Below are 288,358 nucleotides of genomic sequence, written 5' to 3'. Positions count from 1 at the left end.
CCTGTTCAAAACCAGACAACTTGCAGAGACTTTTGCAAAATTTCATAGTTAATGGCTAAAAACCACATTAATAGTTACAAACAGGATTCTCTGATCATGACTTTTGGCAGACCCTTCAAGGGCACGCCCCTGCAGTCCCTTCTTCTCTCTCACAATGCTTTTCTTTATTCCCTCTATTTTTAAAATAATATGAAATTAAGTGGATAAGAATAAAAATCTCTAGCTTAAAACATTATTGAGAAAGTAAACATATGTGTAACCACCACCACCCAGATCAGAATAATACATTCCCAGCACCCTGAAAAAATCCTTTCCAATGCCAGCCTCTTCTCCTGCCCCTCCTGGTAACTACTTTCTGGTTCTTTTTGCCATGCATGAATTCCTAAACAATACAACTCATTTTGCCTGGTTCTGTACTTCTCCTAAATAGAAGCATACTGTTTGTATTTTTGTGCCTTGATTTTTTTGCTCCACAGTATATTTGTGTGATTCATTCATGACATTTCAGGCATTTATGGTGGATTTATTTTCTTTTCCATCAGTGGTTATGAACAGAAGCTCTATAGAGCTTGAATGAGCAGGCTTAAATTCCAGCTCTATCACTTTTCGCTGTGTGAATTTGTGCAAATTCTTTTATCTCTCTGCACCTTTATTGTAAGTTACCTGGAGTTGATTTTGAGGTATGTATGGGTCAGGGGTCTGTCATAGGTAGATCTCCCTAGGAAACCCATTCCAGTGTTCTTGCCTGGGAAATTCCATGGACAGAGGAGCTTGGCAGGCTGCAGCCGATGGGGTCACAAGAGTAGGACCCAGACTTAGTGACTAAACTACCACCACCACCCTAGGAAACAGATTCTAAGATGGTAATTTGCACATGTGTTGTTTATTGGAGAATGCTTTTAGGGACAATACCCAGCCAAAAGTGAGGAAAGTAGAGTTGGACAGGAAAAACTTGATTATAGAACAGATGCAGCAGAGGCTCCAGCAAATTCCATGGGAAGCTGTAGATCTGTATTTGCCCTTCTAAGATGCCCAATATTGATAGGTTTTTACTCCCACATCACCCAGACTTTGAAGATAGGCAACCCTCAGGAAGGGTCACAGCTTTGAACAAGGTATCTGCTTTAGGCCAAAGGAAATTCCTGAGGTGGGATTCTGCTTTGTGCTATCAGCTAGCAATACTCCTGGCAACTGAAGGATTAGGGTTACCATCCTGAAGGGGAGATCTGGACAGACATCGTAGCATCCAATATAGGGTCAAGTTTCATTTTGCCCATGCAAATACTCAACTGTCCCAGCAGTTCTCTCCATGGATATGTAATACTAGCTCTTTCTTATTAAGTGTTCATGCAGAAGTCAATTTCTGAGGTTGTGTTTTCAATTCTGTTCCCTTGGTCAGTTATCTAATTATGACAGATCAGTACCAACATGTGCATGGATAACTGACCAATGAAAGAGAAACAAGAGAAGAAGGCCTGCTCTATCAGATATAAAGAGTTTCTATGCTGTTTCTGACCATTTGACAACCTCTCTCTCTCTCCTTCATGTACATAAAACATCCTCACTTGTCTTGTTTACCTATGATGACTAGTTTACCCCTTAACCTTCAACGCTAAACTGAAACATGATTTCTCCTCCAAAGGTTTTGTTAGCTTCAGGTCCTTCTTTCACTGTGATTCTTCATTGCCTCAAGAGATGCCTCATAGATTGTGTAGGTTCAAGTCATGACTCAAGTCCTATTGTTACGTGATCTTAAATTAGTTATTTAATCTCTGTATGCTTCAGTTTTCTCAAAACTTTCTGTGAGCATTCAACTTAAAGTATTTATTATATCGCTATTTAGCTTTTATAATAGAACTTGACTTGTTCTTAGTTTCCATTTCAGATGACAAGGTTCTTCAGTGCTAGGGTCAAGGACCATTCACTCTCATCTCCTAGCATATAATTTCACCATATGGAAATGACAGAAATTTGAGACAGCACATTTCATAATTTAGAATCCCAATAGCATATTTGCTTACCAGAATGGACAATCAAGGATATTCATACATAAGTCACTTGTTTCTGACAATAAAGCCCCAACACTGAAAAGTTTAGGTTAAAACCATAAAGTTAGCATTTTTTTCCTTAATCCAAAGCCCCATATCTTACCTATTCTTTTCCCCAAAGGAAGGACACCCCTCTCACCATCATCACTGCCTTATATGGAATCCCAGATTTCCTTGTAGACTAAGGGAAATGAATAAACTCAGGAATAAGAATAAAGAGAATGAGGAGAATGAAGGAGAAGAGGGGTAAGGAAAAGAGGAGAAAGGAAGGTGGAAAAAGAAGAAGGAGAAGGAGAAAGAAGAAGCAAAGGAAGGAAAGGAAGGGGAGGAAGGAGAGGAGGAAGAACAAAACTTAGAGGAGAAATAAAACAAAAATAAAATGTAAAATATGTTTATATACCTTCCCCATTAAATAACTTTTTAAAGATGCTAAACAGGATATCACTTAATATTCCAATCTGATACGCTTTGGGCTATTTTTCTAAATAGTTGAGCTACACCAAGGAGAGAGAATAAACAAGTCCCAGAAGTAAGGTTAACTATCTAGAGGGTGAACTGCTTAGGACAATAAAGGAGTATGCCAAAGGCAAACATTCTGCTTTTACCCTGGAAGTTCAGGAACTATATTTTTGACATTAAAAAAAAAAAAAAAAAGCTACCTGATCCCTGATTTCAAGTATTGTACATTCAGAAATATTGAAGTTCATATTTTAAAAACATGTCTGGATTTGTTCTGATTTGAATTTGTTTCAACAGAAAGCTCAAACTTGGAATCATTTCAATAAAGGATATGTGTTAACTATACTGGTCTGTAAAAAGCCTCGTGATGAAAGTGAAAGAAGAGGGTGAAAAAGTTGGCTTAAAGCTCAACATTCAGAAAACAAAGATCATGGCATCTGGTCCCATCACTTCATGGGAAATAGATGAGGAAACAGTGGAAACGGTGTCAGACTTTATTTTTTGGGGCTCCAAAATCACTGCAGATGGTGATTGCAGCCATGAAATTAAAAGATGCTTACTCCTTGAAAGGAAAGTTATGACCAACCTAGATAGCATATTCAAAAGCAGAGACATTACTTTGCCAACAAAGGTCCGTCTAGTCAAGGCTATGGTTTTTCCAGTGGTCATGTATGGATGTGAGAGTTGGACTATAAAGAAGGCTGAGCGCCGAAGACTTGATGCTTTTAAACTGTGGTGTTGGAGAAGACTCTTGAGAGTCCCTTGGACTGCAAGGAGATCCAACCAGTCCATTCTAAAGGAGATCAGCCCTGGGTGTTCTTTGGAAGGAATGATGCTAAAGCTGAAACGCTAGCACTTTGGCTACCTCATGTGAAGAGTTGACTCATTGGAAAAGACTCTGATGCTAGGAAGGATTGGGGGCAGGAGGAGAAGGGGACGACAGAAGATGAGATGGCTGGATGGCATCACCGACTTGATAGACGTGAATCTGAGTGAACTCCAGGAGTTGGTGATGGACAGGGAGGCCTGGCGTGCTGCAATTCATAGGGTCACAAAGAGTCGGACATGACTGAGCGACTGAACTGAACTGATATTGGTCTGTATACTGGTCCGAAGAGACTAGAGATCTCTTCAAGAAAGTTGAAGATACCAAGGGAATAGTTCATGCAAAGATGGGCACAGTAAGGCACAGAAATGATATGGACTTAAAAGAAGCAGAAGATATTAAGAAGAGGTGGCAAGAATACACAGAAGAACTATACAAAAAAGATCTTCACGACCCAGATAACCATTATGGTATGATTACTGCCAGACATCCTAGAATGCAAAATCAACTGGCCCTTAGGAAGCATTACTACGAACAAAGCTAGTGGAGTGATGGAATTCCAGTTGAGTTATTTACAGATGATGCTGTAAAAGAGCTGCCCTCAATTATGCCAACAAATTTGGAAAGCTCAGCAGTGGCCACAGGACTGGAAAAAGACAGTTTTCATTCCAATCCCAAAGAAAGGCAATGCCAAAGAATGTTCTAATTGCTGCACAATTGCACTCATCTCACACACTAGCAAAGTAATGCTCAAAATTCTCCAAGCCGGGCTTCAACAGTATGTGAACCAACAACTTCCAGATGTTCAAGCTGGTTTTAGAAAAGGCAGAGGAACCAGAGATCAAATTGCCAACATTCATTGGATCATCGAACAAGCAAGAGAGTTCCAGAAAAACATCTATTTCTGCTTTATTGACTATGCCAAAGCCTTTGTGTGGATCACAGCAAACTGGAAAATTCTTAAAGAGATGGCAATACCAGACCACCTGACCTGCCTCCTGAGAAATCTGTATGCAGGTCAAGAAGCAACAGTTAGAACTGGACATGGAACAACAGACTGGTTCCAATTTGGGAAAGGAGTACATCAAAGCTGTATATTGTCACCCTGCTTATTTAACTTATATGCAGAGTGAGTGAGTCAAAGTCACTTTGTCATGTCTGACTCTTTGCGACTCCATGGACTATACAGTCCATGGAATTCTCCAGGCCAGAATACTGGAGTGGGTAACTTTTCCCTTCTCCAGGGGATCTTCCCAACCCAGGGATTGAACCCCAGTTTCCTGCACTGCAGGAGGGAGTACATCATGAGAAATGCTGGGCTGGATGAAGCACAAGCTGGAATCAATACTGCCAGGAGAAATATCAGTAACCTCAGATAATGCAGATGACACCACCCTTATGGCAGAAAGTGAAGAACTAAAGAGCCTCTTGATGAAAGTGAAAGTGGAAAGTGAAAAAGTTTACTTAAAGCTCAACCAACATTCAGAAAACTACGATCATGGCATCCAGTCCCATCACTTCACGGCAAATAGATGGGGAAACAGTGGCTGACTTTATTTTTCTGGGCTCCACAATCACTGCAGATGGTGACTGCAGCCATGAAATTAAAAGATGCTAGCTCCTTGGAGGAAAATCTATGACAAACCTAGACAGCTTATTAAAAAGCAGAGACATTACTTTGCCAACAAAGGTCCATCTAGTCAAATCTATGGTTTTTCCAGTAGTCATGTATGGATGTGAGTGTTGGACTATAAAGAAAGCTGAGCACCGAAGAATTGATGCTTTTAAACTGTGGTGTTGGAGAAGACTCTCGAGAGTCCCTTGGACTGCAAGGAGATCCAACCAGTCCATCCTAAAGGAAATCAGTCATGAATATTCATTGGAAGGACTGATGTTGAAGCTGAAACTCCAATACTTCAGCCACCTGATGTGAAGAACTGACTCATTGGAAAAGGCCCTGATGCTGGGAAATATTGAAAGCAGGAAGAGAAGGGGACAATGGAGGATGAGATGTTTGGATGACATCACTGACTGGATGGACATGAGTTCGAGAAGCTCTGGGAGTTGGTGATGGACAGGGAGGCCTGGTGTGCTGCAATCCATGGGATCGCAAAGAGCTGGACATGACTTAGTAACTGAACTGAACTAAACTGAATAGTGGTTTGTGGCAGGACAGAACAAATGTTTGATAAATGAATGACTCTAGTCATTTAACCACCAAATAACACCTAATGGCAGAGTCATTTCAGATATAACCTCACAAAAGACCTTGTTAAAAAACAGGACCCTCACTGCTGTCTGCCTCCCTTGTTGAAGTTGGGTATTTCTACTGTTTCATAATCTTACTAATGAAGTTGTTTGTATCATTTATTATGATGTAATCATGTCAAAGAACAATAAGAATAGGCTCAATAAAAATCAAATCAACTAAGGAAAACTGGAACCAACAAACTTCCTTCTTATTTCCAGAAACTTCTTTGGGAAAGTGGATGTGAAATAGTCAGTAAAGTTGCATTCATAGCCACATCCCTTGCCAAGGCTACGGAAAAAGGACACAAAGCACGAGCTGACAGTGTTGTCCTCAAGGAAGGGCATGGGGCTCAAAAGTGAGCAGAGTCCAGGAAACTTCAGAGTCGAGGAGCTATTTGGGTCTGTTCACAAAGTCAAAAAGAATTCTTCCCTTTGTTATAAAGCTTATGCTGTGAACCTTGTGAATCAGGAGATTTTTCTTTCCCAGAACTCCCTTTGTCTTCATTCAAAGTACCATTACATGAGATCATGGCACAACTCAGTGAAGCAGAAAATGTCTCCTCCTTTGGAGCTTAACCTCCTGTGGAGCTGTTATGTAGATGATCCTATGACAAGGCTTAGGACCTCAGGCATGTCAGTAGGTCAGTAGGGCGTTAGGAAAGTAAGCTATACTGGCTGCAGTCATTCAAGAACAGGCCTGAGGAGTCGGCTGTTGTTTTCCTCCAGGCCCAAGTGAGAGAGTGCATTGTGAGCCCTGCCATATGCAATTGGACTCCACAGTGAGTTTTAATGGCAAAACTCTAAGGATAAAGTATCATACTGATGAAGTGAGTAACTGGAAAGACTAAAAATATCTGAGGACTTCAGAGTGTGCTGTATTTATTACTCTTCCTCAGCACACAACTATCTGAAGAGTAGATAATCAGGGCCAAGGTTCATATCAGTACGGTAATGACTTTTCCAAGTGTGATGGGCTACTTCACAGGATTATTAGTCTATGGTTTATGTTCCCTGTGCTTTTTATACTCTTGGCTCAGGGAGGCTCCATGCTTATTTGTTCTAAAGCAGAAGAGGTCTAAAAACTAGCATTTTCTTCTCCTGGAAAAACCTGAAGTAATTAAGACAGTTATCCCAGCAATTCTGCTGGAGGTTGAGAAAGAACAGAGTGTCTTTGAGGAGAAAGAGACCTGAGGATGGGAAAGAAGGCACATTATCCTAGACTAAGAAAAACAATAAGATTTGAATTTCGACTACAAATGAGAACCCTGAATTTCTCTCAGATTCGGAGAGGTGACAGGACTCTGGGGAAATCTTCAATTTTATAGCTAGGAAAGTTAGATCGAGATTTGAAATTTCTGAATTGGCAAAGACTTCTGTGTTCCCAGCATGCATCTCTGCACTTCACCAAACCATGTGGGCTTATAAAATTGGCCTCTGGTAGATTTCAAGACCAGAGGAACATTTTCCAAATGTTTTCTTTTTCGTATGTCTCCTGGGAACTTAGTCATATCTGGGAGGTGGGGTGGTAGAAGCCAAGGAGTCCCATTAATGACTGAAATTAAATCTCTTGAAATTCTGGCAGAATAAGGAATAAGGTCAGATTTAATATTATTTTTTAAGTGAATGTGAATTTTCCCATATACTTAAGTTTGTAGTGTAAGAGTCATATTCTCTACACAGGCACGACAATCAGGAAATGCTTGAGAGAGAGTGCATAAGAGATGACTCTTAGTAAGGGAAGGCTGAGAACCCAGAATTTAAACTTAGGCTTCTGATTTTGCTATGGATATTAATCTTAAATGCATTAAACATAGACTTGAGTTAATGACCACTTCTTATCTCATAAATCTTTGCCTGTTATTCTAGGCATGTTTTTACAACTTAAAAATTCCAAGCTCTAAAACATTGTCTGCATGAGAACGTGTCAGTAAAGGGTTGCAGTTGAGGTACATATGTAAAAACAGAAAGCTCTGTACAATCTGAGGATTTGCAAGCCTCAACAAATGACTGTTTTTCTTTTTATAATTATATTTATTGATTGATTTTTGTTTTTGTCTGTGCCGGGTCTCCGTTGTGTGGATTTTTCTCTAGCTGTGGGGACTGGGGACTACTCTGTAGTTGCAGTATGCGGGTTTCTCATCACAGTGAGAAAGTAGTTTCAGCTCCTGGGCTCTAGAGCACAGGCTCAGTAGTTGTGGCGCATGGGCGTAGTTGCTCAAGAGCATGTGGAATCTTCCTGGATCAGGGATTGAACCTGTATCTCTTGTATTGGCAGGTAGATTCTTCACTGAGCCACCAGGGAAGCCCAACAGATGACTTATTTATGTAAAATAATGTTGATTTAAACAAAACTTTATCATCAAATGATGAGGATATTCTTTAGTAATATGTAAATATAATATTTGATCTGTAGGATTCTAAGAGTGCAAAATCGTCCTTCAAAGACAAAGCATGGGACTTCCCTGGTGATCCAGTGGTTAAGATTTTGCCTTCCAGTGCAGGGGGGTGGAGGTTTGATCCCTGGTTGGGGAGATAAGATCCCATATGTCTTGAGGCCAAAAAACTCAAAACATAAAACAGAAGCCATATTGTAACAAATTCAATAAATACTTTAAAAATGGTTCACATGTATACCTGTGATGGATTCATTTTGATATTTGGCAAAACTAATACAATTATGTAAAGTTTAAAAATAAAATAAAATTAAAAAAAATTTTTTTTTAAAGAGTATTACGTGGGATGTTTAGGTACCATGAAGTTAGTGGAAAATGGAAATTTATAATTTTTCTTGTAATTTAAACATTAGACAAAATTTTTCAGAAGTGGTACTATAAATTTTGAATCCAGAAACACCACCACCACATCCACCAACAAGGGAAATGTATATATCCAGGCCAGACCTCTTTCTAAATTCCATATATCTCTATCCAACTGTTTCTTCGAAATCACCATTTGCATGCTTAAAAAGCATCTCAAGTATGGCATCTCCAAAGTGAAACTCCCGTTCTCTCTCCTACATACAACCCTGACTCTCCTCGTGTTCCCCTTTCTGTCAATAGCTAGTCCATTCTCCTGGTGGCTCAAGCTAAAACTTGATTTTAGTCATCTCTGCTCCTCTTATCCTATGTCCACAGTCAACCGTCAAAAATGCCTCTCTGCTATTTAACATATATCTAAAATTCAACTACCTACTTCTCAGTTCCTCTCCTGCTGCCACTGAAGTCCAGACCACCATCATCTCTCCCTGGAAGCATGGCTATACCTCCTGTTGGTTTAGTTGGTGTGTCTACGTCTTCCCTCCTACCCTTACATTCTATTTTCAACTGAAAACCTACTCATTCTGAATAAATAAAAGAAACAAAGGATTCTGTTCAAGTACAAGCCTCATCCTGTTAGCTCAGTATCTCCAGCGGCTTCCCACCTCACTATGATGCAAGTCAGAAGTCATGGTGGCTTTCAAGTTATCATGTGATCTCCTCCTCCCACTCTCTGACCGTATCCTCTGCCATGTCTGTGCTTTGCCACATATGTTCTATCCTCTTGTCCTGGCCTCCCTGCAGCTGCTGGCACATTCTAAGTGCCCCTCTGACCCAGAGTCTTCCTTGCCTTTGCATGATCTTCCTTGTTTCCTTTTGTTCTCTGTGCAAATCTCCCTCTTCAGAGAAGTCTTCTGTTGCTGCTGCTGCTGCTGCTGCTGCTAAGTCGCTTCAGTCGTGTCTGACTCTGTGCAACCCCGTAGAAGGCAGCCTACCAGGCTCCCCCATCCCTGGGATTCTCCAGGCAAGAACACTGGAGTGGGTTGCCATTTCCTCCTCCAATGCATGAAAGTGGAAAGTGAAAGTGAAGTTGCTCAGTCATGTCCGACTCTTAGCGACCCCACCAGGCTCCTCCGTCCATGGGATTTTCCAGGCAAGAGTACTGAAGTGGGGTGCCATTGCCTTCTCCAGAAGTCTTCTAACTACACCTTAAGAAACAGCAACTCCACAGCACTCTCTATTTCTCCAACCTTTCCGTGGTATTTGACTTACTAATTTGTTTACTCTGCCAGCATTTTTTTATCTTTTCAAATGAAGCAGTAAAATCATCAGGACTAAATAAACATTTTACAAAGAAACAGCCAATAAAGCTGTCAAAGAAGTGTCATGGTTCCTTACAGTCTCCATTCCTTTCCTTTTATCATCTATAAGTCAGTCTGGTCTGTTTTCACTTATCCTGACATTGTTTTTTCTCCTACTGTCCACACCCAGGGTCCTGGGCTTGTATTTCTGGGCACTTCCTATGTGGAGTGGCTTATGAACTATTTACTTCTCTCAAATGTAAATTTGCTCTTTATAAATAGGTACAAGCATCTCTCTGTTCCATTATGTCTTCTAGTGTTTCTAAACCTACACATTTATATAAAACACCTATTATTTAATTATAAATTTCTTAGAACTAACTCATTAGAGAAGACCCTGATGCAGGGAAAGATTGAAGGCAGGAGGAGAAAGGGATGATAGAGGATGAGATGTTTGGATGGCATCACTGACTCGATGGACATGAGTTTGAGCAAGCTTTGGGAGCTGGGAATGGACAGGGAAGCGTGGCATGCTGCAGTACATGGGGTCACAAAGAGTCGGACACTACTCAGCGACTGAACTGACTGACTTACGTCTACTTTTGCCTTATGGATAGAATGCTATATATCAAGTTACACTGAATTGTATCTGCAAAGAGATTATATTGCTTCCAAATAACATTTTAAATAATAGGAAAAAGTATAAAGTATCTAACAATAAAGAGGAATTTCAATCTGTGTGGTTGTAGACAAATGTTCTCACACAACTCCCCTCATTTAACAGATGAGGAAACAGAAGCAGAGCTTAAGTCCAAAGACCATGATTTTAGCAACAGAGGCAGGGCTAGCACAGGACAGGTGTGGAGTGATTTTCATTCACTCCTCTTTTTCTCTAGTAGATTACCTCACTGTGGTTCAAATTCTAATATTATTAATAGAAATATTTGCAAAATTATCCTTCTAGCTTAAGAATTTTTTTTCAAAGGGAAATTTTATTCCTAGCTGGATTATGTGAAGTTACATCAATGAAAATTTCAATCCTAACTGGATTGTCTGAAATCACTTTTTCATTTTCTTACAGAAGTCTGTAATTTCAAGACTTGGCCTTTTATAAAAAATAAAACATGCCAGCTCATAAATATAACTTTCAAAGGGCCATCACATGTAGTCATATCATGCTGTTTGTTTTTAATGTTTGGTTTCTACTGATTGCTCAGTGAGGTTACCCCACCGACACTCATATTTCAGTATCAAATATATACAAAATGCTCATATTGTGAAAATGCCTTTAATTCCCAAAGAATAACTCAGTATTGCAAGCATAAAATCAAGCATTGCATGGAGACAACTGCAAAGTAGCAGCTTTCACATTGAACATGTAAAGATGATAGTATCCACAAGACAGAAGAGGCAAAATCAGCTCCAAATTGTAGACTAAAATGTATTTTGCTCATAAAAATAGTGCTGGTTGAAGCCCTACGTCTTGCACAATACACTGCCCTCAGCTTTGAAAGAGTTGGAAAGAAGAATTTGTATTCAGGTTTTTTGGTTATGTTCCTAGCCTCATTGCAGCACTTATGTGGTTTTCAGGCTTGTGTTTCTTTTTCTTTTTTTTCAATTGGACTATAATTGCTTTCCAGTGTTGTTAGTTTCCACTGTACAATGAAGTGAATCAGCTATATGTATACATATATCTCTTCCCTCTTGAACCTCCCTTCCACCCCCACCCATCCCGCGTGTCTAGGTCATCACGTAGCACTGAAAGGAACTCGCAGCGCTATGCAGCAACTTCCCACTTGCTAGCTATTTTACATATGGTACTGTATATATGTCAAGGCTACTCTCCCCATTCGTCCCATCCTCCCCTTCCCCCTCTGTGTCCTCATGTCCATTGATCACTTTCTATGTAGGAGGTGCTAGAGGTATGGAGATAAAAATGGTGAACTTTGCCTTCATGGGACCGTCTGCTTCTGAAGAAGTGAAAATCTTGTCTTTCCTGTGGAAAGACAGGCGGAGCTGTGCTCCTCCACAGCTTACTTAGTAAGTTTGCATGACATGTGTTCACAGAATTGAACCAAAGATAATAACAAGCATAGTTAAGAAGGAAATGGCAAACATGCTGTTGATAGCAAGTCCAGCAGACCTCGCCCAATCCCTAAGGTCCTTAGATCTTTTCTTGGTGTTTTCTTAGATCCATAACTTTTAAAAAATAATACCTTGAATAGGGAATGAGAGAGTCTGCCTCCTCCTCTGGGAGACATCGAAAGAGGCAAGGGAATGTTCCAATTTTAGACTATTAACATTCTGGCTTGAACCAAGTCAAAACATTATTATGTAAACAAAACTGTAATACACTAAAGTAGTCTAGACTCCCTTTTGTACTGTTTACCACTGAGAAAAAAAATGGATTAATAGTGTGTTCCTTTTCTTCTTTTCTACCCAAGGATTATTAATGATAGGAGCCCACAGAGTGTCTAAAATGTTAGGACATATCTTGCAATCATTTCTGCTTTCTCGTCCAGAAGGTTATCTTCCCACCTCCTTAATTGAATGCATCAGTTTTCCTCTTCACCTCCTGCCCATGATCACTCCCAGGAGATGAGCTCAAAAGCCTATCTGTCCTTCTCTCCCTAAGAATCCTCTGAGTTGAAAAGTTAGGAGCACCCCCTCCCCTCACCTCTGTAGCCCCTCACTCTGGTGCTTTGGGTCCAGTCAGCCCATCTCTGACATCTTTCCATGACCCTTCCGGTCCTAATGCTCACTCATGAAGATACTCTGTGTTCAAATGTTGTCAACCTCTTTCTCTAATAAAATATCATTTGAGATCCACTCCATGTACATAGTAGTGAGTAAACTGTTCTCAACATTTGAGAAGATTATAGTTTTAGAGGTTTGTGAATATTTATATTAAAATAGGTAAGATAGCTATGTAGACAGATCTAGTACTTCTTTCTTATCACGCATACATACAGGCTCACTTGACCCTGCTGCCTACACCGCTATTACTAAAAATCTCTTCCATTGGCTTCACCAGGATTAGATAATTCTGATTCTACTATTTACTCTCAGTTTATTTTGCAGGGTCCCCTTTATCTTCCATGTTTTAAAATATTGCTATTTCTCTCTCAAGTCTTTTTCTTTTCATTAGAATTTCCTGTGCCCACGTAACAACAACCTATTTGTTAATACCTCCCAACCTATATCTTTAAGACCGTCTTCTCACCTGAATTGAAGAACTGTGTGTCACACACCTACTGGGATGATTTATGGTTCACCTAGCCAAGTCAATCCCAAACTAACCGATCATCTCCCCACTGACACTGGATCTCCTCTTGTCTTGTTTGTAAAACAAACCACCAGCTACTTACTTGTATAAACAAATACACTAGACTCTCCCCGACTTGTCCTTCTCTCTTAATCCTCCAAATCCTATCAATAACCAAGACTGCTAATCCACTGACATTTCACCTGTCTCCATACCCATTATACCTCACTTGGATTACTAGAAAATCTTGTTTCTCACTTCATTTCTTGCTTCACCCTACTCCATTCTCCATACAATAAGCAGAAATGATTTTTTTTATAAATTATCTTTCTAAAACACGAAACTATTATATTATCTCTCACCCTAAGAAAACTATGATAGCTTTTCTGTTGCTTTTAGAATAAAGACTAAATTTAATTTGGGAGTTTTAAGACCCTCTTTAACAAGCCCCTATAGAGTTCTTCATGGTCTACAGATTTCTTATAATGTAAAATCCAGTCACAATGAAATGCTTTCAGATATGAAAATAGACACGTTCTTTGTCTATATTAGACTTCTATACAAGCTTGTTCCTCTTCCTGGAACACTCTTCCCTCACTCACACGTGCATACATGCTAAGTTGCTTCAGTCACGTCTGACTTTGTGCCTCTATGGACTGTAGCCTGCCAGGCTCTTCATGGGATTCTTCAGGTAAGAATACTGGAGGGAGTTGCCATTCCAGGGGATCTCCCCAACCCAGGGATCAAACCTGCATCTCTTACATCTCCTGCATTGGCAGGCAGGTTCTTTACCACGAACCACCTGGGAAGCCCATTTACACATAAAAGTCTACGTTGCTTATATCTCAGTTCTTGGATTATAGGTGGTTTAATTTTTTTGCTATTGTATTATTAAAATGTTATACAATGACATGTATTACTTTTATAATTAAAAATTCAATAATTAACATATGCATACCTTCTGACCCAGTAACTCACTCTGGATATATAGACAACAGAAATGTAAATATATTTTTTTTCACTAAAGACCCAATTACTTGTGAGAGACTCTCTGTCCTTTCAAATTGAAAGTGAAAGTCACACAGTAGTGTCTGACTCTTTGTGACCCCAGGGACTATAGTCCACAGAATTCTCCAGGCAAGAATACTGGAGTGGGTAGCCTTTTCCTTCTCCAGGGGATCTTCCCAACCCAGGGGTTTAACTCAGGTTGATCCACATTGCAGGTGGATTTTTTACCAGCTAAGCCACAGAGGAAGGGAATTAATTTGCCTTTCAAATTAATTTAAGGCAAATATATTAAGATTTTGTAAAACAATATTTGCTACCAGGTGAAGTGTACAGTGGACCTCTCTATACTATCTTTGCCATTTTCTATTAATCTATTTTGAAATAAAAATTTTTTTTGAAATAAAAAATTTTAAATATAATAATCATTGACATAAGCAACATGCTCTAATTTTAAAAAACATTCTTCTGAAAATAAAAATCTGGTTTGTAACTGAGTGTATGCTGTGCTGAATCTCTCAGTTGTCTCCAACTCTTTGTAACCCATGGACTGTAGCCCACCAGGCTCCCCTGTCCATGGGAATTCTCCAGACAAGAATACTGGAGTGGGTTGCCAAGCCCATCTCGAGAGGATTTTCCCTACCCCGGGATCAAACCCAGGTCTTCTGCATTGCAGGCAGATTCTTTACCATCTGAGCCACCAAGGAAACCCCCAAATGAGTGTATGAAATACAACAAATCATTGATAAAATGTGTCTTCAGAGTTAACTTATGGTGAATTTTTCTTTAAGTAAATCAGTCGAGTTACATATATTTATTGAAATATCAAAGAGGTACATGCTGAACTATTGTTTAATAGGAATAAGCATTTTCTTTTCCTGTGAACCCAGGCATTCATAGATTATGAAGCCTCAATGTGACAACTAGAATAACAAATCAAAAAGTGTAACAGGGTTTCAAAGGCAAATAAGGATTGTAAAGAAAGCATATTTAAAGTAATTGCTAATTTCTGCCTGGGAAGTGCATCATCTCAGTCCCCAGCAAGATGGTCTGGGGAAGGCATGGAAGAGGAAAAGGAGTGAATGTTTCCTCAAAGGCACATGGCAGGGCCAAGGCTGGATTGATTACCTAGCAAGGCATCACCAACAGCAATCACATCAGTGAGAACCGTCTCCTCCATGCTTCTTCCCCCCTCTCTTTACTCATGTCTCCTTCTTGTCCATGCTATCAATCCATCAGTCATACAAATAAAAAAATTTAAAGTATATAATACAGTCTATAAGTGGAAGCTGTCATTAGCAGTAATTCTTCACTTGGGAGACTTAGAGATTTCTCTAGCATCATCTGGCCAAAAGAGAGCTCTTGACATTCCCTCCACAAATGGGCTCATCCCCAAGACTTCCTTGGTTTGGTAAATGGTACCATTAACCACTTAGTTGCTCAAGCCAAAAGCCAAGAGCTTTTCTCCAATTCCTCTTTCTCTTCTCCCCTGCCACACTGCCATTTAATCCATCAGTAAGTCCTCTTACCTTTACATTCAAAATGCTCCTCAAATCTGTTTGCATTTTCCATCTACACTGCTACTACCACTACTGCATTAGTCCAAACACCATCATCTCCTACCTGGATACAACATCCAGGGTGATGACGTAAAATGTAGATCAAATCACATCACTACCCTGCTTAAATACATTCAAATAACTTCCTATTGTAACTAGAATAAACTGCTCCTATAAATGACTCTTCACCATAGCCCTTGAGGGTTCTCAAACTCTAGCCTACCTCTGCATCTCAGGTGGCACTCAGGCTTCCCATGCCTTTTTCTGATCCTCAGACATGTCAATTGTGCCTTAAGGCCTTGTGCTCTGCCTGGAAAGCTCTGTCACCAGAGCTGTGCTTTGCTTCTATTCTTAGTTCTAAAATTGTCACCATCTAATGGAAGTCTTTTCTGAACATTCAAACTAATTTAACTCCCTTAATGTGAAATAATTCTTGTTTTCATTTATTTACTCTTTTTTTTTTTACTACCCCCTCCCAATCCCAGGTAAACTCCAACTGAGTGGAATTTGAGGGGCCTCGAATAGTCTGACACGTAGTAGACTCTTTAAAAGAATGTGTGAAGTATTTTTGACCATTATTTTTCCCTCCCTTATCTTCCATCAGGATAACTAAAGTGTAAGGCGGAAAAAAGGCCGATGAATAAGAAAGAGATCAAGAAATAAGAGCCCCAAGGAAAATAGAACTGTTCTTCTAGATTCAGTATTTGACATGAAATGATGAGAAAAGAGATAAGTGAACTGTATTGGTGATGCAGTGGTAAAGAATCTGCCTGACAGTGCAGGAGACACAAGAAATGGGGGTTTGATTCTTAGGGAGGGAAAATTCCCTGGAGTTGGAAATAGGAACCCACTCCAGTATTCTTGCCTGGAAAATCCCATGGACAGAGGAGCCTGGCAGACTGCAGTCCATGGGGTCACAAAGAATCAGACATAACTAAGCAACTGAGCACACACACGCACGAACTCTATATCATGAGTAGGCAGACTTTAATGGAGTTTTATCTACTGATTTTGGTCAGTATGACTATTATGCAAATACTTATTTGCTTTTATTGCAGGGGTATTATTTTCTACCACAGATTTTGGGTGGAGTACAACCATGCTTTGCAAAGACGTTAAGATCTTATACTTGAAAAACATGAAATCAAAACATTACTCACTCTATAACTACTGTCACACTGTCCAGCTTCCTTCTCCCAGTTGCCATAAGTGTCTTTTCATTTGAAGTAACAAAAGTTCTTTCTATTTTAAAAGAAAATGAGAGAAAGAGAGGTGGAGATTCAGATGACCATCCATTGAACACTTTGCATATAAAGTAGGAATATAATTCATATATATTTGTGACCAAGACCTGCCAAAGGACTGGAGGATGTCTCATTCTTTTTCTGAAACATGTATTTGCTCTTTTTGAGTCATACATATTAAAAGTTGGCCATTATAAGACTCTACTCAAAGTGATGAGTCAAAATTTTTTTCCTTTGTTTTTGAGTAGAGGTTTCTGTTTACCTAAGATGTGCCCTTTTCTCTATAGGTAAACAAGTGGTCAACATGAATAGCAGTTTTGTTATCTCACTAGCCAAGGGACACAAGAGAATAATGAACTCTACCTAAAATCTTCCATTCCATTCTATGGAATGGAAGTTGGTCGTGTGTGCGTGTTTAGTCGCTCATTCGTGTCTGACTCTTTATGATCCTATGGACTGTAGCCTGCCAGGCTTCTCTGTCCATGGGATTTTCCCTGCAAGAATACCGAAGTGAGTTGTCACTTCCTTCCCCACAGTATCTTCCTGACCCAGGGATCAAACCCACATCTCTGGCAGTTCCTGCTTTGGCAGGTAGATTCTTTACTGCTAAGACACCAGGAAAGCCCAAGAAATTGGTTACTGTGCTTAAAGTATCAACTAATTCATTCTGTAATTCCAGAGGACTGTGGGCCAACTGTTGGAGAGCTCCAGATAAGTCATTCTTAAGCTTGAAAAAGGTTTCCCAGGTGGTGCAGTGGTAAACAAGCTGCCTGCATGCAGAAGACGCAAGAGAGGTGGGTTCGATCCTTGAATTGAGAAGATCCCCTGGAGAAGGAAATGGCAACCTGCTCCAGTACTCTTGCCTGGAGAATTCCATGGACAAAGGAGCCTGGCAGACAACACTCCATGGGGTTGCAAAGAGTTGGACACAGCTGAGTATGAGCACAAGATACGAAGCTCGAAAAGCTTCTATAATTCTATCTAATGGTAAAGCAAATCAAGTCAGAAAAGATCTGAACAGTAAGTATAGTGAGAAAGAGAAGCAGTCACTTCTCTTTGTCTGAAATGACTGTTTGGAACCCCACTATGTCCTCCGTCTAGTCTCAGCCTTGGGCTAAAGTATCTCTACAGGTTTAATGAGCACTTATCTGTTGCCCCTAGAATTCCAGATTTTCTGGTCATGTATATACTGCTCAAGAAAAGGGAAGATGTTTCTGGAATTGAAGCAATAACAGAAAACCATGAAGAACAAAGTGTTGCCATGGAAAAAAATCCCAAGCTGAGAATCAGGAACCTTGTTCCTAAGCCTGAATCATGTCTGGTTTATTTAAAATAGCACTACCCTGTTCATCTCTATCCAACTCACCTGTCATACTATTTTCATAGCCCCAATAACCCATGATTTATAAATTTATCTAATATATTAATTGCTTTTTTTGTGTTCGTGACTCGAATGCAAACTCCCCAGGAGTAAGGATTCCCAATTGTCCATTGCTGTGTCCTAGCACCTATAACAGTGCCTGGCATACAGTAGGCACCTAATAGACACTGTTGAGTGAATTAACTAAAGGCACATAATATATTTGATCATCCTTCAGAATAGGTCAAAGCATTGGGCAGATGGAGAAAGAAGTTGTCAAGGCTATTTTCTACTCCCTAGTTTTTCCTCTGCTCTCTCTTCCAAAGGCTTGATGATGGCTTCCTCTCAGGAGACAGTTACAGATTATGGACAATATATAAGCTTATCTGTTTCTGACCTGCAAATGACCATAAAGATGTAATTTTCCAAGAGGGACCATTTATAAGGCATGTTGTACACATTTAATTGTTGTGATAACAAATCAATGGCTATAGTTTAGGGATAGACCCTTGAGGGGTCAGTCAGTTCACCTGTCCGACTCTTTGTGACCCCGTGAACTGCAGCACACCAGGCCTCCCTATCCATCACTAACTCCCAAAGTTTACCCAAACTCAAGTCCATTGAGTCAGTGATGTCATCCAACCATCTTATCCTCTGTCATCCCCTTCTCCTCCTGCCTTCAATTTTTCCCAGCATCAGGGTCTTTTCAAATAGTCAGCTCTCTGCATCAGGTGGCCAAAGTATTGGAGTTTCAGCTTCAACATCAGTCCTTCCAATGAACACCCAGGACTGATCTCCCTTAGGATGGACTGGTTGGATCTCCTTGCAGTCCAAGGGAGTCTCCAACACCACAGTTCAGAAGCATCAATTCTTTGGTGCTCAGCTTTCTTCATAGTCTAACTCTCACGTCCATACATGACTACTGGAAAAACCATAGCCTTTACTAGACAGACCTTTGTTGGCAAAGTAATGTCTCTGCTTCTTAATATGCTGTCTAGGTTGGTCATAACTTGAGGGGTAGGAATTGATACATAAGGTTAATATGTATATGTGTATACATATTACACCATATATGTGTATGTGTATGTGTCTGTTTGTGTATATACATATATATTTATACCTATATATCTATATCTATCAATCTATCTATTTATATTTCCAGCCTTGGTTTTGTTGATTTGGCTTAACTGCTCAGATTCAGGAAACTTGTTTAAACTTTAAAAGTACTAATAAAATCTAGTGATTATTTAGACAGTTTTCTCTTCCCCAACCTTTCCCGGAACCCCCTGCCCCCCACCCCCACCCACCCAGCCTAAATGTTTAGTGCAATTTCCTAGCTTGATAGATCCTAAAGAAGATAAAGAGAAAAAAATAGAGAGGAATAAGAAGAAAACATTCATTTTCTCCTTCTTTCTCAGATTTGGATGTCAAGTCACTAACATTTCAGAAGCAAGGAGTTTTATTTTCCCAAGTGATCTTGGATAGAAGACATCCTCAAAGGAGATTTGTTTGATGCTTCATTGTATGTGTGGAAGTCACTCACCTGTGTCCGACCTTGCAACTCCATGGACTGTATCTCCCAGACTCCTGTGTCTATGGAATTCTCCAGGCAAGAATACTGGAGTGGGTTGCCATTTCTTTCTCTAGGGGATCTTCCCAACCCAGAGATTAAACCCAAGTCTCTAGCACTCCAGGCAGATTCTTTAGCATCTGAATCACCAGGGGAGCCCCTGTTTCATTGCGTTCCAGCTTTGTATCGGAAATCATATCCTATTCAAATGATTTGAAATCATTATTTCCGTTTCCCCCACAAGTTTTAAGACAGCCTGTCATTCTGGTCTGCTTAAACGTCCCATGAACATCTTAAGAACTTCTTTTCCCTGAATTAGACAATGATGGATCTACACACACTTAATGTATCCTATGTTAGATACTTACTTATGCCAAGAAAAACAAATTAGCTTCTTGATCCAGGAAATGCTCTTTTCTGGAATTGAAGACTGAGAATCAAATTAGAAAGTTTGTTTATTAAGATTTAGCAGCTTCTCATCAAGTCAAGTCTTGCTTCAAGATCTATGCCTCAGTATGCTCACCAATCCCTACCACCCTTCTCCTTGAAAAATCTACCTTAATATCCCCCAGCCCAGGTCCTAAAATGCTATAGCTTTCCTGACTTAATGTAGCATTTTGAGATGTCCCTAAAACTGGATAGTGTTCCAATGAGCTTAACATTGCTTGATCAGCAGGTTTTTCTGGTTGACTTTTTGAGAATTGATGGTCAACATTTAAGTGCCATTTTTTGAATCTGACCTCATTATCTCCTCCCTAAATTTGCTGTTTCTTCTTTGATAACATTAGAATTGACACAATATAGTCAGCTAAAGACAGAATTATTGTTGACTCTTCCCATTCACCCCCAATAACTAATCAATCTTAAAGTCCTAATCATTTTGTTCCTTAAATATTTCTCAACTTTCCCCTTTATTGCTGCTCTCTTCCACTCTTTTTTCCATCCCCATCCTGAGTTTTCTAAGTAATAATTACTCCTACCTGTCTGGAATGATTGAGACTAGCATCTTGTACGCTGCTTAATCCCACAGAGGCTGCTTAATTTTTAAATAATTTTATTTGTTATTTATTTGTTTTTGGCTATGCTAGGTCTTCATCGCTATGTGGGCTTTTCTTTAGTTGCAGCAAGCAGGGGCTACTCTCTAGTTGAGGTGACAGGCTTCTCATTTCAGTGGCTTCTCTTGTTGCAGAGCACAGGCTAGAGCCTGGTCTAGAGCACAGGTTCAATAGTTGTGGCCCACAGGCTTAGTTTCTCCATGCCATATGAGATCTTCCCAGATCAGGAAGAAAACCTGTGTCTCCTGCATTGGCAGGCAGATTCTTTACCATTGAGCTACCAAGGAAGCCCCTCATAAATGCTGTTTAAATCTACATCTCCCAAGATGAGGGTTTGGGATTTCCCATCCCTTCACCTTCATCCACAGATGAAGAAACAGGATCTGCTGGACACCCTTTCTCCTCCCTGAGTAATATATCCACTCTTGGTTAGCAAATACAAGGAATTTTGCTCAGATCATCTTGGAAGGAAGATGAGTTTGAAGCTATGAAGATACTTTTGAAGGAAGATGATTTTGAAGATGAAAGGTTTCATCTCCCCAAAGTTTAGCATTCCTTTAAAGAAAGCAACAGGCTGTCACCCCATCAATTCTATAGTGGCAGGCAAAGAAATGTGCAAAAAAAAAAAAAAGTGGTATTTATCTATTTACCATGTCAACTTCATCATCTTATGGGCCATGATTTTTAACATTTTTACCAACCATTTGGCATGTTATTGTCTTTTCTCTAAAACTGGTGAAGTGCCAAGTTGATGTCTCAAAATTAAAGTGTCTGGATCTTGGCTTGCATAGTTCTCAGAGAAAAGAGCAACTGAGAGCTTCAGTCACTTACCTACACAGGCAGCCCTGCGAGATGGCCCCCTCATGAACAAAATCTGAGCCCCAGGTGAAGAAGTCACCGGTCTTGAGAACTAAGAATTATCGACTAATAATATCAGCTGCCCGTATGCTGGGAGAGGAGCCCTCTGGACACCTCTCACCATTTAAAGATCTTCTAGCTGCCCTTAATGTCACATGTGTCTGCTCAGTCACTCAATTGTATCCGACTCTTTTCGACCCCACAGACTGTAGCCCTCCAGGCTCCTCTCTCCCTGGGATTCTCCAGGCAAGAATAGTGGAGTGAGGGAAAGTCACTCATTCATGTCCGACTCTTTGTGACCCTATGGACTACACAGTCCATCAAATTCCCCAGGCCAGAATACTGAAGTAGGGAACCTGTCCCTTCTCCAGGGAATCTTCCTAATCCAGGGATTGAACCCAGGTCTCCCACATTGCAGGAAGATTCTTTACTCACTAAGCCACAAGGGAAGCACAAGAATACTGGAGTAGATTGCTATTTCCTACTCTGGGGGATCTTCCTGACCCAAGGATCAAACCCAGTTCTCCTATGGCTCCTGCATTGGCAGGTGAACTCTTTGCCACTGAGCCACCTGGGAAGCCCAAGTGTTACATGTGTGCTAAGTCACTTCAGTTGTGTCCAACTGCAACCCTATGGACTGTAGCCTGCCAGGCTCTTCTGTCCGTGGGATTCTCCAGGCAAGAATACTGGAGTGGGTTACCATGCTCTCCTCCAGGGGATCTTCCCAACCCAGGAATTGAACCCACATCTCTTACATCGCCTGCATTGGCAGGTGGGTTCTTTACCACTAGCACCACATGAACCCACTCCAGTGTTCTTGCCTGGAGAATCCCAGGGACGGGGGAGCCTGGTGGGCTGCCGTCTATGGGGTCGCACAGAGTCAGACACAACCAAAGTGACTTAGCAGCAGGACCACCATCACCACCACCACATGAGAAGCCCAAGCATTTATATAGTTCAGTGCTATTTTCAGTTTCATCATTAGGTCAACAGCACACTTGGGCATGGCTTACCATGAGTCAATGCTCAAGGTTTGTTTTTCTTTGTTTTGGGGATGAGGTCCCTCTCGAATCAGCAGATAACCATTTAAGGAGAAATAGGATTAAATTACATGAAGCTGAAGAAACTAACACAAATATACAACTGAAACATCTTCTTACAAATAAACTGTTTATATTTAATAGTTAAATGCAGTCCCTTGGACTGCAAGGAAATCCAACCAGTCCATCCTAAAGGAGATCAGTCCTGAGTGTTCATTGGAAGGACTGATGTTGAAGCTGAAACTCCAATACTTTGGCCACCTGATGCAAAGAACTGACTCATTTGAAAAGACCCTGAAGCTGGGAAAGATTGAAGGTGGGACAAGAAGGGGACAACAGAGGATGAGATGGTTGGATGACATCACTGACTCAATGGACATGAGTTTGGGGAAACTCTGGGAGTTGGTGATGGACAGGGAGGCCTGGGGTGCTGCAGTCCATGGGGTCACAAAGAGTCAGTCACGACTGAGCGACTGAAGTGAACTGAAATGCTAACAACAACCACACTTAACAAAACTTTATGAGATATATGACATTATTAAATTAATTTTACTGATGAAGAAACAAGAGATGACACGAGGAGTTTAAACACTTTCCTAAAGTCACACGACACCTAAATGGTAGAGCTCGGATCTAACCCTGAGCCTACATGCAGGGTTCCCTAGTGGCTCAGACAGTAAAGAATCTGCCTGCAATGCAGGAGACCTGGGTTTGATCCCTGGGTCAGGAAGATCCCCTGGAGAAGGAAATAACAATCCATTCCAGTATTCTTGCCTGGAGAATTCCATGGACAGAGGAGCCTGGCAGGCTATGGTACATGGGGTCACAAAAAGTCAGACATGACTGAGTGACTAACACTATTTAGGTTAATGCCTATGACCAGTCAATGCTACATGCATAACCATTTTTACTAGTTTGACAAAATGCATTCTGCAGAAAAGTACTTCCACAAGATTCTCCATAAAAAAGTTATTTCAGAGTCATTTAAATTACATGAATTCATTGCAGTTTACCATTAACATTGTCAAATAAAGACTTGAAGAGATCAGCTTAACTTAGTATTACACACACTTTTATGGCTTACTTGGGCACAGCACACTCTTCTCCATAACCACCACTAACATCCCAGCAAGCACACAGTTGCAGAAACACAAATCCACTGGGATGGCAAAGGATAGGATCCCAGGCTCCCTTCACATTTTTTCTGGTTCAGAAACAACATATCACAGAGACTTGCTCCATATTTCCCAAGTGAGTCACAAAATAAAAACTCTTTCATGCAAATCTCTGAACATCTGTGGCAGATTTGCATATGTATATCTGTGTATGTGGGTGGGCTTTAGTTTTACTGGGTTGGAAAATCCTCCAAGATAGATCAATCAAAGTCTTAGTGCATAGGATCACTAAGCAAAGTGCTAGACATGGGTTGTAACCGCTCTGTGGCTTCGTAAAAATGGAAAAACAAAATTACAGCCAGTTGGCTGCTCTCTGAGGTCAGTGAAAGTTTCCATGGCAGGCAACTATGATAGAAATGGAATGAAATATGTGTGTGTGCTAAGTTGCTTCAGCCACATCCAACTCTCTGTGATCCCATGGACTGTAACCTGCCAGGCTTCCCTGTCCATGGAATCTTCCAGGCAAGAATACTGGGGTGGGTTGCCATGTCCTCCTCCAGGGGGAATGGAATACTATTCAGACACAAAAAAAGGAGGAAATCTTGACTTTTGCAACAACATGAATGGACTTTGAAGGCATTATGCTAAGCAAAATAAGTCAGACAGGGAAAGGCAAATACTGTACAGTTTCACTTATATGTGTAATCTAAAAAAAGAACAACAATTAAAAACAAAATAGATGTCAAACAAACAGAGCTCATGCACACAGATTCATGGTTACCAGAGGCAGGGGGGTTACAGAATGGGTAAAATGGGAGAAGAGAGTTAAAAAGTACAAACTGCCGGCTCTAAAATGAATAAGTCCTGGGAATATAACGTATAGCATAGGGACTATAGTTAATAATGTAGTGGATAGGTGAACATTGCTAGGAGAATAGATCTTTGAAGTTTCATAGCAAGATAAAAAAATTTGTAACTGTATATGGTGATGGATGTTAACTAGATTTATTGTGATGATCATTTCACAATATATTCAAATATCTAATCACTATGTTGTATACCTATAATGTATAATGTTATATCAATTATATCTTAACAGCCATGACACAAAATAGGCCCTATATCCATACATACTTTTTGGTTGTTGAAATGACATGTACTTTCATACCACTTGGCACATAACCTCTGCTCTTGTTCTCTGAGTGCTTCCCAGCCATCCTGGCAGCCTGAGACGTGCTGGAATTCCCCAGGATCCAGGGACTAAAAGGTTAATGGCCTGCACAGATGAGTTCCAAGCTCATTCTTCTATATTTGGTTAGTATCTTTACTAGTGACTGGGCTTCTCAGGTGGCATTAGAGGTAAAGAACCCACCTGCCAATGCAGAAGCCATAAGAGATGCGGGTTCAATCCCTGGCTCTGGAAGATCCCCTGGAGGAGGGCATGGCAACCCACTCCAGTATTCTTGCCTGGGAAATCCCATGGACAGAGGGGCCTGGTAAGCTACAGTACTCATGAAAACCAGCCAAATAAGTCCTATAAATCCTGTGCCCTCAACTCTTTCTCTTATTCAGACATAGGCATCAGTGAGGCTTAAAATGTGATAAGCTCATTCCCACCACTACTGATAACCCTTAGCTATACCTTCCCATGTGGCTCAGTGGTAAAGAAATCACTGCAGGAGACGCAGGAGACATGGGTTCTATTCCTGGGTTGGGAAGATCCCCTAAAGGAAGGCATGGAAACCCACTCCAGTATTCCTGCCTGGAGAATCCCAAGGACAGAGGAACCTGTCAGTCTACGGTCCATAAGGTCACAAAGAGTCAGACACAACGGAAGCAACTTAGCCTGCACACACACACACACACACACACTACCAGTGGCTAAATATTTTTACTATCAACCCTGCTCAAGATGTAAATTTCTTTTTGGAAAATCTTTTGGGATCCCAGAGGATGAAGTGATTAATTCCAATCCTGGAGATTTAGGAAGACTATAGAATGCACTTGAAATGTGAGTTGAGTCTGTAAGTGACCAAAATAAACCTTTCTTCTTCTATCTAGTCTGTTTTTTGTTTTGATGTTTCTAATTACCTCTATATTAATAAATAAAGCCATTACTTAGTTTTAAAAAATCAGGTATAAATAAAGAAAAGCAAAAAGGTCAATAGAAGTTCATCTTTGCCCTTCCAAAAATACATACACCCTACAGACCTCAGAGAAACAATTTTCCAGACAGAGTCCTCGCATCCATCAGTGTATAGTGTTCAGGGCACACCCTTGTTCTTTCAAGTTGTGGGAAGTTTCAGTTTCTTAGCATGCAAATGAGATCATGCGAGTCCCATTGCAAAAGGTTGTTAAGAATGTTAAGCAAGATGATGCATGTAAAGTGCTAGACTCAATGCCAGTACTAAGAAGATGCTCGTTAAAGTTGGCTATTTCTAAGACAGAGTTCTACTGCAGAAATGTGGCCTCAGGCAAGTCACTTCCTCCTTCCAGGAACCCTCTGTCATGTGATGACAGTTTTCTCAATAGTTTCCTTGGCCAATCAAAAAAAGCAATGGATGAAGCTGTCTTCATTAGGTGGAAATCATATAAGAATATGGCAGGCAGCTAGTCTCAATCTGACTCAGAACAGGTTGTTCTGGCAAGAATAGGATGGGTATTCAATTACTGGGCCTTCTAGTCCCAGGAGTAATAAAAATCACTTAAGGAAACACAAACTAGAGTTCCCTAAATAAGCAGGTGTTAGTACTAATTGCCGTCTATGGGGTCACACAGAGTCGGACACGACTGCAGTGACTTAGCAGTACTAATCAGGAAGAGATTTCTTCTCACCTTGTGTTATTTACCAATGTTGTGTCAAGTTGGCAATTGTCTTCAAATAATAGTAAAAAAGTAATGGTTAAATGTGTGAATTCTTATTATACAGTCTCTGGGCTAAGCACTTTATTATATACGCTCAGATTTTATGATTACCATAACTTAATAAAGTAGGTACTATTTTATGCCAATTTCCAGAAATTGAAATTTCTAGAGGGTGAAAGAATCAGTCTGAGGTTGCATATCAGTAGTGCAGCAGTGCTTTGATCTGATCATAGGAAGTCCAATTCCAGAGCCAGTACTTTTAATAACTCTTCTGCTCTGTCAACCTGGGCCTTTACCCACTGCCCTGCTGAAACAATTCATTTTGAGTCACCTACAAGAAACTGTGTACATGTGACATAGATGCAGCTTTTTGATGGCCAGAGAAACAACCAAATGTTATTTCTTAAACCAGGACACACTGTTATGTTTTACCAACACTTTGCCCATATTGCATCGTTTCCAGTGATCAGAAGCTCCTGTGTTACTTCAGCAATGCCAACTGGATATTTCATTGGTTAAAATATATTCTAACTGCTTATGACCTGTTTATGAATGAGTCTTCTAATCCCTACATAGGGATTATTCCTCAAAACTGCAACCTTTGTCATCAGTCAAACCATTAATAATCCCAGTATTTCCTTTAGATGAAAGTTAATGATGAGGTTCAAGCAACCTAAAATCTTATGGATATTAGATGGGAAGATTATGTGATAAAGTAGTCAGATCAATATACTCAAAACAATGGAATGAACCCTAGAATTTAACCGTCCTGAAACTAGGACAGATTAGTATTGAAAACAATGGAATGAACCCTAGAATTTAACGGTCCTGAAACTAGGAGCCTTGTGACTGAATTGGTTGGTTATTTGTTTTGGCATAGCGAAGGACTTACCTCTAAATAAAATTTTTTAAATTTTGAAAAAAGTCCATTTTATATTTGACACATATCTAACACTTCTGCATTGGATATATGATGCTGTTGCTGCATCGCTTCAGTCGTGTCCGACTCTGTGCGACCCCAGAGACGGCAGCCCACCAAGCTTCCCCGTCCCTGGGATTCTCCAGGCAAGAGCACTGGAGTGGGTTGCCATTTCCTTCTCCAATGCATGAAAGTGAAAAGTGAAAGTGAAGTCGCTCAGTCCTGTCTGACTCTTAGCGACCCCATGGACTGCAGCCTACCAGGCTCCTCTGCCCATGGGATTTTCCAGGCAAGGGTACTGGAGTGGGTTGCCATTGCCTTCTCTTATGAAGAAATTAATAAAGTCTAAACCCTTCAAATTTTATATTTTAACCTTGAAAAAAAAATAAACCATAAGAAATATATTTAAGAATAATTAAAACAAAATGTTGTTGCAAAGTGGAGATCACAACCATCACCATACAGATTATTTTAGCACCTATCTCACGTAGCAGAGCAAATTTCTAAGTTGATGCCACTGGGGTACAGGCTCCATGTATAATTGCTAAAGTAGTTAGAGGTTTGAATTAGGACGGATACAAGTGATGATAGTCTTACTTGCTTACATAGGGTTTTCTCTGTGGCAGACAGGGCTTTCATTTAATCTTCCTTACGGCCCTACGACGTTGGAGAGGAGAGTGAGGCAATGAGGCTAAAAGAGGGGCAGCAATTCACCTGAGGTCATAGAACTTGCAGAGAAGGAAATGGCAACCCACTCCAGTATTCTTGCCTGGAGAATTCTGTGGATGGAGGAGCCTGGTGGGCTGCTGTCCATAGGGTCGCACAGAGTTGGACATGACTGAAGCGACTTAACATGTGTTCATGCACTGGAGAAGGAAATGGCAACCCACTCCAGTGTTCTTGCCTGGAGAATCCCAGGGACGGAGGAGCCTGGTGGGCTGCCATCTATGGGGTCGCACAGAGTCGGACACGACTGAAGCAACTTAGCAGCAGCAGCAGCATAGAACTTGCAGTTGACAGAGCTGGGATTTGAAGCCGGAAAATAATGGCTCCTGAATCTGAGATCATCACCACCATACTTGGACTCAGTGTTAATCCTAAAAGGTCAGCTTTAAGCCTAAGGCAACTACTACTCATAAGGAAACCTAGGGAGGAAGTTTGTGCTCTGGGAAGATTGCAAGAGCTCCCCAGACTGAGAATGATGGAAAAAGCCTAAACTAACTGGTCAGAATGACCAGCCCTCATAGAACGGCCACGTACAAAGAGTGAGGACAGGATGACCACCTAGGGGCGCTGCTATTTCCAATGCTCCTCTGGCCCTGAGTGTTCATGTTTCAGAATAAAAGAAGGGAACCTCTCCTGAGCCTTCTCCCTACAGAGTATAACGTGTTGCATCAGGTGACCAATGGGGACTGAAGACAGAGAAGTCACAGGTCTCTGCCTTCCAGAAAATTACATTCTAAAGTTCCTTACTGGAAGCTATCCTTGATTCTCACTTCCCTCAGGCTTTCCTCATGTATCTGTAAGTATTTCATTTTCAAGAAATTTCTAGTATCACTTACACAGTAGTTCCGTCTTTTTCAAAGGAGAGATGAGCTCACCGTCCACATTAATATGTCAACTCATGAAAACCAGCCAAACAAGTTCTATAAATCCCGTGCCCTCAAACCTTGTTCTGATTCAGACATAGGCATCAGTGAGACTTAGAATGTGATGAGCTGGCCCTCAGTACTACTGATAACCCTCAGGTGGCTCAGTGTTAAAGACTCTGCCTGCCAATGCAGGAGACATGGGAGATGTGGGTTCGGTTCCTGGGTCAGGAAGATCCCCTGGATGAGTGCATGGCAAGCCACTCCAGTATTCTTACCTGGGAAATCTCATGGACAGAGGAGACACTGGTGGGCTATAGTCCATGGGGTCACAAAGAGTCAGACACAACTTAGCAACTAAACAACAACAACAATGGACTCTGGGACCAATGTACAACAACACACTTGGGACATAAATAGAGAGGGCTTTGTGCTACTAAAACAGTCTAAGCCCCACATCTACTCTGTACATGACTCTGTCAACACCACTTGATATATTCACAATAACCTGGAGGATCATCGCCAAGCTGAAGCATGGTAATAGGAAAATTAGAACATATTCATTAAAGCCAAGACAAGAAATTTGCCAAGTTAACTTTACATGAAATCATGTATTTTGAGATTACTTTCAACACAAAATTTTTTGAACATCTACTATGAGCCAAGAAATATTGCAACTTATTGGAATACTAAGACTAATCAGACACAGTCACTTCCAGTGAAGAACTTATAATACAGTATTAGTGGAAGCAACAAATGTCCATGACACATTAATGCAACAGGGGCAAAGTCTGTCCTCTTTCTTCTCTGATTTCAAATTTTCATTGGTTGTTAACTTGGTTGTGGTTTAGTTGCTAAGTCATGTCTGACTCTTTGCCACCCCATGGACTGTAGCCCACCAGGCTCCTCTGTCCATGGGATTTTCCAGGCAAGAATACTGGAGTGGACTGCCATTTCCTTCTCCAGGGGATCTTCTCAACCCAGGAATTGAACCCAGCTCTCCTGCATTGCAGGCAGATTCTTTACCAACTAAGCTGTGAGGGAAGTCCATCTACCATAGATTGGATCCCCCAAAATCCAATGTGCTCTTGGGTCTCCTGAAGTATTAGTATGTGCTGTGCCAACTTAGCTCAGTACCGATCTAAGCAAACATTATTGAAAGTAATGACTTGCTGACCAAAAAGCATATACTGCATTCCAAAGCCAAATATGAATTCGATTTGGGATTATTAAGTCCATGTCTCCTCTCCATTAACGCAGAAAACTGAGACCTGGCTTTACTATAAATCAGCTTTAACACTAGAGTAAATCTGCTATAAAATTATTTATAACAAAATAAAGTATTTTCAGACCCTCTACAGTAAGTGATATATAAAAATCATTAGAAGTTTATAAGATTAGCTTAGGCCACTTTTTAACTTAGCAGTTGCAGGTCAAGAAGCAACAGTTAGAACTGGACATGGAACAACAGACTGGTTTCAAATTGGGAAAAAGGAGTATGTCAAAGCTGTATATTGTCACCCTGCTTATTTAACTTCTATGCAGCGTACATCATGCAGAATGCCAGGTTGGATGAAGCATAAGCTGGAATTAAGATTGCAGGGAGAAATATCAATAACCTCAGAAATGCAGATGACACCACCCTTATGGAAGAAAGCAAAGAAGAACTAAAGAGCCTCTTGATGAAAGTGAAAGAGGAGCATGAAAAAGCTGGCTTAAAACTCAACATTCAGAAAACAAAGCTCATGACATACAGTCCCATCACTTCATGGCAAATAGATGGGGGAACAATGGAAACAATGACAGACTTTATTCTGGGGGGGGCCCTCCAAAATCACTGCAGATGTTGACTGCAGCCATGAAAATTAAAAGACGCTTGCTCCTTGGAAGAAAAGCTATGACAAACCTAGACAGCATATTAAAAAGCAGAGACATTACTTTGCCAACTGTCTAGTCTAGTCAAGGCTACGGTTTTTTCAGTAGTCATGTATGGATGTGACAGTTGGACCATAAAGAAAGCTGAGCACCAAAGAATTGATACTTTTGAACTGTGATGTTGAAGAAGACTCTTGAGAGTCCCTTGGACTGTAAAGAGATCAAACCAGTCCATCCTAAAGGAAATTAGTCCTGAGTATTCATTGGGAAGACTGATTCTGAAGCTGAAGCTCCAGTATTTTGGCCACCTGATATGAAGAGCCAGCTCATTGGAAAAGACCCTGATGCTGGGAAAGATTGAAGACAGGATAAGAAGGGAATGATGGAGGACAAGATGGTGAGTGACTGAACAAAAAGTAAATAAAAATGCAATTTTGCTTTCTTAGTCTTAGATTTTGAAGAGAGCAACAATGATCATACTGTTTTTAACTTTTAGGTGAAAACTTTAAAAAGTTTTTTATGGCAATGCAATAAGAACTCTTTTACTAGAAACACAACTTCCAAGATACAAACTAAAGCCATTTTCATATAAAGAAATAAATCATTTTGGCGATAACAAGCCTGCCGATGATCCCACATGGGCCAATTATTGTTTAGTCACTAAGTCATCTCCAACTCTTTGTGACCCCATGGACTGTAGCCCACCAGCGTCGTATGTCCATGGGACTTCCCAGCCAAGAATCCTGGAGTGGGTTGCCATTTCCTCCTCCAGGAGATCCTCCTGACCCCAGGGATAAACCTAAACCTCCTGCATCTCCTGCATTGGCAGGTGGATTATTTACCACTGAGCCATGTGGGAAGCCCTCTTGATTTTTAGTTATGTATAAATTGCCTTTTTTAAAAACGTTTCAGAGCAAATTTCTGAAAGTGTCCATATTATGTCAAATACTTTTAACAACTTTTTTTCCTGATAAAATTGTGAGTCATCTTGTGCTGAAGATAAAGGTGTATTTTTTCACAAGTCAAAGTTATTTTAAGGAGGTTAGAGCAATTTGAAAGACGCTTGGAGAAAGAATAGCATTTTTCTATTGTGGCTAAAGATGACGGTGACCTCTGAAGTAAAAGCAATTCCTGGGAGAAATGCATATCAGATCCAAAATGAGATACCACCTCACTCCTGTTACAATGCCATCATCAAAGAGACAAGAGGTAAGGCTGGAGAGGTTGTGGAGAAAAGGAAGCCAGGCACCCTGTTGGTAGGAATGTAAATTGGCATAGACAAGATGGAAAACAACATGGACGTTCCTCAAAAAATTTAAAAATTGAATTACCATATCATCCAGCAATGCCACTGCCGGGTATTTACCCAAAGAAAACAAAAACACTAATTTGAAAAGATACATGCGTACCAGTGTTCACTGCAGCACTGTTTACCATAGCCAAAACATGGAAACAACCTAAGTATCCATCAAAAAATGAAAGGATAAAGAAAATACAGGACACACACATGCACACACACACAAATGATGAAATGCTCTTCAGCCATAAAGAAGAAGCCAATTCTGCCACTTGCGACAACATGGATGGAATTTGAGCACATTATGCTAAATGCAGTAAGTCAGAGAAAGGCAAATACTGCCTGGTATCACTCACACACTGAATCTTAAAAAAAAAAAAAAAAAAAAAAACCCATAGAAAAAGAGAATGGATTTGTGGTTACCAGAAGCAGAGGAAAGGGGTGTTGGAATTCGATGAAGGTCGTCTGAAGGTACAAACTTCTGGTTAAAGACAAATATGCTTTAAGGGTGTAAATTCCAACACGATAACTACAGTTTACACTCTTTTGTGGTATACTTGAGAGTTGTCATGAGTGTAAATCCTAAAAGTTCTCATCAGAAGGGTAAAACATTGTAATTACATGAGGCGACAGATGTTAACTAAACATATTGTAGTGATCATTTCACAATATATGTATGCCATCATTATTCTGTGTAACATATAGTGATACATGTCAATTATATCTCAATAAAACTGAAGGGAGACAAAAAAATTCCTGGGAAAGAGAAACTGTCTTTTTGTAAAAGGCTGTCCCCCCACCCCCCACCCAGAATTGGGTGGTGGTGGAAAGAGAGAGGAGAGCAAGCATCTTAGGGCCTGGCTACACAGAGTGTGGTCAGGAACCAGCAGCAATGGCATCACCTAAAAGCGGATTGGAAATACAGAGGCTCAGGCCCCACCCAGGACCTACAGGACTAGAGCTCTGGAGTTAACGAGACCTCCGGTGATTCACGTGCACATTACAATTTGAGAAGCAGTATCTTAGAGCAGTGATTCTCCAGCTGGACTGCACTTTGCATTTTCTGCAGTTTAAAAAAAACACTGACGATTGGGCCCAATTCCCAGAACTTCTGATTTCATTGTTCTGCAATAGGGCTGGGGCCCTGAGGTTTTTTGAAGTTCCCAAGTGATTATACTGTGCATCCAGGCACTGCTTCATTCTTCAGTGAGTGATAGTGGCATTCCAGCTTATTTGTTCTCCTCAGTGACAATCTGCCTGCAATGCAGGAGACCCAGGTTGGATCCCTGGGTCAGAAAGATCCCCTGGAGAAGGGGGTGCCGGGAGAAATATCAATAACCTCAGATATGAAGATGACACCACCCTTATGGCAGAAAGTGAAGAGGAACTAAAAAGCCTCTTGATGAAAGTGAAAGAGGAGAGTAAAAAAGTTGGCTTAAAGCTCATCAGAAAACGAAGATCATGGCATCTGGTCCCATCACTTCATGGGAAATAGATGGGGAAACAGTGGAAACAGTGTCAGACTTTTTATTTTTAGGGGGCTCCAAAATCACTGCAGATGGTGATTGCAGCCATGAAATTAAAAGACACTTACTCCTTGGAAGGAAAGTTATGACCAACCTAGATAGCATAGTCAAAACCAGAGACATCACTTTGCCAACAAAGGTCCATCTAGTCAAGGCTATGGTTTTTCCAGTGGTCATGTATGGATGTGAGAGTTGGACTGTGAAGAAAGCTGAGTGCCGAAGAATTGATGCTTTTGAACTGTGGTGTTGGAGAAGACTCTTGAGGATCCCTTGGACTGCAAGGAGATCCAACCAGTCCATTCTAAAGGAGATCAGTCCTGGGTGTTCTTTGGAAGGAATGATGCTAAAGCTGAAACTCCAGTACTTTGGCCACCTCATGCGAAGAGTTGACTCATTGGAAAAGACTCTGATGCTGGGAGGGATTGGGGGCAGGAGGAGAAGGGGACGACAGAGGATGAGATGGCTGGATAGCATCACCGACTCGATGGACATGAGTTTGAGTGAACTCTGGGAGTTGGTGATGGACAGGGAGGCCTGGTGTGCTGCAATTCATGTGATCGCAAAGAGTTGGACATGACTGAGTGACTAACACTTTCACTTTCAGTTACAATAGGAAGTTTCTCCATTTTAGACCTGAAGCCATGAGATCCTGTGATATAACAATGCTTTATGATCAGATGTAGGATAGTCAACAAGAAGTCATAGAATTCTGAGTATAGACATGCTTTACTTTATATAATAGATCTTTCCTTACAACTTACATGTTCAATGAATCTTTATAAATAAGAATAATTTTGTGCTCTTTCTATCATTCACTGTACTGAACAATTCTTTTTTTAATTATTTCATAAACTCTTACAAAGAAAGTATTGTCCCTCTTTCACAGATTGGAAAACTGAGGACTCAGAGATAGATGTTAAGGCATTTTCCAAGGTCACACTTCTGATTATCAGTGTTGTCAGGATTTAAGGACTGGTCTTTCTGTCTCTGGCCTTTCCAGGTGGTGCTAGTGGTAAAGAACCCAACTGCCAGTGTAGGAGACATAAGGGACATGAGTTTGATTCATGGCTCAGGAAGATCTTCTGGAGGATATGTCAATCCACTCTAGTATTCTTGCATGGAGAATGTCATGGACAGAGGAGCCTGGCTGGCTATAGTCCACGGGGCCACAAAGAGTTGAACATGACTGAGCACAATAGCACACAACTTTCTGTCTCCAAAGTTGATGTCTTTTCCCTTGATCCAATTGCTTCCATATACTGAAGCACAATTCATATTCCAAATTCATCATTTGTTATTTCTGTAAATACATAAGATAAATCATTTGGAAAAACAAAGAGCTATCTGAAGCAATCACCCTAATTTATCTACTTTATATTTTACAAAGTTTATATAAATTTTCCCAAAGGACTGTAGTCCAAGCTCCATCTTTAGCCCCTACATGGATGACTTTTAAGACAAATAACTAGAATAACTTCATCTCCTTTCTCCTTGTTCTTCACTGTCCCCACCTCACCACTACCTTCAATGAAGATGCAATAGAGTTGCAAGCCAAAAGAAATTACTTCATTATTGCCATATGCATATATTCAGCCTTCCAATTGCTTTAGTCAAAGGAAGTAAGCAAGGAATAATCAAAACATTATTGCCCTGGATGGGTTTAGCAGGCCTTCTGTGGTGATTTTTCCAACAAGAAACTAAGGAGACCCAGGAAGTTGCTGCTGGTACCCTGTATTCAAACAATTTCAGAATGAAATTTACGCTGAAAAGGAAACACCTGATCATGAACACCTGGTGGGACTTGGGGGACCATTTATAGCACAATATACCACAATACATCGCTTCTTCAGTATCAGACTGCTAGTCTCTGGGTTAAAGAATTGAGTCTACTTAAATTAGTTAATTGATAAAATGTCCTAAGGATGGGAAGAAAAACCTCCAAAACATTCTGGGCAGATGGCAGGTACCCAAACAGATAAAAACAATGCCTTAGAGAGGCCATCAAATGGCTGCTTGACTTGCAAATATATTGTTGCAAGTATTAGAAATCGACAAGCACTATGCTAAGTGCTGTGTATGCATCTCTCCACTGAAAATTCAGAGCAGCTCTACAAGGAAGATTCTACTAATTTCATCTTACAAATGAAGGTGTCGAGGCAAGGAGTGGTTCAGTGACTTGCATAAAACCACATTGCTTGTAATTGTGGACCGAAGGATGGAATGTTTGCAGTCTAAGTAGTCTTCCTAGATGGCTCAAGTGGTAAAGAACCCAGTTGCAATGCAGGAGATGCAGGAGACCCAAGAGAGACGGATTCGACCCTTGGGGAGGGAAGATCCCCTGGAGAAGGAAATGGCAACCCAGTCCAATATGCTTGCCTGGGAAATCGCCTGGACAGAGAAGCTAACCGGGCTACAGTCCATGGGGTCACAAATAGTCTGTCATGACTGAGCACACACACTGTAGGCCAAGTCTAGGCCCCATGTTTTTAGCCCAATACTGCCACTTATAGGTAAAATGAGATATTACTTCTAATGTGCTTAATTGCTCAGTCATGTCCGACTCTTCGCAAATCAATGGACTGTAGCCCACCAGGCTCCTCTGTCCATGGGGATTCTCTGGGCAAGAATATTAGAGTGGGTTGCCATGCCCTCTTCCAGCAGATCTTCCCAACCCAGGGACTGAATACAAGTCTCCCGAATTACAGGTGGATTCTCTACTGTCTGAGCCACCAGAGAAGCCCATGAATAATGGAGTGGGTAGCCTATCACTTCTCCAGGGGATCTTCCCAATCCAGGGATCTAACTGGGGTCTCCTGAATTGCAAGCAGATTCTTTACCAGCTGAGCTACCAAGGAAGCCCATCGCTTCTAATAGGGAAATTAAATGCAAAGTCCTGGACAGACCTGACCAGCATCTATTCCCTTTGTTCCCCCTACCCATTAAATCTCTGATTTTCCTTTAAGGAAATACCTGTAGTAAGCATGTAGCAGTTACACAGTAACCATGATGTGAAAGGGGATTTATCCACTTCCAGGTCCAGGTGATGGTCAAGCAGCCTATTCTCATATCCATTGCAACTATGGTCAATGTATCTTAGTTCAATCTGTATGAAAGAACAGGAAATATCATTTGGTAAGGTGAGAAGAGCCACTTTCTACCCCTGAAATGGACAAGGAAGCCTGTTCCCCTTTGTGATCATGTATCTTTGTGACTGTGGGTGATATTCCAGCTTGGGATAAAGCCAGAATCAAGAGCAATCTTAACCAAAACATGCATGACAATCTGATGTGGGATTGGACAATCCGATGTGGGATTGTCCTTTGACTTTCAATTGCATGAGCCAATAAATCCACATTATTGTTTAAATCCCACTGACTCGGGTTTTCTGCAACTGAAAGCTCATCATTGATAAATAACCAGCACTGTCTACTTTGCCGTTTGAAATTATTTTAAATGAAGGATTTACTTTCTACATGCTATAGTATAAGGGCTTCCTTGTGGACATCTTCTTGGGGTAAAAGATATAGAATTCTCTCCAGACCCAAGCAGTGATCAGATCATTTTTATGCAGCTCATATAGATTTTGTCATTTGAAATTCATTATGATAAGTTCATAAGAATAAAGGTGTTCTTGCTGAGTCAATCATAATACTATTCACCAACTTGTGTAACTATGTGAAATACACATTAAGTCAAACTCAAGGAAAACAAGCTTATTTTTCTGAGAATTTGGAGGAAAATATTATCAGTCATAGATACCTTTTAGTCGAAGGACAGGAAGCCATATTGAGAAATAAAACATGACCAAACAGCCTGCTTCTCATTTTGTTCAAAGCCATTTCCCCCATGAAATTTTCCTCTAGGAATTAAAAAATTTACATATATGGAGCATGACTCAGTCTCTCCACTGACTCCACTTGCTGACAGCTGGAAATTTGGGCTGCCCCAGGTCAGTACCCTGACACAGCCCTTGCAATCATGACAGAGGCCTCTACAGCCCATGTCCAGTCTACATCTCCACACACTTCCCCTTGGCCTTCCCTTCGTGTCCCATGGATCTTTCTACTTACCTGCAGGGAGGTGGCTCAGAGGAAACCACAAAGTTTCAAAATATCTGACAAGCAAATGGCAAGACGAGCACCAGCCAAACAGAATCTGAACAGTCATCTCTCCATACGCGTTTCTGTGTTTCTATGATAAATAAATAAATGCCACACTCATTCATTCCAACACTAGGGAATGAGTAAGATTGTCAAGCATTTAACATTTTGTTGATTATTTGTCTAAAGAAAAGAATACTGAAAGATTGAGGAATCAGGAATGAAAATGTTGTGTAAATTAGAGACATTAGGGCTTCCCAGATGGCGCTAGTGATAAAGAACCTGCCTGCCAATGCAGGGGATGTAAGAGATGCAGGTTCCATCCCTAGGTCAGGAAGATCCCCTGGAGGAGGGCATGGCAACCCACTCCAGTATTCTTGCCTGGGAAATCCCATGAACAGAGGAGCCTGGTGGACTATGGTCCACAGAGTCCCAAAGAGTCGGACACAAATGAAGAGGCTTAGCACACACGGAGAGGTTAACCTGGAAAGCTGCTGCTCTTGCTGCTATTTATTTGCTAACTTGTGTCTAGCTCTTTTGCGACCCCATGGACTGTTGCAAAGGGGATCATCCCAACCCAGGGATTGAACCTAAGTCTCCTGCATTGGCAGGCATGTTCTTTACCACTGGGCCACCTGGGAAGCCCCAACCTGAAAAGCTAGGGTAAGATAAACCAACCTTTGTCTGCAAAGTTCTAGTCAAGTTAAGTTGAAATGATCTACAGTTGAAGTAAAGAAGGTGTCACACCCTCCACTGGGAATCCACTGTGATTGAACAAGCAGTGTTCTCATTGTGTGAGAGAGAACTCACACCTTGGAGGGTGAACTCACAAGAAGATGGCATTCATTCAGAAGAATTTCTTTTAGATTTTGGGCCTGTGTTAGGTGATTTGAGGGAGGATTAGGAAGCAGGGCTTTGCTTTAGGTTGGATGCTATTAGGAAGTGGGACAATTCTATGATTAAAGTGAGGTGATGTGAAAGTCGCTCAGTGGTGTCCAACTCTTTGAGACCCCATAAACCATAAACCATGGAATTCTCCAGGCCAGAATACTGGAGTGGGTAGCCATTCCCTTCTCCAGGACATCTTCCCAACCCAGGGATCGAATTCAGGTCTCCCACATTGCAGGTGGATTCTTTACCAGCTGAGCTACCAAAGAAGCCCTAATTCTATGATTGGGTCTCTTAATAAACCCAACCTAAACAGAGGGATGACTAGAGTTAGGCTGAAACAGTAACAAGTAAAGAAGCCACAGGCACGCTCATCAGCCTGGATAGGGGATAGCGGATTATTTTGGTGGCTTAGTCCATGTGCATGGTTTAGTCTGTGCTCAGTTGTGGTTACGGTCTTGTTTGTGTCTGGATCCATCATGATCACAGAGCGGCTTGTCTGATGTCACTGTTCTGTGAAATTGTTTATTTTAAAAGAAGAACATGATCTCGCTGGGAGTATGAGCCCAGCTCCTGGAGTTTCAGGATAGATTTTCCCTTTTTTAAAACCATGTGAACTTTTCAGCAACAAACCATATAAAATACTTCTCCCTAGTAAACATGAAACAGATCAAAAAAGACTGAGAAGGAGATTTGTAAGCCCAAATTTATAATGTGAGTGAGAAGGGACTGGTTTCATCAAATTAACAGCAACTTTCAGTGGAGCAAACTGATAAAATCTCTCATCCTCATCACTCAAATTTGGATACATTTTTTAGACATCATCAGCACAAAATTTCAAAGTTAACCAAATAAACTTCCTTTATGCTAAGAAAAACTGGGCAGAATTTTTAAGAGTGTGCTTTGAGTTGTTAAGGCTGATCATAGGGATTTATTCTATGTAAATAATCTTTAAAAAGAGAAGAATTACAGGCTTAAAACTTTACCATTAAACTACTAGTAAGAATTAAAATTTAATAGTATCCTAATTTCAAACAATAAGAGAAACTTTAAATAAACTATCTAAGGCATAGCTTAAATGATAAGGCATAACTTAAATGATCATTCCTGGCACTGCAATGGTGCATCAGGGTTGTTCTTGTTTCTAGTCCAAAGGGTCTTTATATCTCTTTATCAGTCACTGGACGTGGGCAGGACCCGGAAGGACATGACCTTGGGTGAGATCAGCTCCCCTCAGCAGGTCACCTCAGCAGCTGAGGCAATTGCTGAAGGGTCTGAGCTGAAGGCCGTCTGCTCACAAGACTCGTGTCTGAGGTGATGAAGGAGAAACCAGGGCACAGCCATGTCCATTGCAGTCCACTCCACACTGTTGGGATCCACTTGCTCACATACATTCAAGGAGCAGCTCTTCCATGAACCTTGGGATCTTTCTTCCTAGGGGAAACTTGGGCAAGGAAATGAAATGGAAAGAACTATCACTGGTCCCCCATGGACCACAACACGCCAGGCTTCCCTGTCCTTCACCATCTCCCAGAGTTTGCTCAAACTCATGTCCTTTGAGTCGCTGATGCCATCCAACCATCTCATCCTCTATCATCCCCTTCTCCTCCTGCCTTCAATCTTTCCCAGCATCAGGATCTTTTCTAACGAGTCAGCTCTTCGCACCAGGTGGCCAAAGTATTGGAGCTGCAGCATCAATCCTTTCAATGAATATTCCCTTTAGGATTGACTTTTATCTCAATCTCTTTTAGCTGACATCCTTTCTCAGAGGCTTCGGTGATGCCCATTCCAAAAATACAAGCAACTCAGCTCAACTCCAGAAAAATAAACGATCATCCCCTAAAGAGACATTTCTCCAAAAAGACATCCAAACACATGAAAAGATGCCAACATCACTCATTATCAGATCAAATCCCAAACCACTCAGGATCATTTCACACCAGTCAGAATGGCTAACGATCCAAAAGTCAAATAATAAATGCTGGAGAGGGTGTGGAGAAAAGGGAACCCTTTTACACTGTTGGTGGGAATGCAAACTAGTACAGCCACTATGGAGAACAGTGTGGAGATTCCTAAAAACTGGAAATAGAACTGCCTTATGATCAGCAGCATCCTCACTGCTGGGCATACACACTGAGGAAACCAGAAGGGAAAGAGACACGTCAATGTTCCTTAATCAATGAATATTCAATGGATAAGAAAGCTGTGGTTGATTTACTCAGGATTGAATCTGGGCCTATTATACAGAGTGAAGTAAGCCAGAAGGAAAAACATAAATACAGTATACTTATATGGAATTTAGAAAGATTTAACCCGTAGCTGACATGATGTATAGAACAGTCTTATGGACTCTGTGGGAGAGGGAGAGGGTCTTTGGGAGAATGGCAGATGCTTCCAGTCCAGGTTCGATGCATGATGCTGATGTGGCTGGTGCACTGGGACGGCCCAGAGGGATTCATGGGGAACACATAAATGTGGTGGATTCATTTTCAAAAAATTATACCTAAAAATAAAATAAAAATTAGAGAAAAAAAAAAAAATACCTAAAGCCCTGACCACCAGGATCTTCTCAAGGCAGGATTACTATCCTTGTCTATTTTCCATGAAAACTGAGCCAAGAGGCACCTAAGTGGATCACCTGAGTTTGCTGCAGTGGTATGGGAGGCTGTAAAACACCATGTTCAATCAGAGGACACATTGCCAAAGGAAATGAAAGAGTCAGCCCAGCCCGTGGGCTTCACTGGTACTCAGCGCAGTGCCTGGCACCAAGAAAGCTTTCATCATCCTCAGCAAAGACGTGAGGGAGGAAAAGGAGCCTACTGTTCAGATGAAATTGCTTAGAAGGGTGTGTGTGCATGTGTGTGTGTGGGGGGTGGTATTTCATTTGAACCTGAAGCATAGTAGGTGGTCAATAAATATGATTTGAAAGAATTATACATATACATTTTGAAAAATAAGGAATTTGTAATCATTTACATTCTCCTTGCCATAAGCAGCTAATCTCTCACCATGAAGGAAGATGCTTATATATTAAAGGATGCAGACTTTTTCTGTTTATATCATATCCCATTATACATTTTATTTTTATATTTCTATTATGTTAATCCTGTATATGGTTTCTAACCCTCCTGTATTTGCCATTCCAGTCTCCTATCTTTAGGCTGAAGAAAAGCTGATTACTATTTTTTCTTTGTCACAAATGAAAAAAACCTGAAATTAATAGCATGGACAGCATGATTAGTTACTTTAGCTGAGGTGGCAGCTTAGGCAAGTCTCTTAATCCTTGACCTTTGTAGTATAATAAAGCAGGCTGCTGGATATCAGCTCCTTTCCATTCTTAGATTGACAGTTTTTTCATTAAATGAAAAGTGCATTTGTAGCAGTCACAAAAAAGTCTCAGTGTCTGCCACTAGAGGGCGCCACAACCCAAGATTTGAGATGACGTTGCTTCCGTGGCCACCGTCCTGCAGCTGCAGTGAGATACTGCATTGTATTACAATGCATCGCTTTTTGCTGTAAAGTGCTGCATTGAATTGCATCAGACTGTGTCATGTGAATTAGATTTATATGGTATTTAACTCTACTGCCTTAGAGAAAGTCTTCTCTATTTGCTATTACATTTTAAAACTGATACCTATAATTCATGCCCATGATTATCATGTTCTTAAAAAAACAGTGACTGAAACTGAAGTGCAAAAAGCATCATTCATCTCAGGATATCTTTATCAGACTCATTTAGTAAGAGGAGGCATGTTCTAGTCGAAAGGGCATGGGTGATGCAATCTATTTTGTGAACCACTGCCTCTTCAGAGCTTTCAAAACATTGCTTGCAGACAATAGAAACTCAAGAGCATATTTCAGTGAATTAGACATGGTCCTGTTCCATGTATGCTTTTATCATGGTGAACTTGGGCAAAATATTTAATCCAAGATTTCTCAGAGTGGGTCCCCTGACTACCCATAGTTGAACCTGTTAGAAAAGAGAAACAGGCTCACAGACCCAGAAAACAAACTTAGAGTTGCCAAAAGGGAAAGTAGGGGAGGGATAAATTATGAGTTTGAGATGAACAGATACGTACAACATATATATTCATATATATATGTATATATACGTCACTTTGCTGTATCCCTGAATCTAGCACAACATTGTAAATCAACTATACTGCAATAAAAAAATGTAAATAAGTTTTAAAAATAAATTCTATACAGGAAATTAAGCAACCAAGAGGGATGGGCAGTGCCAGCATGGGGGGTGGGAGTGCAATTTTAAGTGAGGAATCTCTGTGGAGGTACCAATTCAGCAAAAACTCAAGATAAGCCATATGCAGGTCTCCTCTGGGGGGACTGTATGTCGGGATAAAGGAAACAGCAATTGCAAACACCTTGAGTGATCATCAGGAGGCCAGCATGGCTAGAAAAAAAGAGTGTTGATTTTCCCTGGTATATAAATTTGTTCTAGTGATAAAGAACCCACCTGTCAATCAGGAGACATAAGATACTTGGGTTGGATCCCTGGATCGGGCGATCTCTCAGAGAAGGAAATAGCAATCTACTTCAGGATTCTTGCCTGGAGAATTCCATGGACAGAGGAGTCTGGTGGGCTACAGTCCACAGAGTCATAGTTGAACATGACTGAGCGTGTGCAGAAACAATACATTTGTCAAAGCTCATCCAATGGAACATGTAAGATTTGCACATTTCATTATACCTAAAAAAAGGGAATAGCATTTGGTTTATACACAAATAATGAACTCTAGTTAATCATGTTAATAATATGCACACAGAGGTATTAGGGGTGAACAAGCTGATTTCTATAATTTATTTTAAATGGATCAAAACATAATATGATAAAGAATGAATAGATAGATGGGTGGATAAATAAATATACAATTTTTAAAAGCAAGTATAAGAAAGGGTTAACTGCTAAATCCATAGAGTGAGTACATAGATATTCACTGTAAAAGTCTCTCTACTTTTCTGTGTATTTGAAATTTTTCATAACAAACTGATCGGTTCAGGTTTTCCTACCCCAGCACTGGTTCCAATGGAGATTTTGCTCGTGGGTTTCTGTTCCAGTAAGTCTTGATTCTCTGTCTCTTCAACTTGGTGGAAGTGGTTTGACAGTGACCTCACTTCTCTTACAGACCTAAGAAGAGTCGTTGCATTTTCAATCTGATCAGCATTTTACTTGTTAGAACAGAGTGGTGATTTCCAAGCTCCTTAATCCTAAACAGAAACCAGAAGTCTCTACTTTATCCCTTAGATTTGTGACTGAGGCCATGAAGGGGAGGCGTGGTGGTTGCAGCTGAAGGGCCAGCTTCATAGGGGAACTTTCTGAGGCCTTGGGCATGAACGGGACAGCTGGGGCTGGCGTCAGTGTGGTGAGAGCAGCAACTGTCTCGTGCACCTGCTGACGCATGCACCACCTTGGAGCTTTCACAGCGATGAAGTTGGAAACCTCAGGATGAAACCCTCAGGCTTCAGCCTCTTCCAAAGAAACCCAGCAGCAGTGGAACAAGGGTGACCTCGGATGGCTGTAGATGGAGGTCATGGAGAAGAAAATGGAAGACTCGGTTGCAATCCCTAGAGAAATCTAGAAGCTCTAAGATGGGATTTTGCCAGGACTGAGTTCTGGTGCTGTGTCGGTAGAGAACAAATCGTAGTGAACCATGGGGTTATATTTACCCCCAGACTGACACACAGCTCACCCTCACGATGGTCCACATCTCCCTTGCCTGAAATTTCTGGGTTAAGACAAATGACTAGAGCAAAGAGAGTCAGAAACACAGCAGATTTCAGTGGCAGAAAAGAAAATGTGTTGAAGTCTGCAGTGTTAGCAAGCCCCACATAGGTCAGGTAGTAACATGCTGCTGCAAAGTCGCTTCAGTCATGTCTGACTCTGTGTGGCTCTATGGACAGCAGCCCACAAGGCTCCTCTGTCCACAGGATTCTCTAGGCAGGAACACTGGAGTGGGTTGCCATTTCCTTCTCCAATGCATGCATGCATGCTAAGGCTCTTCAGCTGTGTCCGACTCTGTGAGACTCCATGGGCAGTAGCCCACCAGGCTCCTCTGTCCATGGGATTCTCTAGGCAAGCATACTAGAGTGGGTTGCCATTTCCTTCTCTGAGTAACATATGTAGAAAGCAAAACTGGTAATGTGTGTCCTGGAAGTACAGCCTGAATATCACTGAGCATGGGTGTCTGCAGACTCAAGTTCTCCAGCTTTATAAAGAATGGCAAAGAAATGAAACTCAAAGTGAGAGGTTGGCAGGAACAAGTGCACCCTCTGGCCATAAAATTGCAACAGAAATGTGAGTCTCTGAGGTTCAGGTTCCAGGAAGATGTACCAATATGAGCCTAAACATATGAATGCCAGCCCACTGCTTCTGAATACAGCTGATGTGGATTTAGAGGGGGGTGGATGGGTTAGTTAATCCCTGCTTGTTCACTGGAGGCCTCGAAATACATGAGTCTCAGCCTACGACAGCTCAGCCTGCCATAAGCAAAGGTGACCACAGGACCTTGGTCTGGATGCAGGAAGCTAAACTGCACACAGAATGAGGCAATGGGTTCTCTGCTCCCACCCCTGCTGTCTCTCTCTTTACCTTTTCCCCAGGCTTTATTTTGCTGGGCTGAGCATCATGGGACGGGGAAGTAAGACTGAGGTGGACTGCTGGACACACGTGAAATTTAAAGAAGGAAGAGCTGCCCCCTAAATAACCCTCCCTCACTTATTTTTCCCTCGTGACTCTTAAGAAACAATACTAGTCCCTAGAAGGATACTGCAGAAATGAAAACATTCTTCCCTCTGTCTGTTGACCTTAAGAGCTACAGTATTTGAAAACTCATTAAAATCAAAGCCTTTGTTACTGTATGGTGCTGGTGGTGGTTTAGTCGCTAAGTCCTGTCCAACTCTTTCGTGAGCCCATGGACTGTAGCCCACCAGGCTTCTCTGTCCATGGGATTTCTCAGGCAAGAATACTGGAGTGGGTTGCCATTTTCTTCTTCAGGAGATCTTCCCGACCTGGGGACTGAACCCTTGTCTCCTAGATTGGCAGGAGGATTCTTTACCACTGAGCCACCGAAGAAGCCTGTATATAGGTATGCATGTGTCTGTGTTTGTGTCTTTGTTTGCTCTCCTGGTGGCTCAGATGGTAAAGAATCTGCCTGCAATGAGGGAGAGCTGAGTTCGATCCCTGGGTCAGGAAGATCCCATGAAGAAGGACATGGTAACCCACTCCAATATTCTTGCCTGGAAAATCCCATGGACCGAGGAGCCTGGCGGGTCTCAAAGAGTCAGACATGACTGAGTAACTAACAATTTCACTTTGTGTCTATGTTGGAATGGGGAGGAACAAAATTGGCAACTTCTTCAGGCATTAAAATAATAGCTAAAACTTACACATATGCACACTCTGTGCTAGGAACTGTTCTAAAGGCTTTGCACACTCACTCTGCTTACTCATTCAGTCCTTGCAATAATCCTTTGAGGTAGATATAACTATTCTCATCATTATCACCATCCCCCAGATAAGGAAACCAGGGCACAGAGAAGTCAAGAGTGGAGACAGGATTTGGATCCTATTAGTGCTGCAGGCCCTGGGCTACAGGGGCTATCATCCTGGGGTCTTTTTCAAAGGCACTGGTTGGGTGGGTCTACCTAATTCTACAATTTGGTTCCACTGATACTGCTAATGAGATTGTTCTGTGGTGGGGTTTCCTTGTTCAGAATGTGCTTGCAGGAACACGTTGGAAGACTGGAACCTTTGCCTGTGGCATAGAATGGGACAGATTTAGGGAATGGAATGTCACATTTCAAGATATGTTGGGGAAAAATATTTAGAACATGAAGCTTCTTTGACGTCTTCCCTCCTTCCTTTCAACTTTGCTTTTTTGATATTCCTCTTCTCACTGATAGGCATCTTATGCAGCCCAAGACCACAAGACAACACCCCACTTTTTCCCTAAACTACAGGTCTACTGGGTAACCCAGGGACTGACATGCAATTGTCTGCTGGTGGCCCATCATCACGTTCAGTCATGTCTGACTCTTTTTCGACCCCAAGGAGTGTAGCCCACCAGGCTCCTCTGTCCATGGGACTTTCCAGGCAAGAATACTGGTGTGGGTTGCCATTTCTTCCTCCAAGGGATCTTCCCAACCCAGGGATCAAAACCTCATCTCTTATGTCTCCTTTTTTGGCAGGGAGTTTTTTTTTACCACTATCACCACCTGGGAAGCCCCCACCCCCACCCCACATTGGCAGGTGGATTCTTTACCACTGAGCCATCTGGGAAGCCCAAAATGTTAAAGGCATGGTTGATTTGACTTATATGATTCAAGAAGTATCTTCCTTTCTGCACCAATTATGCAATGATCATTGTAGCCAGCATCTAACTAGCAGCCACTGTTGATGGGCCAGTATCGTATGTTCTTACCAATCTATGACAACCCTCCACAGTAATAGCTCCAGCTCACAGACAGGGAGACTGAGGCTTCTGCATTCTCCTTGACTATCTTGACTCCAGCAACCTTTGATTTCTCAGTCTTTTAATTTTCCCTGTTCCTTCCTGCCCCAGATCTTTTTGTACACGCTGTTCCTTCCAACTATCACACTCTTTTCCCAATCCCCGTCAAATCATAACACAGTTTAGAAAGTATCTAAGTTTGTAATTATGCACTTTACTGTCATTTTAAAATAATGTCTGTGTCCCACTTGATACTCTTCAGTCCAAAAGAGCAGGAATTACAGGTGCTTTGCTCACCATATCATCAGAAACTGGTGCAGTACCAGAGTCACGGTAGGAGTTCAATAACATGCTGCTGCTAAGTCACTTCAGTCATGTCTGACTCTGTGCGACCCCATATATGGCAGCCCACCAGGCTCCCCCGTCCCTGGGATTCTCCAGGCAAGAACACTGGAGTGGGTTGCCATTTCCTTCTCCAATGCAGGAAAGTGAAAAGTGAAAGTTAAGTCGCTCAGTCTCGTCCGACTCTTAGCGACCCCATGGATTGCAGCCTACCAGGCTCCTCCATCCATGGGATTTTCCAGGCAAGAGTACTGGAGTGGGGTGCCATTGCCTTCTCCGTCAATAACATCAGATCAGATAAGATCAGATCAGTTGCTCAGTTGTGTCCGACTCTTTGCGACCCCATGATCGCACTAATTAATTTGCCCAAATTGTCAAAGCTAAGAGTCAAACATAGTTCTGCCCTTGTGTACTGCCTTCCAGTGTATTCTTCATATTTTAATAAAAGAAATCCACCCTAAATTAATAACCTAACAAGACTTGCCAAGGAAAGGGATCCTGGCAAACAATGGCACAACCACAATTGCAAAACATCGGTCTTGGGCTGGACGACATTGCAAAGTCTTTCAACTTTTGAATTCTTGGAGACACCCTATCCTTTCTGCCTGTCTGTCATGGTCATCTCTCCATCTGTATATCTAAGAATCTGTGGCTTTAGTTTGTACCACTCTCCTTAATCTTTCCTTGTCCCAGACAATTCAAGCTGCCTTCAGCCTAAGTCTGCCACTTGTAGATGTGTGTGTGTGTATATACACACACACACACACACACACACACACACATAGGCATATACGTTTGTGCTTTTGGAAAAGATTAAAATGATACTTGAGTCCCATTGGAAAAACTAAAACTTCAAACTAAGTTTCCTTCTAACTTTTTTTCATTAGCCACAGTCTACTTTCATTTTTCCTGTTGTAACTCCATCCTTCAGATATAAAATATAACTTCAGTCTTGGAAGCATCACTTTTGAGACTTTTGCCCTCTCCTGTTCAGCTTAGTTATGTCACTCAGTCTATTGCTCTTTGAAAACCCATGGACTGCAGCACGCCAGGCTTCCCTGTCCATCACCAACCCCTGGAGCTTGTTCAAACTCAAGTCTATCGAGTTGGTGATGCCATCCAACCATTTCATCCTCTGTCATCCCCTTCTCCTCCTGCCTTCAATCTTTCCCAGGATCAGGGTCTTTTCCAATAAGTCACTTCCTCGCATCAGGATTATTAGGGCAATGAAAATTAAAACTACAATGAGATACCACTATATATCTAACTGAATGGCTAAAGGTAATAAGAATAACTATACCAAGTGTTGGTGAATATGTAGAACAGTTAAGATTCTCACGTGGACAGAATGGGGGGTACGATTACAAACAAACCAGAGGATACTTCTGAGGGTGATGGACATGGTCATTATCTTGAGCATGATGATGACTTCATAGTGGTATACATATATCAAAACTTATTAAATTGCATGTTTTAACTATGTGCAGATTATTATATATCAACTACACTCAATATAACTCAATACATAATAAAAAAAATCTCACTGTCCAAATTTGAAATTAAAGAAATGTACTCAGAATATTCCCTTCCTTAACTTCCACATTGCATATGAAAAATAACATAAATTCACCTATGAAATCCATATAGCTATGAAATTATCTCCACTGTCACTGTCTTCACCTGCAAAGGTTAGAGGATTGGTGGGAAATGTCTGATGCCTGATAGGAGCTCCATAAACATTTGTTTATCTGATGAAGATAAATCTTCATCAGAATCTGCAGCCATTCCAAGTAAATGTGCAAGCTAAGCTCACTGTGATTGACTGTACAGATGCCATTTCAAAACAAGCAACATTGTCTGAGTTGTAAGGAACAGACCATTACCTGTCTGTGAGTGAGAGTGAGGGACTATAAGGGGCAGGAGGGAAATGTATGGGCAATGGAAATATTCTCTGTCTTGATTGCAGTGGTGGTTACATGCACTCTGAATGCATGCAGGGTGCATGCATTCATCAAAACTCAAAACTGTACACTGAAAATGGATATAGTTTTGTATTATGTATAAAGTATATCACAATAAAATTTATTTAACTGGTCTTCTAGATTTCTGGGTTTGTTAGACCAACAGAAAATAAAGCAACAAAGCTATAGAATATCAGATGTCAAAAGCAAAGAATATGAAGCTGTGGAAATTAGAAAAGAAATACATAGACTAAATGACAAAGATTCAGACATACTAATATTAATTTCAGATCAACATTCTATTCTAACTAATAAGCAGACCCTGATAGTTCAGTTGGTAAAGAATCCACATGCAGGAGACCCTGGTTTGATTCCTGGGTCAGGAAGATCAGCTGGAGAAGGGAAAGGCTACCCATTCCAGAATTCTGTCCTGGAGAATTCCATGGAGTCCATGGGGTCGCAAAGAGTCAGACACAACTGACCAGCTTTCATTTCACACAGAAAGTTCATAATAACGTTACTCAAGGGTTTAACCCAATTCTGTCAATATGCTGATTTATGTTATGTCACAAGAATTTACTCCAAGAAGGATCCTTTAGCATGAATGGGATATGCTCCACCAACTGCATTCTGTGGCTGGAACAAACACAACTCAACTGTATCCTATTTTCTGAAATTACGAAAGCATCTATGCTTAGAGTGTATGACACAGTTGTTGTTTAGTCGCTAAGTTGATCCAACTCTTTTGTGACCCCATGGACTGTAACCCCACCAGGTTCCTCTGGCCATGGGATTTCCCAGGCAAAAATACTGGAGTGGGTTGCCATTTGCTTCTCCAGGGTATCTTCCCCACCTGGGAATTAAACCTGCATCTCCTACACTGGCAGAAGGGTTCTTTACCACTGAGCCACCAGGGAAGCTTAGAATGTATGACACAGTAGCTGGAGTTATTAAGGGTGGGACAGAAAGCATTTGTGAGCCTTTTAAGAAAAATAATAGCTAAAAATTCATAACATTTTTAAGTCAGTCATTATGTATGACATATTTTAAATGAAAAACTTAAAAAAAAATACACATGCACTTTGTTACCCCTCCCATCTATGACTACAAATTGCTAAATGTCATATTTAGAAATATACTCTCACATTCTATTGAGTTTCTTTATTTTTTGGAAAAAATTATCAGTTTTCAAAAGCAGTATTGTTTAGCATACTGGAATCCCAGCTGAGCTATTTCAAATCCTGAAAGATGATGCTGTGAAAGTGCTGCATTCCATATGCCAGCAAATTTGGAAAACTCAGCAGTGGCCACAGGACTGGAAAAGGTCAGTTTTCACTCCAATCCCAAAGAAAGGCAATGCCAAAGAATGCTCAAACTACCCCACAATTGCACTCATCTCACATGTTAGTCAGAGAAGGCAATGGCACCCCACTCCAGTACTCTTCCCTGGAAAATCCCATGGACCGAGGAGCCTGGTAGGCTGCAGTCCATGGGGTCGCTAGGAGTCGGACACGACTGAGCAACTTCACTTTCACTTTTCACTTTCACACATTGGAGAAGGAAATGGCAACCCACTCCAGTGTTCTTGCCTGGAGAATCCCAGGGACAGAGGAGCCTGGTGGGCTGCTGTCTATGGGGTCACACAGAGTTGGACACAACTGAAGCGACTTAGCAGCAGCAACAGCACATGCTAGTAAAGTAATGCTCAAAATTCTCCAAGCCAGGCTTCAGCAATATGTGAACTATGAACTTCCAGATGTTCAAGCTGGTTATAGAAAAGGCAGAGGAACAAGAAATCAAATTACCAACATCCACTGGATCATCAAAAAAGCAAGAGAGTTCCAGAAAAACATCTATTTCTGCTTTATTGACTATGCCAAAGCCTTTGACTGTGTGGATCACAATAAACTGTGGAAAATTCTGAAAGAGATGGGAATACCAGACCACCTGACCTGCCTCTTGAGAAACCATATGCAGGTCAGGAAGCAACAGTTAGAACTAGACATGGAACAACAGACTGGTTCCAAATAGGAAAAGGAGTACGTCAAGGCTGTATATTGTAACCCTGCTTATTTAACTTATATGCAGAGTACCTCATGAGAAACCCTGGGCTAGAAGAAGCACAAGCTGGAATCAAGATTGCTGGGAGAAATATCAATAACCTCAGATATGCAGATGACACCACCCTTATGGCAGAAAGTGAAGAGGAACTCAAAAGCCTCTTGATGAAAGTGAAAGAGGAGAGTGAAAAAGTTGACTTAAAGCTCAACATTCAGAAAACGAAGATCATGGCATCTGGTCCAATCACTTCATGGGAAATGGATGGGGAAACAGTGGAAACAGTGTCAGACTTTATTTTTTTTGGCTCCAGAATCACTGCAGATGATGATTGCAGCCATGAAATTAGAAGACGCTTACTCTTTGGAAGGAAAGTTATGACCAACCTAGATAGCATATTCAAAAGCAGAGACATTACTTTGTCAACAAAGGTCTGTCTAGTCAAGGCTATGGTTTTTCCAGTGGTCATGTATGGATGTGAGAGTTGGACTATAAAGAAAGCTGAGCGCGGAAGAATTGATGCTTTTGAACTGTGGTGTTGGAGAAGACTCTTGAGAGTCCCTTGGACTGCAAGGAGATCCAATCAGTCCATCCTAAAGGAGATCAGTCCTGGGTGTTCATTGGAAGGACTGATGTTGAAGCTGAAACTGCAATACTTTGGCCACCTGATGAGAAGAGCTGACTCACTGGAAAAGACCCTGATGCTGGGAAGGATTGGGGGTGGGAGAAGGGGACGCCAGAGGATGAGATGGCATCACCGACTCAATGGATATGAGTTTGGGTAAACTCTGAGAGTTGGTGATGGACAGGGAGGCCTGGTGTGCTATGATTCATGGGGTCACAAGAGTCGAACATGCCTGAGCGACTGAACTGAACTGAACTGAAATCAGGGAGTATGATTCTTCCAGCTCTGTTCTTACACCTCAAAATTGCTTTTGTTATTTGGGATATTTTGTGTTTCCATAGAAATTTAAAAATTAATTTTTCTAGTTCTGTGAAAAATGTCATTGGTATTTTGATACAGATTTTATTGAATCTGTAGATTTCCTTAACACTTTAGCAATGTTAATTCTTTCAGTCCATGTTGGTGAGGATGTGGAGCAAAGGAAACACTTGCACATTGTTGCTGGGAATATAAATTGGTGGATGCACTTGGGATTACAGTACAGAGGTTTCTCAAAAAACTAAAAATAGAACTACCTTGTGTGCATGCTCAGTCACTTAAGTCATGGCCAACTCTTTGCAGCCCTATGGACTGTAGTCTTCTAGGCTCCTCTGTCCACGGGATTCTCCAGGCATGAATACTGGAATGGGTTGCCATGTCCTTCTCCAGGGGATCTTCCCTGACCCAGGGATCAAATCCACATCTGTTGTATTGCAGGTGGATTCTTTACCCACTGAGCCACGTGAAAAGCCCAGAACTACCATGCATGCATGTTAAGTGACTTCAGTCATATCCAACTCTTTGTGACCCTATGGACTGAAGCCCCCCAGGCTCCTCTGTCTGTGGGATTCTTTACCCATAACTACCATAAGATCCAGCAATTCCACTCTTAGGTATATATCCAAAAAAAAAAAAAAAACCAAAAAACACAAAAACTTGAAAAAATATATGTACTCCAATCTTCATATTAATAGAAACATTATTTAAATTACCAAGATATGGAAGAAACCTTAAATGTCTATCAACAGATGAAATGATAAAGAAGGTGTGGTATATATACATGATAGAATATTACTCAGCCATAAAAAGGAATAAAATTTTACCATTTGCAACAACATGGATGGACTTGGAGGGCATTATGCTAAGTGAAATATATCAGACCGAAAAAGACAAATACTGTGTGATATCATTCATATACGGAATCTAAAAAATACAACAAACCAGTGAATAGAACAAAATGAAGCAATTGCATACAGAGAATGCTTCTCTATACAGAAACAATCTATATAGAGAACAAACTAGTGGCTACCAGCAGAAGGAGAGGAAACGCAGGAGTGGGGAATGGGAGGTAAAAACTGCTGGGTCAAGGTTGTAGCATACAACACAGGGACTGTAGTTAATATTCTGAAATAACTGTAAATGAAAAGTAACCTTGAAAAGTTATATAAAAACTTAAATAAAGATGATGCTGTGAAAGTGCTGCACTCAATATGCCAGCAAATCTGGAAAACTCAGCAGTGGCCACAGGACTGGAAAAGTCCATTTTCATTCCAATCCCTAAGAAAGGCAATGCCAAAGAATGCTCAAACTACCACACAATTGCACTCATCTCACATGCTAGTAAAGTCATGCTCAAAATTCTCCAAGCCAGGCTTCAGCAATACGTGAACCATGAACTTCCTATTGTTCAAGCTGGTTTTAGAAAAGGCAGAGGAACCAGAGATCAAATTGCCAACATCCACTGGATCATCAAAAAAGCAAGAGAGTTGCAGAAAAACATCTATTTCTGCTTTATTGACTATGCCAAAGCCTTTGACTGTGTGGATCACAATAAACTGTGGAAAATTCTGAAAGAGATGTGAATACCAGACCACCTGATCTGCCTCTTGAGAAATCTGTATCCAGGTCAGGAAGCAACAGTTAGAACTGGACATGGAACAACAGACTGGTTCCAAATAGGAAAAGGAGTATGTCAAGGCTGTATATTGTCACCCTGTTTATTTAACTTATATGCAGAGTACATCATGAGAAGCGCTGGGCTGGAAGAAGCACAAGCTGGAATCAAGATTGTTGGGAGAAATATCAATAACCTCAGATATGCAGATGACACCACCCTTATGGCAGAAAGTGAAGAGGTACTAAAAAGCCTCTTGATGAAAATGAAAGAGGAGAGTGAAAAAGTTGGCTTAAAGCTCAACATTCAGAAAACGAAGATCATGGCATCCGGTCCCATCACTTCATGGGAAATAGATGGGGAAACAGTGGAAACAGCATCAGATTTTATCTTTTTGGGCTCCAAAATCACTGCAGATGGTGACTGCAGCCATGAAATTAAAAGACGCTTACTCCTTGGAAGGAAAGTTAGGACCAACCTAGATAGCATATTCAAAAGCAGAGACATTACTTTGCCAACAAAGGTCCATCTAGTTAAGGCTATGGTTTTTCCTGTGGTCATGTATGGATGTGAGAGTTAGACTGTGAAGAAGGCTGAGCGCTGAAGAATTGATGCTTTTGAACTGTGGTGTTGGATAAGATTCTTGAGAGTCCCTTGGACTGCAAGGAGATCCAACGAGTCCATTCTGAAGGAGATCAGCCCTGGGATTTCTTTGGAAGGAATGATGCTAAAGCTGAAACTCCAGTACTTTGGCCACCTCATGCAAAGAGTTGACTCATTGGAAAAGACTCTGATGCTGGAAGGGATTGGGGGCAGGAGGAGAAGGGGATGACAGAGGTTGAGATGGCTGGATGGCATCACTGACTCGATGGACGTGAGTCTGAGTGAACTCCGGGAGTTGGTGATGGACAGGGAGGCCTGGCGTGCTGCGATTCATGGGGTGGCAAAGAGTCCGACACGACTAAGGGACTGAACTGAACTGAATACTTGTTAAAAAAAAAAACACTGTGCCTTTCACTTCTTAAAATCTATCAAACACTTTTATGCCTTTCGTTTCTTTCTGTCACTGAATTTTTCAAGTATGTGTGCTTTGAAATCTTTTCTTTTCTGTGGCAGAGAAGACTGGATGGATTCCATCTCAATGCTGAAGACTTTAGTTCCTCGAGGGCAGAGATTGTCTTATTTAACTTTGTAAGACCATCTCTGCACCTGCCTGACACAAAATAAATTTTCTTTTTCCTTTTCTGTTTTTTGAAAAGAAATACAGACTGCGTTTGGCAGAAATCAACACAATACTGTAAAGCAATTATCCTTCAATTAAAAGTAAATAAGTTTAGAAACAAGAAAGACAGACTGCGACATGCAGTGCCTCATTCAGATGTGTCTGGAGTCTTGAAAGTATGACTACCTTACCTTCTCCTGCAAATGAACCTTGAGAGCTTATTGTGTAATTCCAGCAAGGAAGCACAGCTACTCATATACCCTTGACCAAAGAATGGTCCACCTATGTAGGGGAAGGTCGTCCTCTTTGACCTAGGGGAGCACGCAGTGCAGGAAGGACATTCATGGAGGTGTGAAGGAAGAAAGTGACATTGCCTAGCCAGCCAGGTCAGTTAAACCAAACCTTGTGATTAATGGGGTGACAGATGTCCCATCCAGATTGATCTTAATCCTAGTAATTTTTCAAAATGTGACTAAAGTGAATGCCTTCCACTGGCCATTACACTACTTGGAAACAGTCCCTATTGACAGTAAAAAAAACTATCAGAGGAGAAAGCAAATGCACTAGGAATGGAACTTATTTCATCACTTCTCAATTAATATAATGTTTTTCATTGTTCAAATTGTAAAAGCAGTTGTGTGGCAATTAGTCTCATGATTAGGACAAACTGCAGTCTGATTCAAAAGTCAATATAGGTTCAAAACATACAGCAACTACAGAAGGGTGAGACTTTTTAAAAATTAAACAACTATATATAAGTTTTAAAAGGACCTGTACATCAATAACAGCATTGACTTAATTAATGCTTTAGGGGGATTTTAGAAGGGAATTTCTCCTCCCTCATCTTATTTTTCAATATATTTTAAACTCAATGTTTTAAACTCTTTGTTTTCATTTAAAAAAATTAAATGTTTCTTAATTTCAACAGGAAATGATGGTTTATTCTTCAAGATAAATGTTGGGATTTTCCCTGAGAATTAATATTATAATTATAAATTATTAAGATCTCTACAGCAAAATTCCTAAATATAAAGTATATTTATTTTAAGCTTTACATATTGGAAAAGTAATTTTTCATGTTGTTTTGTGACAACATGTTGTCTTGTGGTTTCCTTATTAAGGCAATTGCTAGTTAGGTTTTTATTGGGAATCCCCTCCTTGTTTGGAGCTAATCTGCTTCCTTTTTTAAATTTCATTTAGTGCATAACCTTGGCTTCCAGTGCAGAAGCCGAACAAGAAACCTAACAAGGTATAAGACTATGGAACGGACTGGTATGAGTGGCCCATAGCAACTGAGTCACAGTGTTAAAATCAGGCAATTTGTTGTTTTCTTTCTACTTTCTTTCAGTCGCAATCATCTCTAAATATCTTTCAGGAGTGCTTAAGTGAGATATAGAAATGACCCAATCTAATTATACCCACATCTCTTTCTTGTCCCCTTTCTGTTCTATTTCTATGGATGATTGCATCCTGGCAGCAGAATTATATTAAAAACACATTGTGATCCTAGTATTTCTCTCACTTTCCAACTGTTAATATACTATTGTATATGCATGTTCATGTATGTGTTCATTGGTATATGTGTGTGAGAAAACCGCACCAGATATACCAGTTAGACTATGCTCTAAAACATACCACCCCAAAACTTAGTGGCTTAATACAATAGCTATTAAGTGAAAGTGAAGTTGCTCAGTCGTGTCCGACTCTTTGTGACCTGGTGGACTGTAGCCCACCAAGCTCCTCCGTCCATGGGATTCACCAGGCAAGAATACTGGAGTGGGTTGACATTTCCTTCTCCAGGGGATCTTCCCGACCCAGGGATCAAACCCAGGTCTCCCGCATTGCAGGCAGACGCTTTAACCTCTAGCTCATAGTTCTGTGGGTTAGTAATTTGGGCTGGGCTCAGCTAGGTCTGCTGTTCTCAGTTGGACTCCATTATGGGTCTCCAGTCAACTGCAGGTTAGCTTAGTGGCTCTGCTTTTAGACTGTCAGCTGGGGTAATAAAGGCACAGAGTGGGTCAAGGGTCTTGCATCATCCTACAGGCTGGCCCAGACTTGTTCATATGGTTGTCAGGATTCCAAGAACAGTAAGAGGGTATGTCCCAGTGCACAACAGATCTTCAAGCCTCTGCTTTTATCACTAGGAACTGACCCACTAACCAAAGCAAAGTCATATGGCCAATGCCAGAACCAATGTAAGAAAGTCCTTCCAAGGGATTAAAAGAGGCAGGAACAAATCAAAACCCTGAAAGAAAGCTTCAAACAAGAAACATATGTAGTTTTAGGATCCTTTATCCCCTAGACCAGAAGTCACTGATTGTTATTATGGATGGCATCACCGACTCAATGGACATGAGTTTGAGCAAGCTCCGGGAGATGGTGAAGGTCAGGGAAGCCTGGCATGCTGCAGACCATGGGGCCCCAGAGTTGGACATGATTGAGCAACTGAACAGCAACAACCTGCTGGCCTGGGAGAAAAGTATCACTTCAAATCAGGAAAAACTATGACCTATATTTATTTACTCTACTCATTTATTGTTGTTTTTCAGTCGTAGTCATGTCAGACTCTTTGTAGTCCCATGGACTGCAGCATGACAAGCTCCCTTGTCCTTCACTGTCTCCCAGAGTTTGCTCAAATTCACGTTCATTGAGTTGGTGGTGCTATACAACCATCTCATCCTCTGCCGCTGCTTTCTCCTTTGACCTTCCATCTTTCCCATCATCAAAGTCTCCATTGAGTCGGCTTTTCACATCAGGTGGTCAAAGTATTGAAGCTTCAGCATCAGTTCTATGAATATTCAGGGTTGGTTTTCTCTAGGATTGACTGGTTTTATCTCCTTGGAGTCCAAAGGACTCTCAAGAGTCCCCTACAACACCACAGACTGACAGCATCAATTCTTCAGCATTCAGCCTTCTTTATGGTCCAACTCCCATGTCCATACATGACTACTGGAAAAACCATAACTGACTATTACAGACCTCTGTCTGCAAAGTGATGTCTCTGTGCTTTTTTGTCATAGCTTTCCTTCCAAGGAGCAAGACTCTTTTAATTTCATGGTAACTGCAGTCACCGTCTACAGTGATTTGGAGCCCAAGAAAGTAAAATCTGTCACTGCTTCCACTTTTTCCCCTTCTATTCGCCATGAAGTGATGAGACCAGATGCCATGATCTTCATTTTTTTAACTTTCAGCTCAAGCCAGCTTTTCACTCTCCTCTTCCACCTTCACCAAGAGGTTCTTTAGTTCTTCTTCACTTTCTGCCATCAGAGTGGTATCATCCGCATATCTGAGGTTGTTGATATTTCTCCCAGCAATCTTGATTCCAGTTTGTGCTTCATCCAGACCAGCATTTCACATGATGTACTCTCTATGTAAATTAAATCAGCAAAGTGACTATATACATCCTTATTATACTCCTTTCCCAATTTGGAACCAATCCATTGTTCTAGTTCTGGTTCTAGCTCTTACTTCTTGAGCCACATACAGGATTCTCAGGAGACAAGTAAGATGGTCTGGTATTCCATCTCTTTAAGAATTTCCCACAGTTTGTTGTGATCCACACAATCAAAGGCTTTCAGTTCAGTTCAGATGCTCAGTTGTGTCCGACTCTCTGTGACCCCATAGACTGCAACATGCCAGGCTTCCCTGTCCATCACCAACTCCCAGAGCTTGCTCAAACTCATGTCCGTGTCTTTTGTTTCTAGAAGATTACACTGGCTATAGGTGGAGAGTGCACTATTGTGGAACAAGAGTGGAGGCAGCTCTCTGCCTCACTTAGGAGACCATGTGTAGTATCTGACCAAGAATCTAATCTGCTTCCTAATCTAAGGGGTAGTGGAGATGCAGAGATTAAGATACAACTTCAGGACTTGCTGGGTGGGGAAGGACTGAAAGAAAAGAATCGAGTGACTATTAAACATTTGGCCTAAAGAAATAGGCTGAGGGATACAGAGAAGAAACTAGTGGTTACGGGTGGGTAGAAGACAAGATGTAGGTGGGGGATTAATAGGTACAAACTACTACCTATAAAATAAATAAGCTATAGGATGTATTATACAGCACAGGGAATATAGCCAATATTTTATAATAACTTTAGATAGAGTATAATCTATAAAAATTTTAATCACTATGTTGTATACCTGGAATTAATATAATATTGTAAATTGACCCAATTAAATATATCAATAAGTAAATAAGTGAATAAATAAACAAAACTTTGACCTGAGTAACCACAAAACTGCTAGTCACTATGCTAGGATTCAGGGGTAAAATAGATCATAAGACATAGCTTTTCCCCTTCTGGAGTTTACAATCTATAACTATTTACTAAATGCTACTTGGTTAATAGCTAATAGTTTAAAAAAATCAATTTAGATTTAAATATCACAATTGTTAACATCATAAAATCCAGATGGGTTGAAATGTTAAATTTAATAAACAATATCTAAATAAACTAGAAGAAAAAAAAATATATATATATACATATATATACTTTAAGGGTGGGAAAGCTTTTTAACATGGTGTGTGTACTCAGTCATGTCCGATTGCGGTCCCATGGACTCTTAGCTGTCAGGCTCCTCTGTCTATGAAATTTTCCAGGCAAGAATACTGGAGTGTGTTGCCATTTCCTACTCATCTTCCCAATCCAAGGATGGAACCTCCATCTCTTGCATCTCCTGCATTGGCAGGAGGATTCTCTACCACTGGACCACCTGGGAAGCCCCTTTTAACACTGAAGTGTAAGCAATAAAGGAAAATATTAATAGACTGTTTAAAATTTTAAACTTTTGTAAGTTAAAAATCTACCATAAAATTAAAATGCAAACAGTATTGGGAAATATAGCCACAGCATATTCGATAACATGTTGATGTGATTAATATAGAAAGAGATCTTAGAAATCAATACAGAAAAAATGACCAAAGAGAATAATAAACAAAAAGCAAAAGTACAGGGTCAGTCTAAAAATGGGTTCAATCTTACGGTTATCAATCACATACATAGCTAAAATAGGATATGAATTTTTTTAAACCTTTCAAACTGATGTACTGTGTGTTAAGTTGCTTCAGTTGTGTCTGACTCTTTGCAACCCTATGGACTGTAGCCTTCCAGGCTCCTCTGTTCATGCGATTCTCCAGGTAAGAATATTGGGGCGGGTTCCCATGCCCTTCTCCAGGGGAATCTTTCCAATCCAAGGATCGAACCTGCATCTCTTATGTCTCCTGTGTTGGCAGGTGGGTTCTTGACCACTAACATCAACTGTCAAGTTCAAATTCGTACATGTTTAAAAATAAAAATAATCCAAAAGTTAGTTTGGGAGAATAAAATTGACACATGAGAAACTCTTCAAAAATGTACATTACCTTTCATCCGGCAACTTCATTTTTTGAAATGTCTAAAAGGTATAATCATGGTTGTGTGTAACTACATACAAACATTTTCTGCAGCATTGTTTATACTAACATAAATTTCTCACAATAGAGATATGATTAAGTAAATAATGGTATATCCATATGGTGTAATACAGGGCAGCTAATTAAAAATCACATTGCAGGAAAAAAAAGCTGACATGTGGTAGATTGTTTATAATATGTTCAATGTGATAAAAGCAGACTATAAAACAATAAGCCAAGTGTAATAGCATTTTGGTAAATATCCATAGAGAAAGTATATCAATAGTGACATTTACTAAGTTGTTCTTGGTAGCTATATTTCAGAGATGGAATTGTAAGTGATTTTTTTCTTCTACATGTCTGTGCTTTTCAAATTTTTCACATTGCACAAGTGAAATTACGGATTTTTCTATTATAAAATAAAAATTTTATATTTGTAAAAGATTAAATACTCCAAAACAAAAAGAATCACTGAAACTAGCAAAAGGAAACCAGTTGAAGCCAGTCATTGGAACAAAGTCTTCAAGGATGGTTGCAGATAAAAAAGACAAAATAAGGTTTCTCTGATACTGATAATAAACAAATGTAGACAACAGGAGTGCAGCATGGATTTGGAAAAAGATGTGCTGGAGCCTAGGATCTGTGGACACTGCAGTTCCTGTTAGTTGTCATTCAAAGGTCAGTCCATACCAGCAGTCAGTCACACAAGAGGGTTTGTAGAGCCACCATGGCCATCAAACTAAGATCCACAGGTAATACCAGGTCACACTGTCCTCATATATGAAGTTGTAGAAGCTTTTATTGTGATGCAATAAGCCCACATGCCTGATTCTGTTCTGCTTATTAAACTAGCGCAAAGAATGGTCGGTCTGAACATCCCTGGTCTCCACACACCAAAAGACAGATAAACTGTCTGATCTTTTGAACATAGAGGATCCTTGAAGTATTGATACTATATCAAACTTACAACCTGCAAATCAGAGTAATGCTCAGTTAAATTGACATTTGCATATATAGGAAACCAGAAATCAACTCTGCCTTCTGAACTCATTGTAAGAATTATATTCAATTCCTTTTGAGGTCTCTGAGGTTTATACTTGTAAAATAACCTTTTTTTTCCCATTATCAAAGTGCTTTACATGGTAAACAAATAAAGTACCAATGATGCCAAAAAGTACATTTGTGCATGTGTAAATGAAAGCATTATTTCCAGAGCATTTACTATGAGTGTCTCTAAGTCTTTGGTACCTTTTGGGGGGTGGGGGGAGGAGTCTGATTTTATTAATTTAAATAAGTATTAAATGTTTTGGTATTTGGTAGTTTTCAACGCGGGAACTCTTTTTTTAATAATTTTATTTATTTAAAATATTATAATTTTGGCTGTGCTGAGTCTTCATTACTTCCCTAGTGGCTCAGATGGTAAGAAGTCTGCCTGCAATGTGGGAGACCCAGGTTCAATCCCTGGATTGGTAAGATCCCCTGGAGAAGGAAATGGCAACCCAGTCCAGTATTCTTGCCTGGAAAATCCCATGGACAGAGGAGCTTGGCAGGCTGCGTTCCATGGGGGTCTTCCTTGCTGCGAGGGCTTTTTCTATTTGCGGGGAGAGGAGGCTACTCTTTAGTTGCACTTTGCCGGCTTTTCATTACGGTGGCTTCTCTCATTGTGGAGCACGGGCCCTAGGGATCCTGGGCTTCAGTGCTTTGACACATAGGCTCAGTAGCTGTGGCTCCCAGGCTCTTGAGCACAGGCTCAATAGTTGTGGCTCAGAGGCTTAGTTGTTCCCCAGCATGTTGGATCTTCTGGAATCAGAGATCAAACTGAGGTCTCCTGCATTGACAGGGGAATTCTTTATCACTGAGCCACCCTGCTTTTTAACTGTCAGTTCCTTTATCCATTCCTTTCATTTTGAGATATAACTGACATATTCGCTTCAGGTGTATAAAATAATGACTCAATATTTGCATATATTGTGAAATTATCACCATAATAAATCTAGTTAATTAGACTTGTGTCCTTTTTAAAATCAGAGGTATTGAGGGAAAGCAGCTTCCAAACAGAATTCTCTTAGTGACTAAATTACTACTCATTTCCTCCTGTATACTTTTACTACAGTAGTTTTCAAATTCAGATGTTCACCAGATTCTTCCAAGAAGCTGATTTAAAAAATACCTGCCTCCTGCCCCAAATTTACTGGATCAAAGTTTCACAGATGCTGAGACCCGTGGAGTCTAGCGAGATGCAGAAGAGTCTCTGGTTCCCTAGGAAGTGTGAGAACCACTGCTCTGTGTGATTAGGTGCCTTTTCCGAAAGGAAGTGGCAATAAAAACAAGGGGGTATATTTCAGAAATTTCTAATTAAAAGACAAATTTTTAAAAAAGAAAGACATGAATGATGACATTCCATCCTCGTTCATGTCATTTCTTAAAGAAGACTGTTTCTCTACAGAGCAGAGAGGAGAGACTAGAATGTGTCCAGTTCAGAGGATAAAGCTTCAACAAATTCACTTGTCAGTTTACCTGTCCTCAAGATGTGTGACAGGACACAAAGGAGTGTCCCTGTCAGCTGCTGGGAAGAAAGAAAGTAAACACTCCCAACATGCACTGAGGCGCAGGGAGTGGCTCAGGTTCCGAACACTTCCCTGCTGTGGCGACCGGGAGTAATAATTAACAGCTTATTAGGCTGGATGATCGTCGGAAGGGCACTGCCAGGCGCAGAGCGAGCCCTGCCGCCCCTCCTCCCGCACCTGGCTCCGACCTCACCTCCACCTCCGGGACAGGTGAGCGAGCGCTGACTCTCCGGCGATGATCAGAGTTTGTGACTGAGCACGGGAACAAACTCTCCGGGGCAGGTTCGGCTCCACAACTAAGGTAAAAAGTCTCCTCGTATTCACACCCGTAGCAGGTGAAAAATGGGAGAAGGGGGTGAAAAAAACGCTCTAATCCACTCCCTGAGGTCAAGTTGAGGGCAGGTTGTTAGAAAGCAAAATCCATAGGCACCCAGGTTTGAAGGTGTGCGTGTATCAGAGCAGCCCGAAACCCGGACATACTTTTCCTTTTGATTTTTACAGAACACCCCTTCCTGATCCAGGTAAGCATGGGAGGGAGACCGGGCGAGAGACAGGGAAGGGCTTGAAGCTAAGTGTGGCCGCCAATCTCCCCTCACTTTTTAATAGGGAGTGATCTCATGTTCTTTACCTGAAATTGTGATTTTTGCCAGGAAAATATACTAGATCTTGCAGGACTTACTGCTTCCTCTGAATATCCTTAGGTTTGCAATGTTGCATTCAACCAGCGGACTCAGAAGGTCTTTTTAATTGAGGGTTCAGCTAAAGTTTTATTATTTTCCACAAATCAAAAGAGACCTCTCCTACAAAAAAAAAAAAGTTAAAAAGGATTTCTGATACAATTCAGGACTGCACCAAACAATGAAAGAATAATCATAATTAAATAGGAGTTCATGGGTTACGGATCCAATTCTGAAGCAGGAGAGCTTTAGGTTCAAATCTTGCCTTTGTCACTTACTGGTTTGTCCCTTACTTAGCAAATGACTTAACCTAGCCAAGCCTCAGTTCATCATCTATAAAATAGGCATCATAAGAGGATGTTCCAATAGGGCTTTGGTGGGAGCAAAGCCTTCTATAAATAGCTATAAATAATTAGCATTAAGAAATTAACAGCTCTGCCAAAGTGTCCATTCAAGCAGTATGAGCTGAGCTGGTGAGACCAGACAGTATAAGGGTACTGGAGTTGAACTGGTTTCCAGTGAGTCCAGGATGCGTGAGCAGATGGCAAGTAGGCAAAACATTACCTCTGAGAAACAATGAAATTATCTGGCTTCTTGCCACTTTTCAAATAGAGGTTGTGGTGGCCAGTTCAAACTTTTTGCTATGCTCAGTCATTTTTATTTTGAAGAAGTCATACTTATGTTAATCTGTTATTTCTGACTGGAGAAGGGAATGGCCACCACTCCAGTATTCTTGCCTGGAGAATTCCATGGACGGAGGAACCTATACAGTTCATGGGGTTGCAAAAAGTCAGACATGACTGAGCAACTAACAATATTAGAAACTAAATTTTTAATAAGAGAGAAACACTCAATCCTATGTTGTTCAACCCATCAATTTTGAGGTTTATTTATAAAAGAGACTGCCCCTGAATAACGTTGATAAAATTAGACCATATACTCCATGTTCTTATATTGTAACACATATTTGTATTGTTCACAGTAAAGTGGCACAGACTTTTATTTGTGTATGGACAGGCAACATGAAACATAAAAAATGACGCCTGTGTTTTGTTGGTCTTTACCACCTAAACTTAAACTATAAGGAAGCAAACTTACTTTATGAATTTTTATTTAAAGGGTACTTTTGTTATTAATCAGAGAAAGCAATGGCACCCCACTCCAGTACTCTTGCCTGGAAAATCCCATGGATGGAGGAACCTGGTGGGCTGCAGTCCATGGGGTCGCTAAGAGTCGGACACGACTGAGCGACTTCACTTTCAATTTTCACTTTCCTGCATTGGAGAAGGAAATGGCAACCCACTCCAGTGTTCTTGCCTGGAGAATCCCAGGGATGGAGGAGTCTGGTGGGCTGCCGTCTATGGGGTCTCACAGAGTTGGACACGACTGAAGCGACTTAGCAGCAGCAGCAGTTTAATATTAATAATATTGCTAATTATTATTAATTATTATAAATTATTAATAATATTGCTGATAGGTTTATTAATGTGGATACCTTTGAGGTAGGAATAAACTTAGTAGGCGTGACTAACAAAGTAATTCTATTGGTGATATTTTATCTCTTTACTTTATTAATATAAAACATTTAAATATTTTGCAATTGATCTTAGGTTAGTATTATCATGAATTCTGCCCTCAAATTGCAGAGTTGAAAATCTGCACTGTATTTTTTTTTCTTAAGAGGGGAAAGTAACTTTTTTATCCAGTTTTATTGAGGTATAATTGACATTTAGCACTGCATGAGTTTAAGTTGTACAACACAGTCATTTAATTTACATATTCATGAAATGCTCCATCATCTCGCATAGATATAAAATTAAAGAAATAGAAGGAAGCTTTTTACTTGTGATGAGAACTCTTAAGATTTACTCTTCTAACAACTTTCGTATAGCTCAGTTGGTAAAGAATTCGCCTACAATGCAGGAGACCTCAGTTCGATTTCTGGGTAGGGAAGATCCCCTGGAGGAGGGAAATGCTACCCACTCCAGTATTCTGGCCTAGAGAATTCCATGGCCTCTATAGTTTGCAAAGAGTTGGATATGACTGAGCGACTTTCACTTTTGTATACAACATACTTATTTATTTTATTTGTGGCTCTGATGGGTCTTTATTGCTATGTGGGCTTTTCTCTAGTAGCAGCAAGCAGAGGCTTCTCTCTAGTTGTGTGCACAAGCTTCTCATTATGGTAGCTTCTCTTGTTGCAACCCCGGGCTCTACAGCACAGGCTCAATAGTTGTGGGCTTACTTGTTCAGAGGAATGTGGGATCTTCCTGGATCAGGGATCAAACCCGAAACTCCTGTGTTGGAAGGTGGATTCTTTACCAGTAAGCCACCAGGGAAGCCCTATCAGCATTGATTATATTTATTATGTTGTATATTACATCCCTAGTACTAAATTTATCTTATAATTGCAAGTTTTACCTTTTCATACTTTTATATGATTCCCTCCCACCCCCCTTATAATTGGATATTGATTGGAAATAGAATTCTAAACCTAACCAAACTGAACTGTACCACATTATTGTCATCTGAGGTGTGATTGCATTTAGTGTAGTTTAACTAAAAACTTTCAAACTAATGCAATCTATTTAGAATAAGTTATAGTACCAGTGTTCACTAAACATTTTTCAAAAAAGAAATATGCCTTTATGCTAAATAAATATTTTTACAATTTAAACAAGTCATTTGACTTTTTATTTCATATATCTAAATAACAAACAGTAGCCCCAACTAAAACAAATCTATTAACCATATTTGAGATTAATTTATTTAGCCACATTAGTTCAGTTCAGTTCAGTCGCTCAGTTGTGTCCAACTCTTTGCGATCCCATGAATCCCAGCACACCAGGCCTCCCTGCCCATCACCAACTCCTGGAATTCACTCAGACACACGTCCATCGAGTCAGTGATGCCATCCAGCCATCTCATCCTCTGTCATCCCCTTCTCCTCCTGCCCCCAATCCCTCCCAGCATCAGAGTCTTTTCCAATGAGTCAACTCTTCGCATGAGGTGGCCAAAGTACTGGAGTTTCAGCTTCAGCATCATTCCTTCCAAAGAAATCCCAGAGCTGATCTATTTCAGAATGGACTGGTTGGATCTCCTTGCAGTCCAAGGGACTCTCAAGAGTCTTCTCCAACACTACAGTTCAAAAGCATCAATTCTTTGGCGCTCAGCCTTCTTCACAGTCCAACTTTCACATCCATACATGACCACTGGAAAAACCATAGCCTTGACTAGACGGACCTTTGTTGGCAAAGTAATGTCTCTGCTTTTGAATATGCTGTCTAGGTTGGTCATAACTTTCCTTCCAAGGAGTAAGCGTCTTTTAATTTCATGGCTGCAGTCACCATCTGCAGTGATTTTGGAGCCCCCCAAAATAAAGTCTGCCACTGTTTCCACTGTTTCCCCATCTATTTCCCATGAAGTGATGGGACTGGATGCCATGTTAGTTTCCTGAATGTTGAGCTTTAAGCCAACTTTTTCACTCTCCACTTTCACTTTCATTAAGAGGCTTTTGAGTTCCTCTTCACTTTCTGCCATAAGGGTGGTGTCATCTGCATATCTGAGGTTATTGATATTTCTCCTGGAAATCTTGATTCCAGCTTGTGTTTCTTCCAGTCCAGCATTTGTCATGATGTACTCTGCATATAAGTTAAATAAGCAGGGTGACAATATACAGCCTTGACGAACTCCTTTTCCTATTTGGAACCAGTCTGTTGGTCCATGTCCAGTTCTAATTGTTGCTTCCTGATCTGGATACAGATTTCTCAAGAGGCAGGTCAGGTGGTCTGGTATTCCCATCTCTTTCAGAATTTTCCACAGTTTATTGTGATCCACACAGTCCAAGGCTTTGGCATAGTCAATAAAGCAGAAATAGATGTTTTTCTGGAACTCTCTTGCTTTTTCCATGATCCAGTGGATGTTGGCAATTTGATCTCTGGTTCCTCTGCCTTTTCTAAAACCAGCTTGAACATCAGGAAGTTCACAGTTCACGTATTGCTGAAGCCTGGCTTGGAGAATTTTGAGCATTACTTTACTAGCGTGTGAGATGAGTGCGATTGTGTGGTAGTTTGAGCATTCTTTGACATTGCCTTTCTTTAGGATTGGAATGAAAACGGACCTTTTCCAGTCCTGTGGCCACGGACGAATTTTCCAAATTTGCTGGCATATTGAGTGCAGCTCTTTCACAGCATCATCTTTCAGGATTTGAAATAGCTCAACTGAAATTCCATCATCTTCAGTAGCTTTGTTCGTAGGCATGCTTTCTAAGGCCCACTTGACTTCACATTCCAGGATGTCTGGCTCTAGGTGAGTGATCACATCATCGTGATTATCTGGGTTGTGAAGATCTTTTTTGTACAGTTCTCCTGTGTATTCTTGCCACCTTTTCTTAATATCTTCTCCTTCTGTTAGGTCCATACCATTTCTGTCCTTTATTGAGCCCGTCTTTGCATGAAATATTCCCTTGGTATCTCTAATTTTCTTGACGAGATCTCTAGTCTTTCCCATTCTGTTGTTTTCCTCTATTTCTTTGCATTGATCGCTGAGGAAGGCTTTCTTATCTCTTCTTGCTATTCTTTGAAACTCTGCATTCAGATGCTTATATCTTTCCTTTTCTCCTTTGCTTTTCACTTTTCTTTTCACAGCTATTTGTAAGGCCTCCCCAGGCAGCCATTTTGCTTTTTTGCATTTCTTTTCCATGGGGATGGTCTTGATCCCTGTCTCCTGTACAATGTCACGAACCTCATTCCATAGTTCATCAGGCACTCTATCTATCAGATCTAGTCCCTTAAATCTATTTCTCACTTCCACTGTATAATCATAAGGGATTTGATTTAGGTCATACCTGAATGGTCTATTGGTTTTCCCTACTTTCTTCAATTTAAGTTTGAATAAACAGGTATAAATCTTCCTAAAGTTTATTTTAGTATATAAATGTATTTCTACTATTTCTAATGCCTATAAAATTTTGTGATAAACTATTAAATGTTTTGGTCAACCAGAAGAAAGAAATAACCAGCAGTGATTAAAACAAATTAACCTTTCTGATTACATTTAAAATAATGTAACATATGTGTAATATATATGTAGCATGTAATTTAAGGTTTTGTATCGATACTTATTTTAACTTCCTTAAATAAGAGGTATCTTATATTTTTCATTGAAATAGAAATCTAATGTTGTCAATTTACTTGTGCAGATTCTTTGATCACAAGGCAGACAAGGAATTTAAGATTGATAGAGAAACATGGGCTTTATAAAAACAAGTCAAGTAAAAGTCAATTGAAAGTACAACCTCTGCAAAAGAACTTCTTTTGAATGCTCTCCTTTTCGCTGAAGTCTGGACTTAGAGAAGATTGGGGTCTGTTGCAAAAATTAGTCTTTTAAAGACTATCAGGTATAGTGATTTCATCATTTCATAACATCATCTCAAGTACCAAATGAACCAGTACTGCTGCTTTCTGTCACTGAACATGAAAGTGTCTCCTTCTTAAGGGATGAGGCTGTTATCTTAGTAGCGGAGGTGGTTAAAAGACATCTCCATCATCATCCCAGATTCTAGTGAATGGAGCTCAAGAGGAGACAGGGATCATCCTTTTGCAGCCAAATAATGAACAGGAAAAATGAACCATGGTCCCTGTAAAGTCAACCTTAGAATTTCCTGTTGGAAACCTAGATGAAGCAGAGAATCCGGAGCTGGTTCATAGCAGCGATTCCAGAAGATGTTGTTGGCAGACTGAATAGCTCCCTCCCAGACTAAGCGGTGGCAAGGTACTTTGAATCCTGAGGTGGCTTCAAACTAGTTCACCTCTCCTACTGCTCCTGCTTTTCTCGCCTCCCTGAGGGCACTCTGGGGAGAGTGGAGCACCCAGGGTTAGCACCGTGTAAATGTGCAATAGCATACTAATGGTTTGGCATTTCAAATTAGATTCCACTGGGACTGATGGTGATGGGATAGTCGCATAAAAATCTGGTTGCTTGATCCACATTGTGTTTAGTCCTTTGATCCACATTCTGTTTATTAAAGACTATAATACATTTTTACTTGTATCTCAAAACAAACATTTCCTAACTGCAATTAATACCACCCGATAAAGTGATAATATTTATAGTCCAACACTCAACTTTTGCCATCTCTGCAAATGAAGCACATTCCTTAGAAAAAAGTATGGTGCCAAGTATTTCCCAGAACCCAAATTTTTCTTGACTTTTTTCCTGTTTTCTAATAATTAGATAACTGTTAGAATTACAGATGTTTTGTTTCCTTGAAGTGATATAATTGTATATGGCTCTGCTCTTCTGTACTATAAGATTCCAGGTCAGAGCTTAGAGAAAACAGCTTTATTTTAGAGCTAAATACATATTTGTAATTTTCCATTGTTTCTTCAGGCCAAAATAATATTTAAAACAAAATCCTCCATGTGTACAGCCTTTAATATAATTTTACTTCATAATTGAAATACATAATTGCTATTCTAATGTGATACTCTCTAGTCCCTTTTCTTTTTTTTTTTTTAGCAATTTTTATAATGTGTGTTCTGGAGTAAGAAATGGCAACCAGCTCCAGTATTCTTGCCTAGAAAATTCCATGAACAGGGCAGCCTGGCAGGCTACAGTCCATGGGGTTGCAAAGAGTGGACCCTACTGAGCATGCAGGCATGAATATGGCGTGTGTTATGTAAGATATGCTCCTCATGTATGATTTAGAAAGTACATATGAAATCAAAAAGGAAATATTATCACTCATAATTTCACAGCTTTCAGTTTTGCTGTTAATATTTTTGTACATCTCTCCATATACTGAATGACTTTTCAGGTGGCTCAGTGGTAAAGAATCCACCTGCAATGCTAGAGACACAAGTTCGGTCCCTGGGTCAGGAAGATCCCCTGGAAAAGGGAAGGGCAACCCACTCCAGTATTCTTGCCTGGGAAGTCCCATGGACAGAGGAACCTGGCAGGCTACAGTCCATGGGGTAGCAAAGAGTCTGACACTACTTAGCGACTGAGCACGCACATCACATACTGAACATAGAGATATATTCATTGGTTTATATTAATATATGTTTTCTCTACATACTTGCATATATACATTCACTCTAGGAGTCAAAAAATAAAATAAGCCATCATCCTGTTCTAAAGGAAACTAGGTAAAATAAAATAAGATTAGGGAGAGAAAGCGATAAGTAATTAGAAAGCCTCAGATATTTTGCTGTGAAAGTTCAAAGGAGAAATTCTCTTTGGCTGGAGGACCCGGGGAGTAAACACATGTATTTTTCTAGCTCATTGTAAAATTATGACTGCTCTGACATTTCCTGCACTCAGCGGCCTCAGGAATCGAGGGCTGCAGATATAGATACAAATATAGGCTATGCTTCCTGGCTTAGCACGATAGCAGGCACAGAGAAGGAACTCGTGAAATATTTGTTGATATACAGAGGAGCAAACCAAACTTTCCACTTTTAAACAAGTAACCATTTAATTAATCCATGCTTGAACCTGAGAGGGTACTTTAAATGACTGGTCCTTTTGGCCTTTTATTTGGGCTTCACCTCACATCCTTTGGCCTCATTCTGATAACTGGCCAGTTCAGGCAAGTCCACATCTATGCAGGATGCAGAGCGGAAAGAGGTAAACCACTTCAGATGCTTCCCATCCTCAGCATTGCTCATATACGGGTGCTGACTTATCCTGCTTTCTCGGGGTATTCATCCCTGCTGCCTGCTCAGACTGATTCTATCTTCCTGGTCTTCTCTCTTCCCTGTTGTGCCTCCAAGGTCTATTTTAGCCTTGACTGACCTAGTACTTCCAGGACTGTTTATTTCTCCAAGATTTAATTACTTGCCTATTTAATTCTATATTGAGCTGTACTCTATGTGGACAAAATTTTAAAATAGATAGCCAAACATTGAATAAGTGATCTTATTTCCTACACAATCAAAGTCAATAAGCTCTGGCCCCAGGATGGGAGAGGCTGTAAGATTACCCCTCCCAGTAAAACACTTATATTTTTAACAACTACCTTCCTCCTCAAGTCATAGTTTGTGCTTAGTCGTTCAGTCGTGTCCAGCTCTTTTCGACCCCATGGACTGCAGCCCACCAGACTACTCTGTCCATGGGGATTCTCCAGGCAAGAATACTAGAGTGGGTTGCTGTGCCCTCCTCCAGGGGATATTCCCAACCCAGTGTTCGAACCCAGGTCTCCTGAATAGCAGGCAGATTCTTTACTGTCTGAGTGACCAGGAAAGCCCAGAGTCATAGCTTATGTTCTACCAAAGTAATTGTGAGCATTCAAAGTAAGGCCCTTAGGCCTCAGACCTGTAATTTTTCTTTTTTTTCCATAAATCTTTCTGCTGATTTAATCATAACCCTGGTTATCCTCCTCTTAAGCCTTTTGAGAAAACTAGCTCAGACCCTCAGAGAAGGTGATGGCACCCCACTCCAGTACCCTTGCCTGGAAAATCCCATGGATGGAGGAGCCTGGTAGGCTGCAGTCCATGGGGTTGCTAAGAGTCAGACACAACTGAGTGACTTCACTTTCACTTTTCACTTTCATGCATTGGAGAAGGAAATGGCAACCCACTCCAGTGTTCTTGCCTGGAGAATCCCAGGGACGGGGGAGCCTGGTGGGCTGCCGTCTATGGGGTCATACAGAGTCGGACGCGACTGAAGTGACCTTGCAGCAGCAGCAGCTCAGACCCTTAAATCTACTAAGTCTTTGTAATTTAGAGGATATTCACAAGGGCACTGCTGCTGCTGCTGCTAAGTCGCTTCAGTCGTGTCCAACTCTATGCGACCCCATAGACAGCAGCCCACAAAGCTCCCCGGTCCCTGAGATTCTCCAAGCAAGAACCACTGGAGTGGGTTGCCATTTCCTTCTCCAATGCATGAAAGTGAAAAGTGAAAGTGAAGTCACTTAGTCGTGTCTGACTCTTAGCGACCCCATGGACTGCAGCCTACCAGGCTCCTCCATCAATGGGATTTTCCAGGCAAGAGTACTGGAGTGGGGTGCCATTGCCTTCTCCACACAAGGGCACTACCAGATTTTAATTTACGATGAATCATGGTTAATAGGAATGGAAAGGGGAAACCGTTTGAATTCATAGATCTATTTCTCACTTTAGCAATTAATAATAAGCTGGGACTTCTATCAAATCACCTTTTTACCTTTCAAGTATTTCAATTGAGTATTTTGCTTAGCCAACTTTTGGATTCAGTCAATATTATTTCCTATTCAATTAGCTTATAATGCTTATCAAGAAAAATGTTACTTGTTTTCCTTTTCTTTCACAGATTTCATTCAACTGTCCTTCTTTCTAAGGTCAAAATAATGAAAGGACTTTTGAATTCTTATTTGTTTGTTTTGAAATTTAATTACGTCTTCTGAAGCTAGCTACAATTTGCTTCAGCATAGGTCATGAGTGACAATATAATTACATCGCAATTGTTTGCTAACTTGAATGATACTTTAGCTAATGTTTTTATGAATACAGAGTGGGGACCAATCAGGAGGCCATTGCAATGATTCTTCAGCCCATCATCGTCAATTTGCCTTTGTACTTCAGTTCAAAATATCACTCACTTCCAGTCCTACCTAAAATACCATATTAACTATGAGGTCAAGAAAAGTTTTATTAGTAGCGGACAGTCCTTTGGATCACAGATACAGCTTGACATTTAGTTAGTCACTAAATAAATATTATATAAATTCCTTTTATGTTCTAGGCAAAATTCTAAGAAGTGGCGGACACGATTAGAAAATGAGATAAGGTATAAAATGATCATGGCAATACCAGTGGGAAGCAGAGAGTGACATCACAGCAGTATAGAAAACAGGCCATGGGGAGACTGATATGGTTCCTTCTGAGCAGAGACAAGAAGGAAGTAGAGATCTGAATCTGCAGAGATGAAGGAAAGGGGAATGGTGAGAAGAGACTGGATGACACGTGACTCCATTAGACTGCAAAGCCTGGTATTAAAGAAAGTTTCAATGTTGAGTTTGGGAAGTAGGTTTCGGTGGAAATACAGAAAGCCTGAAAGTGAGGTTAGGGGACTTGAGCTGTATTTGCAGAGAATGAGATCTCAGGAATATCTGATAGCAAGATGATGTGATGATCAAAATGGCAAAAGCATAAAGGGAAATTAGTCAAGCATTCAGCTTAGAGACCATTATAAAATGCCTGGTGAGACGTGCTCATAGCTTTCTAATAGATTCTATAATTTCAAAGTAACAATGTACATCAGGGATGTACTCAGGGAAAATCAGGGATGGATTCTATGAAATCTCTTTTCTTCTTTTCATTTTTTTTTGTTGTTGTTTTTGACTGCAGTGTGTGTGTTAGTCGCTCAGTCATGTCCAACTCTTTGCGACTCCATGGACTGTAGCCCACCAGGCTCCTCTGTCCATGGAATTCTCCAGGCAAGAATACTGGAGTGGGTTGCCATTCCCTTCTCCAGGGGATCTTCCTGACCCTGGGTTCAAACCCAGGTCTCCATTGCAGGAGGATCCTTTACCATCTGAGCCACCAGGGAAGCTATTCTCTTGGAAAAAGAAAACATGAAATGTCTTCCACACACCTTACCCCAGCCGGAATGACCTACTTTAAAATTGCCTCCCCTTCTTTTTTAAAATTTAAGAAAAAAAAAATGAAATTTTACTCTCCAGCCTGTCTTTTTATTCTGGCTATAGCCCGTCTGATTCTGTAGGCATGAAGCAATGGTAATTAAATATTCAATTTCTGCAAAAGGGAATGACTAGAAAATATTATACAAAATCTCTGGTCACACCCTAATGCCATTTATATGAAGACATAAATAAGGTTATCATTCATATCTGACCACAGTTTCCAGAGCCTGAAGGAAATCTGAAGGATGTTATGTCATACTTAATTAACCCCACGAGTCAGAGCTTGATTTTGGCTGCCTGGAAACTTGAAATTGTGTTTGTGGAATGGGACAGAGTTCAGTCAGTTTGAATTCAATTGCTGGGATGAAAGGAATATATTCTTTTGCACAATCATACCAAAGAGAATTCTTTCTAGAAATATTCCAAAAACAGACTTACCAAACTAGCTGATCCTTCTCTGCCTTGGGCCAGTTTTTGTAGTTTTTCAGTTTATATAGTTTTCATAGCTGCATAGTTTTCAGTTTGCATACCTCCAGACATTGCTCTAGAATTTCTTCTCTACTTTAACTAGTTTGTGTTCTCATGTTGCCCCCCAAATTTCAATGATTGCAAAATGCCTCTTTTTGGATCATATAAGCCTTTGGGAATTTAATATATTTTTAAAGAAAATAACACTTGGCTGCTATATAAACAGAACTTTAAAACTAGATTGATGTTTTTACAAGTGTCTAGAAATCTTACTTAAAAATATAACAAGATATTTAATTTTTTTCAAAAATACCTGGAAATTTTACTATAAAATCTAAAACCAAGAAGACTTCTGAAATATCATTTCAACTAGGCAGAATTCCTCAAGGAGCTTCTCTTTTTTTCCTTTTTATACTTCTCAATAAAGCGTAAGCTCTGCATCAGGAAACAGCTGCTTCAAACACCCTGAGCCCATCTGTGCATTTATGAAGAGATGGAGCAGGAGGATGACTTTTAAATCACCGAAACCTGCTAGCATCAGGACTGTGGATAAATTGAAAAAATGAAGAAAATTCTTCTCATGTATTCCAAATCAAATACTAAAAATTCAGAGGAGGGTTCCTTACAATGGGAGTTATGCCAAATTTAGACATACTGGTGGGTGCCTTCATTACTGGGAGCATAGCTAAGTACAGCCATCAACTGGAAAGTGACTGTCAGCACAACTTTGATCCAGGATCTCACTTACACATTTGCAAATCATTAGCATTTACCATGGGCCAACATTGTAGTTTGTATGGTCCTCTGATATCCAGCTCCCTGTTCTACCTTTCTCTCTTCCCATTTCTCTGTCACACAGTTAGTTTCTCAAATTGATCACCAAGGGGAAATCTGTATGTCAGGATAAGTATTTTTGACTCATCTACTGTTTCTTCCTATGCCCTCTTCATCATCTTTCTTTAGTGGGTCAAAATAAAATTAAATGTTCCTCTCCCTTTACTGGCTATACTGGTGGCTCAGCTGGTAAAGAATCCTCCTGCAATGTGGGAGAGCTGGGTTCAATCCCTGGGTTGGGAAGATTCCCTGGAGAAGGAATAATACCCACTCCAGTATTCTGACCTGGAGAATTCCGTGGACTGTATGGTCCGTGGGGTCACAAAGAGTCAGACACAACTGAGCAACTTTCACTTCACTTCACTTCCTTTACTAATATTTTCCATAAAGTAAATGAAGAATATAATTTTCAATTTAAAATAAGAAATGGTTATCAAAAGAGGATAAAAATGGCTATTTTCTCAAAAGCACATACTGAGAAATAAGAATGGAATGAAGCACCTAAATATCTTAATGCTTATATGGAGGTGGTGGAGAGGAATGGAAGGGACAAAAAAACATGTTATTACTTGTTCCCGAAACAAATTATTCTGTGAAAAGTGGGTTTACAGGATGCTATTTAATACCCATTCAAAGTGAGTTGTAGTTAAAACTCTGAACTCTAAGTTTATTTTCTTAAAATTGAAGATTTTGGAGAACATTTTACTTATCCTCAATATTAATTCCCTTAGATGTAGGAAAAAGAGATCTTTGAAAAAAAATCTTAAAATGACCAAATTTATAGAAAATCAACAATATTTAATCCATACAACCTTTTTGCAAACTTCAAAAACAATATTGGTGAAAGGAAAAGTAGGAAACAAACATATTCAGACCTTGCTTCAAATGATTTGTTCCACTACTTACTGTTTGAAATGGAGATAATAATGCCCCTACCTTGCTAGGAAGACCTGAGGAGTAAATGAGATACTACCTACCAAATGCTCACGTACAGAGGGTGAGATTCAAAGCAGACACGTGGTAAAAAGTCTCTTTACTTCCCTCTCCAGTCTAACCTTCATGCCCACAGACACAAAACACTACTTAAAAACTCCCCCAAGAATATTTTTACACAGTAGGGATACAACAAACAATTTCAATGTAAACTTGAGACTAATTTATGAATGTATCCAAGAACATACCATTAATATTATTCTAATGTTTTAGGGTAGCCTCAGATGGTCTCAGAAAGGGGCAGAAGAAGACTATGATGGCTCATCAGTTTTCCTCTTGGATCTTCATCAATGAAAGGACGTTCATTACCGGGTAACTATACACCTACAGCTACACACCTTATATACCATTCTGGTCATCAGTCATTTGTGGGTTATACCTTATATTTATTATGCATTATGTCATTCTAACCATCATTTGAAAACTTCAGCTGTATTGGAAAAAAACTGGAAAATGACATCGTTACATTTTCTAACTATTCTCATTTTTCTATAAAAAGAACCCAGTGATATATATTATAAAAATTATGTAAGGGCTTTGTAAAATATTTCAGAACACATGAGATAAACAGTGTCTAAATTTGGTTTTTCCACAGGGATTATAATAAAGTGTAAATGTATATCAGTAAAAAAGCATGACATACGATCCACAAGATCAATGACACAAATCATCAGTTGAGCCTTTGAATAACAAATTAAGTAAATAAGTTCCTGAAGACTGCAAAGCCATAGCCTATCATGGAACAATCACTCTATTTCATAAGTAGTGGTCTAATGTCACCAGAAGCTAAATTTCTATGTTAATACTTGGCACAGTTCTCAGGAGCAGCATTCAGTAAAAGATCTAAGACTCGTCATAAATAATGTATCAAAGAATTATCCCACAGGCCTGAACCAGACTTTCCTGTCCTGTTCTGTCCTTCCCTTCCTTACTCTTCAGGACACACTTCATTTTTTACTGTTTCCCTCTTGATGTTAGGTTATGTAATAGATGACCAGTAGCTATAGTTATTTTCTTATACACAGCAAATAGCATATATCATGTTAGTTGAGGTATAATAGAGCAGGGATTTGAAAACTTTAAGAGTAGAGATAAAAATGAACCTGGCTGAGCTAAAGCAGAAGCTGAATAAGAGAAAGACACAAAGGTAAGGAAAAAAAAAGTGGCTCTGAAACATGACCCATGTCTTACAGGGAAGAGAAACAAAGCCAAATAAATGATAAAGTAGAATAAATGCTGCAGAACTGCACAATGGGAAAGCAGAGAGAACAAATATGGTTAAAATGGAATTGAAGCCCACAGGTAGAGGATGAGCAAGAAATGGGAAGAAGGCAGAACGCAGTAGATAGAGAATTCACTCATTCATTCCACAGATACTAGTTATCTGCTCCCTGTGGACAGGTACTCTTGTGGATCCTGAGAGTTTGGGAATGAATGAAACAAACCCTTACCCTCATGGGTATGTTAAGTCACTCAGTCGTGTCTGACTCTTTGCAAACCCATGGACTGTGGCCCACCAAGCTCCTCCATCCACGGGACTCACCAGGCAAGAATACTGGAGTGGGTCGCTATTCCTCCTCCAGGGGATCTTCCCGACCCAGCAATCAAACCTGTATCTCCTGCAGTGTCAGTCAGTCAGTCAGTTCAGTTGCTCAGTCATGTCTGACTCTTTTTGACCCCATGGACTGCAGCAACGCAGGCCTCCCTGTCCATCACCAAATCCTGGAGTTTACTCAAATTCATGTCCATTGAGGCAGTGATGCCATCCAACCGTCTCATCCTCTGTCATCCCCTTCTCCTCCCACATTCAATCTTTCCCAGCATCAGGGTCTCTTCAAATGAATCAGTTCTTTGCATCAAGTGGCCAAAGTATTGGAGTTTCAGCTTCAGCATCAGTCCTTCCAATGAATATTTAGGACTGATCTCCTTTAGGATGGACTGGTTGGATCTCCTTGCAGTCCAAGGGACTCTCAAGAGTCTTCTCCAACACCACAGTTCAAAAGCATCAATTCTTCGGTGCTCAGCTTTCTTCACAGTCCAACTCTCACATCCATACATGACTACTGGAAAAATCATAGATTTGACTAGATGTACCTTGGTTGGAAAAGTAAAATAACTGCTTTTATTAATGTCTCAGCATATTAATGCTGTCTAGGTTGGTCATAGCTTTTCTTCCAAGGAGTGAGGGTCTTTAATTTCACAGCTGCAGTCACCATCTACAGTGATTTTGGAGCCCAAGAAAATAAAGTCTGTCACTGTCTCCACTGTTTCCCCATCTATTCCATAAAGTGATGGGACCGGATGCCATGATCTTAGTTTTCTGAATGTTGAGCTTTAAGCCAACTTTTTCACTCTCCTCTTTCACTTTCATCAAGAGGCTCTTTATTTCTTCTTCACTTTCTGCCATAAGGTTAGTGTCATCTACATATCTGAGGTTATTGATATTTCTCCTGGAAATCTTGATTCCAGCTTGTGTTTCATGCAGCCCAGCATTTCTCATGATGTACTCTGCATATAAGTTAAATAAGCAGAGTGACAACATACAGCCTTGACATACTCCTTTCCCTATTTGGAACCAGTCTGTTGTTCCATGTCTGGTTATAACTGTTGCTTCCTGACCTGCATACAGATTTCTCAGAAGGCAGGTCAGGTGGTCTGGTATTCCCATCTCTTTCAGAATTTTCCACAGCTTGTTGTGATCCACACAGTCAAAGGCTGTGGCATAGTCAATAAAGAAGAAATAGATGTTTTTCTGGAACTCTCTTGCTTTATCTGTGATTCAATGTATGTTGGCAATTTGATCTCTGGTTCCTCTGCCTTTTTTAAATCCAGCTTAAACATCTACAAGTTCATGGTTCACATACTGTTGAAGCCTGGCTTGGAGAATTTTGAGCATTACTTTACTAGTGTGTGAGATGAGTGCAATTGTGTGGTAGTTTGAACATTCTTCGGCATTGCCTTTCTTTGGGATTGGAATGAATATTGACCTTTTCCAGTCCTGTGGCCACTGCTGAGTTTTCCAAATTTGCTGGCATATTGAGTGCAGCACTTTCACAGCATCATCTTTCAGGATTTGAAATAGCTCAACTGGAATTCCATCACCTTCAGTAGCTTTGTTCGTAGGCATGCTTCGTAAGGCCCACTTGACTTCACATTCCAGGATGTCTGGCTCTAGGTCAGTGATCACACCATCATGATTATCTGGGTCATGAAGATCTTTTTTGTATAGTTCTTCTATGTATTCTTGCCACCTCTTCTTAACATCTTCTGCTTCTGTTAGGTCCATACCATTTCTGTCCACTATTGAGCCCATCTTCACTTCAATGTTCCCTTGGTATCTCTAATTTTCTTGAAGAGATCTCTAGTCTTTCCCATTCTGTTGTTTCCTCTAATTCTTTGCACTGATCACTGAGGATGGCTTTCTTATCTCTTCTTGCTATTCTTTGGAACTCTGCATTCAGATACTTATATCTTTCCTTTTGTCCTTTGCCTTTAGCTTCTCTTCTTTACATAGCTATTTGTAAGGCCTCTTCAGACAACCATTTTGCCTTTTTGCATTTCTTTTTCTTGAGGATGGTCTTGATCCCTGCCTCCTGTGCAATGTCACAAACCTCCATCCATAGTTCTTCAGGCACTCTATCTATCAGACCTAATTCCTTCAATCTATTTCTCATTTCCACTGTATAATCATAAGGGATTTGATTTAGGTCATACCTAAATGGTCTAGTGGTTTTTCCCACTTTCTTCAATTTAAGTCTGAATTTGGCAATAAGGAGTTCATGATCTGAGCCACAGTCAGCTTCTGGTCTTGTTTTTGCTGACTGTAGAGAGCTTCTCCATCTTTGGCTGCAAAGAATATAATCAATCTGAGTTCGGTATTGACCATCTGGTAATGTCCTTGTGTAGAGTCTTCTCTTGTGCTGTTGGAAGAGGGTGTTTGTTATGACCAGTGCGTTCTTTTGGTAAAACTCTATTAACCTTTGCCCTGCTTCATTCTGTACTCCAAGGCCAAATTTGCCTTTTACTCCAGGTATCTCTTGACTTCCTACTTTTACATTCCAGTCCCCTTTAACGAAAAGGACATCTTTTTTGGGTGTTAGTTCTAAAAGGTCTTGTAGGTCTTCATAGAACCATTCAACTTCAGCTTCTTCAGCATTAGTGGTCAAGGCATAGACTTGGATTACTGTGATATTGAATTGTTTGCTTTGAAAACAAACAGAGATCATTCTGTCATTTTTGAGATTGCATCCAAGTACTGCATTTCGGACTCTTTTGTTGACCATGATAGCTACTCCATTTCTTCTAAGGGATTCCTGCCCACAGTAGTAGATATAATGGTCGTCTGAGTTAAATTCACCCATTCCAGGCCATTTTAGTTCACTAATTCCTAAAATGTCGATATTCACTTTTGCCATCTCCTGTTTGACCACTTCTAATTTGCCTTGATTCATGGACATGACATTCCAGGTTCCTATGCAATATTGCTCTTTATAGCATTGGACTTTTCTTCCATCACCAGTCACATCCACAACTGGGTGTTGTTTTTGCTTTGGCTCCATCTCTTCATTCTTTCTGGAGTTATCTCTCCACTGATCTACAATAGCATATTGGGCACCTACCGACCTGGGGAGTTCATCTTTCTATGCCCTTTTTCATACTGTTCATGGGGTTCTCAAGGCAAGAATACTGAAGTGGTTTTCCATTCCTTTCTCCAGTAGGCCACATTTTGTCAGAACTCTCTGCCATGACCTGTCCATCTTGGGTGGCCCTACACAGCAGGGCTCAAAGTTTCATTGAGTTAGACAAGGATATGATCCATGTGATCAGTTTGGTTAGTTTTCTGTGATTGCAGCGTCAGGCAGGTTCTTTACTGCTTGCACCACCTGGGAATCCCTACCCTCATGGGGCTGCCTCCTAACAAGGGGAAACAGTATGTAGGGTAAGTATTAAACAACATGCACTATGAGATGCTGAAAGATATGTAGGATAAAAATAAAGCTGGAAAGGGAGTAATGATCACTGGGGGTGGAGATCAGTGAGTTAAGATTTCATATAAGATGGCCAGGAAAGGCCTCAGGGAGGAGGTAGCCTTGGGAGAAAAGCCTGAAGGAGGTGAGTGAATAAGCTGTGTTGCCATCTAGCTGGGAGGCTTCCAGGAAAGGAGATGCTAAGTTCACAGCCCTGAGGCAGTTACAGGCCTATAAGAGTGGAGGAAGCCAGTGTGGAAGGTGAAATAGGAAGGACAGTAGGAGAAGGTGAGGTCAGAGATACAATGGGGCCAGAATATGTAGGGCCTCACAGGCCATTGAGACTTGTCTTTCCCACTTAAAAGATGATAAACCGTTTAAGAATATTGAGTACATGAGTTTCTGGATCAGTCTGGTTGCTCTGTTAAGGACAGACCAAAGAGGAGACAAGAGTAGGAGCAGAGAAACTATTGAGAAACTTGGAGTCCAGAGTAGAGATGATGGTGGCTTGGACCAAGGTGACAGTGGCAGAGATAGGGGGAAAAAACAGTCAGATTCTAGGTATATTTTGAAGGGAAGGACAATAGAAAATCCTGAAGGATTAGACGTGGGGTATGAGAATATCCTTAAGGATGATACCAAAGATTGTGTCTAGAAGGATGGAGTGAACACTTTCTGACATTATAAAGACTGCAAAAGGACCACGTTTGGGGTAGAAGATCAGGAGTTCAGTCCTAAACATGTTACTTTTGAGAATTACTAATATCACCAAGGGAATAAGTATGAACAGAGAAGATTCAAGGTCCAAGGGTAGAAAAGAGCAAAATGAAGTAGGAAAAGTAGAAAACAAGAAGGTAAGGCTTTGGATGGAAAGTGGGCAGAAGGAATGTGGACGCAGAATGGAGAGGACGAGCAGCGATATGGTGGGTATGTATATAAAGCACCACTTTGGGATGTCAACGTAGCTAACATTTTGTTGGAGATACAAGAAGGAAGTTGAGGAAATGGGAAATTGAAATGAAAGACAAATTAATCTTTAAAGTAAGTGCAGATGACTGATAATGAAAGGGAGAGAAGGTAACATCTGTATAAAACCAAAGGTGAGAGAGACAGAAAGATCCTAGAGAGAAGTAAGATGGACATTGCTAAAAGTACCTGAAAGATGATAGTTTGGGAAGAGAAAAGGGTGATAAAAGCATGTGAGTGATCTGCAGGAGAAGCAGGAAGCAAATGAGATTCAAGACAGAGAGATGATGGAGAAGATGGGAGATGCTGTGAATAAAAGGGAAGAAGCTCACAAGAGGGTGGGCAGAACAGGGTAAGAGCCCCTGGACAGCCCCAAGAAAGCCCCCCTACAACATGTGCCTCTTTCCCCCAAAATTACAGAAGCAACAAAGGTGTCTCCAAAGACACAGCCCTGGGTCTAAATCACTGTTTCTTTGTGCATAAATGCCTTCCATGCAGCCTAAGTTTAACAAACCAGAAAAACACATTTACCACACCAGGAGAGAAGTTTCAAGAAGAAACATTACACAGCATAAGAGAAGAATGTACAAACCCATGTACGTATTTCCCTGTTATTCAATTCTGCCTAATTCAGGTTAGTATGTGAAATCCTGATTCTTACCTGCCAACCACGCCAGGGCATTACTAAACCATACCTCAGGCCAACTCTCAGTCTGAAACTACAATAATTTTCTCTTCATTTTCTTCAGCTATACAGCTGCTCTTCAACTCCTGAATTCCCGAGGAAGCAAGATCCTTTCTCACTCACACCTTTAGATTTACCTTTGTTGTTTAGTTGCTAAGTCATGTGACTCTTTTGCGACCTCGTGAACTGTAGCCCACCAGGCTCCTCTGTCCATGGAATTTCCCAGGCAAGAATACTAGAATGGGTTGCCATTTCCTTCTCCAGGGAATCTTCCTGACCTAGGGATCGAACCCACATCTCCTGAATTGCAGGCAGATACTTTACCGCTGAGCCACCAGGGAAGCCCAGAACCCTTGTCTAAGGTTAAAATACTCTCTAAACAGGCACCACCTAACCCAAATAGCAATCCAAAGTCCCCTTCTGCATTCACTGGCGTCTCTTTGAACTAGGACCTCTCTTCCTCTACAAAACCTCAAGACAAATGTCATAGAGAAGCCCCAGTGCCCTCCCTAACTCCTGTCTGCTCTGAGCTGCAGTCCTGTTCTTCCCAGTCCTGCTATTTGTACATATGTGTTTCTCTTTATTCTCAGCCTTGAATCATCTGTTTCTCTAGAACAGCTTCCTTCCACCTTCATGAAACTCTTTGTTCTGTTCTAAATTGATATATGTTAATCTCATTTGTATCTTAATAATAACTTCTCCTGGACATCATGTTCCTTTTATTCATCTGTCTAATCACAGTATGAATATCAAGAATTTCACTGAAATTAACACCTATTCCATACCCTGGTGGTCACCAGGTCAACTTTTGGTTCCTTTATCATATTTTAGTTTCCCAGTCTCAGTTCCTTACTTTTTTCATGAAATCCTCCCTGAACTGCATTATGACTTTAATTAGCCCTTTAATTACTTGTGTATTTGTTCTTTTAAAATATTCCCTGATTATGGAAGTATGATTATTTTATAAATTATTGTTTTTATATATTTATTTCATAAACTGAGAAAATATAGAAACATATAGACTGAAAGAATAAAAATTATCCATAATTTTACTACTCAAAAAAATAGTTTAATTTTGTCATGTTCCTCATCTGCTAAGCATTCTATTTTATACAGTTGAGATTATACTGTATCTTGTTTTACATACCTAGCATTATCAATATTTCCCCATAAAATTAAAATAATCTTCCTGAAGGTGATTTTAATGACCTTATATCACTCAACAGCACATAATATGTCATAATATAATCATTCCTTTAATTTTGACCCTCAAGATGGCTCCAATATTTTGAATACACTAGGGCTAGTTCACACAGAGAAGGAAATGGCAACCCGCTCCAGTGTTCTTGCCTGGAGAATCCCAGGGACGGGGGAGCCTGGTGGGCTGCCGTCTATAGGGTCTCACAGGGTCGGACACGACTGAAGCGACTTAGCAGCAGCAGCAGCAGTTCACACAGAAATAGAACCCCTGAATCAAAGTATACAAGTAAATCTAATATTATTGTTACTGATTAGCTTTCTAAAAATGCTTGATGAACCTTCTCTCCCACCAACAGCTTAAGGCTCCCTGGCTTGTCTCATAACAGATGCTTGCTTTCCCAAAGTAGAATGTAAACCCTTTAAAGGTATGACCTAGTATCTTTTGCATCCTCTTCCCCAAGGTGAGATACCTAGATGACTTTGATACGTGAGATGATTTTAGGTTAAGCATAAATAATTGGTTTTTATTTAAACACTTATGGAAAATACTAGAAAATATAATTAGCACATGAAATCTTTGATTCCACAAACATTATTTCTCAGGACAAATAAAAGCTTACTTAAATGGAGAATCAACTAAGCCACTTAGTTGGGTGTCAGTCACTCACAACCACAGAGTTCTAACAATAAAAAATACCTATCCTGAAGTACATGCTATCAGAACACTCTCACTTTATAATGTATTATATTTTTAAATTTTATTTATCAAATAAGACTGAAAATTTAAGAGGAAAGGGTGGTGCTTCATATATAATTCTGAAAATATGAACTCAATAAATAATACATGATTGTTGAGTAAATATGTAAAAAAGTCAACTAGAAAACTATTAAGTGACAACAGATGATACTTCGGAGTTGGTCAAACTCATAAAAGCAGTACATGAGTAATTATTTTGAACAGCACAGCCATAGCCCTCAGCCAGAATGGAGCAATCATTTTCCCACAAAGTAGCCTTAAAGTCAGCATTTTGTAATTTTTTTAATCTCTGAAAATACTTTTATAAATACATTCTAATAATTAGAAATATAAGAGAAAAAGAAAACTAACCATATTTGAGAACTTATATGCACTCTCATTTTATAACTGGCCTGTAACCAAGTATGGGCTTCCTATGTTGGCTGAGTGGTAAAGAATCCACCTGGTAATACAGGAGACACAAGAGACTCAGGTTTGATCCTTGGGTCAGGAAGATCCCCTGGAGTAGGAAATGGCAACCTGCTCATTGTTGCCCTGGAAAATTCCATGGACAGAGGAGCCTGGTGAGCTACAGTCCAGGAGGTTGCAAAAAGTCGGAAACAACTGAGCAACCAAGCACAGGTCATGATGAAATATGTCACAATGAAACCACAAATTTGGGGGAGGATATTTCTGAAGAAGTGTCTGGATTTTGTCAGTTCAGTTCAGTCGCTCAGTCATGTCTGACTCTTTGCGACCCCATGAATTGCAGCACGCCAGGCCTCCCTGTCCATCACCAACTCCCGGAGTTCATTCAGACTCATGTCCATCGAGTCCGTGATGCCATCAAGCCATCTCATCCTCTGTCATCCCCTTCTCCTCCTGCCCCCAATCCCTCCCAGCATCAGAGTCTTTTCCAATGAGTCAACTCTTCGCATGAGGTGGCCAAAGTACTGGAGTTTCAGCTTCAGCATCATTCCTTCCAAAGAAATCCCAGGGCTGATCTCCTTCAGAATGGACTGGTTGGATCTCCTTGCAGTCCAAGGGACTCTCAAGAGTCTTCTCCAACACCACAGTTCAAAAGCATCAATTCTTCAGCGCTCAGCTTTCTTCACAGTCCAACTCTCACATCCATACATGACCACAGGAAAAACCATAGCCTTGACTAGACGGACCTTTGTTGGCAAAGTAATGTCTCTGCTTTTGAATATGCTATCTAGGTTGGTCATAACTTTCCTTCCAAGGAGTAAGTGTCTTTTAATTTCATGGCTGCAGTCCCCATCTGCAGTGATTTTGGAGCCCCAAAAAATAGGGTCTGACATTGTTTCCACTGTTTTCCCATCTATTTCCCATGAAGTGATGGGACCAGATGCCATGATCTTCGTTTTCTAAATGTTGAGCTTTAAGTCAACTTTTTCACTCTCCACTTTCACTTTCATCAAGAGGCTTTTTAGTGACCCTTATTTTGCATCGTATTTTAAATTGACTAAATTAGAGACTTGCAGTTTATCTTTTGTAGGCTAGAGCCCATTTCAGGCCCTAGTATCCATGTATTATTGGCATTCTAGATGGTAAAGTAACATAGCCTTTACACAAACGCCAGACGAGAAAATAGTGTTTCTCAAAATGTAGTCATGGGCCACTTGCCTCCTGATTAAGACATTTGTTAACAATGCAGATGCTGTGGTCCACCCCAGTGTTAATCAGGTGACTTTGATGAAGTACTGAAGCCTAGAAACTACTGATTAGTGGAGGAAAGGATTAAAGTTTGAGAATTTCTTTACACCTGAAATAAATTTCTGGAATTCAGAAAAATCTTTACAAAATAGTCACCAGAAATTACAGTGATACAACTGATTACCTACAACATCCAACTTGTCATAAACCTGACAAACACCTGCATTCATTTATTCACTTAAGTATTCAGCCCCCACTCTGCAACAGGCATTGTTCTGGCAAACAAGGCAGGAGTTGCCAATTTATTAAGGGATGTTTATTTTCATGCAGAGAAATACATGAAAATGATGAAGACTAATAGAAAAAAAAAGTCCTTAATGAAAAATTTGCTTTCAGCAGATTTCATGAGAACTATATATGATCTGTGAAATAAGAGGTCTTGATTTAATAGCACAGTAAGCAATATAACATTTATGTCTTAGTGCTGGATAAGAGTTTGGAAACTTCCCTGAGTGAAGGGCATTGGCAGAAGTTAACTTCATGCTCAAGTAACTAAGGTTCCAGTTGGTATTTCCTTGCCTGGGGTTATCGCTGCTCTGTTGTTTCACCTGGTAAAAATTCTAAGTGAGCTGAGTCGTTAAAAAAAAAAAAAAAGTGGTTCCATATGGTTGCTTTCAAAGTGCTTTTACTTCAGGTCCTAGGCTGAAATCTGGGCATTTTAGGGGTGAGTAAATGCCTATCCTAAGTTTGAAAAAAGATGTTTAAATCCAGTTTTAGGATATAGATCAGATTTCACCCTCAGAACTTGCTAGATTTTTTTCCCCTCCTACTTAGGAACCTAATACAAACCCTTGCAGGCTACAGCTCTTCAAAAACAGTCACAAGGCACGTATGCATTCCTGTCCTTACCAACTAACTTTAATTAGCATGATGTAATAAATTTTAGCAGAAAGTACATCATTCCAAACAGTTTCTTTTTCCAAGGGTGTTGGCCGGCACCATTTGCTGAAACAAAGGAACTAGCCACCTACACCTCTGAGCACAAGTTCAGCACAAAGGGCCGGTGTTCCTGAGGCTGCCTCCTACCTGGCCAGCAGAACCAGAGGGCCATGTTTGCCCAGATCTCATGGCCAGAGTCTTCTCTGGATCAAAGGAACTGGAACAAACACCGCAAGCCTCAGTGTGCCCTGTGCTAGATGTTAAAGAGTGGGCACCACTGGACTTTTGTCTTTAAGAAAGAGGAAGAGAGCCCTCCCTAACATATTTTTATAGGAGTGAGGATTTTAAAATGAGCCAAGAAAAAAGTTTGAGACATAGGTAGGACCATCTCCTTTAAAACTGAAGAATATGTTTTCTGTGTGGGAGTTTTCTTTTTTTTTTATTTATGTAAAAATTTTCCATTATTCATGTTTGGTGGCCTAGTAAAAATACGTTTTTATCAAGAGAAATTGTATATCACAGTTTCACAAAAAGGTCAATAATATCACTCCCAGACATGTAGAAATTGTCATTCAGCTTTATATCAGATATTTTTCAATGAGTATATATTGTTAACAGCCACTGAGCACACCAAGACGATTGTTATTCTCAGTAACATTTATCTACTCCACATTTTACTATTTGATCACTTTGGTCCATTAAAAAGCAAGATCATCTGTCTGCCCAATACATACTGACTATGCTTCAATAGACAGTCTGATGAAGTCAAAATTCAAAGACTCTAAAAACAGATGACACAGAGTTTACTTGAACTTTTGGTCATGTTAGCTATGCTGGAAAAAGATCATTCCTCTCTAGGGTTTCCCCAGGACATCAGTTTGATCCCTTGTCCAGGAAGTTCCCACAAGCCACAACTTCTGAGGCTGCGTTCTGGAGCCCAAGAGCCACAACTACTGAGCCCACATACAATGAGAAGCCCACATCCTGCAACTAGAGAAAAGGCCCCAAGGGCTGCAACTACAGAGTCCACAGGCAGCCACTACTGAAGCCCAAGTGCCCTAGGGCCCACGCTGTACAAGAGAAGCCACCACAGTGAGAAGCCTGTGCGCTGCAACTAGGGAGTAGCCCCCACTCTCTGCAACTAGAGCAGCAACAAAGACCCAGTGCAGCCAATTAATTAATTAGTTAATTAATGTAAAAAACTGTTCCTCTTTAAAAGCTGGTCAGGATTGAGTTTTCCGTATTTTATTCCCTAAGCAAATAATTACTAAGAGCACACCGTGAGCTGATGCTGTACTAGAAGCTTAGAAGCTGGAGTACCAATTCTGAATGAAAAAGACCAGAGCCCTGCTTTCATGGAGGTTTTAGTCTGAAGCCACAAATCTCCAACTTTTGAGCCTTCATCAGAGTCACTGCAGAGCTTGGTAAAATAAAGATTCAGTTCAGTCAGTTCAGTCGCTCAGTCATGTCTGACTCTTTGCGACCCTATGAATTGCAGCACGCCAGGCCTCCCTGTCCATCACCAACTCCCGGAGTTCACCCAAACTCATGTCCATCGAGTCGGTGATGCCATCCAGCCATCTCATCCTCTGTCATCCCCTTCTCCTCTTGCCCCCAAATCCCTCCCAGCATCAGAGTCTTTTCCAATGAGTCAACTCTTCGCATGAGGTGGCCAAAGTACTGGAGTTTCAGCTTCAGCATCAGTCCTTCCAAAGAAATCCCAGGGCTGATCACCTTTAGAATGGACTGGCTGGATCTCCTTGCAGTCCAAGGGACTCTCAAGAGTCTTCTCCAACACCACAGTTCAAAAGCATCAATTCTTTGGCGCTCAGCCTTCTTCACAGTCCAACTCTCACATCCATACATGACCACTGGAAAAACCATAGCCTTGACTACACAGACCTTTGTTGGCAAAGTAATATCTCTGCTTGTCAATATGCTATCTAGGTTGGTCCTAACTTTCCTTCCAAGGAGTAAGCGTCTTTTAATTTCATGGCTGCAATCACCATCTGCAGTGATTTTGGAGCCCACAAAAATAAAGTCTGACACTGTTTTCACTGTTTCCCTATCTATTTCCCATGAAGTGATGGGACCGGATGCCATGATCTTCGTTTTCTGAATGTTGAGCTTTAAACCAATTTTTTCACTCTCCTCTTTTACTTTCATCAGGAGGCTTTTGAGTTCCTCTTCACTTGCTGCCATAAGGGTGGTGTCATCTGCATATCTGAGGTTATTGATATTTCTCCCTGCAATCTTGATTCCAGCTTGTGCTTCTTCCAGCCCAGCATTTCTCATGATGTACTCTGCATGCAAGTTAAATAAACAGGGTGACAATATACAGCCTTGATGTACTCCTTTTCCTATTTGGAACCAGTCTGTTGTTCCATGTCCAGTTCTAACTGTTGCTTCCTGACCTGCATATAGGTTTCTCAAGAGTCAGGTCAGGTAGTCTGGTATTCCCATCTCTTTCAGAATTTTCCACAGTTTATTGTGATCCACACAGTCCAAGGCTTTGGCATAGTCAATAAAGCAGAAATAGATGTTTTTCTGGAACTCTCTTGCTTTTTCCATTATCCAGCAGATGTTGGCAATTTGATCTCTGGTTCCTCTGCCTTTTCTAAAACCAGCTTGAACATCTGGAAGTTCATGGTTCACATATTGCTGAAGCCTGGCTTGGAGAATTTTGAGCATTACTTTACTAGCGTGTGAGATGAATGAAATTGTATGGTAGTTTGAGCATTCTTTGGCATTGCCTTTTTTGGGGATTGGAATGAAACTGACTTTTTCCAGTCCTGTGGCCACTGCTGAGTTTTCCAAAATTGCTGGCATATTGAGTGCAGCACTTTCACAGCATCATCTTTCAGGATTTGAAATAGCTCAACTGGAATTCCATCACCTCCACTAGCTTTGTTCGTAGTGATGCTTTCTAAGGCCCACTTGACTTCACATTCCAGGATGTCTGGCTCTAGGTCAGTGATCACACCATCGTGATTATCTAGATCATGAAGATCTTTTTTGTACAGTTCTTCTGTGTATTCTTGCCACCTCTTCTTAATATCTTCTGCTTCTGTTAGGTCCATACCATTTTTGTCCTTTATCCAGCCCTTCTTTGCATGAAATGTTCCCTTGGTATCTCTAATTTTCTTGAAGAGATCTCTAGTCTTTCCCATTCTGTTGTTTTCCTCTAATTTCTTTGCATTGATCACTGAGGAAGGCTTTCTTATCTTCTTGCTATTCTTTGGAACTCTGCATTCCGATGCTTGTATCTTTCCTTTTCTCCTTTGCTTTTCGCTTCTCTTCTTTTCACTGTTTATAAGCTGTTTATAAGCCCTCCCCAGACAGCCATTTTGCTTTTTTGCATTTCTTTTCCATGGGGATGGTCTTGATCCCTGTCCCCTGTACAATGTCACGAACCTCATTCCATAGCTCATCAGGCACTCTGTCTATCAGATCTAGTCCATTAAATCTATTTCTCACTTCCACATTATAATCATAAGGGATTTGATTCAGGTCATAGCTGAATGGTCTAGTGGTTTTCCCCACTTTCATCAATTTAAGTCTGAATTTGGCAATAAGGAGTTCATGATCCGAGCCATAGTCAGCTCCTGGTCTTGTTTTTGCTGACCGTATAGAGCTTCTCCAACTTTGGCTGCAAAGAATACAATCAATCTGATTTTGGTGTTGACCATCTGGTGATGTCCATGTGTAGAGTCTTCTCTTGTGCTGTTGGAAGAGGGTGTTTGCTATGACCAGTGTGGTCTCTTGGCAAAACTCTATTAGCCCTTGCCCTGCTTCATTCCGTATTCCAAGGCCAAATTTGCCTGTTACTCTAGGTGTATCTTGACTTCCTACTTTTGCATTCCAGTCCCCTATAACGAAAAGGACATCTTTTGTGAGTGTTAGTTCTAAAAGATCTTGTAGGTCTTCATACAACCGTTCAACTTCAGCTTCTTCAGCATTAGTGGTCAGGGCATAGACTTGGATTACTGTGATATTGAATGGTTTGCCTTGGAAATGAACAGAGATCATTCTGTCATTTCTGAGATTGCATCCAAGTACTGCATTTCAGACTCTTTTGTTGACCATGATGGCTACTCCATTTCTTCTGAGGGATTCCTGCCCACAGTAGTAGATATAATGGTCATCTGAGTTAAATTCACCCATTCCAGTCCATTTCGGTTCGCTGATTCCTAGAATGTCAACATTCACTCTTGCCATCTCCTGTTTGACCACTTCCAATTTGCCTTGATTCATGGACCTGACATTCCAGGTTCCTATGCAATATTGCTCTTTACAGCATCAGACCTTGCTTCTATCACCAGTCAGATCCACAGCTGGGTATTGTTTTTGCTTTGGCTCCATCTCTTCATTCTTTCTGGAGTTATTTCTCCACTGATCTCCAGTAGCATATTGGGCACCTACTGACCTGGGGAGCTCCTCTTTCAGTACCTTATCATTTTGCCTTTTCATACTGTTCATGGGGTTCTCAAGGCAAGAATACTGAAGTGGTTTGCCATTCCCTTCTCCAGTGGACCACATTCTGTCAGACCTCTCCACCATGACCAGTCTGTCTTGGGTGGCCCCACAGGTCATGGCTTAGTTTCATTGAGTTAGACAAGGCTGTGGTCCATGTGATTATATTGACTAGTTTTCTGTGATTAGGGTTTCAGTGTGTGCCCTCTGATGCCTCTCACAACACCTACCATCTTACTTGGGTTTCTCTTACCTTGGATGTGGGGTATCTCTTCAGGGCTGCTCCAGCAAAGCGCAGTCGCTGCTCCTTACCTTGGACAAGGGGTATCTCCTCACCGCCACCCCTCCTGACCTTGAACATGGCGTATCTCCTCTCGGCCCTCCTGGGCCTCGTTCCCAGAGTCCCTAATTCAGGAGATCTGGGATAGCTCAGGGGTTAACAATGTACCTGCCAATGCAGGAGATGCAGGAGACATAGGTTCGATCACTGGGTCACGAAGATCCCCTGGAGGAAGTAATGATGACCTGCTTCAGTATTCTTGCCTGGAAAATCCCATGGACAGAGGAGCCTGATGGGTTATAGTCCATGGGGTGGCAAAGAGTCACACATGACTGAGCACACATGCATGAGCATTTGCACATATGACAAGTGCCCAGGTAGTACAGCTGTTACTGCTCTCAGAATCACAGTGAGAACCACAGCTCTAAAAGCCTGATTCAGAAGCCAAAGAACCCTTATACTCTGAGAATATACCCTAGAGAATAAGGATCTAGTGTAAGCAGGGAAGGCCAGAGATCTGAAGGAGGATCAAGCCAACAAGTTTAAGGAAGTCAGTGGGAGACCACTCCTGATACAGGGGGCCAGCCCAACATCCTCAAGCCCAGAGAGAGCACAGAGTTCCAGCAAGTCCGAGTTCCCAGAGTGGTTGAGGTGCAGGACCCAAGGAAAACCGTCTCTGTCAAAGAGGCTAAAGAGGAAGAGAGACCAAGCAGGACTTCACCTGCTGTGATGAGGATTTGAGGTTTTTATACCAAGAGCAGTGGAGAGATATTTAAGGATGTTCAGCAAAGTAGATGATTCACTTACAGGTGTTCTACATAATCTGGATAGAATGTGGGGGTAGATGGAAGATGCCCAGGACAGAAACAAGGAGGTTGCTTTATTTTTCCAATATAAAGAGAATCTGTGGTCATAGTCTTGGTGGCATTATTGAAGAGCCGTAAGAGCTGGTGGTTCAGGAGGGTCCTATCTCAGTCTTTAGTTCATGATCATGTAGGTGGCCCCAAGGATCACTGACCACTTGCTGTGTTTCAGACACTCTAGTGACAGTCCTGATGATCCAAGTGGCTGAAAGACATATCAGTAAAAATAATTGAAAGTCTTCATTAACTGAACAGATTATTTCTCCATCTCAAGGGAACAAGGACATCAGACTGTGAAGTCAAGGTAGTGATCGTTGTGTGTGTGGTCAGTCATGTCCAACTCTTTGAGACCCCATGGACTATGTTCTACCAGGCTCCCCTGTCCATGGGATATTTCAGAAAAGAATTCTGGAGTGGGTTGCTGTTTCCTCCTCCAGGGTATCTTCCCAACCCAGGGATCAAACCTGCATCTCCTGCATCTCCCTCATTGGCAGGCAGATTCTTTACCACTGAGCAACCTGGGAAGCCCAATAAGTACAAAATTCCCCCACTGTTCATACACAAAGGGTGTCCTTTTACAGTCAGCCTGCAACTGCTCCAATCATGACTGGTATTGTGTGGCACACTTGTGTTCACTTTTTAACTAGCTCTTAAAAGAAATCTATGGGGCATGTATTAGAAAGACTTGAAAGTTTAAATCATGGAAAAATGAGAAGCAAGATCCAAACAGAAACTAGATACCAACCTCACTGTTTCATTCCCTCGTCTCTACACCCGGCCCCACAGCAAGTCCCATCAGCTCTACATCCAATATGCAAACACCTCTCACCATCCAGTCCAAGCGATCACTATCTCCTGCCAGGACAACTACAACAGCCTCCTAATCAGGCTGCCAGCTACCATTTCCTGGGCCTACAATCCATTCTCCCGGCAGCCAGAAGGTCTCTTTACAGAGTAGTCACAACATCCTGTTTGAACCCTTCAAGGTTTCCTATCACAGACTCCTTGTCATAAGGAGTCTGTAAGGCCCAGTGCAGTTTGGCCTGAAGAACTTTTACAACCTCATCTTGAGCCACTCTTCCTTTGTTTGTCTCCTTCAAATATGCCAAGTTTAGTCCTGCACACAGGATATGGCACTGGCATCTCTTGCTCTGGACCCTCTCTTTGACTCTTCACATGGCTGACTTCTTCCCACTATTCAGGTGTCAGTTTAATAGTTCAGGCCTTCTGATCACCTTTTCTAAAATGCCCTCTTTCATGGGCTGCATCACAGGATGATATTTTATTGTTCCTATACCTCTTACCCATATGTAAAATCAGCATATTTCTTTATTTATTCTTTTTTAAATCTTCCTTCTCCAGAAAGTAACTCCCATCACTGCAGGGGCCCCATCAGTTTAAATATTGCAGTCTTCCTAGCACCTGTTATTTTTTCTGTTACACAGTAATCCTCCAATAAATTTGTGTTGATGATGAGTGAGTAAGGGAGTATCAGTCTCAAGGAACTAAATTAGGACTTTAGTATTTTGGTTTGACGTGTGTGTATGTGTGTGTGTGTGTTAGTCACTCAGTTGTGCCTGACTCTTTGCAACCCCATGGACTGTAGCTGGCCAGGCTCCTCTGTCTGTGGAATTCTCCAGGCAAGAATACTGGAATGGGTTGCCATTCCCTTCTCCAGGGGATCTTCCCAATCCAGGAATCAAGTCCAGGTCTCCTGAGTTGCAGGCTGATTCTTTACTTTCGGAGCCATCAGAGAAGCCCTTTGGTTTGATGGATGTTACCCTCAAACACTGTTTCATACCTAGCGGTAGGGTGATTATCTACATCAGGGTTCTTTCCATTTTAAAGTGCATGCAGACTTTCCTGGGGATCTTGGTTAAAATACAGATTGTGATTTCTAACAAGATGACTCTCAAGTGTTCAGACAATATTTGGATAGACAGAGTTACCCTTAAGTCTTGGATAGCTAGAATAATGGCCTCCCAAAGATGTCTACTCCTTAATCCTTTGAACCCATGAATGTTTTTCATTACATTGCAAAAGGGAATTAAGGTTGCCAATGACATGGCAACCTTAGCTGTCAATGGCAGCTAATCAATTGACCTTAAGTTTGGGGAATTATCCAGATGGGCTCAATGTAATCATGTTCTGTGTGCTAAATCACTTCAGTTGTGTCTGACTCTTTGAGACCCCACGGACTGTAGCCTTCTAGGCTCTTCTGTCCGTGGGGATTCTTCAGGCAAGAATACTGAAGTGGGTTGCCATGCCCTCCTCCAAGGGATCGTCCCAACCCAGGGATCAAACCCATGTCTCCTGCATTGGCAGGTGGATTCTTAACCACTAGCGCCATCAAGAAAGCCCCAATCCTTAAATGTGGGAGGGGAGAAGAGCTATATGAGAAGATTCTGTGTCAGAGTGATGGAGTAGGAAGGACTGTGTGGCATTGCTGGCTTTGAAGATGGATGGAAAGAGATCCAAAAGACAATGAATGTGGGCAGGCTGTGGAAACTGCAAAAAGCAAGGGAATGCATTCTCCACCCAGAGGGCCTTCAGAAGAAATAGCCCTGCAGACACCTTTGTTATAGCCAGTGAGACCAGCTTTTGACCTGTGGAGCTGTCAGATAATATGTCTGTGTTGTTTAAAGCCACTAAGTTTGCAGTAGTTTGTTTCAGCAGCCATAGGAAACTAAAACAAACCTCCTCCCAGAGAATGTCTGTGGGGATGGTGTCCCCTGTCCTCTTACCTCAGTAATAGAGGAGGAGAGGCAGAAGTGTTAGTGGTGGGACTTCCGGGGAGGTCCAGTGGGTTAAGACTGCACTTCTAATGCAGGGAATATGTGTTCAGTCCCTGGTCAGGGAGCTAAGTGTTTTTTAATCACCAAGTCATGTCTGACTCTTCTGTGATCCCATGGACTCTAGCCCGCCAGGTTCCTCTGTCCATGGAATTCTCCAGGCAAAAATACTGGAGTGGGTTGTCATTTCCTTCTCCACGGACTTTCCTTCCTAACCCAGGATTGAACCCACATCTCCTGCATTTTCAGGTAGATTCTTTACCACCGAGCCACCTAGGAAACCCGCTGTGTGGTGTGGCCAAAAAAAGTTAGTGGTCTGATTATATGTAACTATCTTAGTCTCAGTCAGAATGGCCACCTATTTCAACCTGCCATCTGCCAATAGATAAACTTCCCTTCCCCTTCCTCAGCACCCTGAGCTCTAAAAGAATGGCTCTCAAAGTATGGTCTCTGGATTAGTAGCATCAGAATCACCTGGGAGCATGTTAAAAGTGCAAATTCTCAGGATACACCCCAGACAAACTCAAGAAACTCTGGAGGTGCCACTCATGTTCTGTTCCAACGAGCACTCCAGGCAACTCTGATGCTCGCTTCAATTTAGAACCATTTCTCTAACAGAGTACATACTTCACTGCCTCTCCTGTTATCCACACATTCAAGGGCACATGATTTTTCTGTAGTTTTCAAACAGTATTTTCCTGGGCACTAAATGTTTTTTTGTTCTCTCCTAAATGATCAGTTACAACAAGAAACAGACTATTTCATCAAAGGAGAGGTTGTTTCAAGTCCCTACTTTGGATTAGAATAGAAATCTAAAAATCAGTAGTGATTTGTAAATTGCGTCAGGGCAAGGAGTTAGAGATTATACTTCTCTGTGTTTCAGGCCAGAAAAGGAGATGATAGAACAAAGACTTCCCTCTTTCTTCTCTGTCCACACACTGCTCAGGCTGCCCCTAGGAAGTCAGCTGCATGTGATAACAGAAACTGAGGTCTGACGCAGAAGCAGTTCATTACAGCCACCAACTGGAATAACAGACAACGAATTTTTTTAAAAATTTTTTCAGAAGCTTCTTCAGAAGCCAGACCGTAGAAGGAAAGGGAGCAGATATGTGTCTTCCTTTATCTGAGGTTGTTAGAAAACAAGCTAATGTGTTAAACTATCAAATACTTATAAAGGCGTTTGTTAGTTCACTCAGTCGTGTCCAACTCTTTGCTACCCCAGGGACCATAGCCCGCCAGGTTGCTCTTTTCACGGGATTCTCCAGGCAAGAATACTGGAGTAGGTAGCCATTCCCTTCTCCAGGGGATCTTCCTGACCCAGGGATTGAACCTAGGTCTCCTGTATTACAGACAGATTCTTTACTGCCTGAACCGTCAGGGATGCCTAACTTATAAAGGGATTCTCTTCAGAATCAGATGTCACCTCTAAAACACTTTTCCTGTCTTCCTCAGAAGCACAAGTGTTTTAATAAATGATACTGTCCTTTTTTGCCGCTCCCTTTTAATCCTCTCTTCCATGTCATATCAGCATCTGGTGACATTGTTCTTAGTAGTTCTAGCCCCTCTCTTTAGCAGTGGACTTTTCAAACATTTGGGGTGCTTTTGTTTTGTGCCAACTCACTAGCCATCAGTCACATCAAATTTCTTTTTAAAATGGTGAAATTATACCTTAATCTTTAGTCCTTCTGTTCTCAACTGATTTCTAGGAGGAGTTAAGGACCTGAGAGAAGCTGACTCCAGGGCCATTGTTTACAGGGGTAATTTTGAGATGATGAATACCCCCAAAAGTCATGAAATGGCTAAAAAAAAACAACCAGAGTGAGTGCTCAGTCGCTTCAGTCATGCCTGACTCTTTGTGACCGCATGGACTGGAGCCCACCAGGCTCCTCTGTCCATGGGATTCTCCAGGCAAGAATACTGGAGTGGGTTGCCATGTCCCCCTCCAGGGGGATCTTCCTGACCCAGGTATCGAACCTGAATCTCCTGCGGCTCCCGCATTGCAGGCAGCTGAGCCACCAGGGAAGCCCCAGAGGTAAGATCCATCTGGTTATATTACCTTATGGATTAGGTGACTAATGGATTGCAGGAAGCTCCCAGGTCCTTTTTATTATCAGTTGTCAGCACTGACAGAGAGTTAGAGTCTTAAGACAGAACTGCCAGGAAGAACAAGACAAGCCACAGTCACTATTCTCCCAAACACCGGCAGTAATTAATGATACTTGAGCAGAGTTGTGAGGGATGTCAGAAAGGGCAGCACTTCAAAGGAAGTCAGGAGAGTTCAATTCAGGGCTTCCTGATCATTTTGGTTTTGCATTTTTACTTCAATCGAGGAAATAGCATTCCTCTCCCCAGCCTCTCAGTATTCAAATGATGGAACCCAATCCTTTCATTTGCAATGGAAATGAATAGCCTACTTTGAGAACTGAGGAAAGTCTCTAAGCAAAGGTTGAAAAGCAGCCTTTTTTCCTCATCTTCTGAGCCAGGAGCTGAGGCCAAAGGCAAAAAGAACTGGAGCTGGGCTGCTTATTGAGAAAGGACTGAAGGAGTTTGCAATTTTAATTGCAGGATTCGAGCTGACAGTAATGCAGGATAAAGGAAGTTAAGAGAATCTTGCTACTTCTTGCAGATGTCAGGACTATGGAATGATGGTTTGTTTGTCTTGGCAAAGAGCTTAATGATGAGGCTTTAGTTATTCTTTTGTCCTCATATTTCCTGGTTCACCTTTCCAAAAACATACAGGACTCTATATTACATTTTTACGGAAGTGAAATTATGAAAACATCAACTGTATTATGCACTTACTATATGGAGTTTGGAAAGCATATAGAACTATAACACATAAAATTTAAAAAAATCCCAACCTTAATTCCCAGAAAATGATCAATTTGCCATTTTCCATGTTCATTATGTTGTTTATAAAAATCACTATGAATTAAGTTTTAAATTCAGTTTTTTGAAACTGACATTAAATTGTTAACCTCATTGCTGAAATGTAACATTATGAACAAAGTTTGGTGGAGGGGGATGACTAAATCTGTAAGAGAGCAAGCTAGCACTTTTATTCTGCTTTAATTTTTCACCTCTTTGAAGACACTGTTTCGAATGTTCTAGGTTCCTGCAATTAAGCATGGCAACACACAAGGCAGGATGCCGTCTCTACTGCTGTTGTCACTGTGTTCAGTGGCTGCCTGGCCAGGATCCTGAATATTTTTCAGCAAGTCTCCAAAAGGCAGAAATAACACAAACTAAGGAAGTACAGCCATGACCAAATATGCCTTTTGTGACTACATGGGACTGTATTTTCCACTGAAGTTTATTTTGTATCATGTGGCAGGCGCTGAAATTTGTGTTGGGCTACCACATACAAGAGTATTTCTGGTTTCCCTTTGCCCAAATTATAGGAATCACTTAGTAAAGAATGAGATGGGGTTTTTTGATTTCCAGGAAGAGAGTTGGAGATCCACTTAATTATGCTGCAAATCATCACTAAAAGGAGAGAGAACTCACAACTAAAATTTGACTTGCATTCTATCTATGGATGGAGGGCACAACTCACTTCCACCCATCATGCTGTCCAGTGTCAATATTTATTACAGTTTATAAAATTAAATACAAAGTGTTTCTTCTGGCCAACCAAATAGCGTGATAAGATTGAGGAACTCCTTTCTTGTTCGGTCCATTATTCATGACAAACGTCAGAACGTGGGTAATTCCCATCTGCTGAGCAGATGCCATTCAGACCACAAAGTGCAAAGTACACCTAAGCATTTTACAGTCAGCTCTGGATCCACTATTACTCATTAAAACTGAGCCAGGAGCCTTAAAGGAACAGGGACCTTTAAAGGGACAGGAGCCCTGGCATCATCTCCCCTGTACCTGTCATCCCCATGTTAAGTCTTTCCCTGGTGAGCACTTATCTGGGAGCTTTAATGACTAACTCTGGGTGTCCATCTGCATCTAACAGGGTCCTCTTGTCATGCACAGTACCAGCTTCTGTGCTGGGGAAGCTTATGATTCTATGTGTTCATTTAGTTAGAAGTCAAGTTTATATGGAGGCTTGTTATTCTTTAGTTTTGTAAAGACACTATTCACATTATATACTGTGTAGTAGTGTTTTTATTTTTTAATCCTTGTGATACATTATGATACAGTATTCCATGTTTGAAAAACCAAGCTTTTCTTAGAAAATCAATTTATATATCATACATAAAGTAATGGGCTTCCCTGGTGACTCAGCGGTAAAGAATCCACCTGCCAATGCAGGAGGCATGTGTCCGATCTCTAGTTTGGGAAGATTCCCCTGGAGGAGGAAATGGCAACCCACTCTAGTATTCCTGCCTCAGAAATCCCATGGACAGAGGAGGTACATTCCATGGGGTCACAAAAGAGTCAGGCACAACTTAGCGACTATACCACCACCACAAAAAGTATATAGCTTGTTGTACCATGTCAACTTCTTGGGTGTCCCTATGCCTTCTAGATGTGACAGATTTGTAAGCTGAGAAGACTGGATAGGGAATCCATTTCTTATCACCCATTTAATAGTTTTATTAAGGCAACTGAACAGTTGCTAAACAGTCTGGTCTAGGCTGGGTGGAGAATTCTTTGGGGCTGAGAGGAAAAGGTACATAAATTATTTTTTCCCTTTTTTTATGAGGTAGGGAAATCCATCAGTTCAGTTCAGTCGCTCAGTTGTGTCCAACTCTTTGGGACCCCATGCCAGGCCTCCCTGTCCATCACCAGCTCCCAGAGTTTACTCAAACTCATGTCCATTGAGTTGGTGATGCCATCCAACCTTCTCATCCTCTGTTGTCCCCTTCTCCTCCTGCTCTCAATCTTTCCCAGCATCAGGGTCTTTTCCAATGACCTGATGCTCTTCGCATCAGGTGGCCAAAGTATTGCAGTTTCAGCTTCAACATCAGTTCTTCCAATGAACACCCAGGACTGATCTTTAGGATGGACTGGTTGGATCTCCTTGCAGTCCAAGGGACTCTTAAGAGTCTTCTCCAACACTCCAGTTGAAAAGCATAAATTCTTTAGCGCTCAGCTTTCTTTATAGTCCAACTCTCACATCCATACATTACTACTGGAAAAGCCATAGCCTTGAGGTCTATAGGTAACATTTAAGTTAAATTCTAAAGAATATGTTGCAATTGCTCTTGACAAGTCACCATATATATTAAATCAGTGTCCCCTTTCCTGGCTGGGGACTGCTTAGATAACACTTTAGTGATCGTCTTTGGATTTCTTAAACCAAATAATTCCTATACCGTTTTTAGGTCTTTTCTAAACTTGAGTCTTTTGTATACAAGGTACATTTGATCACCTTTATATAGAACTTAGACTTGATCCTTCACCCCAGTGCCATTGCAGTGGTTCCACTCATCGTGCTGCCTTCATGTTCTTTACCCTGAAATCTGGATGGCTCAGTGGGTAAAGAATCTGCTTATAATGCAGAAGACACAGGAGATGTGGGTTCCATTCCTGGGTCAGAAAGATCCCTTGGAGAAGGATATGGCAACCCACTCCAGTATTCTTGCCTGGGAAATCCCATGCACAGAGGAGCCTGGTAGGCTATAGTCCATGGGGTTGCAAAAAGCTGGACATGACTGAGCAAAAGTCTAGTTAATCTACCCTGTCTGCCATAAGTTCCGTAGTGGCCCTTAGGAGGATCATCTCTCTCTCTCTACGTGAAAGCTCCAGTAACTGCCCATTCCCTGCAGAGTGAATTCTAAACTTCTTTTAGAAGTTTGCAAGCTTCTTACCTGCTTCTTCATCATACCCCATCCTAAATGTCCTGTTCTCAGAATCAACTTTTTGAGCTTTCTCCACAAAAGCTATGGAAATATCTAGAAGGTCCCTGCTAATACTTTCTTTGCCTGGTAAGCTCCTCACACTCTTGCTTATTCCTTTGCCTCCAAAGCGCAAAACAGGCAGCACCAATTCCTTGAAGCTCTCACTCATTCTCAGAGTATGACTGAGACCTCTTTATTGTGTTCACACAGCAAGTGTATGAATGAATGACCATTAGGACAGGTCTTCTCTTAGAGGACAAAATTTGAACCATTCATCAGATAAAAAATGATTAATTTGACAATAATTTCTTCAGTTCCTTGTGGCCTGGTTGCCCAAAAAATTTGAATTTGAATGTTGTAGGCTATATTGTATTCCCAGTATTGTATTAGGTCCATTGTTTCATCAGATGCATAAGCTAATCATCTTTAAAAAGTTCCTCGGGTAAGGTCCCAGGATAAAAACGTGATGAGGTTTTAATATTTGGAATGCATTCACCGTTACTATAGCTGTTCACCTAACTTCTGAATTTTCTAATTCCTCACTTTATTGCACCATTAACCTACCCAATTTTATCCCAACACTATTCTACCAAACTCCTCCCTTATTCTGCCTGCCAAAATCCTTCAAAGTGCCATTGTGGCATCAGAAAGATCCTGCCTGTTGTGAGGAAAATATGTACGGTATCTGTGGTCTTCAGTTACCTCGTGTTATACACAGTTTATAGGTTGACCAAATACCTCAGTAAAGGGTCAGATAATATGTATTTTAGGCTTCGTGGACTATATGGTTTACATCACAATCACTCAGCTCTGCAATTATAGAAGGAGAGCAGCTACAGACAATTAGCAAACCAATTAGTGTGGCTGTATTCCAATAAAATTTATTTATAAAACATGGTGTCCTGGGAACCAGTTTGCTGACTCCTTGGGTCATATGGAGACTTATTTCTGTGGAGAAAGATTTAGTCTGGTTCTTTTCAGACATAGAAACATTTTCCAAAGAGCTTGTTCCCAGACAATAATCTTTCTAGTTAAACAGGTAAATACTTTGAAGGATACATGTACCATTCCTTATCATGCAGTTTTATCAGAAACAGAAGCTGAGGGAACAAGATTCTGTAAAAATTCATTTGCTTGTATTACAATTCTCACCGCTTAGCATATCAGGATTTGCATCCCAAGTGAACTGGAAATTTCCATATGCGACCCTGGCACCATAATGAAAGCTATAAAAGTGTTCATGCTCTTTACCAGTATGTTAGGTTTTAGGAACTATCCCACAGCAATGGCTTCAATGAAATAAAATCCCTTGTGTGCTCAGTGATATTTAAAACAGAAATATTCATCAACACTAGAATTCTAAAGTAAGCCAGTTGGGAAATGGTACAGTAGCATAAAGTACTTCTGCAGAAAAATTTTGTGGTATGTGTGTGGAGTATCTTGATCCTTGGAAATAGGTACATTAAAAATTACAAGTGAGAAAAGTCAAATGGAAAGTATGTTTCAGTTCAGTTCAGTCACTCAGTCGTGTCCGACTCTTTGCAACCCCATGAATCACAGCACGTCAGGCCTCCCTGTCCATCACCAACTCCCGGAGTTCAGACTCAAGTCCATCGAGTCGGTGATGCCATCCAGCCATCTCATCCTCTTGTCGTCCCCTTCTCCTCCTGCCCCCAATCTCTCCCAGCATCAGAGTCTTTTCCAATGAGTCAACTCTTCGCATGAGGTGGCCAGAGTACTGGAGTTTCAGCTTTAACATCATTCCTTCCAAAGAAATCCCAGGGCTGATCTCCTTCAGAATGGACTGGTTGGATCTCCTTGCAGTCCAAGGGACTCTTAAGGGTCTTCTCCAACAACACAGTTCAAAAGCATCAATTCTTCAGCACTCAGCTTTCTTCACAGTCCAACTCTCACATCCATACATGACCACTGGAAAAACCATAGCCTTGACTAGACGGACCTTTGTTGGCAAAGTAAAGTATGTTTATATGATCTCAAACATAAAAATCAATATACATGAATTCTGTCAATCAGTATTCATAAGAGCCTACCATGAGCAAGGCTATGCTCTAATCACTGGGAAGACAGCAATGAGTAAAACAGACCAAAATCCCTGCCTTCATGGAGCCAGGATTCTTATGAGAGGGAGACAGATGTTAAATATCAAAGGGATTTTAGCAATTACTATACCTGAAAATTTACTATCATGAGCTATCTCCCCCCTAAAACTGATGATATAAAAGAACTTTTCATTCTTTGATATGTTTAGTTTTATTTTCTGAATAATATTTTTTCTGATCATTTCATTCAACCAGTATTTGTTGAGTTCTTACTATTTGCCATGCTCTCTTCCAGGCACATGAAATATAGCATGAACAAAATATAAAAACAGGCTTATTCTCTTGGAGCTACAGTCTAGTGGAGGAGATAGAATGTTAGATAAATAAGTAGAATATATACAAGATTAGATGGTGACCAAGGGGCAGAAGTAAGGGGAAAGCAAGATATGAATGTTGGGAGAAGGCAAATTTTCAGATTTGGTTATAAGGAAGGACTCTTTGAGAAGGTGACTTTGGAGGAAATAGTTAAAGAAAATGAATGCAGGACAGTGTGATAGCAGGCTGGAGGTCATTCTGGATAAAATTTCAGCAGGTACAAAGGCTCTGGGGTGAGAATGTGCCTGGAGTACTCAAGGAACATCAAGGAGGCCAGCGGCTAGAGTGCAGTAAGTGAAGGAGAAACAGAAATGAGGTGGAAGGTGTAACGTGAAACAGATCAAAGCTGGCCTTTGAAGTTGTTGGAAGGATATTGACTTATATTGTAATGATGAGAAATATTAAAGAGTTCTGAGCAAAGGAGAGAGGCTATTGGCTTTACATTAAAATTACTCCTGCTGTTGAGAACAGACAACAAACACAGGGAGGCTTTTAAGAAATTGCTGCCGTAAGCCAGATGAGAGAAGGTAGCTTAAACCAACAGGCTGACAGAGGCCAGAGGGGGAGGTGAATGAGACAAGCATCTTGAGCCATAGTGGCCCAAAGAAGGATGGAGGTGTGGCAGGAACCAATGTTCCCACTGCCAGAGCCTACCTGCCACAAAGGTGAGATGCTTGGGAGCAACGACGGCTCCTAAACTGGTGCTGTGCCCACCCGACCCCCCACCCCCCAAGCGGGTAACACAAGGTCAGGCACATACTAGTTGATGAACTTAAGTTGATTAAATTGTTGTAAAACAAAAAAGGAAATGTGAATTAAAATCTACTTTATGGCTGCCTCCTGCTACAGAATACTCTCCTCACTGCTTTGTCTGGAGTTATTTTCCATCTTTTGGTTATTTATTTTTCTTGTATGAAAATATTTTTATTTTAGTTGCTAGCTGTCAAAATAAAACTAACTCAAAATTTAAAAAAAGAAAAGAAATGGAAGACCTTGACAACAGAGATGACAGTAGAAAAAAATAATAATAAAGTCATCTCAAATCCTACCTACTATACTATCCTACCTACCTACTATAAATATATTGGTGTATATACTCCAGAATTGGGGTTTTTTTTTTTTTTCTGGCTGAGTCACATGGCTTGTGGCATCTTAGTTCCCCAACCAGGTATTGAACCTGGGCCCTCAGCAGTGAAAGCCTGGAGTCCTAACCCACTGGACTGCCAGGGAATTCTCTTTTACTCTAGAGTTATAGACAAAGAATATTTTTAAATGTCAGTTTGTTACTGTCAGATAAAAAGAATCTATATTTAAACCATGTGGAAAATGACTCCTTGTTTATCAAGAAAATCTTTCAAAACAGCACATAAATTAGCACACATTGTGTGTGCAAAACTATGTGTCTATATATAGGTTTCTTCCCCCACATAGGGAAGCCAAAGCTTTCATCAGGGTTTCAAAGGATACTGTGACTTAAACAGGTTGAGAACCACTGCTTTAGATTTTACATTCAATTCAAACTTTTGCAGCCAGTCATTTCTTCATTACAGAAAATTTTGAAGAACTTTTAAAAAATCAAATTCAACTTGGAAATTATTCATACATATCTTCACCAAGGGAAAATAACCATCTAAAGGTCAGATTTTGTTTGTTTTACTTTGGTTATTCATTTATGAATTAACACCTTCAACATTTGGTGATGTCCTAAGAAGGTTTCGGCTTTCAATGACTTTCATTAAAATGACAGAATAGTAAAGATTCCATTGAACCATTTCATTCCATCTCATACCTTTATGAGTTGAAAGCATCATTATTGCTTTTTATCATTAAAGAGTCTAAGACTGAGTGTAAGTGAATGTAATTTATTTTTCAGGGAACAACTTAATTCTTTACTGAAGACCTATAACTTCTTTTATAGGAACCAGAAAAATCTGCATATTTTATATGGACAGGTAAGCTCGTCAAAGAAATGCAATACAGTTTGAAAGTGAAAGTCGCTCAGTCCGACTCTTTGCGACTATAGTCCATGGAATCCTCCAGGCCAGAATACTGGAGTAGATAATCTATCCTTCTCCAGCGCATCTTCCTGACCCAGGAATCGAACTGGGGGTCTCCTGCATTGCAGGCGGATTCTTTACCAGCTGAGCTACTAGGGAAACCCCAAAACTACAAGTTTTCTGAGGGTAGGCCGCATCTGCTGTATTGCCAGCCAGCACCCAGGGAGGTTTCTGGCACATGTATGTGTGTTAGTCATTCAGTCATGCTGTTTTGTGACCCCATGGACTGTAGCCCACCAGGCTCCCCTGTCCATGGAATTCTCCAGGCAGGAATACTGGAGTGGGTAAACCATTTTCTTCTCCAGAGGATATTCCTGACCCAAGGATCGAACCTGGGTCTCGTGCATTGCAGGCAGATTCTTTACCAGTTGAGCCACCAAAGAAGATTGATTCACAGGGGGGAAAAAAAAAATTCTGTAAAAGTACAGAGAAGTCAGGATAAGTTGGAGTCCATAATACAAATGGTCTGGGGAAAACAGGGGAATAATTTTAGTTTTAGACTATACTGAAAATCCTAGTCTTGAAACATCTGTAAATTTCTAAGTATTTTTTGGAATGGGCAAACATGTAAAGTAACTTTAATGACATATTTGCTTTCTACTTTAAAAACAGAGTATGAATATCTTTTGAACAGCAATTCCATTAGAACTCTATCTTACAAATAATTTACCAAAGCCCTGAATCTAGCAAGCATTTTTAAGGGTGCAATGGTTAGGCTACTGTATCAAGTGACCTTAGATTTTCTTTAATACGTTACTCTCTACAGGTCTCCCCACTCAGTCTTGTATTCTAATGGGACTCACTTCACATCTTTACAATACCTTCCTGGTCCTAGGGGACATTAGAACTGTCTACCTATGTTTAGATTTTCAGATGTGATGGTACAGCATTGACTTTATGCCACCCTTGGCATTTGGGACAGAAGGAAATTTATAAGCCTCTTTGGCCTTTACTAGTGAGCCTAAATGATTTAGTTTGATCAGACATTTCAATTCCCCTCCCAAATGTAATTTTCTACAGAAGCAGGAAGTAGCTAATTCTTTTATAAAGAAATGGGCCCAAGTTTTCTAAATGGCCTAATTTAAAATAATTTCAATATTGTCCTATATCTTAGATCAGTAAAATGCATAACTGTAAAAATATAAACTTTAGGAAAAGATTAAAACTTCAAGGAAATTATTTTAGATTGTAATTCAATAGTTTCCATGTTTCCTTTAGGAAAATTTTGAATTTTGATGTGACAAGCATATGAATTGAGGCATGTCCTTTCTATTCTGTGAATTGGTGCTCAATTTACAAAAGTCATTTGATTTTTTAAAATAAAGTCTTGTGTCTTACATAATTTTTTAAACTGCATGAATTAAAGTATATAGTGAGAATATCAGACTGCTTAATCTTTTCATCTTTACTTGCTGACAATAAAATTAGAATCCAGAATTTTCCAAGTCTCTGACTTAGTTGTAGTGATGGACATGGTTCAAAGGGGCAGTGCGTGGAATAATATCAGCTTTCTTAGTCTCTGATTAATTAATGCAATGACTAGTTATTGTTTACAACACAGCAGACACTGTTCTAAAAGCTAGAGACAAAAATGAAAAAACTAGAGAATGTCCTGCATTCATGCTCATTACATTTTAGTAGATAGAAAAAAAGCAAAAAAGTAAATTGTGTATTAGACGGTGAATAGGCTGTGGAGGAGAGCAAATCAGGGAAGAGGGCTCAGGAATCTAAGTGGATGGGTAAAGAAGAACATTTGACCAAAGACTGAAAGGTATCAGGGTGCTAACCTTGCAGAAGTCTATGGGACATGCATTCTGGATACAGACAGCAGTCTGAATCAAGGTCCTGGCTGGTGTAACTGAGGAACAGCGGGGAAGCCAGTGTGCCAGGAACCTCGTGAGAATGGACGGGTAGAGAGTAAGGAAGCTAGAGAAAGAACTGAGAAGGAGAGGGTGCTAGAGCATGGGGGGGCTTGTAGATCACTGTGGAGACTTTAGCTTGTGCTTGAAGTGAAATGAGAAGCCCCCGAGGTGTTGAGATATGATCTAAAGATTCCTTTTAAAAGGGTCTCTCTAGCTAGTAGGAATACATAGAGGGACAAGAGAAGAATGAGGTAGACCACAGAGACACTACTGCAATAATCTGCCAAACAATGACAATGGCATAGACCAGATCTGTGGTAGTGCACATGGTGAGCATAGCCATATCGGGGATATATTTTTAAGGTCAAGCTAATCAGATTGGCTAATGTATTGGATTTGGAGATGTTCAGAATGAAAGAAAGATTACTGGTGACTGTAACGATGTTGATCTGAGCAACTGGAAGAATGGGAGTGATATTTAACAAGATGGGGAAGGCTGGGAAAGGAAAATGTTGAGAGAGAAATTTCAAGAGTTAACTAGGATCATATTAAATTTGACATCAAGTTTGAAAGCTGAAGTTTAGGGGAAAGGTTAAGGTTTGGGCTGGAGATCTAAAATTGAGAGCTACCAGTTTAGAGATGGCATGTAAAGATCATTGAGGTTACCAAGGATATCGGTGTAGATCTACATGAGAAAAGGCCTAACAATTGAGGCAATGAGACTACAGACGTGCAACCAAACCTTCAGGGATAATTTATGTAGTTAATTTAAAAAGAGATGTTTTCTGAAATTAAAAAATATTCTCATATTCCTTATATGAGAAAACCTCATTGTCTGATTATAGTTGGAGTATTTCTTCTTGAAAGCAAAAATTAGATAACCTGAGAAGATCAGTTATTCTATGAGTTTTTGATATAAGGGATTCATGGAAGTATAATTAGGCCAAGGAAAGATGTCATACATCAATAACTCACATGTAGGCCCTGCATCATGTACTGCCATTTCAGAGAGCAAATTGTGTTTGGTTATTAAGAACTGGGGCTTCCCTGGTGGCTCAGAGGTAAAGAATCCGCCTGCAATTCGGGAAGACCTGAGTTTGATCCCTGGTTCATTCCCATGGAGGAGGGCATTACAACCCACTCCAGTCTTCTTGCCTGGAGAATCCCCACGGACAGAGAAGCCTGGTGGGCTGCAGTCCATGGAGTTGCAAGGAGTCAGACATAACTGAGCGACTAAGCACAGCACATAGCATATTAAGAACTGATAAATGCCTGACTTCACAATAATCTGAAATGTGGACTCAAAAGTGGGAAAAAGAGCAAAACTTTGTTTCAGGAGTGACTCCAAAGTAGGTTTAGCAGCCAAAGAAATAATAAGCAACAACATTTACTGAGCACTTTAAATATCAGCTCCTATGATTCAGGGACTGTTATGATTTAATTCTTCAGAAGAAACAGCCCAGGTTTAAAGGTGTTTGACCTTTTGTCCAAAATCATATAGCTAGGAAGTAGCACAGCCACAGTTCAAATACAGGGCTATCTGATTCTACAGTCTGGAGTCTTCATTACACATTCAAATAGGAATTGAGTCATTTATGTTTTCTAATAATTGATTTTTCATAATAACAAGTAGCTATTGGATGTTATAGTGGTTACTGAATAGATGAAATGTTTCTATTTTTCAAATTTATTATAATAATGTAACTCTACTTTAATAAGAGACTTTTGCATATACAAGAGAGAAATGAATTAGAAAATACATTCTTTGTGAATGTGCTTAGATATTAATATTTACACTCAGAGAATGAGTAATTGTTCAATCCCGTTTACTAGTTTTTCTTTGTTTGCATGGAATTTCCTTCTTTTATTATATTTCCAACTTAAAAGAGATTAAGTGCTATTGATTTTTTCAAAAATATCATGTCAAGCATTTTACACCTTTTTACATATATTATTTCACTTTTTCTGTATAATAAGTGTGTGAGTTAAATTTTTCATCTTCAGAAATGAGAAAACAACCACTAAACTGATCAATGCTATTTAGATTTCTACCACAGTACAGCTTTAATATTGCTTTAATTTTAAGTTAAACAGAATTAGAGAATTAAACTTCCACTTAATTGAAGAATCAAGAGTTCAGAATACATTTTAGCATACTGTGCCCTCTGGTGGGCATGTCGTCACCATTATGACTTACTTTGCTGGTTGTCACTGTTTTTAAAAATAAAAGAATGTTTCAGAAATATGATTGTTCTGTAGATAAATTTAAAAGCCAAATAATCCTACCTGGGAATTTTTTTTTAGCTGTCAGGATGTCTTACAGACTTAATTTCTACAACTGCAGTTAAAACATTTACCTTCTATAAATAATACAAAAGCAATGTTTGAGATGGTTGGCTTCTTCCCTAGACTGAAGATGGTAAGCTAATTGTTGAAGGAATGTTGGACATTTTCTGGGGAGTAAAACGGCCTATCCAACTGAAAATACAAGATGAGAAACAAATCCCTTCTTTCAGTGTGCTGGAGTCACCGGAAGCTTTTTCCAAAAGGTGAGCTAGCTTTTATGGTTTTACTTCCTTAGAAAATGATCATAATTATCTTTCTTGTGCACACTCTTGAAGATGAAAGCTCTGAAGCTTATATCCAATCTCATTTAATCCCCCAGCAACTCTAGAACATAGGTGTTCAGAAACCAGGACTCTGAGAGGTTAGGTAGTTTGTGCAAGATACCCAGTTACCATCCAGCAGAGCTGGACTAGACCTCAGGTCTGTGGGCACCAGAGTCTGTGCCCTTGACCTCTCTGCTGTAGTCCTTCTCTTCTGGGATCCTTCATTCTTTCACTAGAATAGATAAGAGATAGAGGCAAGATTTCATTCAGTTCAGTTCAGTTCAGTTCAGTCACTCAGTCATGTCTGACTCTTTGCGACCTCATGAATCACAGCACACCAGGCCTCCCTGTCCATTACCAACTCCCAGAGTTCACTCAGACTCATGTCCATCAAGTCAGTGATGCCATCCAGCCATCTCATCCTCTGTCATCCCCTTCTCCTCCTGCCCCCAATCCCTCCCAGCATCAGAGTCTTTTCCAATGAGTCAACTCTTCGCATGAGGTGGCCAAAGTACTGGAGTTTCAGCTTTAGCATCAGTCCTTCCAATGAACACCCAGGACTGATCTCCTTTAGGATGGACTGGTTGGATCTCCTTGCAGTCCAAGGGACTCTCAAGAGTCTTCTCCAACACCACAGTTCAAAAGCATCAATTCTTCAGCACTCAGCTTTCTTCACAGTCCAACTTTCACATCCATACATGACCACTGGAAAAACCATGGCCTTGACTAGAGGGACCTTTGTTGGCAAAGTAATTCATTAGCCCTGTGCTTATCAGCAAAAAGAAGGATGAAATTTAAATTTCCCCTTTTCATGGAACAAAGGGCTTTTCCTGCTTTCTGGAAACGAGACTTATGTTCCATCTGATTGCTGCATCCCGTTAAACAGGATCAGGACAAAGTACAGGTGAAGTACAATACATGCACAAAACAGCTCCCTGTGCAGGTTTATGTGACTGTGAAAGGTTGCTGCTGAATCACGCGAAGACGCCGGGATCCTTGGCCTCCAGAGGAGAAGAATTCAATCCGGGGCCAGAGACAAGGCTTGATCACTCAGAGCTTTTGTGTAATAAAGTTTTATTAAAGTATAAAGGAGATAGAGAAAGCTTCTGACATAGACATCAGAAGGGGGTAGAAAGAGAACCCGCTTGCTAGTGTTAGCAATGGAGTTATATACTCTTCAATGAATCAAAAGAATGTCTGGAGGTTGTAAAGACCTCACCAGACCTACTCCCATAATTTACATTTTAAGATAACAGGATTAGCCAGAAGGTTTAATCCAGAGACTGTCCTCAGGCAGGATACATAATCCTAAAGAATGTAGAGGGATAAAAAAGTTTGTCCTTTTTTCCTCCTTGAGAATTCTAGACCCCTCTCTCCTTGGGGACCCCTAGACTTCTTATCAACCTGCCTAGGAAATGACTCTCTCAACTGTACCTTGAAGACATAAGTAGAGTTGATAGATATTTTCATTATCCTTTACAATGTTTAGACTTCCCTGGTAGCTCAGACAGTAAAGAATTTGCCTGCAATACAGGGGACTCAAGTTCTATCCCCGTGTTGGGAAGATCTTCTGGCGAAGGGAATGGCAACCCACTCCAGTATTCTTGCCTGGATAAAATCATGTCAGAGGAGCCTGGCAGGCTACAGTCTTTGGGGTCACAAAGAGTTGGATACAACTGACCAACTAACACACATATAGATCTTGTTTTCTTCTTCCCTCCCTCCCTTTTTACCTTCATTTTCAATCATTGGCTTTCTAATGCATCTTTCTTTTATATATTCATGGAGATATCAATCCTCTTCATCCACCTTTCCATGCATAACTAGATGAGCTGGAGTTCCAACAGGACAGAGGATGGAGAGAGAGCAGCCAGGACCTTTTCCTCAATCTGACCTTTGGCCATAACCAAGGTGATACCATATCACCTTCAGGGAAGCCCTACTTTTCCCTTGGAGAAACACAGAAGTCCCACAAGTTGCACCTTGCCAGCCTTTCTCAAATGTTATCATAATTCTGAACATTTGGTAATTGCCCACACATGTCATGTAGTCTCTTACTTCCCTGACTCTGCCTAGAAGCCTACCTGCTTCTCAATATCCACTTGCTAGACTCTTCCACCAGTCTTTTAAGATTCAGGTCGGTAACATTTTCTCCAGAAAGCCTTTTCTGACCCTTCGATCTGTAGTAGGTGCACTGACAACTTTTCTATGTCACTTTCAGAGCCCACTGTTAATTGAATTTTCATATACCTGCCTCCCCCTCTAGTCTATGAGCTCCTCATGGGTAAGGAGCATGCCTTACTCATCTTTAGCCCCATGCTCAGCAGTGAGCCAGCACAAAGACGGGACTCAAAATATAGTATTGAATAAAACCCTCAGAATCCTGGTGGTTAAATACTTCTGCTCTGCTGTGTGAGCTTTCTCTCCATCTACCACTTATGATTAGTGTTCCATCCAAGCTATCAAAGGACAAAGAGTCTAGCACTTATGAAACAGCAGAAGGGAAACCACAGACTTAGGCAATCTGATGAAATCCTATATCCTTCACCTTCAGGTACTAAGTGATTAATGGGCTGGTGGTTCTAAATGACTAGGAACATCATTTAAAAGTAGAAATTACCCTGGGTCCTACTTTTAGGAAACTATACAAGATATGAATTTGGCAAAATTAGCCATCATTCTTCATATTGCCTAAGAACTCATTGCAAAGTTCTCCGAGCAGTCAGCTCTGTTCGATGTGTTTTAATTAGTTGAATCATGAAAAGTTAATTAGTATGAGACATTATGGGGAGATGTCAAGGAAATGCAGTAAGCTACCTAAATTATCACATTAAGCTATCATGATTTTGAATGTGTATCCCAAGATATATTTTTTTAATTTTCCGAATTAAAATTCAAAACACTTATTCCTAGAAACCCTGAACTTGAGAATGAGTTTCAAGAGCCCAAGTAGACAAGGTATATTAATGCCTTTCAATATTCTATGGAAGATTATAAATTAATATTCTCATGAGTTGCCTTCCATAAAATCCATTTGCCTTTTTTGTTATTTATCAGAATAATGCTGTGAACCAAAGATAAATTATCTCCTTTAGGGACTTCCCTGGAAGTCTGGTGGTTAAGACTCTGAGCTTCCAATGCAGGGGGCATGGTTCAATCCCTGGCTGGGGAACTAAGATCCCATATGCTGTGTGGCATGACCAGAAAAAAAAAAAATCTATCTCTTTTTGTTTCAAGTTGAGAAAGACCACCCTTGAAAACTTTGCTTGCTCTTTACCACAGTAATGAGACTTACTGGGAGAATATTTGAAGTGCATATTTGCAGGATATCATATTTTTCTGGTGAGTAAAAATTGTCAGGAAATGACCCCACTCCTGTCCCACAAAAGAGCAAGATTAGATTCACTTGATTCAATTGTGATTAATTATCCAAGAAGCCTTTGTGGGAACCAGCTGAACAGTTAGCCAGAATGTGCAGCACAATTTGGAATAACTGTTCCTTGACCTCTTGTTCCCTAGTGGGATGCAGTCCCACCTAAAGTATTATGTGTGCATGAGTGCTAAGTCACTCAGTTGTGTCCAACTCTTTGTGACCCTATGGACCATAGCCCACCAGGCTCCTCTGTCCATGGGATTCTCCAGGCAAGAATACTGGAGTGCATTGCCATGCCCTCCTCCAGGGGATCTTCCTGACCCAGGGATCAAACCTGTGTCTCTTAAGTTTCTTCCATTTGCAGGCAGGAATGGCAATCCACTGCAGTACTATTGCCTGGATAATCCCATGGACAGACAAGCCTGGTAGGCTACAGTCCATGGGGTTGCAAAGACTCAGACAGGACTGAGCGACTTCACTTTCACTTTCTTTACCACTAGCGCCACCTGGGAAGTCCCTAAAGTATTATACTTTGTTTCAATTCAGTTCTAGACACCCTCACTCTGATTGCCATCCTTTCAGGCCAGTTCAGTTCAGTTCAGTAGCTCAGTTGTGTCCTACTATTTGCAACCCCATGAGTCGCAGCACGCCAGGCCTCCCTGTCCATCACCAACTCCCGGAGTTCACTCAGACTCATGTCCATCGAGTCGGTGATGCCATCCAGCCATCTCATCCTCTGTCATCCCCTTCTCCTCCTGCCCCCAATCCCTCCCAGCAACAGAGTCTTTTCCAATGAGTCAACTCTTCGCATGAGGTGGCCAGAGTACTGGAGTTTCAGCTTCAGCATCATTCCTTCCAAAGAACACCCAGGACTGATCTCCTTTAGGATGGACTGGTTGGATCTCCTTGCAGTCCAAGGGACTCTCAAGAGTCTTCTCCAACACCACAGTTCAAAAGCATCAATTCTTCGGCACTCAGCTTTCTTCACAGTCCAACTCTCACATCCATACATGACTACTGGAAAAACCATAGCCTTGACTAGACAGACCTTTGTTGGCAAAGTAATGTCTCTGCTTTTGAATATGCTATCTAGGTTGGTCCTAACTTTCCTTCCAAGGAGTAAGTGTCTTTTAATATCATGGCTGCAGTCACCATCTGCAGTGATTTTGGAGCCCAAAAAAATAAAGTCTGACACTGTTTTCACTGTTTCCCTATCTATTTCCCATGAAGTGATGGGACCAGATGCCATGATCTTTGTTTTCTGAATGTTGAGCTTTAAGCCAACTTTTTTACTCTCCTCTTTCACTTTCATCAAGAGGCTCTTTAGTTCCTCTTCACTTTCTGCCATCAGAGTGGTATCATCTGCATATCTGAGGTTATTGATATTTCTCCTGGCAGTCTTGATTCCAGCTTGTGCTTCATGCAGCCCAGCGTTTCTCATGATGTACTCTGCATGTAAGTTAAATAAGCAGGGTGATAATATACAGCCTTGACCTACTACTTTTCCTATTTGGAACCATTCTGTTGTTCCATGTCCAGTTCTAACTGTTGCTTCCTGACCTGCATATAGGTTTCTCAAGAGGCAGGTCAGGTGGTCTGGTATTGCCATCTCTTTCAGAATTTTCCACAGTTTACTTTGATCCACACAGTCAAAGCCTTTGGCATAGTCAATAAAACAGAAACAGATGTTTTTCTGGAACTCTCTTGCTTTTTTGATGATCCAGCAGATGTTGGCAATTTGATCTCTGGTTCCTCTGCCTTTTCTAAAACCAGCTTGAACATCTGGAAGTTCACGGTTCACGTATTGCTGAAGCCTTCTTTGCTGCTGCTGCTGCTAAGCTGCTAAGTCGCTTCAGTCGTGTCCGACTCTGTGGGACCCCATAGACGGCAGCCCACCAGGGTCCCCCGTCCCTGGGATTCTCCAGGCAAGAACACTGGAGTGGGCTGCCATTTCCTTCTCCAATGCATGAAAGTGAAAAGTGAAAGTGAAGTCGCTTCAGTCGTGTCCGACCCTTAGTGACCCCATGGACTGCAGCCTACCAGGCTCCTGTGTCCATGGGATTTTCCAGGCAAGAGTACTGGAGTGGGTTGCCATTAAATTTTGAGCCTTGAATGAAATTGTGTAAGGAAATGGACTATCACTACTCACTGCCTAAGAATTTTTATTGCTCCCTTTCCCATACTGGACTTGTGCGGGCAGAACTTACACCTCTGTTCGCTCAGGTTCACAGACTTAATATCTCCAGCGGTTGGATGTGGTACAAAAGACGTGGAAGTTGTGTACTCAGCTGCAGGAAGGGCTATAATCTTTTCTTTCAACTCACCTTTGGAGAGAATCAAGCTATTTTGTTTACATTATCTTTGAAATGAGTCACACTGAATCAGCTTAATGCGAGTGGTAACAGTTTAAAAATAAATCAGTTTGAGCTGTGACCACTTGTGATCCTTTATGGAAACACTTTGTGGGCAGTGCTTTGATATCTATAACTGGTCCAAGTATTTTGTTTTGGAAATTTTTTGTAAAAGCAACCTTACTGAGGTTATGTTGGCTGGCACCGGTTTCCCTTTCTGTTTTCAATGTCTTTCCAAAGTCTGCTGTGACATGCTTTGTTCAAGTCATGGCAGAATGGCATAAAGAGCAGAAACTGGACAGATGTCCATTTGAATAACATCAATAGTGTTTTTCCTTTCTTACCATGTGGGTAGAGGAGTGACCACCTTCAATTTGTCTATCAAATGTTGACCTCCTTTTTATTTTGCAGCTCATGAGAATACTTCCCCGCAGTTTAAATTTTCTAATGGTATATATCCTGAAACTTGGTTGGAATAAGGCTGACATGCCCGTGCTTGGGCAACTTAAACTATTTGATGTTACATAAAGTTCCACCAGTTTTCTTTAGAACACTCTGGGTCACTGCATTCAAGCTTGGTCGTGTGCACACATGTATATGGAGACACTTCCAATTACATAGTCCAGAGCTGAAAAGGGGTAGGCTGGGGGGTGGTAATTTGGGGGTGGAGGTGCTTGTTTTTGCTAAGATGGTAAGGAAGAAAAGGGGCCGAACACTGGCTATATTAAGCCATGTTTGTTCCTCTACATTTGTGTGACATCACTGAGCTGAGAGAAGGTGAGGACAGGCGTCAAGTTGGGCAGGACTACCAAGAATTTATAGCACATCACTGGTCTGGCATGCTTGGGCTCTCTCGTCTTCCCCCATGGGAGACAGCATTGGGTTGCTTTGACTTTTTAGTTTCTCTTTTCACTGTTATTCTGTTTTTTTTCCATGATTAACCCACTCCACTATTCTCGCCCGGAGAATTCCATAGGCAGAGGAGCCTGGCAGGGGGTCTCAAAGAATCGGACACAACTGAGTGACTAACACTTTCCCTTTCAACACTCTTTCTATGATAATCACATCTGCCTTTTTAAATTAATCTTCTATACATTGATAATTTTGTCTATCAAAAGAATAACTAGAAAAGGGAACCTTCCTATACTGCTGGTGGGAATGTAAATTGGTACAGCCACTATGGAGGACAGTATGGAGGTTCCTTAAAAAACTAAAAATAGAGCCTCTGTATGATCCTGCAATCCCACTTCTGAGCATATATCTGGAAAAGATGAAAACAATAATTTGAAAAGATGCATGCACCCCAGTGTTCAGAGCAACACTATTTACAATAGCCAAGACCTGGAAGCAACCTAAATGTCCATTGACAAATGAATAAAGAAGATGTAGTATATATATACATACAATGGAATATTATTCAGCCATAACAAGAAAGAAATAATTTCACTTACAGCAACATGGATGGACTTGAAGAATATCACACTGCATGAAGTCAAAGGCAAACATCACAAATATCATTTACATGTGAAATCTTAAAAATGATGCAAGTGAAGTCATTTCCAGAACAGAAACAGACGCATAAAACAAACTTATGGCTACCAAATGGAATAGTGCAGGGAGGGATAAATTAGGAGTTGGGATTAACAGATACACACTATTGCATGTAAAATAGATAAACAAGGACCTACCAAATAGCACAGAGAATTATATTCATATCATCTAACAACCTATAATGGAAAAGAATCTGAGAAAGAAATATATATACATATACATACATATATCTTAACCACTTTGCTGTACACTTAAAACATTGTAAATCAACTATGCTGCTGCTGCTGCTACTAAGTCGCTTCAGTTGTGCCCGACCCTGTGCGACCCCATAGACGGTAGCCCACCAGGCTCTGCCGTCCCTGGGATTCTCCAGGCAAGAACACTGGAGTGGGTTGCCATTTCCTTCTCCAGTGCATGAAAGTGAAAAGTGAAAGTGAAGTCGCTATACTTCAACTTAAAAAAAGTAAAAGGAAGAATAACTAGGGTCTGAGTCAGGGCTGGAATTGTTCTCGTTTGAGTTAAAGTTACTAAGTAAAGTTTTTGAACTTCTAGGACATTTGTTTTGACTGGCTATATCCTGGATGGTAGAGCTTAATGGAAAATTAATAAATCAGTATATTAGGATTATCTTATCTATGTCACAAGGCTATTATTGTGAGACTTGATATAGAAGTTGTAAAAGACTCCAAAGGAATTCAAAGGTCACAGAAGAAAAGGATCATGTTTATTCATATTTAGCACCATTAGTATGAATAAGCACGTTGTGTTGTTGTTGCTACCAGTGACATGTGGGTAGAATTAATGTCACAAACTCCCTGCGGGTTAATATTTTTTGGCCATAAGGAAAACAGACATTGGAAGAGACTCTTAGTAAGAGCTAAGACTAGTCCCAGATATGATAGTTATCTACTAACCTAGAGAGATCTAGGAATACCTTGGATCCCTAATGGCTCCAGACCCAGCATGAAATACATATAGATGATGGGGACTGTGATGAGGATGACAATAAAGATTAAGCCAACCACGGTTGTTTTTTTAACACATATTTTGAGTTCTTACTGTGTGTTGGGCACTTTTTCAAGGGTTTTACATAAATTAACTCTTTCATCTTCTCAACAGTCCTATCCTACCTCACTCTATGTTCATCCCCATTTTACAGGTGAGAACACTAATGCACAGAGAAAATAAGTAACTTATTTAAAGCCAGGAAGAAAATAAAAAATGAGCCTTGGTCCAACTGGTAAAGATAAGCAGTTGCCCAGTTTCATTTTTTCTGGGCATTAGAATGCATTGAAAATTAATAGTACACTTTATAAATCATGACGTCCCAGAAAAGGAGTCTTTCCCAGAGATTTTCCTGCTTTATAAATTGAATTCTTTGTAGTGCTCAAGGGTCTTTAAGATAGGTTTTGTATCTTATTATACTGGAATCACTTTACCTTAAAATGCTTTGAATGCAATGGGAGCTCAATGCAAGTTAGAATAAACACTTTTGTATCTAAATTCACTGAAGAGCATAGTGAGGTATCTGTATAAGAATGGATTCTGTTGGTTTCTACATATTCCGTACATTTTACAGAATCTATATAATTGCGTGTTTCAGTATGTAACTAAAATATTGTGTCAAAACATGCTAAGAATCAGTACAAGAATTAATTAAAATGTATGTTGACTACTCTGGTATAGATATTGTTTTAATAATATAAAGATTGTTATAATTTAGGCTGGTGTGTCTACCCACAGAGGCCCATGGTCCTGTATTAATACTGTAAATCTGGAAACTATGATAGGCCCTTTGATGAATATAATTGATATCACTTACACAATTTATTACTTTTCAGGGGAATGACACGCTGGGGACAATTTGATGATCTTTATCGCATTAGTGACTTGGACAGGGATCAGATTCCAGTGACTGGAGGAACAGGTTCCCAGGAAGGTCAGTATCAAACTCTTATTATGAGGAGACTCTTTTAGCTAATACAATGCATGAATCCTAAATGTTTTTCTAAAATATAACATTTTATATACCATTACTTATTAAACTCTTATTTTATATTTAAAAAATATATCTTAGGAGCATACCAACTTAAGTCACTACAGTGCTCATATAATGTTTAAGAACCTTACTTTGCTATATAAAAGCATTATTTTAAAAAAATGTATTAAGTCACTTAGCTTTATTAGATAAGGGAGAATGAATGGTTTGAATAAAGTTTTTCATACATAAAATTGTTCAGTATTTCCCCCCAAGGATTAGGATCATTTATAACACTCAGTAGTTTTTTATGTTAAGACCAAGCCCTTCAGGTTGAATTCTACATCTTTTGAGAAGCTAAACATTTTAGTTAATACTTAATATGACATGGCTTCTCAGAGGCAGATATGCTGGGTTTGTTATATTTGATAGAGTTGTTTTAAGCCTTTATATGGCTGAGTTGCTCTGCTGTGTACCTGAAACGATCACAACATTGTTAATCGGCTATATTCCAATATAAAATAACAAGTTTAAAAAAAGAGAGAAATCTCCTAAAACATCCAATGAGTTCATATCAAATTTGACAAACCAAGGGAAAATGCCAGCTCCTATGACTTGTGACATCAGTAATCATAACAACAATGATATAATACTATTAGTTTTCTGTCATTTACTGAGACAGGCATGATATTTTGTATTTTACATGGATTTTCATTTTTATATGGTATATAGAGATCCAAGGAGGAGCTGATGACTGAGACTGGAGTGGGGTTCACATTTCTGGAATGGTGATATTACCAAGCTGATTTCAGACTGAACAAGGGTATCATGCTGGTATTATCTTCATGAAGCTACCAGCAACTTCCAATGTGTAACTAATTTTTTTCAAAGCATTCTCAATTCATCCCCTCTACTGTCCTTTAACAACTCATATTCTACAACAAACATGATGCTCCTACCAGGACTTCCTTAGTTTTGTCCTATGGCCTTTTGGCATCTTTTATATGAGGATCCTTATATTAATAATTAATCCATTGACAACACTCATTTCAACACAGGGGAATCCCAATATCTTGACACTAATAAAAATCTATTTGTATTTAGCACCAGTGCTAGAGAAAGATGAAACATCACTTGCTTATACTCTAACTACAATTAAATTAAAATTCCAAGGTAAAATGGAACACAAGTGTCACCAGATGTCCCTATTCTTAAACAAGATCATTGCTATTTTCTGTTTAAAAGAATTTTAGTTCATTGCTTAGCCACATAATTACTTATTAATACTAATCCATCCATGATGCAAAGAGATGAGCAGCTAAATTATATGGGTTTATAACCTTTATTCTTCCCAGACTATTTATCTTATCACAGTAGCACTCTGAAGCCTCATGCAAACGAAGAGCCTGAATCTCCATTACTCTATAGAACTATGAGTGAAGCCACCCTGGTGAGGAAAAGGATGACGCCTCTGACGATGGACAGAAAAGACAGACAGAAGCATAGGGCCTCTATTAATGGACACTTTTACAACCATGAAGTGAGTTACAATTCCATTAATGTCATTTGAAAGAATGCTGTCTATTGTGCTAACAATACCACTGAATTGAATTTACAATTCAAACTTACAATACTATCAGATATACTACTGCTATTATTACTGGGTACTGTCTGTTTATTTGGCATGAAATTGTTTTGCTGGCTTATCTCATTACTCACTAAAACATAACTATATGAAGTAGATACTATTATTTCCCCTATTTTACATATGAGTTAACTGAGGTTCACAGTTGTTGTTCAGTCACCAGTCACCAGTCCACCTCTTTGCAACCCCATGGACTGCAGTACTCCAGGTTTCCCTGTCCTTCACCATCTCCCAGAGTTTGCTCAAATTCATGTTTACTGAGTCAGTGATGCCATCCAACCATCTTATCCTCTGTCATCCCCTTCTCCTCCTGCCTTCAATCTTTCTCATCATCAGGGTCTTTTCCAATGAGTTGGCTCTTCACATCAGATGGCCAAAGTGTTGGAGCTTCAGCATCAGCCCTTCCAATGAATATTCATGGTGATTTCAGGATTGATTGACTGCTTTGATCACCTCGGATTCACAGAAATTCACAGAGGTTACACAATTTGTCACAGGTCACACTGCTTTTAAGTACCAACTCTGAACTCAAATCCAGCTTTGTCTGATGCCAGAACCCAAGTTCTTAACCAGCATGATTGGTCAGCCCTAAGTGGCAGACCCTATGATACACACTGGAGATATACAGATGGCTCAGCTAGTGCCTATGTCAGCATGGAGCTCAGCGCTTGGGCAAAGAAACCAATACATCCATAAATGCCATTAGAATCATGTAAGTGCTACAAAAGATATTGGTTCAAAGTACATTCAAACATTAAATTTGAAATAAAAGGATCAAGTCAGCTATAGCCCTGTTTATTCTGATCAGTTAAATTTCTAATTCCAGGTCTTACACATAATATACATATCACTTTTTACACAAGTGCAATTATAGTTTCAGAGAAGGCAATGGCACCCCACTTCAGTACTCTTGCCTGGAAAATCCCATGGACCGAGGAGCCTGGTGGGCTGCAGTCCATGAGGTCGCTAAGAGTCGGACATGACTGAGGGACTTCACTTTCACTCTTCACTTTCATGCATTGGAGAAGGAAATTGCAACCTACTCCAGTATTCTTGCCTGGAGAATCCCAGGGACAGGGGAGCCTGATGGGCTGCCGTCTATGGGGTGGCACAGAGTCGGACATGACTGAAGCGACTTAGCAGCAGTATCAATTATAGTTTATATAATTTGTATTCTGATTTTTTCACTTAATATGTGTTGAACTTATATGTGCCTTTATGTAATATTTATAAGATATTTAACTTGGCTGAAGGTAGGAAATAGATCATTTTTTTCTAGAACTCAAATTTTTTATGTCATGTATTTTAGCAATCATTCATCCATTCATTTAATAAATACTTTAAAACCACTCTATGTGAGGCACCATTTTAAGCTCTTTCATACAAAATATTAATTCATTCATCATAAGCTTTTTCCTTAGAAGGCTTTCTACCTTTTTCCTTCTTCCTCCCTTAGAAGGCTATCCATATGTCTCTTTGGAGACTGGTGGGGAGAAATCTGCCTTGTGAATTTTTGGTTCAAATTAGAGATTTTTCTGTCTCAAGAATTTCCTCCCTGGCCAAAACATAGTTTTGACAGTCCCCTACAGATACGCAACTCCCGATAGGCCTGGTTTCTTCTCTTCAGAATTATGCTGTATGTCATCAGCACATGTAGGGTGGTTTGTGTTAAGAAAGGCTGTGAAAGCCACGTGTTTCCAAATGAGCAGCTTCCAGATTAGTTCGCAGTACTAAGAATGAAATTGGCACTAGGTTGGCAGCACAGCATCATAATTAAAATTCTTGGTCTTTGCAATTTGATGACTTGATTGCAAATTCTTGCTGAGCAAATGAAAAATCTCAATCTCTTAGCTTTCATCCTTCCTTCTTTACAAGGCTGTTCATGGGATTAAGTGGAATGAGATGAATTTAGCACTTAGCATAGTGTCTGCACAAAAGAAGAACTCAGTTTACATTAGTGTCATTGCTGTTGATTGAAAGAGATCAAGTGAAACTAAAGATATTTCATACAAATGTCATTCACTACAGTATAATAACTAGCAGAAAATGAAACCCCAAAACCCAAAGCACCCTATCAATGGGTATGCAATGATGGGCATCTAGGAATTTAAGTTGAAATAGTTGTAAGATATGTTTTTATATCATGAAAGCTCTTGATAATGCCAATATTGAATAACACACTTATTAGAGGCTTAGATTGTGATACATAGTCCCAAGGGAATACGTTCCAAGACCCCCAGTGGATGCCTCAAACCAAGGATAGTACTGAATTCTATATATACTATGTTCTTTCCTATACATACATACCTATGATAAAGGTTAACTTATAAATTAGGTAAAATAAGAGATTGTTGTTACAACAATATTTAACAATAAAGTAGAATAATTATAATAATATAGTGTAAAAATGTTATGTGGATGTGGTCTTTTCCTCCCTCTCTTTCAAAATATCTTGCAGTACTGTATTCAATTTTATAAGGGCAGGAGATGATAAAATGCCTATGATGTGATAAGATAAAGTGAGGTAAATGACATAGGCATTGTGATGCAGCATTAGGCTACTAATGACCTTCTGATAATATATCAGAAGGAGGATCCTGGACCATCAGGCTGTGATGAAGTTGATAGATGTCTGTCAGAAGCAGACATTGTCAGTGGTTGGGGATATTGGCAGGGTGGAGTAGGATGGTGCAAGATTTCATCATGCTACTCAGAATGGCTTCCCTGGTGGCTCAGATGGTAAAGAATCTGCTTGAAATGCAGGAGATCCAGGTTCAATCACTGGGTCAGGAAGATCCCCTAGAGAAGGGAACAGCAACCTACTCCAGTATTCTTGCCTGGAGAATCCCATGGACAGAGGACCCTGGTGGGCTACAGTCCATGGAATTGCAGAGTTGGACACTACTGAGCAACTAACACTTTCAACACACTTTCTGATTGCCACACAGGGACTTCCCTGGCAGTCCAGTGCTTAAGACTTCGCCTTCCATTGCAGGGGGTGTGGGTTTGATCCCTAGTCAAGTATCTAAGATCCCACATGCCTGCGGCAAAAAAAAAAAACAAAACAGAAAACAGAAACAATATTGTAACAAAGTCAATAAAGACTTTAAAAGTGGTCCATATTAAAAAAAAAAAAAAACTTAAAAAAAAAAAAAAGAACGGCACACAATTTAAAATGTGTGAATTATTTCTGGAATTTTCCATTTAATTTTTTCATCTCTCTCAGGATTTTATTTTAAAATAGGAATAAAATTATGAGTAAAAAATGTATGGTTATATGTTTCTTATAGTTTTTATGGTGCATTACTAATCCCCAAGAGAGATGTATCAGATTTATTGGATCATGGCAGCTATTTACCAAATTTTATCTAAAGGGCTGACTATTGATTAGAGCAACTTGTGAGAAACATTGTTCTAAATGGTCAATTAGCAGCACTTTTACCCAAATCCTCAGTTGAGATTTATGCTAAATCACATGAAATTGCCAACACTGGACCACTTCTGACCAACTGAAAAGGAATGATTTCATATGGTTCAAATAAAAACAATTTAGAACAATTACTCCCAAACAGGAGGGAATTTTGAAATCTTAAATTACAGTAAAGAATAGGATGATTATCTAATGAAAATATTTCAAATATTCTCAAACGACGCTTTACCTAACTTACTCTAGAAACAATATAAAGCTGCTTAAAGGCATACATAGTACTCAACAACCAAAACAAAGAAAGTAAAAATAAGAAAGCAAAATTTTAAACTCATGATCTTGGATTTTTTGTGCAAAGGAAGGCCAGATTCAAGAGACAGACTCTTGTTAGTTTGTCACATATGTCCTTAAAATTACAAAAATCTTTTTTTTTTCTTCTAGACGTCAATTTTCACTCCAGCCTTTGGATCAGAAACTAAGGTCAGAGTAAACAGTAATATGAGAACTGAAGAAGTAATAAAGCAAATTCTCCAAAAATTTAAGGTAATCTTTATCAGTGAACTGAACTATAAATATCTTGTGTATAATTTAATTGTAAACACATAAATGGATTTTTCTGAAAAAGACATAAAAGCATGTATATCTAAATTAAATATTCAGTTCCAAAAAATTCTTTCCTATGTATAGTTGACTCTTGAAAAACACCTGTTTGAACACCATGGGTCTATTTAAATATGGATTTTTTGTTAACTTTTTATTTTGTATTGGGATATAGCCAAGTAACAATGTTGTGATAGTTTCAGGTAAACAGCAAAGGGACTCAGCCATACATATTCATATACATGGATTTTTTTCTTCAATGCATATATTACTGTTTACAATACATGGTTGGTTGAATCCATGAATGCAGTCCTGACAGTACAAAAGGCCAACTCAGGGACTAGAGTATATGTGGATTTTGGTATCCACAGCAGATACCAAAAGACAACTATATAACATCTTTTAGTAACTGCATTGAGAAATTACCTTATCCCCAGGGAGCAGAGAAGATTTTATATAGGAAAGTGAAAAATTAAAGTGAAGAAACAGATACGTAATCTGGATCTGGTTGGCTTAGAAAACACTAACAAAGAATTCATGTCTGTTCATTTTTTTCCATTGACAGATTGAAAATAGTCCCCAGGATTTTGCACTTTACATTATTTTTGCAACAGGAGGTAAGAAAACTTGGTTATTCTTATGTGACTGCATGTGTTTCCTGCCCATTAATAAGGCAGAAAAGCAGTTTACCTCTTTCTGCAGAAGAAAAGGAGGGAGGGAAGAAAGAAAGAAGAGAGGTGGAGTGTTTTACATTATTCATCCTTCACAGTTTCAAAGGAAGACAACCTAAGAATAAGGGATCCTAGAAGAGCTTAACACAAAAGACTTTGCTTGTTGGCCAGGCAGTAAACTATCTGAATGGTGATCAAAGAGCCCTGGCGAATAGGGGAAGATTCCCAGGAATTACAGACATTTCAGTTGTTGATCTTTGTACTCCTTTTTTTTTCACTTCCCCTTATCATTCTAGCTTTTACTAGAGTCATCATTACATACCATTACTCCCTGATCTCATTGTTACCTCTTTCTTAACATTACCTCTTTCTGACACATTGTGGGAGTGTCCCTCTTCCTCGCTAGAGAAAAATGTGCAGAACTATGTGGTGGGGTAAAAGTTAGCATCAGGACCTTGGGAAGAGACTGTGTGTGGGGTGCTAGGAGCAAAGAGTAAAAGATGGATTAGAGAAACCCTAAGGCAATATTGAAATGAAATTTTTGAAAGCCTTAAAATAGAAAACCCAGAAATAAACCCTTGCACCTATTGTCAATTAATCTATGACAAAGGAGGCAAGACTACACAATGTTGGAGACAGTCTCTTCAACAAATGGTGCTGGGGAAAAGGGACAGTTAAATGTGAAAAAAAGAAAGAAAGAAAAAAGTTAGATCATTCTTTAACTCCATATACAAAAATAAGCTCAAAATGGATTTAAGACCTAAATGTGAGATTGCATACTATAAAACTCCTAGAGGAAAACATAGGCAGAACACTCTCTGACATAAATCACAGCAATATCTTTTTTAATCTATCTCCCAGAATATTGGAAATAAAAACAAAAATGAACAATGGGACCTACTTAAACTCAAAAGTTTTTTCACAGCAAAGGAAACAATAAACAAAACTATATCCCACTGATTGGGAGAAAATGTTTGCAAATGATGCGAATGATACAAGATTAGCCTCCCAAAATTGCAAACAACTCATGATGTTTAACAGCATCAAAACAAACAGCCCACTCAAAAAATGGGCAGAGGACCTAAACAGACATTCCTCCAAAGAAGACATACGAACAACCAATAGGCACATGAAAAGATGTTCAACATCGTTAATTATTAAACAAATACAAATCAAAACTACAATGAGATATCACCTCATACCAGCCAGAATGGCCATCATTAAAACTGAAAAATTTTGAAGTTAAATTATAGGAATGGCTCAGGTTGTAATTTAAGTGTCTGATCGCTTGAGCCAGAAATTGAATACATAAAATAATACATTTTGATCCAGAACAACTATAAGAAAATGGAAATTGGATATCCAAACATATATAAAATTGAAGTCCTTATAAATTGAAAGCTTAAATATAAGAAATATATATAGAGAGAGATAGATATAGATATATATATATATATAAATTTTTGAAAGTTCTGAGTGTGTGTGTATATTCATTCTGGTTGTTTAGAGAAAACTACAAGATAAAAATACTGGACTGTATAAAATGTAAAAGATACAAACAAAAGATTATGAAGACTATCAGATGAAAGATTAATACCTACAGTATCAAAAAGTTCTTGCAAAGTGATAGTGAAAAGGCAACCAGTCCAATAAAAATACAAAGAAGTATGATAAAGCAGTTCAGAGAATAACAACCTGTAAATATTTTTAGGAAAGTCTAAAACTTAAGGGAATGCAAGTATTAAAGGAAATGCAAAGGTCAAGGACGTGTATATTCAACCCACAATGCCGTGTTATCTTTTATCTGATTCCACCTACTGGCTGGCACAGATAAGAGTAAAAGAGTATGTTCATGCAATTCTGGTGAAGATCTGACTCCTACTCTCTTGGAACTCATTTGAACAATATTTATTAAAAATCTACAGTATACATATTCCTTAGCCCAGCAAATCCACTGGTGAGAATCTGTTTCACATAAATCAAAGCACTATTATCTACAGATTTATATGCAAGGTTATTTATAATGATAAAAAGCTAAAGGCAAAGTTACCCATCATAGAAGAATGATTTAATACATGATTAATATGCAGCTATAATGAAATGAGTTAGATCTGTACCAGTTGAATGAGGGAACTTTACAACACATATTTATTAAAAATGAAACATGCCTATAAATGTATAGAGAATGACTTCATTTTTTTAAAAGAATTATAAATCCCTATTTAAATATGTGGTTTATATGAGTATATGATTAGGGAGAAAGGTATAGAAAGATAAATACCAAGCCATTAACATTGATTGTTTGGTTAGGGGACTGGGAAGATACAGAAAAGACAATGGGAAGAAGAAAAAGCATAAAAGAAAAAAAGCAAAAAATAAACTTTGATTTTTTTAAATGTGTACAATAAAAATAGCAAGTGTGATATGACCACTTTTATGTATTGTCTGTGTGTGTACCTAAAGAGACATATGGAGGGGTGTCCTCTCAAATGCTGCTTATCTCAGAGTTCTAGGATTCCAGGGAATTTTTACTTTCTGCCTTGTGCTTTTCCTCATAATTACAACAGTATATAAAGGTTTTTAACTTTATTGATGAATAATTAGGATAATTGACAAATATAATTGAATATATTTAAAGTGTACAACATGATTTAATATACATATACACTGTGGACTGATTGCCGTGATCAAGATAATCAACACATCTATGAGCTCACATAGTTAACTTTTTTTTTCTTGGGCTAAGAATGCTTAAGATCTACTCTCAGCAACTTTCAAGTGTACATTAGATCCTCAGAATTTGTTCTTCTAATAGCTGAAAATTTGTACCCTTTGACCTACATAACCTCCTTTCCCCTCTCACAACATGCATATTATTTTAAAATCAGAAAAAAAGAAGCCTATTTTTACTATAAAACCATAGTTCTTTACATTTTACCTGTGAAAATCACATTTCTTATACATGAAATCCAGAACTGAAGGTAATCATAACTAAGACCTTTTTAGGGACTAAGAATAGAGAAAAGAATGGAGCATAGAGCACCTGTTTGGGTAGTAATGTGGAAAATAGATTAGTGTACTTTTAAAACCTTTTATCTGCTAAGCCCATGATCTATAACAGTGTTTCTCAAATTGAGGCACACTTCAGAATGACCTGGAGAGTTCATTTAAAATACAAATTCTCAAGCCCCTCCAGATCTGAGGACAGTCTGGGAATATATATTTCTAATAATTATCCCAGGTGACCATGAAGTAAGAAACATTGTTTTATATTATCAAGCATAAAACAAATTGAGGATGCAAACCCAAGTTAACATAAGATGTAAAGTTCAAAAGAGGGTTCTGCCGTATGACCCAGCAATCCCACTGCTGGGCATCCACACTGAGGAAACCAGACTTGAAAGAGACTCTTGTACCCTAGTATTCATCACAGCACTATTTACAACAGCTAGGACATGGAAGCAACCTAGATGTTCATCAGCAGATGAATGGATAAGAAAGCTGTGGTACATATACATGATGGAGTATTACTCAGCTATTAAAAAGAATGCATTTGAATCAGTTGTAATGAGGTGGATGAAACTGGAGCCTATTATACAGAGTGAAGTAAGCCAGAAAGAAAAACACCAATACAGTATGTTAGCACATATATATGGAATTTTAAAAGATGGTAATGACGACCCTATATGCAAGACAGCAAAAGAGACAAAGATATAAAGAACAGATTTTTGGACTCTATGGGAGAGGGAGAGGGTGGGATGATTTGAGAGAATAGCATTGAAACATGTATATTGCCATATGTGAAATAGATGACCAGTCCAAGTTTGATGCATGAAACAAGGCACTCAAAGCCAGTGCACTGGGACAGCCCAGAGGGATGGGATGGGGTGGGAGGTGGGAGGGGGGTTCTGGATGGGGGACACATACATGTATACCCATGGCTGACTCATGTCCATGTATGGCAAAAACCACCACAATATTGCCTTCAATTAAAAGTAATTAATTTATTTTTTAAAAAGAGGGTTCTGGTGGGTTAATGAGAGGAGCTGAATTATCAAGGTTCCCCATTGATTCAGAAATCATAGAGGAATTGAAGCAGCAAACACTGACTCTGTGGACCCGGTAATGAATCATATGACTTGTTGTGGGGAAGCTGGGCTTCTAAGTTCTGGACCCTGTCTTGCATTTTTTTCCTGGAAAAGTCCAGTCCAGGGATGAGAACTGTTCTGACCCTTGGAACTTTTAAAAGCCCAAAGAAACACATGATACCAGAGAAGGGACTGACTGGGCTACCTTTTTCCCATCAGTCTACTTCAACAGAGCAGGCAATTCTTTAACCGTGTAAGTCAGACTGTGTCGTACCACTTCTCAGATCCTCCAATTGTCTCCCTTCTCACAGCAAAGTCAAAATCTTTGTGCTGGTCCCATTACCTCTTCTCTTCATCATTTAATAGCCCTCTCCTCATCTCCATATCAGCCACCTTGTTCCCTAGCTGCTCTTCAACATCTTTGAAGTGAAGTGAAGTGAAATCGCTCAGTCGTGCCTGACTCTTTGCGACCCCGTGGACTGTAGCCTACCAGGCTCCTCCATCCATGGGATTTTCCAGGCAAGAGTACTGGAGTGGATTGCCATTTCCTTCTCCAGACCTTCCCAACCTAGGGATCGAACCGGGTCTCCTGCATTGTAGGCAGACGCTTTACCGTCTGAGCCACAAGAGAAGCTCTTCGATATCTTTAGGCATGTACTGACTTCATGGGTGCTCAGTTTACTTACTTATTCTTTTGACACACACGTCCCCTAAATCGGAGAAGGCAATGGCACCCCACTCCAGTACTCTTGCCTGGAAAATCCCATGGACGGAGGAGCCTGGTGGGCTGCAGTCGACGGGGTAGCTAGGAGTCGGACATGGCTGAGCGACTTCACTTTCACTTTTCACTTTCATGCATTGGAGAAGGAAATGGCAACCCACTCCAGCGTTCTTTCCTGGAGAATCCCAGGGACGGGGGAGCCTCGGGGGCTGCCGTCTATGGGGTCGCACAGAGTCGGACACCACTGAAGCGACTTAGCTTCTAGCTTATGGTGAATTATGGTGAAGATCGCTCAGTCGTGTCTGACTCTTTGCGACCCCATGGACTGTAGGCTCCTCTGTCCATGGGATTTTCCAGGCAATAGTACTGGAGTGGATTGCCATTTCCTTCTCCAGGGAACTTCCTGACCCAGGGATCGAACCTGGGTCTCCCACATTGTAGACAGACGCTTAACTGTCTGAACCACCAGGGAAGCATAGCTTCACGATTCCTCTCTCATCTCCTTCAGGTCTTTGCTCAAATATTACATCTTCGGTGAGGCCTTCCTCAGCCATTCTATCAATAATTTAAAACCTTTCACCTGCATATACATATGTACACACACGCACACTTTCTATCCCCTTCCTTGAATAACTTTCCCCCTGAATACTTATCACTATATATGATAGGTTTTATTACTGTGTCTTCCTTATCACCATCCTCTCCATGAGTGTAAGGGCCATGAGAGAAGTGATTTTACTCTGCTCTCTTCTATAGTGTGCCCAGCCCAGAGAACAAAGCCTGGTATATAGTAAGAACTCAAAAATTATTTGAGAAAGGAAGGAGGGAAGAAAATGATTGTAAGGGCACTGTGTCCTGTTCATGCTTCATTCTGATAAAGATGAAATCACAGGTGCGAAACTACTTAGGCAAAAAATTAGAAATATTTTGTGGTAGAAGTGTTTATAACTTTTGGAAATTTGAAGTTCTGGGAATATACCAAATTGGAAGTTGTTTTCTTTCTCATGTCATTATTATGGCTGAAGCCAATAGATGAATGAAATAATAAAAAATACCCCTAATGTAAATAACAATTCAGAATATATTTTTTAAAGAAAATCCAAAGACTGGATGTGGGGTGAGAGGGAAACGAAGAATTGAAGATAATTACAAAGTTTTGGATCTGAGCTACTAGAAGGATAGAATTATATTAATGGAACTAGGGAAGATCAATAAAATTTATTGAATGAATGTTTTTAAGTTTTGCAAAGGCATAAATGGGACGGCAGATTTGTCTGAACATCCAAACCAAAGGCAAGTTTAGAGTTCTGAGAAAGTCAAATCCCAAAGGATAGCAAGAGAAAGTCTATTTGTAGTTCATTTAAAGGTTTTAATTTCCACTTGCTTTTTTGAGTGAGTGAAACAACTCCTCTTCTTTATAGGTTTTACACAGTAAGCAGAAGAAGCAAAATGAATGGCCGGATTATGTTCCTTTTCTTCTCTAGGATGGCCTCCTGACTATAGCTGATTCTTATTTTCATTTGCAGAGCAGAAACGGCTAAAGAAGACAGACATTCCACTGCTGCATAGACTCCTACAGGGACCGTCCAAAACAAATGCTCGCATTTTCCTCATGGATAAAGATGCCGAAGAAATTAGCAGTGATGTATGGATGCCATTGCCCTGAATCTGTCTTTGAGCTCTCCTGTCCCAGTACCTCTCACACAAATGCTCTACCTTTTTGTTTTTTCTTTCAGGTGGCTCAGTATATTAACTTTCATTTTTCTCTCCTGGAATCCATCCTTCAAAGATTAAATGAAGAAGAAAAAAGAGAGATCCAAAGGACAGTAGCAAAGTAAGTCAAGAGCTTGCACACTGGGTGCTTGGTTCCTTAGTAGGTTCAATGCACGAAATGTGTCCAATGGTTAATACTCTTTCTCCTTATTTTCAGATTCAGTACAGAAAAGGCAATCATACTGAAATATCTTCGAAGTAAACGGGTAATAAAAACAGAGACAACAGTTTAGCAGTACAAGTCACTATTGCTAAGACACTTCTACAAAATTAGAAGGTTTTAGTGCTATTTCAGTGCATAAATTCTATACTTGCATTAAAAAAAATATGTGAACTTGAATCTATAGGAAATTGAATGTACGGCTTGTCTCTCTCTGAAGTGAAGAGGTTAGGTTGGATTCACAGTTGGACTGAAAGAAACTTGAATTTAGTTTCAGTAACTAAAATAAGCTCGGATACTATGTATTCCAAATAGTTTTTAGAGTAAAACACTCAGTGAACTTGAATTTAAATGGTATTTTAAGACACCATGTAGCTTAAGCTTATTTAACTTCAACTGTCAAGAGAACTATCATCAACTAGCTCTCAGAAATGATTCAGAAGTAATAGCTTCCAGCTCTTGAAATAAAATATCAGCCCATTATTATCCCACCAAGAAATCTGATGGTGATGGTATCTCACAGTTTCTTAAACTCTAGCCTTTTCATAAAACCTAGGAGTGTCTTTCCGTCCTTCGAGCTATCTATAACATCAGAGCTACCTGTCCTTTGGGACAGAAAACGTTATGGACTCTGTTAAGAAATCCAAATCATAATTCTCTCAACCCGAGCCCTTCTTTTTTCCCCTTCTGTTCTACTGATGAATTTCAAGTGTTCTTAAGATTTTTCTTAAGTCAATTGAACTAGTTTTCTTTATTTTTCCAAACAAACATATCACAGAGATTTAATGTATTTCATCAGTTAGGCTAAGACTTGATCCATGATAACCAAATTTGTTGCTGAATGAATACAGAAGATAATGCGAAGCTGTGGGATCTGAAGTTGGGCAGGAAATCTCGAGCTCTGTTTTTTTCTCCAAAATAACTCATTCTACAAGACAGGGCTCAGGGTCCTTCAAGTCCACTTCACCAGTCTGAAAAGCACTGTGAATGCCACAAGTATCACCTGTGATTTTACTTATGAACTCTGTATTAAAATGGAGATTTATGCAGCTTTTTTGCATTCTACTACTAGTTCTATTTGCATTCCTCATAAGCATGGGACTCAATGGACTCACCAACTGAATGGACATGGATTTGAGTGAACTCCAGGAGTTGGTGATGGACAGGGAGGCCTGGCGTGCTGCAGTCCATGGGGTCGCAAGAAGTCGGACACAACTGAGTGACTAAACTGAACTGAATAAGCATTGGATTAAACTGATTGTATTACACATACTATAGGATAAGGTGGAGTGTAGTAAACCCAGTTTTCTTTATCCTTTTATCTATGAGTTAATAAGAAGGTCTCAACTCACTAAAATAAAGCAAATGTAGTGGTTAAAACTCAGTATACTTATTTAAAGTAGTCTCAAGTATCCGCCATAAACATGACAAAAGATTTATCTTTAATATCTTGAAAGTCTACAAAATGGAAAAAAAAATAATAAGTAAGACGCATGGTTTGAAAAGTAAAATTGCAGAAGAGAAAATGCAAATAGCTACTAAGTGTGTGGGAAAAGTTGTATCTTAATAGTGATGGGTGGTATTAGTCTGTGTCTAATGAGGAGACAGAAATCACACAGTCATTTAAATGGGGGTTATAATTTAATATAAAGAACTATTTAGCTGTGGTAATAGGAAATGGAAAGGGAAGTCTAAAGGGTACCCTCGTCTGAGGAAGAATACCCAACTACGGAAAAGGTTGGAGTAAAGAGTTGAAATGCACTGAAGAAGGTGTGGCTGCAGCCCATTGCATAGAGGAAACGTCAGCTGCTCCCAGGACACAGCAGGGCCATAGGCGTAGGATAAGCAGAAACAACCCTCTGGAGTGTGGATCCAGTGGGCAAGTGAGCACAGGGGCTTCTCTGTGGGCGCAAGGCCAGATCACACAGTGTCCGTGTCTGGTGGGCTGCAGGAAAAAAAGTCTGGAGAACAGGTAAGCTGAGGCTGAGGGGTAGGCACCCAGATGAAGCCAGGGGCGCTGCAGCCAGTGCTGCTGGGACTGTGAGCTGCGGGAACCATCTCTGTAGGAACCTAGTACAACTCTATGTATGCCGTGGGCTGTGGCATCTTTGAGGCTGCATGGGACAGAGATGGGTTTACTAGATGGTCAGCCCCACAGAGCACTCTCTGGGAGAGAGCACCAAGGTGGGGTGTGGAGAGTAATGATCTGAGTTAGAGCACAGGACTGTAAGGGACTCCAGGCTGTGCCACCACAAACCAAATCAAGAGCTACAAAAGGGGTTGCGGGAGCAAATGCTAAAGAAACCTGCACCCCACAGGCAACTAGCGCTGAAGAAACCATTCTGCGAGGAGCCCCGGGGGAAGAAAGTCAGCTTCCCGGGAACCTGGCATGCCAGCCCCTACGAATCAGAAGACCTGCTTCCTCCGGCAGTGCTTCTCCAGCGCCCTCTACTGGCTAAGTATGATATCACGTAGGCTGCAAAGGAAGCGTATTTCAATGCTCTCTCCTGCTGCAGCTGGGGCCCCAGTAAAGCCTAGCCTGAAAATAAATAAGTAATGGTTTCCACGTCCAGTTTCACAGAGCCAACAACAAAAAGTGAATTTATAACAGAGAGGCAATAAAATAACTGGTATGTCAACAAAATGCAAAGTAAGAAAGTGAAATTGGTCTATTAAAAAGATGAAAAAATGATAATATTAAATACTCAACAAATTACAGTGAGATGTACTGTGCTCAGACTACTGGCCTTTCCTCATGGCTCAGTGGCAAAAAATCTGCCTGCTAATGCAGGAGACCTGGGTTTGATCTTTGGGTTGGGAAGATCCCCTGGAGACAGAAATGGCAACCCACTCCAGTATTCTTGCCTGGGAAATTCCATGGACAGAGGAACCTGGTGGGCTACAGTCCATGGAGTCATAAAAAGAGTGGGACATGACTTAGCGACTAAACAACAAAAGAGATACAAATGAATATAACTTTCTTTGAGAGCAAATTTAGTAGTAAGTTCACCCTATAATTTTACTTGTAGGATCTTATACGAAAATAATCAGATGTACATAGATACTATGTAAAGATGACTATTATTTATTGTGATAAAAGGAAGTAAATAGCCTAATGTTTAAAAATAGAAAAAAAGATTATAGAAGGAAAAACAGAATGTAATGCAGCTCTTAGAATTGTTTTCTAATAAATTTTAATTATAAGAGTAAATTCTCCTTATGTTAAGATAAGAATATAGATACAAATATCCAAAAGTGTACTATCTATAAAATAATATAGATGTTTTTATATGAATATATACTATTACTGTATATATACATTTATGTATGTAGTAATATATACTACAAACCAAAAGCATGTTAAATGTGGTTATATCTGGTTTGTAGAATAAGGTATGGGTGATTCATATTTTTCATATTTGTTTATCTTATTACATAATCTATAATTAACATGTATTACTTATTAAACCAGGAAATAGAAAATGTATGATTAAAAAGTTACCAACAAAAAAGTAGCAAGTACATGCAATCACAGAGTTCTACTAGATGCAAAAAAAGGCAAATAAACTATCAAGTGAGACATTAACATCACTGCAGTGGTAGTTTTGAATATGTTTGTGAAGGCTTTGATACTCCACCTTTAAAGAGACAGTCTAATCCTCCTCACCTTGCAAATGGGCTGGACTTAGTGACTCACTTTTAAGGAACAGAGGAGAGCAGAAGTGCCAGGCTGTCACTTGGGGAGACTGGGTCATAAAAGTCACCGCGGTGTCCTCCTTGCTTCTTCTCTTGGATTGCTTGCTCTGGGGGTGCCAACTGCCACATCCAGAGTAGCCCTGGGGAAAGGCCTATATGACAGGAACCAAGTCCTTCTGTCAAAAGCCAGCAAGGAATTGAGGCGTCCCCTCCACAGTCCACAGCTGTGTGAGTGGGCCATCAACTCACCCCAGTCAAGCTTTCAGATGACTGCAGCCCTGTCTAAGAGCTTGCCTGCAACCTCATGAGAGACCTGAGCCAAAACAAAAAGAAAAAACCAGCTAAACCACTCCTAGATTCCTGATCCTCAGAAAATGTGAGAGATACAAAATATTTGTTGTAATATCCTGCTACATTTTAGGATAAGTTCTTACATAACAATAGATAACTGATATAATTTCAGAGACAAAAATCTGTTCATTTCAGAGACATCTTTCTGTCATACAAGAATATAAGCTTTTGTAACAGAACTATTCATCTTTGTTTTAAATGGTCCAAATATTTCACTACCAGTTACATATTAGTTCAAATTCAGTTCTAGATAATGTTAAACTTCCTAATGGTAGAGGTCCTGTCACATTCATCTCTGTATAGTTTGCTGTATTTAATATTGTGTCCTTTGTATAGGATGTGCTCAAAGAACTGAATAAATTAATGAATGAATAAAAGAATGAGTAAATAAACTGTCTAAAATATTTTTATAAAATCCTCTGTAAGTATGCTTCCTTTTTCACAAATCTGATCTAGTAGCCAAAAATATATAGAAACTTTTCAAATGGTTATTCTCTAATATGGTGGTGTATTTTATTATCTCTTGGCAGTACGAAATATACAGTTAGGCAGTGTTACTATGGAACTTTGTTTAGGGTTGTTCCACATGGCTTCAAGCACTGAAGGAGAAAGAACTACATTGGTAAGGCAGTTGATGAGGTGGAAAAGACGGCAGATGTATCTATTATACTGAGATATCTACATGTGAAAGGAAAGAAAGGAATAGGATGCAATTCAAGAGGGCAAAACCCTTCAACAGCATCCATTTGTCTTCTAAATAACAGCTAACCTATTAGACCGAGACATTTGAAACTGTCCATACTTGGCCTACAAAGGCAACAATTTCATATTATTCAAACTAACCTCACTTAGCATCTGTCACCACTATTTTAAGTGCCTTCCATAGTTCAACTCATTTAACGTTCATTACACTTCCAAGAGGAAATTAACCTTTAAATCCAACTGTAAAGATGAGGAAAGTAAGTCGTGCAGAGGTTAGGAGGTTTGCTAAACTCTTTAGTAGAAGACCAAGGCTCTAGAATCCTTGGTTCTACGGCTCCAGAATCCACACTATTAACCACAAGAGTATATCAGTTCAGTTCAGTCACTCAGTCATGTCCGACTCTTTGTGACCCCATGAACCGCAGCACACCAGGCCTCCCTGTCCATCACCAACTCCTGGAGTCCACCCAAACCCATGTCCATTGAGTCTCTGATGCCATCCAACCATCTCATCCTCCGTCGTCCCCGTCTCCTCCCTGCCCTCAATCCTTCCCAGCATTGGGGTCTTTTCAAATGAGTCAGCTCTTCACATCAGGTGGCCAAAGTACTGGAATTTCAGTTTCAGCATCAGTCCTTCCAATGAACACCCAGGACTGATCTCCTTTAGGATGGACTGGTTGGATCTCCTTGCAGTCCAAGGGACTCTCAAGAGTCTTCTCCAATACCACAGTTCAAAAGCATCAATTCTTCGGTGCTCAGCTTTCTTTATAGTCCAACTCTCACATCCATACATGACCACTGGAAAAATCATAGCCTTGACTAGATGGACCTTTGTTGGCAAAGTAATGTCTCTGCTTTTTAATATGATGTCTAGGTTGGTCATAACTTTCGTTCCAAGGAGTTCAGTTCAGTTCAGTTCAGTACAGTTGCTCAGTCGTGTCCGACTCTTTGTGACCCCATGAATCGCAGCACTCCAGGCCTCCCTGTCCATCACCAACTCCTGGGGTTCACTCAGACTCATGTCCATTGAGTTGGCGATGCCATCCAGCCATCTCATCCTCTGTCGTCCCCTTCTCCTCGTGCCGCCAATCCCTCCCAGCATCAGAGTCATTTCCAATGAGTCAACTATTTGCATGAGGTGGCCAAAGTACTGGAGCATGGCTGCAATCACTATCTGCAGTGATTTTGGAGCCCAGAAAAATAAAGTCTGACACTGCTTCCACTGTTTCCCCATCTATTTGCCATGAAGTGATGAGACCAGATGCCATGATCTTAGTTTTCTGAATGTTGAGCTTTAAACCAACTTTTTTCACTCTCCTCTTTCACTTTCATCAAGAGGCTTTTTAGTTCCTCTTCACTTTCTGCCATAAGGGTGGTGTCATCTGCATATCTGTGATTATTGATATTTCTCCCGGCAATCTTGATTCCAGCTTGTGCTTCTTCCAGTCCAGCGCTTCTCATGATGTACTCTGCATATAAGTTAAATAAGCAGGGTGACAATATACAGCCTTGACGTACTCCTTATCCTATTTGGAACCAGTCTGTTTTTCCATGTCCAGTTCTAACTGTTGCTTCCTGACCTGCATACAGGTTACTCAAGAGGCAAGTCAGGTAGTCTGGTATTCCCATCTCTTTCAGAATTTTCCACAGTTTATTGTGATCCACACAGTCAAAGGCTTTGGCATAGTCAATAAAGCTGAAATAGATGTTTTTCTGGAACTCTCTTGCTTTTTCGATGATCCAGGAGATGTTGGCAATTTGATCTCTTGTTCCTCTGCCTTTTTTTAAACCAGCTTGAATACCTGGAAGTTCACAATTCACATATTGCTGAAGCCTGGGGCTTCATCCTAAACTACACACCTTCAAATGGCAGTCTGTCTGTCTTCATTTGTAGTAAAGAAATAATAGTACCTACTTCATTATACAGTTGTAGAAGTTATAGGAATAATACATTTAAAGGCTGACACTTTGCATGTAAGAAGTGTATGATAAATACTAGCTATTGTTATAACTAGGCTTCCCTGGTTCCTCAGACAGTAAAGAATCTACCTGCAATGTGGGAATCCCTGCAATCCCTGGGTCAGGATGAACCCCTGGAGAAGGGAATGGGTACCCCAGTATTCTGCCTGGAGAATTCCATGGATGGAGAAGCCTGGGAGGCTACAGTCACAGAGAGTTGGACAGGACTGCTCTACAAATACTTTTCATTGTTGTAACTAAGCTACAATGTGTTCCCACCCAGCATTGTCACCTAGGCTTCCACTGAGTCTTACTACTTTATTCTTGTCTTAAAACACATCACGTACATTTTCTAGTCATTGGCCAGGGTCACTTCTCCCATGAACTTTCCTGGTCTCTGGGGTAATGTGTGATCTCAAACCCCTGGGTTCTACCTTATCAGTTAGTTCTGCTCTTGTGACACTGGAAATGTGTAATCTGCCCATTATTACAATTCCTCATGTGATTATATCTTGTTTAAATTCATTAGTGATCTGGTCATATCATATTCATATCATTCCCTATAATACCTAGTACAGTTTATTGAACCTAATAGATACTTCAATGATTTTTGGATTTAATTTGCTAATATATATATATGAACACATTGAAATTACTGGAGTGAGGAAAAACTGAAATCAAGTATAGAGCACTGAAAAGAGCATTAAATATTTTCTCTAATCAAAATCGTTCATTTAGTAAGCACTAAAATATCACTGCTTTTTTTTTTTTTTTTTTTCATTACACACACAAAAAAATCTGGAAAACTAAGTTCAAAGAATAAGTTCTTTATGTCTTTCTCCCAGGAGTTCTGGGGAAAAAAACTGCTGATACACATCATCATTGAAACTTCAAGTTAATACGAATATATTGGGATTCCTTGGTGACAATGTCAGCATCACATATCTAAGGTAAAGATGAATGAGAATACTGTTACGAAAGTAACTTTCTTACAAAACCATTTCATTCAGCTCATCAATAATTATTTTCAGTGGTGGTATGGATAAAAACCCTAAGTGGCACTTTGGATCTTTTTCATTCCAGAAACCCAGCAGCCAGGTCCCAGCTTGATGTGGCATGTGGCACCCATTATATCCACCTGAGACCTTTGAAAGCCACACACCCCTGCCCTGCCCTTGAGTTCATATTTCCAGTGCTGCTTCTGAGAAATAGAAAGTTTATGAGGAGAAAGGAGGTTGCAGAAGAGTTGCAATAAATAGATTCCTCTGCTGAGTAAGAAACTAGAGATTTAGTCTAGATTGGTTAGTGTTCTTGAGTAGCATTGTTAGCAGATGAAAGCTGACACTACTGATTTTTATTCTGAATATTAAACATGCATTTCATTATTCATGAAAAACAAAATGCAGTTCTCAACAAAGATCCTACGATGACATTTTCTGGAATCATTTAGCCTCCCAAAAGAAGCTGGCACTTTTCAATCAGTTTGGACCCCTAAAAAAAAATAAATAAATAAAGCAAATAAGCACATCTGTGAGAAAGAGAACACAGCTAAACAGCTCTGATCCCAAATAGAAAATCTTTAAGACTTCCCTGTTGCATGCCTGAGATATATCCTAATATGTCCCCCACTCAAGGTCTTAGAATAGAATTGCTCATAGGCCTAGTCCCTTAGTTTAAGGACTTAATTCACTGCCATGACACCTACGTTCAAGACCCCAGATTTGGCATAAATAAAAATTTGCTTCCTTCTCACTAAAGTATGGCACTCTTTTGCTGCAGAGTAAAAATGAACAATCAACATCAGCTTCACATTGCATTTTAAAACAGCTCTAGGTAACCCCATATTTACATATGTACTCAGTCACTGAGTTGTGTCCAGCTCTTGGAAACCCCATAGACTGCACCCCACCAGGCTCCTCTGTCCATGGAATTCTCCAGGCAAGAATACTGGAGTGGGTTGCCATTTTCTTCTCCAGGGGATCTTCCCGACCCAGGGATGGAATTCGAGTCACCTGTGGCTCCTGCTTTGCCAGGAATGTTCTTTACCACTGAGCCACCTGGGAAGCCCATATATGTGTGTGTACATACACATGTATCTTTTAAAAATATTTATGTATTTATTTGGCTTGCCAGGTCTTAGTTGGAGCACACAGGTCTTTAGTCTTCATTGCAGCATGCAGATTCTCAGTGGCAGCATGTGGGATCTAGTTCCCTGACCAGGGATCAAATCCAGGCCCCCTTCTTTGGGAGTGCAGAGTCTTAGTCACTGACCACCAGGGAAGTTCTCCTATTTATTCTTTTTCAGATTCTTTTCCATTATAAGTTATTACAATACACTGAATATATTTCTCTGTGCCATACAGTAGGTCCTTGTTTATCTATTTTATACACTGCTGCTGCTAAGTCGCTTCAGTCATGTCCGACTCTGTGTGACCCCATAGATGGCAGCCCACCAGGCTCCCCCATCCTTGGGATTCTCCAGGCAAGAACACTGGAGTGGGTTGCCATTTCCTTCTACAATGCATGAAAGTGAAAAGTGAAAGTGAAGTCGCTCTGTCGTGCCCGACTCTTAGCGACCCCATGGACTGCAGCCTACCAGGCTCCTCCTGGTAGGAAAATCATGGGATTTTCCAGGCGAGAGTACTGGAGTGGGTTGCCACTGCCTTCTCCATTTTATACACAGTAGTATGTATATATTAGCCTGGAACTCCTAGTTTATCTCCTTCCACCCCCTGCTATCCCCTTCTGGCAATCATTGTTTGTTTTCTATGTCTGTGAGTCTATTTCTCTTTAGGAAATACATTCCATTATATCATATTTTAGATTCCCATAGAAGTGATATAGTATGCTATTTGTCTTTCTCCATCTGACTTACTTCGCCTTGTATGATAATTTCTAGGTCCGTCCATGTTGCTGCAAATGGCATCACTTCACTCTTTTCATGACTTAGTAATATTCCATTGTTTTATATATTTATATACATATATATAGAGAGAGAAACAGAGAGATAGATATCACATCTCCTTTATCCATTCATCTGTTAGTGGGTATACTTATGTTGCGTCCATGTCCTGGGTATTGTAAGTAGTGCTGCTATGAACTGTGGTGCATGTATCTTTGAAAAATTAGAGTTTTCATCTTTTCTGGATATATGCCCAGGATTGGGATTGTAGGGTCATGGTAGGTCTACTTTTAGTATTTTTAAAGGAAATTCCATACTATTTCTTAGTGGCTTCACCAATTTACATTTCTGTCAATAGTGAGCGAGGGTTCCTTTGTTTTCTCTCAGCATTTCTTATTTGTAGACTTTTTAATGAGGGCCTTTCTGAATGGTGTGAGGTGATACCTCACTGTAGCTTTGATTTACATTTCTCTGATAATTAGCAATATTGAGCATCTTTTCCAGCTAGCCATTTGTATGTCTTCTTTGGAGAAATATCTATTTAGGTCTTCTGTTCATTTTTTGACTGGATTATTTGGTCTTTTGATATGAGGCTGTATGAACTGTTTGTATATTTTGAAAATTAATCCCTTGTCAGTACCATTGTTTGCAAATATTTTCTCCCAAGTCCATATGTTGTCCATATAGGAGACTACTAACCTATCATCATCTGAACTTTGGAATAAATATTGCTTATCTATTTCTCTACATCCTGTGACATACTTTTCAAGACTACATTCTAGGATATAGCAATTTGCCAACATCCTTTTATCTCTTTTGAAGTCCCAATTCAATAATAGTAGCAATATACCAGAAAGAATAAAGCCTATTGAAAAACCCACCATCAATGTAAGAGCTATTGATGAACTTCTGAAAATTAAAGTCATTGATATGATATTAATCAACATCTCAAAATGCAGAGATAGGAGCTCAGAAGAGCAACATGTAGAGATATTCCAGCAGTACAAGACCAGAAAGTCATTGATTTCTGAGCTACTTCTGTTCTTACCTGCTGCTCAGTCCATTTTTTAAAGCTTCCTAAAGATTTCTGAAATCACTACTATCTTTTCAATATACTATTTTTAATTTAAGTTATCCAGAATTTGACCATATTATTTACAACTAAAGAATTCAAGCTAACATACAAGCTAAAAAAAAAAAAACTGTGTAAATATATGGATAAAATAATAATTTAAACACATAAGGACACCAAAAGTTTTTCTCCTGGGTGCCCATTCTGAAAAAATACATAAATACATTACATACTTAAGCATTTAAGTATGTAATTACATACTTAAGCCCAGAAAAACTTAACAGAATTCAAGAAAAAACATAAAATGGAATTTTAGAAATAGTCCATTTTACCCAAAGTTACACTAGGAAGAGGGGCTTCCCTGATAGCTCAGTTGGCAAAGAATCTGCCTGCAGTGAAGGAGACCCTGGTTCAATTCCTGGGTCAGGAAGATCCCCTTGAGAAGGGATAGGCTACTCACTCCAGTATTCTTGGGCTCCCCTTGTGCCTCAGCTAGTAGATAATCCGCCTGCAATGCAGGAGACCTTGGTTCAATCCCTGGGTTGGGAAGATCCCCTGGAGAAGGAAGGCTACCCACTCCAGTATTCTGGCCTGGAGAATTCTATGGGTTAGTTCATGGGATTGCAAAGAGTCAAACACGACTGAGTGACTTTCACTTTTACTTCACTTCACACTAGGAAGAAACTTTCCATGGATAGTCAATTCTAGAAATAACTAGGTCCAAACTGAAAGAGTAAGTCAGAGGACTTTTCAAATATAGTTATAAGATGATAGAATATGCTATTACAAAAACTGTATGATTAAGAACTGAAGAAAGCTGAGCACCGAAGAATTGATGCTTTTGAACTGTGATGTTGGAGAAGACTCTTGAGAGTCTCTTGGCCTGCAAGGAGATCCAACCAGTCCATCCTAAAGGAGATTGGTCCTGGGTGTTCATTGGAAGGACTGATGCTAAAGCTGAAACTCCAATACTTTGGCCACCTCATGCAAAGTGTTGACTCATTGGAAAAGACTCTGATGCTGGGAGGGGTTGGGGACAGAAGGAGAAGGGGACGACAGAAGATGAGATGGCTGGATGGCATCACCAACTTGATGGGCATGAGTTTGAGTAAACTGCGGGAGTTGGTAATGGACAAGGAGGCCTGGCGTGCTGCAATTCATGGGGTCGCAAAGAGTCGGACACGACTGAGCGGCTGAACTGAACTGATGGAAAAAGAAAGATAATTAGAACCTCTCAAGAAAGAAGGATGTATGAGGAAATCATAGTCCAAATATGTAAAACTAAACAAATGTGGCATATTTTCTGCATTTGACAATAAGAAAAAAGACTTCATTTAATATTGGTATTTTTAAAGCGATACCGGATAAGTTGTTGAACTAATCCATTCATCGTATGGCTGTAAATAACATTAAAGTTAAATGCACTATTGAACATACTATTTATTGGTTTCCACTTGTTAACATCAACCTATTGACAAACTGTATACAGCTTGAACTTTGGAGAAGGGCATGGAAACCCACTCCAGTATTCTTGTTTGGAGAATTTCCATGGATAGAGGAGCCAGGTGGGCTACAGTCCATGGAGTCAGAAAGAGTCAGACACAACTGAAGCAACTTAGCACACATACACCTTACATTAACAAAGCAGGATAAACAAACCTAGAGTGTGTGGAAATAATGGTATAGCTTTTAAAAGGAAAGCTGGCAAAGAAATTGAAGGAAATTTAGATGTTAATTATGTTATGGAAAATCACTAGATGCTGACTGAAATGTAAGAACCAAGGAAGAATATAATCAAAAAAAGAAAAACACTTTACCTAAAAATATATTAAAAGTCTACGAGTGGTATTGTTGAAGTCAGTGTAAACACACTATATTCTTTAAATGATAGCAACATTTTAAGAAGTATGGCACCCCACTCCAGTACTTTTGCCTGGAAAATCCCGTGGATGGAGGAGCCTGGTGGGCTGCAGTTCATGGGGTCCATAGAGTCGGACACGACTGAGCGACTTCACTTTCACTTTTCACTTTCATGCACTGGAGAAGGAAATGGCAACCCACTCCAGTGTTCTCGCCTGGAGAATCCCAGGGACGGGAAGCCTGGTTGGCTGCCGTCTATGGGGTCGCACAGAGTCGGACACAACTGAAGCGACGCAGCAGCAAAGTAATAACACTAATCACTAGGAGTACTAATAGGAAAGATTTAAATCGCTTATCTTTTGGGAATGGGAAATGTACCCTGCTTTTCTGTCTGGACTCTTGCTTTAGTCATGTTCATGTATTACTTATAAAAGAAACTAAATACAGTATCTCAGAATGACTGGATCCATATGACCGAGATATCACATTGCTTACTCTGATCCTTGCTTTTTCTCCAGAAATGCATCCCAGGATTGCAGTAGCTTTAATAAATAGACCCATCAAACTGTAAGCTGCTGCTGCTGCTGCTAAGTTGCTTCAGTCGTGTCCGACTCTGTGCGACACCATAGACGGCAGCCAACCAGGCTTCCCGTCCCTGGGATTCTCCAGGCGAGAACACTGGAGTGGGTTGCCATTTCCTTCTCCAATGCATGAAAGTGAAAAGTGAAAGTGAAGTCCCTCAGTCATGTCCGACTCTTAGCGACCCCATGGACTGCAGCCTACCAGGCTCCTCGGTCCATGGGATTTTCCAGGCAAGAGTTCTGGAGTGGGGTGCCATCTCCTTCTCCGCAAACTGTAAGCAGAGGCTACTTAAAACAGCAAGTCTTTTCACATGAACTTGTGTTGAGTCACAACTAAAAGCAGAGCACTGCTTTTTTTTATTATTAAATTTCATATATTATTTTTCAAACCATCATTTCAACCTGCCCAAATTTCTGCTAATTCTTGTTAACCTTCTTCTATGTTATATTCTGTTGGCTGACAGATAATTATCTCAGGCTATAATTATCATTCCCCTCTGATCTGAGTATTTTTCTTCTTAAAACTGCTGATGTCTGCAATTCACATTATTACCTCATGAAATATGAGATTCCTGTTCTTTGGAAGATTCAAATTCACCTTGTATGGCTGAGTTTCTTATTTTATTCCTTCTTTTTGTTTCATTCTTATTCTTATTGACATTCCAACATTAACTTTGGCTCACTGTTTTCTCCCTGGATTTTTCCTGCATTCTGGTTTACTTCTTAGAATGTCTTCCATCTTGTCTAAAAATGTTTTATCCTCCCACCAGTCATAGCTAGAAAGGCAATCTTCAAGCCTGCCGACTTTATCCTTTAGCAGGCAGAACAGGTTCACATAACTGACTATTCAAACAAAGAAAATGCCTGTAGGTCCCCGCAGCAGTTAGTCTAACTGGAAAATCTACAGACTAATTGGGTAAGCCTCATCACTTCTAAGGCTTCACAAGTGGCACTGTGGTGAAGAATCCACCTGCCAATGGAAGAGACACAGGAGATTCAAATTCTACCCCTGGGTTGGGAAGATCCCCTGGAGGAGGGCACAGCAACCCACTCCAATATCCTTCCATGGAAAATTCCATGGACGGAGAAGCCTGGTGGGCTACAGTCCATGGGGTCACAAAGAGTCGGACACAACCGATCACACAGACTTTACCTGGGGGACTTTGGAGACCCCCAAAGCCACTAGGAATTATTCCTTTGCACTACAGTCAAACCTAGGCCTCTTCCACAAACAGAGACACACACAGAGTCACACAAATTCTTGCTGATAAGATTCCAAGATATTATATTCCTATATTTTATATTTTTGATTATATAGTCCTATATTTTTGGCTAAGCCTATTCATGTAACATAAAGTTGTTTTTTTAATATTCCAGTCTTACCTTTTTTATTTAACGTCCTCAAATTCTTTCACTTCTTTTCATAAATGGGTTACTTTTCAATTGCTTCATTATTTTTGTTACTGTCCTTGGTTCTAACTTCTCACTAGGAGTTAGATATATGAAAATATTGGGAGGGGATGGGGGACTAGTTTATGATTATCTGCTTTCACCCTAAAGTGGTTCCTCAAGTCTTCTCCAAACCAGTAGCATCAGCAGCTCCTGGGAACTTGCCAGACCCCACCCCAGATCTATTGATCTATTGATCAGAAATCCTTTGAGTAAAAAACACTGATTTTGTTTTAACGAGCCCTCCAAGCAACTCTGATGCACACAAATATTCCAGAATCACTGCCTTAGAATAATCATAAGGAGATGAACTTCATGAAACTTTATAGATGATGCATAATTACAGATAATCCATTTTTTATCTGAAGAAGTTAATCTAGCAAATGATAGTTATTATGATATATTCTTCAGATAGCTCCTATTTGCTTCCTTAATTTGTGGAGAAATCCTAAAGCGGAGAGGGAAGGGAGGAAATTTGGGCTTTTCAACCATTAAGTTGAAAATGGTTGTTCGACAAAAAGTGTAGGAAAAAGCACACAGAAATCTTCCTATCATGCTATTGGTGAAATAGTTCCAGCAAGAAGTATTCCTCTTTATGAGCAAGAACATGTCAAGAAAATTCTCTAGGGAATTCTTAAGTACAGGCCTTTCTGAAAAAGTGTTTATGAGCTGACTCATTGGAAAAGACTCTGATGCTAGAAAAGACTGAAGGCATAAAAAGAAGGGAGTGACAGAGGATGAAATGGTTAGGTAGCATCACTGACTCAATGGACATGAATTTGAGCAAATTCAGGTAGATAGTGAAGGACAACGGAAGCCTGGCGTGCTGCAGGCCGTGGAGTTGCAGAGTCAGACGCGACTCAGCGACTGAACAACAAGAACAACTATTAATTATATTTATCATGTTGCAAATCATATCCCTGGCATTTGTTTATCTCATAACTGATCGCAAGTTTGTACTTTTTGACCACCTTCTTCCCCATACAAAGATATTACAATATTATTAACTATAATATATATATATTATGTAAGATATATAATAAAACTACAATAGTTGTTATTACTGGTGTTACTCAGGTAGCAATGTATTTTCTAAATACAAAAAGTAAAAGGGCTTTAAAATGAAAAAATGGACATTTGTGACTGTTTTCATTTTGTGTATCAGCTAGTCTGGCAGTCAGCAAAGTTCTTATTGTGAACAGCCAGATATTTGGAACTCTGTAGTTCATTCAGTCTCTGTCACAACTACTCAATTTTACAACTATTCAATTCTGCTGTTTTAAGCAACGCAGACAACATGTAAATAAATGGGCAGGGCTGTGTGCCCACACAACTTTATTTACATAAACAGGGAGGGAAGCTAAGTTAGCCAGAGGGCGGTAGTTTGACTACCTTTTTGACAAGGCTATGAAAGTGAAAGTGAAAGGCTCTCAGTGGTGTCCAACTCTCTGCGACCCCATGGACTATACACGTCGTGGAGTTCTCCAGGCCAGAATACTGGAGTGGGTAGCCTTTCCTTCTCCAGGGGATCTTCCCAGTCCAGGAATCAAACCCAGATCTTCCACATTGCATGTGGATTTTTTTACCAGCTGAGCCACAGATTATGATTATTGTTCAGTAACTAAGTGGTGTCTGACTCTTTGCGACGCCATGGCCTGCAGCACACCAGGCTTCCCTGCCCTTCACTATCTCCTGGAATTTGCTCAAATTCATGTCCCTTGAATCAGTGATGCTATCTAACCATCTCATCCTCTGCCTCCCTCTTCTCCTTTTGCCTTCAATCTTTCCCAGCATCAAGGTCTTTTCCAGTGAGTCAGCTCTTGGCATAACGTAGCCAAAGTAAAGGAGCTTCAGCTACAACATCAGTCCTTCCAATGAATATTCAGGATTGATTTCCTTTAGGATTGACTGGTTTGATCTCATGGCAGACCAAGGGACTCTCAAGAGTCTTCTCCCACCACAACTGAAAAGCACCAGTTCTTTGGCTTAGACTATAGATATGTGACTTTTAACATAAGCACATGTACAATTTAGTTGAAAAAGTAGAAAAGAGCCAGCTGGATTCTTTACCAACTGAGCTATGAGGGAAGCCCAGAAAAGAGCCACTGAAGGTAATTAAGGCATTTGTGAAAATTGTTACCTGTGAAAATGTTTCCCTAGGCCATTGCTAAACCCCAGCCTTAACTAGCCCCAACCTGTTTTGACTGTAAAGGCTGCTTTATTATATATATATATTTAACCATATACTTGGATTCTTCTACTCAGACACTATAACCTACTATAACTGAATTTCTGTTTCTCACGTCATATCTGCAGGAGAATGGCCATCCCAGGTTCCCTCCATGAATTTACATGAATTTTCTGTACCTCAGAGTGATGGTAGGATCACCATGATATTCTTAGAAATTTAAGTCACACAACTTTACCATCTTATGAAAAGTCATTTGCTTGTTAACTGTATATAATTAGATTGATAAAACAAAACAATCACCTGGTAGTCAGTTTAGTGGATATGCACAGAGACACTTTCTTCTGATCGTAGTTTCTCTTTCTATTCTTCAACCGCCTATTCTAATGATCTGCCACTGAGAAAACACAATGTTTTTCACCTGGTCTCCTAGTTAAGCCCCAAACTACCTTTAGTGACTCTTTCTGATTGTGCCCCCAGAAATTTCTAAAACAAAGCTACAGCTTGCCCAGACAGGCCTTTAAATTGTTACTTGTTTAAAATTTCTCTATATTTCCACGGACACCTTTTCTCTACAGTGACCAGAGTCTTGCTCATCCTTCTTCCCCCCAACCCCCAATCCGAAACATCTCAGTTCATCTAAGATCAGTGACTTTCTGTTTATCTCTTTTCGTGCCTAACACACCTAGTTTCTGCAAATGAACATAAATATTAATGTATCTTCAACCAAAATACTTAGTTACACCAATTCACTCAGACTGGGATTTTCTCCCAGTCCGTTCATGACTAGAACAGAGAATTTTTTTTAAACTTAATAACCCCTACGAATGCTAAGAGAATAAACAAGGAAACAGGGATACCTCTTCTTGGAAACATGTTTCACTTTTCTCTGCTTGACAGCACGTCTCCACCAGGTGAGCAAAATCCACAGTAATTGGTTGGAACTGCATCTCTGCTGCATACAGTTTCTGCTTCACAAGGTTGCTGAGGAGTCTGAATAAGAAATGAGTGGCAAAAAAAACAAGCACTCACTGAGTTCTAGAAGGCCAGCTTGCAAACCTGCCTTACTTATTGAAAGCCGCACACCACCCACACCTTTGCCTAGCTCTCACTCTCAAGTTTAAAGGATCTGAAAACGACCTGATGTTCTCACAATTTTCACAATGTCTATCTCCATCTTCATGTTTATTCCACATGTTTATTCAAGCATATCTCATCAATATACCTATTATAGTAAATTTAATTATCTTTATGTAATTATTACTAGGATAAATGCTTTTTCTATTTTTATTACATTGGGTAGAAAATAGGTTATACATTAGCTTTTCCTATAGTATTTTCTTGTGAACAACATTTATCCTAAAAAACTAACTTCCCAATAAATATTTCAAATATAACACACCTGGACGTTGAGGGCCCTTTATATGTTATTAATGATAAAGCCAATACACTATTTGAAACTTTAGTAATTTGACAGTCAACTCAGATGTCTCTTACAGAACAGTTTCCCAACAACCATATAAATGTCAGTGATTCAATCACTTTGAATATTCAAAATTAAAACCTGGTCTCTGTCTATTTAATAAAATACGTTGTCTTTTTTTTCTGATCAAGAAAGATTTAACTACATAGAAAACAAGGTGTGAAGAGTAGGGAAAATGTACCTCAATCCATATTTTATTGCTTACCCCCCAAAAAACCTTTGCTTGGTCTTCATTTTCAAATTCAAATTAAAAACATCTAGTGGCCTTATTTGTGCTTGAATAGGCTGGCAGAAGAGCAGGTGTGCACCGCATCAGTCTCACTGTCCAGCCCAGTGAAAAGCCCTTTTCTTCTCCCTGAGGTCTCAGTGCAGGCAGCTGACCCAAAGCAAGATGACTCTGAGTCGCCTGACTCCTGGACTGAAATGCCACCAAGCCTTTGCTGCCTGACAGTCGTCCACAGTGAAGTCTCCAACTTGTATGTGACACCAGCGCAGGCACTGGGCAAAGGGAGGGAAGCAGGAGTGAAGTTGGAGACAATGGAGAAGCCAAGGTGGCCCTCTGCAGCTCCCAGGCTTGGCTTATCCAAGTGGTGCCCACAGGACCCACAAAAACAGCCCTGGCCAGACGGCCATAGAACCCTGATCCCATCTAAACAATCAGACAGAAACTTAGCTTAACTGGATAGCCCTCTGAACATGCCTCTGATCTTTCCATTTCAGCTCCACCCTCTCCCACCTCCACCCTGCTGCTGCTGCTAAGTCGCTTCAGTCGTGTCCGACTCTATGTGACCCCATAGACGGCAGCCCACCAGGCTCCGCTGTCCCTGGGATTCTCCAGGCAAGAACACTGGAGTGGGTTGCCATTTCCTTCTCCAACCTCCACCCTAGCCCCGCCTTGATAATGGACAAAGAGATGGTCCACATCTCCACAAAAGGTGGACCATCGGAAAGGCTGAAAAGAATAAGGAAACACAAGCCAAGTTTCTTTTCAGAAACTATTATTAATACAGGTGGGTTTGAGAAGCACGCAATCACTGTATCCTCTGAGCGCCAGCAAAACACAGTCAAAGGACTAGGAGATTCTAATTAACTCCATGTTAACCCCTAATTCTAAGTCCTGGGAATCCAGAAAAAAAAATCAGAGAGGGGACAAAGACATATGTACAAAAATATTCATTGCCGCAATTTATGACACTTAGAAATTAAAAACAATTTTCATGCCCAGAAACAGGGAATAAATTCATTATTGTACCCACGTGTTCTTGTTGTCATTTAGTCACTAAGTCATATCCGATTCTTTTGCGACCCCATGGACTGTAAGCCCACCAGGCTCCTCTGTCCATGGGATTTCCCAGCCAAGTACACTGGAGCGGGTTGCCATTTGCTTCCCCAGGGATCTTCCCAATTCTGGGATCAAAGCTCACCTCTCTTGAATTGCAGGCAGATTCTTTTTTGCTGAGCCACCATTGTACCCACATACTGGAATATTAAAAAACCTTTAAAATGGCTGTTTTGAAGACTAACGTGTACATTATATTTTTTAACATTAAAAAAAAAAAAACAATGGAACAGCCGACATCTTTTGAGTGTATTGATATTTGCTAGGTTTCAGATAATGTGCTGATAATTTATAAATGCTACCTAATGTACTGCCCTCTGTCACCTCCTTAAAATAAGGCTCTGTGTCATCTCCACTTTGAATTTGTAGGAGTAGTTTCAACTCCTTGGGCATAGTATAGTTCTGGGCAAATATAACAAGCCCGTGCAGTGAGCTTCCCTCTCAGAAAGCACTTGAGGAGTGAGAACTACTTATGAGAACCTGTCCTGAGACAAGAAGTCAGGTTCACAGACTTCCGCCCATTAAGAAAGGCCTGGGCAGTAGAAGACAGGAGTAATTCAGCGGTTCCCCAGCTGCGCCTCCATTAGATTCGATTCTGAGTTCTGTGGAATCAGGATAATGCTTTGGAAGGGGGCTGTGTGAGTACTTTCACTAAAGTTCTGCACACCATTAAGACAGAAGCAGCACTGACACAACAGTGACTAAACAAGTAGAATCCTGGCGTCTGGGGAAGGTATTATTTTTTCCCTGAACAACAAAACATAAAGCAGCTTTGTCATCCCTTGAAAGGGATGCAGTCTGCCGCTGAACAGGAGACAGCAGTACCTGGAGGGCACGGCTGATCCCAGTGGCACAGGAGTGGTGCCAAGGATCACGCCTGGAGAATTCAGGGAGTGAGGCGACAGGAGTGTCTTAAGCGCTCCCCTGTGGACTCAGAGATAATTAATTGAACTGATGGCTCTGTATAAGCAGGTAGTAGCACGAGTGTGCAAAGCTTGCATTATTAAGCATTCAAACCATAGATGGAGGGACAGAGGGCATCCATGGGAGTGTGGACTTGTATACGTGTATGACATTCTATACTCCTACACTGTATATATATTTATGATGGGTATTTCTGCAGTGTTGGAATAAAAGTATTATGATTTTCTTCTCTTTTCTGTATTTTCTAAATTTTCTGCAGTGATTATGTATTACTTTAAAGATAAAATATATCTACATTTTACAAAGAAATACAATAGTATAAGCATTTCGTTTCCTACCCAACTGTTCTGCACATATTTGATCTTTTGCTAAATAATTTTTTATTAAAGTATGGCTGATGTATGCACATATTCAACTTTCCCATTAGACCTAAACTTGATCCCACTTGAGAGGAAACACTGCCTTGTATCTCTGTATCGTTCAAGTCTGTGCGGTTATGTATGATGCATAGTCAAAACAGTTGATACTATCTTTGAATAATAATTATCCGTTTTTAACACATTGATTATTCAAAGTGAGAAATATAGGCTATTTTCCACTGGAATTTTGGTGAATTTTGTCTCAGAAAATATTTTCCCACAGAACCAGTATTGCTCATGATGCTGAAATTCACTGACCAACCTATAAAAGCACAGGATAGCTTCAGTCCCAGGCTACAAAAACTAACCCCCATGCGTACCTACATAGTGAGACTACCCTATTTCCCAGCACCTACTGGGGCTTCTATGAATTCAGAGCTCCAAGTAGCTAAAGCCAGTACAGGAGGGGCAGAGGTTTTAAGCGCAGGTTCATGCAAAATCTGGACTTCTCTTTCCTTCCAGTCATGAAAAAGGCACGAACTTTGTAGTCAAACTTACTTCGGCTCAAGTTAGGTCCTCCACTCACTAGTGTTTCTGATGATGAGTACGATACTTTGACCTCCCTGACCTTAATCTACAGAAAGAGAATTTGAATACCTATAGCATTCGCCTGCCAACGCAGGAGATGCGGGTTCAATACCTGGTCCGGGAAGATCCCCCAGAAAAGGAAAAGGAATCCACTCTAGTATTCTTGCCTGGGAAATCCCATGGACAGAGGAGCCTGGCAGGCTACAGTCCTTGGAGTCGCAGAGAGTAAGACATGACTTAGTGACTGAACAACAACATACAATACTTTGCAAGGTTTTTGTGAAGACCAAAAATTATACAATGTTAAAAGACTGAGTACAGTAACTGACATACTGAAGGCACTCAGTACATAATGGCAAAAATAATGTGAGTAATTATATTAATTATTTCATCAAATGATGGCAAAGATAATGAATAATTATAGTAATAGCACAACTTGCAACTGTCTGTTTCCAAGTACTGGTTGTTTCCAACCGTTGTCTCCCTTCTCCCTGATTCCCACAATAAATGGTACATTGTCACAACCTCTTACCTATCTACCCATTTACTCGTTCAGTAAATAATGGATGAGCATTTTTAGAACTTCCCTGAGGATTTGAGCTGTAGATTTAACAATAATAGAGAAGACAGAGGAGGTAGGCAGGCTCCCTCATAGGTACCCTTCTTCTCTTTCCTCACGAGCTTTGGGGATTCCAGGTGTCTTCATAGCTTGGCTCCTCCCAACCCCTCAAGTCTCAATCCCCAGAATTTCTTCTGGGGATTTCTTGAGAATTTCTTCTTCTCTTCTCTCGCTCACCTATGCCTCAGACACACTGAACTGTTGGACTCTCCTCGATCCTGCTGGGCGAACTGGCTTCTGCATGCACTTCCCCAGAGGCACCAGTAGAGGGACCACTGAGCTTCCAAAGCAGACAAGCAGCTTATCTAAACAGGGAGAAACACTCACTGATCTAGGATAGGTAAGTGGGGAGAAAGGCTCCCATTATGAGAATGCAAGTCTGGGAATGAGATTTAGAGCAGAGGTATCAGCATCGTGTTACCTTTCCTTGACACTCCGAATATAAAAGCTGCCTTTTCCATAGCAGGGGACTCTGTGACATTTGGAAGCTAGACGCAAAACCTCCCGTAACTTGTCACGCACTCGTGATCTGCTTGCAGTGGATTTATCTCCTCTCCACTTCCTCCCACCTCCACCTCCCCATCTCTCTACCTCTCAACTTGACTGCTGTTTAAAAAGTCCGCTAATTCTATGTATTCCTTTAGTTTTCAATTTACCTTTTTAAATCTTAGATCCTATTTTTAATCCTCAACACCAAATTGTTTCTGGTTCGTCATTGCAGTGATATTGATCTTTTATTTTCATTATATCTATCCATCCTTTCATTTGAAGCACACTCTAATCTTAAGTTTTAACTATCTTATGTCTAACCCTTCTATCTTAGGTCTTAACCCTTCAACTCTGTATTTTTCTTCACTAAATTTTAAATTCTTTTCTCCTGAACCAGAATTCTCTTTCTATTTTCTCTATCTTATTGCATGACTTTATTTCTGCCTTCTCTTTATAATCATGCTGAATTTTGTCTTTTCCTTCCAGGAATCCCTTCACTTTTTTTTTTTTCTTTTCATGTGTATGTGGACTTATGCTTTGACAATCAGCCAGAACTATATAGGGGAGAGCCCCTACCACTTCCCAGGAAATGGAGGGCTTTGTCAAGCCTGGCTCTTATTTCCCAATATGTATTTTCCCAGAATATTCTAAAAATCTCTGCATTATCAGTCTCTATGTTATTGCTTTCTCCATACAGAACACCATGAATTCACCAGAACAGGGATGCTTCCTAGTATTTCATACTTTTTATTATCCAGCCTTTACATGAAGAGTTTCAAGTTTTAAAAATTATAACCAGCATTATAACACTTTGAGGAGGACGCACTAACAGCTACCTGTTGGTTGTTAAGCGTATGTGCTCTGAGCCAAATAGCCTGGGTACAAATTCCATTTCAGCAACTTGTTTACCTACTGCATGATCTCATACCAGTTCTTCTTGCCTTCTTAGCCTCAATTCCCTCACAATTAAAATGGGGTAATAATATCATCTACCTCCTAAATCAGTGGTCAGGATTTGGTAAGATGACATACATAAAGGGTGCCTATTTGTACCAGAAAATTTCCTCAAGGGAAAGCAAACCTTGAACTCCAAAAGTAAAGTATTCTATGCTCACATTAGCTGGGGCTAAAGAAAGAATGGTTAACTAAGTGTTACAATGGTCATCGGATGCTTACTGAAAAGTTTTAAAGACTAGTTTGTGATCAGTTCACTTTGGGAGCTAAGAAAGGACTTCAAGGGTCGGTTGGTTTATGAATTTTAAATACTGTGATAAAACAGAACAAGTGACAACCTTGTGCTTGCTGACAACAAGAATGTGTTTATTCTCAAGGCAACAAAAACTTGGCCTCACTTGGAAAGATGATATTCTTGGACTAATAATATTTAGACCCTGCAAGAGCAAGTCTTAGAATAAGTAACTTAGTTAGAAGTAAGCTAGCACTTCTGTTGATCTTGAGGGAGAAAGAACTATGAGGACCAGTCTCCTTTCTCCTGAGGACAAGATGCATGTGAGGAGAGTGAGAAGGGAGGGTGGGCACTAAAGGGGAACCTGTCCCACTGTCAGGAGGTGGAGTGATTTCAATTAATTGTGTATTTGTCATTGCTGTTGCTGTGTGTACAAAAGATCCTTACTTTTGCTTTTCAGTTTGTAATTCCTCCTCTTGAGCTTTGCACAAGTCCTCTTTAAGGTTGATGACTTGGTCACAGGATAAAGGTGAAGAAATGTAAGTTCCATCGACTTGCAGGTCATCAAAGCAAGGCTTTCTGAAGGCATACGAGTCATCACAGCAGTGACCCACAGCAGCATTGATGGGCTCCGCCTCATGCCTTCTGCATAAAGCTCCAAGAATTAACTTTGCCTTCCCCAGAAAAGAATTAAAATAAGAGCCATAAGTTTTGTGGTCATTAGGATTATTTTTTTTATCCATAGAAAACTATTCTCAAATTCTGGTTTTTGCTAAACTCACCCTGAATTTTATCATCTGGGAAAGAGCAAGAGTGTCAGGTGAAGCCTAGTTCTCAACTTTGACCTCCACCTTCCTATTATCCTCAAGGTGAGTTCCCTTGGACCCCATCTCTCAAATTCCTTCCCAGACCAGTTTACAGACAAGTGTTGGCTTGAGGCAGGAGTTCTTTATGCTGCATCAAGTTAAAATCAAGCCTCTGGTCAACACAACTGCTAATTTGATCCAGATATAAGACTGATGATTGGATTTCTTACTTAAAATGCTCAAATCCAATGTGTTTCTATGTTTTATAACTGGACATTGGTAACCACCATCAAACTTGGTATATGGAAAATCCTGTATAAACATTTGTTGAATTATTGGAAAAAATGAATAAATGAATGGTGAAAGGAATCCCTGAATCTTCTTTCAGTTATCTCTTTAATTTTCTTGTCTTCTTCTAGAACAGTCACCTTGCCTTGCTCCCCTTGTGGTGTCTGATACTTACTCTAATGCTGACTGCAAGCCTGCTCTATGCTTCTCTGAATATGACCACACAAATGCCCTGTCACTTATGTATGTGGGGATGAAGTGGCTGAAACCATAGAGCATCAGCATTCAATTTACATGTTTATACATTTTCACAGTAACCAAAGAGATCACTTAAAAGCAAGGTTTTAGGAATATAAACCATAAGTTCCCTAAGGAAGGCATGATTGTTAATAAAAATTTAAAATAAAAGGAAGACAGAGCTGGATAATAAAAATTTTAAATCTGCAACCAAAACAATTATATTTTATCAGAAAAAAATACTCACACATCTGGTGCTGGAAGTGTGCATGATAATTGTGTGAGAGTAAAGGAGATACACAGAGGAAAACTGGCTGTTTTTTACTACATTTTTGATTAGGATGAGTTAGTCTGAAATCAGCAAAATCACTTTTGTTGACTTGAAAAGCCAAGGAATAGATCTTGAGATATGATCCAGGCAAAGGTCTGATGAATCTGACATTCCCAGTTTTTGCAAAGTGACGGTCTTACCCCCGCTGTCAATCAAAGACAATTGACATGAACCAACCAGAAAGAAATTCTCCCAAGGACAGAATTATTAGAGTCCAGTGACAACTCACAGATGTGTCCACTGACATGAGATTGATGCTGGGGCCTGGAGTTCAGAACTTCCCACGATAGGCAAACATGCAGCCAAGGGTGTGCTTACTGAGTCCTCCATGCAGACAAACTGGTGCTCTTGATTCAGTGGGCAGCACTTGGTGGCAGCAGCTGCCATGTTCTTCATGAGTACAATCAACTCCTGAGCAGACGGTTGTGGGGCTTTCTTTGTATAAAGGACTATGAGCCTGAAAAAATAATGTCTTCTTATTCCTGGCAATGACTCTGTGCCTCAAATGAAGAATTCTACAAAGTGTTTGTCATCATCTGATATTTGTCTCTGATGTGGGATGAGCAAGTTATTAAACTGGGCATAAGTCTTTTCTTTTAGCTCCTATGTCAGTGGTTCAGTGGCTTCTTCAGTAGACCCAGAATTCTCTTTCCACATCACACATTGCTCTACTCTGAACCAGTTTTTTCTACATAGGATCAAGGATTGTATGATAGCTAATGTGGGTGACTGTAAAATCAGACTCAGAGTAAACAGCTTCTGAAATAAATATATGCACAGGTCTTTAAGGCATGTATTAGTTGTCTGTGATATGTAGGAACAGAAGCTACAGCAGCAATCAGGAAACATTTCCTGGTCTCATGGACTCACACCCTAGTTGGGGAGATAAAAGAGTACACTCAGTGTGATGAGAGGAACACAGAATGCTATAGGTATACATGGAATGGCATTTAATTCCATCCCAGGGAGGTCAGGTAGGCCTCCCAGAGGAAATGACATGGGAGCTGAGAGCCTGACAATAACTAAAAATGACCCATGTGAAGGGGAGTAAATGACCCATGTAAGAGTGGAGCATTTAGAAAGAGACTGAGTGAGATTTTGTTTTTCTTAACTGGGGGGATTGGAAATTGAAAAGAGGGGAAAGAAGAAAGCTTAACTCTAGAAGCAGCTTTACGGTGCTTTTAAGATCATTACGGTTGCTATATAAAGAATCAGTTAGAAGTGGCAAATGGCAGAGTGAGGGAAGGAAAAGCCATGCCAGTAATTCAAGTGAGAGAGGGTGGTGACCTGAACTAGGAGAGTGGTGGGGAATGAGGAATTCAGGGAAAGATTTGAATGAGAAAGACTACAAAACTGGACTTGAGGTCAACAGAATATCAGAATCATTTACTGCATTTATGTTATAATGGAGTTAGGGAAAGAATGTATCTGCTTCTTAAAGTATGACCCCTGGATTGGCAGTATCAGTATCCTTGGGTACTTGTTAGAAATATTAATACATATTCTCGTGCACCATCCCAGATTTACTGACTCAGAAACTCTAGAGGAGAGCTGTGTTTCAACAAATCTTCCAGGTAGTTTTGATGCACTCTAAAATTTGAGAGCCATGGGTCTAATCCTTAAACTAGACATTAACAAACACAATAGTTAAAAGAAAATGAAAACAAATATTGTCTGAAATGAGAATAATTTCTCTGGTTCCATTATTTCAGTCATTTAAGTTCAACATTATGGACTCTGTATCAAACTGAATTTTTCCCCAGTACTCTGCTTCTGAGTAGACTATACTGCTGCTGCTGCTGCTAAGTCGCTTCAGTCGTGTCCAACTCTGTGCGACCCCATAGACGGCAGCCCACCAGGCTCCCCCGTCCCAGGGATTCTCCAGGCAAGAACACTGGAGTGGGTTGCCATTTCCTTCTCCAATGCATGAAAGTGGAAAGTGAAAGTGAAGTCACTCAGTCGTGTCTGACTATACTAGTAAGATCTTAAACATTACTGAAAATTAGCTTATTTTTTGATACTTAATCTTTAAGTATGGGCTTCTCAAGTGTCTCAGTGGGTAAAGAATCCACCTGCAATGCAGGAAACCCAGACAGACTTGGGTTCAATGCCTGGGTTGGGAAGATTCCCTGGAGAAGGGCATGGCAAACAATTCCAGTATTCTTGCCTGGAAAATCCCATGGAAAGAGGAGCCTGGTGGGCTACCGTTCGTAGGGTCTCAAAGAGTTGGACACAATTGAAGCGACCGAGCACACATGCATACAATCTTTGACAGAAATGGGATTTGCCAGGCTCTCTGCACACAGAGTTTTTTTGTGCACTCCCTCTGACTAATAACTAAGGTATCCATTTATTTCCTCTCTTGATGGTGAAAATACTGTAGTGCTATGGTGACCTGACTTGAAACTGATAAAGCAACCCTAGATTAGATCTCTGTTGCAGCCTTGACTCCAAATTGCAGGCAAAGCCCCAAGCTAAATGTACAGGTGAAAGGTAGAGGCTCCTATGAGATTGCAGAAAGGGGGTCAGGGCCTGCTGGCTCCCTAACCTCTGGGCATTGATTGGAATCTGGAAACTGGACCAAAAAGCAAAGTAAAAGCACACAAGGTTATGTAGTCAAGTATCTTATCAAGATAAGGATAGCTGGGTTAATTTGGAACTGAGTTTTTCCTTGGCCTCTGAGGCTTTAAGGTTGAATATAGACTCTTAGCAACTCTTAGCAGCAAAAGTTAACAAACACTAACAAGCATAATCTGGACAATATCTTAGAAGCATACCTGTCGTGAAAGTTACTATCTCCTAATTTCTTACGTAAATCACACTGATTTTTCACACGCTCATGGCTTTCACGAACCACTCTTTGAAACATCCCTTCCTGAAAAATAAAGATAATCAGTGTTTGCCTATTATTGCGACAATATATCTTGAGGTTAGATTGCAAAATCATCTTCTGTAATAGTTTAATGTAACTGTTTTACTAAACCCAGGGTTTTATTTACTCAGTGAGTTTGGAAATGTTGAGAAAACACATTTTGCTATGACAGGAATGGCCATGTACTTTGTGGAGAAAAAAAGTGGGACAACCAGATTGATATTTAGTTTTCTCTGATGTGAACTCATTTGTGGGTTTAAATGGCATATTTTACAAGTATGAAGCTAGTCTTTCATCAAGCCAGAAAGAGGTCCTTAAAAGTAATTTATAGATCAAAGTTCAATTGATCAGAATATGTGTGTATATATTGGTTATTTTTAATAACACAGCATTTTTATGTAAACAGTACAGATATGGAGATATGGATGTAGATATAGAAATGTAGATACATATTAAGAAGAACGGTTTAATAAAAACACGTGCCGGATGTGAAGCACTCCACAAATACACATTGAAGGAAATCACATGGAATTCTCAGAGCTAAATACAAATTGAAAAAGTTCTTGAACAGTGCAAATAAAATCCCAGTGGGAAGATACAATTGGCCTTGCAGACTTAGCTCTTTGCTAGGAACACTGGTTATCATCTTAAGTAATCAGACCCAGTCCACCTGATCCTAATAAGCAGTGTTCAATAGTAAAAAATTTACCCAATTTGCAAACTGTTCGTCTGGATTTAACCCTTCTTGCCTGAGTGGCACTGGACTAGTCACTTGAACCTTCTGAAACCCAATACTTTCATCTACAAAGTGTAGCTAGTACTTCTGCCGTTACCTATCTTACCAAGCTGCCGTAAGAATAAAATAGGACACTGGTTGTAACGCTACTTTGTAAACTCTAAACACCCATCCTCCTAGAAGGGGCTATTATCATAGTAAGGGTGATTGTGAAATCTACAGGTGATACATTGAAAGGTTGCTAACCAGATCGTTCAGGATCCAGTGCCTGATGATCTGAGGTGGAGCGGATGTAATAAAAACAGAAGTAGAGTGCACAATAAGTGTAATGGGCTTGCATCATCCTAACCATCTCCCCCCACCTCCCTACCACGCCGGTTCATGGAAAAATTGTCTTCCATGAAGTGGGTCCCTGGTGCCAAAAAGGTCGGGGACCACTGTTAACCTACAGAACTCTTAAATCACCTTCATTTAGATTTCTCTCCAAGAACAGGAAGATGCCAGATGTACCTGCTTGGACTCAGAACAAGAAATACCTTCGCCCTCTATCCCCACCTCTCTGTAAAGGCTCAAGCCACTCATTAGCATAACAAAAGCCAGACCCTCCTGGCTCCTGGAAAGCTGTGAATGACGTCACCTGGTCAGAGATTTGTAAGGTCACCTGCTTTTTCATGTCAACTGTACAACAGGAGCCACTGCCTGCAAACAGTATGCTCTCTGGCTTGAAATAGGGACAGTGTCCAGGTCTGCTTGGTGGAAATGGTCAACCTTCCCTCACCCTAACAGGTTATGCTTTCATGCTACCTGCTACCAGGCCAAGCAAACTTAAAGGAGAAAATTGCACAGAGAATGTTTCATAAAACACAGAATTTATAAGGCAGTGACTCACACAGAGAGTCGCTGCTGTGTAATGATGTGACCTTCGGTTTAGGCGGAAATCAGAGTTTGTGTGTAGTGCTTGCAAGCAGAACATGCATAGTCATAAAAGCATGGCGCTACTAGCAGCACTGGACTTTTCTCTATTTGTAATCACACCACAAATATGAGAAATAGGTTTCTATAAAAGGAATTTACCCCATGGCTACAGCATTCCAGAGGATTTTCTAATTTACAGCATTTTCCCAGTAAATTTTGATATACTGTATCCACTCTTAAAATGACTGGAACTGCCAACTCTGGGTGTCTTCTTGAGTATTCATAAAGAAACCTGTTTCCACATGAAGCAAATTAGAGAGTAAACAGTAAGTTTCTGAAGTCATATTTTTCTTTCAAAAGCCGTCTATGTAATTTATTCAATATTTTAACTAACTTTAAGGTATTTGAAAATTTGGGGTGACTGGCAGGGAGGATTTCTGGCTATGTTTTGAGATAAGGAAACCAAATCAATAAAATTACGTGATTTTTCCAAAGTCACACAGCAGTGAGGGGCAGATTCAAACTTGAACCTAAAATATTCTGATAACCTTTAGTTCTTGGCTCAGGGTCTCTCCTTACTGTTACTAGAAATTCATTTCAAGTGTGTAGATGAGAACATTTTTCCTAATGACCTTTGAGGCTAGATTTTATAAATATTACAATTTTTGTAAGTATTAAATCACCATCTTCCCCTTGTCCATAATCTATTCCTTCTTCTGGGTTACAAGAAGGAGAAATTTGGACTATAGAATACTTCTAAAGGAATCATAAAATTGCAGGAGGGACCTTTAGAGTGCCTTAAGGAGGGACCTTATCTAACTGCCTCAGTTTATAGTTGGAACCTAGAAGCCTGGGGAAATTAAATGGCTTGAACTGCGTTTCAAAGCAGATGCATGACTGAATTAGACTGGAACTCAGGTCTCCCAACTCACAGACTAATGTGATTTCCACTAAGTTGTGCCTATCCACTTTTTCAGTACCAAATGCAAGTCTAGGGAAATTGAGTTCAGATAGTGACATTTACTTTTATAAGCCAATGTCAGATGTAATTGCAGAAATATAGCTAACGTCACTCAACAGAAAACTTTGAAGAAAACTCAAATTTTTATGCTTTGTTAGAATTTAGTTCCTCCAAATAATACTTTACACAGTAACTTTGGAAATATTTCAATCACACAATAATACTATCTTAATATTGTATCTTGAAATCAGTTTGCTTTATGACCCAAATAATTTGTACTTCTTCATGGGCACCAGAGATGTTAGTATTCCATCTCTTTAATCTTGAAATGTTATGCAATGGCTTTGATAGTAGGTATTAAAATAATCAGAAGAGCTGGCCATACTAATCTGAGGCCCTTACTTAAACATGACTCTAAGTCTCAAAGCAAAGCTTGCACACACTTGACACTCACTCTGTTTTTAAAAATTCCTATATTGGTTGTCTACATTTAGAACTCAAGAGACCCTCAACTCCCCTCCAAATGCAGTTGATCCAACCACCCAAAGCCTACATTCCCAGATGGCCACAAGTAGCTAGAGCCAAATAGTAGCTGCCACCTTGGATTCCACAGAGCGTATCTTCTTGGCCATTTAACCATTGACTGATATTGACTAGCCTCTGCCATCATTCAAGTTTGCAACTTCTCCCAAAGAATCCATAAATACAATATCCCTTTATTAAGGTTTTATAAAATGCTTTATTACCCTTGTAGGAAGAAATCTTGCTTGTCAGTGAATTGTTTACATACAGACTGATCCTCTGTAAACCTGCGACGGGGCAGGGATGAGAGATCAGGTTTGTTGTCATTTTCCGAGTTGATAATGCATTCTCCTCGAAATGGTTCTGGCAGTTCACAGCATGGAGTGAATTTGCTAGATAGAATAGCCTGTTTAGAGCAGATGTAGTTCATAAGCTGACTCTATAAAACAGAAAGAGAAGCAGTTATTTTTGATGACTTCATTCTTATTTATTTTTATTGAGAAAAGCAGAGAAAAACTTGGCCTCGTATTGCTTTTTTCTTGGCAAACTGAAAAACCAGAAAGACCATTTATACTGACTCTTTCTAATAAGAAAGCTTCTCTACTTGACCTTATTCAAGTCTCACAGCTCTCAAAGAACTTAAAGGAAGACAGATTGTATTACTGTTTTCAAGTTTAGCCCAACAAAATACAAATAAAGAGTTTTATCACTTGCTATTGTTATTGTTTTAGGATACCAGTTGAGAAAACATTTTATCTCTGTCATTTTCTATATACATTACTATAATATTACTATTACACTTACATATTTACTTATATGTTAAAAGTAGAAGTGAAAATGTTAGTCTCTCAGTTGTGCCCAACTCTTTGCCACCCCATGGACTGTAGGTCACCAGGCTCCTCTGTTCATGCAATTCTCCAGGCAAGAAAACTGGAGAGGGGTAGACCTTCTTTTCTCCAGGGAATCTTCCTGATGGCAAGAATACACAGAAGAACTATACAAAAAGATCTTCATGAGCCAGATAACCACGATGGTGTGATCACTCACCTAGAGTCATACATCCCGGAATGAGAAGTCAAGTGAGCCTTAGGAAGCATCACTACAAACAAAGCTAGTGGAGGTGATAGAATTCCAGTTGAGTTATTTCAAATCCTAAAAGATGATGCTGTCAAAGTGCCACACTCAATATGCCAACAAATCTGAAAAACTCAGCAGTGGTCACAGAACTGGAAAAGGTCAATTTTCATTCCAATCCCAAAGAAAAGCAATGCCAAAGAATGCTCAAACTACTGCACAATTGCACTCATCTCACACGCTAGCAAAGTAATGCTCAAAATTCTCCAAGCCAGGCTTCAACAGTACGTGAACCATGAACTTCCAGATGTTCAAGCTGGATTTTGAAAAGACAGAGGAACCAGAGATCAAATTGCCAACATCCACTGGATCATCAAAAAAGCAAGAGAGTTCCAGAAAAACATCAACTTTTGCCCTATTGACTATGCCAAAGTCTTTGACTGTGTGGATCACAACAAACTGTGGAAAATTCGTCAAGAGATGGGAATACCAGACCACCTGATCTGCCTCCTGAGAAATCTGTATATAGGTCAAGAAGCAAAAGTTAGAACTGGACATGGAACAACAGACTGGTTCCAAATAGGGAAAGGAGTACATCAAGGCTGTATATTGTCACCCTGCTTATTTAACTTATATGCAGAGAACATCATTCAAAATGCTGGGCTTGCTGGGAGAAATGTCAAAAACCTCAGATATGCAGATGACACCACCCTTATGGCAGAAAGCGAAGAACTAAAGAGCCTCTTGATGAAAGTGAAAGAGAAGAGTGAAAAAGCTTGCTTAAAGCTCAACATTCAGAAAACTAAGATCATGGCATCCAGTCCCATCACTTCTTAGCAAATAGATGGGGAAACAGTGGAAACAGGGGCAGACTTTATTTTGGGGGCTCCAAAATCACTGCAGATGGTGACTGCAGCCATGAAATTAGAAAATGCTTGCTCCTTGGAAGAAAATCTATGACCAACCTAGACAGCATATTAAAAAGCAGAGACATTACTTTACCAGCAAAGGTCCATCTAGTCAAGGCTATGGTTTTTCCAGTAGTCATGTATGTATTTGAGAGCTGGACTCGCAAATGGATTTGAGAGTTGAGAGACTTGAGAGTTGAGCACCGAAGAATTGATACTTTTGAACTGTGGTGTTGGAGAAGACTCTTGAGAGTCCCTTGGACTGCAAGGAGATCCAACCAGTCCATCCTAAAGGAAATCAATCCTGAATATACACTGGAAGGACTGATGTTGGAACTGAAATACTTTGGCCACCTGATGCAAAGAACCACCTCACTGGAAAAGACCCTGATGCTGGGAATGATTGAAGGTGGGAGGAGAAGGGGATGACAGAGGATGAGATGGGTGGATGGCATCACCGACACAATCACCGACACAATGGACATGAGTTTGAGTAGGCTCCGGGGGTTGGTAATGGACAGGGAGGCCTGGCGTGCTGCAGTCCATGGAATCACAAAGAGTCGGACACAATTGAGTGACTGAACTGAACTGAACACACACACGCAAATTAGTACGTGTGTATATGAACAAACTAAAGTCTACACTTAAGGAACTCACAGGTTTAGTTGGAGAGTTTAAATAATTAAACAACAAAATAATGCATTATAAAATAAATTGTTAGAGAAATATGTGTATTATACTTTGGGTGAGAAAAGAAAGATTGCAATCCCAACTGGATAAGATCAGAGTAAAGACCTTGTATGATTTCAGTCTTGAATGACAAATATAAGTTAGTTGGAAACAAATGGAGAGAAAAAAGCATACTAGAAATATCCATATTGGTCTATAAAGAGTCTTAGAGGTGAAGACCATGACATACTTGGGACATGATATTTTAGGATATTTCGAACTTACTGGGAATATTTAGTTGAGATAAAGATCAAGGGATCAGGAGAGAAGGAGAATGTACCGAAAGCCTAGATCTGAGAATGGTAAGTGGAAGCTGCATTATGGGGTCAGGTTGAGATCAATAAGGAGAATGTCTACATTAGTTCGGAGACAAGTCTGCCCTCAGTGGCTTACTAGGATCAAATCTGTTTCAATAAAGTCCTGTTGAAAGGGGAGGCATTGGGCCTGCAGGCAGTAGTTCTGGCAACAAGGCTGGCAAAGGCTCTGTCTTCATCCACCTATAGATTCTTTTATTTTTTTTTATTTTAATTGGAGGTTAATTACTTTACAATATTGTGTTGGTTTTGCCATACATCAACATGAATCCGCCACGGGTATACATGTGTTCCCCATCCTGAACCCCCCTCCCACCTCCCTCCCCATACCATCCCTCTGGGTCATCCCAGTGCACCAGCCCCAAGCATCCTGTATCATGCATCAAACCTGGACTGGCGTTTCATTTCATATATGACATTACACATGTTTCAATGTCATTCTCCCAAATCAACCCACCCTCTCCGTCTCCGTCTCCCACCAAACTGGAGCCTATTATACAGAGTGAAGTAAGCCAGAAAGAAAAACACCAATACAGTATACTAATGCATATATATGGAATTTAGAAAGATGGTAATGATAATCCTGTATGTGAGACAGCAAAAGAGACACAGATGTATAGAACAGTCTTTTGGACACCTATAGATTCTAACATTGCCCTCAGATTGGGAGTGTTTTGGCCAGGAGATTTTCTAGGCCAGGCCAAATGGCATTGGAAAAGATGCACTGGTAAAGCCCCTGATGCTGTGAAAGACTGAAGGCAAAAGGAGAAGGGGGCAGCAGAGGATGAGATAGTTAGATGGCATCACTGACTCAACGGACATCAATTTGAGCAAACTCCAGGAGCTGGTGAAGAACAGAGGAGCCTGCCATGCTGCAGTCCATGGGGTTGCAAACAGTTGGACATGACTTAGCAACTGACAAAAGAAATGACATAAATCACTTCTGACTCAGTTCAGTTCAGTTCAGTCGCTCAGTTGTGTCCGACTCTTTGCGACCCCATGAATCACAGCATGCCAGGCCTCCCTGTCCATCACCATCTCCCAGAGTTCACTCAGACTCATGTCCATCGAGTCAGTGATGCCATCCAGCCATCTCATCCTCTGTCGTCCCCTTTTCCTCCTGCCCCCAATCCTCAAAGCATCAGAGTCATTTCCAATGAGTCAACTCTTCGCATGCTCCACCTATTTGTAAGACTGGAATAGTCTTACTCCATTTTCCAAGAACGCTATCTTGGGAAAGAATAATAAATTAAACAATCCTTTTGCAAAACTGATTAATTAAAAGGATAAGGAGGCAGAGTTACATAATTGATGTTTTTAGTTATCCAATAATAATATTGTCAGGCAGAACTCTATTTCTAAATGAGAAAATACTAGTGAAGGAGAAGTTTTAAAAGAAAGTGTATATTTCAAGTCCTGACAAAAATAAGGACAATTGAGTCTCATCATTCACAGTAGTTATTAACACTGAATTCGTGAATATTGAATCATCTGCCCTGGAGGAAATAGAGGATAAAGTTTCTACATGGCCACATGTTCATGAACAAATCAAGACATAACCCTTGTTTTGTGTATGTTTCTGTTTTAAAACTCCTTATTTAATATACAGCAGTCCTCCTATCCCTGTTTACTGCAGGGGAGACACTCCAATATCCCCTAAAATGCCCCTGGATGCCTAAAGCTGCAGATAGTACCAAACCTTCTATATTTTTTCCTGTACATGCATGCATATGATAAAGTTTAATTTATAAATTAGGCACAGTGAAAGATTAACAAAAGTAACATAATAAAATTATAGCAATATAATGTAATAAAAGTTATATGAATGTGGTCTCTCTCAAAATACCTAATTGTTCAATTTTAATGCCTTTTCTATCTTAACTAACTAAGCACTTATCATGAACTATAGCCAAAACTTTGGCAGTTTGATTTGTGACAACAAAACTAACACGAATTTATTTTTCCTTCTTCACAATTTCACAGATAAAAGATTTGTTCTTACCATAGATCTGGGTGACCTCAGCATGTGATTTTTTTTCTTTCCCTATTAAGGAGAACTTTCACCTTTCCACCTAAAGGATGCACTTTACAGCTTCTCTTTGGCCAGCATCACTACGCTTATGCACTAAGGTCAATGTGTGACTTGAACCCAATCACCATGATCCCAGGGCAGCCAATCTGGTGACCTATATAACTATCATGACTAATCCACAGGAAACGCTAGACAAAGAGATGATTCACATCCCAGATGAGATGGAACAAGATGGCACAAGATTTCATCTTGCTGATCAGAATGGTGCATAATTTAAATCTTAGGAATTATTTTTGGATTTTTCTGTTTACTATTTTCAGATGGAAGTTGACTATGGTTAACTGAAACCTTAGGAAGCAAAGCAAGAAGTAAGGGGGACTACTGAGTATTGGCAATTTATTCACATTGAACTCACAGCCACTAACACTGTTACTCATGCATGAACAAAGCTTATCTAAAATACATAGTCTTTCTTCAAGGCACAACACAGCTTCTTGTGCTTAGGAACACTGGGCAATTCTTCAGTATTATATGCAGGGCCATTTTAAACAGCTACATCATCAACAAAAATGCAGAAAACATGGCATTAAGTGAACATTTCTTTACAGCACGAGAGCTACAATGGGAAGGCAGAGAGCATCGCCTTGTTCTATTGCAGCTGGAAACATGTGCATCAGACAACTTAAATTTCCACTGCTTTGAACATGCATAAGTTTCTGGGAATGACCACAGAGTGCTGTGAGTATTGATTTCGGGGTTACAAAAAAATTTTGGCATGTAGGTGAATTCACAAGGACAGAATTCATGAATAATGAAGATTAGCTGAGAAAACATTTAAATGAATCCATAACAGAAGAAATGGAGAAGCTGTCACACCAGGTTATATCTCTATCCCTGTTCCAGCTTCACAGACAAACCCTCACAAAATAGATAGGTTACAGTAATATTTATTTCAGAGAATTCAAAAGGAAAAAAATTCTAATCCATTTCTTAGAAGTGAGCATAACTGGATACCAAAACCTGATCAAGTATGTGCCAAAAAAGAAAGTTCCAGATCCAGTTCACATTTAAACATAAATGCAAAAATTTGACTTATATATGTATAATATACATAGAGAAAGGCAGAGAGAGAGAGAAAGGCTAGAGATGGAGTAAAATAAGATTGACTTGAGCAATGTAAAGATGGGCAAAAATTAATAAATCTTTTAAGATAATTTACCAATGGATAAGTCAAACAATATAAATCAAATGATCATCTTTAGGAGATAAAAGAATATTTACTAATGTTCAGAATCCACCCTAATTAAAACAAAGCAAAATGACCTCTAAAAAAGGATGAAAAATTACATGTAAACAATTTCTTTGTGAGGCCAATAACTCTAAACCTATTACCTTTATAGTCTGGAATATGGCAGGTGCCAGAAGTAACCATAGTTATTTTATATTGGTTAGAATACTAGCCAATACTATTAAATAACTGGAGATCATTCTAGCACATCTGTCACGTGGTTTCAGCAGTTTAGTCACTAAGTCATGTCTGACTCTTGTGATCCCATTAACTGTAGCCCACCAGGCTCCTCTGTCCATGGGATTTCCCAGGCAAGAATACTGGACTGGGAGAAGGAACCCATTTCCTTCTCCAGGGAGTCTTTCTGACCCAGGAACTGAACCCAGGTTTCCTGCATTGCAGGCAGATTCTTTACTGATGGAGCTATGAGGGAATCCCATGTCTGTCACAGTATAGACTATAACGGAAGCTGTTCTAGAGTTACCAATTTGGAATAGGTATTGTTTATGTGTTAAAGGATTTAAGCAATTTTGTCTTGTTTTAACAACCGTGGATAGGCCTCAAAGTTCCCTGTAATTTCCCCCCAAATTCACATAATCTTCATGCAGACAGAAGTCTGAGAGCCTATCCTGAAGAGCCAGCAGGACTTCTAAGTGGGCAGGACAGTATTCCTTCCAGTATCAGTTGAGATTCTTGACATTCAGAAACTACTCCAAGGAACAACTTCACATTGCCTATCTCCAGGATGGAATTCACAGTGGCAGCCACCGCCTTTACAACTGGTCAAGATGAACATGGCACTGACCTCAGCAAGTAATGGCCAACTGCAACAGCTGCCAAGAAAAAGCTATGGCCTTAGCCCAACTCTCTGTTCTGGCAAAGTAAATATTTGAGGACTAAGAATTCTAGGATTCTATTGAGTGTTCTAGTCAATGATTTTTCTATTTTAACTACAGTTGTTACCCACATCCCTTAATCTGTTGTGTGCCTGTGTGCTTCAGTTGTGTCAGACTCTCTGTGACCCCATAGACTATAGCCCGCCAGGCTCCTCTGTCCGTGGGATTATCCAGCCTAGAATACTAGAGTGGGTCGCCATGCCCTCCTCCAGAGGATCTTCCTGCCCCAGGGATTGGACCCACATCTTCATCTCCTGCATTGCAGGCAGATTCTTTCCCCACTGAACAACCCAGGAATCTGTTGTGTAATGGGACTAAAATGGTTGGAGGTGGGGCTTCCTGCTCTTAAGAGAAAAGGATTTCTCTCTGAAATCATGTTATTCTTACTTTGCTTCTGCTTTATTTTTTAATTGTGATGAAAACTATTGGTTTTCAAACTTGCAGAATGGATAGGAACATGACTTGTATATGATTGTAGTTTACTAAACCCTTATTGGGTTTTTAACAGTTACAATATTTTCCTTCTCTGGGGTTTCGAGACTTTATATTCAAACCTGGGGCAGATAATTCTATGTTGCCCATGCCCCAGCCCTTGCCTCTTGTTGCCATATCTTTGTTTTGGTGGTTTCTTCTTCCCTCCAGGCTGACATGGCCTCAGGGTAGAGTTTGCAATTATAGGACTTGCTAGAGATTCAAAGATGAATGAAATACAATCACAATTTGGGAGGAAATTAACAGTCAATTCTAAAAATTTAAGAATAAAATAATAAAGTAAAGTAAGACAGATTGAGGAAGGAGGGAAAGGGAGGGAAGAAGGGTGAGGGAGGGAGGGAAAGAAAGAAAGAAAAAAATGTTGCATGAGAAGAGAAAAGAGAGGAGACATCATTCTACTGGTAATACTAAGAAGTAATAATTGCTCTTTAATATTTATTATATACCATATTTACATGGTATATATTATATTATATTTATAAATATCTATAATATTTATTTAAGAAATAAGTTGAGATGAGTTTTAAGAAAAGAGAAAATCTTACCCTGCCAAGTACACACACTACTGCATTTCCTTCACAGCATATCTGAGCAAATTTTTAATATCCATGGACGGCTTGGCAATTTCAGAAAAAAATTAGCTTTAGGTAGCTTTTTAGTCAACAGAACCAATTCCCTGGGGGGAGAAAAGTGCATTTTTTTATTTTTTGGATTCAATTCTTTCTAAAATTAGTTCTAGTTCAATGAGTAATCAAAAGAATAGAACTACATTTGCAAATGTAGGATGAAGATAGTTGCATATTATGTTTTCTATTTCTTCAGTGATAGAATCCAGAGCCATACAAAAATCTAAGTCGCAAAATGAAAATTATTCAGTTCATAATCGTGTAAGTACGGTCATTGTCATTACTCAGATTATTGCTTAAAGAAGTTGAGTTGCTTGGACAAGTACTTTGGGAATTTATCTGACCTATTTCCAAATAAAATTCTTTTCCATAAAGACATTAATTATAAAAGGTTTGGTTCTCCCTTGCCCCTCTCTGTTGACAACTGAACAACATCCCTGAGAGTTTTTTTGTTCTGTTGTCCTTTAGTCACTAAGCTATGTCCAATTCTTTTGTGACTCCATGGACTGTAGCTTGCCAGGTCCTTCTGTCCATGGGATTTCCCAGGCAAGAATACTGGAGTGGGTTGCCATTCCTTCCTGACCCAGAGATCGAACCTCGTCTCCTACTTGGCAGGAGGATTCTTTACCAATGAACCATGAAAATTAGGCTTGCCTTATAAGAACTGAGCTTCCAGGCAATGCGATATTGTCCTAAAATGGGTAAGAAGGTAATATAAGGAAGACGCATGCATTCAGGGGTAAACAGAAACCAAATCTGGGCCAAGAAAGAGACACGTTGAGTGACATCAAATTCTCCTCCCACTCCACACTCCTCTATCCCCACCCCAAAAAACACCACTCAATTTTTCTGTTTTTTGTGACATTAGAGCCAAAATCTTTCTTATCTTCCAAGAGAAAAATACCTTTTGTCCTCCAGCCTTAACCATACAGAACAACAAAGGGTATGAATCTGAATAACAAGAATCTTTTGTACACTGGAGAAGAGCCTTAAAAATTTGAGCTGCTGGAAGATATTTAGACAGGAGACAGTGAGTGGAGACGAGGACTGCAATGTGCAGCATAGCCCAGGGTGCCCTGTTGAATAGCCAAGTAGCCCACCTGTAGAGAAAGGAACCAGGTTTGTGCTGAGAGACATTAGTGAACAAAAGATAGATGATATTTCAATGAGTTCAATTGATCCAAAGCAGCAAAGTCCACAAATCTAAGTAAGTAACTTACACAGCTGTTGCTACCTTGTGGTTGAATCTAATCCCAATTTCATATAAATGGTGATGCCTCAAAGATATTTCTCTAACATACTTTCTGATGGGTTCCAGCTGTAATTAGAAAAATGACTCATCAAAGAACTATGGTAATAACTGAAAAAGTTCACCTCATGGTTAGTAAAGAACAGAAAAAAAAAATCATGTATCTTCTCAAAATTAGAAAGTTTTAATTGTCTTATCTATGAGACCAAATGTAAAAGCATAATTTGGTGAAGGTTTTGTTTTCTTGTTGTTGTTTTTTGGGTTTGTTTGTTTTTTACAAAATAGCACTCACTTCTCCAGAGATCGCTTGTCCCTTAACTTTTAGACATTTGATGTATAAATGAGAACAAGACAGTGAACAAACAAGAATCCAGAGAGCCGATAGAATAAATTTCAATAATGTCTTACAGTTGTATTTAGGTTTTATTCAAGTTACTAACCCTGTCATCTTGAGCATGTCTTTAAATGCTTACTGCCGAGGTCCAGCCCCGGCTGATCCAGGGTATTCGACGGCCTAGGCGACTATTTATATGCTAATTAGAGATATAAGAGTAATAGAATGAGGATAGCTCAGTAAGAAAATTCAGTGGAGAAAAGAGGCTGAGTAGCTTGGTTTACGCGGGAGACCAATGAAACTTCAAGACAAGAAATTTGCACCACTTACGTAGGCCGCAGGCGCCCTCTCGAATAGCGGAAGGTGCCCCACCCTAGACACCTTCTCGAGTGGGTCTTAGAAGCCCAGGCATAATTAGTAAGCGTGGTGGGTTCCGCGCTCCAGATGGAGACTCAGCTGGAAGTTAAAGGGAAGAATGACATGGGGAGACCAAGCGTTGGTGAGCAAGGCCCGTAGCTTTATTTTCAACAGGGGTTTTTATACCCTAAGTTACACATAGAGGATAATAGGGGATGCAAAGTCAGCAGTCTTTGATTCTTATCAAAAACCAGGGTTTCTTTCCTGCAAATTTATCGTATACAAATGGTTTAGGTGATTTACATCATCTTCTGGCCAGAAGGCCTACTAACATTTTATGACTGTTGACAAGAACTTATCAACAAAGACTTATTTTCTCTAAGAGTAATTATTTAAAGGTTTGGCGCCATCTTCCGAAGATAAAATTGCATTCCTATAGGGCGGATGTGTAATGGGTTTACAACAAAGGAAAGAATTTATTACCTTAAGGGTCTAAAGTTACTAACACCAAGGCCACTACTTATTTTTTCTACATACCAAATTTTTAATTAATACACATTCAAGGATACAATTCAAGGGATGTGAAAACTTGGCAACAAGCATTGACTCATCAATGAAATCCTTTACTAGTCTTATTCTGACAGTTTGTAACTCTCTGAGAGGCTCTAAGCTATTTGAATATCTTAAGCTTCCCATGCCTCTCCAGGCTGGGAGACTGTAAACAATCGTATGCATAGCTGTAGGAGTCCAGGTAAACTTGTCAGGCGAGTTAGAGATCCATCTGAGGGGTTTGGATTTAAACACTCCTAATTGCCCAGGAACTTTATTAATTGGAGCTGTAAGTTAACTCTTTGACAGAGAGAGCGAGATGGTGGTAGGGGACAGCCCCCAGTAAAGTCAGAGGTGAGAGCACAAAGCAACAAAGTAGGCAGACTCTGGTTTTTTGGGGGGTAGATGCTCGAGAATATCCGGGCGGACTCCTGAGGCTCGATCCCGCCTTTGCGTATGCTGAGCCTCCTTCCTCATGACCTTTGTCACGAGTGGAATGCCTCACCGGCTCCCGGCAGCTTACTATAATATATGCTCCAGTTTTGCAATATAAATTAACAGAGTCCCCCAAAATCTTCATATTCTTTAACTCAGAATTTGGACTTTTGAAACTCTATTCCTTTCTGAATAAACAAAAATATAATTATGCAAAAAGAAGAACATGTATGCCTTGCTATGGCAGCAAAATTTTGGAGACAAAATGTCTCAAAAGAATAGAGATGCCTAAGTGAATAATGGCATATTATTCTTGAAAAAGATGTACACTTTTAATGTAAAGTACATATGTTTAAGTTTCTATTCAAAACTGTGTATTCAATTTGGTCACAAGAATGTACAAAATAAAACCTGTGAATGAAAAAAAAATGAAAATAAATATACTGAAATTAGTATCTCTGTGTGGTGAGAATATAAGTAACATTTAAACATTTCAGATAGCTCTATATATTGACTTAAAACATTATATTGACCATATATTAATTTTACTTTGGGTAACAATATCTTGCTATGCTATGCTAAGTCACTTCAGTCGTGTCCAACTCTGTGTGACCCCATAGACAGCAGCCCACCAGGCTCCCCTGTCCCAGGGATTCTCCAGGCAAGAACACTGGAGTGGGTTGCCATTTCCTTCTCCAATGCATGAAAGTGAAAAGTGAAAGTGAAGTCGCTCGGTCGTGTCCGACTCTTAGCGACTCCATGGACTGCAGCCAACCAGGTTCCACCGTCCATGGGATTTTCCAGGCAAGAGTACTGGACTGGGGTGCCATCACCTTCTCCGTTAACAATATCTTACAATGCTTTTTTAAAGAACAAATCCAGGTTCGATGCACGATGCTGGATGCTTGGGGCTGGTGCACTGGGACGGCCCAGAGGGAGGGTATGGGGAGGGAGGAGGGAGGAGGGTTCAGGATGGGGAGCACGGGTATACCTGTGGCGGATTCATTTTGATGTTGGGCAAAACTAATACAATATTGTAAACTTTAAAAATAAAATAAAAATTAAAAAAAATAAAGAACAAATTAAAAAATGGATACAGAGGCAATATTCAAATCACAAATCTGGCACTATGATAATATTTATACTTTATAATTAATTATAAGTATAATTATTATTTTATTTTTATTCGTTGTGTTGCACTTATTTGAAATCAAATACAAATAAGGTTATTCTCTTCTTCACAAGAGAGTCTGTGAAGGTTTAACTCATAAAGCACATTCTGTGATCACAGACATCACTTTAACACGATTGACTATGCAGTCTTCTCTGGGTAAGGACTAAGAACTCCTGGGAACAGACATTCTGGAGGCAAACAGGACTGTAACCATCACAGAGCAAGGGAGAGGAGAAAAAAACTTAACTAATTCAAAAGCACCTGCTTATGCTTAACATTATAGGGTCACATAGCTGGACCTAGAGATTATTGTACAAAGTGAAGTCAAGTCAGACAGAGAAAGATGAATATATGACATTGCTTATATGTGTAATCCGAATTAGTGGTACAAATGAATTTATTTATAAAACAGAAATAGAGTCACAGATATAGAAAACAAACTTATGGCTACCAACAGGGAAAGTAGAAGGGAGGGATACATTTATTGGGAGATTGAGACTGACATATACACACTACTAAATATAAACTGGGCTTCCTTGGTGGCTCAGAGGTTAAAGCGTCTGCCTGCAGTGCAGGGTCCTGGGTTTGATCCCTGAGTCAGGAAGATCCCCTGGAGAAGGAAATGGCAACCCACTCCAGTATTCTTGCCTGGAGAATCCCGTGGACAGAGGAGCCTGGTGGGCTACAGTCCACGGGGTCGCAAAGAATCAGGCACGACTGAGCGAGCAACTTAACTATATATAAACTAGATAACTAATAAGGCCCTAGTGTATAGCACAGGGAACTCTAGTCAGTACTGTGTAAAGACTTTTATGGGGGTAGAATCTAAAAGAGTCGGTCTATGTATATGTATAACTAATTAACTTTGCTATACAGCAGAGCTAAAAAGAGGAACTAAAAAGCCTCTTGATGAAAGTGAAAGTGGAGAGTAAAAAAGTTGGCTTAAAGCTCAACATTCAGAAAACGAAGATCATGGCATCCGGTCCCATCACTTCATGGGAAATAGATGGGGAAACAGTGGAAACAATGTCAGACTTTATTTTTTGGGGCTCCAAAATCACTGCAGATGGTGACTGCAGCCAAGAAATTAAAAGACACTTACTCCTTGGAAGGAAAGTTATGACCAACCTAGATAGCATATTCAAAAGCAGAGACATTACTTTGCCAACAAAGGTCCATCTAGTCAAGGATATGGTTTTTCCTGTGGTCAGGTATGGATGTGAGAGTTGGACTGTGAAGATGGCTGAGTGCCGAAGAATTGATGCTTTTGAACTGTGGTGTTGGAGAAGACTCTTGAGAGTCCCTTGGACTGCAAGGAGATCCAACCAGTCCATTCTGAAGGAGATCAGCCCTGGGATTTCTTTGGAAGGAATGATGCTAAAGCTGAAACTCCAGTACTTTGGCCACCTCATGCAAGGAGTTGACTCATTGGAAAAGACTCTGATGCTGGGATGGATTGGGGGCAGGAGGAGAAGGGGACGACAGAGGATGAGATGGCTGGATGGCATTACTGACTTGATGGACGTGAGTCTGAGTGAACTGCAGGAGTTGGTGATGGACAGGGAGGCCTCGTATGCTGTGATTCATGGGGTCGCAAAGAGTTGGACATGACTGAGCAATTGAATTGAACTGAACTGATACAGCAGAAAGTAACATAACATTATAAATCAACTATACGCCAATAAAATTTTTTAAAAATTATAAGGGCATATTATACATTAAGGAAAAATTTCCTCTGAAAAGGGTTAAAATTAAGAAAACTTTGTAACAAATTAGCTGAAAAAACTAAAGTCATGAAAAAGTTCATTCTTCCAAAATGCCTGGTAATAAAACATAAGTCTACACAATCACTTGTTTTTGTTGTTTTTAATAATATGAAACCAAAAGGAGGAAAAAAAAAACAAAACTGTCCTGCTTAGGAATTCAGAATTGGCTTCTGAAGGAACTGGAGTTAACTCCAGTTCCAGGGGAAGAACGGAAGAGAGGTAAGAAATATACGTGTGTGTGTGTGTGTGTGTATGTGTAGCTTTAAAGAAAACTATGATTACTGCATACTTAGTATATGCTAGAGACTCTTTAGATACATTATTTAGTTTCTAACACAAGGTAGAAAATAAGGAGCTCAATAGGAGAAACATAGTTAAAGGAATAGAGAAATAGGGGTTGAGAGGATTATGAGAGAAATTCTCACTGAAGAGATCAAAGAAAACAGCAAGAAAACGGTGGTACTACACTGATTATCAAACTACTATTTATTTCAGCGTGACCTTCAAAAAATCCATCTGGTGTGCCTTCTTAAGACAGTTGAAGGGGACGACAGAGGATGAGATGGCTGGATGGCATCATTGACTCGATGGATGTGAGTCTCAGTGAACTCTGGGAGTTGGTGATGGACAGGGAGGCCTGGCGTGCTGTGATTCATGGGGTCGCAAAGAGTCGGACACGACTGAGCGACTGATCTGATCTGATCTGATCTGATCCAGAACCTTTAATGAGCATACATTAAAAAGTACTTTTATCATGGAACTAATCACTGATTTACGTCTATTCAACGAAGGAGAAAAGGCTATCTGGTTAAAATTAAATGTGTGGCTAACAGTATTTTCCAGGGTTAGCTAAAATAGTCTTCTATCTCATGTTTTTCTTACAATGAGCTTTTGTTACAGTGTATTTACTTTCTCCTTCAAAGTTTTGTGGCATTTCAGCCAATAGAGTATAATAAGGGTAAATTTTGAGACTTGGTCATTAAAGGCCATACAACTTCTGCTTTATCCATAAGAATACACATTCTTGAGACTCTGGCCATATGTTAGCAGTCCAGCTGCCCTCAGGCTGCCACGCTGTGAGGAAGCCCAAGCCAGACAAATCAGTGACACCATTTAATTTATTATTAAATAAGGTAATATGAGAAGAAGGAGATGTTGGGGTGTTTTGCTATGCAGAAATAATAATTGAAGTATTAAATATGTATTATGAAGTGATATTTGTGCTGGATCATGCTTCTCAAATTTTGAGGACTATATGAATGGCCTGAGTATCTTGTTAAAATGATGTCTTATTCAGCAGGTCTGGAGAAGAGCTTCATTCTGAATCTTTACAAGCTGCAAGGTGGTTCACATGCTGCCAGTCCACAGTCCTCACTTAGCATAACAAGTTCCTAAATAACAGTTGACATATAAATAGTTTACCTTTGTCTGGAAGCATTGTCTTATTTTCTTCTTGGCAACATGACTGAACAGCTGTTTCATAGCAAACAGACATGGTTAAAATAGTGGGTCCATACAAGAATGGGTGCTTCCTAGAAGTTTCATAAATGTATCTATAATTTGACAAATGCAAAGTCATAATAATGGAATTATTATGGAATAATATAATTTGGAATTCAAGAACATGTTCTGACACTGTTTCTTAAGAACTTATGATTCATTTAGTTTTGTTGACCTGAAACTTCTAGAATTTCATGGTAACAGAAATGGGATACCACTACACTTAAATGTATCAAAGGTTCACAACAGACAGGTCATTGTGAGGTTAGATAGCGCCCAAGAAGTAATCCACTGTATTTTTTGGGCCAGTGAGAAAAGGAAATCACCAATTAAAAGTGTTCATTTTTATATAAGTAGTAAAAGTAGAAAGTTCAATAGTCTAAACTGATTGTAAATGGAGGATAGTACAGCTGGTAAAGGGGAACTAAATTTAGAAATTATTTGTGGGTGAAGAGGAATCTTTCAAGATCATCTGTAAGTTCTTTCTAGACTACAAAAGTTTATGCCATTGTCCTCCAAGATGTCTCACTCAATATTTGGGTTTATGACTAAATCTGAGTATTAATTTGCTTCTCAAATTCATTCTTTTCTCTTTTTTTATATTTTTTAGGTCCCATTTTGTAAAATGTAGGATCATAGTTCCCCAACAGGAATCGAACCAATGCCCACTGCATTGGGAGTTCAGAGTCTCAACCACCACATAGAGCTTGCGTGCTTGCTAAGCCACTTCAGTCATGTCTGACTCTGCATCCCTATGGACTGTAGCCCTCCAGGCTCCTCTGTCCATGGGATTCTGCAGGCAAGAACACTGGAGTGGGTTGCCATGCCCTTCTCCAGGGAATCTTCTTGACCCAGGGACAGAACCTATGTCTCTTATTTCTCCTGCATTGGAGGGTGGGTTCTTTACCTCTACCACAACCTGGAAACCCCAGACCACCAGGGAAGTCCCTCTCAAATTCATTCTTTACACTCACTATGGAGCCTGGGCACCAGGCCTGCCTTTCACTTATCATCATATCTCCTCACACTATTCCACAAAGCTTGCTCAAATTACTTACTCCCCACCCCTCCTCTCACACACAAATACCCAATGAAGGTTGACATTGCAGACAAAAACTGGCTTAAGGCTCAAACAAATCCATTTTCTCTTATAATCACAGGAAAGTTTCTTTTCAAGCCTCCCTTGCAGTTAAGTGGGAACATGTAACTGAGTTCTAATCAATGAAATATGAATAAACATGCCATATACCACTTCTAGGCTTGGCTGTTAATTACTTTGCACAGTTCTTTGTTCTCTTTCTTTTTCAAAGTAAACTTTGGAACACATGCTCCAGGTGGTATAGTTCCAAATAGAAGCAACTTTCATTTCTGAGTTACTTCATAGAGGAAAGTTGTCAGGAGCTGAGCTGAGTTGAGCTGGAGAAGGCTGAGAGGCCAAGTGCCAGAGCAGCCAATTAAGACAAAAGCCAAAATGAAAGTAAAGTCAGGCTTTATTTATTTTCAGGGATAGTATATTCAAAGGGGGCTTCCCAGGTGGCTCAGTGAGAAAGAATCTGCCTACAATGTAGGGGATGTGGGTTTGATCGCTGGGTCAGGAAGATCCCCTAGAGAGGGGAATGGCTACCCACTCCAGTATTCTTCTCTGAGAAATCCCATGGACAGAGGAGCCTGGTGAGGTTCAGCCCATGGAGTCACAAAAGAGTCATTCACAGCTTAGCGACTAAACAACAACTTAAGCGAAAGGAGAGAAAATGGTATTCTCCCCACAACCTTCACCCCAGACTCAACCTGCTTACTCTTGAAAGTTTAATCAACAGATTTGTTTCATTTCAGCAAGGTTTCTTAAGCCTAACTTGTAGGGGGGAAAAAAAAGCAGAATTTATATTATTAAGATATAATTGCCACTCAAGAAAAGGCAAAATTCTTGGCCAATAGGAAATCTCAATAAAGTCATTCGGTATCTTTGCTTTCTATTGGGTACTAAGCTAAACTAAGAAAGATCTTCACAACCCAGATAATCACAAAGGTGTGATCACTGACCTAGAGCCAGATATCCTGGAATGAGAAGTCAAGTGGGCCTTAGAAAGCATCACAATGAACAAAGCTAGTGGAGGTGATGGAATTCCAATTGAGCTATTTCAAATCCTGAAAGATGACACTGTGAAAGTGCTGTACTCAATATGCTAGCAAATTTGGAAAACTCAGCAGTGGCCACAGGACTGGAAAAGGTCAGTTTTCATTCCAATCCCAAAGAAAGACAATGCCAAAGAATGCTCAGACTACTGCACAATTACACTCATTTCACACTCTTGTTAAAGTAATGCTCAAAATTCTCCAAGCCAGGCTTCAGCAATACGTGAACTGTGAACTTCCAGATGTTCAAGCTGGTTTTAGAAAAGGCAGAGGAACCAGAGATCAAACTGCCAACATCCGCTGGATCATTGAAAAAGCAAGCGTCCCAGAAACTCTCTTGCTGTATTGACTACTTCTGCTGTATTGACTATGCCAAAGCCTTTGACTGTGTGGATCACAATAAACAGTGGAAAATTCTTCAAGAGATGGGAATACCAGACCACCTGACCTGACTCTTGAGAAACTTATATGCTGGTCAGGAAGCAACAGTTAAAACTGGACGTGGAACAACAGACTGGTTCCAAATAGGAAAAGGAGTACATCAAGGCTGTATATTGTCACCCTGCTCATTTAACTTATATGCAGAGTACATCATGAGAAACGCTGGGCTGGAAGAAGCACAAGCTGGAATCAAGATTGCCGGGAAAAACATCAATAACCTCAGACATGCAGATGACACCACCCTTATGGCAGAAAGTGAAGAGGAACTAAAAAGCCTCTTGATGAAAGTGAAAGAGGAGAGTGAAAAAGTTGGCTTAAAGCTCAACATTCAGAAAACTAAGATCATGGCACATGGTCCCATCACTTCATGGGAAATAGATGGGGAAACAGTGGAAACAATGTCAGACTTTATTTTGGGGGGCTCCAAAATCACTGCAGATGGTGACTGCAGCCATGAAATAAAAAAACGCTTACTCCTTGGAAGGAAAGTTACGACCAACCTAGATAGCATACTCAAAAGCAGAGACATTACTTTGCCAACAAAGGTCCGTCTAGTCAAGGCTATGGTTTTTCCAGTGGTCATAGGGATGTGAGAGTTGGACTGTGAAGAAAGCTGAGCACCAAAGAATTGATACTTTTGAACTGTGGTATTGGAGAAGACTCTTGAGAGTCCCTTGGACTGCAAGGAGATCCAACCAATCCATTCTAAAGATCCGTCCTGGGTGTTCATTGGAAAGAGTGATGCTAAAGCTGAAACTCCAGTACTTTGGCCACCTCATGCGAAGCGTTGACTCATTGGTAAAGACTCTGATGCTGGGAGGGATTGGGGGCAGGAGGAGAAGGGGATGACAGAAGATGAGATGACTGGATGGCATCATAGATTCAATGGACATGGGTTTGGGTGAACTCTGGGAGTTGGTGATGGACAGGGAGGCCTGGCGTGCTGCGATTCATGGGGTCGCAAAGAGTCGGACACAACTGAGCAACTGATTTGAACTGAACTTAGTTCCTTTCAAGAATTTTCAGTACCAACCAATCTAATTTCAAATCTCCAAAGGCAAAGTTGAACTTTGTATGAGGAAAAATTTTTCTAATAATCAGAGCCGTTTAAAAATATAATATAAGGTCCTATTGTAAAGTAACACAGAGTTACACTTGATTGGTAGTTGGGTACTAAAGTAAGATATATAATAAAATTTTACCATGATCAAAACTGTTTTTGAAAACTCCTTAGATAATCCAAATGTACAAGAAAGTATACATGTATAATATACTATCTTTTGATAAGGCCAAAATAGCTGACTTTTCCTCCAGCTTTGATATAAGTTACTGTTTCTTTGATTGAGAATTAAACAAAATTGTTGGCTTATAATATGAACCAAGTAATCAGAAAATTATTTTCCCCTGAATATGTATAGCTGTATGCACTTAAGTTAAATTAGCATATAAAATAACTCCTCAATACTGACTTTGGAGAAGGAAATGGCAACCCACTCCAATACTCTTGCCTGGAAAATCCCATGGACAGAGGAGTCTAGAGGACTACAGTCCATGGTGTTGCAAAGAGTCAGACACGACTTATTGGCTAAACAACAACAGTAACTATTTAATTCTAAATATTCAAGAAGAGGTTAGATTCACTGCCTGAGTGTTAGTTAGGTTTTATAATCTATGAATGTTCAACCCAAACCTGATTTTATAGCTCTCACCTCGAATGGCTAGTGAATAGGTAGCCAAGCTCATATTTAGTTTCTCATTTGGTTGCAAGTTAGAACTTGTCCAACCCGCTGTCCCTTAGTCCTTTCACCCTAAGTTACTGGGCCATTTAAGTTCTTCTTGAAGGCTCAGTAACTCCTGGGGGATTTCTGCCTCTGGATGGTGGAATTAAAGGTGTTTACATTGTTCAGCATCAAGTCACCAGGTCTGTTCATTCATTTCTGGTGTAGAGTTTAATGTCTAAAATCTGAAATTGTGAATAATAGGATCAGCACCATGCTTCCTGCACTGTATCCAGCACTCAGATCCTTCCTTTATTCCTGGTGTCTGTCTGTCTTGACCAAATGACCAGAACTGCATTCCTTGAGAACGGAAGCTTTGTACTTCTCCTGTCATTTTTGTCTCTCTCGGTATTGGTTTCCTGCCTCTGAACCCCAGATACTTTCTTGTAAGTCTCTAAAGATAGACATCTATGCTAACTAAGACACCAAAATATGAGCACACCTACCCATGGGCTATAACGCTATCCTCTGTAGGCAAGAATTATAGAATCAGAGTTCTTGAAAACTGATCTCTGTCCAATCTACCCTTATTGTTTATTCCTAGGTTCCCAATGACAGAGTCTATGCCTGTCAGATATCCCTCCTGTTATACCTCGGTGAAACTCCCAAGTACTGGCCCCTTGCCTAAGCTGTTACCTGCGCTCTATTCCCAATACTCTGCCTATTATGCTTTGCCTACTAGATCGTCGTTTTCAACATCATTTGCTACTGGTCTGAGCAATCTAACCCTTAAGGAGGTGGGTCCTTTTCAGATCCTAGTCATTTTTAGTGTTTCATGACAGACATTTTCATGCCCTCCAGGGTTCGCTAAGGCCATTGTCATTCTGAAGGAAAAAAATAAATTGTAGCTCAAATTTTTACTTTATTTTTATATAATAAAGCATTGTGTACTCAGAGGCTTTATCTAAAAATCTCTCTTCAAAATTAGAAAATACTCTTTTTCAAAGACCTGGCAAGGAAAGGTGACTTACCTGTCTTTCACTGGCACTTGACTCTCTTTGCCCATCTCACAGATCTGCTCAGGATTTGAAATTTGGAATATTTCACTGTAACCTGCATCATCCTTTTTGTGTAATAGGAAACACTTATGTCTTGCTGTCTTATTTATATTGCAACAGTCAGAAAACACACGCTTGTCAGCCATTCTTTCATTATTGCAAATATGCTCTAGGAAGGTAGCCATCTGTAGAAGGAGATAATAACATGAGGGTAGGCACGTATGGTTCACATTCCTAACCATAGAAAAGTTCAGGAATTATAAAGAAAGGCAACTGAGTGTATAATCTTATACTCTGTATCCAGTAGTCCTTGGACACAGCTCTTTTGAGCAAAAGTCTTTTAAAAGGTTGTTAAGTCTCATGTGCTAGACATTGGCCAAATAGAATTTATCATTCTCTCCCTACTTATATAAGTGTTTCATTTTCATACAGCTGAGAGGTATTAAAATAAGCATAAGCCAAAATGGCCAGGGCCTAAAGAAATCAAGGAATTTTTAATAAGAATTATCCACCAAGAAATATGTGATGGCTTGCTTTCCTTGTTTCATGATGGCTTTTAGTTGGTTTCCATGGGGACTTATTTTAAAAATTGAGCTCTAAGGCAATGTGTATTCAGTGTCAAATATTCTAACAGAAATGTAATGATTCAGTTTTCAAATGCCTTTGGATGGCAGTAAATGTGTGGGATGCTATAAACCTCAAATGGCATTCCAGATTTAGGGGATAAAGTCAGAAAAAGGTCATCTCTTGAAGTAGAAATAAGAAGAAATCACTGTACAATAAGTGCAGAAGTATTTCTTGTAAAGTGTGTTTCTAATAAGGCTAATGATTTTTCTATGACTGCGTGCGTGCCCTGCTAAGTCACTTCAGTCGTGTCCGACTCTGCAAACCCTTGGACTGTAGCCCTCCAGGCTCCTCTGTTCATGGGCTTCTCCAGCAAGAATACTGGAGTGGGTTGCCATGCCCTCCTCCAAGGAATCTTCCCGACCCAGGGATTGAACTCATGTCTGGTGCACTGGCAGGCGGCTCTTTCACTACTAGCACTGCCTGAGAAGCCCTTTCCTATGACTACTTAGATTCTAATAAAAAATAGACAGGTTTTAGCCCAAGAAGACAGAGTGGAAAAAAACCTACAAATAAAGAAGAAAACTATTTGTATTTAAATTGTTGATATGAGAATAATTGATCAAAAATATGTAGATTATAAGACTTTTTTGATATGTTTATCAACAATTTTTCTGGGACTTCTCTGGTAGTCCGGTGGTTAAAACTTCACCTTCCAATGCATGGGGTGCAGGTTCAATTCCTGGCCAGGGAGTTAAGATCCCATATGCCTCACAGCCAAAAAACCAGAACATAAACAACAAAAGCAATATTGCAACAAATTCAATAAAGAGTTTAACAAAAAAGAATTTTTATAATCACAAAATACACACTTTATAAAAGACAATAGTAATTTTCAAGATTTTCTATTAAGCGGGAAAAAAACCTATAATAATATTCACTTTCTTCTTCTTTTTTATATTCTCTTAGACACTTTTCTAAATCAGTATTTTAATTTCCCAGGAATCTTCATATGAGATGTCAGACAATAGTACTCTAGTGACAGAGAAAGAGCAATAAACTTAGATGAATAAGCTGACATTCTAGGGTATAATTCATTCTCTCAAGCCTTTGGTTCTCAGAATGTGATCTCCTAGATATGAGCTTAATAAACTGTAGATTCATAAACCTGCAAAGATTATATCTTGAGTGTGACTCACGTACATATTTTGCTTTAAAATCGCTTGCTTGATTATTCAATCAACCCATCCCATAGCAACATCTTTTGTTTGCAATTTAGTTTCATTTTTTCTTTTTTTAATAGAGAGAAAAAGGCAGAACATGATTCACCTACCAACTGGTGACAGGATTCTGAAGGTAATTCATGTGACTTGAGGTTCTTGCACTTTTCTGCAAGATCCAGCAACTCTTGAACTGTGATTTGTACTTCTTCATAAGTCAGTTTCTGAAGAAACTGTGCAACCATAATGTTAGTACTGAAACAGAACACTTGTGTGAATGTTGAAGCCAATCAAACCCCTTTCCTCCATCAGTCTTGTAATATCACTGCCCTACGCCCCTACAAAATAACATGAGTGTAAATTTCAATTAAAATTTTTGATAATAAAACTTACACAGCTCTTAAGTTCTTCTCTAGATAATTCTGGCTATTTGTTTGGTGCATGGCTGGGGGAAAAAAATGAGATTTTTATTTGCAAAAGAGGAAATTTTCCAAGTTGAAATCCCCTTTTTACAATTCAAATCTACATTTATTCACTCATAAATTTCCAGATCTGTTTTTGTTTACATCATAAATCAGGATAAATTTTATAAAAATATATATTTTCTTATATTTGGGCTTCCCAGGTGTCTCTGGTGGTGAAGAATCTGCCTGCAATTCAGGAGATGTAAGAGACATAGTTCAATCCCTGAGTCAGGAAGATCCCCTGGAGGAGGGCATGGCAACCCACTCTGGTATTCTTGCCTGGAGAATCCCATGAGCAAAGGATTCTGGGGGCTTCAGTTCATGGGGCCACGAAGAGTTGGACATGACTGAGCAACTGAGAACATTTCTTGTATTTAAGCTGTATTCTGTGAATGATTTACTTCTAGTCCAAAACATCATGTAGTTGAAATCTGTCAAATATATATTCTCATCTGTCATTGGCCAACAAATGTTACACATATCTGTATTGACACTTCTGAGTTAACTAAACTCGACTTTTTAATTAAATAACGCTTACTAGAAGTTACTAGCACACTCACATAACACTAAGAAAATCAAATGCTGGCAGTAGGAACAACAATATAAACATTAGTACTTTGCTAGTCTTAATGTGGCAAAGACAATATCTCATACATCTAGGATTCATTCAACATCTTCATCATTCTCACTCACCATGTACATATACACATGCTCTCTATTGAAAACATGTCTTCCTTCTTATACCAATAGCTTCTAAAGAGTTTGCTATTGTTCAGTCACTAACTCTAAAGAGTTTAGTCACTATCTATGTAATAAAGAAACCATATCATTAGCAATATTAACAAGGAAAGGCTTTGGAGACAGTTATTCTGAGTTCAGCCTCTAGCTCTGATACTGAATATGGCCTTAAGAAACTAACTTAAGCACTCAGAGTTTTTGTATCTTTATCAATCAAGTGTTAATCACCTTTACTACACTAGATAATGGTTAGGATTAAATGAAAGCCTATGTGTGAAGCAATGAGCACAGTGCCTGCGACATAGTAGGTACTGAATAATGTAGCTCATGATATTAGTCTATAAACACTATTGCTCAATCTAAAATAATTTATCCAATTTTAAATGCAAGTTAAAAATATATCATTCTCTCATCTAGACTGGAAGTAAGATGTGTGTGTTTCCCCATGTGTGTTTCCTGCTTGTGTTTCCCCAATATATTAATTCTCTTTTTCTATCTTTGAAGTTTTGTCGTGACGTTTCACCTCCTGGCACAAGGATCTGTAGGTTATTAACAGAATTCCCTACCTGCATCTAGTAAACTTCTCTGAAGAGTCTGACATTTAATGTAGCTGAAGAAAATAAGAAGAGATATGGATCTAACAGTCTTCATTATTTCAGATAAACTTAATAGAAGGTGTTCTATCATTTGAGAGAATTGAATAATCCTTTTATATTCTTTCCAAGTAATTACTATTAATAATTAAACTTCTTCTGGTGAATATTTTCCCCAGGCCACTATAACCCTGAAAAAAATTATAGAAATTCATGATAATGAAGAAATATTTCTGATAGATAGCATTCATTAATGAATACTGGATTTTAAAATGAGTCATGTCAATCTAGTTGTTTTTTCAAGATTACATCACATAGGACTTGAAATAAAGTAATCAATAGACGTTTTTGGTAAATACCTCATTTCCTAGAAATGCCTGTTGACATGTACAAAGGTCTAAAATGGCAGGAGATCAGGTAAACACATACAATGCCAGATTCAAATAAATTATGACTATCCTAATTCCAGTGCTGGACACATTTTTAGGTCCCTAGTGAGAGTGGGGAGCACAGATTTGGGAAACAAACCCATGGGAATGCAACCTAATGTACTGAGTGTTCGCTGCAAGTCTAGCACTTTATATGACTGTATTTAGGTAGCAGTATGCTTATTTCTTGAATAATAAGTGAAGACTCAGGGTCGTATAATTTGCTCATGGACTCACAGGTAGAAATTCAGGTCTTTCTGATGTCAGAGCTCACACCATCCAAGAGCCAGTAGTAAAAGTTGAGATACCAGCATCTCTTGGCTGTTTTCTGCTTTGCCTATAATCCAGTTCTTTAGGGTAGGACACTAGTGACTATGGATTAACTTAAAAGTTCAAGCTAAACTTAAAGCCCCAAAGTTGTGGAAATGGGAGACCACTGGTTACTACTTTAACCATTCCTGTCTTCAGTTTCCTCATTTATAAATGGAGGGTTTGGATCAGATAATCTTCAAGGCTGGAAGTCCATTGCTTGATTTTGCTACCCACATAATCTCATTTCTGGTTTCCTAGGCAAAAAAAAAAATATATAAGTGAGAGAGATACATTTGCCTGAAAAACATTATTATTTAGATTTGTCATTATTTAGATTTGGGACATGTTGGCTTATGGTAGAGAATATAGATGACCTGTGTGGTAGAAAACCACACAAGGGAAGACTGTCTTGCCAGGTTTCCATAGGCTTTCCAGGGTTCTCTAAACAGTCCTGATGCTCAGCATCTCTTTCTGTCTTGCACCCTTAGAGTGGCTCCCTTGAGACCATACTCTAAGCTTCCTGGGGCTACCAGAAATGGACCTATTACTCTAGCGATGACAAATGCTTTGGATGACTGCTTTCAGACTGTCACCCGTTGTAGATATTACTCTTTCTCTATGACTAAGCCTTAGAATCATTCACAGCACCACGCCACAGGACAGCCACCATTAACTGATTGGAGCTGGCACTTAAAAAAAAACGGTTCTGTGTATGCTAAACTAGTTTCTCTTTTTTAAAAAAAATTATTTTTGGACAAAATTAACTTCTCATGAGCATCCTTCTCTCACAGTAAGAGATTCTTTAAAACATAGAAGGAGTTAAATTCTTTATTAGTGACTGATAGTGGAATTTTAGATCAGAGGAAAGACAGGTTGTGGGGATTATTTAAGCAAAGGCTAAGGAATGGGTTTTGTGATAGAATTCAAAAGATGGCACAGAATTTGTTCTCTAAGAGAGGAAGATCTCCACCCTGACCTTTAAGATAAAAAAAAAAAAATAGAAGGTGTGCAAGTGTAAGACACAATGATGATTTTTAATAAATAGTTTTACCACAAACCTAATTCTTATCCAAGTCCTAGAAATAGAGTTTGAAGGAACCTTAGAAAAACCAAGGCTGGATCCCTAGATCCTACCGAAAGCCTGGGAAGTGACTGCTCATGCATGTGCAGTCCTGGCCCTCATTATAGCACCATGAGGCTGATGACATTTACAAACATCTCTAGTACTAGAAGTTTTCCTGCATCAACTGAGTCCAGTTATGTTCCAGTCATTGGTATGAGCTCTGTCTGAGCCATACAGAGTCAGTATGACTGGCTTTTGTTCCAAATCCTCTCCTTCCAGGCAAAACAAGACTTTTGAAAAACCCAGTTCTCTCCCTCTTTTATTTCCATCACACTGATTACCTATCTTTTATCACTGTGTTCTTTGGCACATCAGTAGAGGGAGTTGTATGGCAGTTTCCTCTATGATTATGGAGTCTTGTAACGGCAGAGGTCCCTGGGTCTTTGCTTTCATGTCTGTGGCTCTTAGCACAGCACTGGACACATAGGAGAATCCACTATCAGATGCAAAATTGAATTAGGAAACTTCACTCTGTTTCACTTCTGTTTGCTAAACTTATTATTCATTATTTCAATAAAATTGTCTTCCTTGTCATCCCTGACAATAAACAAGAGTGTTTGGGAAAATGGTAGAAAGAAAAATCAGCTTCATGAATTAAACACCTACTTTCTGCTGGCCATTGTATTTGGATACTTTATATAGTAATTTATTACATCTTTCTAAAGCCTTTGTGATGGAGTGATTATTCTTCCACCCTACACCAAGAAACAGAGGTCTTAGATTGTAGGCAACCTGTGTCTGAGGCCATAGAGCAAGGTAATAGTAGTAGGAATATAACTCCCTTCTACTCCGCTCCCACCTGCAATTTCAGCTTGGATGGAATGCCGTTGCCACATGCTCCCACAGCAAGGCCCTTTTTCCATCCTGCACCTATGACATCATATGCGATTGCTTACTGTCTTCTCCCCTACCCAGTAGACATAAGAATGATGCTTAATTGTCTTATTATATTTGGTTATATTGGATTATGTTGTACAATGTCTAACACACAGTAGGATCTAATAATAAATATTTGTTGAACAAATGAGTAAGAATCCCAAATACTGTGCTCTGTGTTAAAACAAAAGAACTCAATATTTTCATGTATTATATCTTAGACGGTCATCATCCTTTATTTCAGACACTGAAACACTAAAGAGCCTTAAAAGTTTAGAGATCAGCCAGGATCATCAAGCCACGGGCCCACAACCAACCTTCACTTCCTGGCTTCCCAGTTCCTACCATTCTCTCTCTTTAGCTGTCACTGTCAATCACTTACAGTTTCAAAATAACAGCAATTTTGATGTGGAATGGAGGGAGAAAAGAGCCACTGTTGCTGATGCCTTGGCCCATTCCCCCTCTCTCTGAAGAACAGAGTTTATAGGGCACCCACGACACAGCCTTCCCTAGGAGGTAATGTACACATTGACTGAGAATATTGTTCTGGAATTAGAGGGTTCAAATTTAAGCTTTTGGTTCTGCCAATGACTAATTATGTGACATTTGAACAAATTCATTTTTTTCTCCAAGCCTCAATTTCCCTGTCTGTAAAACAGGAATAAAAAAACATTTACTTCATAGAGTTGTTAGGATTAAATGAGATAATACATTAGAAGTACCCACACAATGTTTTTACATTGAAAACATTCAATCCCAGCTAGTAATAGTAGGAGGAGGAGGAGGTGGAGGCATACTACAAGCCCACAACACCCCATTTTCTTCCCAGTAGCAGCAAGAACAGAATCTGTGAGTATTCTGCCCACAGAATTGCTATTTCAGAGTCCTGTCTCCCATAAAGTCATAGATTTATTCATTTTGCTGTACAGTAGAAATTAACACAACATTGTAAAGCAACTATACTCCAATAAAAATTAATTTAAAAAGAAAAAATTTTAAAAATATTTTTATAAAAAAAGAAGTACATTTAGCCAGTGAACCAATGATGCTGATGGAATGAATGACTCGGTTGTTTCATTTTGTTAACAAGTTGACACATGACATTAGTCTTTGAGAAATAACTTTATAATGTTGTTGTTTATTGCTTGCTGCAATAACATTATCTCAGACAATAGGTACAGAAGAATCTGTTTACTGTGTTCTTTTCAGAAAACGAAATTCACCACAGGACAGCTAGGAAATAGGTAAGTTGATCTTCCTCTCTGTTCTCAGAAACCTGGAAAGAAAAAACAGTATCTTGTGCAGCAAAGGAATATGAAATGATAGAAAGCCATATATGTGCCTAGATATCCCATAAAAAAACTCTTAGTGGTAACTATGTTTTTCCTTTTGCAGATCCAAACCTGCCCTCTGGCCAGGTGGCGGGGAGGCAGGGGGCGGTGTTGAGGTCTCTGTTTCCTGACATTGAACATCATGCTATATCTATTCAACCTTTTGTTCCTGAAGTCTGTGAGTAAGTCTTTCAGAAACTGCAGGGGAAAAGGGGTCCTTTATATACCTTTTTGAAATTACAAACATATCACTTTTCTTTTATGTAAATCCTGCACTAAGGCTCTTAGAACAAGTTACTGAGGCCTGTCTGCCCATCCCAGCCCCCTCCTCCCCCTGTGAACTTTCATATTAATAGATTCTTTGCCTTTCTTTTCTGGTCCAGACATCTGAGTGCAGTGGCAGGAAGGCAGAAGAGTGGATGTCTTTATATTCAGAAAACTGTTGGGGCAGTAAGGCAGTGCTAACACAAACACAGTAGGGCCATCCCAGCCATCAAGAGTGACTGACACCCAGAGACACATTACAGCACCAGTACTGGGGTTTGTTAGTGCAAGCCCAGGGGGATAAACCAGAAATGTTAGTGCAAGGCCTAGGAGATGAACTAGAAATCAACAGTGAAGCATGAGAGGGGAAAAGCAAAAATAACCAAAGAAGTTAACGATACATTTAGCCTTTGATTGAGATAGAAGGCATTACCTTAGGTGGGTTTTACTTGATGTTTTTCAAGCAGCCTGACTTTTGGCTGCCAATTTTGGACTCTGAGAGAGAAAAAATAGAAATAAAAACATACAGAAAATTTTTGAGAAACCTCCATACTGTTTTCCCACAGTGGCTGCACCAATTTACATTCCCACCAACAGTGTACAAGGGTTTCCAAATACTAAAAATAGAACTGCCTTATGACCCAGACATATAAATCAAAAAACCCCCACTAATTTGAAAAGATACATGCAGCCCAGGGACTTCCCTGGTGGCCTAGTGACTAAAACTCTGCAATTCCAATTCAGGGGGGCTGGGTTCAATCCCTGGTCAGGGAAGTAGGCCCCACATGCCACAGCTAAGACCCAGTGCAACCAAATAAGTAAATAAATAAAATTTTTAATGAAAAGATTCATGTAGACCAATGTTCCTAGTAGCATTATTTATAATTGTCAAAATATGGAAGCAACCTTAAATGTCCATCAACAGATGAGTGGATAAAGAAGACGTGGTGTGTATGCACAATGGAATATTACTCAGACATAAAAAGGGATGAAACTTTGCCATTTGCAACAACATGGATGGACTTGGAGGGAGACGTTGCAAGGAGGAAGCAGGGTCCTGTGGGGAGTTCCATTTTCTTTGTTGGACCAGGAATACTAGTTGAATTCCAGAGAAAAGAGCTGGAAATACCTCCTCCTTGAAGCAGGCCTCAGGCTCCTGGGCTTTGCAACACTTCTCCACCACATTCGTGAAATCCGCCAGCAACGACCACACTTCCTCCCCTGCAAGTTCAGGCTTCAGTTTCACTAAGTTGACAAGAAACCTGTGACCCAATGATGTCAAACAGAATCAATTAACAGTTTCTTTCTGGAACCCCTCTTCTCCAAAAGGCTTGTTATAGAATTGTATCTTTGAAATCTCCATTTAGGTGAATGTAAAAAGTTAAAATATTCTACTTTTGAAAGAGGTCCTGAAACCTTTCTGCTAAACACATGGGATGGATTCCATGATGACATTCTTTGGAGGCTTATGTAATTATGGACAAAATTGTATAAAATGTGGGAACATATAGTAAGTCTCACTCCAGTACTCTTGCCTGGAAAATCCCATGGGTGGAGGAGCCTGCTGGGCTGCAGTCCATGGGGTCGCAAAGAGTCAGACATGACTGAGCAACTTCATTTTCACTTTTCACTTTCATGCATTGGAGAAGGAAATGGCAACCCACTCCAGTGTTCTTGCCTGGAGAATCCCAGGGACAGGGGAGTCTGGTGGGCTGCTGTCTATGGGTTCACACAGAGTCAGACACGACTGAAGCGACTTAGCAGCAGCAGCAGCAGCAGCATAGTAAGTCTTCACTGTGCACAATATTGTAGAATATGTAACTTTTGATATTTCTAGAAAATTCACTTCAAAGCAGTCTCTCTTCCTCAGTAACTGAATTCTGTTTCCACTTCACTTGATACAGACACTGCCTACCTCCTCCCCAAAATCTGCTCCTTTGCATTTATAGCATTGCCTGAGAAAACAAAAGCAAAATCTTATCCCTTTTGGGCCTCTCATATCTTCAAACATTAAGAGAGATTCTTGGAGCAAGCATCTATGACATTCTCTCAAGAAAATCTGATTCATTATGAACCTCCTATGAGCCTTTTTATGGCCTCCCTCACTCACGTTTCCAAATCACAGTCTGGACACTCCAAATCTCTAGCAAAGGAAAAGACTGAGTTTTATAACTAGACAAACTGGACAGTTTGACAGAAGGAACAGGATTATAACATCAAGATCACACATCCATTACAATAAAACTTCTCATTAAAACGTGATGTGTCTTCAGCCTGAAGAAAATGATGAACAGAAGAGAAGGTTGGTACCTGTCTTTTTTCCTCTGGAGTTCCTCGTTATGAGCCTGACACAAGTCTGCGTGAAAGGTAAATAACCCTTGAGAGGTAGATGGAGGTACGTATGTTTTATCAGCTTCCAAGCTCTCAAAGCAGGACCTTCTGAAGGCAAAATTTGTTTTACAACAGTGGTCCACAGCAGGGTTGATATTTCGATTTTCATTTATTCCACATAACTCTCCAAGAACTAAATCCACCTGTACCAATGAAAGTTGCAATGGAGTTTTGAAATATGGTAGATGAATTGTTAGTTTGTTCTAATATCACTGTCAACTCAGAAAAGCTTCTGCAATCATAATATGACGCTATGCACAAAAGAAAAAAAAATAGAGCCTGAGGTACTAAATGGCATTATAACAAAAATTCAAACCATAGTAATTTAAATTCATGTAGATTAAGCTTAATGTATATACAAATTTGTGACTTCGAGCTGAGAGCTGCAAACAGCTAACCGAAAGCATCAGCAGGACACAGTGACCCTTAGATTTAGTCCCCTCCTGGGATCCCCCACATATGGGCCACCCCAGACCTAAAGAGATATGCCCAACCCAAACTGGACTGGAAGCAGCAATTCTCTTACTGACATGGTGGGACAAGGAGAATTTATAGTGTTGTTTAAAATTATGAAGTTTTCTCCGTCATCCTGAAACAATACTATGATTCCAAGTCATTTGCTCTAACAAATTACTTCTAGTATAAATAAGAAATGGGACTTGACTGTTGGTCCAGTAGTTAAGAGTCTGCTTGTCAATGCACAGGACACGGGTTTGATCCCTGGTCCTGGAACTAAGATCCCACATGCTGCAGGGCAACTAAGCCCATGCATACCAACTGAAGCCCATGCTTTACAACCCCTGCTCTGTAAAAACATAAGCCACCACAATGAGAAGCCCATACACCACAATTGGAGAGTGGCCCCCACTCACTGCAAGTAGAGAAAGCTCACATGCAGCAACAAAGCCTCAGTGCAGTCAAAAAAAAAGAAGTAAGAAAGATGATCTGGAGACCCCCAACCAACTATTCAAGACATTCTCTTTAGTTCTTCAGGATTTTGACACAGATAGCTAAAAATAAAACTTGATATTCCTTGCTTAACAATGTTAAAAATAATGGAGAGAGGAAGACAGACAATCACTTATAAATCAATGAATGCAGGTATCCTTTTTTTTTTCTTTTTAGGAACAGTCAGGTATGTGGGCCAGGCTCACCAAATTATCAACGCAGGCAAACTCTTCGCTCAGGGTACAGCAGGTGGTCAAAGCCATCACCATTTCCTTGCCAAGAAAGGTCAGTTCTTCAGTGGAGAGCTGGGGGACTAGCTTCGTGAGATTGATGAGGTAGCTGAAAGAGCATATGTCTGATCTGAACAAAAGCAGAAGCTCATCTTCCCTTGATAAACCACCTGAAACCCCAACCCTGCAAGGCTAGGGACAACCAATGGAAGGGCAATGTGAATCTTAGCTCTCTCATAAAATGGTAGAGATCAGTCTCTTTACCCGCCATTTTCCTGCATCCTGCCTCCTACAGATCTCTGCATATGGGCTTCCTTCTAATTTCATGACAATTCAGAAACTATCAGATTTGCCCATTGTGTGTCATCTGTGATGATAGGAGCACCTTGGCAGCAAGTATCTTGGCTAGCTAGTATGTAAAATCCTACTTGAAATCCTTTGCATTGTGAATAAACATTTCAAAGGGAAAATTTAATAAATACATGTTGGAAAAAGATAATCTGAGATGAAAGAAGCAAGAAACAAAGATCTTTCATGGGCTGAGTTCCCAGCTAACAACCCAAGTGCAGAAATAGTGAAAACATATTTTTTAAACTGTGTTTTGTTTTGAAGATGTTTGGTTTCAATGTATAATACATTAGCATGGTAATTAATTTTAAAAATTCAGAAAAAATTTCATATTATTCATGAATATTCACAAAGTACTTAAAAAACAAATATTAAAGTGTTAAGCAAATTCAAAATTATTTCTTTAAACTCCATAAGATGGGCTTAAATCTTGGGAAGAGCATCTTTTCCTTGAGAAAATATAACAGAAAACCTGAAGTTTGCTGCATTTCATTCCCCATGCCTGAAATGGGGCAAAATCCAGCAATTCTGTGTTGAGAGTAAAAAAGATAAGTCTAAACAAAAACTAAAGCATTAGATAATCAATTTGTCCAAAATCCTATATTTCTTCCATTTCTAGCCTGATTTCTGATAAAGTTTTAAAATGACAGCTCGATGTGAATTCTTAACTCTTGTGATATTATTCTTTCCCAGAATTTATGAATTCATCACAAAAGGGCTGAGCTAAATTTTTGACACTTTGTGGCCATCTTTATTTTATCCTGGTCACCAGGGTTAACCTGCTTGTTTGAACAACTTACTGGTATTTCAAGTCATCCTTCCCCAAATTCTGAAAATGTTCACATTCTCGTTGTACTATCTTGAGGCTTTTCTCTGTTGTCTCATTGAATCTACTTTCCTGAAAATAAGAACAACCATGCTTTTGAAAATTTTATCTAATCATAAATTTAATCATAAGATTGATGTTGACTTGTCTAATTTATTTTTTTATACTTACATAGTATTTTCAAACTATCATTATCATAAATTAGTCAACAAGTTGAGGGTAGTTTTCTATAAATGTATGTTAGAATTTGAATCTTTTTAATTATAGATAGATATATAGATATGGCATTTGCCAAAATGCAGAAATTTAAATTTTCATCATTACCTTGTATATTTTATAGAGCTTTAAAGTCTACAAAGTGGAATTCAAATCTGATTCTGACAATGATCATATAAATTTTCCCTTTAAAGTGGCCAGAGAAGTCATTTGGTCCTGTGAAGTCAAGGGACTTGCCTAGACTTACCCAATAGGCAAGTGTTGCTACAGAACACTTTTAATCACATATCTTTTAATCACATATATCTTTTTTATACCATCTTTTTAATCATTTAGAATTGGAATTTAAAACCTCCAGTAATTGTCTTCAAATATTTGACAAACTCTCACATAGCATAAAGTTGGACACCAGCTAAGTGGCCACCAAGGAGAAAACTACACACCAGTGGAAGGATGCTGAAGGATGAATTGTATCTTCATGAAATAAAAAGAATTTTCTAGCACTATGCTCCATTTAAGGATCAGGAACAGACCTCCTCATTAGGGACAGTGGCAAAGCTGGACGAAACTCAAGTATTCTTACTTCTTGCTCAATTTTGAATGGGTATAAACTGGCATTTTTGGCAAGTGGGGGTAATTTTTTAAGCAAAGCAAAGCAACACATATCAATTGAATGAGAAGCAAATCAAAAATGCCAAATAATTAATTTCTGTAATACATAAATATGCATATGAATGGATATTAAAAACACACTAATTTCAACAAGAAAATCAGTAAAAGATGTGAACAAACTGTTCACAGGAAATTATGACTACAGTAGCTAAAATCATATAGGAAAAGCTTAGCTCCATCATAAAATATATTCTTAAGTGTTTAATTGAATCACTATGCTATGTACCTGAAACTATCACATTTTTAATTAACTATATCCCAATATAAAATAAAAAGTTACAAAAGTCAACTAAATTCTTAAAACACAGTCACTATTTAGCAAAGTTAATTTTCATGTGCAGTGTTAGTGAAGGTGGAGGTGAAATGAAGATTTTCAACATATATGTGGGTAATAACTTTCCAGGTAGCAATTTAGTCATTTGTATCAATTATTTTTTATTTTAAAATCTATATATTTTGATGTAGTAATTTTCCTTCTGATAATCTATCTTGAGAAAATAGTCATAACTATTAATAGAGATGAATGAAATGAGATACTTAGGGTCACTTATAAAATTTTTAAAAAGCTAAATAAATGTCCAAAATGTCAAAGATATAGGAGGAGAGCATTTAGATATATTATTACAATGGAATACCATCATGTAAAATAAGGTGAATTTTTTGAAGTCTGTTTAATAATGTAAAATGTTTTTTATGACAATAAATAAAAATAAATCCAAAAATTTCTTTGGAAAATAATATCCCAATCTTATTTGTAAACATCCATATAAATATATTCATATATGCATAGAAAAGATGAAAAAATGTTAATTAAAGGTATTTATTGAGGACAAAATCAGAAAGTTTTTACTTTTTCCTTTATAACTTTTAGTAATTTCTTAATCATCTTTAATAATCATTTATTATTTTTATGATCATAAAAAATCCAAGATGGCTCAAGAAAACACAAGAGCACATAAATAAAAATATAAATATTTAATCAGAAGAGTTTTTTACCTCAACACACAGGATTCATAGTTCTAAACATTATGTGTAACCCAGATGATGTTGGTCTTCGCAGTGATCAGCTTACACTGAATTTTAGATAGACTCAGATTGATCAATCACATTTTCTACCCTCTGAACCATAATAAAATTTGATAGTTTTTAAGTGTTTGCTGTTTTGTTTAATTCTCTGAGCCTACTAGGATGGAACCTACCGCATGACGGTAACACTCAGGAGGGTTTTCCATGTTACAACACTCTTTCAGGAGATCCTTATACACTTTAGCAATTCTTAACAGTTCTGGTGTGGACAGTTCTGGATGTCTCCTTGAGTACTCATAAAGAAACCTGTGATGTGTAAAATATATTGTACATTAGAACTTCAAGAAAGAGAACTTCAAATCCTGCTATCTTTTACTCTGGGGAGACCTTTTATTACTGAGTCTGCCTTCAAATCCTCTTTCATCTTTCTCTGGCAGAGGAGTGGCTTAAGAGGACATTTTGACAAAAGAGACCATGTTACAAAGATTTTCTTCCATATTATGTTTTAAAATAGCAATGTTTTTTACTTGGAGGGATAGAATGGTTAGAGGTATTTATTATTCATTGTTAAAATAATTTTATCCATAAATCATCAGAAATAGTAGATCATGCTACCAATACTTTAGGAAATACATATCAAGTATAATTCTGTTGGAAAATGCATTCAACCTCCATCTTGAGATTTGGGGAATATGGCTTCTCCTCACTCCCGGTGCACCTGGGGAAAGATTGTGGAGCAGACTTTGCCCATTACTTCATCCTGTCACTTGTCAGTTATGGGAGTAATCACCCCTGCAGGTCCAAATCATTGGCAGTCGTTTCCATGGCCTCAGTGAGGCATTATAAGGGTACAGGTGGGTGTGATTAGAGGACAAAGGGGGAAAGGGAGAGGAAGAGGCTAACACTTATTAAGCCCTTAGTAGGTGCGAGGCATTGGATCAAGCTTTGGGCATAGGAGACAAAGATTGGCTTCCTAGCCTTTATAAAACACTGTCTCATTTAACTTCACTTAGCCCTCGAGATAAGTAGTGTTTCACAGCTGAGGAAACTGCCTCAGCCCAGTAAAGCACCTGGCTATTGGCTTCCCTGGTGGCTCAGACAGTAGAGTCCGCCTGCAATGCAGGTAGCCCTGGGTTCAATCCCTGGGTCAGGAAGATTCCCCTGGAGAAGGGAATGGCTACCCACTCCAGTATTCTTTCCTGAAGCCATAGACAGAGAAGCCTGGCAGGCCACAGTCCATAGGTCAGGAAGAGCCAGACACGACTGAGGAACTAACACTTTCACTTTGTAAAATTTGAACCTAGGTCCTAGAGGACACCTACTTCATTCTTTTTAAACCAAGCCAACTCTTTTCTCAAGAGAGCTGTTTTCTTTAACTACCCTGTGCTATTTACAATTTTCTTCATAGAAATATCATCTTTATTCTTTCAAATTAAGTAAAAATGATCTATGTTTTGTGAGAGTCATACGTCACAAAAGTTTTTCAAGTCCAAGGGAATTTTGTCATCTCTTTTTGTCTTGTAGCCTTTTTCTCTTGATTAATCTTGGCTTTTCTGACATCTCTCCTCTTCTCCATTTACCTTCTCAGTCCCAGTTGTGAGATACAGTCTCATATTCTAAAGCAGTGGTATTTAAAGAATCAAGGGCTCCCCTTAATATTTCATAAAAGGCATGAACTTTTCCTCAGAAATAAAATTGCACCTAAAATCTCACCACCAAAATATTGTAAACAAAAACCCCTGGAAGAAAACCCCTAGCGTGGCAGATCCACCGAGGTCTTGCATCAAATATTGGCATCCAGAAAAACTGCATCGTAAGCTGTTTCTGGTTCAGCATGTTCATCGCTGCTCTATCATTTCTCCCCATGTTTCCTACCCTATCGTAGTTGTCATGGTGATGATGATGGAGATGATGAGAAATGAGGATAAGGATGAAAACTGCTTCCATTTAGCAAGTCTATGTCAGGTACAAGTGACATGCACTGCATCAATGATTTAGTTTAATTTGACTGAGCATCCATGATTCATGAGATGCAATAGAGCTCAGTGGTTATAAGAACAGGAATCTGGAGCCACAGTGGTTGCATTTGAACCCTCACTCCACCAAATATTAGTTGTGTGACTTTGGAGCAAGTTACTTAACCTCTGTGCTTCAGTTTCCTTGCCTGCAAAATGATGATTGAGGAAAGTATTCTAACCACAGAGTTTGTTTTGAAAATTAAATTGATTGACAGATGCGAAGCACTGAAAATTTGGCTAAGTATTCAATAACCTGTATCTTCAATCCAGACATCCTTCCAGAATTCCAGGTTCATATATAAAATCCTCTTATGATATTTCCACTGCATTACCTCACAGGCACCTCAAAGTCAATGTGTGTGTGCTAAATTGCTTCAGTTGTGTTCAATTCTTTGCAACCCAATGGACTGTAGACCACCAGGCTCCTCTGTCCATAGGATTCCCCAAGCAAGAATACTGGAGTGGGTTGCCATGCCCTCCTCCAGGGGATCTACCCAACCCAGGGATTGAACTCTTATCTCGTACACCTCCTGCACTGGCAGGCAAGTTCTTTACCACTAGCGCCACCTGGGAAATCAATGTGGTCAAATATAAATAGTTTCTCTTTCCCACAAACCTTCCCCCATACTTCCCATCTCATTGAGTCTGAAAACTACTTACCAACCACCTAAGCCCCAAACTGGGATTCATTCCAGATGAAGTTTCTAAAAGACAAAAGTGATTTTGTCCTTCCTTATTCTTCAATGAAAACCCTTCGGTGGCATCTTGTTACTTAGCTTATCTGGATGATCTGACCCCATGTGCCTCTCCCTACCCTCTTCTCTCACTCCAGAAACCCTAGCACAACCACATACACACCATGCATTTCACACCTCTATCAGTGTTCTACCTCTTCTATCCAGATTATCAGCATTTCTTCAAGTACCTCCTCCCCGTCAAGACTTTTCAGAGTTCCCAAGGACTTCCTCTTCTATCCCCATATTGCCTATGGTCTAGTGCTTTCAGAAATTAAAGAGTGTTTCTTGCACTCATATATTTATGAGGCTGTCTCTTTCCACATCACACTTCTATTGATGAAAGCTTATTGGAGGCAAAACCCCTGTTTAACTTGGTAAAGCCCCTGGATTATATTGAGTTGCCCAAAAAGTTCATTTATTTTCCATAACATCTTACAGAAAAAAAATCCGAACAAACTTTTTGGTCAACCCAGAGTTATTATTGCCAAACTTTGAATGACTGAATATTCTTGTATGAATTTTATATACAATTCCTAAAATACAGACAGGTTAACTTGTCCCAGTGATTCTACCAGGATTCAAATCTAGTCCTTTTGCTTCCAAGTCAGCTAAACAGTGGTGGGAGTTGGGGGAGAAGGCAGGGGAGAGTGTGGCAGATAAGCCTGCAAATTCTTAGGTCAGACCTCCTGGATCATATCCTTAGTCTGCCATATTTTAACTGTGAATCTTAAACAAATTACTTAACTTCCCTGTACCTCAGTTTTCTCTTCTGAAAACTGGGAGAACTCATGCTTATTTTACATGACTGCTGTGAAAACTAAAATAGATAATCTGTACTTAGCCCACTGTCTGGCACATATCAAGTACTCAATAAATGTTAGCCATCACTGTCATATGCAGTTGCAATTTCTAAAATAATGTAAAAAGATTACAATCTAAAACCGTGATTTTCAAAAATTATGTGGTATACCCAATGATTTAAATGGTTCCTATATCTTCCACCCAAGTTAGCCAAAATAGATCAAGTCATAAGTTTCTGTTTGCCTTATAAATGTCAATATAGAGGTATGTTACTCAGCCATGAAGTTCGCTTGGTCAGCATCTCGTTTCTCACACACATTGTCACTTTCAATAAATTTTGCTTCTCTTAAAGATAAATCGTTTGGTCTATCATCTTTATTGGAGTAAATGATACACTCTCCACGCTCTGGTATTTTCTTTTCACAGCAGTCTTTGATTTTGCTGGAGATGGAATCTTGTTTTGAACAAATATGGCTCATAACCTTGCTCTGTATCAAATAAGAATGAGAAATGACTTTATTTCCATAAGTTCTTCAGGGCTAGATTCTCCTTCATAAATGGAATGCAAAACCAACCATATCTATAATATCAAGAACTGTTTCATCAACTAATTTGATGCTAATTAAATTTTGTATTGATTTAATACAGTGACCTTTCATTTTAATGCAAGCTTGATTTCGTAGGATTTTAGATGATATAATTATGAAAAATAGACTCATAAATTTATTACATATTAGCTGGAATTTTCTTAAAGGTGGTCTAACCCCTGCTTCTTCCTCCAGACTCTTCAGAATGAGTCTGCATATTTCTCCTACTCTCTGTTCCAGCTTCACATGAACTACAATGAGTTTCATCAAAGCACTGGACTATTCCAGACCCTCTGACTCTGCTCAAGCTGTTCCCCTACCTGGAATCTTCCTCTGGGGAACACTGAAGGTGAGGAATGAGATGGAGCTCTAGGCTGAGATGAGAACTGGAATGGAGGTCTGTACCATGTTTCCAGCAAACCACATAGAACCAGGGAGTCCATCTTTGCAGACAAATATACATCTCACCTAAGGCCATCATTATTCAGGGCAATACATCACTTATTGTCTGAAATTTCATTTCTGTTTTGAATGAAATATACCATTCAATTGCTCTTATTTCTACATAAAGCCATCAGAAAAAAGGATATTAAAAATATAATATGATCCCTTAGTCTCAGCTCCAAACTTCAAAGAAAACTCTTCAATTATATCCTAATTCAGTACATTATATTCACTATTATAAAACCAACATCCCTATAAGTGACCAAATAATACACAAATAAACAGTGAGTGAGACTGCTTTTCATTGCAATAAATTTAAGGACAAAATAATTCTTGGGGACATCTATTGTCCGTTGCTTGAAATAAAATGTATATATCTTCATACTCCAAAATTCAAGTTATCTAATGAACATGATGTTTTGTTTTGAATTTAAAACAGTAAGACTAATTTAAAAAATCACTAAAAAAAAACTAATTTCAACTAAGAAATCAGGATTATTTTTAATTGTGTTACCTTCGTATACATGAACAACTTCAGCTAGGTCACTATTATATTTACCAGTATATGTCCTTAGAGAATCACTTTAAAGACTACAATAAGAGTTATTTTAAATGAACATATTCACTTATTTGAAAAGATCGTTCCTAATATCCTGAAGAAACTCAGAGAAAGCAACTCTTAAAAACATAAAGATCACCAGTCATTTTCTGAGCTTTACTGTTAATTTCTAATATCTCTAAAAGAGTATTTGCAATATTAAAGAAAACTTTAGTCTGGCTGAATAAATGTTCACAAATTATAATTCCTGGGGATTATGTCATGTGCATTTAGTCACATAAAATAGAATCAACTAAGTAATCTAAAAGCAATCTCATTCATTAAGAACTCCAATGCTTTATTTGGTCTCATTTGTTAATACTTCTTTTTAAGTTTTATTTGGTTCATGTTATTTAACAATTTTTATTGAAGTATAGGTGTTTTACAATGTGTGTCAGTGTCAGTCATATATATATATATATATATATATATATAACTGAACATACATGTAAGAGATTACATACTATTTTTTTTCAGATTCTTTTCCATTTCCCTTAGAAGCTATTACAAGATATTAAATGTAGCCCCCTGTACCAAAGAGGAGGTCTTTGTTATTTATCTGTTTTATATATAGTAGTGCTATCTGTTATTCCCAATTTATAAACATTATGATTATATTGTGGTATGTAGCCACACATTAAGGCAACTTAAGAATAAAAAATATCCCCCCTGAAATCACCATTTTTGCTTGGTTTTATAGAATATTTACCCTGCCACGGATGCACTGCACAACGTCCCCTTCACAGCACCCATCATATTTGGAAGAAACATCTTCTAGAAGGGAGGTAAGTTGCTTAAATCCAATCTTGGGGAATTTTTGACTAAGTATAGCAATGTTTCTGGAAGCAGAATTGATAAACCACTAAAACAACTTGAACAGCAAATAGACAAAAGGAAGTTCTCTGCTAATACAGTGTAAGTAGCTGCAGTAAGCATTGGTATCCTTGTTTGTTCACCAATCGCTTTTCCAAATAACTGTTTATACATTACTTGGCCCACATGATCATTTTGAAAATCCTAGGTTGATATTTTGAGTTCTAGTTCTAGGACTAGGGGGAGAAAAAGGCCTGAAAGGTATGCCCTCTTCCACAATTGTTATAGCAAAACATATTTTTTAAGGACCACCATTTCTTCTTGTGAGTCCATGGCAGGCATAGATAATTCATCACAGCACCCTTTTTAACTGATTTATTTGAAATCTCAGAATTTCTCACAAAACATTGCACTAGTACCATTGCTCTTTGGCTAGGTAAGATGTGAAATAAAATGTATCCCTAGAAGATCGTTTCCTAGTTATTAAAGTCAAAGATGGATGGATAAGTCATGTCTAAAGCACTGGGAGGTTTTAAAACTCTGATTGGGAACTCCCAGACCCATTCAGATTCCCAACTAACCAAAACCTAACTCAGAAGTAGCCTTCTTTCTCTCTGGGGTCTCCCCACCTTTCAGGGCTTCTCTCATCCTGATCTAATGTCCTGGTTCTGAGCAATCCAAGCAGATTAACCCCCACCTCAAAACCCCTGAGGATCTAAGAAGAGAATAAATAAAAAGTCATCAATAATTTAACAAAAATGGAGCACAAACAAAAAAAAATACAAATAGAAACAAAAGACAGATTATAAAACTCACATAGATTGTAAGATTTGTCGTCCAAATTTCATAAGTGCCCTGCAGGCATTTTTTTGATAAGAAGACAATGCTTTTAAATAGTATATGAAAGGTTCTGCCTGAGGGATAAAGAGAAAATTCTGTTGAAGTAAGTGGAAAAATCCCACTGTTCTCTTATTTCCTAACCACATGTCAGCCAAACAATCCCAATGTTTCCTCAGAAATAGAAAACCTATGGGGTTTTTTATCTCAGGAAATGTGTATATCAAAATAAATATAAATGTGTGGCACATTATAAAGGCAGAGCCAGTCTTCCTGATGACTAAATTACACTTGCTAGGAAGTACAGAGTGCAGTAAGCTTGTCCCTGTCTCCCAGGATGATTCACTTATATGGTTTAGGACTTGTCCAAGATAGAAGATAAAATGTAATTTTTACCCTGGTTAGTTACTCATTAGTGTTTCCTTCCAATTTACAAGGAAGACAAAATCAGAAGAGAGACCCTAGAAATGGGCAATTTTTCAAAGGTCTCAAGTAATAAGACATTTAGATCAGTCAGCAGGTGGTGAATGGGTTGAAACAACAGTGAAAGTGACAAGAGAACGGCTGATAAGTGGTAAAAAAAAAACTCTTTTGCTATAATTTAAGTAAAGATCTACAATTTCGGGTAACTCCCTGTCCTTTTAATAAGTGTAATACCTACCTTTGTTAAATGGAATGAATATATATAATAGTAAATGGAATAAATGGAATGCCCACCTTTGTTTGAAAGCAGTTAGCTTTTTCTTGTTCTTCACAGCATGTTTTAGTCATCTCCTCAAAACGAGCAGCAACAGTTAGAAGTGTAGGAGCAAAAACGAAGGGGTTCCTTCTGGAAACTTCATAAACATAACTTCAAAAGGAAGGAAGGAGGGAAGGGGGAAAAACAGGAAAGAAGTGAAGGAACGGTAGGCAAGGGAAGGGAAAGAGAAGATTAAAAAAGATAAGATCAAGTTGTGAAAGTAAAGTTGAGAGGAAGAAGGATTTCCCATTACTGAAGGCTTCAGAGGAAGGCAACATTACTGAGTCTCCAAAAATGTCATACCACTGAAGTTGCCAACTCCCAAATAAAAATGATGATTGCAGTTCTAATCATGAATGCAAGACCCTGGCTATTCTCTTTTCTTCCCCATGATGCCAGATGGTCCGCAGCTCTCCTTGTCATGCTCAAAGAACAGCTACCTATACAGACTCCATCTGAGATTCAGAGATCATAATCACTTACATGTAAAAAGAAAACTTTGTGATTTAAGCTTTCCAGAAAAAGTCTCTGCTTCTGAAACTATTGCACTGCTAAACATCCATTGACTTAATATTTATCTTTGGTAAAAGCTGCACCTTCCCTTTTGAAAGACCATATATTTCCTGCAGTACTGCTTTTGTACCATGCACACACTTGGGTTCTGGGGCTTATCCCATTAGAAAATGCACATCATTATTGAAAGGACCTTGAAAGCAGGTTTCATATCTTGTTCATCTTCTCAACAATGACCACAGAATCTGACACACAAATGCATGTTGAATAAACTAATTGATCCATAAACCCAGCTATGTTCATTTGGAATAGATACTGGATTTAGCCTAAGAATAATTCTTCAATTAGATGATTTTTCTACTAAAATTCAACTTACTTATTCAAAAAAGATTCCCTGTTATTTTTGTAAGTCTGGCATTTCTCCTCAGGATCCAGAGTAGGGAGAGGAGGCAAAAGTCCTATATCAGCTTTCTTATTATGGAAGAAACAGAGTCTTCTTTCAAAGTCGACCTTACGGCAGCAGTGTGAAAAGTTATATTTTTGTGGCAGTCCCTCCATGGCACATATATTTTCCAGTAAAACCTCATTCTGGACAACAGAAAAGGAAAAGACACATTTTATTCATTGCAACATTTTGCAGGCTTCTGAGATGACACAGTGGAAACAATGAGTGCTGAGTGTCACTCTTTGAGAAAGAGATTCCAGGATGTTCCCAATATTACCAGCAGAGCATCTCTACCCACAGCCTTGACAACCATCCTACGCTTTGGGAAACTCTATCCTATCCTGAGTCCCCTTAACCTCTTCCTATCTCTCTTCTGCCTACACCTCCTTTACATAGTGGCTTTTTTTTTTTTTTTCCCTCTCTCTAGGTAACAGGGTCAGAGTGTAAAGGGTTGGTTAAGTATTTAGCGGTAATGTTTAGTAATAGCTTTCTAGAGATGCAGGTGGTTACTCTATTGGGAGGATGCCAAGAAAAGGGGGTGTGACAGTAGAGTACATATTGAGAGGCAGGTAAAGAAAGTAACTTTACTTCTGTGCACTTTGCCAAGCTATCGGTTTAGTCTTCCTGCCTGAATACTTATGGCATGGACTGCAAGCTCATAGTCAAGCCCTCCTGTGCATCAGTACACAGAATTGCATCTCTCCTAAGAAAGGGCCTTATCCTAAATACTGAAGTCAGGCAAAGTAACAACAAGAGCATAGAGCATCCCTCTATATTTTCAAGCCAAAAATTCTCTCAGTGTTGACAAATAAGCTTGTTTGTTTAAGAAATGCAAACAATGTACTTACAGCTAATTTTGAACATTCTGGGAGTGTCCTGTCAGCCAAGCATTTATCTCTGTATTCTGTCATGGCTTTAACCAACATTTCTACTTCTTCAAAGGATGCCTCCTGAATATATTGAGCAAATGCAATGATGGTGCTGCAATAGTCCACACAGAGTACACAATGATGACCTGCAGAATTTCCAGTTATGTCCAACCAAAATCTCATAGGAACACCCACTTGCTGACTAACCTTAGAAAATTATCAAAATGTGAAGTCTCTAAGTTTTATAACTTCTTGACAATTCAATTGCCTCATCTGAATTTTTCTTTAATACTGTATTCACTTTTTAATGGCATATATTTAATTAATATATTAGCATTAATAATTCTAGAATATATCAGATATGCTTATATAAGCACCATCATCATCAAAACAAGTTTAGAGGAACTCACATATATCCAATGTTATCATCTATAAATTTCTGGGTGATTCTGACATCATCTGAAAGCAAAGATATTTAAGTTATTATATATCCTGGTATTTTAATATTTTACCAATAAATTACTATATGTAATACATTTTAAAAGTATAAAATAAAAAATGATATAGAAAAAAATAGCATATTTAATATGAAGAAGAGACATCATATGAGCCAAATATTACATCTTAATCACAGTTGATTATGTGCTTAAAAATATTCATTAAATTGAATCGGCTTGAATTAATCTCAAACTCACTAGACTTTATATTTACTATTGATGGCTCCCCAGCCACAACCATCAAACACAAGCACCATTTCCATGCTAGATAACAGGTATGACTAGAAAAGTAGTATGAAGTTTCATTGTTAAGTGATATAATGCTACAGTTGCGCCCAGCAAGAGATGCCAGGCATGCTGATGGTAGTGTAAATTATGATGCTTCTGCTGCTGCTAAGTCACTTCATTCGTGTCCGACTCTGTGCAACCCCATAGACGGCAGCCCACCAGGCTCCCCCGTCCCTGGGATTCTCCAGGCAAGAACACTGGAGTGGGTTGCCATTTCCTTCTCCAATGCATGAAAGTGAAAAGTGAAAGTGAAGTTGCTCAGTCATGTCCGACTCTTCGCGACCCCATGGACTGCAGCCTACCAGGCTCCTCTGTCCATGGGATTTTCCAGGCAAGAGTACTGGAGTGGGGTGCCATCGCCTTCTCCAAAATTATGATACTAGCCAAAATTATGACACAGATATTTAGGTGATCTCTGAACTAGTCTAACACCACTGGTTCCTTTCCAATAAGCATATACTTATCAGAACACATTTGTATTTGTTCATACAGGCTATTTTTATGGAGTCTTTACTTTTTCAAAGTATTGCACTGGTTACTATGAGGCAATCAATGATAACTAAAACATCTCCCCTGGACCTTGGGTTCCTAAATACTCTCATAGTGCAGGTGACTCATGAACATGACTGTAATCCAATGTAGAATGTATATAATATTCTACAGTAAAGTGGGTACTAGACAACATATTAAAAAGCATAGACATTACTTTGTTGACAAAGGTCCATATAGTCAAAGCTGTGGGTTTTCCAGGAGTCATGGATGGATGTGAGAGTTGGACCATAAAGAAGGCTGAGCATCAGAGAATTGATGCTTCTTAACTGTGGTATTGAAGAAGACTTTTATGAGTCCCTTGGATTGCAAGGAGATTAAACCAGTCAATCCTAAAGGAAATCAATCCTGAATATTCGTTGGAAGGACTGATTGTGAAGCTGAAGCTCCAAGACTTTGACCACTCGATACGAAGAGCCAACTCATTAGAAAAGACCCTGATGCTGGGAAAGATTGAAGGCAGGAGGCAAAGGGGATGACAGGGGACCAGATGGTTGGATGGCATCATTGACTTAGTGGGCATGAGTTTGAGCAAGCTTCAGCAGATGGTGAAGGACAGGAAAGCCTGGCGTGCTGCAGTCCATGGGGTCGCAAAGAGTCAGACATGACTGAACAACTGAGCAACAACAACATGTAACAGGAATGCCTATGGTCTCTGGGTGAAGAACCAGAAAAGAATTATAGGAGGAGGGGTATATAAGTTGGCCTAAAAAATGTCCAAGGTTTCAGCTAGCTGAGAAGTAAGGAAGCTCATCTTTCTGTGTGGAGAGAATGATGTGAGTAAAGCGCAAAGGTAAGGAATCCTGGGATGTTTGGGGAACATTAATTAATCAATTAATCTTCCACTTTGATGAGAAAGTGAGTCATAAAGAAAATTAATGGAACCACAGATAGAAAGAACCTGGATCCAGGTTATGTGTGCCTTTCATATAAAGCTGAGGAGTTTGGGCCTCAACTAGGAACCATGAGGAGCCACTGAAAATGTTTATATAGAATCGTAATATCATCATTTCTCCAAACTAAGAAATACCAGCCAGGTAATGGTATGTCTGATGTTCTGGGATCTCCCACAGTACCTAACAAATAGAACTGGAGCCTATTATACAGAGTGAAGTAAGCCAGAAAGAAAAACACCAATACAGTATACTAACGCATATATATGGAATTTAGAAAGATGGTAACAATAACCCTGTGTATGAGACAGCAAAAGAGACACTGATGTATAGAACAGTCTTATGGACTCTGTGGGAGAGGGAGAGGGTGGGAAGATTTGGGAGAATGGCATTGAAACATGTATAATATCATGTATGAAACGAGTCGCCAGTCCAGGTTCGATACACGATACTGGATGCTTGGGGCTGGTGCACTGGAACGACCCAGAAGGACGGTATGGGGAGGGAGGAGGGAGGAGGGTTCAGGATGGGGAACACATGTATACCTGTGGTGGATTCATTTCAATATTTGGCAAAACTAATACAATATTGTAAAGTTTAAAAATAAAATTAAATTAAAAAATAAATAAAACAACAACAACAACAAAAAGAAAGTAACAAGAACTATTTGTCAAATAGACGTAAGAATGAATGGATGGAAAGGGGGAAATCAAGACGCTCATTAGGAGACTTTTGCAACTGTCCTGTTGAGAAATCAGCAGGACGTGAATTTTGGTAGGAGTAACAAAAGTGCAAAGGAAAATGTGAATGCAAAAATATAGGAGTCAAAAATCAACAGAACTTTTTTTAAAGCATGTTTATAAGGGGCAAAGGAGAAGGAAAACTCAAAAATGACTATCCTTCTTTAAGCCCTGTGACTGGGCTCACTAGCAGGCACTGTGGTGGTGGTGGTGGTTTTGTTGCTAAGTCGTGTCCAACTCTTGTGACACCAAGGACTGTAGCCTGTCAGGCTCCTCTGTCCATGGGGATTCTCCAGGCAAGAATACAGAAGTGGATTGCCATTTCCTTCTCCAGGGGATCTTCCTGACCTAGGAATCGAACCCAGGTCTCCTGCTTTGCAGGCAGATTATTTACCAACTAAGCTACAAGGGAAGCCCCAGCAGGCACTGTAGGGGATACCAAATTAAGACATCATCCACAACTTCAGGGCATGGTAACACTTACAGCACCTTGGTGAACTGCAAAAAGATGGTCCTTTCAGGCCAGAAGGATTACAAAAAAACACCTCCGAACAGGTGAAGTTCAAAATGTTCCCTCTTTGAGTAGAAGAAATATAAAAGTCACACTTTCCTCCAGGCTGACGCTGCTTCGGCTAGGCTTGAGGAAATGTACAGGCTTGCAGGGATTTAAAAATTTGCCAAGTGTGTACAGTTGGAAGAAGCAGGGTCTGCATACTCTTAAGGTGTTTACCACATAATTAGGAAATACAACGAACGACCAAAGTTCCAGTAAAATCTCAACTCATGTCTAATGTTCCACTGTTTCCATACACTACACATATTTGCAAGAAACATTAATAGTTTCAAATCCAAATTATATCTCCCAGCAACACTTCTTATATTACCATTATGCTGGTGACTGATTGCTGGGTGTGATAATTGTCTCTGTCAGTAGATAGAGTAATATGATCCAAAATACAATATCTGGAAAGGTTAGATCAGGGTATCTGATCAGTATATGTAAACTAGGGAGAGGGAGAAAAAAAGCAAGTGAAAATTTAAACTGAAAGAAACCGAAGTTAAAAATTAGAAATTAGCCCAATTTAGTCATTCCTTAGAGGATAGACAAGGAAATTTCTTACCTACATCTTGAGGCTGTGTGGGCAAGGTTAGGGATTCAGTCAAAAAGAAAAAGAAAATAACAAAACCTGTAAGTTTTAACTGTTTCATTTTTTTAAGAAATCACATTCACAAAAGAAAAGTAACATGAATGAGGAAAATCAAGTTTTTATATTATTCTTTGACACTATTAGTAAAAAAGTAACTTGCTTAACCTATTTCTCATATACCTCATATTTGATTTTTATTTGATCACTCTGCAGAATTTTTTGCTAATTATTAACCAGGAAAAAAATTCTCTCAGTGTTTCACTGGAAAAATCTATTGAGTTAGAAAAAGAAGTCCACAGGTTAAGTATGCACAATACCTAGTCAAACAGACAACCAAAAAAAAAAAAAATCTTGAACTATTGCAAACGCTAAAAGAGAAAGGACAAGAATAAATAATTCACCAAAGAGGAAGCATAACTAAAAAGATGCTGAATTTCTCTGGTAATCAAAAGGAGTTGAATTTGCAATAAATAATTTTATATACTTGATAAAATTAGGGGAAAAATAAGATGTTATTCCAGTAAACATATAGCAAAGCAAGTACCCACAAAATAAAAGTTTCTGATCAAGTTTATTATAAGAATTAATAGCCTTAAAGATGTTTGTGTTTTTCATGTTGATGTTTGACAGAAACCAAAAAAATTCTATAAAGCAATTATCCTCCATTTAAAAATACATACATTTTAAATTTTATAAAAAAGATGTTTGTGTTATTTCAACCAGTCACTCAAATTCTGGGAACCTATACTAAGATCATGATCCTAAATAAGGAAATATTTTCAGTACATGATATAAAAGAAGAAATCTATTTCTTCTCTTAGTTATGGCCACTAAAAGGACACAAAAACAATAGCTACCAGGGAGCTATTTGGTGCCCTTGGAGCCCATTTTGTGCCTCCATCACATTTTAAACACTCTTCTCTACTGTAAGAATCTTGAACTTCTAAAACTAAGGAAAGTTTCAAAAACGAATGGCGACATGTCAAAAGAAAATAGAAATCAATGGGACAATTTGACAATAAAGTAAATAGTGAAAGGAATGCATTATAACACATTGAATTTTGTTTTAAAATTCCATGAATCTATACCAATACAAAATTAAAATAATAGGAGAGGAAACAAAAGCTCTTCTCTCTTTAAGAAGATCAACTAATAAATGTAAATAATCATTTGCAACTCTCACAGTAGCAACTGATCTAAATCAGTTTCATGAATGGATGCCAAAGTTACTGGTGAGAAATTATTAGACAAAGGCACATTTACAGTTTTAAACTATAACTGCATAGATTACATTAATTACGAAGAAAAAAGACACCTTTACAGATGGATAAGTAAACAGTGGAATAGAGAAAAAGAAGTGGGGAGAGAAAGACTGAGGTTTCTGAAACTGGCTTGGTCAGCCTCTGGTTGCAACCAGTAAATGTCACTGATCATGCTGACCTCTAAACAGCCTTTTGTCATTTCAACTATTCAACTATTACATCAACTTGCTTTTCATTTTCTTCTCAGCTATGTTACTTATGACTTCTGATTACTGGTTCACGCCTGGTACTTCTGTGAAGATGGCTCCAGTTCATCTAGTTCACAAGTTTAACCCCCCATCACCGATAGGAATGTGATTTTTTGTGTGTGTGACTGTATGAAATAAAAGAGCAGTCAAAGCTGAGTTAAAAGCTTATTGTATTTAAACCAATTTTCTTCCTGGTCATTTTGAATTTGCCTGGAATTATCTAACTGCTAGCTCCCTTGTTAGCGATAAACAAACTTTGAAACTTACTCAGATAAACATGCCTAAGAAGTCTGGCTTTAGCTATATAGACACATACATATACATAAGGATACTGGGGAAAAAAGAGGGAGATATCCAGCAGAATATTCAGAATCTTGAGAAAATATCTGAAACTAGCACAGATGGGATCTAGTTGATAGAGAAAATAAATAAGAAGGAACTGAGCTCCAAATATGGAAGATAAGACCAACCTTCCCTAGAAGCTCTGAGTCTAAAGAGCAATATTGGCTATATAGGGCGATAATCAGGACAACAAGCTAGAAAGCTGCATTCGGAACAGGTCAGTCAGCGGGCACCACTTCCTTCTCTCTTTCTCTACCACCACACACATGTAGAGAGCAAACTCAGGTCTCAGTGGTTACCTCTAGGTCAAAATTTAAAAATGACTTTTTCTTAGTTTGCATTTTCCAAAAGCAGACCTCCAAAGACCTGTTATTTATTTTGAAGATGATTGAAGGAGGCATAGATGAGGAAGTGAGACCAAGAAGTGAAAAAGCTAATAAAGGAGGTGTTAATGAGAAGAGTAACCATGTAGGTAGCTGGGTGTAACCCTGTCTGAGAAGTGGAAGATGGTTTCCTAGAATTGTCTTGGCCAGAGACTGGGAAGCTGGGGCATTTATACATGGACTGAAGGATGGCCAAGTAGTATAATTATAAAAACCCTAAGGAGAAAAAACACTGGGTGTTTTTTTTTTTTTTCACAATTTTAGAATTTATTTTTTTATTGAAGTATAATTGACATATAGTATTGTGTTAGTTTCAGGTATACAACACGATTCAATATTTGTCTACATTACAAAATGCTGACCACAATAAGTCAACACTCATAAGCATACATAGTTACAATTTTTTCTTTTTTATATTGAGGACTTGTAAGACCTAGAAACTTTCAAATATGCAGTAAAATATTATTAACTATAGTCACTATGCTTTTGACCCTCATGTTCATTTGCTTTGTGCATCTCCCCTTGCCACCCAGTAATCACCAATCTGTTCTCTGTGTCTATGAGCTTAAGCTTTGTTGTTGGTTGGTCGGTTTTGTTTTTAGATTCCATATATATGTGAGATCATATGGTAGTTGTCTTTCTCTTTCTGACTTACTTCACTTAGTATGATAATCTCTAGTTGCATCCATGTTGCTGCAAATGGCATTATTTCATTCTTTTTAATGGCTGAGCAAAGCAGCGCTAATAGATAATAAAACATTCTAAACTAGCATAATAATTAAAACAGTGTATTATAGGCAATCAAGAGAAAGACACATACAATTAAAATTTTAAAATTAGGTTCAAATGCCTGTCCATGCACTAAATTCCAAATAGATCACAGATCTAAATGTTAAAAGGGGGTGGGGAGAGTAAATGCACTAGAAGAAACACAAGTGAAATGGGGACAATTGTCCTATGATACAAAATTCAGAGGCAGTAAAAAATTCAACTACCCCAAAAAAGTTTTTAAGACTGTATATGGAAAAACATTATAGGCAAAGTCACAAATGCAGAGGAGAAACTGAGAAAAGATAGCTGCAATCTATCAATATACAAAGAGACCCTGAAATATGAAAGAAAAAAATACCAACAATCTGATAGAAAAATAGCAAGATGATATAAACAGATGGTATGCAAAAAGAAAAAACATTTAAAAGGATATTTAATCTAAAAAAGATGCTCATAATAGGAAAAATGAACATCTAGCAACACCATAGCACCATTCCTCACCTATATGATTGGTAAAAATCTAAAAGTTTGACAACATACTTTGAGGATAAAACAGTGGAGAAATAGGTCCTCTTATCCAGAGCTTCTACGAATGCAAAATGGTTGTGCAATACCTGTAGAGAATTTGGCAATATCTAAAAAATTATGTGCTTCCCATGTGGCTGAGTGGTAAAGAATCTGCTTGCTAATACAGGACACACAGGTTCAATCCCCAGGTTGGGAAGATCCCCTGGGGGAGAAAATGGCAACCCATTCCAGTATTCTTGCCTGGGAAATCCCACGGACAGAGGAGCATGGCAGGTTACAGTTCATGGTGTCACAAAAGACCCAGACACGACTTATCAACTAAACAACAACAAAAATAAATGTATTTATCCTTTGAAATTTAGATGACCCAGAGGGATGGTATGGGGAGGGAGGTGGGAGGGGGGTTCAGGATGGGGAACACGTGTACACCTGTGGCGGATGCATGTTGATGTATGGCAAAACCAATACAATGTTGTAAAGTAAAAAAAAAAATTTTTTTTTTAAGAAATTTAGAAATTTGTTAGAAAAAATTTCTGACAGGTACCTATACTAAAAAAATAAAAATAAAATGGGCTTCCCTGGTGGCTCAGACAATAAAGAATCCACCTGCAATGCAGTAGACCTGGATTTGATCCCTGGGTTGGGAAGATCCCCTAGAGGAGTACATGGCAACCCACTCCTGGATTCTTGCCTGGAGAATCCCCAGGGACAGAGGAGCCTGGTGGGCCCCAGTCCATGGGGCCGCAAAGTTGAACACAACTGAGCAGCTAAGTACACACACGCTAAAAATATGCTACCAATATGATTAAACAACCAAAGCACTAGCTTCTTCACTGTGGCAGTATTTGCCTTAGCAAAGGATTAGAAATTATCCAAGTGTCAATACAAGGTCAATTAAAAACCTATAGCCCTAATCACACAAAGAAATTCTGTGCAGCTGCTTAAAAATTGAAGGAAAAACGTATGCATAATATGAAGTGGTCACCAAGATTATATTTTTAAGTGTAAAAAGGTACAGAACAATATATGCAAGTATGTAACCCCTTATGTAATAGAGGTAGAATGGTGTAATAGGAAAATTATTTATATACATATTTGCTTAACTGTTAAAAATAAAGAAGAGAACGGATAACCAAGCACTGAGAAAAGCTGTTATCTAGGAGAAAGGGAGAACAGGGCAGAAGCAATACAGTGTCTAAGTTACTTCAAGCTGCTATAACAAAACACCATAAAGTGGGGGGCTTATAACAAAACACCATAAAGTGGGGGACTTATCAACAACAGAAGTTCATTCCTCTCAGCTCTGGAGGCTGGGAATCTGAGATCAGGATACCAGCCTGATCTGGCTCCGGTGAGAGCTCTCCTCAGGGCTGCAGGCTGCCAAAATCTGGTGCTGACCTCACATGGCAGGAAAAGGGTATCAGGGTAGTACTGGCCTCATAGAATCAAGGTCCCTTCTCTTCAGCTTTTTGGAAGAGTTTGTATAGAATTAGTATACTATCTTCCTTCAGTGTTTAGTAGAATTCACCAGTTTTCCGGAGTTTTATGGGAATGATCTTAACCAAATTTTACATTTCTTTAATGGATATAGAAATAATCAAATTATCTTTTTTTTTTAATTTTTAAGGGAGCTTTGGTAGTTTGTATCTTTCAAGGCATTTGTTCATTTCACCTAAGTTGTCGAATTTATTGACAAAATATTTTTCAAAATATTCCCTTATTATTTTGATATCTGAAGTGATGTCACCTCTCTCATTCTTGGTCCTAGTAGTTCAGGATTTTTTTATTATTATTATTATTCCTTGAAAAATCCAGCTAGAGATTTATCAACAGTAATGATCTTCTCAAAGAACCAGTATTTGGCTTTACTGATTTTTATCTATGTTTTTGTGTGTTTTCTATTTTATTGATTTCTGCTTTGATCTCCATTACTTCCTTTATTTGGCTTGTTTTAATTTGCTCTTTTTGCCTTAAGGTGGAAGCTGCATTCATTGGTTTGAGATCTTCTTTCTCCTCCAACAAATGTTAACTGAAGACAACAGAGTGCTATAAATTATAAAACAGAGTGACTTTGGTGCTATACATTTTCTTTAAGTGATATTTTAATAATATCCCACAAATTTTGATATGTTGCATTTTCATTTTAATTCAATTTAAAATATTTATAATGCCCTATTTATTTCTCCTTTGATTCATGAGTTCCTTAGAAGTATGTTACTTAGTTCATGAACACTGAATTTCCAGATATCTTACAATTATATATTATCAATTTAATTTTATACCATCAAGCAATTTTCTGAAATCTCCCTTAATTCTTTGAAAGTAGTATCATTGGGAAGAGACAAATTCTTTGTACAGTAATCCTCCAGTCCTGAGGCAGTAGGGAGAGGTTGGAAGAGTCATTTTTTTAAAAGTGACTGATCTATACTCCGAGTTTCCCTGGTAACTCAGATGGTAAAGAATCTGCCTGCAATGCGGGAGACCTGGGTTCGATCCCTGGGTTGGGAAGATCCCCTAGAGGAGGGCATGTCCATGGAGAATTCCATGGACAGAGGGGCCTGGAAGGCTATAGTCCACGGGGTTGCAAAGAATCAGACACATGGATTCAATCCCTGGGTCAGAGAGATCCTCATGAGGAGGTCATAACAACCCATTCCAATACTCTTGCTTAGAGAATTCCTATGGACAGAGGAGCCTGGCAGGCTATAGACCAAAGTGTCACAAAGAGTCAGACAGGAGTGAAGTGATTCAGCATGCACACACACTCTATACTCAGCTGCTTTCAACAGTTTGTAGCCCAGCAGGAAATTAGTCCTATCCTAATGTTATCCTGTAGACATCAAATGTTTGGATTTTGCAGATATGATTAAATTAAGGATCTTGAGGATTATCCCATCTGGGTCTAATCCAGTGAGAGATGGTTTTAAGAGAAGGGCAAGGGGAGATTTGAGACAGAGAAGAGGAAGGAGAAGACACAGACACACAGAGAGAAGATGATGGGAGAATGGAAGCAGAGACTAGAATGCAAGCCCAGGAATGCTGCAGCACCCACCAGAAGCTCAGGGAAGCACTGGCCTGGCAGTGAGCGCAGGCCTCCAAAACTGTGAGACAGAGAAAACTGTTGTTCCAAGCCATCAGTTTGCAGTAGTTTGTTACAGTAACCACAAGACACCAACACATCCTCATTCTATACCCTAACCAAACCTTAAGAATCTTTAACCTCCTCAGTGGTTTCTTATGTTTTTAATGTCAATTTTTCAGACCCATGCTTCTCCTTCTCCTCAGTGTGACTTTTAGAAAATGGAGCTAGTGACTCCTCTAGGTTACCACCATGTAAGAGAATACAGCCCATGCACGTGTATTCATCTATATACCCATCAAATGTGACCTAATGCCTATTATGTTCCAGGCACTATTCTTACATTGAGAATAATAGAAGTGAGCAAAACAGAGAAAAAGCCCTGTCCTCATGGAGTTTACACTAGTGGGGGTAGTCAGAAAATAAATAAAATCTACTGTATATGAGAGGGTGATAATTGGAGTGGAGAATAAGGATAGGTATCTGATTTAAAATAGGACAGTCAAGAAAGACTTTTCCAGCAGATGACAATGTAGAAGCCTGAGGAGGTGATGGAGCTTGTCTCCCACATATCTGAGGGCACAATTTCCAAGCAAAAAGAATCACAGAGGCAAGTTAATTGGAAATTAATTGGTAACTTGAAGAATATCCAGGAGGCCACTGTACCTGAGCAAAGAGACTCAGTGGAAAAGAAGAAAGAGAAAAGAACAGAAAGCTATTATCATGCAGAATCATTATAGAGACTTTAATCTGAGTGAGATGGGAAGCTACTTAGAGATTTTTTTTTTAAAGATTTTATGATATGAGCCATTTTTTAAAGTCTTTATGGAATTTGTTGCAACATTGTTTCTGTTTTATGTCTTTGCTTTTTGGCCCTGAAGCATGTGGAATTTTAGCTCCTGACCAGGGACTGAAACTTCACCTCCTGCATTCAAAGGAAAAGTCTTAACCACTGGACCCCAGGGAAGTCCTGCTACTAGGAATTTTAAGTGAAAAAGTGTTATGCTGTACTTCAACTAAAGATCACTACAATTACCACGTTGAGTTGGCAATGAGGCAAGAGTACCTTGTAAGGAGAGCAATTAAGCTGTGGCAGTAATCCCTCTGTGGCAGGACTGTGGCTTGCACTGGTGGTATTGGGAAAAAGTCAAATTTGGGGTGTACATTGATAGTAGAGTCATCAGGTTTTGTTCATAGATTGATTCTAGGGATGATGCAGAAGAGTGGAACCATATATGGCTCAAAGGTTTCTGGCCTGAGTAACCAGAAAGATGGACCAGACAGAGGGAGATATAGATTTGGGAGTTTAGTATAAACTGTGCTAAGTTTGAACTGTCTTCGCATTATCAACATGGAGATGTTAGGGAGGAAGCTGACACAAGAGCCTGGAAATTAAGGGAAAAGAAATCCAGGTTGGAGATATACATATGTGTTGTCAATATTTAGATGGTATGAATGAACCAAGTCTATATGAGATTATCACTCCAGTATTCCTGCCTGGAGAATCCCATGGACAGAGGAACCTGGCGGGCTACAGTCCATAGGGTTGCAAAGAGTCAGGCAATGAAATGACTTAGCACTCAGAGAGTAATTTCATGTTTGGGAAGAACAACTCTGGGACACTGCAGCATTCAGAGGTCAGGGAATTGCAGAAAATGTAGTGAAAAATGTTGAGGAGATTCAATCAATAAAATTGAAGGAAAATCCAGAAGCCAACAAGAAAAATGTTTCAAGGAAAAGGCAGTGATCTATTGTGTCAAATTCTCACAAGAGAAATCAGGTAACTGATTTTACACCATGGAAGCCATTGGTAGCTTTGACTAGAAAAGTTCCTACCTTGTGTCTTTATTTATTGTTTGCTTAACTTGGTTTTTTCTAAGAGGTAGAACTGTTCTAAAATCTCCAATTTTTTGTTGTATTTGTGTTAGTTAGTCCTAATGTTTCAAAAAAGTTTTTTCCTTTATATATGTCTATGAAATATAATTTGGCTCATATGTTTTCCAAACAGTTTAATCTTACTCGAACTTTCCTCTTAACAATAAAAAATTATTTTCCTGTTAAATGCCTTTATGTTGAATTATACTTTATCTTACTGTGATCTTTATGTTAATATGTTTTAAAATTACACCAAAATCAGGCAAAGTCCACAGATCCTGCAACAGAATTGAAAGGAAAATGTGAAGGACAAAGCAACTGAGTTAGAACCAAAAGCTCATTTTATTGTTCTGAGCAAATGTTTTCTCCAGCAGCAGAGGCCAAAACATAAATACACATTTTAGATTTCTATTCAAATCTAATACGTACCCCTACTCCCCATACACTGGGCTGGATGAAGCATAAGCTGGAATCAAGATTGCTGGGAGAAATATCAATAACCTCAGATATGCAGATGACACCACCCTTATGGCAGAAAGTGAAGAGGGACTAAAAAGCCTCTTGATGAAAGTGAAAGAGGGGAGTGAAAAAATTGGCTTAAAGCTCAACATACAGAAAACAAAGATCATGGCTTCTGGTCCCATCACTCCATGGCAAATAGATGGAGAAACAGTGGAAACAGTGGCAGACTTTATTTTGGGGGGGCTCCAAAATCATTGCAGGTGGTGACTGCAGCCATGAAATAAAAAGATGTTTACTCCTTGGAAGGAAAGTTATGACCAACCTAGACAGCATATTCAAAAGCAGAGACATTACTTTGCCAAAAAATGTCCATCTAGTCAAGGCTATGGTTTTTCCTGTGGTCATGTATGGATGTGAGAGTTGGACTATAAAGAAAGCTGAGTGCCGAAGAATTGATGCTTTTGAACTGTGGTGTTGGAGAAGACTCTTGAGAGTCCCTTGGACTGCAAGAAGATCCAACCAGTCCATCCTAAAGGAGATTAGTCCTGAATGTTCATTGGAAGGACTGGTGCTGAAGCTGAAACTCCAATATTTTGGCCACCTGATGCAAAGAACTGACTCATTTGAAAAGACCCTGATGCTGGGAAAGATTGAAGACGAGAGGAGAAGGGGATGACAGAGGATGAGATGGTTGGATGGCATCACCAACTCAACAGACATGAGTTGGAGTAAACTCCAGGAGTTGGTGATGGACAGGGAGGTTTGGCGTGCTGCAGTCCATGGGGTAGCAAAGAGTCGGACATGACTGAGCGACTGAACTGAACTGAACTGAACTCCCCATCTTCCATATCTCATGAGATATCTCCTTAAAAACTAATTACTCTGCTTACATGTTATGTTCATCTCCTGGTGCCCATAAGACTTTGTTCAAACCCTTTGTGGTAAAACCCATGAGAATCCACTCAATTCTATATAGTATGCATGTCTTGTTTGATCTTCCATGTCTATACATTCATTCATCATGGTTTTTCATAGTTCATGTTTTCCTTTTTCATGTATTTGCCTTCTTCTTTACCCATTCATCTTCTGAGACACTTAAATGTTTGTCTCTGCCAGTGTGACTTTCCATAGTCACAACTGGTCTCACCCACTCTTTCATTCTCTCAACAATATGTTGCTGCCTCTATAATAGCCATAATCTTGTTGCATTGCTCTTAATTGCTTCCTTCTTTTCTTGAGCAACTGCAGGACAGTGACTGCACCCAGAACAGGACCTGAGATACAGTGAGTGTTCAACAAATACTTGAAGAATCGAAAGAAATAATAATAATTGGTGACAGTGTCTGTTACTGTCAATCAAAATAACTACAGTAAACACTCTGTTTTAAAAGGTCTATGAATAGAGAACTGAACAAGATTAAGAAAAAAGTAGATGTTAAACTAGAATACTTAAGTGATATTTAATGAACAGAATGCCCTGGAAGCACCAAATAGTGCTTTACTTGGGAACATTTGTTTTAGTTCATCGTATAGTTTAGTCTTCAGTGTCATAAATCCATCCTTGAGTAGCTTTAATCGCCTTCAGGGACCAATACTCAGTGCTTTGTGACCAGAATCTGCTTCTGACAATGGTATACAAAATGATTTAAAGAAATTATCTACATGTTTTCATAAATAAGCAGGCTAGGAAAAAGGAAACATTTGAAGGTATTTTATTTCTGTGATAGGGAAATCTCACATAAAAGTCTTCATCATTTCTTTAATTCACAAAAAGCACAAATCAGTTAGAATTAAAGGGAAAAATTCACACCAAACAAAAATAAAGACTTGTTTTCTTCTCTTCCTCCTGTAACAAGAATAAAAATATTATATAAATATTAATTAATTTAACAGATGCAGTAACTGGTTTTATTATTTTGCATCAGGTGTGTGTGTGTATGTGTGTGTGTATGTGTACATATATCAGAGCTGTATCAGATATACTGATAGGAAGGCCTCCTGATGGCATTCTCTGAAGCCTGTGAAAAAACCTAAAAGAATTTTGAGTTATTCAAATCAACAGTTTAACACTGTGAACATTATCATGTTCCAGGCTTTAAAAAAATTTTTTTTTTTTTTTAATGAATTTCCCTGATGCTGGGAAAGATTGAAGGCTAGAGGAGAAGGGGACGACAGAGGATGAGATCGTTGGATGGCATCACCAACTCAGTAGAGACAATTTTGAGTAAACTCCAGGAGTTGGTGATGGACAGGGAGGCCTGGCGTGCTGCAGTCCATGGGGTTGCAAAGAGTCAGACACGACTGAGGGACTGAACTGACTGACTGACTTAAGAAAGTATTTAATGCTAGCTCTTAGGATGCATTTCGCTATGGATCAATATTTGGGGAGAATCAACATTATAGTTAGCCTTTTCTGAACTTTTTGTTACCTGAAGTAATTTAGACTCCCAAAGCAGCACGAGTTTTTGAAATCAGTGCTGGACCCTGAAAATTAAAAATAGAAAAGAATAATCAACAAACTAGTGACTATAACAAAAAAGAAGCAGGTTCACAGATATAGAGAACAAATTAGTGGTTACCAGTGAGTGGGGAGAGGAAAGGGGGAGGGGAGATAAGGAGGGAGGGGAGATAAGGAGGGAGGAGAGTAAGAGGTATTAGGTATAAAATAAGCTACAATGATATATTGTACAACCCGGGGGATATAGTCAATACTATAAATGGAGTAGAACGTTTAAAAAATTGTGAATCACCATACTGTATACCTGTAACTTATATAATACTGTACATCAACTACTAATAAAAAATGAAAAAAATAAAAGTAAACTCAATCAAAAAGACTCATCAGATTAAAAAGTAGATGACTATGCTAGTCACGACACAGTTAACTCTCTACTAGCTAGGGGTAAATTCACATGTTTATAGATTAAATGGATTAAAATAAAGATATCCAACTCTGATGTAAACAAACTGGGACAACAGAAGCCAGAGGTGGAAAAAATCCTCCACTCCAATCAACAGTGGATCTTATATTTCCTATACCAAACTCCCAGAGAAGGCAATGGCACCCCACTCCAGTACTCTTGCCTGGAAAATCCCAGGGACAGGGGAGCCTGGTGGGCTGCCGTCTATGGGGTCGCACAGAGTCGGACACGACTGAAGTGACTTAGCAGCAGCAGATGCTATATTCAAATGTATTTAGTAATACAAACTTGAGGCTTACAAAGTGTAACCAATTTGTAAATCCAGCTAAAATTGCTAAATAATTATATTAAGATAATCCTTAATTACTACTCTGTTAATATTCAAAGGCTTGCTCCTAAATGAATTCAATATACTTTCTATAAATATTCCCCCAATATCCTGTTTGCACAATTAATTTTCAACTAAATCCTTTTCATCCATTTGCTGAATTGATAAATTTTAGGCCAGAAGCCATCTAAATTATCATCAGTTAATTATATATTCACTTTACGGTTTTCTCCACTAGGAAATAAATCAAAATTACTAACTCTCATTATACATTCCAAATTGCACTTCTTCCTAATATTTAGGAAAACTATAGATCCAACCAGTCCATTCTGAAGATCAGCCCTTGGATTTCTTTGGAAGGAATGATGCTAAAGCTGAAACTCCAGTACTTTGGCCACCTCATGGGAAGAGTTGACTCATTGGAAAAGACTCTGATGCTGGGAGGGATTGGGGGCAGGAGGAGAAGGGGACGACAGAGGATGAGATGGCTGGATGGTATCACTGACTCGATGGACATGAGTCTGTGTGAACTCCGGGAGTTGGTGTTAGACAGGGAGGCCTGGCGTGCTGCGATTCATGGGGTCGCAAAGAGTCGGACACAACTGAGCGACTGATCTGATCTGATCTGATGACTATTTTTAAACATTATAGTCTTTCGATTTGTTTCTAAATTAAATATAAATATTTCTGGCATTATTTTAAAATTATACATTAGTGAGATATTCTTTTCATTTTTCATTACAGAAAATTCCATGCCGAGTGTTTGAGTATAAACACGAGCTGCGCCTACCTCTTCTGTAAAGCAGACTTCCTGCTCTTGGCTTTGGCAACACTTTTCCAGGAGGCCAGAGAAATCTGCAACGACCGTCTCCAGTTGTTCCTCTGTTATTTGTGGCTTCTGCTTCACAAGGTTAATGAGAAACCTGTTTCAAAACAAAACAATATATAAGAGAAGTCTGCTTTGCGATGGTATTTTTCTAAAAACTTCTTAGTAGAGAACTTTCAGAGCTCCAGCAATCCTTGTTCTACATCCTCATTCCATCAATTATCACCAGACTTACCACATATATTTTGTCTAATATTTATTAGAATGACTGAGGCTAGAACCATGCTAAATGTTCCACGGGTCTGGATTTATGCGGATTATAGATGAAACACTACTTCATAGTTCCACCGTACTTGTATGTAGTGAAATACAGTCTTCTTACTTGCCTAAATTATCCTTTCTGATTGGTTCTGTCTTCTATAATATGTCTTATCTATGCTCAAAGGCTCCAGCTTCCAAACCCCTGCCGTTCACAGTTACCACACCCCGACGTGAACACTGCCCATCCTAATTGCCTGTACTACACATTTAGTGCTGAAATCTGGGGGGTCACACAGAGTCAGACACAGCTGAGCAGCTGAACAACAACACATTTAGTAATATAGTCATGTTGGAATTCACATTAACTGAAGAAATGGGAGAAGCTTGCCAGAGGAGGCAGCATTCTTACATGCCTCAGATTGTGACAGAAAAAAGGGAAGAACAGGTTTTCCAAAATGAAGGGAGACCTTTTACAAAGCATGGGAGTATTAAAATGCATGGAAATTGGGAGAAATGAATTCCACTTTGCATTACTATCATCATTACAGAATGCATCCCACGATGAACTGAAGTGTGCATTCCATTTCCTAACACCCATACTTCATGGTTGAATCAAATATTATGCTTATTTCCTTCAAGGAGCAAATAGTGTGGGAAAAATGCAAAGGCGCTTATTCAGTGCTTGTGTTGCAAGTACCCAAGACTTCCTATAAAGATATATCCTAATTAACCCTAAACAGATTGCCCCCTTTTTCTTAATCTCAAAATGCATCACAACAATAGTTAAAATGGAGACTCTTTTTACAAACAGGAACATCTGCCCCCAGTGAATTTTTCTAGACTAAAGGCTAAGAAGACACCGAGACAAGACTATTTTGAAAGTCACTTTAAGTGCTTTGGAGTGATAACGTTTTCCTGGTGAGCCCAAGAGTGTTGGGTGCGTGAGGTAGAAATCTCCACCACTATTTAGTGTTGTCAGTCTTCTCCATAATAGCAAATAACTATTTCTTACTGTTGCTTCATTGTCTGCAGTGGTACACCCTGAACTTGGCATAGATCCTTATGGAAGATGAACTTGTCATCGGAGAATGGCGGAGGCACGTATGTCTCATCCACCACCAAGCTGCTGAAGCATGGCCTCCTGTTGGAGTATGAAGAGGTGCAGCACTGGTCAACACCAGGGTTTATGGGGTTCTCTTCATGTCTGATGCATAAGTGTCCTATAATAAGGTCAGCCTGGTTAGGAGAGTGAGAGAGGAGAAAGCAAAGAGATGGAGCATTAACCACAGCATTGATTCAGGAAAATTGTTGCAGTAATGCTTAATGTCCAGTAACATTAGCATTACAGGAAAACGTGTTGTCTGTATCAGCGTATGTGCTGCCATATTTACCTTTACCCACTTGTTTGGGATAAACTTCAGCTTTTAGTTACCTATGTTCCACACGTGATATGGAAGACAGACCCTTCAGCTATTTGTGTCAGCTACTGAAAACACGTTTGCAGTTACATACACACTTCCACAGGGGCAAGTCTCTGCTCTGACCCAGGAAATCATTACATGGATTATCCTTTCCATGTATATTTAGTTGAACTTTCCATTTTCCTTTTGGGATTCAGAGAATCTCTTTCTGTAGGTAAGAATAGCAAAACCTAACCTCTTCACATAGTTAATACATAAGAGTCAGTCGCTCAGTCGTATCCGACTCTTTGGGACTCCATCGACTATACAGTCCGTGGAATTCTCCAGGCCAGAATACTGGAGTGGGTAGCCTTTCCCTTCTCCAGGGGATCTTCCCAACCCAGGGATTGAACTCAGGTCTCCCGCATTGCAGGCGGATTCTTTACCAGCTGAGCCACAAGGGAAGCTCATAGTCCTAATTGAAAAGAAATAAGGCCTATGTGTGTGTGTGTGCGTGTCCTTAAGGCTTTCTTCATGTAGAATTCACCTACCTTCCACACTTTAGAGATACCTTTTTTTATTATTTCAAAAAAGTTTTTATATGGACCAATTTTAAAATCTTTATTGAATTTTTGATAATATTATTTTTGTTTTATGTTTTGATTTTTCGACTGTGAAGCACGTGGAATCTTAGCTCCTCAACCAGGGATCGAACCCATACCCCCTGCATTGGAAGGTGAGGACTTAACCACTGGACCACCAGGGAAGTCCCCAGAGATATTTCTTAAGCACTTAATAATAACTTGTAATAAGGGCCAACATATTTTGTATGCATACTATGTATCACGCTAGTGCTGAGCGAGTCATACTGATTATCTCATTCAAGACAGCCCTTGACAACTTCTGTTCTCAGACGTCAGATGAAAATTCTCAAGCTTAGTGAGATGACCAGCTGTCCCAGTGTGACAAGACTAACAAGTCCTGAAATGGGGCAGGAATGGAGGCAGAAGGCCCCCAGAAACTATACCCCTGAAGCATTCTACCACCCTTGTCCCTGCATCCTCCTAACATGTGGGATTCCATAAATGACAAAGATGACAATGCTTAATTACAGGAAGTTTTCTTTTTACTTCTAACCTTTGCCAAAAAATTCCAGGACATGAAGACTTACTAGCAATTAACTCCTCATCATACAAAAGAGGAAAAATGGGAAAAAATACACAATTTTATTCATAATTATGACTTTAAGGGAAAAAATCATGGAAAAAATTAAACCTGTAATCATATGTATGACACTAGTGATGTTAAAAAGTAAAGGTTATTGGCCTTACAGACTGGAAAGTCATTTTATTATTCAGAACGTGGGACTACCCTGTTCTATACCTGGTACCCTGTTAAGGGGGATAAACTGTCCCTACTATCATCACCATAAAAATTAAACTACAAAAGACAAAAACATTGATATGGCTAAAAATAAAACAGAGATTCTGAATCTGTCAAACCTGAAGCTTTTTCAACATTAGGTATTTGGTGAAATCATGAATCTAGTGATGTGTCAGTCTTTCGGTCATCCCTGTACATAAAGCTTGCTCAGAAATTGTTGAATAGACTCACTGCCATTCTAGAAGGACAGGAAGCCTGACCACATGCCAGCCATTCGGAGCTGAGTCCTTACACCCCTTCAACCGCAACTAATCAAGCAAGTCCAGGAAAGCTATCTCCACATTGGTTCTTAACCATTTCCCCCAAATGGGAACCATAAGGCTATTTCAAGTCCAACAGAGCAGAAACAGGATGGGGCCAAACAGAACACTCACCACTCCCTCGCCACAGGCCAGCTGTTTGTCCTCACTGAGATGGCAACAAATGGCTCCTGCGTTCGCCATTTTCCTGGTCAAGGCCATCAGCTCAGGCGAGGTCAGCTGAGGAGCCTTCTTTGTGTAAGCAACAAGAAACCTGAAAGAAGCATTTCCCACCAGATCTTGCTGAGTCCTTCACTTGTTTCTGGAGCCCCACTCCTCAAAGACCCCCTTCTGGCATCAGAAGGCATGAATTCAGCTCATTTATTTCATCCACATGGTGCCTGGGCCAGTACTGGGGACACATTCACTCTGACACTCACTCCCTACACTCCTGTTACACCAACAGAAAATTGGGAAATTAATTGGGAAATTAAATGGGAAAATTAACACTGGACAGCAGGCTGACTTTATTCCCACCCTCAAAAGTTTCCTTGAAATGAACTTTGATCTTTTGGTGTTTTAACTTTATGATAGAAGGGGTCTCCTTACTGCAAAAATCCACATGGTTTGGGCAACCCAAAGCCAGACTTTGGAGGCCATCTCTACAGGCCATCTGTTGTTTCTTAAGAGAGGGGCCTGGGGAAGGCCGCCTGCTGGAACAGGAAACGGGGTTTTGGACAGTGGAGCCTGGTGGGCTACAGTCCATGGGGTCGCAAAAACTCGGACATGACTGAGCGACTGAGCACACCAGTCCAACTAGGTGATGAAATTAGCATAGCCATGGGTAGTTAATTTAGATAAATCTTTCCCTCACTTAACTTTAAATCACTTAAGTGTTCGGCACTCAGTCATGTCCAACTCTGTGACCCATGGACTGCAGCCCACCCGACTCCTCTGTCCATGAGATTCTCCAGGCAAGAATACTGTAGTGAGCTGCAATTCCCTTCTCCAGGGAATCTTCCCATACATCACTTAAAATATTCTTTAAACAAAGCATACGCATTTTGTAAGTAATATTCTCCTAATTTCTGAAAGAGACCACAGCTTCGCTTTGCCAGGGCTTGGCTCTCCTGGATATATTTCTCCAATTCTTCTTCCTGAAAATACAAGCATTATTATACACGTTTTTTTCTGTCTGTACAAGCAACTTTATATGTAAAATTTGGCCAAATAATATCTTATTTTATTATGATACCAATCTTAGAGAAATCACTTTTAGAGGGGTTTTTTTAATATTAAAGATGAATTATGAGAATTAAAGCAAATGGACTTTAGGCATTTAATTTTAAAACTGTGTGAACCACAAGTTACTGTATGATGGAACTCAATCCTTGGGTAAAAAAATTACAATTCTTTCTATACAAAATTCTTGCCTTTCTGGAGCTATTCAAAAGGAATATTATTTTTATTCTGTGTATAAAAGAACTTTTGGTTAAAACATTTGTATTTCTAAAATAAGCCAAAAGTTGTTGACTACCAGTTAATCACTAGCTAGATAGCTATTTAATAGCTATAACCACCTAACAACTCATTAGTTACTAAGTATTTTCAAACAAACAGCACTTTCAATACATGATATCAATCTAGGTTTTCAGATTTTCTTTAAAAAACTAGAGCAATTTACCCCTTTATCCTGGCATTCAGAAGGGTTTTCAGACTGGGAACACTTCTCCAGTAATTCCTGATATCCTTTAGCAACCCTTAGAATTATTGGAACAGCAAGCTTAGTGTGTCTTCTTGAATATTCATATGTAAATCTGAAATATGTGTGAAAAAACAAGTTATTGGAATTAAGAGACAAATTATTCCTCTGCTATATGACATGCAGGAGTTAACAGTGAAATAAATAAAGCTAGAAGTCAAATATGATTTCAACTATATGCATGGCAAAATTATTCATGAAAATTATGACCCCTCCAATTGTTCTAAAATGGTATTTTGCTTTCTTTTGCATCATTCGCTTTGGCTTTTCACTTATGGACTTTAAATGTATCCATCCAACAAATATTTTTCCACTGCCATCTCTGTGCAAGCATTTTCTTTAAGCAAGAAGGTTTCAATAATGTATTAGATAAAATGCCCAGCCTCTAAAAAGCATGCATTATAGGGAGACAGAAACAAATAACCAATAGGTCATCTAATTTAAGTAGTGCTAAATCAATGAAGAGAAATAAAAGAAGACGGAAAAGGGTGACAATTTAGAGTGTGTGGTCAAGAAAAGTCTCTTTGAGCAGCTCTTTCCAAAGAAAAACCTAGTTGAAGGAAGCCACACAGAATGTTTGAGGAAAGATCATTCTTGGCTGAGAAAATTTCTACTGCGAAGAACCTTTCCAATTGAAGAATTGCTTCTATTAAATGAACAGCTTCAGAATGTATGAACTGGTAAATTTAAAGAGAATTCTTGAATTTACTGATTGTATTCCCAGATTGTAGAAATAGGTCATATTAGTTCTGCCTCCAATAATATTGTCCCTGAGTTTCTGAAATCTAGACTTTGTTCTTGTTTGCATAATTTAATTTAGTGGTGCAAACAATGTGTGCCTGTCTAATTTGAAGGCAACAATAGAGTAACATCCTCTGGGATTATTAAAAAGAAAATTGCACCATTATTTTCATTACCACATTAAAAGCAGACTCTTAAATTTAGAAAGACCTTTGGAGATCATTAAGTATAATGTCCTAAGAGCTGCACAGTCCCTCCTGTAACACTGTCCATTGATACACACTGTACAATAAAGGAAAATGTACTAACTTAGCTGCTCGTTCCCCTTAAAGGCAAATAGAATGAGAACATATCCTGTAAATTACAGTTATTAGTGCCATACTGCAAATATCTTTAAATGCATTTTTATTTTCTTAAAAAAATAAAACATATATTCAATAAATAGCAAATAAACTGCTACTGTAAAGGCCCTTCTATCTAGCACTATCTATTAAGTTATACTTGAGGGAAAGGTTTTTAAAACATGCACAGTGAAAAAGCACATTTTTAATTATGAGCCCTTCTTATTATAAAAATATCTATAACCTACTCGGAAAACCAACGGTGATCTTTATATGAGCAATCCATACAAGGATGATAATGCTTCTGATTCCAGAGAAATTGATACAAAACAAAATGCATCCTCATAAGCAAGCCAGTGAGCAACAGCAAGGGTGAAAGTCTCATCAGTTTAAGAAATCCCATTCTTTATTCCCTTGTTATCTGCCTAATTATATTTTGGCTTAGAACATTCTAGAATCATCCTCACATACTGAGTTCAGAAACCATTTCAACAACACAAAGCTGTCAGTCACATCATAATTCTTACTTGTGTGAACACAACATTTACAGAGTGTGTTACCTTGCCATGGAGAGATCTTTATCCCTTGAAGAAAGTTGGTTGAAATCTCTGTCTCCTAAAAACCTATTTACATTTGGAGATAAGCCTTCAGGTTTGTCATCATTTTCTGCATGAATTATGCAATGACCAAGTTCAAGTGTGGTGGGCAACTTGCAGCACTCTGCTATTTGTCTTGACAGAATATCTTGTTGGGAACATATGTAGGACATAACTCTTTCCTGTAATAGAAAAACAAGTCTAAGTTTTAAAAATTTACTCTTTAATTCAGGATCTTAAGGCCAATCCCAGGAAGGAAAGATGGAAGGAAAAAGACATTTGCCTTGTCTCCCCTTTTATGGTAGGGCTTTCTCCCTTCTATCTCTCTTCACGTCTTTTCACCTAACCTTGTTTGTTCATTTCTTCTTTTCATATGTGCAGCTAAATCTATTTTACCCTCATAGCAAGTTTTTAAAAACAAAAGACAAATGTATGCCTCAAAATTAATGACGTGCATGTTGATGCTTATCTTTCTATTAGTATTGAAATGTGCTACTAAACATTTGTTATTGATGGCATATCATGGAGAGCAAAAGATTCATTTTTAGCAAAACAATCTGCAGTAATCCATTATGACCTCCAGAGGGCAGTCTATAGACAATGAAATGTTCAAGGCATGTAAGTGACCAAGAAAGAAGCTGAGCTTACATGTCCCTCTGAAAATTCTGTGCATTCTTACCAGGAACAATTAGAACCCATTATTCAGCTGTTAAAATCCAACTAATATACCATACTTAAATTATTTTTTCCACCTTAAAGGAAAAGGATGGTTATACAATCCAAAAACTGAAAAAACTAAACTTTAGGAAATGACCATACCACTTAGTAAAATTGTCAACTAAAACTGATACAAAGAGAAAATTGTTCTTATTACCATTCTTAATATGAAGGTAAGTGCTTCTAAAAGGAAAAATAAATGAGATAGGAAAACTGCCTTGGCGGCAGCATCCCCAGTTCACTTTCCCCAACTCCCGACACCAAGATTCTTTGCCTGGGCTCAGAGTCACCCTCAGGTCTCCCCAGCAGCCTTGGCTTTTTGCTGACTTCAAAGTCTATCTCAGACAAACTGCCATTGGACTGGTTGAAATGAGCATTTTACCCTCACTTTCAACCTTCTAGAAACCACATTCCAGCTCTGGTTTCAAGCCATCTAAATATCTAGGAACAATGATTTTAAGCCTCCTTAAAGAAGAAGGTGTATCACAGGGAACCAGAGAGGGAGAAATTTGGAGACAGACAGGCCTAGTGCACAACACCTAAGAAGCCCAGGGTGGCCCAAAATAGATCAATGCCACACTGCTTAAAGCTCAACTGACTATGGCCTGCTTGAGGTTCTGTTTTGGGTGTATTTGTTTCTGGGTTTTAATTATCTTAGAGCCCGCTATTCACACCTCTCCTTGATGGCTAGCTTTTTACTTTGTAAAACAGTATTTTGTGTTGTTGTATGTTTCTTATATTATTTTGTTGTATTCATGTAATAGCTCTATGAATATAATATAGAGTGCCTTCCATGTGCCAGGCATTGTGCTGGTGGCCTACAGAAATAACAGCCAATCAAAGACAGTCCCTAATCCCAAGGAGGTCACATGTCTTATCTATCCTATTAGACAGTAAATTCCTTGAAGTCAGCTTGTGTCTTCCTAATAGGTGATCCCAACAGTGGCTAGCACATGGAAAGTATTCAATATATACTGTCAATTGAAAGTACAAATGGATGGAAAAACAAATATATTAACAGTAAAGAGTCTGCCCGCCCTCAGTTCTATGTGGGGGGTTCCCAAGAGGTTACCATCTCCTTTCAAAGTAAAAATGAATGGTCTAGCAAGAGGAGCCTATGCTTGAAGTAAAAAACAAAGTCAGCAAAGACGGTTGTTCACTGTGAGCTAGTTACCGCACCTATGACCAACTCACAACAGCCTTCTCCCATTTAGAATGAGAGCAAGAGAAAGAAAGGAGAGTGGAGATATCTTTTATAGGAGGCAAAACTCTTCACCCCATCCTGCAGACACTCCAGCACGTTTCCTTTGCAGCATTCCTCATGTATGTGGGCCACATCCATGACCAGTTTCTGAATTTCAGTAAAATTAGCTTTGGGAAACTTTTGACTCACTTTAGTAACAGTTCTAAGGGAAAAAAAGAATTAGAAATCAATCATGGCTATCTACCAAGATGAAATAACATGCATAGAAGAGTGTTCATCTAGTTGCACTCCAAGGAGAAAAGGCCGAAATGTTCCTGTTTATAAAGAAAAGGGGAAGTGTTACACATCTTATCAATTCTACCCCAGTCTTTCAAGGCAGTGACTCTATAAACTGTGATCTGGCCCTATAAATGGTATGGAACTAATGCATCTTTTCCTAAAACCTTTTTTGTGATTTGCAACAATATTTATCTCTTTGTTGTTGGATCCTGATGCTGAGTATTTGGGATCCTTGTTGTGAAAAGGTGGGAAAAAACTGAAAAGGAAAAATAATTAAGAAGTGGCAAATTCTTTGAGAACAGTAATAATTTTTTTACTTGGGAGGAAAAAAAAAACACTCCTGAGAATATGGGGAGGGTGCATATGTGTGAATAAACAGGAACAAGAAAGCAAAGCCAACTAAACACTCAGATGTGTCATTATGCCAAGACATATAGTATGACCCACAAAGGAAGCCAGAAATAAAAATTCTTATTCCTTCTGCATATTTTATGTAAATTTTAAGAGCTATTTAGTTGAGACCTCTGCACCCTAGAGTAACTGGTATTGTTGCTGCTACTAGTCGACAGACTTTCTTTTTTAACTGAGAATATTTAACTTTAATCACTTATGGATGTCAAATGATAAATAATATCATTATAATAATATTTTTTTCCTTTGGTTTTTATTCCATTTTTGGTTTTGGAATTTAAAGATTAATATGTTAACTTACATTGTTTTACCAAGGTAAATTTAAATAAAGTAGGTCATGAATTAATCTTTAAGTTTCTAATAGAGTTGGAGGGTAGTTAAAGCATAATCTGACCTCCTCCAAGAAGAATCAATCGGTCTTGGAACTAAATCCATGACTTAAAACTTTGTTTTTACCAAGTACAATATTTTTAAATGTGTCATTTAACAAACAAGCAAATAAATATACTTTACATGCATATACTTGGTACTCTTCAATTAGCAGGCCAGCTGTTTTTCTATACTAGAAATGCTTCAGTTTAAAACTGAAGAGCACTTTGAACCAGTTATATAATTTAAAATTTCCTAGCAACCATACTAAAAAGTAAAAAGGAACAGGTTAAATTTGCTGTAATAATATGTTTTTTAGTACAATATATAAAAAATAATACTTCAATCAAGGTTAAAATTTATTTTTAACTACTTTTTATTGAAATATAGTTAATTTACAGTGTGTTAGTTTCAGGTGTGCTAACTGCAGAGTGACTCATTTTTATATGTTTTATATATATATATTCTTTTGCAGATTCTTTTCCATTATAGGTTATTACAAGATATTGAATATAGTTTCCTATGTTATACAGTGGGTCCTTGTTGTTTATAACAGTAAGCCTATTAATGAGATATCGCACATTTTCTTTTTCATACTGAGTCTTTGAAATCTGGCTTTACACTTAGAGCACAATTCCTCCTTTACACTAGCCACATTCCAAGTGCTTGGGAGCTTCCTGTGGCTCGTGGTTGCCATGCTGGCTAGTGCCGCGCTAAATCACTGATAATTCTGATTCCCATGCTGCTAAGTCTGCTAAGTCGCTTCAGTCGTGTCCGACTCTGTGCGACCCCATAGACGGCAGCCCACCAGGCTCCCCCATCCTTGGGATTCTCTAGGCAAGAACACTGGCGTGGGTTGCCGTTTCCTTCTCTGATTCCCATATTTGACCTCAAAGTCTCAGTTGTGAGGATTCAGACAATTAGAGATTACTGACATAGCAGACAAGCAAATGTGATGGAAATAAATCATGACAAGGACCTAGAAAAACTTGGTTCTGATGACCAGTAATGTGGTCTTGGGTAAACTGCTTTAATCTGACCGGACTTTGGTTACTCAAGTCTGAAAAGGAAGAGGTTGAACTACATGATTCAGTTGTTTGGGTTTTGTTTTTTTAATATTCCTCTCATTCTAACAACAAAAAATAGATAAATGAGATAAATTAGATACATAAGTGATAGACTAGATAGATAGATACACAGATACATACATAAATACAGTCAAGAGAAGAAAGAGAGGGCAAATACGCTAAGTATAACAGTCAATTGAAAAACTCCCAATTTGCCTCTGAGCTTTTTTAGCAGCTGGGACAAGAAAACAGACTTCAGTGAGTTATTAACATATGCTTTCATCAGTTAGGAAAATACATGCCAGTTCTTCAGAAATGGCAATTTTGTTTTCCTCTGGACAGTAGATTTTTATATTATTGCTTCAAGTGAATATTTATGAAGAGCAACAATTGGCATAATGGACTTTTATAGCAGAGTAGAAGCAGAATTAATATAAAAAATGTTTTGTTAAGCCAGAAATTTTAAATGATACTTAGAGAAGGCTAATCTACTTTGTAGAGAATGCAGGAAAATAATTATAACTAGGAGGTATAAATAAGTTGAAGTCCAGAACTTGAGTATCTAGAAGAACAGGTAAGTAGCATAAATCTCTGAAGCCTTCTCTAAGCATTATCTCGTCTAGACTTTAGAAAGTTTTAAATAGCAGACTGATCTGTTCTCCCCATTCCTAAGATTTCATGATTCTAATCACAGTGAAAAGTGAAAGTGAAAGTCGCTCAGTCGTGTCCGACTCTGCAACCACATGGACCATACAGACCATGGAATTCTCCAGGCCAGAATACTGGAGTGGGTAGCCTTTCCCTTTTCCAGGAGATCTACTCAACCCAGGGATTGAACCCACGTCTCCCACATTGCAGACGGATTCTTTACCAGCTGAGCTACAAGGGAAGCCCACAGTAGCTCTCATCAATGGAAACTTCATTGTCTACAACAGTATTAACAAGAAAAGTGGACTCAAAATACAAAATGGAAGTTTTACAGATATCTTCTAGATAGAGCTCAAACTTACATGGCTCGGAAGGTCCGGGGTCCAAATTTTCCCATTACTGCACATATATGCTGATTTAACAAACTGCTTTCTCTTAATTCTTTTGTAATTGATGTTACCTAGACAGAAAAACAAACAAAAAAAAAAGTGTCAAGAAAGAATGCATTTTCCCTGTTAGACTCTAATAATTAGAAAAACAACAGGTACAGCTAACGTATTTATTGTTGTTGTTTAGTCACTAAGTCATGTATGACTCTTTGTGACCACACGGACTGTAGCCTGTCAGGCTCCTCTGTCCATGGGATTTCCCAGGCAAGAATACTTGAGTGGGTTACCATTTCCTTCTCCAGGGGATCTTCCCAACCCAAGGGTCAAACCCAGGTCTCCTGCATTAGCAGACGGATTCTTTATCACTGAGCCAGCCACCAGGAAAGCTCACAGATAAAACATAAAACTCTACAAAAACTCTTTGCTAAAAATTATAAACATTTTTAAATTATTTATTTATTTAAAATATTTAAAATATTTTTAATATTTATAAATTATAACTATTTTTACAAAACTTTATTCATGCTTTTTTCTTTTAGATGGGTTTATATATATCTATGCCATACAGATTTATTAAAAGTAACTTGAAACAAAAACACTGCAATTTTCATACTTGAGAATGAATAAACAACTGTAATTTTGAGCAAATTGAAGCCTGATAATTTCTTAAGTGGCTGCTCAGTCACAAAAAGTGAGATTGCATCACAGCCTGACATTCTAGGAATAGTCACTGTCCTTAGGAAATTTTTATTATAGGACTTTTAATTCAGTTCAGTTCAGTCACTCAGTCATGTCTGACTCTTTGTGACTCCATGGACTGCAGCATGACAGGCTTCTCTGTCCATCACCAACTCCCAGAGCTTGCTCAAACTCATGTCCATCGAGTTGGTGACTTTAAGCAACAAGTAATGAATTGTGGATGTTATTCTAGCTCTCCAAACCTAAGAAATCTATTCACATCTCTAAATTTAAATTTCCTTGTTTGTTAAATAACAGTAACACTTCTACTTCAAATTTATTCTAAGGTTTAAAAGAAATAACAAATATAAAGCATTTATCCTACTTCTCTCACTTTTTTCCCTCTTTTCCTGCTCGTTTTCTCCTCTTCCTCCTGCCCTATCTTCTTTCACCTTCTACTCCTCTCCTTCATTTATGTTATCACTTCTACCTCTGTCTTTATCCCACCAAAATTACTTCCTTAATAATAAAATAATCATTGTCTGAATGGATGGATAAAAGAATGAATTAAAAAAAACCCAGCAAACCCAGGTTTTTAGCCCAAAGAATAGCAGACTACTGAAATATATCCTATTCTGGAAATGATACTCTATACACAGAGCATATTTCTAACTTTTTTTTTGCTTTAGTCAGTTATAATCAGATTGAAGTTATTGGTTCAGATATCCCTACAAATATAATACCTTTGTTTCGAAGCATTCAGTGGCATTTTCAGCTTTGCAGCAATGTGGAATAATTTTATTGTATTGAGTAGCCACAGAAAGAATTGTTGGTGCATACAGGACAGGGTGCCTTCTTGCTATTTCATAGATGTATCTGAAATGAAAAGGAGCAGTAAGATTTACAAACACATTAAAATAGGACTGCTATTGCTTGGAACTGGACTCTGGAATTGTTTAAAGATTAGGAAAATCGTCATTTTTTCCACTTGCTGTCAAAATTTTCCTCACTAAAGATCTTCCAGGGGGAGGATATATATATATAAAATTATGATTGCTATACATTGATGTACAGCAGAGACTACCGTAATATTGTAAAGCAATTATCCTCTAATAAAAATAAATAAAGATGCTCCAAGAAAAAGAAAAATCTGACAGCCAATCCTACATTCTATTATGAGAACAAACCAGGCAGAACCACTGACTGTGACTCTTATTAAAGTATCCTTTTCAAAAAGTCTACTCAGACATGTTTCCAGAATCAGAAAGGCCAGACTTTCACTAAATAAAGAAGAAAGGTAAAGTATTTTTTTCTTATCAGTGCAAAATGGGATTATCCACCCTGGCAATCATTGTAGCAGAGATGTTCTAAGGGCAGGTTCTATATTTCTCTGGATTAGGCACTACCAGGGAAGATAGAAGTGATTAAGAATTAGACACAGGCTTCCCCAACAGAGAACCTGGACTCAAATACTTTCTTGGGAATGTACTAGCTGTATGCCCTCATACAATTGCCTTAATTGTCTAAGCTTCAATCTCCTCATCTGCAAATAAGAGGAAGGAAAGAAATCAAGAGAAAGAGGACAAGGAGAATTGATAGGCTGTTTGTGAGCATCAATATGATCATATGTGCCAAGCACACACGTCCCTCAGTTCAGTTCAGTTCAGTTCAGTCACTCAGTCATGTCGGACTCTTTTCGACCCCATGAATTGCAGCACGCCAGGCCTCCCTGTCCATCAGCAACTCCCAGAGTTCACCCAAACTCATGTCCATCGAGTCGGTGATGCCACCCAGCCATCTCATGCTCTGTCGTCCCCTTCTCCTCCTGCCCCCAATTCCTCCCAGTATCAGAATCTTTTCCAATGAGTCAACTCTTCACATGAGGTGGCCAAAAATGTATTGAGGTTTCAGCTTTAGCATCAGTCCTTCCAAAGAACACCCAGGACTGATCTCCTCTAGAATGGATTGGTTGGATCTCCTTGCAGTCCAAGGGACTCTCAAGAGTCTTCTCCAACACCACAGTTCAAAAGTATCACTTCTTTGGCAGTCAGCTTTCTTTACAGTCCAACTTTCACATCTATACATGACCACTGGAAAAACCATAGCCTTGACTAGACGGACCTTTGTTGGCAAAGTAATGTCTCTGCTTTTCAATATGCTATCTAGGTTGGTCATAACTTTCCTTCCAAGGAGTAAGCGTCTTTTAATTACACACGTCCCTAAAACATACTAAATGCTCAATAAATGCTAGACACGCTTATGTATCTTAAACATTCCTGAATGGCTAATTTTTTTTTTCCAAGCAATTTGATGAACACAAAATACCAAATGTTTGGCTCTAGAAGGAGTCATTTGTGCCATAGAAACATTGGACAAGCTAAATATTATTCTTGGGCAAGCTAAAATTAGGAAAAACAAGGTGTGTCTGAGACTAACAGCTGGTGGGTCTCCTGTGTGGTCTACCCCTTTCTATTTACCTGTTGTGGAGACAAAGTTACATTTAACATTGCTCACTTAATTTCACAGGGAAAGAGTTCAGAAGATGCCACACAAAACATTTTTTTCTCCATGCATTAGACTACATTCACAAATTGCAGAATTTCTAGATTCTGCTTGGCACTGCACTCTTTCTGGGGTCTTACCTGTTTATGAACAGCTCTCTGTTTTCCTTGTACGATTTACAACTTGTGACAGGTTCCAGAACTGGAAAGGGTGGAATGGAAGCTGGAGCCGCCTTTTTGTGTGCCAAGAAACAGTCATGTCTTTCCTCTCCAGTTCGGCTGCAGCAGTCTGAAAGCCCATACTTTTCAGGAATTTCCTTTTCACGGCAAATTTCTTCCAGAAAGGCAGATACCTAGAAGATTTATTTGTAATGAAAGACAACTAACTTTACCTAAAAATGCTGCAAAATACATGAAAAGTCTTCTAATATCTAGAATCAGAACTGTGGATTAGGAAAATAATTTCCCCCTACAAATTCCAATATATTTAGTTTCATCCTGATGGGATAATTTTCTTTGCTGTGTTTGGAAAATGGAATTTAGTTGCCAACCTTGAGTAATACACATGACAAAATTATTTTGTCTTAAAAGCAGGACATAGATACTCCATCTGATATTCTTGTGATAAGACACTGATCTAAAAGTTGGAGATTATTTTCAGACAAAAATCAAAATAATTTGAAATGGAATAAGAATAGCCTCAAATACTTTTAATGGGTCTAATTATACATTTAGCTAAAATGTTTTAGTGAATTCCCTGGTAGCCCAGTGCTTTAGGACTCAGCGCTTTCACTGCTGTGGCCAGGGTTTGACCTCTGGTTGGGTAATTAAGGTCCCACAAGACCCACAGTGTAAAAAAAAAAAAAAAAAAATTAAAATGTACATTTTAAATGTTTAAAATCCTTCTTTGTTGCCTTAATTTTACCAAAATCAGTTGATGACACCAATAGCCCGATGAATGCCTCTGAGAATTATGTGTGTTTCACTCAATTAGGGACATTTTTTATTTAGCTTTTAAAACTACTAATATTTAGAGAATCCTAGAAATCGTAACTAAGACTTCCATTTCCCAATTTACATAAAAATTATGTCTTCAGGTTTACAATGATAAGTCACTATTCTTAGTGACTTATCACTAAGTCACATCCAAGATGTAATCACATCACATCACCTTGGATATCTCATCGGATGTAAAGCTGTGATATAACATGCATTTTGCTTATTTTACATACATTTTTAGACTATCAGGTCAAGTCAAAAATAGAGATGCCCATCAGGGACTTTTATTAAGTCATCAATTTCAGAGTTATAAATACTTTATATCTTTAAAAGGGCATCTCCTTTATAATAATGTAGATGCATCATGTTTTGGCTACTTCATTAGCCCCATCATGACAGAGGATTCTCTGGGCATTTTGTTTCATAATTTGTAGCTCTAATTATTTTAAAGTTCTTAGTTATTTTCTATATTGAGATAATAATAACCAATAATAACTGTCATTTATTGATCTTCTACATTAGGTTATTCTATTCTAAAAAAGTGGTCATTGTTAATCTGAAATTCAATTTTAAGAGGGCTTCCTATTTTTTTGTTGTTGTTTATTTGTTGAATCTGGCAACCTTAATCTGTGCTATGCTCCTCACATTTGCTACAGTGTAGAGTCTAATATAACAAAGCCACTGAGGATGTTAAATTCTGGTTGTGAGTTGCCTTTAAGAAAATTACCTAACCTCTCTGTGCTTCGGCTTCCCCAAATGGAAGACTTCCATCTGCCCCCTAGGATTATGGCAAATATTTAATAAATTAGCATTTGCAAGCAAAGCTGATACTCTGCCAACAAGGCCTACCCAAAATCTCTTGGCTCACTGAACATTCATCCTGATTCATCAAAGCTATGCTCCATGTCACAAAATATTTTGACTATCAATAGGTACATAACATTCCCAAGAAGAATGGCTGTCACATTGTTTGCTTAATAAAAATTAACTCCTACTACTCATCATATCAGTCTCCATGACAATCCAGAAATGGAAGCTATTATTATCACTCATTTTATAGATAAAGAAACTAAACTCAAAGAAGTTTAGTAATATGCGCACAGTCGCCCAGATACTCTGATTTCAGAACCTTAGCTCTTAGTCCCATGCTTATAGCATCTCTTTACAATAGACATCCATTGTTTTCTCCTCTGCTCTCTCCAGTGAGTCAGAATTAAACCTCCTCTCATAAAACAGGTTTTCAAATAATTCAATGTATTTATTTCTTAAACAGTCCCTGCATCTTCTCTTTTGCATGCTGAGTTTTAGTCAAATATCACAATAATTTTTTAAAAAATTATTGCTATCCACTCACCTGGTTCTCTAAACACCCAGCAGGTTGCTTACTGCCAGTGGGTTTCTCTATTATAGTCAACACATCTTTCACCATTTGACTTACTTCCTCGTAAGTGGCTCCTTGAACAGACTGGGCAAAAAATATGGTAGCTCTAAAACAAAAATATATATGAATGCTTAAGAAACAGACTTCTATCATTCTCTTTCTCAAGGTTAGTTTTTGGGTTTTTTGTTTTCTGCTATATTGTAATCTGCTGAGGGGATGACTTTTGCTAAAAATGTATGTAAATTTTAGCCATCCAGAAGAAATGTCCATCTTCTTCTTGTCCCTTTCCCCCACGAATACACATATATCTGTTAACAAAGAAAATAAGTGGATTTCCCCTAAGAATGGTTCCTCCTTTCGTGGTCATCCACCCACTGCAATGTATCCATACTTGAACGTATCTATATTCTTTTTAGTTTGTTGTTGTGTGTGTGTGTGTGTGTGTGTTTAAGCAGAGAATTAGTCAGTAGACCTTTGCCTGAGTCTACTCCCAGGGTGATCAAGATCTGATCATGGATTAACCCAAAGCATTATACTATCACAGGTTTCTGTGTGCAATCGATATCCATACCACATGCTTTTAAAATCATTATTAGAAACTTCAGAAGTATGGAACAGAAAGACAGCATTCAAGAGAACAACATACCTTCTACAAATAACCAAAAATAGAACATTTCACCTTCTACTATCTGTTACTAGGATTAAGCAGTATTCAGATTAGAAAATATGACACTATCATCCTATTGGTATTGATGAGAAAAATTCTTGAATTCGTATAGAGTTACCATCAATCAGACATTACTCTTCAAGTTCTAAAATCTGATTTTGTTTGTCCCATAGATCTACAAGGAATCTAGAGGTTGAGATTAACATCTAAGGCATGGGTCAACCATTCAACTTTTTCAATATCAATTTGATATTCAACATAAATAATTTTTCTTAACATTGTCTTGTTTGCTTTTACATTTTTAAAAACTCATAGAGCTGTCCAATTTTATTCAATTATCTAAATTAAATTTTCATTGCTGTACATATTTAAAGTGCATTTATACAAGCAAAACTTACAGGCCAACTAAATTCGTCCCTGAAGAACATGGGGAAGAATCCAATATGGAATCTGGAAAGCAAGATAAATTTCATGAAAAATGGTGTTTTCAACTGCAGTCAGGAAAGGCATCATTGCTAGATATAATGTTTGTGTCTCAGTTAGAACTATACAATTTTAGAACTGAGAAGACATTAGGAATCATCTATCCAAATATCTTAATTTTGTACTTGGGAAAACAAAGAAGCTTAGAAATAGAGTTAAGCAGAATAATTTATTGTAGACTTAACACTAAAATTCGAATTTTATATCTTCCAGTGTTTTAACACTATTGAACTAGTCACAGATAATGTTAAACACTGCCATGATTTTGTAAAACTCTTGTACTCTTATAAAGATATAAATTTATCATTCATTTTAAGCTATTCACCAATGAAATATGTATCCTCTATGTGGAGCAATATGATAAATAATTCAAAGCAAATGAATAAATACAGATTTAAGAATTCTCATGTAGAAAAAAGACAAAAGAAAAACACAAAATATCTTACCTATTCCATATGCATTTTTATGCATTGTTCTGGAATCGCTAAAATTTAGTAGAAAAAGTAAAAAGAATGATACCACCCACTTCATGCTTGCTAGTTATTTTGTCCTCCGTGGTGATGATTGGGGCAGAATATTGAAAACTGAACTGAAATTCTTTTATAGTCTTCTCTAGCAAGGCCTGTTAACTAGTAATCTGTTGCCAGTACATCGGTTACTTTATTTCCTTACATTCCAAATAGGATGACTTGCTAATAATTAACAGCACAGGGATTATTTGCGTTTTATGTTCAAGGACACAGACCTTCTTTGGGTGGAAAAAGGGGAGGGGGATGAAACTTGCAAACTCATCCCATTTTGCAAATATAACAAATATTCTTCTCAAACTACAGGCATTCAAGAATGTGACTTTTCCCTAAATTGCACAACACAAGTTAACAGGGCCATAGATAAAATGGCATCAGATTTTGTATGAAATTCAACTAAATGCACAAATTCATTACTGCCTTATAATCAGGACAGTACAATGTCGTGATTCAACAAGAGGGCTTGGGGACCAGGTTTGAATTTTTGCCCTGCCACTTAGCTACAAAACTTTGGACAAGTTGTTTAACTTTTCTATTTTCATCATCTACAATATAAGGAGACTATAGAATTCTTTCATGATTAAATAAACTACTGGGCATAAATAGCTAAGAATAGGGCCTTGCACAGAGTGGCATTTAATAGATGGGAGTTTTATTTATTCATTCAACAAAAAGATGAAGTCAGCATACCAGGCACTATTCTTTGGTGGGAATAATTAGCAACAAGAAACATGCACCACCCCTGTTCTCACTGATTTATCATCTAAGGGGAGAGACAGAGAGTTATTATCAGCAATCACAACATGGTAATATGTGTTGTGCTTCATCACTCAGTCGTGTCCAACTCTTTGCTACTCCATGGACTGCAGCCCACCAGGCTCCTCTGTCCATGGGGATTCTCCAGGCAAGAATACTGGAGAGGCTTGCCACGCCCTTCTCCAGGGAATCTTCCCAACCCAGGGATCGAACCCAGGTCTCTGGCATTGCAAGTGAATTCTTTACCGACTGAGCCACCAGGGAAGTCCACGTGGTGCAATGGATGCAGTGATAAGCAGAATGAGAAGAGAAAATTCTGACATGTTTGGAGAGGGTCAGGGAAGGCTTCCTGGAGAAAGCAATCTCTTAGCAGGGACCAGTAAAAAAACTGGAGGTGAGCCAAAGAAAGGGAGGTAACACTGGGAGACCCATTAGGAAGTCAGGCAAATGTAGAAAGCAGTGAAAAGGCCCACAAGTGAGGGCCAGCACAGCATATTTATGGAATTGGAAGAAATGCAATTGCAAGGAAATACTAAGTTAAAAGCTGAGGGAACATACTCTATAAAGGGACTTCCTGGCAAAGTGAGCAGGATCACATCTCAAAGACATTTTAAATCAAGTTTGCACCTCATCCCATGATAACAGAGTCTACAAAGGGGATCTAATAAAATCACATTTGTGTTTTAAAACAATCTCTTTGTTACAAAAGGAGACAAGATTGTGATAGGGAAAACCATTAGAAAGCTTTTCCAATACAGCCCAAGAAGTGTCCTGGATGAGAGTAGGGCTAATTAGAAATACTGCTGTGGATGAAAGCAGGTGATATGAATGAGTTAACATGGAAAGGACTGACTTACGAATGTACCTTCAGTTTTGCATATACTGAAGTTAAGACAGAGTGACCAGTTCACTCTGGTTTATGCCTGTTGCCATGCTAAGTCGTTTCAGTCGTGTCCGATTCTTTGTGAGCCCATGGACTGTAGCCCTCCAGGTTCCTCTGTCTATGGGATTCTCCAGGAAAGAATACTGGAGTGGGCTGCCATGCCCTCCTCCAGGGGATCTTCCCAATCCAGGGATCAAACCCATATCTCATGTCTCCTGCATTAGCAGACAGGTTTTTTACTACTAGTTCCACCTTAACTTAGAGTAATTATTAAGCAGAACACCCTGGTTTGCAAGTTTAAAGTAAGATCTATGCTAGAGGAGCTGATGGGCAGTTGAATAGTAATCATCAGCTTATAGATGGTTATCATAGCCATGTGATGGGATGAGAAAGACAGATTGTAGTGAAAAGAGGTACCCTGAGGAACACCAAATTTTAAAAGACAAGCCATAAACAGGAGCTCTGGACCACAGTTTGTCTACTAACTGCAAACAACCTTTGATGTATATGCGTCATTGCTCAACATGTCATCCAAAGTACACAGTTCATGTCAAATATTTCCATTGCTCTAATTTTGACTCTATTTGCTTTGTAATAAATCTATAATACTGCCCAGAAACAGCATAGCATGGTAAACTGGACTTTTGTATCAGGCAGATGCTGATCTTGGCTGTAACATTTATTAACCATATGACTTTGGGCAAATAATTTAATCTCTCTGATTCTCAATTTTCACACATATATAATGAAAATGATAATTTCCCCCTCAAACAATTTTGTGTATAGAAGGAATAATGCATTTAAAGTGTCTTATACCTAACAGATATTTTTAAAAATAATTATCATCATCGTATTTGCACTATGATTAGTGTTAAATATTAGAAGCACTTTTCTTCAAAGTAGTCAAGCTGTACACGAGGTTGCTAGAAAATGCCTTCTATTCGGATGACACTGGCTACTTACTCCTTCTGGGCTCTGTTTTGCTCTTTGTTGATTTGACTGGTTAGTTATTTGAAAGTTGAGGGGGGAGCTTAACCTCTCTTCCTCTTCCTCACTGATGCTTATAAAAAAATTTATTCAAGGTCTGTATTGGGCTTCCCAGGTGGCGCTAGTTGTAAAGAACCCCTTTGCCAATGCAGAAGATGTGAGGGACCTGGGTTCGATTCCAGGGTTGGGAAGATTCCCTGGAGGAGGGCATGGCAACACACTCCAGTATTCTTGCCTGGAGAATCCTCATGGCGAGAGGAGCCTGGTGGGCTACAGTCCATGAGGTCGCAAAGAGTTGGACATGACTGATGCAATTTAGCACACATACACTTACAAAGTCTATATCAAATAATCTTCCATGAATGTGTATCTGATTACCCCCTAAGGAGAGAAGAATGCACTCTCTTTTGGCAACCTGTAATACCTTTTATATTGTTTTCCCTTGGTACTTCTCATTTGACCTTACATCACAGGCATTTGCAAGCTTACAAAGTTCTTCCTGAAGAGTGGGCTTCTTGGATTCAAAGACTCATCTTCACAACTCCTGCAATGCCTGGCACAATGTCTGGCACAAAGCAGATCTTCACATGGAGAAACTGAGTGCCACAGAACCAGATTTCTGTAGTCAGGGTTTATGCATTAACTGTAGTCACTCACTCATTTGACATAAATGAGTGACACATCTCTCAGACCCTTTCAACCAGACAGCATTGCTGAAATGTTTACATTCATATTTTCTCTGATGGTCAGGGTTCAGAGACTCTGGGTCAGATTTGGGAAGAGGACGGTACCGAAGATCCTGGTGAGGAAGCTGATAAGTCTAGAGCTCTTCTGTGATGACATATACTTTCTCTGATGATGAAATGCTTATGATCCATCTCTTCCCAGATGCTGTAGCCAAGGCAGAGTATGCGAAATAACAAAGGGATTCTCTGACCTTATGCCATCATCAGCATAACTGCTGGACACTCCCTGTCCTTAGCAAAGTGGAGTGATGGCTCAATGTCTTAGGAGCTTCAGAAAAATCCCCTCCATGGTCCACAGGTTTCACACACTTTTATAGACTGAATTTTTTTATCCTCGCAAAACTCATATGTTGAAGCCCTAACCCACCACTGTGATAATATTTGTAGACCGGGCCTTCGGCAAGTAATTAGGTTTAGATGAGGTCACGAGTGAGCGGGCTTAGTGTCCTTATAAAAATAGACACCAGAGGGCGCGCTTGCGTTTATCGTCTCTCCCTCCCTCCCTATCTCGTTTTTCTGTTTCTCTAGTTCTCTCTCTCCAGCTTGTGAGCGTGCAGTGAGAAGGTGACCATCTGCAAGGCAGCTAGTGAGCGCTCACCTGAAACTGAAGCCTACTAGATATCTATCTTGGAATTTCCAGCAGTCCGAATTATGAGAGAATAAATTTCTGTGGTTTAAGCCACCTACTTTATGGTATTTTTTTATGGCGGTCCAAACTAAGATACATACACACACGCAGACACACACACCTGTAACTATGCGTTCTTCTCATAAGACATGTATAGGATAAAAGTAGAATTATTGTCTATTGTTCTTAAGCCAATCACACTGCACCCCAGAACACAGACCACCTCTCCCTAACCAGATTCTCTTTAGAGAACTGTGCCTTGCTTTTGATGTTCCTGAAAAAGAATAGAAACATATGTGCCCTCCAGTATTCTGTGGGAGGTAAGACATTTGTGAGTGGATTGTGCTGTGGACTCATAATTTCTCTCCTGAGATAGGTAATAAAATGGGTCAGAGCACCTCTGCATTCCCATCCTCAATACCTCATGATGGCTCTTGCACTGAATCCGTTTTGCCTCAAGCCATGTGTCTGTTGTCCACCCCATCACAAAGTGAGGGAACCCAGCTCTCTTTTCCAGGACTGTTCTGACGGTAGAAGAGCCGATCCCTCAGCACTGGGAAGAAGCAGTGGAGTGAATCTCTGAGTATGGTTGTGGTGTTCTACGTGTTTTTCCTTGTTGCAATTTAAAAAAGAAACCAAGGGAGCATCTTTCCCATAGGACAGAGGCATTCTTAGTTTGAGCACATGTTCTTCTTGCCAGCCTCTCGAGCTAACTCGGCACTCTGCTCCCTTTTAACTTCTGCTCTAGTGCCCAGTGCTGAGCCCAGCGACATGGGCTAACCCTATTTGAAACTTCAGGGTGTTCATCTGCCTTGTTGGTGTCCCCTTCATCCCTGGAAGATGTTTGTGACTCCTAATACTCGAATGTGTGGCTTCTCAGATTATTATTCCATCCAAGGTCCTGCTTTGCCTTCCCTCTGGCAAAGGGTGAGATTTTTCCAGGGTCCTGTGACTGTGGAGAGGGGACATGAGAGATGCACAGGGCCATCTGTGGTTGAGTAGGACCTGCAGGTGACAAGGACAGTCCCCCTGAGGACTCTGCTTCCACCCCAGTGGCTGGGCACTGAAGCTGAGGGCAGAGTCTCTGTTTCCCACTCCCTCCAGCTTTGGACCAGGGAAGCCAGTAGGGCCTGAGACCATTTCCAGAATGTCCCCTCCCAGGCTCCAACTCATCCCTTACAGCTTTTCAGCTGCTGGCCCTCTATGAAGTCCCCCATCAGGACAGACGACACTACAGGGTTTTCTCTGCCATACCCCAGCCTGGTCCCGCCTCGCCACCAACCTCTTGTCCCTGACCTCTGGCTCAGGAGAGTCTCACGCTGGTGCTCCTGGAGGCCGGGCCCGAGGTGGGAAAGCAGTGTCGGTCACCAGGGGTCCCCGCGCCAGGCTCCCACTCAGTGCTTTGTGCACCATCTCACTCAGCTGTGACACTCATCTCTGATACCAACCCGACTCATGAAGGCCACAGAGCTGCCCCTGGTGTCCAGACCCAAGGCTTCTTCTCCGCCTGAGGAAGAGAGGATCCTGGCCCTTCATGAGTCCTGACACCCAGAGCAGGGCCTGCAGGCACCTAGTCTCCCTCTCAGCAACATGGGGCTTACCTTACTGATTAAAGAAAATAAAACATGCTGTGCCATTATTTTTATAACAGCATCAGTGTTTGTAATTTAACAAAGTATGTGTTGTACGGAAAGCATGTATTTCCACAAGTGGTTTTCTGCACATCTGGGGAAAAAAGTGCCACATTGTTCCACCTGAAGTGGGTGAAGGTTCAACCCTTCCAAATAGGATGGACTTCTCTCTATCACTTACAACATCCCCTGGGGTCCCACTTATTCTTAAATAATGCTGCTCCTAAATTCACTTCTCTTGAGATTCTTAAGGCCAGATTTTTTAAGGAACTAGTTCCTAGGGTCCAGATATCAATTGACTAAGTCAATGAATGAAGGTTCAATATTGTGTATAACATCTTTATTTTTTACCAGAAAATTTCACCTTCTAACTCTTGTACTTCCTCAATCTAATATATCTCAATCATTTATTACTTGACTTTTGTCAAGACTGCCTATCTTCTCTTCCAAAAATGCTTCTCCACACTTGTTAAACTTCTTACAGACTTCTCGTATTGTCTTCCTACACTGTCATTAAATTTCTTCAGGATCAGGTTTTTGCTTTTCTAATTCAGTTAATTACCCTAGTCCCTCATCCATGGCTTCACTTTCTGAGGTTTCAGTTACTCAGATCAACTATGGTCCAAAAAATATTAAATGGAAAATTCCAGAAATAAATAATGAATATGTTTTAAATTGTACACTGTTCCCAGTACCATGATGAGATCGCATACCATCCTGCCCCAGACATGAATCATCTCCTTGTGCAGCGTATCCCACCCGTCATATCCCACTTGGTAACCCTCTCAGTTACCAGGTCAACTACCCTGGGATCACAGTGCGTGTTTTCAAGTCACTCTTATTTTACTTAACTATCACCCCACAGTGAAAGAGTAGTTATGCTGACAACTGGGATCTGTCAAAGAAAAGCCGTAAAATGATTCTTGAAAGTGAAAAGGTAAAAGTTCTCAATACGGTAAGAAAAACAATCGTATGCTGAGGGTGTTAAGATATACGTTAAGGATATATCTTTCATCTGTGAAATTGTGAAGGAAAAAGAAATTCATGCTGGTTTTGCTGTCACGTCTCAAACTGCAAAAGTTGTGGCCACAGATGGAAAAGGCATAAAAGTGGTACAATAAAGTGTTTTGAGAGGGTAAGGCAACATTACAGTATATTGTAATAATTTTTCTTATTATTGTTAATCCCCTACTGTGCCTAATTTATAAATTAAGCTTTATTATAGGTATTATAGGTATGTAAGTACAAGAAAAAACCTAGTATATATAAGATATATTAGTATATATAAGCGGAGAAGGCAATGGCACCCCCACTCCAGTACTCTTGCCTAGAAAATCCCATGGATGGAGGAAACTGGTAGGCTGCAGTCCATGGGGTCGCGAAGAGTCGGACACGACTGAGTGACTTCACTTTCACTTTTCACTTTCATGCATTGGAGAAGGAAATGGCAACCCACTCCAATGTTCTTGCCTGGAGAATCCCAGGGACGGGGGAGTCTGGTGAGCTACCGTCTATGGGGTCACACAGAGTCGGACACGACTGAAGCGACTTAGCAGCAGCAGCAGCAGCAGTATATATAAGATATATCTGCAGTTCAGTCATCCACTGGGAATCATGGGATCTATACCCTGCAGATACAAGAAGACTTATTGTATCCTTGCAATCATCTCTATTGTCTCGGTCTCCACATTTATTATTCAGCCCTAGTATATAGGCAAAAGCTATACTTTATATGCCTTCAGAGAAGGCAATGGCACCCCACTCCAGTACTCTTGCCTGGAAAATCCCATGGACGGAGGAGCCTGGTAGGCCGAAGTCCACGGGGTCGCTAAGAGTTGGGCACGACTGAGTGACTTCCCTTTCACTTTTCACTTTCCTGCATTGGAGAAGGAAATGGCAACCCACTCCAGTGTTCTTGCCTGGAGAATCCCAGGGACCACGGAGCCTGGTGGGCTGCCGTCTCTGGGGTTGCACAGAGTCGGACACGACTGAAGTGACTTAGCAGCAGCAGTAGCAGTATATGCTTTACCTATACCACAGTTCTTATTCTTTTATCCAGAATTATCATAATGTTAAAACATTACTTTGAATGCTTAGAATTCACAACTCAGAACAGTATTAATGTTTCTTTTATATAATTAACCCATAAGGAACTAGAAGTCCTCCATTGAAATGGGGAAAGAGAGAACAGTGGGACTTTTACAGCACCTAACACAATTTTCAGGATGGCAACACATCTTTGAAAAATAACACTCATGGACAGTTATGTTAGAGTCTTTTCATTTTTTATTAATTGTAGCACAAACAAAAGAAGCAAAATATTTAAAGAAATTTACGTTCTTTAGTGAGAGTGTTGGTTTAACACCAACAGAAAAGAAAAACAGATGAATAAGCTCTGAGTTTTCATTTCTCTTTTTTCCTCTTACTCTCAGGGTAGGCTGAAAAACAAAAGATAAATATAATTACTGTTTATAAAATGGCATGTGCTTTTTCAAATATATTCAAATGAATGCCAGATTGCTTAGACTGTCTTTCTATTTCCATCAATGAAAACAATTCAAGCCTGTCCTAGACTCATGGCAGTTGAATTCTTCTGCCGGGCGAGGGGAAAGGACAGAGCAATAAGGTTCATAAAGTCCTCTCTTCGTCATGATGTCAATCAGGGTTGAACATTATAACACCAGTTTTTCATCATGAATTCTCAGAGTCATTTACTTAACAACTACTCTTTTTTGGCCATACCATGCAGCACAGCTTGAGTGATCTTAGTTCTTTAACCAAGGATTGAACCTGTGTCCCCTGCCGTAGAAATGTAGAATCATAACTATTGGATCACCAGGGAATACCTGACACCTACTTCTTACCTAAGTTAATTACAAACAAAAAAGTTGTCTTCTCAAAGTTAGACCTCTAGGAAGAAAATCTTGCCATTTCAGACTGATACAAGTCACATTTTGAAATGCCCCATTTGCAAAGATATGAAGCTGTTTCCTGTCCTGAATGCACAAAATATAAGTATTACCATACAGGCAAAGAGCAAGTTAAAATCTAATAGTGGAATAAACATCACAGTCAGTTTGAAAAATATAAAAATAATTCACGCTAAAGAACAGTTGGATGGGGATGGGGAACACATGTATACCTGTGGCGGATTCATTTTGATATTTGGCAAAACTAATACAATTATATAAAGTTTAAAAATAAAATAAAAAAATAAAAAAATAAAACAAAAAACAAAAAAAAGAACAGTTGGGCAACCTGTTTCAAAAATGAAGTTCATTCTATTTTTTAACTTCCCCCACAATACTATACTAAAATGGGTTAAACACATTTATTTATGTTCAAACATCTAAGTTTTAAAGTGAGCCTTTTTGTCATAAGAGAAATCCTCTTAAGACTTAGCATCTTGACACATTGGAAACTTAGTAGCAAATTATTTACTTGTAGTAGAAGTTCACACAAGGTAGACCTCTCATATTCGCCAATGAAATGAATTTGTTTTTGAGCTATTTGGTTGAACCATGTGAAATCATTGCTATCCAACTGTTTTTGTACGTATGAAAATGCACTTTCATACAATTCAGCTTATTACCTATAGGATCCCATTGCTGAGCCAATACTTAGTAGAATGACTCTGTCTTCCGTGTCACATTAGGGCAGAACAAGATAGTGGTTAATTCTCAAGCTCTGGTGTGAATTTTTAATTTTGGCTCCACTTCTCACTGATTGGATGGTCTTTGGGTAAATTACTTAACCTATGCCTTGATCTATACTATCCTTTTCTCATCTACAAAATGGGAATAATAATGGTTTTCAACTCAGGCAACTGTTTTGAGAATTAAAGAAGTATATATATATTAACATATATATAATATATATATATATAAAATGAGTTTAGAATAGTGACTGGCATTAATCAGTTGATCTTTGCTATTTTAATAACTAGGAGCTTCCCAGGTGGTGCTAGTGGTAAAGAACCCGCCTGCCAATACAGAAGACATAAAGAGACACAGATCCAATCCCTGGGTTGGGAAGATTCTCTGGAGGAGGAAACGGCAACCCACTCCAATATTCTTGCCTGGAGAATTCCATGGATAGGAGTCTGGTGGGCTACAATCCATAGGGTCGCAAAGAGTCGGACACAACTAAAGTGACTTAGCATGCATGCATGCGTTATAATTACTTATTAAAAATAATTCTATTTACTTATTTATTTTTGGCTGTGCCAGGTCTTTGCCGCTCAGGCTTTGCTCTAGCAGGGAGTAGGGGCTGCTCTCCAGTTGCAATGTGCAGGTTTCTCATTGCAATGGCTTCTCTTGCTGCCGAGCATAGGCTCTAGGGTGCACAGGCTTCAGTAGCCGTGGCTCCCAGGCTTTAGAGCACAGGCTCAGTAGCTGTGGTGCACGGGCTTAGTTTCCGCAGCATATGGGATCTTCCTGGATCCCATATGAGATTGGGATCCACGTTTTCTGCATTGGCAGGCAGATTCTTTGCCCCTGAGCCACCAGGGAAGCCCTATATAATTAGTTTTTTAAAAAAATCTGAAGTATGGTTCCTGGAGGAGGGCATGGCAACCCACTGCAGTATTCTGGCCTGGAGAATCCCCATGGACAGAGAAGCCTTGTGGGCTGCAGTCCATGGGGTCGCGAAGAGTCGGACACGACTGAGTGATTAAGCACAGAAAAGTATAGTTACCTGAGATGCCTGTGGTTGTGTCGTGTTTAGGCTAAGGCTGTTTGAGTTGAAACAACAAGTTTTGGACCCTAAATACAAAGAAATGACAGATACGGGGGAAATATTAGCACAACTGTTAGGATTTTTAAGAAGTAACATTTATACAGCCATTGGTGATTACAAAGTAATTTTTCATATATCACATCCTTCAATAACAGTTCAGTACTAGACTCTCTTGCAGAGAGTCGGACATGACTGAGCGACTGAACTGAACTGAACTGAACTGAACTAGACTCTCTAGAAGGAGGCTCCCTGAGGAATGAAATACTGTCAAGTCCTAGGGGGAAATATTAAATGATTCACACATTTAAATAGAAATTTCCCCTGTAACCTATAAAATCAACTATTCATATTCAACCAAATCACAAATTACCATTTTCAAGAAAATGTTAAACTAAATTAAGTTTTGCTTTGATGCTGTCTCTACCAAAAGATTTCAGGCTTTAGAAATATTTCTGTCTAAATTCATAAACATACAACTTTGGAAACAGAACAAATATTAAAACACAACTACAGTGCAACAAGAGATTTTTTTTAAAAAAAGAATATTTCAGTCATTTGGTAAGACAATTGTACGAAGAATAAGATTCCTGTTCCACACACACATAATTTCTTTCAGGTACTTAAACCACTAACCCCTAGCTTGATCAAATGCAACAGCAAAGGAAATTAGACATATTAAAATGAAGATAAACAACTCCAGTACCTCCACAACAAAGCAGGCCTCTTTGTCATCAGCTGCACAGCACTTGTCTACAAAAGCCACAAAATTCTCCATGACGGTTTTCAGTTGTTCCTCTGTTGCCTTGGGCTTGTGTTTCAACAGCTCAACAAGTGCACTGCATTTGAATAAAAACAACAAAAAACAGAAAGAAATGCACTCACTGAATAAAAATGGAGATGGTAAGAATGGTAGCAGTTCTGTTAAATATTCTAAGTTTTAGAGCCAGACAGCTCTGGATTTGAGGCCCAGGCTTGCCATTCAATATTCTTACTTGCATAATGAGAATAAAATCCACCTTCACAGGGTTGGTGGAAGGATCAAATTAAGTAATCAATGTAAATTGCTCAACATTTGTAGTGTCAGTGTATCTCAACCAATGGTTCTTTAGTAAATCACCGGAAAAGATGATGTCATTGCATTCGTATGTTATCTGATCTGGGGAGTTATGGCATATTGAATTGTATAAATTTAAGAGCTAAAAATAATTTTTAAAAATCTACTTATCCTGGACTCCATTTAAAAAGTTTCTAATCTGAGAATATTTTTCTTGGTATTTTGTAATCCACCCCATTCAAAGTTAATAACAATCTTGACCCAGGGATTGAACCCAGGTCTCCTGTATTGCAGGCAGAGTTTTTAAGTCCTGAACCACCAGGGAAGCCCTAATAATATAGAGGCCATAGGAAATAAAACTATCCAACTCAAGGGAGCTGGTGGTTCTCTTTTTTTGACATCTGCAGACAATAGGGCTAGAGAAAGAGTCATATGGGCACAATATTACTTTAAAATCTAGCTCCATGATCAAAAGCCACCAGAGGTAATAACAACTTCATGTTGCTAAATTTCTTGCAATTATAACCCCTTGTGACAGCAATAAGGAATCAAGGGAATCAAGCCTCTGAACTCGAAATGACAGATGTTTTTTAATCCAAGTTCCATTCTCAAAAGTTAGATCTTAAGGGGCTGCCTTATCTGTAGGTCGATACAGAACAAACTGAAAGTAACTATTCATGCCCAGAATTAAATTCTCGTATGATTTCTACTGAGTAATTTGCTATCTACAAAAATGCATCAGTTAATTGTTCAGCTTATTCTACTGAACTAGCCTAAGATATAATTCTGCTGCAGCTTTTAACCCACAAGATTCTTCTGAATGGTTTGTAGGCAAGATGATGAGGTTTTTTTTTTTTTCTTTTGCTAAGAAAACAAAAGACTATGCATTTTATTCTTGACATTTTTATCTGCTTAACATGGCCAATACTTCTGTACTTTGGGTCTATAATCACTCTTTCAGAGAAAGCTGCTTGTTTACAGTTCTCACTATCAAGATTACCAACACAAAGAGTAGTGAAATACTCCTCACGTTTGTTTCTTGATTTGTTTCTCAGTATCGGGAAGTGTGCATATATCTGCATGGAAGGTGAACAATTTCTCATCAAAGGCTTTGGGTACATATGTTTCATCAGGTGTCAGAGCAGAGAAACATGGCCGTCTGTTCACCAATGACTCTGTGCAGCACTTGGTGACTTTTTCACTCACTGGTGTCTTCTCATGCAGCACGCACAACCGGTTCAGGATCAAGCTCAGCTAAAAACAGGCAAGAACACAGAAGCTCAAAGAAAGCATAATGAAAAGTTTTCCAGGAACTCCTACCTTCCACTGGACCAAAACAAACTCTATCTTTTAACTCACAACATTGAATCCAAGGTTGATTTGAGGCAACAGTTTACTTTAGAACTACAGGTAAAAAGGGACTTTGAAAAATCTTCTCAATTAAATATGTCTACATTTTAGGAATAATATATTTGAGAAAATAATTGATTGCATAATTTAAGAGAAGTCCTGAGATATGTGTTGGAGTAGGGAAGAAATAGTCTTATACTGATACATTAAAGGAAAAAAACCCAAAAAAGTAAAAATTTAGAAAATTCAAGGATGGAACATTAAAAATTCATGAAATTTTTTAAAAACAATTTATCACTTTTGGAATCTTATCTAAATCCTCTGATGGTCAAGATAATATAGGCAACCAAATCCTGGTTGCCACTGCCATATAGACAACACACACACACACACACACACACACACAAGTGAAAGCAAGCACTTTCACTTGCTTCTGAAAGCTTTGTCAACATCCAAAGACAGAAATTCATCCTTACTGACAGCTCTATTTTAAAAGACTCACATAGTCTTCAGTACAGGGCATTCTTTCTGATTCCGGCTTTGTACAACACCTAGTACCCACTTTTCCTAGGCTTCTTGAAACCTCCACGAGAGTTGGAGTTGACACTTGGGGTACTTTCCTGGTGTAACGAACTATGAGCCTGTAACAACATAATCCATGCATTTTCAGTCAGACAAGAAACTCTTTTTCTAACACATCAGGTCAAGCAGAGAACACTTAGCCAAAATCCACCAAGATGGTTTCCAGGGAAGACCTATTCCACTCATAAATTGTCTTCATCTTCACATGGGCGGAATAATGTGGGTGAAGACCTTGTCCTGAGCAACTAAGTAACCTAGCTGTGGATCCCACCTGTGCTATATAATCTTAGGAAAGTGGCTTACTTTATCATAATTCAGTGACATTAAAATACTTTTTAATTGCTTCTTTCTTTCAATAAAACCTACTGAGAGCTTAATACACATCAGCACTATCCTAAATCTGAAAGATATGGATGAATTTTCTCACCTATAAAACAGAAGGAAATACACCTGACTCAAAAGGGATGGTGCAAGGACTAAACGAAAAGAAACAAAGTATACAATCAGCCTGACATGGTATCTAGCATGTAATAATCATTTACTAAGAATGCTAATCACTAGTGAAAGTCAATGTATAACAATAATCTACTCAAGGGAAGAGACTGTATCTTGTTCAATGTTATTCCAAGCACCTATAGTTAAAAAAGTGGTAACAGGTGTCAGCTGAAAAGTAAATATCAGTTAAATGATGTGCCCCTTCCTGTCTTAACTTCCACAGATAAGGCTCTATTTAATCAGAACATTAGTCTATCATCTTATTGAGCTACAGCCACTGAAGACTTATTTTCTGCTCTGTAAAGCATTGTTTTTATTTTGTTCACTCATAAACTATTTAACTGTCAAACAGCATCCTCAGTTCCTATAACCCAATATTTGATATTTTTCCTCCCAGATATGAGCCCAACTTTTTAAACTGTCCTCAAATATAAGCTCTTCACCCCATCAACTATTTTATCTCATTTTCTCTTGTCTTTCTTGATGGAGAGTGATTAGAAATAAGACTTTACTTTCAAAATTAAAAGTTCTATGATAGGTGGTCTATGAATATCATCTTAAATATTTACTAAATGAACAAGAAAAATTAGCCAATAAGCAAATATACTTACGCATTTTGGAATCCATACTCTCCAAGTTTTTCGAATTGGTCACAGTTTTGTTTGATTAAATTCTGAGGCTCATCCACAAGATGCTTAAGTTTGTCAAACTGAAAAAGAAAAGAATTGTGCTTATAACATTCTATATGAGGACCAGATGCAGGTTGTTTTTCACCCTTTTGGTAGAATGAGATCCTTCCTCTTCTCTGCCCAAAGTCATGTAAATAGCTTTTTGATGCCAAACCTATTATATGTCCAAACTGTTTATTTGGTAAGACTGTATAAGTGATTAAGAACATTCAGACTCTGGAATGCAACTCCTAGTGTTTAAGCCAGGTCATCTGATTCATTTTCTAGTTGTTCAACTTTACTTCCCATCTCAAAGCTCTAGAACCCTCACTTCTAAAATGGAGATGAAAATGATACTCACCTCAGAGAATTACTCTGTAAACCTCCTGAGCTCATGAAATTAAAACAGAGCCTGGGATACAGTAAAAACCTAATAAACGGTGGCTATGGGCTTCCCTGGTGGCTCGGTCAATAAAGAATTTGCCTGCAGTGCAGGAGACCTGGGTTTGATCCCTGGGTCAGGAAGATCCCCTGGAGAAGGAAATGGCAACTCGCTCCAGTATTGTGGCCTGGGAAATCACATGGACAGGGGAACCTGGTGGGCTACAGTCCATGGGGTTCCAAGAATCAGACATGACTTAGCGACTAAAGCATCAAACCACCTTGTAATTATAAATATATTATAATTATAATATTATATTATAATTATAAATACTCGTTATTATTAAGCCATCTCTGCAGTTGGATCCCGAGCTCTCTAAGATAACAGATTTCGTCTTGGTCATCTTGTGTGGTACTTGGCATATAACTAGTTTCTTGATAGAGGAGAAAATGACTTTCCTCTGATTCTTAAGTTTGAAAACCACTCTATGTACTGAGTGCTAAATATCTCAAACATGAGCTAGTTGCTAAATATTTGCTGTTGCTGTTGTTCAGTCTCTCAGTCATGACTGACTCTTTGTGATCCCATGGACTGCGGCACACCAGGTTTCCCTGTCCTTCACTATCTCCCAGAGTTTGCTCAAACTCAGGTCTACTGAGTCAATGATGCCATCCAACCATCTCATCCTCTGTCACCCCCTTCCCCCTCTGCCTTCAATCTTTCCCAGCATCAGGGTCTTTTCCAATATGCTAAAATTTTAGCATAGCTAAATATGCTAAAAATTCTTGAAGCAGATTTCTTCTCCTTATTTAATTTCTTTCAAAACCATTCCTAAACTGTTTCAAAAGAGATTTGAAAATATTCTATGTCAATAGATTTCACCATCTTCTCTAAGATACTAATTCTTGATTACTTAATAAAACTTGAAAACAGGTTAACCTTCTTTATATCTATGTTAAATTTCTTTTAATTAACATTTAAATTTGCCTTATTTTGTTCTCAGGAGTCTAAAAAGGAAAAAAATGCATGGTCAAGATTATGTAAAATTAAGAGAGTGCTCTCTTCGACCTTTCTTTTTTATTGAAGGTTATTATTCCTATAATGTTTACAGGCACAGAACTGAAATCATCTTAAGAAGAGATCTACATTGCATGATATAATAATCTGGCATCATTTTTATTTCCTGTTATTGGAATCATCAACCAAAGAGCTATATGTCTTCCTTCCAGAAACTTACCACTGTGGAATAGCATGCATGTGGATCATCTTTGGCACAGCATTCCTCCAGTGTGGCTTCATATTCCTTGGCAAGTCTCAATAGCACTGAGACAGCATATTCAGGATGCCTTCTTGAATATTCATACAAAAACCTAATTAAGATGACAATAAAATAGATTTTGTTAGACAAATGAGCAAGAAAAACCACATAATTAACCATAAATGTAAATCATATCCTAAAGGTTTGAATTAGACTAAGCCGGGTGCAGTCAAGGACTAAGGGCTTGAAGGTTCAGAGTTAAAGCTATCAAACCCTGACTCTACCACTTGCTTTATTATATCCCCTTAGGTGACTTATTACAATTTTTAAGCCTTGGTTTCCTCCTCTGTGGAATGGGGATGATAATAGTGTGTCTCAGAAGGTGAACTGTGAGAAATACATGATGTAATCTATGCAAAACACACGCTGTTGGGCACATACTATTTAATGAATGACACTTGTTACTATTAGGTACATCTTGTCTAATTTGGACTACACTTCAAAAATGTTCTGATAGATAACTAGAGACATATTCTTAATTTTTTTCTTCTCTGTATGAATAAATTCTTTATGGGTATGTAATTTTATAAAAGATTTAGTGCACAGGATACTATAATTGAGCAATAAAAATTTAAAGTTTATCACCACACTTACTGATTTTATATAATCATTGATTTTGTCATTTAATTATATGCTGCCTTGCATGCTACTGGACTCTGGTCTTTTCAACAAAATCTGACTCATTTTCATTTTAAAGCACCTGGTAACAGTTCCATACTTTATAGTTCTTCGCTGGCATCAGATAGATAGACAGATAGATATAGAGGCTTAAAGATGTATTACATATATTCACACATATATAAGTTCTAGAAATACACTTTGAATGAAGGCATGAATGAATAATATATATAATTTACATGTAAACAAAATATTTCTACATGTATTTCCAGAAATATTCCTAAGGAGTCAGGGGTGGGAGTAAAAATAAATTTTTATTATTACATTGTACTCTATTGATAGAGCATCTGCATAAGCATGTATTATTTTATGACAATTTTTTAAAATCAATTTTTCCAAAAATGTTTAAAGACCAGAAGAGGAAAGAATAAAGAAACATTGCAGGCAGTGTGAAAATTGTAGCAATTCCAAGGGAAAGCCTAGAATAATTTCCTAAATTCTGAGATCATGTAAAAGTATGAAAGGATCATTTCTTATCCACTTACGAGCCCAGGAAGGCATCTTTTGCTTCCTGATAGTTTTTGCAAACATCCTTATCTTCAGCAAAGTCAGCAGTTAATGGGGGCAGGTTTTCAGGTACGGCATCTTTTTCTACCTCAGCAATGCAGTGGGATTTTTCCAACAAAGGCTTATCACAGCATTCCTTCAGTTTACTGGAGATTGTATCTTGATTATCACATATGTACTTGGCAAGATCTGCCTATAAGCAAGTAGGTAAAAAGTGTTCAGTGTAAATTGACATTCCTGTGCTTCCTCCCCAGACGTCTACTATGTTGACAGAACACATTCATTGTGTTCTAAGACCATACTTATACTGATATGCCTTCTGTGAACATTTTCAGTCTGTGCTGCGAAGCCTAGAGGCACAGATAGAACTACTAAAACATGATTGGAAAAAAACTAGTCTTAATTGGGGCTCATGTCAGTTATTTATTAACTTTATACCTACTTTTAAAACACTTAAGTTTTTAAATTAAAACTCAGTAGTGTTTTTCTAAATATCCCCCCAAATTAAGTGCAGGCATCTTGAAACCAAATAACCAAATAAAGTGCTGGAGATTTTTGAAAAGTTAGTCAAGATCATGGTCACAGACTCTACTTACAGATGTAAAATATCTGCCTTAAAGTTTTCAGAAAGTGTCCTGAGAGGTTAGGATTCTTGTATTTTGTCAGTTTGAGGGAAAAAAAAAGATATCATTCCAAATATTTGTATTTTTAATGTAGGGTGTTAATTAAGAGAGAACATAGAGGGGAAAATTACATAATTTCCAAAGCTCTCTTCAGGTTCCAGCCTTTCTCCAACTCCCTCCACCTCTTCAAGAAATCTTAGAAATCTACCTTTGTGACTGTCCTACTTCAGCTTTAAGAATTTGATCTCAGAATTTGAATGAAAGGGATTACAAACTATAAATGAGTTTATTAGATCATTTAGTGAATAGGATATCAGAGAGAAAAAAAGAAAGAGGGAGGGAGGGAGGGCAGAAGGAAGGGAAACAGGGAAAGGATTGAGTAGACCCAGCAGAGAAAATAATCTCAAACCGCTCTCAGTTGTTCTTATGCTAAACAAACTAATTCTACCAACTTAAGCAATATGTTACCATAAAGCATACTGAGGATTCCTTACCCTGTCATCTGCGCATTCAAGTAGGTCACCATGGCAGCATTCCTTGTGGACTTTTGTGAGATCTGTCACTAGCTTGGTAACTTCTACAAACTCAGCCTTAGGAAATTTCTGGCTCAGGCGAGCTACTGACCTAAAAAGAAAATTCTCCCATCAAAATATTATTAACAGACAACGTTTTATGTGAAAGCATTAGGAAAATACTACACATAACTAGAAAATTTAGGCTCAAATAACACACAGAAATAATTTGTAAGACATATTAGCTCTTATTTTAATGATAATTCTGAACCAAATGTTAGAGCAAAATGTTTCCTTAGGGCAGTACATATGGAGGTTAAAAGTCCAGCAATTCATAAAAACAGAAATCAAAGAGGGATTCTAAAAAAGGTAACGTGCTGAGAGGCCCCAGGTTTAGAGCCCAGGAATGACTTCCACATCTGGCTTTATAGCTTAATAATCATGAGACCCTAGGCCAGTTACTTAGCCTCTGTGAGCTTCAGTCCCCACAGAGTCACAACAACATGCTAAGTCAAAGCATTGTTGTGACGATTAAATGAGATAATCTATATGAAAGCATTTTATGAACTGGGAAATGCCATACAAATTCCAGTTACTCCTTTTTTTTTTAAATTATTAACCAAAGTACATTCTTCCTGACTTCTAAAAGCCTCTGAGAAAACAAATTTTGTTAACTTCTACAAAAATTAGAGAGTTTTGATTCAGCATACTTTTACCAAGAAATTGATTCAGCATAATCTCTGTACTCATTGATAAGATGTAAAACCTAACATCCACAAGCTTTCTCAAATCATTTCAGTCACTGAAATCAGATAAAAGACACTTCCCCAAAACTAATCATACCCTGTTTAACTATGTATCATTTCATGTTAGGGTTGTTTTGTTTAGTGATTTTATTGATGGTAGGGATGACAGGCAAGATAGTTCAAGTGACAGTTTCTTGACAGCTTCCAAAATGTCTGTTTTCAATTGATTTTCTGCCCAATGTTGATTTATTGTTGACTAGAAAGTAAGGGATTGGTGGTGGGGATGGCAGGGGGTCGCAAAAGGGATTCCTTGGTCCAAATATTGAAGGATGCTTACAGAGCTAGCTGATAATATCCAAACAGAGGCCCAGGCAAAAACAAGAGATTAAGAGCAGAACTGGTGCTACCAGAAAATAAGAAGAAACTTTGATGACTGAAATTAGTTATCAGAACATAAAAAGACAAGCAGACACCTTCCGATAATTGGTTGGAGGGATGGATGAGAGATAAAATTAGATCAAAGACCCTAACTATAGATCTATATAAACAGTGGATTATTATACTAAGATCACAATCGTTAAAAATACATGGAAGTTTAAACGCCTGTCCTGGAAGAACAAAAAAGTTGTCATCTAAATTCTCTGACTACTTAGGGAAAAAAAGGTTAAAAATAATGACAAATTGTCTTTGATGCTCTGGTTTTCATCTCTATCAAATGTCTACCTTTTAGACAACCAAAAAGATGTACGTGAAAGCACTGTGTAAAATGATATATGATGCACAATTTTGTCAACTGAACCATCCATTTACATCATGAAAAAGATGCAAACTAAATTTAACATACCATGCTTTTAAAGCTCTTTCTCCAAATTTTTGAATACTGGCACACCTGAGTCTCTGTCTGGCAGATGAAGTCAGTACTTTTTCTCTCATAGTTTCAATCTGCAAAAAGAAATAATTTGAGGAACATTAGAAAAGAAAATTTATGTACAGACCACCCCTTCTGGAGCTCAGATGAGACTGCTGCTGCTGCTGCTGCTGCTGCTTGCTGCTGCTAAGTCACTTCAGTCATGTCCAACTCTGTGCGACCCCATAGACAGCAGCCCACCAGGCTCCCCCGTCCCTGGGATTCTCCAGACAAGAACACTGGAGGGGGTTGCCATTTCCTTCTCCAATGCACGAAAGTGAAAAGTGACAGTGAAGTTACTCAGTGGTGTCCGACTCTTCACAACCCCAAGGACTGCAGCCCACCAGGCTCCTCCATTCATGGGATTTTCCAGGCAAGAGTACTGGAGTTGGGTGCCATTGCCTTCTCCGGAAATAGGGTTTACGTAAGTCAAAATTATCTCTGACAGTAGCAAGATTTAACCTTTTGAGCAAACCCCAATAGACCAGCATTACAACTGAAATGATTAACCTAATGTGTAGTTGCTAAGTCATGTCCAACTCTTTGCGACCCCATGGACTGTAGCCTGCCAGGTTCTCCTGTCCATGGGATTCTCCAGGCAAGAATACTGGAATAGGTTGTTATTTCCTCCTCCAAGATTAATCTAATACATAATGATAAATATGAGACTTTGCCAAATTAAATCTTAAAGAGAAAATTTAAACCTCAATTCCCAAGTATTCATTATTGGCAAATAATTATTTTGTTCTATAGAAAGAGGAAAAGTCAGTCTGGTCATAATGGAACCTCCAGGTGGTTAAGAACCAGCGTGGAGGTATTGCCAGGGAAAAGGGAATGAAAAGGAAAAGTAGAACAGTGTACACTAATGTCCAAGGGAATAGAACTTTGCTGACTTCTTAATTTTGCACGTAATGCATTTTAATCCTTCCTCCACAACTCCCATAACATCAATAAACTCCCTAGAAAAGAGAATGAAGTGTAAATATTTACAGGATAAATCAATAAACCTAGGCTTCTAGATGCAGTTAAATTCTCCCCCACTTTGAATTCTCCCCTCCCCCCCTCCCAAAAAAAAGCCTCATGAAAAGAGAAACAAAAATGGTGTCCTCTTACTGTGCAATTTGAAAAATGAGTTTCTGCATTTCACTATAGCAACTAGCACTATAGAAAGAGGCAGGATATTTAGACACATACAAACCAGTTCCCTCTACCAGATCCACTTTGCAAATCTTATTAGAAAAAGGAAAGTGGAAGACATAGCTCTTCAAAAAAGGTGAAAAGACATAGCCCTTAGTTAAAAAGACATAGCCCTTCAAAAAAGGTGAAAAATTCTTTGATTGGGGGAAAGAGGTAGGAGTTTAAACCATGTAAAGAAGTTTCTGCTGGAAGCTTCAGTTTCCTAAATTTAGCCATAAGATGTCCCGAAACTGAGATTTGATTATGAATTGGTTCTTCTATTCTTTCTGAAGAATACCTTTGGTAGCAGGCAGGCACCTTTATCTTCAGCTTGGCAGCATTCTTGAAAAACTCCATTATATTTATTAGCATAGTAAAGGAGTTCTGGTGCATAAAAGTAGGGATGTCTTCTAGCAATTTCGTATAGGTATCTAAATTTTTAAACAAAAAAACAGTCACTTTTCTATAGCAGGAACAAATGCATGGCAGGAACATTTGTAATCTACCTTCTCCCCAGAGCCAATTCAAAGACTTCTAATCAACCAATTAAGCTCAATTTGCAAATGATGAACTTGCCTTTGTCATTCTTTAAGTCAGTGAAAAGGTCAAACTCACACACACATATATATACATATAAGTATACACACATGCATAAAATAGTTTAATTTCAGTGATATGTTATTGACTAATTTGAAATAAATTCTGAGAATGCTAAATATATAAGTATATCTTTATAATATCTTAATACATGTCAACTTCAGTTATTTTTGTATAGATCATATCCTGTTCTGCAAAAGATCTTTGATCAACTTTTTCATCATGTAGAATGTTGTAGTATGTTATTTACTACACATAATAAATACTCTATTTCTTTGAAAATTGTCATTAGAACAAAAACTTCAAGTCTTAATGTTGATAATAATTTTCATAATAGTAATTATTGTAGTGAATCTTGACATATTTCATAATTTTTAATTTTGAAGCTTAAAAATCTGATTACTTACTTTCCCCAAAACTTCTTTTCATCTGCCTTAAACTCATCACACAAAGTATTGGGGTCTGGTTTCAATTTAGGGAGGTCTGGGCTATCATCTTTGTGGCTCAGGAAGCATTCATTTCTTTCAGGCTCTTGTTTCTCACAGCAGTCAGCCATGTCACCATAGGTTTCACGAAGGGATGCAACTTTACACAATTCATCTCCAAAGAGAGTGTGCTGTATGGAAGAGAGCAGGCTTCAAATTGCTGAGCAGCATTTTATTTTCCTTATACCCAAAGAATAGTACAAGAAATTAGTATCTTGGTGAACCTTGGTTAGTATGTCATATAAAAATCCACTTTTTTTCTCAGATTTAGAGAGTTTCCCTTGATTTGACCATCTATGGGTGATTACCATAGGAATTAAGTGTCACACTATTACTTATAGTGGATAAAACAGAAGGGCAAAAAGAATGCCTTTAAGGAATGAACAGAACTCCTGTTTCCACCTGAGGTTAAAGGCCAGGAGAGAAATCATTAAAGTAAAAACTCAAGGGAAATTATCCTGTTAGTAGCAATGAATTCACATTAGGGAAGACAGTGTTCAGATAGATTCTCATTTGATCTGCTCCTTTTCGAGAGGTCCAAATTTTTAGTAGAAACCATTCAAAACTGAGGAGTAACACAATCTACTATATACAATTGTTATAGTAACACAATCTACTATATATTAATTGTTACTGCATTAGAGTATAATTTTTTTGTTCTAGAAATATTTGCCTCAATGCACAGCCCATTAAATGAATCCTTTCTGTATCAATTAATTTTCATTATGAAAGTAATTATAACTTCAGGGGAAATAGGCTCAAGACAAAATTTATTAATTTCTTTTAAAATATATTTTTAAAAATTCATATTTAGAGTAATATTATTTTTTTAATTTTATTTTATTTTTAAACTTTACAATATTGTATTGGTTTTGCCAAACATCGAAATGAATCCGCCACAGGTATACATGTGTTCCCCATCCTGAACCCTCCTCCCTCCTCCCTCCCCATACCATCCCTCTGGGTCATCCCAGTGCACCAGCCCCAAGCATCCAGTATCTCGAACCTGGACTGGCGACTCGTTCTATATATGATATTATACGTATTTCAATGCTATTCTCCCAAATCATCCCACCCTCTCCCTCTCCCACAGAGTCCAAAAGACTATTCTATACATCAGTGTCTCTTTTGCTGTCTCGTATACAGGGTTATTGTTACCATCTTTCTAAATTCCATATACATGCGTTAGTATACTGTATTGGTGTTTTTCTTTCTGGCTTACTTCACTCTGTATAATAGACTCCAGTTTCATCCACCTCATTAGAACTGATTTAATATTATTGTGGGTAGTTAAAGAACTGATTCTGCCTTGAGGCAGAAGTACATATAGAGAAAAACAAGAAGGAAGCCTTCTGTGATAAACAAAAAATTGCCTTGTCCCAAGAAAGGTATATATAAAGTGGTAAGAGAAATATAGACCTATCTTTGTATTAAAGATCTATCTGAAAATATCACAAGTCCAAAGTCCTGATTTTTTATTGTATGTAAAAATATGAATATCCCTAAAACAAGGAATACATAGCCATACTGTTGTTTTTACCTAGATAACAAGGTAAAAACTATCCTATCATTATTAGTGTCTATTAAAAGAAATTTAACTTTAAATTTAAAAAAGAAACTTCTAAAAATAAAAAATTTCCAAAAACACTATGACTTTTGTGTGTGGTTTCAGTAAAGCAATGTTTTTTAAAACTGTGAGTACACTAGAACATCTCTATCATCAAAGAAATGCTATACGCACTTTTGAGTGTTGCTTACAAATATAGTCTTTGATAATAATTGAGAAAACTAGAATGAGATATTTTTACTTTTTAAACATTCAAGATTATGTTACAGAAGAAATGCTATTCAAAACCAGAATATACTTACAAGTGACTTTTCACAGCCGGCATGGGACTCATCAGCAACACATGTTTTTGCAAACTCAGTTAGTTCGTTCACTAATTTTACATGCTCATCAAATGGACACTGCTGGAGATACTGAGAAAAGGCAATGAGTACCCTGAAATAAAGAACACAGAAAAATGTAGTATAATAAAATTTTAATGTACACTAGATTGCCATGTTAGAAAACAAATAGTGTCTGTATATGTTCTATATTTTACACACCTTTCTCATGATTATTCAGAGATCCTATTGACGTCAGCTGTGTTCTGAGGCCTAACCATGTATATGTGGCTTTCTAAGAAAAAAGGATGTATATTTCCACCACGTTTAAATATATGTGTGTGCAGGTCAATATATGCATACTATCACATCATCTATGTGAGCAAGCAAGCAAAATGCATTCTAAATAGACAAATAGACAGGTCCTTCAACTATTTAAAACAAAAATCATACATACATACACAAATATCTTATTTAATCAGGAAATAGGATGAGACAGACTTTGAAAAACAAGCTATTTCCTCACCTTTTACTAGATTAAAAAATATTCAAATTGTCTCAAAAAACCACAGAAATATTTGCTGGGTAAAGAATTTAGTAAATGAGTTGTGAAAGGAGTCATATAGTAAATGTTTTCTACCATGTAGATTATATAAGAGTTCCAGATCTACACTGTCCAAACAGTTTTCATTAGCCACAAATGACAATATATATTTGAAAAAGTTAAAATTAAATACTGTTTAAATTTTTGATCCTCAGTTTCAATTGCCATATTTCAAGTCCTCAATAGCCACAGTGGCCAATGGCAACTATATTAGTCAACACTGATACAGAATATTGCCACTGATGCAGAAAATCCTATTGGAGAGTACTGTTCTACAGTCTTGGATGACGGGACTACAAGGACTTCAAAATTGCAACTAACACTATTAGAAACATTAAATTTGATTCTTCAGTATTTCAACTTACAGGCCTTTAAAATGTTCTTCTCCCAAATCTTTAAACCGATGAGCAATCTCACTCTTGTCTGCAGGGGAAAATGGGGGGAAAAAAGATTTGCTTTAAATTCTGAAGAAACAACTAGTTACGATATTATTTTTTATGTTTCTCTCCATTTGACTTGGGTATTCATTTGCTCCAGGATATTGAGCTCTGATTCCCTACAGAAAATCTTAAGATGATGATTAAATGTTTCTTCTGCATTTAAGCAGAAAAGTTATTTAATCACCATTGATACTACTTGAAAGATCATTGAAGTCATTACATATTTATAGTTTTATATTCAAACTTGGATAAGATCTAATGCTCTTGCAGTGTCTATTAGCTGAGAGGATAGTCCAAAATGGAAAGTATAAATACAAGTTCTATTTATAAGATTAAAATCACAAATTTTGAATTTTTTATATAAATTAAAGTACAGCAAACAGGTCTTTGGAAACTTGGATTTTTAAATTCTATCTTCAACTATATTTTGTGAAGTTTAAGTCACTCTGCAGAAACTCTTTCATGTGCAATAGGAAATTACAGTTACTAAACAATTCTCACTTTTTTTTTCACCTGGGATGTTAGAAATACATTAATAAGGTATCTTCCTCAGGGTTCACAAATACAAAATATAGTAACAGTCTAAAAATAAATGCTAAAGGAAAACTTTCTTCATTAATGATTCAAGGTTTACTGAAACATTCTTGTCTAGGAAAGAAAAGTTGAACAATTGAAAACTAGAATTCTTACGTGTATCTCGACGAAACACACCCCTGGAATAAGCAGAGCTGAAGAGAAGGAGAAGAGAAATAAAAGTCACCCACTTCATTGTGCCAAAGTTTTGTGGGGTTGATAGAAAAGATAGTATGATAGAGGGAAATCAGCACTAATATACTTCTTTAGCCAATAATTGTAGATTATTAACTAGACTCATCTTTGTATTTCATTGGTTCATAAGTGATTACAAAATTCATAGCATTCTTGCCAAAAAATTGTTTGACTGAATCCCTTGTGTATGTTTGCCATCTGGAACTGATTTTTCCACAAGACCTGGTCAATTCAATAGTTGTGTAAAACACCTTATCAAATTTTACATAAGAGTTTAAACGATTTGTACCATTACTGTGTTCTCTATCTGTGATTTACTATTTGAACATTTTAGTTTTCAATATTTTCAAAAATTTGACCAGATCAATAACTTAGCTTGGAAATAAGATATATTAAAAGAGTTAATCTTTGAGCCACCTATGGCTGATTCATGTTGATGTTTAACAGAAAACAACAAAATTCTGTAAAGCAATTATTCTTCAATTAAAAATAAATTTTAAAAAGTTAAGCTCTTAATTGTATTGTTACTAACTCAAAGTATACTTTAACTGATAAATAATGAAAGATGTACACATACACACACTTGAGTGATTCAATGTCTTTTCATTTTTCTGAAACTGTTCTGTCTGAAAAAGCTGATGTTTTGGTTGCAAATTAAGGAAAAGCCATAGCAACAATGACAACTAAAATGGATACACATTTTCATCTCAGCTCTGGCCCACGTGTGATTCAGTCCCTAGAGCAAAGTACTTAGAGGAAATGTGGATATTGCCCATGAAGCTTTCTGTCAAACAGGCATGGGGAAGAAAATGGGCACAACGGCTGGAGCCATCACAATATACACAAGACAAGCTGAGCCTGATTACACCCTTAGTGGTTATAAGAATTCTAGATCTTCTTTACCAGGCATCATATTCTTTCCATCCCTATTTCACACTTTTTTTCCCTCTCTCTCTTTTAATAAAAAGTCACAATGCTTTTCTTTAATGTTATTTTAAATTTCAGAATAAATTAAATTTGGGGTCTAAAAACAAAGCAAAACAAAGATAATTTTTCAAAAATGTTTTTTCAAAGTTCCTTGCTTATTCTTCCCACCCAAGATTTGATCTCTACCTCTGAAAAATTATTTTCTCTGCCCTTTTGCTCTAAAGATGAAGAACTATGGATTTCAATCAGTAGGAAAATTTACTTTCTCTGATACTGCTTTCTCTAGCTCCAATTATTGTCAGTCCAGATATTTCACTTAATTAAATAACTGAGTCAATCAAAACTGTCAGTCATGTTGCCCTATGGCACATACAAGCACACAGACTAGTAAGTACTTAAGAGAAGCATTATTTTTCCTATTCAGTCATATGATACAAGAAATACACTTTCTATGATCTTATTTTATTTTCAGGATACTGATTAAGTAATCAAGCACAGAAGAAGAGATAATAGAAAAACAAGTGATAGATATTTAGATACATGACAGAGATGTATAATACACATATAGATGATAGCTGGCTAGCTAGAGCTGATAAAAGTTTTTTTTAATGGCTTAAGGGAGTTCTGAAGAATGGAGCCAAACATGCCTTTCTGGCCATAGCTGAACAGAAATAAATTAATATCTGCCTGTGGAATTATTTCCACTGGAGAAAAACATTTCTTTAAAGTCTGAAAATGTATATTGTAAAAGGAAAAAGGAAACTATGATAATTTTCTAAATAAAAATATAATGCCTTTTGGGGTAAATTATGGCATCTTTTATTTGAAGTCAGTATTAAACCCTGGCCTTTTCCTTAAAATGCGTCTTCTGGGAAGACTTGATCAAATACACAGTCCTTACCATTGGACATAATTGTGTTACTAATTCCCCAAATCAGGCCCTTGTCATTCACACATATACTTTGTGCATATTTTTTATTTAAAAAATGAAAAGAATATTAGTTTCTCCACCTACTTTGTACTGTAATACTATATTGAAATATAATGGTAATATAGAAAACAAAAAATTAAATTCATTATGATTCTGGAAACTTAAAATTGATATTCCTATATTTAATGAAAATCTCATAGCTTTCAAATAAAAACTGAAAACACCCGAATCTTTCCGTATAGTACGATAATGCATTTTCCATGTGTGTATCCTTTTGAACAATTAGCAGATGTATGAGAAATTTAAATATTTAATTTTCAACATTATCTGCTTAAAATTTATCTTAATCAATCTTAATTAATAAGCAAAGTTCCCAAAATAAGGATACCTATAGTTGTCTTTGATTAATTCTGAGATATGTTCTAAACTGAGAATAAAACTACATATTTGTTAGTTATTTCTAAAAATTCTCTTCTTTGAAGCTTTTATTTTTTTTATTTTTTTTAATATATAGTGTGGTTTTATTCAAATCAAATTGAAAAAGACAATATTTAACTATATATTTTCAAGTCAAGACAGTGGAGAGGAAAGAGGAAGTAGAAACTGGAAAAGTATAGTAGGGAAAGGGCTTCTGGGGTTGCCGATTTTCTGTCTCTGGATCTGGCTTAATAATGTTTCACTGTTCTTGTTTTGTAATTTTCTGTATGTGTTTGCTTCTTGGAAAACATTGTATATAAATTAGTATGTTAAAACAAAATGAACGTTTCCAGAGATTGACACCAAATCCTCTTTATCATTCAAATTTACTTTTTTTAAACACTTGATTTGGGTCTGCTATTTCAATAACACATTAAAACTCCTAGAAAATAATTCATTTCATTCTTTATTTTTTTTGTTAAATTCAAATTTATTTATTTTAATTAGAGGCTAATTACTTTACAATATTGTATTGGTTTTGCCATATATCAAAATGAATCCTCCACAGGTGTACACGTGTTCCCAATCCTGAACCCTCCTCCCACGTCCCTCCCCATACCATCCCTCTGGATCATCCCATTGCACCAGTCCCAAGCATCCTGTATCCTGCATCAAACCTGGACTGGCGATTCGTTTCTTATATGATATTATACATGTTTCAATGCCATTCTCCCAAATCATCCCCTCCCTCCCTCTCCCACAGAGTCCAAAAGACTGTTCTATATATCTGTGTCTCTTTTGCTGTCTCGCTTACAAGGTTATCATTACCATCTTTCTAAATTCCATATATATGCGTTAGTATACTGTATTGGTATTTTTCTTTCTGGCTTACTTCACTCTGTGTTCCAGTTTCATCCACCTCATTAGAACTGATTCAAATGTATTCTTTTTAATGGCTGAGTAATACTCCATTGTATATATGTACCACAGCTTTCTTACCCATTCATCTGCTGATGGACATCTAGGTTGCTTCCATGTCCTGGCTATTATCAACAGTGCTGTGATGAACATTGGGGTACATGTGTCTCTTTCCCTTCTGGTTTCCTCGGTGTGTATGCCCAGCAGTGGGATTGCTGGGTCATATGGCAGTTCTACTTCCAGTTTTTTAAGGAATCTCCACACTGTTCTCCATAGTGGCAGTACTAGTTTGCATTTAAAATCATATTTAGTTAATCATCAAAGGAATCTGGCATGGGAGTAAATGCAAATATTTAAACCAAGAGTTATAAATATGGCTTAAAGAATCTAGTTTCTAAGTAAATAGGAAACTAGCTTCAATAATTTTTCAATGCTTTCCCATTTTTATGGAAGAAGTTTAAAGAGAGAATGGTCAAGATTACTTCTGGACTTCCCTGCTAGTACAGAGGATAAGAATCCACCTGCCAATACAGGTTTGACGCCTGGTCCAGGAAGATCCCATATACAGCCAAGCAACTAAGCCCATGCATGACAACTACTGAGCCCACCAGCCACAACTACTGAGCCCACAGGCTCTGCAACAAGAGAACCCACCGCAATAAGAAACCCACACACAGCAATGAAGAGTAGCCCCTGCTCACTGCAACTGGACAAAGCCCGCACAAAAGCAACAAGGCCCTGGAGCCACATGCCACAACTACTGAAGCCCGTGCACCCTAGACTCTGCTCCAAACGAGAGAAGCCACTGCAACGAGAAGCCCCCGCAACTAGAGAGTGGCCCCGACTCCACACCTAGAGAAAAGCCTGTGCAGCAAGGACTACCCAGCACAGCCAAAAATGAATGAATTAAATCATTTTAAAAAGAAAGAAGAGTACTTCATATGGAAATACTAATAATGTACTGATCATTTAGAAGAGAAAAAATACCTCATTTGAAATATAACTGGGAATTAAACCTGAGCCTTTTTCCCTTTTGTCGTTGTTTTTGCATTCACTTCAACACGATAGAAAAAGCACAGTTTTGAAACAAATGAAATCTCTCTTGAGACCAGTCCCCCACTTATTTGTCATGCTAGCCATACCCTTAAACTTACACCCTCCAAACTTAACGAGTTTCCTGAAGCTTTTCACCAAAGTCATCCGAATCAGGTTTCCTTCCATCTGTTCATTTTCTGGGTCCAACTCTTATGCCGTCTCCTTTTGTGATAGATTACTACCTCTTGGTTGCCTTCTCGTAGAAAAAAAAGTGAAACACATGCATCAAAATGCAACAACAATATCTGATAATCGCCTCGGTATTTAAATAGAGACTTTCTGCTGCTGCTGCTACTGCTAAGTCGCTTCAGTCGTGTCCGACTCTGCGCAACCCCATAGACAGCAGCCCACCAGGCTCTGCCGTCCCTGGGATTCTCCATGCAAGAACACTGGAGTGGGTTGCCATTTCCTTCTCCATTGCGTGAAAGTGAAAAGTGAAAGTGAAGTTGCTCAGTCGCGACGGACTCATGGCGACCCCATGGACTGTAGCCCACCAGGCTCCTCCATCCATGGGAATTTCTAGGCAAGAGTACTGGAGTGGCTTGCCATTGCCTTCTCCAGAGACTTTCTAGAAACACTTAACTCAAAGTCATCCCAAAACAAGGGAAATTTGGATCTATTTGAAGAGAAATTTAAGAATAGGAAAATCTTTTCTTAGTATGCTTCCTACTATACTGTGGACTTGGATGTCTGTATGTATGGATAGGTGGGGTAGATCTTACATCGTGAAGGCCCTGGACTGCTTTCCAAAAAATACAGAAGGGTAGAAAAGTGAAAGACCATTAAGCATGAAACTAACTAACTGAAACATGGTAAGCAATTTAACTTATTCACTTGTGAAGATACATTTCCCATTAAAAAGTAAGAAAATAAATTGTCCAGATTGCATGAACTTATATAGGCATTTCGAATACAAACAAAAAATTGTAATATAATCCAAATATCAATTGTCCCCTCATCTCCCTCCATAAACACTTGATTAGTAAGAAAATTCTTTGCTGAAAATTTTGTAGGGAACAAAGAAAAAAAAGTTTACATTATAAAACCCACACTAGATCACCATTGCCAGCTTGTCCCAGTTCCCAAGACTCTCTCTCCAAATCTCCCATGGCAGGAGGGTCCCTTGTCTCGCTATCCTCATGTTACTTTGGGCCTCTAGAATTCACTATACCTTCTTTCAGATTTCCTAATCATTTTCTTCAAATTCCTCAACTCTTTACCATCGATGCAGCTTAATTCATGTTAGTGTCAATTTCTAGCTCCAAGCTTGAACACACAAATCTGTTTATATCTTTATGCCATGTGGGTCAAGTTGGATTAACTCATTGTTAAGGACCCTTCTACCTTGAACATTCTGTTATTCCATATAGTCAGTGAAAGAGTCATAGTGGGGCTTCCCTGGTGGCTCAGTGGTAAAGAATCTGCCTGCCAATGCAGGAGACATGGGTAGGATCCCTGACCTGGGGAGATCCCACATGCCACAGAGCAACTAAGCCTGTGTACCACAACTACTGAGACTGAGCTTTATGACCCATGAGCCGACAACTACTGAAGCCCATGCACTCTACAGCCCATGCTGCACAGCAAGAGAAGCCACCACAGTGAGAAGCCTTCATACCACAACCGGAGAGTAGCCTGGACTCACCACCAAGTAGAGAAAAGCCTGCGCAGCAATGAAGACCAAGCACAGCCAAAAAATAAAATGAGTAAATAAACATTAAAAAAAGAAAGAAAGAAAGAGTCATAGCATGAGAAAAGGGCCTGACAGAATGAATATAGCAAGTTAGGGAATTGGGATACAAAGCTGAGAACTGGTCCATTGCTAAGCTGCCCAATGGCTCCTCAGACATTACTTTCTATCTAGATCTCTAGATGGCTCCAGGCTGAGCATCTGAAGTTTGCTCCCTGTGAACAGATACTCTGAGATGAAGATAATAGCAGGAGCAAGAGAGGAGCTGAACCCTGTCCAGATAAGAGACCACATATTTCTCATTCTCAAGGTCAAGGAAATCTTCCCAACTACAGATGCACAGAAAGGCTCCTCAGAGGTCCAAATGGAGGGGCCATCACTTCATAGTAAGTGATGTCAACCTACCCATAGGCCGCTTTGCTAGAATCCATCTTGGCAAAGAGATGCAGTGCACACGTGAAAGGATCCTAAGATATACCAAATACAGACTCAGAACCAAGCAAAGCAAGATGATTGGCCAAAGGAAACCAGAAGAAACGCCCCAGATGATTCAAACTCCCAAGGGCACGACACTCTCCAAGTCCACTCATATGAGTCTATTCACATGTACACTTTCCCTCCGAATAAACACTTCACTTGTTTCACTACATTCCATCTCTTTGTAGGAATTCAATTCTACAAAGCCGACAGGTCAGGTCTTGTCACTGGCCACTGGCCCTGGTGGTCTAGTGCCTAGGATTCAGCACTCTTGCTGCCACAGCCTGACTTCAATCTCTGGCTGAGGAACCAAAATCCTGCTTCAAGCCACTGCAAGCTGAGGCCACATGAGATCAGTTCAGATTAAAATTTTTTTAATGAAAAGATCATTTAGCTTGTCTAAATTATAAAATGACATGTTCCCATATCTTTTCCTCATTTTTCCAAACCAAGAAAAATATAGCTAATGCCTAAAATCCATGTTTATCCATTCTTCATATAGCAACAAATAGTCTACAGACATAGAAATTGATGTTAATGCTAGTAACTCCTCTGTCACAATAGTAGCTACAGATTGAAATCAAACAGAAATTAATACACTGCTGAGGGTTTAATAGTGCTTACTCTCTTCATATTCTATACTTTTTTCAAAAGTAATTCAAGAGACAATACTTAAAAAGGAGATTAAAGTTACAAAATGGAACTATTTTTAACTTCCTATAAAACCACAAAGGTTGTTTAGCTAAAATATTCCTAAATTAAAAGGTCAGTGGATTAATTTAGAAAGTTTTCATTAGAGGATAAAATTTTTTTTTGCCTTGATGTCTTCTAAAGCTTAAACTTTAGCAGATGTTTTGCAATATTGCAGGGCTGGACTTTAGCTGAAACTTCTCTGGCATGCCACCCAAATGAGCCATGATATTTCAGTCTTGAAATTCTTGTCAGCTTTTTAACCATCTGTGTATGGGTTAACATCAAGAAATAAATAATTTGACTTAAAAAATTGTAACTATTAAGAAATACATCACATAAATAATTGGCCTAATTTTCTCTTTTTAAATAGAAATTCTTCTCTAGCCTAATTTTAATAAACTAATGTAAATATTTTAAATGATTTTAAATACAATTATTGTACATACAAGCATTGAATTGTTCAAAATTGGTTTTTCATTTTGTAGATACCGAATAGAACAAAACTCTTTTGTTAGAATAATATTTATAGGTTCGGAGTTTCTATTTGTAAAAAGTTATTTGATAATAATATATTTCAATAAAAATATGCATTCAAATGGCATAAAGAAGTAATTTCAGTAACGTATGATGTTGACAATGGCACTCCCTTTGCAAAATGCTTTTCATTTACAGTTGTGAGATATTTGGTATATTTAACACCAATAGTTTATTATATGAAATATATACAATTACTATTTTGATTGTAATTTTATACTAGATATTCCTTCATTGATTAAAATTACATAAATCGGTGTCTCAGCATTTACTGTCTTAAAGGCAAATACTGTTATTGATGAGTTCAAATTTCTCTTTGTTATTACATAGAAGATTGGCAAAAAAAAAAAAAAATACACATTGAAAATCATGGTATCTAACAGCAAACATTGTCCTAGCATCAACAGACCCATTATTTACTTAGGAACACCAATGTTCTTGCTGACAGGGCACAATTCTGATAACAATGTTTCAGACTTATTTTATTACTTATTATTTTAAGCAGCACCACCTGGTCTTTCATTTATGCTCAGAATGTACTGAATGCTTACTAAACGTCAAGCATTTCTTAGGTTACTAGGATACAAAAGATTAATAAGATATAGTCCCTGACTTTTTAAGTTCTTGAAGACCTCCCTAGATCTTAAAAGCCACTGTTTAATAGGGAAGATAGATACATTAAAGATAATTACAACTCAACATTGTAAAGTACTGTGCATGTAGAACAGAAAGTACTCTTGAGCTGATAAAGAAGTATCAGAGAAGCTCTAAATCCAAGGGCAATCTTGTCCGTAAATAAGATGTGTGGACTCTAGCCTTTTCAGTTAACTATGCAACTGAACAGACTGTAAAGTTTCAAGTTTGCATTCTCTCTGTTCATGTTTGCTTATGGAGGAAATTTGCCTGAATAAACGGGATGAGTAGGTATAGAATTGAGGGAAGGAAAGAAGGTATAAATATGTGTAATTTCTAAATGCTTCATAAAATACAAAAACACAGAAAGCAAAGAGGATTCAATTTAGAAGATAATGAAATTCCCTGTAGAAGTGGAAAAGCAGGCTGGCAGTCAGAAAAGAAAAGCAGAACTTGCAATTATTTGGATTACAGGCAAAGCTAAGGATGAGATTAGTCACTTTAATAGTGATCCAAGAGAAATGTACTTTAAGCCCCAGAGAAATGTACTGTCCTTGTAGAAAGCTACAAAACTTCTATTGGGAAATAGTTCATCTAAGATGATTGACAAAATTAGAAGACCTCCCAAATATTTAGTGGTAAAACAGTGTTCTTGATCCAAATCATAGATATTTAATAATATTGTGAGTCTGGAAGTCTGAGAGGGAGCTCCAGGGATGTGACTTTTAAACTGAGAATTTTTTATATGAGCATATGAAAGAAAATAACCATCTAGGCACAGGGTACAGAATGTGAAAATGCTTGAGAAAAGAAAGGGCATGAAAGAAACTGAGAAAGGATAGATGAAGAGTTAAGGAAGAGCACAATGTGAGATAAGATACATGAGTAGATGGTTTGTATGTCATCTTATTTACTGTAGTATTTTTGGTTTTCAATCTAAAAGCAATGAGATGTTGAATGATTTTATTAGCCCAATGATAAAATCTGATTTATGCTTCAGGAAATTACTCTAGTTGAAATCTAGGGAAGAGATTAGAGAAGGCAAGAGTATTTTTAGGACGACTAGTCTTGGAACTAACGCAATAGTCCCAGGACCAGATGATGAGATCTTGACCTGTATCAATGGTATAGAAATGGAGAGAGATGGGCAGATTGAAGAGATATTTAGCAACAGTACTGGTCTTGGCCCAAATCCATGCTTTAGAAGGCCTCCTGTTTCTTCTTCCAGCTATAGTCTGCCTCAGCTATGTTCTGCTTCCAGCTATGCTCTGCTCACGAAATCAAGGGTATGTCTTCCTCTTTTTCTAGACCACGATTCAGGTACCTGACCCTAAACCTTGTCCAAACAGTTCTGAACCTCTTTGAGAACCAGAGAGCCTCTTACATGAGTACATCTTCCCATGGGCAGACCATATCACTGATGTATTTACTCCAAGGCCTGAGAAGTGGCCAAGAGGCAGTTTTTTGAAGTGGTATGGACAAAGCTGGGATATGATGAATGCCATGTTCACATGTCGATAAGTAAGGCCCCTTCACAGAACAGGATAGGGGCTAGTTCTCTCCAGCACAAAACTCCAAAGAGAAAAATTAGCAGGACTGGATGGATTGAAAATGGGTAGTGAGAAAAGTAGAGGTGTCATGATAACTTATAGATTTCTGTCTTATATAACTCAGTGATTGTGGCATGACTCACAGGTCTAAGGAGCACTGGCAAAGACCAGAGCTATGTAGGAATATCATTAATATGATTTGGATATGTTTGATTTCAGATATCTTTGAGACATCTAACAAGAGATGTCAAAGACAAAAAAATAAATATAAGAAATCCAAATTGGAAAAGAAGATATAAAACTGTTAAAGTTTGCAGACAATACGATGCTAAACATGGAAAATCCCTAGAATGCTACCAAAAAACTACCAGAGCTCAACAATTTGATAAAGTTGCAGAATACAAGACTAATATACATAAATTTGTTGCATTTCTATATAATAACAATGAACTATCAGAAAGAGAAATTAAAGAAACAATCACATTTACAATTGCATCAAAAAGAATAAAATACCTAGCAATAAACCTAAGAAGGTAAAAGACCTGTGTCCAGAAAACTATAAGACATTGATGATGACATAAACAGATAGAAAGATATACTGTGTTCATGGATTAGAAGAATCAATATTATTGAAATGATCACACTACTCCAGGAAATCTACAGATTAAATGCAATTATTATCAAAATACCCATGGTATTTTTCAAAAAACTAGAACAAATAATTTTAAAATTTGTATGGAACCACAAAAGACCCTGAATAGCCAAAACAATTTTGAGAAAGATGCAAAAAGCTGGAGGAATCACACTCCATGACTTCAGACTATACTACAAAGCTACAGTAATCAAAACAGCATGGTACTGGCACAAAAAAACAGACACACATGTCAATGAAATTGAGTAGAGAGCCCAGTAATAAACCCACATACTCATGGTCAATTAATCTATGACAAAGGAGTCAAGAATATACAGTGGAGAAAAGACTGTCATCAAGAATACCACAAAGAAAACAAATGTTGACAATGAGAAAAGGGAGTACTTGTACATTGTTGGCTGCACTGTTAATGCCACCACTGTGAGTAACAGTATGTAAGTCTTCAAAAACCTGTAGAAGTATTACATAATCCAGCAATTCCACCCTTGGGTGTATATCCAAAAAACAATAATGTGAAAAGATACATGCATCCCAATGTTTATAGTAACATTATTTACAATTGCCAAGATATGGTAGTAACCTAAGTGTCCATCAACAGATGAATGGATAAAGCTATGGTATATATTATACAATGAAATACTACTCATTCATAAAAAAGAATGAGATTTTGCCATTTTCAAGAACATGGATGGACCTGGAGGGGATTATGCTTAGTGAAATAAGGCAGACAGAGAAAAACAAGCACTGTATGCTACCACTTATATGTGGAATCTAAAAAAATTAAAACTTAGTGAATATAACAAAAAAAGAAACAGACTGACAGATATAGAGAACAAACTAGTGGTTACCAGTGGGAGGAAGAAAGAGAGGAGGGACAACATAGGTATAGGGGATTAAGAGGTGGAAACTACCATGTATCAAGTAAATAAGCTATAAGAGTGTATTGTACAGTATGATGATAATAATCCATTTTCTCTAATAACTATAAATCAAGTACAATTTTTTAATTGTGAATCCATATGATGTATATCTGAAATTTGTATAATATTTTAAATCAACTATACCTAAATAGATTTTAAAAATTAAAGGAACGCTATAAAAAGGAGATGTCAAGTGAGACAGAGTTTAGAGGTCAGAGGCGGAGCCTGAGCTTGGAATACTATTTCTGAGTCACCAAGCAGTGCAAGATTGAGACAGTCTGTTAAGAGAGTGACATAAAATAAGAAGGGGCACATTATGGAGTGGAAAGAGCAGAGCTCAAATAACAGGTGGCCAGAGAAAAGGAAACAAGTCAAGGCACTGTTATACCAGGGACTGTAAGGGAAGAGAATGTTTATGTTGGAATAGATAGAGTCCCAAATGTTACTGATAGGGATGGTAGATAAAAATTGAAATGATACCTATTGCAAGGGCTTTACTAATGTTCTTAATACAGCTGTTTGTTGGAATGATGAGACCAAAAATCAGACTGTAGTGGCTGGAAAAGTACATGGGAGGAGAGGAATAAATAACACAGTATACCTAACTCTTCCAAGAAACTTGGATGTGAAGGGGAGCAATGGAAGAGGGTTGAGGGTCAAAGAAAATTTTCACTGATGAGCATTTAGAACCAGTGGCCAGGGTTCCACTGATTGTGGCTTTTCTCTATAAGGAAAGGAGTAGTGAAAATTAAAGGATTGGAATTGAATATTTGAGGGAAATTGAGAACGTTGAAGTACTCGTAAAAAACGAGGGCATGCACTGAACAGAGAGACTTATTACCTGGGGCTAAATTGAAAAGGAAGAAAAGTCTATTTCTGGCATTCACTCCCTCTTCATTCTCTCACGAAAGCTCATGATAAATCTTCTCTCCCATTACACTGTCCTCAGTTCAGTTCAGTTTCGTCGTTCAGTCATGTCCATCTCTTCGAGACTCCATGGACTGCAGCACGCCAGGCCTCCTTGCCTATCACCAACTTCCGGAGTTTACTCAAACTCATCTCCATTAAACTGGTGATGCCATCCAACCATCTCATCCTCTGTTCTCCCCTTCTCCTCCCACTTCAGTCTTTACCAGCATCAGAGTCTTTTCAAATGAGTCAGTTCTTCGCATCAGGTGGCCAAAGTATTGGAGTTTCAGCCTCAGCATCAGTCCTTCCAATGAATATTCAGGACTGATCTCCTTTAGGATGGACTGGTTGGATCTCCCTGCAGTCCAAGGGACTCTCAAGAGTCTTCTCCAACACCACAGTTCAAAAGCATCAATTCTTCCGCGCTCAGCTTTCGTTATAGTCCAACTCTCACATCCATACATGACTACTGGAAAAACCATAGCCTTGACTAGATGGACATTTGTTGACAAAGCAATGTCTCTACTTTTTAGTATGCTATCTAGGTTAGTCATAACTTTTCTTCCAAGGAGCAAGCATCTTTTAATTTCATGGCTGCAGTCACCATCTGCAGTGACTTTGGAGCCCCCCAAAATAGTCTTTCACTGTTTCCCCTGTTTCCCCATCTATTTGCCATGAAGTGATGGGACAAGATGCCATGATCTTAGTTTTCTGAATGTTGAGCTTTAAGCAACTTTTTCACTCTTCTCTTTCACTTTCATCAAGAGGCTCTTTAGTTCTTCACTTTCTGCCATAAGGGTAGTGTCATCTGCATATCTGAGGTTACTGATCTTGATTCCAGCTTGTGCTTCATCCAGTCCAGCGTTTCTCATGATGTACTCTGCATATAAGTTAAATAAGCACAGTGACAAGATACAGCCTTGACGTACTCCTTTCTCTATTTGGAACCAGTCTGTTGTTCCATGTCCAGTTCTAACTGTTGCTTCCTGACCTGCATACAGATTTCTCAAGAGACAGGTCTGGTGGTCTGGTATTCCCATCTCTTTCAGAATTTTCCACAGTTTGTTGTGATCCACACAGTCAAAGGCTTTGGAATAGTCAATAAGCAAAAGTATATGTTTTTCTGGAACTCTTTTGCTTTTTCAATGATATAGCGGATATTGGCAATTTGATCTCTGGTTCCTCTCCATTTTCTAAATCCAGCTTGAATATCTGAAAGGTCATGGTTCACGTACTTTTGAAGCCTGCCTTGGAGAATTTTGAGCATTACTTTACTGGTGTGTGAAATGAGTTCAATTGTGCAGTTTGAGCATTCTTTGGCATTGCCTTTCTTTGGCAATGGCAACCCACTCCAGTATTCTTGCCTGGAGAATCCCATGGATGGAGGAGTTTGGTGGGCTACAGTCCGTGGGTCTCAAAGAGTCAGACACGACTGAGCGACTTCACTTCACTTCACTTCACTTCTTTGGGACTGGAATGAAAACTGACCTTTTCCAGTCCTGTGGCCACTGCTAAGTTTTCCAGATTTGCTGGCAGCACTTTCACAGCATCATCTTTTAGGATTTGAAATAGCTCAACCGGAATCCCATCACCTCCACTAGCTTTGTTCGTAGTGATGCTTCCTAAGGCCCACTTGACTTCACATTCCAGGATGTCTGGCTCTAGGTGAGTGATCACTCCATCATGGTTATTTGGGTCACGAAGATCTTTTTCACATAGTTTTTCTGTGTATTCTTGCCACCTCTTCTTAATATCTTCTGCTTCTGTTAGGTCTATACCATTTCTGTCCTTTATTGTGCCCATATTTGCGTGAAATATTCCCTTGGTATCTCTGATTTTCTTGAAGAGATCTCTAGTCTTTCCCATTCTACTGTTTTTCTCTATTTCTTTGCACTGTCTTCTGCATACCCCAAATGAGTGTCTCAGAGGCACCTCAGTGTTACAGCTCTGTTAGGCTCATCAGCCCCAGTGGCATCCCACCTTCTCTTTGTGTGCCTCCTCTCTAATGGGCACCCCATTCTGAAACTGTCATCTGTGAACTTGTGGGCAAGTTCAGGTGAGTGTTAAAATTAACTCTGTAAAATCTGAGTCTCTTTTTACCTCAACCCCATGACTTCCCTGGTGGCTCAGATGGTAAAGAATCTGCCTGCAATGCAGGAGACCCAGGTTCAATCCCTGGGTTAGGAAGATCCCTTGGAGAAGGAAATGGCAATGCATTCCAGTATTCTTGCCTGGAAAATTCCATGGACAGAGGAGCCTGGGAGGATGTGATCCATGGGGTTGCAAGGTGTCAGACAGAACTGAGTGACTAATACACACATGGTCCTAAAACCCTCAGCCCTTTATTTTCTCCACAAAGCTCTACATAACCTTCTTAGAAACAGAGGCATTTTAGATGACTGTTGTTCTGTCTGTGAATTTCTGAGTGGAATCTCAGACAGGTAACCAAGTGAAGAACCTCAGGCAGTGGGTCCATAGTTCTCAACTCTCACCCTGCAGGTGCTATCCCACTAGGAGAGAGGTTAACTGACTCTTGTAAATAGCCTGTAAGACCTGAACTTTGGTGCATGAACTTTGAAATCTCTATTTTGTTGTTCAGAAATTTATTTTGCTCTCTTTCTCTCTCTCTTTTTTTTTTTTATCATTAAGATTATTAGATCAATGTTTCCTTACAATTAAAATGCTGCAATTTGTATCCTACATGTCCAGTATATTAAAGTCCTTCAAGGCATACCCCATGTATTATGTTCACTATACCTAACACCAGATTCAGTGCATGCCTAGGGTATGGAAGCAATTCAAAACTTTCACTCACTGTCAATTTAATTTGACTGACAGAGAATCAAGTGCCCTCATGTGGTTAAGAGGTCATGATCAACCTGATATTGATACTGTATGTCCTCCCACATTTTTTAATTTCTCATTGGAATGTAACCTGGGAATCAATTTAGTTGGAGGGATAAAATGGAGGTGAACATATTAGCAGTAGACTTCAATTCTGGCCAACTGAAAAAGCTGAGACACTCTTGCCATTAGGCATGTGGAGATATATTTATCAATAAATAGCTCAATAATATATCCCATTGACCCCGTAGCCACATTCATTGCCTGGAGTGTGGCTCAATGCTTAGCCTGTTGCTGTATGACTTGACACTTCTTTGCATTCCCTATCCGAATCCAAGCCCCAATCACCACTGATTCCCATTCATAATCTTTTGCACGCAGTGGAGGGGAGTAAACAAAAAGGGTGCTAGAAAAGTTCAAACATGAAAATCTTCCCAATGACTCAACCACCCTGTGACACAAGGCCCTCTGTAGAGAGATTTGTTCAAGGCCGCTTACTACCCTGGTACTATTGCTTCTTCATTAACCAAATTCAACTGATGGTTACAATAACCTAAATCAGTCCATTCAGAGGTTGCTTCTTTGGTTCATTTTGACTTTACCTTAAAATTGTGAGCATATTTCTGGGAAATATCAAATATGTGATGTGTCTGCAAGCATGAGGAGAGAAGGTATGTGTAACATTCCTTTACTCTCTAGGAAAAATCTGGTG

General features: G+C 39.1%; 4 protein-coding genes across 5 annotated transcripts; 1 reads left to right on the top strand and 3 right to left on the bottom strand.

The window, feature by feature from the left end:
• The first annotated feature begins 63,399 nt into the window (after window positions 1-63,399).
• On the top strand, window positions 63,400-137,935 carry RASSF6 (Ras association domain family member 6). 2 transcript variants are annotated; one of them, XM_070372970.1, is made up of 11 exons: window positions 63,400-63,638; window positions 77,147-77,245; window positions 106,615-106,693; window positions 111,070-111,209; window positions 120,386-120,483; window positions 121,878-122,062; window positions 126,036-126,137; window positions 126,760-126,811; window positions 133,201-133,319; window positions 133,411-133,508; window positions 133,605-137,935. In XM_070372970.1, exons 2-11 carry the CDS (start codon window positions 77,187-77,189, stop codon window positions 133,678-133,680), a joined length of 1,008 nt encoding a protein of 335 aa, XP_070229071.1. In that variant the 5' UTR covers window positions 63,400-63,638; window positions 77,147-77,186; the 3' UTR covers window positions 133,681-137,935. The 2 variants fall into 2 exon arrangements, with proteins under 2 accessions (XP_070229071.1, XP_070229069.1); XM_070372968.1 differs by lacking the exon at window positions 63,400-63,638 and adding an exon at window positions 69,232-69,412.
• Window positions 135,013-214,242, bottom strand: AFM (afamin). Its single transcript, XM_070371897.1, has 20 exons — window positions 214,155-214,242; window positions 210,477-210,525; window positions 210,046-210,178; window positions 209,129-209,340; window positions 208,218-208,350; window positions 207,480-207,577; window positions 206,560-206,689; window positions 204,495-204,709; window positions 200,839-200,971; window positions 198,726-198,823; window positions 197,554-197,686; window positions 196,319-196,542; window positions 195,138-195,270; window positions 165,291-165,461; window positions 161,794-161,891; window positions 159,335-159,473; window positions 157,802-158,028; window positions 151,228-151,360; window positions 137,305-137,455; window positions 135,013-135,065 (listed from the first exon to the last, which is right to left on the bottom strand). Exons 1-20 carry the CDS (start codon window positions 214,240-214,242, stop codon window positions 135,013-135,015), a joined length of 2,751 nt encoding a protein of 916 aa, XP_070227998.1.
• An 11,328-nt stretch (window positions 214,243-225,570) lies between these two features.
• On the bottom strand, window positions 225,571-246,313 carry AFP (alpha fetoprotein). Its single transcript, XM_005891244.3, has 14 exons — window positions 246,229-246,313; window positions 245,698-245,749; window positions 244,606-244,738; window positions 242,394-242,605; window positions 240,495-240,627; window positions 239,047-239,144; window positions 235,983-236,112; window positions 233,954-234,171; window positions 232,234-232,366; window positions 231,609-231,706; window positions 230,685-230,823; window positions 228,480-228,703; window positions 227,171-227,303; window positions 225,571-225,615 (listed from the first exon to the last, which is right to left on the bottom strand). The coding sequence occupies exons 1-14, from the start codon at window positions 246,311-246,313 to the stop codon at window positions 225,571-225,573; spliced, it is 1,833 nt and encodes a 610-aa protein (XP_005891306.1).
• Window positions 246,314-256,646: 10,333 nt separating this feature from the next.
• On the bottom strand, window positions 256,647-272,466 carry ALB (albumin). Its single transcript, XM_005891243.3, has 14 exons — window positions 272,379-272,466; window positions 271,614-271,671; window positions 270,627-270,759; window positions 268,680-268,888; window positions 267,974-268,106; window positions 266,437-266,534; window positions 264,829-264,958; window positions 263,690-263,904; window positions 262,446-262,578; window positions 260,770-260,867; window positions 259,584-259,722; window positions 258,762-258,985; window positions 257,381-257,513; window positions 256,647-256,703 (listed from the first exon to the last, which is right to left on the bottom strand). The coding sequence occupies exons 1-14, from the start codon at window positions 272,455-272,457 to the stop codon at window positions 256,662-256,664; spliced, it is 1,824 nt and encodes a 607-aa protein (XP_005891305.1). The 5' UTR covers window positions 272,458-272,466; the 3' UTR covers window positions 256,647-256,661.
• Between the last annotated feature and the right edge of the window lie 15,892 nt (window positions 272,467-288,358).

Source organism: Bos mutus, chromosome 6, assembly GCF_027580195.1.
Source record: "Bos mutus isolate GX-2022 chromosome 6, NWIPB_WYAK_1.1, whole genome shotgun sequence".
NCBI classification, from domain to species: domain Eukaryota; kingdom Metazoa; phylum Chordata; class Mammalia; order Artiodactyla; family Bovidae; genus Bos; species Bos mutus.
This window is presented reverse-complemented; position numbering and strand designations above follow the sequence as displayed.

Excerpts from the sequence above, each read along its gene's own strand:
- RASSF6 (XM_070372970.1), top strand. The coding sequence starts at position 77,187 with ATGATGGCTCATCAGTTTTCCTCTTGGATCTTCATCAATGAAAGGACG. Across the intron at positions 126,138-126,759 it reads AAATTCTCCAAAAATTTAAG|ATTGAAAATAGTCCCCAGGA; the intron begins GTAATCTTTATC and ends TTCCATTGACAG. Across the intron at positions 126,812-133,200 it reads CATTATTTTTGCAACAGGAG|AGCAGAAACGGCTAAAGAAG; the intron begins GTAAGAAAACTT and ends TTTCATTTGCAG.
- AFM (XM_070371897.1), bottom strand. The coding sequence starts at position 214,242 with ATGAAACAGTTAAAACTTACAGGTTTTGTTATTTTCTTTTTCTTTTTG. Across the intron at positions 204,710-206,559 it reads TGCAGTGCATCCGTGGCAGG|AGCAAGGTTATGAGCCATAT; the intron begins GTAAATATTCTA and ends TATTTGATACAG. Across the intron at positions 151,361-157,801 it reads TTACAAACTGAAAAGCAAAA|ACTCCTCAGCAACCTTGTGA; the intron begins GTAAGGATCTTT and ends TTTCTTATTCAG.
- AFP (XM_005891244.3), bottom strand. The coding sequence starts at position 246,313 with ATGAAGTGGGTGGTATCATTCTTTTTACTTTTTCTACTAAATTTTAGC. Across the intron at positions 230,824-231,608 it reads GAATATTACTTACAAAATGC|GTTTCTTGTTGCTTACACAA; the intron begins GTATGCTTTGTT and ends TGCTTCTTTCAG. Across the intron at positions 225,616-227,170 it reads AAGTCTGCTTTACAGAAGAG|GGTCCAGCACTGATTTCAAA; the intron begins GTAGGCGCAGCT and ends TTTAATTTTCAG.
- ALB (XM_005891243.3), bottom strand. The coding sequence starts at position 272,457 with ATGAAGTGGGTGACTTTTATTTCTCTTCTCCTTCTCTTCAGCTCTGCT. Across the intron at positions 266,535-267,973 it reads GTGCCTGCCTGCTACCAAAG|ATTGAAACTATGAGAGAAAA; the intron begins GTATTCTTCAGA and ends TTCTTTTTGCAG. Across the intron at positions 262,579-263,689 it reads AAAGATGCCTTCCTGGGCTC|GTTTTTGTATGAATATTCAA; the intron begins GTAAGTGGATAA and ends CATCTTAATTAG.